A 249,265-nucleotide genomic window follows, 5' to 3' on the forward strand; every position below is an offset into this window, starting at 1 on the left:
AACTAGAAACTAGAAACTAGAAACTAGAAACTAGAAACTAGAAACTAGAAACTAGAAACTAGAAACTAGAAACTAGAAATTTAGAAACTAGAAACTTGAAATTAGAAACTAGAAACTAGAAACTAGAAACTAGAAACTAGAAAATAGAAACTAGAAACTAGAAACTAGAAACTAGAAACTAGAAACTAGGAACTAAGAACTGGGAACTAGAAACTAGGAACTAGAAACTAGAAACTAGAAAGAAAAAGACTAGTAAACAAGAGGTTTTTGCATTTTTACTTATTTCTTTTTAACTCTTTACAGCATTAATAAATGTATTTGCGTCATAATGAAAGAAATCCACCAAATTATCTAAAACGTACTTTCACATTGTTGAGGGTTAAATTCTTCATTTAAATGGCAAGATGAGAGCCTTATTTCTAAGGATAAATTTATAGAGCCGAATGAATTATTTTTTTTGAAATATGTAATGTGTCTCAGAAAAGGGTCCTAAATAATCGAATATTGAGAAAAGGTCCTAAAAGGACCCATTATCTCTTCTGATTCTTAATTGCTCTGTCTTAAGGATGGATTTTCTTAAAACTGCTGGGTTCATTTGATATAATTGAGAAAGTCTGCAAAACATAGTTATTTTTGGGTCCTTTTTGGATCTTTTCTTAATATTCGAGTTTTTAGAACCCTTTTTCTGAGACACCCTGAAAATTAAGATTTTTTAGAAAACGGATTTTAACACCCCTAACCATTACACAACTTATAGTAAAGGTTGTTTTTAAGTGGCTAAAAGTCGACCTTATGAGTTAATTCGTAGCACAGCGCTTAAAATTCAGAGACGATCATCAGTTTACAGGAATTGATTCATAGAACACACATTTGGAAAAACAATCTGAGCTGGAAACTGTTAAATAGTGGATATCGGGATTAATGCTTGATCCATCCTTTTTCTTAACCTCGAGATTAAAAAGGCTTGTTCTCCTCTTGTTATAAATCTCTAGATTAAGGATATCCCATTATAAAGTTTTCAGATCTGATCTTTGAGTTAATTATTTACTGAAGAATGTTTTCCAGGCTATAATTAAAAAAAAATCAAAAACATAAACAGGCAACGATGTATTATATATTTGCCTGAGAAACATCTATCTATATCCATAAAGATATATATGAAAAGTTATATATGTATGTATATGATCGAAGATTCATGTAGATATTTATATAAAGAATTCTTGGGTCTGTCCTAGAGAACGGTATTTGGAAAACCCCCCTCCCCTCCTCGCCGCCCCCCCCTATCAATTTTGTACATGATTTCAGCAAAATTATTATTACTTATTTTTTACTATTTTAGGGTTAGGTTAGGTAAAGACAATTTCTGTGCCGAGCGCTGCGGCTAGGGCAGGGTAGGGGGGCCGAGCTCTCCGGCTAGGGGGCCGAGCGCCGCGGCTAGCACAGACTAGGGGGCCGAGCACCGTGGGTAGCACAGGCTAATGATAACCATGTGCAAAATTGACAGGAGGGGAAAGGGGCTCCAAAAATAGTTCTGTAGGAAATTACCGAAATCTTTTCCTTCAGTTGGAAATCAATGATTTTTCCATCCCTCTATCTGCAGGGTTTGCGGATTCTCTAACTTAGCAACAGAGGTGGCCTCTGGAAGGTTTGCGAGAGGCTGGGAGGCCAAGAGGATTAGAGATATAGATAGACAGTCAGATAGATAGATAGATAGATAAATAGATTGATAGATAGGGAGATGAATAGATATCACTTACATAACTGTAACTAGGCAAACGTAGAATATATTTAATAAGAAGGTTTGATGTTTCTAAAGATCAATATTAGAACAGAATTGTACTGACAAATGGTTCCATCATTATCTAAGGAAACTAGAATGAAAAATTAAATATCTGACATAAGGCGTCTTAATGCAAACTTCTAAAATGCATAAATGCATTTGTGAAAGTTTCAAGAGCACTGAGTGAACCTAACCGGCTGTAATAGATATACTTTTTATTATAATAATAACTCATATTTTTTTAAGTTTTCACGAGAAATATTATTTTTGATTAACGTTTTTTTTTTGGTTTGGAAATATTATAGTAGAGAATATCAATGTATTCATCAGAAGTTTGAAATATTTTTCAGGCGCATTGTCTTGCAGAAATTTTGTTAATCGCAATAATAACTTTTGAACAAAGAATTGTTTTGTCAACATTCAGAAAGTACAAAGTTGATTCTGAACCTTACTAAACTTGTATATTCAATGCATAGAATTAAGTAGACTGGGTTGGAAGTACTGAAAAATAGAAGGATTGATTGAAGGGGATGAGGATGAGAAGGATTGGTTGAAGGGGATGAGGATAAAAAGGATGGATTGAAGGGGATGAGGATGAGAAGGATTGATTGGGGGGATGAGGATGAGAAGGGGATGAGGATGAAAAGGATGGATTGGGGGGATGAGGATGAGAAGGGGATGAGGATGAGAAGGATGGATTGGAGGGGATGAGGATGAGAAGGATAAATTGAAGGGGATGAGGATGAGAAGAATGGATTGAAGGGGATGAGGATAAAAAGGATGGATTAAAGGGGATGAGGATGAGAAGGGTTGATTGGAAAGAGATAAAGATGAGAAGAATGAATTGGAAAGAGATAAAGATGAGAATGATGGATTGAAGAGCTTGGTCTATAGCTACGCTGGGGTCCCTGTGTGACATTTAGAGCCAATAAGATTGTGCCCATTGGTTTGGCATTGATCGCCTAAGAGTTTGTGTCCCGGTTAACATTATAGCTGCGGGTTGTACCTGGATTGATATAGTTCTGGACAAAGTTTTAAGAGTACGGCATTTAATAAAATGTTATTGGTCATTTGGTGTCATATTTTCTGTGTCAATCTCTCTGTGATATCTGCATGCTCTTTACCCTAAAGAGCGTGGAATTTTATATATTTGCTATTTGCTCAATACGTCTTTTTTATAGTGTCTTAGTGCCATGAAAATAGAAATATTTCAGGTTCAGGCAAAAGAAAAATGAGATTTAAATGTTCAGTTTAAGCCTTTACAACCAGCTCACGATATTAATAAAGAGGTCTTTTGTTGCTTCAGCAATAAACAATAATAAAACTTATTTCTGAAACAATGAGGACTAGAATAGCAAAGGTTGTGGGTAAATAAACTTGTTTTATTCTCCTTTAAAACTCATTTTCTTCTCAATGTTTGTTCAATGTTTCACATTCTTATAAAGGGTTACGATTATTAGAAGTTTAACGTGAAGGTAGCTTTAGTTATGAAGTAATGTAATGGAGGTAGTAAAGATACAAAGAGAAATGTACATAAATGCATGTGATGTAAAAATGCAACCATTTTAACAAGATGACTTGCGAAATTCTATACTTGCTTATCTTTACTCACCGATCAACTGTCCAGGTACACTTTTCATTATCCATATATCCTTCCATACTAGTTTCATTATCCATATACTCTTCCATACTAGTTTCATTATCCATATACTCTTCCATACTAGTTTCATTATCCATATACTCTTCCATACTAGTTTCATTATCAATATATCCTTCCGTACTAGTTTCATTATCCATATATCCTTCCATACTAGTTTCATTATCCATAGAATTGTCCGTACAAGTTTCATTATCCATATAGAATTGTCCGTACAAGTTTCATTATCCATATATCCTTCCATACTAGTTTCATTATCCATAGAATTGTCCGTACAAGTTTCATTATCCATATACTCTTCCATACTAGTTTCATTATCCATATGTTCTTCAATACTAGTTACATTATCCATATGTTCTTCCATACTAGTTTCATTATCCATATGTTCTTCCATACTAGTTTCATTATCCATATGTTCTTCCATACTAGTTTCATTATCCATATGTTCTTCCATACTAGTTTCATTATCCATATGTTCTTCAATACTAGTTTCATTATCATGGATAATTTGGGATAGATTCAATCGACTTTTGGTGTAAAGCTCAAACATATTTTTATTTTCAGAGATGTCATTTAATCTTTATCATTGTATTAACGCAATCACTGACAAAATGTTTAAAAGAGAAAATGCAAGAAGCAAAAATGTTATGTATTGTAGGCCAAAGTGTGAGCGAAAGCTAGCTTTAAAAGGACCCAACTAATAAATCAGTTTGATGTTTTTCAGGGATTTTCTATATGAAAGAAAAGTCGAGACTGCCGTAGAAATCAAGAATTTTAAAGAAAGTGATTGGAGGTCATTAATCGTCATAATGGATTAGAGGTCATACATTGTCATAATGGATTGGAGGTCATAAATTGTCATGATGGATTGGAGGTCATAAATTGTCATAATGGATTAGAGGTCATAAATTGTCATAAGGGATTGGAGGTCATAAATTGTCATGATGGATTGGAGGTCATAAATTGTCATAATGGATTGGAGGTCATAGCTTGTCATAAGGGATTGGAGGTCATAAATTGTCATATTGGATTGGAGGTCATAAATTGTCATAATGGATTGTAGGTCATAAATTGTCATAATGGATTGGAGGTCATAAATTGTTAAAATGGATTAAAGAATAAAAAATTGAGGAAGGACAATGGTTGAGAATTGATTATAGACTGAATATTAACATTTAAACAATATTAAAGCATAGAAAGTTTCTCGTTTCTATGTCTGTTTTTTATTTTAATATCCCTAAAATTTATATTTAAATAAAAATTATGAATATATTCATTCACATTTTCTAAATAAATTAAATATATAAGAATATTTGAAATACAATTTCTAAAAATGCACCGCATTGATGAAGCTTTAATTTGCTGTCTATATATCTTGATTAATTTGATATTTGCTAATTTCCCCTCGGTATAGAACCCTCTTATGCTAAATCAATTTTTGCAAAATATCTAATTTTAGGTCCGTTACAACCCCTGCACTAGCATTCAGGCACATGCGAATCACAAAAACAAGAATAAATTTTTGCTCTTTTTTATGTTTAAAAAAACTTGAAAAGAATAGAATAAACAATCCAAAAAATATGTATTACGTCATCTGAACTTCAGCCAATGGCAGTGCAGAATCCTGGTTCCGTGATTTTCGTCTGTATTAAGTGACCAGTATACTGCACTGCCATTGGCTGAAGTGCTAGTGACGTGAAGTGCTAGTAAAAGTTCAAATTTTGTAATAATAACAAACAATTTGTTTTGATCAAATATAGATTTTATAGAACTAAGTAAAACAGAGAGACTTTTATAAATTCTTTGATGCTTTGCGAGTAAAACAATAAAATGTCCTTATACGCATTTTAACCCTAAAAATACAGTTTATTGTTCATGAAACTATTGTTTAAATAATCAAGAATATCACCTTTAAGACTTGACACCAAAGGGAAGGATATATACAAAACATACAAAAAGAAATTGAGTCTTTGGTACAAACTCAAATTTGTTGATCCGTATATCTATTCATCCTGATAGTGTACGACTTTGATTTTAAACTTATTATTAGATGAAACATAATTCATAGTTTGAAATATCTAAAGTCTACTCTATACGACACTAAGTTGCAAAGATCTTGTTTTTTATACCGATACAGTTAGGACATACTTAGATCTAATTAGTTTATTCCTATACAGGCAGGACACACTTATATCTAGTTAGTTTATTCCTATACAGGCAGGACATACTTAGATCTAGTTAGTTTATTCCTATACAGCCAAGACATACTCAGATCTAGTTATTTTATTCCTATACAGTCAGGACACACTTAGATCTAGTTAGTTTATTCCTAAACAGGCAAGACACACTTAGATCTAGTTAGTTTATTCCTATTCAACCAGGACATACATATTTAGATCTAGTTAGTGTATTCCTATAAAGCCAGGACATACTTAGATCTAGTTAGTTTATTCCTATACAGGCAGGACATACATAGATCTAGTTAGTTTATTCCTATACAGTCAGGACATACTTAGATCTAGTTAGTTTATTCCTATACAGCCAGGACATACTTAGATCTAGTCAGCTTATACCTATACAGGCAGGACATACTTAGATCTAGTTAGTTTATTCCTAAACAGGCAAGACACACTTAGATCTAGTTAGTTTATTCCTATTTAGCCAGGACATACATACTTAGATCTAGTTAGTTTATTCCTATACAGACAGGACACACTTAGATCTAGTTAGTTTATTCCTATACAGGCAGGACACACTTAGATCTAGTTAGTTTATTCCTATTCAGTCAGGACACACTTATAGATCGGAGTCCGAATTTAATGAATTTAAGCCGCGTTTAAATTAAGCGCCGGATTAAATCTTGAAAAATTTAATACAATTTTAAGTGGAACCAATTCCATGTTTGAGCCGCGTCTTAAATTGAAACGGCGGCTCAAATTCTTTAAATTCGGCCTCTGGTTAGTTTATCCCTAAACAGCCAGGACATACTTATATATCTAGTAAGTTTCTAGCGGCCAAACGAATCCTTTCGTTTTACCCTTTTCTAATTATAACCTCTTTTTCCTTTTATGGGTTTTCATCCCAGTTCGACCCCTTTACGGTTTCTTTTCATAAATTTATTTTCGTAACGACAATTCAAAAAACCAACAAAAAATATTAATGCTGCAAAGTTTTATAATTACAATTCCCAGAGAAAAAATGCAATAATATTTTGCATGAAATTTGTGTGCGCAAAACTATTAAAATGCAATTTTTATTCCTGAAGGTAACAGTTATTAGTCTCCCCAAATTGGCGAACAGTTATGCTTAACTATTGAAAGTCATATTTTGCAATCAATGCAACAAATGCACAACGCGAAAGCGTACTTTGCATTTTGCGTAAACAATGGCTTTCATACATGCGTCAACATTTAGAGAAAGAGAGAGAGAGTGTTGCAAGCGTCAACTATTAGATAATAAAGCGCATTGTACAAAAGACTAAGTTTGCAGTTCCGAGTGCTTCATTATAAAGATGTCCAACATTGCAAACTGCACTACTTTGCAAGCACTTCTTTGCAATGGATGCAATTTTTTGCCAAGGAGTATTTTGTCTATTTTTCATACGTAGCACATAATCAAATTTCCACTAATTTAATGCCGTCTTTATTTTTCTTAGAAAAACAACCAAGAATTTCATTATTTACTAGCTTGGGAATCCAGCTTTGACTGGAAACAAACGTTCTCCGTGAAATTAAACCTACTTAACTGGCTAAACTGTTGAACCATGCTAAAACCAGTCTTGTCACCCCATGGTTCTACGGATTTCCCCAATAACAATTTGATGCAAATCGGTCGAATGCCGTGCAGTGGAACCAAATTAAAGAACAGCAAGAAGTAGTTGAACTACGTAGACTAAGTTGAACCACTTCTCCTAAACTTAAATCGATGATTCAACTTAGTCTTCGTGGTTCAAACTCGATCTTCATTGCATGTTGTCCCCGGACATTAGACGTTGTAGCGTCCCTTTGAATTTGCACAAATCGATAATTGATAAATATTAAAAAGAAAGGATTTTTTGTTAATACATATAGCTTTTATAGTCATTACGTGATATGACGACGGGTAGGTCTAAATATTTTAGGTTACACTTTTTTCCTATCCTCCCCCATCCCTAGGCACTGTACCCTTATCCCCCGCTACGCCCCCATCCCTTCTTCCCTAGGCACTGAAACTGTACCCCTCTCAATTTATCTAATAACCATCGTTCCACACCTTTCAATCATGCCTGATACCCCTTCTACACCCCTCAATGTTCATCATCTAAACCTACCTCTCCCTCCCCAGGAAATACCCCCCCCCTCATTTCCTTAGCCAGACCCATCCCACCCTTTTGTTGATCCTCCCTCCCCCATTTCTAAGTGATGGTTTGAGTTTTAACGAACTTTCTGATTTATTGGCGAATAATAAACCTTGCAAATTACACATTACCAATTTTTTGCACAGTCTGAGCTCTGAAAAGTGACAGAATAATTAAAGTTCGGAGGTTTTTGCAAATTGAACGCGCCTGGACCTTTTCAACGAGAAAAACAAGTTCCCGCATTTTTTCAATTTAATAGATATTCTTTTATTCTCTAATTTGAGTTCAAGTTTATTTTAAGAGAATTAATGAAAAATTCCTCACTTTAATGATGCCATAAAATCTGATAAAAGATTTAGTTTAAAGTTTACAAGATCTTATTATCTTATTTAAGATGAAATAAATGTTTAATTTCAAATCAGGGAAAACGTGGAGAATATATCTTTAAGGTAATAATATCTGTAATAAATGTAATTTAACCTTACTACATCTTTGTACCCTGTCATCTATAAAGTTAAATGATCTAACTGCTGGTCAGTCTAATTTCTAATTTTTAAATATAGGTAGTTACAGAGATACTCTGAATACGAATGGTTGTGTTAATCATTAATCAGAAGATTTAGCATAGTTTAGAAACTGCTTATAGAATACTTTTGGAATTTGGCATCGTTACATATCAACCTCTTAGCCATACTTTTTATCTTCCTTACTTGAGATCTACCTGACTTTAAGTTTTATACATTTTTGTTCTCCCTTAACTGTATTTTCAATGGGGTTTATTCATTTTTTTGATTATCCTAAATGTGTTAACCATGGCTATGATTATCTTAACTGTGTTTACCCTTGCTATGATTATCCTAACTGTGTTTACCCTGGCTATGATTATCCTAACTGTGTTGACCCTGGCTATGATTATCCTACCTGTGTTTAACCTGGCTATGATTATCCTAACTGTGTTTACCCTTGATGATTATTCTTACTTTGTTTACCCTGGCTATGATTATCCTAACTGTGTTTACCCTGGCTATAATTATCCTAATTAACTGTGTTTCCCTGACTATGATTATCCTAACTATGTTTACCCTAGCTATGATTATCCTAACTGTGTTTTGTTTTCCCTATCTATGATTATCCTAACTTTTTTTTTGTTTACCCTAGCTATGATTATCCTAACTATGTTTACCCTAGCTATGATTATCCTAACTGTGTTTACCCTAGCTATGATTATCCTAACTGTGTTTACCCTAACTATAATTTCTTAACTCTTTTCTCCGAACTAAAATTTCTTAACCTGTTCCCTAAACTATAATTTCTTAACTCTTTTCCCTAAACTGTAATTTCTTAACTCTTTTCTCCAAACTATAATTTCTTAACTCTTTTCCCTAAACTATAATTTCTTAACCAAATTATAATTTCTTAACTCTTTTCCCAAAACTATAATTTCTTAACTCTTTTCCCTAAACTATAATTTCTTAACTCTTTTCCCTAAACTATAATTTCTTAACTCTTTTCCCTAAACTTTAATTTCTTAACTCTTTTCCCTAAACTATAATTTCTTAACTCTTTTCCCTAAACTATAATTTTATAACTCTTTTCCCTAAATTATAATTGCTTAACTCTTTTCTCCAAACTAAAATTTCTTAACTCTTTTCCCTAAACTATAATTTCTTAACTCTTTGCTGCATACTAAAACTTCTTAACTCTTTCTGTGTAACGCCACCCCACACCTTCCCTGCAATATAAAATTGGATATATATGTATGCGTTTTTCTTTGTGTGTTTCAGACCAAGCACAGAAAAGTGATGGAATATCAGCATAAAAAAATGAAGGATTAAAACGCTCAATTTCCTCTAGTTGATATTGCATATTGGAAACAACATTTAACATGCGTTTTCTGAAATATATCAAAACATGCAGAAACAGCCAGGGTTCAAGACACTTGAGTTTGAGTTTCACAAAAAAGGAATTGAGTCTTTGCCACAAACTCTTCTAATCCGTTATTTATTTCAACCAGATGGTGTAAATTTAGATTATTTGGTTTCTCAGAATTCTATACCTTGAAATATTTTAGGTTACGGCATTGAGTTGCGAAGATAAAGATATTAGAAACTAGAGTTTGAGTCGAAAACTAGAGTTTGAGTCGAAAACAAGAGATTGAGTCGAAAACTAGAGATTGAGTTGAAAACTAGAGATTGAGTCGAAAACTAGAGATTGAGTTGAAAACTAGAGATTGAGTCGAAAACTAGAGATTGAGTCGAAAACTAGAGATTGAGTAGAAAACTAGAGTTTGAGTCGAAAACTCATGTTTTTTTAATAAATCAAACTTCTTATCTTACTGATTAATCGCCTTGAAATCGAATCCCTATCTTCTTGCAACCTGATGTCTGAGACCGCTAATATTTTAAGCTTTGAATTCTGCCAAAGCAAATAAGTCAAAATTTGCTTGAACCCATCACATGTTGTTGATATTATAAAGTTAAATTTTGATGCGAAAATTATCTTCTGTTTCTTTAGAGACTTCAGTCCTCCCCCCCCCTCCATCCTCCTTCTGGGCGTATAGGGTTAATCTGTGCAGAAAAGTAGTCTAGAAAGTGACCAAGTAAGGGTCCTAGAGAGAGTTGAATTGCAAAGCTGATTAAAGGACAGTAAAATTGAAATATTCGCAAACGAACAAGTTTTGCAATTTTTGCAAAACTTCAATGGTTTCAAATTTTCACAGCCAGGGGTCTCGGGTTGAATAGGGGACCGACACATGAACAGACACACAGACATCTCTACAGACACCCTCACTAATTGAGCTGTTCGGGGGGTTCATGGTCTGGTTTAAGTAACCATGCTTTGTATTCAGAAAACAGGAGACATTTTAGGTTTTTAGTAAAGGATATAAAATATAGTTTAAAGGAAGTTTTGGATATAGCTAAGCTCGTTAGGAAATAAAAAAAAATCTACTTAATTGTTTATCATTAACAGTTTTTTAACCTAACGCTCATTGGTCAATGGTCAGGGAATAATATAAAAAAATATAAATAATAATGAAGAGTTTAAAGTTACAATAATCCTAATAAATTATCTTATTAATTCTCAAATTGTGTTTGATACCTTAGATGTTATAAACTTCAGCCATTTGATCCAAAAGAATAAACATTTTGTTTTGAAATATGAAAAATTTGGTAGCAGAGAGGTGAAAGGATTAGAAAATTAGAGTTTGTGTCGCATATTCAGAATTCTAAATAGAAACAATTAAGAAGGCACATCCTTATTTTAACCTCGCCCCCCCCCCTGGTTTAGTCCATCTGACGATATTATTTAGGTCTATTTTGTTATTGAAACTTTTCTTTAGATGATCGGTATCTCTATTAGCTAGCAAAGTAGAAATTGAGATAGTGTATTGTTTAAGGAGGACATATGCTGCCGAAATGATATATTGCAAAAGATAATACGTATATAACCTAGATACAAGGCAATATATTGATAGACACATAAATCTTTTCTAAAATGCTTTTATCCTTGAATATATGTATTATTGAAACTGTTCATTGTATGTTATTAATTATTAATTATCCCGAAATGCAGAAAGATCAAAACCGTTTTGGCCAAATAAAAGATAAAAAATAAATACTCAGAATTTAAAAAAGTAAATTTTCTCGAAAAGAAAATTCTGAGACATTTTCTGATTTTATAAAGAAGATATTAAAAATAGATATAATGTAATATGTAAACACAAGGTTTTAAGTTAAATATAGTCATACTATAGATACTCATGTACATTGATATATTCATTCGCAGAATAGATAGATAGATAGATAGATAGATAGAACGATAGATAGATAGATAAAATTGCAAAATGTTTAATAGGCGGACATGGGGTATAAGGCCTATTGAAATGGCCTTGAATAGGCCTCTCTCTACAATATATATTACATACTTCAAGTTATTCGACTCAAGTATCTACAAAGATTTAGAACAGGCCTTTTCTATAAGGCGCTTACTCCCAATATTTACTGTTAAGTGTTAACTTAAATAAACAGATTTTGGTGTGATTTTGCCTATTCCTTCAAATTTTAACCTAAATCCTTTGTCGCCATATAATCTTCTATATTCAGGGCTGTAAAAAACTATATTTGAGTTACCAAAGTAAATGCAAACGCTAAGGCCTGGTTACACTTTATAGTCGGCCTGGTCTCAATACCGGATAACTGTTATGGCCATGTAAAGACTGTAGATATTTCAAACTCTTTGTTTTGTTTTGTAATCGCCAACTTTTTTAATTCAAACGCCTAAATTTGTAAAAAATAATTCTTTAAACATTTTAATTCCATTTTATCAAGTTTCCTGTGGTTAGTCAAGCGAAACTAAATATTTATTAGGTAAACGTGCCTATCGGTTATTGTCTAGATTAATTTCGATAACAACTTTAAATCAAGATTTTATTACAACTACTATACTGTTCTATATGAATGAATTGTCATATTACTATGCATTTCAATCTATTTATGTTCTCACAAACCCAATCATAACATGATTCACGAGACAAATAATTTATTTATAAAAGAATTGATATCAAAAGATTTTTATGTAGATTGCAGGAATGAGTAACAAGAATCTCTATCAGAAAGTCACTTTTATCCTCCTCCACCTCGTACTGAAGATCATCATAGACCGCCTCTTTGTCCAGTGCCGGTTGATCTGCTCAGCTGGTTCGGGAACCCCGGGTTCTTCTGGGACCCCTAGCTTGGCATCATGTTAAAAATAGATTCATGCTTGGCGTCGGGTTTAAAAATAGATTCAACTCGCTAAATATATATACAACAGAAAATTGGGATAAATATTCTCTGTTCACAAAATTATCGTTTTGTTCAACTGTTACACTACTACTAATACCTCTACTTTTTTCACAACCATATATTTGTATACTGACATATTTTACTAAACTTTGGTTATCTTGCATTTCCTAAACTTTGTTTAAAATGCATTTTTTAAAGACTTTTTTTTATAAAATTTGGTTAATCTATATTTTCTATAAATTTTGTTTAAAGTGTATTTTTCATGAACTATTGGTTAAACTTTATTTTTTATGAAATTTTGGTTAATCTTTATTTTCTATAAACTTTGTTTAAAATGTATTTTTCATGAACTATTGGTTAAACTTTATTTTTTATGAAATTTTGGTTAATCTATATTTTCTATAAACTTTGTTAAAATGCATTTTTCATGAACTATTGGTTACACTTTATTTTTTATAAAATTTGTTTAATCTATATTTTCTATAAACTTTGTTTAAAATGTATTTTTCAGAGACTATTGGTTGCACTTCATTTTTTATGAAATTTTGGTTAATCTATATTTTTTATAAACTTTTGTTTAAAATGTAATTTTCATAAACTTTATTTTAGCAAATTTTTGGTGAACATTGTTTTTTTAAAACTTCTGGTTAAACTTCATTTTCAAATTTTGGTTATTTTGTAATTTTCCTAAACTATTGAGTAAACTGCATTTTTCATAAACCTTGGGTTGGGTCAAACTGTTTTTTCATCAAATTTTGATAACTCTTTTTTTCATGAACTTTGGTTAAAACTGATTTAATATAAACTTAATAGTATGGTTAAAAATATTCTTAAAAATGTATTTCCTTTTTACACTTCTTTTTAAACTGTATTTTTCATAACTTTTGATTTAGCTTTGTATAATTTTTCATAAACTGTTAATAAAACTATTGTAAAACAATAACAGATAAAGTTCGCGGATTTTATAAAAAAAATTTCGTTGATTTTCAAAATCTAATTCAATTCGAATTTTGTTGGAGGCTAAATTTTGTAATTTTGATAATCCATAAACCTTCCTTGGGGTCATGTGAGGTCCCACATAAAGTTTGGGCCCGATAAGTTCAACCGTTTTGACTTTTATTGGATACAAACAGACAAACAGACAGACAGACAGATAAGCAAAATATTTAGATAGAAGAAAAAAGAAGATGCAACCATATGAGATTTATTCGAAAGAACTAATTACCAACTTTCATTTATTTCATTTTGTACAGTATTGACACATAAAGCATTTCAACCCTCCCTTCCCCCTTACTATCTACCCCACCCCCTCTTCCCCACACNCCCCCCCCATTCCCCTTCTCATCCTCTTTCATGCTTGTCATGGTCTTCTTGTCCCCATTGCCAGTCATTCTAGCCTCCTTCTCCTTGGTTATACCCTTTTCCCTTCTTTTTTCCTTTTCCCCTAAAGATGTTACGATCCGGCCCATCCTTTTTATTGTTAGAATGAAATTAAAATTGTCCGTTTTACAATTTCATATAATACAGACCATGGCTGATGTTTAAATTTTGCAATGATCGTGAATCATGCATTTGTGGTTAAGATTGTCTGACATTGTGATAAACTGTACAAAATTTAATTCTTTAGAGTTGTTTAAATGCTCAGAGTGTTTGAGAGCATACAGAGTTTCTAGAGTAAACAGATTTTTTTTAGATTGTACAGATTTTAGAGTGAACAGACTTTTTAAGAATTTACAGAGTATTTTTGAATATACAGAGTGTTTTAGAGCGTACAAAGTGTTTTAGGGTGAACAGAGTTTTTAGATTGTACAGACTTTTTAAGAATTTACAGAGTATTTTAGAATATACAGAGTGTTTTAGAGAGTACAGAGTTTTTTAAAGTGAACAGAGTTTTTTAGAGTCTACAGAATTTTTTAGAATGTACAGAGTTTTTATTATGTACAGAGTGCCAGAGTGTTTTAGAGTGAACAGAGTTTTTTTTAGAGTGTACAGAGTTTATAGATTACTCAAAGATGATTTTGTTTTTAGAGATATAAGAGTGTATAGAGTAAATTTAGTGTACAGAATTAACTGATTCAGAGTTTATAGAGAGTTAAGCGTTTATGGTTGTTCAGGGGAAAACTTTCTTATTATTAAAAATAAAGACCAATATTTTTTTGTTCTCATAGCTTAGTTAGAGGTCTATTAATGTTAATGAAAATACTTTCTAGACTTGCCATGCAATCAATGGATTTACAGAGATTTGGAGAAATTACGGAAAGATGCAAATTCGTGTGATGATGACGTCAGCATTATACGCCATGTATATCATGAAAATCATGAACGATATTTTCGCAAAAGCATTGCATCATTTTGCAACAATGACGCACTTTGCACAGTTCAGCACACTACTTTGCAACATTGACGCAGCTACGCATAATTTTGCAAATGCATGCAGGGTTCCTTTGCATTCTTTTATGTAGGTGAAATCTCGGGCTCGCAAATAAATTTAAAATTACAATTCCCAGATTTGCATGCAACAACTTTAGCACAAAACTTTATCAATAAGGGGCCCAAATTTGTCGAAATATACGATTTTGAACATTTTTAGTTTTCTATAAGATTTACTTGAATTAAAATTTTGCATGGAAACAGTGATAAAACAGCTGAATACAAATAATCAGCTGTTCAAACTTTGCAAAATTTCTACAACATTTTCACGCATTTTCTAAATGAAACAATTTTAAACTGTGACTAAGTTCACAATATTTTTTTTAAAATTTTGTACAGTTTTAAGATATGTTATACGATATGTTTACTTAGGTGTTGTTGTGTATTGTAAACACAGTTTCCTGGATATCAAGGTTTCTCTCTCTCTCTTTTTCTCCGGTAGCCTTTCTCTCCCGTGCTAAATATATTGCGGGTTTGCAGAGGTCGAGTTGGACATCCAACTTTTATCCTTTTATCCCTGCATCCAACTTTTATCCTTTTATCCCTGCAACCAACTTTTATCCTTTTATCCCTGCATCCAACTTTTAGCCTTTTATCCCTGCATCCAACTTTTATCCTTTTATCCCTGCATCCAACTTTTATCCTTTTATCCCTGCATCCAACTTTTATTCTTTTATCCCTGCATCCAACTTTTATTCTTTTATCCCTGCATCCAACTTTTATCCTTTTATCCTTGCATCCAACTTTTATCCTTTTGTCCCCGCATCCAATTTTTATCCTTTTATCCCTGAATCCAACTTTTATCCTTTCATTCTAATATCTCTTAATTAAAACTTTTTCATTTTTTTATCTATATAATTCATATATCTTTATATAGACGTATGATATTTCATGTATAATAAAAGTTTGTTTTTAATCGCCTTTTTGCTAAAACATCTTCCCCCAATTTAGGTATTTTTTACTTTCCTTCATATACAATTTCCCGGACAATGGTCAACTATTTTTCTTCTACCAAGGAGATACAGAAAGTCTAAAATCAATCAATCGAACAAATTAGTATTTTTAATCAGCAATCAGTTAATCTGTCCACAAGGGGAGAACAAGTTTAGCTCTTTCAGTTTATTCAAAAGTTTCCCGATAAAAAAATTAGGTAACCGTTCAGGCATAACATTAACATCATTCATCATTAAATCACCAAAATATTAATATCAACCTGACATTTTTTAAAATTGTCATAACTAAAATATTTTTATACTTCCATAGAAATTAATTTGGTGAATTTTTCATGTAATCTTAAAGATGAATATGCAGCTCTGCTCTATTAATCATCGTTCGTACTTTAAAGTAACGATTACTTTTTTAGTAGGATTCAAATACTTTTACCTCAACTTTTTCTCTCTACATTTCAAACGTTTCTGTTGTAAATGTTTAATTGGGAAAGGAATTGAGTCTTTATCACAATCCCCTATATTTTTGCAGCCTGATGATGTAAACCTTCGACATTTCAAACTTAGTCTTTTTGATTTATCAGAATTTAAAGTGTGAAATATCAAAGGTCTACGACGTCGGGTTGAAAAGATATAGGAATTAAACCATTTGAGTTTGTGGCAAAAGCTCATCTTCTTTGCATTGGGGGTTTACTTGTTTATTTTCTTTATTTTTATAAATACCGTGAAGAGATGTTGATTTACGAAAATATTACTAGCTGCGAAGCTAAGGTGATAAAAGAAACATATTTTATATTATTGTCCAAATAACGGAAATCATTTTTAACCAGATGTGCCAGCAGAACTTTATCGACATTTAAATAGAAATTAGAATTTTATCAAAATTACAGCAAAAAAAGAACAAAAATGTTTTAAATATCAAAATATACTAAAATAAAATAATGTAAAAATGTAAAATTTACTTTCTATTATTTGTTAAAAACACATTATTTTCGGTTTGCGGGCAGTTCTGCTCAAAAAAATTCTTCTACAGGAGACTGAATAATACGAAAGTATTCCCTAAAAATACTCTTCACAGTTTGACCCCTCTCACAAGATTGCGCCTATGGATCCCTGAAAAAAAATAACAAATGTTCATAAATAATCTAAATATTAATTCTAAAAATACTAATCCAACCTCTTGCAAATATTTTTCTAAACTTGAAGCTGAGTAGAGTTGATTAATTGGTTCACTGTCTGATATAAACCCTTTTTTTCCTGGAATCAAACAGGTTTTATTGGCAAGAAAGTTCCACGAGGCTTAGGCGTGCATATGGCGGGGTTTCATAAGAATTTTAAAAAATCCGCCAAAAGATCTTTCGTTGATAAATTATCCATTAGGAGACAGGGACAAGCCTTTATTTAACAGGTTTACTTTAGCCTCTACCCCACATGTTTACTTGTCTTTATTGCACAGGTTTCTTAGCATGTTTTCCCTGAAATTTATTTCATTGGTTACCTTGCTATTTTTCCAAAGATTTTCTAGTCCTTTTTACCATAGGTTTCCTAGTTTTCTTTCACAAGGGATTCTAATCGTTATTACCCAGATTTTCTAATCTTTAATTTTAAGGTTTCCTAACAGTTAATCCATAGGTTCCCTAACAATTAATCCTCAGGTTAATTTCTTAGTCTTTATTTCAAGGGGATTCTATACTCTTTATTCCACAGATTTCATAGCAATCCCCATGTTTTCTGAACATCCTGCATACTAATATATCTTGTATCCTGGATACCCTAAATACTAGGATAACCTCTATACTATAGAATACTCTATAACCAGGATATACTAGTATACAGGGTTTCAAGGATAGAGGATATCATGGACAACCTATATCCTAGTATCCTGGATACCCTGTATCCTATTATCTGGATAACCTGTATCCTTATCGTATCCTTGATAACTTGTATCCTTCTAATCTAGATTTCCTGTATCCTAGTATCCTGGATACCCTGTATCCTAGTATCCTGGATACCCTATATTCTAGTATCCTGGATACCCTATATCCTAGTATCCTGGATGCCCCGTATTCTAGGAATCTGGATACCCCGTATCCAAGTATCCTGGATACCCTGTATCCTAATATCCTGGATACCCTGTATCCTAATATCCTGGATACCCTGTATCCTTGTATTCTGGATACCCCGTATCCTAGAATCCTGGATACCCTGTATCCTAGTATCCTGGATACCATGTATCCTAGTATCCTGGATACCCTGTATCCCACTATCCTAGATACCCTGTATCCTAGTATCCTGGATACCCTGTATCCTACTATCCTAGATACCCTGTATCCTAGTATCCTGGATACCCTGTATCCTAGTATCCTGGATAGCCTGGATACCCTAGATACCAGGTCGATATCTGCATCTCTCCTCCAACAAGAAATGCATTTCTCCAGGGTTACGTTCTCCTTTATCTATAAGTAGGAATACTGGAAGTGGGGAGAAGAAATAGAGTTGGAGGGAGATTAATTCAGATTTTGTTACTTTATAAAGCAACGAAAATAAATTTGAGCCAAAAAATTAAAAGTGGAGAAAAGCTTCCAAATCTGTAATTATGAAAAAACAAAAAAGACTGACACGGTGAGGAGGAAAAAATAAAATTAGAAAGAAATTTGGAAAACATGTAGAAACCCCAGAAGATACTCTAAACTATGATAGAAACCCTAGAGCACAATTCGAAACCCCCGGAAGATACCTATGAACACTTTGAAACCCCTAAAGAACCCTTAGAAAATGGACCCCTGCAGAAATGCATCGGATGCAGGTCACTCGGCCCACTCCTCTTCTCTCTACACTAAAAACATTTGGGTCAAAAAATGTTTGAGAATGCCAGTTTTCCCGTTTCTCTGTCACATGTTCCTTCCCCCAACCTTGGTTTAGGTTTTCACTTTACAGTAGAAATTACCCCCTTCAGCTCAACCTGGACCCAACCTTGCTTTTCACCGAAAGTAATTTCAGGATGGTTTATTAACAGGCTTTTTATATTTATAAAATTAATTTTATAATTTACTTTTAATTTTTGAAAATGCAGTTTTATTTAATCAAGCCGAATAAATATGCCACATAAAGTACGCAGAAAACTTCTGTTTAACTGAATATTGAACACAAGTTTCAATAATATTTTTCTCCTTTTCTCAGAATCTTGAAATAGGATTTAGGACAGCCGTTCCCTCCCATCCAGTAACTGTATTATTCAAACAAATCAAACTCTTTAACTGGGAATTTGAAAACTTTTCCTTTTTTTTATAAACTTTGATTTTAGTTTGAAAAGTGACTAATTTTGTTTTATTGTTTATTTGAAGGGAATAGCATTGGCCTGCTAGAAAAAAGACATAATAAAAATTCAAAACTTTCACTTTTCGATTTTATCAAATAAGTTTTGTCTTTGCAACCAACTGAAATTTTGAAATCCACATATCTTTGAAACCTTTGACTATTTGATCCAACTTAATTCATAGTTTGAAAAATCAAATGTTTATGACATAAATAAAATCTACGACATAAATTGACACTAGGATGTAATGCAAGGAAAGTTATTTCAGAAGTGTACACATTTTTTGTACTGCAGTGTAAACACAAAACGGATGTCGAAGCCTGACATGGGATCCATCTTTCACATAAAAAAATTAATGAAATATTCTGGTCATAGGAAACTATTATGTGAATTATCAAAATTATCAAAATGTAATGCTTTAAACCTCCTCGGATACTAAACGAACACTGATACATCTATTCTTGTTTACAAATTCCGCCCAGAGAGGACTGGTTTCAATATGTACGCAGAGTATACGCAACTGCAATTAACTTTCCTTGCCTTACATTTTTGGTTTGACATAAACTCTTTTGCAGACCAAAACACTATTAATTCATCAAAACGTATTCCATAACAGATTATGCCCTGATTGGTCCAGGATGAGATCTCGACATTTTACAATCCTTGGCTGTACATGTAAGGTTTTCACATAGATTCAGTCTGCTGATAAAAAGTTGCAATGCTTTTCTGTAGTCCTTTACATGTACATTTTAACACTAAAACCCACTTGTTGCATAGCTTTGGGTTTTACGAAGTAATTGACAAAATTCTCATCGATTTGCTTGTAACCTTCAATTTACAGAGTATTTTTCCCAGTTCCCTTTAAAAACAATTTGGAATAAAAATATTATATTAATAAGATATTTAAACGAAGTTATTGATTGATTAATAGTAATATTGCTGTAACTTTTAATTATAAATGACTCTGAGGTTTTGATATTTGTGACTTTTATATTTCCAAGAATATGCTCTTTTCAGATATATTTTATTAATTACAAATTAGAAATTATTTTACCGAATTTAATAAAAACGAGGACGACACTCATTCCGCTCTATTGGTTATCACTGTTGATGTATCGATGAATCGTGTACTGTCCTCAACGTATTTTTCAATAAAATGAAGACGACTTCCAATTTAAATTTTGATGTCTGCCAAGCTTTCAAATCAGCGTGGATACACATTGCACATGAACATGGAAACAAAGAGAAGTTTTCATTTAGCAGATTCTCTTTTGTTTACTTTTAAACTTTTGAATTAAAAAGTTTTAAATCCAGGCAAAAGAGCGTCTAAAGTAGATCATAATTTTTTGATTTGAATTTTATCTGTTAAAATTCATCACATTAAATGTTACATAGTCTGTAATTACTCCGATAGCCCAATACTTTATTGTTTAAGAAACAAATATCTACATTGAGATCAAATAAGTTCGAAAATGAAGATTTAAACTTAAAGAAATAATCAAATTCTTGAATAGTTAATCTAATTTCAAAACATCATGAGAAATATCCAAGGAAATTTGGGTTCACTTAAATTGAATTAATGAAAGAATCTCAGTTTTTGCCACAATCTCAAATTTTCAACTTCCTGTATCTTATTGTGGAAACATTTTATATTTTAAACATAGACTATTTGATCTAACAAAATTCATAGTTTAAAATATCAAGATCTACGACATCGGACTGCAAAGATATAAGAACTATAGTATAGTAAGAAGTATAGTGCGGAAAAAGTTTTAAAATAATTTTTATATTATTTTCCGTTTCCTTCCATCAACCCTATATTACAACAAAATGTTAAGACTAAATGACTAGATTTAAATAATCTAATGTTCAACAAAAGGTTTTACCAGCAGCTTAAGCATTTACCTACCAAATAAAATGTGTCGTGTACGTTGCAGTAAAAAAGACTATTTTAACCCATAACTTGAATATGACAGATGTCTTCCTATTCCACAGGTTTTTGTTCCCACTGTATTCCTATTATTTTCATTATTATTATTATCATTATTATTTCACTATTATGAGCTATCGAGAAAAACAAAAATGTTTTTAACTTTAAATATGTAAGTAATATGTTATTTGCTTTTATCATTCATGTGCGTAAAATCTGAACTGGAGGAACTATAGAGACTCCGAGGTAGGGTTTCCTTTCTGAAAAGTTTGACCAAATTTTGTTAAAAACATCCTTTGATAATGATAAGAAATACATTTCCATAAAAAAACTAGCCTTTGAGAAAATGCACAGCTCTATTGCTATATGCAAAATTTTGTTTTATTCTTCTTTTATCCAAAAACAATAGGAATAACAAATTGTTCGTTTTAGCCGTTTTAGCCGCTTATTGGACACAAACAGACAAGCCAAATTTATATGATTAGGATTTTGAGGCTCTTCGTGCCCATCTTCGAGTTTAACTTTTAATCGCAAAATTCTCTCTTCTTAAATAATCAAACAATAACAACAAAAAATGCAGACATATCGATTTTTTTTGTGGATTTTGAAAAATATAATTTTTAAAATTTGTTTAATCCTCATTATCCATAAACCCTTCCTATGGTTTTATCAGGTCCCACAAAACATTTGGCCCGGATCGGTTAAGTTGTTTTGACGCTTACTGAACACTGATAGACAGAGAAAAAGTGTAAATTAAGATGATTATTGTAAAGAAATTTTTTTTAATTTTTTCTAATAAATTGAATACTTTATTTTGAAACCTTTTGAGATATTTATTTTATGATTTATACAGCGGGGAGATCTAGCTGAATAAATATAAATTGTTTTTATTTAAATTTTAGAATTTAACACATTTAGTATTCCTTTGTTGTTGAGATAATGTAAGTTGTATAATTAAAAACAAGTCTTTAATCTACATTCGGATCTTTGTATAGCAGTTGTGGACATATAACACAGCCTAAGGAAAAGTACACTGTTATGCAAAGAAAAACAAAAATAATCATTTAAATATCATCGCATTTTTTTCTTGCTTTAAAAAAAATTCTTGTTTTCAAATTTGAGCTTTTCTTCTCTCATATCATCTCCTTTCCTTACTCCCTGTATTCTCTAAATTAAACATAGATTTAAGTTAAAGTCAAAGAATTAGAATTAAAATTTAATTCCTCAAATAAAAGTGCAATATAAGTTTATTTTTGTTTATTGATAATAATATGTCTTCAAAATTTCAAAATCTGTATAAAAACATACTACATTTGGAAATTAAAAATATACAAACTATAGACTAATTTACATACTATGAATTTAGATTTTAGATCTATCATCCTACAGTATAAAACCCCTGTCTTGTATCTATCATCCCACAGTATAAACCCCTGTACTGTATCTAGCATCCTACAGTATAAACCCCTGTCCAGTATCTTTCATCCTACAGTATAAACCCCTGTCCAGTATCTTTCATCCTACAGTATAAACCCCTACCCAGTATCTTTCATCCTACAGTATAAACCCTTACCCAGTATCTTTCATCCTACAGTATAAACCCCTACCCAGTATCTTTCATCCTACAGTATAAAACTCTACCCTGTATTCTTCATCCTGCAGTATCGACCCCTACCCTGTATCCTGCCTTATCATCCTCTTCCATGTATACTACAGTTTCAACCTTAACACTGTATCCTACAGTATCAACCCTTAACACTGAAACCTACAGTATCAACCCCAACACTGTATCCTACAGTATCAACCCCAATACTGTATCCTTCAGTATCCACCCCAACACTGTAACCTACACTATCAACCCCAACACTGTATCCTACAGTATCAACCCCAATACTGTATCCTTCAGTATTAACCCCAACACTGTATCATACACTATCAATCCTACAGTATCAACCCTTAACACTGAAACCTACAGTATCAACCCCAACACTGTATCCTACAGTATCAACCCCAATACTGTATCCTTCAGTATCAACCCCAACACTGTAACCTACATTATCAACCCCAACACTGTATCCTTCAGTATCAACCCCAACACTGTATCCTACAGTATCAACCCCAACACTGTATCCTTAAGTATCAACCCCAACACTGTATCCTACAGTATCAACCCCAACACTGTATCCTTCAGTATCAACCCCAACACTGTATCCTACACTATCAACCCCAACACTGTATCCTTCAGTATCCACCCCAACACTGTAACCTACAGTATTAACCCCAACACTGTATCCTACAGTATCAACCGGTACCCTGTATCCTTTATCCCCTTGTGCATGTCCTTCTCTCTCTCTATCTTCTCTGATTTTGGTGAATATCCCCCCCTGTGATCCCCTTCCCTCTCTTCGCTGTTTCTGTTCATGTCAGACCCCTCTCCCCCTCCCCCTGGATTTGAGCAGACTAATAAATTGCGCGGATCTGCAGGGAACAGACAGTTTATGCAAGGGTTGCAACACAAAGACTAGACCTACCCCTTCCCTCCACCCCTATGCTTCTCCCCCACCCCTTTATATTCCTCCCCCCCCCTCCTCTCCTGCCCAGCCCATTCCAGACTCAAAACCTGCACCAAGCACCTTGTTCTTTCTTTCCCGCTCTTTCTGCAATATCGAATAGCTCTGTACAATGTTCATTGTTCAATGCTTGTCAATTTATCCAAAGAAAAATCACAAGAAAACTGGAATAAAACCCTATTTTCCTGATTCTATATATTTTAGTTATATCGAACAACATTTTTAACAACCCTTTCTTTTCTGATACATACCCTGATATATTTGCAAACCTGTTCAATCAAGCTGATACATACCCTGATATATTTGCAAACCTGTTCAATCAAGCTGATACATACCCTGATATATTTGCAAACCTGTTCAATCAAGCTGATACATACCCTGATATATTTGCAAACCTGTTCAACCAAGCTGAAAATTTCTTGTTTTATTATTTTTTATAATTGTTTTAAAGGCAATTATTTTTAATTTGGCAAAAAATTGTCTAATAAAGATTAATAAAGTAATAAAGATTTTAAAATTTCTTTTCGGAAGGATTCATTGCTAATATTCTTTTTTTGGGGGCAAAACATTTAACAAATAATTCCTATATCTTTGCAACCCAAAGTTGTAGATCTAAGTACCTATCAATCTAAGTTTGAAATATCAAAGGTTTACACTATCAAGTTGCAAAGATTAGGGATTAGAAAATTGTGGCAAAGAATCAAATCCTTTTTCCATTTTTAAACAAAGAATCAAATCCTTTTTCCATTTTTAAACAATGAATCAAATCCTTTTTCCATTTTTAAACAAAGAATCAAATCCTTTTTCCATTTTTAAACAAAGAATCAAATCCTTTTTCCATTTTTAAACAATAAAGTTCGAAACTTAGAATTAAAAAAAAGGAAAACTTGATTTTTTTTATTTGTCCTAAAATTGCAGAATTTTTCTCAATCATCTTTTCCAAACACTGAATTATGTCCAGCTAGAATTTTGTGAGATATCCCTGGCATTCTTTTCTCAAATTCGAAGAATATTCAAAGTTTTGAAACTGACACAAAACAAAAACCGCTCAAAAAACTCTCGCTTATTAGGCGTTAAACCAGATTGAAATGGCCTAACTCGTAAAAACGATTTAATGTAAACTAAAAATTATTTCTACATATTTCATTTAACATTAACTTCAATGCCTGACTGCCTTAATGCCCGGTTGTGGCTTTAACAGATAGTTTTAAACAATTTTATCATTACGGATGCACAAGCTGCTAAAGGCCCATATGTCAAAGCAGGGCGGTTTCAAGATTTAAAAACAAGAAACAACTTTATTACTCATTTGCAGGTGTGAACTGTAAAATGAATTTTAGGCAAACCATAAAAATGTTCAACAACTTTTATCTTGAATATTGTTTTTATGTTATTGTATTCTATATTAGCAAAGTACAGTATACTTTTCAGATAAGACTACCAGATAAACAGATAGATAGATAGATAAAGGATAGCTAAATAGATAGATAGAGAGATAAGCAGATATATAGAAACAAGAAAATGGCTTTATCATCGTTTATAAAAGCAAGAGTTGACTTTGATTTTGCAAGGTGGCAGTTTGTGCTTTAAATGCCGTAAAATATAGGTTTATGCATTTTGCAATTTGCGTCAGCGTATATAGCACCTTTTCGCGTTATGTTGCGTAAATTTGCAAGAAATGCACAATCTCTGGCTTTCTTGGTTTCCTAGAATGACTAAAAATTTAAGACATCGTTTTGTTTTATTTTTGTGGATTAAACAGTGCAATAGGCACTGTTCTTCAGTCAGCACATGGATAATAGATATTCATTAAGCAATTTTGCATTCTGCTTTTTTTTGGACCCCGATTATATAATAAGATCGATTATATAATAAGATCGATTATATAATAAGATCGATTACATAATAAGATCGATTATATAATAAGATCGATTATATAATAAGATCGATTATATAATAAGATCGATTACATAATAAGATCGATTATGTATTTTTCTTGCAAAAACATTGTTAATAATAGTTGGATATCTAATCAATTAATAACAATAGTCAAAGAAAAACACAAAATTTTATGTTTTTTTCCCTTAAACAAGTAAAGAAATTGAATTTGTCATAAGCTCTCGTTTTCTTATCCCTACTTTAACATAAAAATAAAACTAGCTATGAATTGTGTAAGTTCAAATCATCCAAGTTTAAAATATCAAAGCACAAAGATGGGGCTGGAAATGTGTGTTTGTTGCTTAAAGCCGATCTGCAGCTTAGAATTAATGATCTGCCTTAAAAAAACTTAGAGGGTTAAGAATTAAACACAGAAATAAAAAACAAGTTAGTTACAGGAAGACTGAATTTAATAAAAAAGACTTAATATATATATAGTATAATCGTCTCTAAAATCTCATTCTTTGTGGGTAACCCCGTATATAAACTAATATATATAAACTAATATATATAAACTAATCCTGAAAACTGTATAAAGAGATCAGACCTAGGTGGAAAGCTAATGAAAATATTGCTAAAGTGAACATATGTATCTTAATTAAATACCGTAAAAATTATCTTTAGTGAAGCCAGCTTTTTAGAGTTTATTGCAAAGGAACTGAGTTTTTGCCACAAACTCAAAATTTATAATCCCTATATCTTTGCAACCCGATGTTGTTCAAACTTAGACTATTCAACTAACAGAATTCATAGTTTGAAATATCAAAAGTCTACAACATCGGGTTGCAAAGATATAGGAATCAAAACGTTTGAGTTTGTGGAAAATACTCATTTCCTCTTGCTTATTTTCAATGCTGATGTACTAAATACGTAGATTTAACAGTTAAGTCCATTTCCCTGCAAGCTTTGACTTCCGATCTTAATTTAACCTATTAAACATAAGTTTTTTTTTATCTTTTTTTTGCCGAATGTGTTTTTAATGAAAAAGTAAGGAAACACCTCCATAAGTTAAAGATTGTTTAATTAGAGACCAAAACGGGATTAAATTGAAATTGAAGAAACTAAACGCGGATTATTTCATTAATCAATTGTATTTATCGGGTGAAATGAAATAATCATACGCGAAAATTAATCAATATTTTTCAATACACTTCTGTGAACCTTTAAATCTATTTATCAAAGGCTATAAAAAGAAAGTTAGTATGGTCCTTCAAAATAGAAAAGTTGAAACCCTTCTTCAAAGTCTGGCCGATCTCAAAGGTCGTGATATTCTAATTTTCATATCCTCATACCGTTGCAACCTAATGTCGTAAACCTTTGATATTTCAAGCTATAAATCTCGATAGACAAATTTTTGACGAGTATCATTTACATAGGAATTGAGTCTTTGCCACCAACTCTGATTTTCAAATCCCATTATCTTTGCTAACAAATGTTTTAGACCTTACATATTTCAAATTATAAATTCTGTTGGATCAAAAAATATCAGTTTAAAATATAGAAGGTTTACACCATAAAATTTCATAGTTATAGGGATTTGAAAATTTAAGTATGAGCAAAAACTCAATTCCTTTCTTAATTGGTAGATTTCTGTGTTCTGATAACTTTCCATTTTCAATCCCTCACTTTTCAATTTTGTCCATGTTAAGTTTTAAAGTTTTGAAAGATGTATGATTTTACTGCAACTTTAAGTTGAAGTTGGGTTCTAAGAATATTTTTAGTATCATTCCTGCTGCTTTACTCACTTCTACAAAATGGCCTCTATCCAAACCATGGAGACTGAAACGATGCAAGAATTGTACTTTCTCGGAAGCCTTCGGTTAATAAGGCCATGATCGATTCACACGCGTACCCTTTAAACCTTTATTTAATCAATAGTTGGGAATAAATTGTAATTTGTATGGCTTGACATATCTGGCAATGGCCTCCCCGTTTTTCTGTAACTTTATTCAGCAACAGAAACCAGAATTAAAAATAATCCATTCTTAGAGAGAAAAAAGTTAAAGATTTTAGGGTACTGGGTTAATGGGCGTGTTGCTCTATAAATGGAAATCGAAATAATCATTTGTTTCGGATGAGACCGTTTTTTAAATTTAAAAGGTTAAACCACCCCGGACTAACCAGAGTGAAAAGCATTCGGTTTCTTTTATTTGAAATACAACGTGTTTTTGTCAATAATTCAACAATCTTTTAACTTTGTTTATTTTATACTTTTTCATTCATAACGTATATGCCGACAAATACGCATAAGAGAATAAAGATTAAAAAATTATGTCTCCAGTTTTTGTTTTGTTGATGTTTCCTTAATTTATTTCAGTGCATCTTTTTTTCCTTTAAATAATTTTAAATAAAGAATCTAATTACAATTCTACAACTATGGATTTTTAAACCATAAAACTTTGCAACCTCGTGGTTTAAACAGTAGATATTTCAAACTTAAACTATTTGATCTAACAGCATTATCAAAATTCTACGCCATAAGGTTAAAATTGAAATTTTAGGAGAGAAATGATTTATTCTTACATTAAACGCCTCAAGTTTTTAGGGTTAAAAAGTTGAAGTTTATACATATCAAATAAAACCCAAACAAACAATTTGTACTGGAGTAAGGTTTTATGTAACACCAGTTTGAATGTGATACATGAACTGATACCAGGATATGGATATGATAACAACTCCCAAAACCCCCTACCACATACCCTCTTATTCATCTTTACTAACTAGAATTTTAAACATATTTCGTAATTTTATACGGCTCTGCGCTTTTAATTTTTCTTTATGTAAATTAATCCATGGACTCCCTGGGATCGTGGACTCAATAGAATCCATGGAATCCCTGGACTCCCTAGACTCCCTGGACTCCCTGGACACCCTGGACTTCCTGAAATCCCTGAACTCCCTGGACTCCCTGGACTCCCTGGACTATCTGGACTCCTTGTACTCCCTTGACTCCCTGGACTCCCTAGATTTCCTTGACTCCTTTGACTCCCTGGAATCCCTGTACTTCCTGGACTCCCTGGACTCCCTGAACTCCCTGGACTCCCTGTACTCCCTGGACTCCCTGAAATCCCCGGACTCCCTGAACTCCCTGGACTCTCTGAACTCCCTAGACTCCCTGAACTCCCTGGACTCCCTGAACTCCCTGGACTCCCTGAACTCCCTAGACTCCCTTAACTCCCTAGACTCCCCGGACTCCCTGAACTCCCTGGACCCCCTGAACTCACTGGACTCCCTGAACTCCCTAGACTCCCTGGATTCCCTGAACTCCCTAGACTCCCTGGACTCCCTGAACTCCCTGGACTCCCTGAACTCTCTAGACTCCCTGGACTCCCTGAACTCCCTGGACTCCCAGGATTCCCTGAACAATCCCGTTTCTTTATCTTTATGTCCCTGCCCTTACCAACTGACTTTTACGACAAATTTTTTCTAACAAGTTTTAGACCATGCACCCGTCCTAGGTACTCAAGGACAACTTGCATACAACTTATCCCAGAACATCCAAGAATATAAGTTGTTAAAAACATGGACAATATGATTTTATAAAATTCATCGCCGCCGGCAATGATCGATAAAGGAATCCTTAAGGCAAATATTAAAAAAAAATGTTTTCAAAAACGGCAAATATTGAGGAGAAAAAAGAGTAAGAATAGCTATTTATTTTGAGTTTTGGAACTTTAACGATGTTTGAAATGATTGCATGAATTATAGAAATTGTATAGGGAGTATGTATACAAATATACATGGAGAAAAAACTGGGGTTTATCGTATTTTAGTGTTTTTTTACGCTTAAAGTTAACCCAATATGGTGAGGGACGCACTGTACGATATAAAATAAAACTAGTCCTGTGTGAATTTTCCATATTTTGGTATTTCATTGTTTGTTTTTTTCAGCAAAATGTGTTATTTTTGTTCCCAGGATATATACGTGTAAAATGGAAAGATCATGTATTTGACCAAATCTAAAGAATCGTTCTACAACACGCTTATATAGAGCTAAACCAAGTTTTGAGATGATTTTCCTATTGCGCTGGGAACTTTTAAAATATAGGCTGAGTTGAGCTAATTCCATGATTCCTTCCTTTAACCAATTAAAGTTTGGACCAATCATTAAATCATTAAATCGACAGATAAGATGAATAAAAGTAAAACATAAATAATCTAATCCCTTTAAAGGAATTGAGTTTTTGCCACACACTCTGACTTTCTAATTCCTATAACTTTGTAACCCATTTTCCTAGACCTTTGATATTTCAAACTATTAATTCTGTTAGATCAAATAGTCTAAGTTTGAAATAATAAAGGATAGCACCATCAGGATGCAAAGATATTGGGGTTAGACACTGCGAGTTTGAGGCAAAAACTCAATTCCTTTGCAATCTGATGTTGTAATCCTTTGATAATTATAACTTATATTATTATTTCTAACAGAATTCATATTTTGAAATATTTAACAGTTAATTGCAATAATAGTATAGAAAATTAGAGTTTACGTGAAAGACTCAATTCTTTCAAAAGTTTCAATGTACGGTTAAGAAGTTAATTTTAATAACTGCATTGCATGACATTAAAAAGTTCCATTCCAACCAGAGACCAATCTCTCTTTTTCTTACTGATTGATTAATAATCAATTTCCGGAAAATGTGATGAATATTTTAGATATCAGAGCTACGTTCTTAAATTTTTTTGAATCATACTACAATCTATTAAGTGGTGTTACCTTCGGAGGATTTTTGAAGATTTTCCCAGTTCATTGTTAAATTCTTATTCAGTACATAAATTGTATACTGTTATAAGAAAGATAAGATTTTATATTAGAAATTAAGGAAATTGCTAATTCGTTTATCCAAAAATATAGTTGTCCTGTCTGTGTATATTCGAACAAAATATAGTTGTCCTGTCTGTGTATATGTGAACAAAATATAGTTGTCCTGTCTGTGTATATTCGAACAAAATATAGTTGTCCTGTCTGTATATTCGAACAAAATATAGTTGTCCTGTCTGTATATTCGAACAAAATATTTGCAATTGCACACTTAACACAAATTACCAACTTTTAACTTTAAAGAGACGAATAAGAAAGAAAAGAGGTATCATAAGTAAAAACAGAGAAAGACAAAGTACATGCAGAAGGTATTGAATACACGTTTTCTTCTTATCATTCTTTATTGAATAAATTAAAAAATGTTTGAAAAAAAAAATTTGAAGAAAATATTTTTTTGAAACAAAATCAGATTTTCTTTAGCCGAAGACACTTCCAGCCGTTTGGTCGGCTTTAAGGAACATATGAATGTTGTTTTATTTTATTGGATATTGAAATAACAAGGAGATATTGTAATAATACGAACTATTTCTAAGAAATAAAAAAAATACGCTAAGAATTACAAAAAGTTAATAGAGAATTATATTAAAAACAGTATTATTTAGTATAGGGCAAATGCATAAGGCAAAGGCGGCCTAATATTTTAATATCATTAACAATAGTTTAGAGATCATTAGAAAGGGTTTATATCAAGTATGACATGGCTCTGAATGTCGAGAATTGTGAACAAGCTAAACACAAGTGTTGAGTGCCAGAGACAGGGTTACCCACAAAGGATGAGACTGTAAAGACGACCTGAAACTCTTAAAATTTCTAGGCTGAATAAAGCTTCTGCCTGAATTTCATGATTTGGCAAAGGGCGAAACCTGTTTACAGTTGCAGGGAGTTATGAATATGAGGAAATATTGAGTGCAAATTTCATACAATCGTCTCTGAAGTCTCATCCTCTCTGGGTAACCCTCCCAGTATTTCTGTCTTGGGGTTGGTCCATGGAACCGCTGAAGTAATTGGAAGTGAACTTTAAATAAAATAGTTGCATGTTCGATTCACACCGATACTCTTCATTCTTTAAAATTGAAATGTGAGTAAAATGAACAATGTAACTGTTTCTATAGCATATAATTTCACAAGTGAATACTTTTATAGGGAAACTATAATTGTCAACACTAAATTTTTAGTTAGGACAACACACACTTGTATGCCGATTCTATTAGCGCTTAATCCAATCAGGGTTCAGTCATGTGTTTCTTGTCTACTCTGAACCAATAGAAATTGCATGGCGGTAATATCTATCTTTCTATCTATCTTATTATCCAATTAGAGATATGAATCCTTCAATCGGCCCTATATCAGTAAATGGAAATATTTATTCATTTATTTATTTATTTCGTAAACGTACACAATTTAAATTATTGGTACAATTAAACAGAAGAAAAAAGAACTATAAGAGTATATATCTAAAATGAATACAGTGTGCAGCCTTCAATAGATTAAGTTTAAACGTTAACGTTATGAATCTTTAGTTTTTATATAGTTTAAACATGTAACCTTCCTTCATTTTCGAAAATAAAACACAGATAAAATGTAAAATAAATTGAAAAAAAGGATCTGAGGAAATAATGGAAGATGAAAAGAGAGAATATAAAAAAGGGGGATAGGAAGATCTAAAAGAGGGATGGTGCGAAATAAAAAGGAAAACTTTGAAAACATTAATAAAAGTGAAAGACTGAATTACTGAAAAGGGAAGAGAAAGCAAGATTGCAAATGAGATTCTGAGAGATATGAGAAGGTAACAAATGCTAATTTTGAAATATTGATTAGGCAATTGTATGACTTAGGGAGAGAATTTAAATGACATGCGGATGAAAAATAAAATAGAAAATTATGAATATTTATATTGTAAAAATTATGAATCAAGAGTAAAATGTCGTGGAAATTAGATAAAAAGACAGAGAAAATGTTAAGGAGAGAAAATTGAGAAAATAAGAAAGATCGGAAACAAAAAACAGAATTTTTAATTTATCTTATCGCATTTTTCTGAGACAAAAAAATATTCTGCTATCAATAGCATATATCTTCACTCTACAATCTACACTCTATACGTCTACGTATTTTAAACAAACAAACCCTGCAGACACATAAATTATGAATCTGCTAGAGCACTAACCCGCTCCTAGCTTCATGTGCAGAAAAGGACAAGACTTCAAAACTGGAAATTCGCAAACCCGGTTCCTTAACCCAGCTATACGACAACTATAATACTTGCCAAAAATATTCATCACAAAAAATGGCCCGGATGAAAAAATGTCCAATGTACAACTGTCTTTTAAGCTTTTTCTTTGTACTGTTAATAAGACCGTTTATTTTTCCGGATCCTGCTTTTTGCAAAAAAGTGGCTTAAGTTTTCTGGACTCAGTATTCGGCAAGGCTAAGCTGCAGGCTGCCTTACACAAACTATATACAAGGTTTTATAATAATATTATCCGTACATATATTATCTATCTATCTATCAATCTATATATCTATCTATCTATCCATAATCTTCTAATTTCTTCATAAAATAAGTCTGAAAAATAATGTGGCTAGGTTTCTGTTTAAATTGGTCGAACCAAAGTTGAATTTAAAATAGTTTCGAGCAATAAAACTCTAATTAGTAAACAGGTATACCCCAAACTAAACAATGGCAAATAAAACAAGTTTTTTGACTACATTTAAGATACTTTTAAAGCTTAATTTGAAGATTAAAATGTCGTAATTTGCAATATTTTTAGTGTGCGTGTGTTGACTTTAGAGTGTAGAGAGGGTTGCGAATAGTTCGCAATATCTGTATTATGGAGCTCTGTGTGTGGAGGAGGGGGGGAGGGAGGAGGAAGGGGGGGCGGTCCGGTCCCAGTTAGGTACTGTCTCTGCAAACTAACACATCAGTGCAAAAATAAAAATTGCAAAGTGCACCCCAGTGTGCACTACAATAGTGCTGAGTTAAGACAAAAAACGTCATTTTCTGCGTAAAAATTTCTAAATCAAATCCGTGGAGGTAAATTTTTGTTTAAATTATTTGCGTATTGGTTTACTATAGCTACCGTAGAACAATTGGATATTAATTAAATTTTTATAAAAGAACGAAAGTACGGACAAATGCAAAATTTAGTGCATTTTAGATATACTTTCTTTGAATAGTTTTTTATTATATAAACAATAATTTATCCTATTTACAATTAGTTTTTCAAATACTTTTCATTAGCAAAATAACTATAATGGATGGAAAACAGTACAATTGTTTTAAAAAGTTTTCCCGAATTCCAAAAAATGGAATTTTAGAACATTTTCCATTTTTAAGTTCTTTTTATTAAGATAAATTTAAAAAAAAAAGCTTTTATAATAAGTTTTTACAAATGTTTTTAATAGTTAATAGTATGCATATTGATTTAAAGAAGTGCAATTGTTAATCACATTTTTCTACCAAAGAAGATATTCAGTTTTAATTTGGGTTTTTGTTAACATTATTTAAAAACCATATGGTTCTGCCAAGGCGCCATATTAATTCAGCTTAGGTATTTATTGAGAACATATTAGTTTGGCTCAGAAAACAAAATTTGTATTGGCATCGGTCAAAAGTTAAACTTTTTATACAATTTTCTTGATGACAATTACAGCATATTTTTAGCCATATTTAGCCATATAATACTAGTAAGCTGCAACTATTATTTAGCTAAATATTACCAGTATTCTGCCACTGTTATTTAGCTACATGTTACCAGAATTCTGCCACTGTAATTTAGCAACATGTTACCAGGAATGTGCTACTGTTATTTAGATACGTGTTACCAGTAATCTGCTACTGTTATTTAAATTTTAGCTACATTCATGATACCAGTAATCTGCTACTGTTATTTACCTTTTCGTTACCAGCTACGTTATTCCAAACATTTAGCTACATGTTACCAGTAACTAGTAACTAGAGGCCTTTAAGAAGGTCCTCCTTCAAATTTGTTTACCTCATAAATATATATGAATTACTCATTTTGTGTTAGTAACGTACGTCCTAAAAATCCTAGCTACGTGTAACCAGTTCCTTGAAGTGTAAAACAGTCACGACTTTTTTGTTGTCGATCCAACTATTTATAATAAATACTGTTTTAACAATTTTACTCCCTCCCCCCACCCTTTCCAAAAAAATACCCTGAAACTTTAAAACGAGATAAAAGTTTTGTATTTAAATACGTGTTTATTTAAACATATTCTATAACTTCAATTAAAACCTGTAAATCTCGTCAGCTCTGAATGTCAATATGGACACAAGCTAGAAATCTATCAATGCCAAATCGTTGCGCACAATCTCGTCAGCTCTGAATGTCAATACAGACACAAGCTAGTAATCTATCAATGCCAAATCGTTGCGCACAATCTCGTCAGCTTTGAATGTCAATATAGACACAAGCTAGTAATCTATCAAAGCCAAACCAATGGGCACGATCTGGTCAGCTCTGAATGTCAATATGGACACAAGCTAGTAATCTATCAATGCCAAACCAATGGGCACACTCTCAACTTGTATGTTTCAATGAGAACCAAATCACTCTCAACACTTTAATCAAAGCAGAGTCTCTATATCAACTGATGTATTTACAAATATATATGTTACATGTTAAGTTCTTATACGCATTTAAAATATTACGTTGTTATATATCACCATAGTTAAGCTAATCACATATATATGTAGCTGGTACAAGTTTTGCATATTTCAGGGTTAGCATAGTTAGATTTATATACAATGTACAACGCAATATAATTTCCATTTCGTATATACATTTCTTTCAGATATATTTCGTAAACCTTAATTTATTTTTCATGCTTCGAATACTGTCGACGATCATCTCTGCATTGGGATTAGTATTACTATTAATTAGCTGAATTGCCTTGCGTTGCCCGTGGAATTGAAAAAAGTCATATTTATTTTATTCTATGTTATCCCCATGGTATCCATGGGTTCCCTAAAAAAATTGGTATTGCTGCAGCTTTAGCTAACATATCAATATATAAATATATGAGAGCCTTATCATATATGGGGTTATACAAAAAGGATGAAACTGTAAAGACGACCTGGAACTCTTTAAATTCGACGGTTAAAAATTCGAATTAAGTCTTCTGCGTTGAACATAGGCCTTTCATGGCCTTTTCATAGATTGGGCATAAAAAGAAACAAATTTATAATTGCAGGGAATTATGAAAATAAGGAAACGTAGAGATATATTCTTATTATGAGAACACATCAATGCTGTTCAATGATTTTATTTGTGAAACGACTTAAAAAAATATTTCAAAAGATAAAGTTATCATTGGAGGATAAAGGGAAAATGCTTAATTCAAAGTATAATTAGTGAGGTTATCATCAGGATTTATTTCAAATTTAAAACTCGACTTTATCTTCTATAATTATGTACAAATAAGTGCATGTTCAATAAACACAAATGGATACAGGGGAAGCAGCCCACCCAATTATTCTTGGGAATATAAATTTTATGAGATTTTGGCGCGTTTTTCTAATTATTTAACGCAATTCTAGCCGTAAGTTTTAGCAATACAGTGGGACTCATAAAGTTGTGAAAAAGGAAAAACTCTTGAGCTATGGTCAATGGTCATAAAGTCATTTGTGCAGTATACAATTTATACCAATAGTCAATATCACATTTAGTAAGTTGATTTTTAAGATACTGGTAAAACTGATTGATTTATAAGAACATTGAAAACACCAGTTTGCTTATAAGTGTCGTCTTTTTATATCACAGTTTTATGAGTCCCCCTGCCTATCTAATGTTGTTTTATGAGTCCTCCTGTCTATCTAATGTTGTTTTATGAGTCCCCCTGCCTATCTAATTTTAAAAGATTTTCTGATCGTAGGGTACTTGCAAAATTTCAGCCCCTCCATGTCTCCCAAATGCTCAATTGCTCCTCCCCCCTTTCCTCCATGCTAAATTGACTCTTCTCCTCCATGCTGAATTGCCCCTACCACCTTTCCACCATGCTAAATTTCCCCTTCCCCCTCTCCTCCATGCTTAATTGCCCCTCCCCCTTTCCTCTATGCTGAATTGCCTATCCCCCCTCTCCTCAATGCTGAACTGCCCCTCCTCATCTCCTCCATGCTAAATTGATCCTCCCCCTTCTCCTTCATGCTGAATTGCCCCTTCCCCCTTTCCTCCGTGCTAAATTGCCCCTCCTCCGCTCCTCCATGCTGAACTGCCTCTTCCTCCACTCCTCCATGCTGAATTGCCCCTACCCCCTCTCCTCCATGCTGAATTGCCTTCCCTCTCCTCCATGATGAATTACCCCTCCCCCCTCTCCTCAATGCTGAATTGCCCCTCTTCATCTCCTCTATGCTGAATTGCCCCTACCCCATCTACTCCTACTCCTTATCTATAAGTAATATCCAAGGACGAAATGACTATCAGAATATAAGTACAACTATATACTAAACATAAAGCTAAAACTTAAACATGTATGGACTAATAAACCAACGGAAGCAAATGGGCTGGTTATAAAGTTTAAATTCTTTTTGATTAAAATCAATTGTTCAATTTAACTTGCATTTTTCATTTTTCAATCCTTTGCCTACTTTCTTTATTGATCCTTACTTTTAATATTTTAATATTTTTTAATTTCGGATTCCATTTTTCACTTTTTTGATGCTTGCCTGTCCATCTTATTTTTTTCGCTTTCTACTAACGTTTTCTCTCTTTTTCTTACTTTTTCCTTATTTTCTTTTTATCCTTTGTTATATTTTGTTCTCAATTTTTTCCTGTATCCTTTAATTCTACTTCTATATGTATAAAGTTATAGTCTCTGTTTGTTTGTTTGTCCGATCATAACTCAGGAATCCCTGGACATATTTGCCTCAAATATTTATTGGGGAAGTCAGGAGAGTGACGAGAATGTTCTTTGCTTGGGTTTGAGATTCTAAGATGAGTAGGTCGACTGCTATAGCAAAAAATTAGTTTCAGACGGTAAAAATCGACCAAGTGTGGGAAACGGTGGGAGTAACTATGATCGAGCATCCTGGGCAACGCTAGGTTCTCAAGCTACTTTCCTATAAAATTCTGTTCTATCCAAGGTTATAATGCGAGGAAAGTTAATTGCAGTTGCGTATACTCTGCGTCCATATTGAAACCAGTTCTCTCTGGGCGGAATTTGTAAACAAGAATAGATTTGTTCTTTTAGTATCCGAGGAGGATAAAAGCATTGAATTTTGAAAATTTTGATAATTCACATAAGAGTTCCCTATGACCAGAATATTTCAATGATTTTTTTATGTAAAAGATGGATCCCATGCCAGGCTGTGACATCCGTCTTGTGTTTACATTACCGCCCAGAGACAGTAAACTGTAGTACAAAAGATGCGTACACCTCTGAAATAACTTTCCTTGCATTATAACCTTGGTTCTATCCATTAATCATTATCTGTAGATTTGTCGTATTTACTAATTTTTTACTTTTTTTGGACTATGCCTTTAAAATATCAAAGTATTATACAAATCGTCTTTCTCTTTTCTTAATGGATTTTGATATTAAATCTTGTTTCCTGCAGTTTCGATGTTTTTTTGCCTTTATGAAATGTAAACATGTATTCCGAAAATTCATAATTATCCATATTCACGTTTTATAACCCTAATATTGCAATAAACATATTCAGCATAGTTTTTCAAAATATTCCTTTCGTATTGTGTGTAAAATAAAATAAAATAATAATTCGAACCAAAACAAATATATCTACAAAATTAACCCATTTACGAAACACGGATTCCGATAAAGAATTTCATGACGATACTCTTTTTTACTTTCTTTGTTTCTTTCTTAATTTTTTTTCTCTTTTGTTGGCGTTTTTTTGCACACATGAACCTTCAGATTAGCAAATTTAAATAATAAAGTAAGCATGGTAAGCAACCTTATACTTGATATATATGGCTTCCTGCCTTGTTTTATTCTACAAACCACGTATGTTTGTTTTACAATTAAAAACAAATATATTGCTTTGGAAAAGTAATTTCTAATTAAGTTTTTGAGCATCAATACACTTCTAGCATTAGCAATCGTGTGGAAATACATTTATGAAATAAAATTGAGAAATCAAAGTTGTTTTTTAGTTTCTCATGTAATATATTCTACCCCTTGAGTTTTCAGCTTAGACCAAGGTCTTAAAATGTTAGAAATGCTTTTTAGATTATAAATCATTTATTGTATCTAAAGCTGTGGCCAGTGACAGTTTTTGCCGAGAAAAGTTTTTCATGGCCGAAAATTAATCTGAAGGGGAGAGAGTTTGTAAAGTTTTAGTTTCAAAGTTTAATATCTTTAATCATTTACTTGCCAAAAAAAAATTGGCGAAAAACTGTTACAGTTTACAGTTTACAGTTTACAGTTTACAGTTTACAGTTTATAGTTTACAGTTTACAGTTTACAGTTTACAGTTTACTGTTTATAGTTTACAGTTTACTGTTTTCAGCTTACAGTTTACAGTTTACAGTTTACAGTTTACAATGTACATTTTACAGTTTACAGTTAAGGGTGTTCATGTACATTGTACAAGAGTTGATTGACCTAGTAGAAATGTGGGTTTCAATTAGGACCGGCGGGTCTCAAGTCTAAGAAACTTCTCGCAAAACATTGCAAATCTTGGGGGGAAGGCTGGGAAAGAAGAGGGTATCATATATGGGGTTATACAAAAAGGATGAAANAGTAGAGCTGGCGTATGATAGAAGTTGAGTTGAGGTAGGATATGGGCTGGGTTGGGATAGGACAAGAGTTGCGCTGGGATAGGTTAGAAGTTGAGTTACAATAGGACAGGAGTTTAGCTCTTATAGGACAGGAGTTGAGCTGTTATAGGACAAGAGTTGAGCTGTAATAGGAACGAAGTTGAGTTGGGATAGGAAAGGAGTTCAGTTGGCGTGTGCCAGGAGTAGAGCTGGGATAGGAAAGGAAGTCGAGTTGGGATAGACTTGTAGTTGGGATAGGAAATGAGTAGAGCTGGCGTATGATAGAAGTTGAGTTGAGGTAGGATATGGGTTGGGTTGGGATAGGACAAGAGTTACGCTGGGATAGGTTAGGAGTTGAATTGGGAGAGGATAGGAGTTGAGTTGGAAAAGAATAGAAGTTGAGTTGGGAATTGGGATAGGATTGGAGTTGAGTTGAAATAGGACAGAAGTTGAGTTGGTACAGGAAAGGATTTGAGTTGGTTTAGGAAAGCAGTTGAGATGGTTCAGGAAAGGAGTTAAGTTGGTTCAGGAAAGGATTTAAGTTGGTTTAGGAAAGCAGTTGAGTTGGTTCAGGAAAAAGTTGAGTTGGTTCAGGAAAAGAGTTGGGTTGGTTCAGGAAAGGACTTAAGTTGGTTCAGCAAAAGAGTTGAGTTGGTTCAGGAAAGGAGTTGAGTTGGTTCAGAAAAGGAGTTGAGTTGGTTTAGGAAATAAGTAAAGTTGGTTCAGGAAAGGAGTTGAGTTGGTTCAGGAATGGAGTTGAGTTGGTTCAGGAAAAGAATTGAGTTTGGATAGAACATGGAGTTAAGTTGGGATAAACCCGAAGTTGAATTGATATAGAGAGTGTACGGGAGTGTATGTAAGGATAAGGATAAGGATGGATTGAGGAATAAAACGGGAAGCTCGTACAGGAGGATTGGATTAAGGATGGATTGGTTTGGGAGTTTTTTGGTGTATTTGTATTTGTATATGAAAGGATAAGGTAAAGGACGGGAATATGTTTAAGGATTAGGATGGATATAGGTATAAGATGGGAGTATGTGTAAGAATAAGGATGGATATAGGTATAAGATGGGAGTATATGTAAGGATAAGAATGGATTGAGGTATAAGTCGGGAGTATATGTAAGGATAAGGATGATATAGCTATAAGACGGATGCATATGTAAGGATAAGAATGGACTGAGGTATAAGATGGGAGTATATGTAAGAATAAGAATGTATTGAGGTACAAGACGGGAGTTTATGTAAGGATAAGAATGGGTTGAGGTATAAGACGGTAATATACTCTAGGATTGATGGATCCTATGCATGATGAAAGACATGAGCCTAACCTAATGGGAAAATGCTGTACCAAAGAATGATAAGGCATATTGAAGGGTAATAATGCCCTTTTGCAATGACGCGATTCCTAAACTTGCACAATTAAATTTATTTATACTATTTTTGAGAAATTAAAGGGTAGAGGAAAGCAATCAATACAAACCCAGAACTCCAATAAAAAAATGTTGTACAGCAGAAATGTATACAAAGCCAGTGCTGTTTATATTCCACCCAAAGACTGCCGTGTACTTTCCAAGGTCGCCTTAACTTAAATTTATAATTTAAAAACGAAGAATAGCTTTATTACTTATCTGAGAAACGATAGTGAGTGTTCAACTGGTATTTTTTATCTCTAAAGGAAGTGTTCCTGAAAAAAAGAGGTATAATCCATTCTTCTATTTATTAGTGAACACACCCTTTTATGGTCATTTCTATTCATTTCCAACCAATCTTCTAGTTTGCTTAGATAATCTCAACGTCATTTTGAAGATACAATGTTTGAAGACGACATTATAGCTATAATTAATTGCATTTGAAGATGTTATAAAAAAAGTATTATCATAACTTTGGAAATTTAGTTAAATGGGTCCTGTTTACACTGCAAATTGCTGTGTCTCATTCTCATTGAACGTTTTAAAGTTATAACTTGGTTCTAAAAGTCGTCTTCCTATTTCATAGTTTTCTGGTTATCACTGTAGTATCAAGATTATTTCAAGAATTGTCGTTATAAAACAAAACTTATTCAAGCATCCAAGAAGAATTCTTAAAACTGGTTTTCTATGCAAGATATAATGCATATATGCATGCTTGTATACTAGGCAACACAAATATTAGCTTTGCAAAATAAAGGAGAAGGGAGAGGAGTAAGATAAGAAAAATAATGGCAAACATTATTTTGCAACGTATACTGAGCCTTACTTAGTTTTACATAATGCATTTTAAGGATACTTTATTTTATGCAAACTAGGGTTTATCCAAGATGGCACGAAGCGCAATTAAAAAAAATATCATAAAATTTTTTTTCTTATTTTCAAGTCGGATGATAAAATGAACCTTTGTTAGAAAAATGTACGCGTTCTTTTGTTATCTAATTGTTTTTATTTCAAAAGTATCTTTCTATCACTTTCTATCAACAAAAGACTTGTATATAGCCTAATTATTAAAATTGTATTTGGTTGCATGTGCCTAGTGCATGAAACTTCTGTAATATATATGTAATCTGCATTCACTTCGAATATTACGTCAGCATTTTTTAGAAAATTCGTCAACAGATGTTTTCAATTCTAAAATCTGTTGATTTAAGAACATTAAAACTGGACTGTTACAGAAAAAAAAACAATTTTATGTATTTATATCAGCTAAAAATCAATTCTAATTCCTCAAATTAAGAACGCATTATATCAAGTGGCCCACTATTTAAAGAGCCTATCTACGAAATATCAAGTGGCCCACTATTTAAAGAGCCTATCTACGAAATATCAAGTGGCCCACTACATAAAGAGACTGTTGACGAAAATATCAAGTGGCCCACTATTGAAAGAGACTTTTGACGAAATATCAAGTGGCCCACTATATAAAGAGACTGTCTATGAAATATCAAGTGGCCCACTTTATAAAGAGACTGTCTATGAAATATCAAGTGGCCCACTATATAAAGAGACTGTCTATAAAATATCAAGTGGCCCACTATTTAAAGAGACTGTTGACGAAATATTAAGTGGCCCACTATTTAAAAGGGGTATGTCAAATTCCCAATAGTACTTTTTAAACATTTATCTAAATAAAAAGCCTTTTTTATTTAGATAATTGTTTAAAGAGTACTATTTAAACATTTATCTAACTATTCATAATTTCAAATTGTGTTTTCTATAGTTATTTGCAAATTTTTCCAGCAGAAAATTCAACACTTTTCCGTAGAGAAAAACGACGATATCCCTTACATTGTTGCTCAGATAATGGTTTAAAGGGAACCGTTGTGAATCATATGGAACATTTTACGCTTTATTGTCGGTCAATATATTTTGAATGTATAGATTGTAGAAATATATATATACTTAATTTTATGGCTTCTTTTATACAACAGAGTCTTATTCGAAACAGCCAGGACATATTCAGATCTAGTTAGTTTAGCGTGCCCTCACTGTACATTGGGGAGGACATATTCAGATCTAGTTAGTTTAGTGTGCCCTCACTGTACATTGGGCAGGACATATTCAGATCTAGTTAGTTTAGCGTGCCCTCACTGTACATTGGGGAGGACATATTCAGATCTAGTTAGTTTAGCGTGCCCTCACTGTACATTGGCTATCTGAAATATAACTCTCATCTTTGATGTGACAAGATCACTAATATACTTCTAAGTCACAACTTTTATGATGTGAATCTTGGGATCAAGCATTGATCTCTACCTTATGAAGACCCACGGATTTTGTGACGGATCAAACATTAAGATCCTTAGATTTAAAAGTGCCCCCATAAGATATTGAGATCAGGCGGTCAAGATTAAGTCTTAATTTAAAAATTCCGATTTCTGGTCATATTTTCATAATTCCAAAATATCTTGAATTTTTCAGATAATTGGTTTTCATCCCTGTTCTTTCTATACAAAAGTTATTTGATAACTAACAAATCATTAGTTTAACAGATATCTCAAGATTTTAATTTAAAAAAATTACAAGTTCATTTGCAATCTTAAAAAGACAGCTTTCCCAGCATGAAATTTAGAGAATTAATAGAAATATTTGAAAATGTTTTACTTTCACCTAAATATCAAAAAATATATTATTTGTACCATGAAAAAAATACCAAAATAAAGAATACATTTGAAGTGTTTAATGTTCAGATTACAATTAAAATACTGAAACATAACTGTTTCTTTTAAACTTTAAAATAGATATGCAGTACATTGTACATTAATTATGCATAAAGGAAACAAGAAAAAATCTAATTTTTTAAATCTGTTTAAACTCATTTATTATTAATAAAGCTGAATTTCTCTAATTGTTTCTGTCTAGCCGTTTGCGGTCGATAATTTTACTGGTTTTTAAAACTTTTTATAACATTATGTATTTAACATTAAAGGGGGTTTAAATAGGGCTGGGCGCGTTAACGGCGGAACGATCGTTCTTTGCCGAGAACGAACGGAACGATCAAGAACGATCCCATCGTTCCGAAAAAAAACGAACGCTTAGAGCGCGTTCTTAAAAATATTGGAACGATTTGTAAAAGAACGGAACGGGAATTGATTGAAAAGAACGGTTAAAATCGTTAACGAGTTCTTATTATCAAGAACTTGTTCTAAGTTGGGAACGCATTTTAAATCAGGAATGTGTTCTAAATCATCTAGAAATAGTTAAAGATTTTTTTATTTAATCACCATTCTACTCAGAACGGAACGGAACGGGACGGAACGGAACGAGAACGGAACGATTTAGCTGAAGGCCCTCGTTCTAGAACGGAACGGAACGATTTCAAAAAAGTCGGAACGTGCCCAGCCCTAGGTTTAAAGCGATGTTTAGCATGCTATTTATACAGAGCATATGTTAGCCTTTAAAGCTACGGCTATAAACAAACGAAGATTTCTCTTTTATCAATACTGAAATAATGTTAAAAAATGTATTATTGGAAATATTTATTGGCACTCTTTTTTATTTTGTTAAAATTGCTGACAACTTAAATATATTGTTAAAGATAAGAAGCATCATGCATTTCTAGTATTTGATTTAATAACAAATTTGTGGTTTAGGGTTCTTTCAAGTTTGCCTTTAGGCACTCTATAGTTCCCAGCTGCAGAGCAAAGTAGAGTTTTTTTGCAAAAATTTCGAATGTGAATAATTTGAGAATCACCTTTCAGATTTTGGAAATATGAGCCGATTTTATCAGTATTTTGAAAAACAAGCTTAAATTTTCTTATATGGAGTATTTTTACAAATTGCTTCTTGAAATTTTTTTTTAATAAAGTTTTTAATCCCACCAAAGAAATATTTTAAGAATTTTGAATTTTCTGCATGCTAACAACCTTGATTTCAAGTAATAATTTACGCAATTTTAAAGCTATGCGTAATTCGATATGATGCATGTGACTTCCTTATGTTAGTCTAAACTACTGCACCCAAAACTATGCTGAGAATGAAATATGTATTTCTAAGTAAGCTTCATACAGTTATGAATATTAAATAAATATGGCAATTAATGCATAACCGGTGAAAGATGCACACTGCACCAAATCAAGGCCAAACAGTTTCTTTTCACGGCTGTGCACAGTGAGTTTTGTGCACACTATGTCGTAATACACGGAAGCTGCAATAATTGAGAATTCATGACCTTTCTTGAATAAGATGCAACACTTCATACAGCTGTGCATTAATGATACAATTTCTCAGCTGTAAAATCCAATGGTTTCCCGGGTTTTTTTCGATCTGATTTTAATACTTTTGCTGATATTTGTATTCTGTATTCTTTTAATCAAATGAAGACCAAGGACGTAACGCTTCAAATTTTCCTTTTTGTTTTCATCGTTTTCATCATTTTCATCGTTTCTATGATTGAAAGCAGTTTTAGTAGTCTTTCACTATTTCCAATAATTTCACATTCCCTGTTTATTCTCTGATTTGCTTTGGTTTCGGTTAATTATTATAATTTCAAAGCAATTCACTCGTATTTCATGAAACACTAGCATTTCCCTAATATTCCGTGAATGTGATTTCCTATTGTATTTCACTTGTATTTCATGATTTCCATCATATTCAATGATTTCCTACAACACATTTCACTGTTTCTATGATTTCCTATAAAATTCCACATGTTACAATGATATCCTATCATTTTAATTTTCATATATTTCATGATTTTCTTTGATTTCCCTGAACTTCCTGGAAATGCGTTTCTGCATCAAATGCAATCAATTTCCACTGGAATTTCAATTTCCTATTTTAGTTAAAAAATCGGAAATATTTCGCTCTTTCACAAACTTATTTTACTCATTAATCTGATTCATTTAGTATTAAATATTAATCTGGTGCTTTTAGTATTAAATATTAATCTGGTGCTTTTAGTACTAAATATTAATATGGTTCATTTAGTACTAAATATTAATCTGGTTCATTTAGTACTAAATATTAATCTGGTTCATTCAGTACTAAATTATAATACTTATTATTTGTACAAGTGTCATTTTGATGACTTCAGTTTGATATTTTCAATAGGGACACAATCGTGAGAACACCTCTAAGGATGAAAACTGATTTAAACTGAATGAAAACCTGAATTATTTATTTGACTTTTCGCGCACAATTTAGGATACGAACTTTTATTCCTTATTTCACATAATATTTCTAGTAAATAAATAATTCATCTGTGTGTTAAATTTTACAATTTTGAGCAGCATTCTTTCACACGTAATTCAATACTCAAACCTTGCTTAAATATCCCCCCTCGTGACACCCCACTCACCCCCTACCCCCTCTCCTATTTTGGATTGACTCCCCCAAGACTCCCGCCCCCCGCCTTGAGAGGAAAAATAGTTTCAAACTGGTGCTTAGTTGAATGCAGCCATTATGTGTGTGATTATTATTATGAGTATTTTAGGTGCGACGCGCCAATGATTCGGAAAGGTTTATAGCTGGACGCCTTCTCCATTAAATATGATAAATAAACAGTTTCCTCATATTGGGGAAAAAATTGCGGTTTCGTCAAAAGTAGCAAAATATCTAAAATATAGATAAATCTAATTCATGTTCTTTATATTCATTTAATTTATTTAAAACAATAATTTTATTCTAGTTAACTTAATTTATACAACTAATATGCTAAAATTTGTTTTAGTCAGTATCATTTTTGAACTTTCCTAGATCTTTCCCTTGTAAATATAGATAGAACATTTTTCTCAATATGCGTAACTTTTCTAAACTTGAATTTAATATTTTTCCGCTGATTAACTAAAATAAATAGAAACCTCCCCTTTTTAAATAGTTTCAAGAGATTTGTGAAAATTCAACTGTGGCAGAAAACAAACCCTTCCAACTTAAATTTGCACATTTGTACTTTTCTTGAGCTCAAGTTACCCGGAATAGTTTACACTGTCCTAACTGTTTTAATCTCATTCATTTCTCAAATATGAAATTTTTATCAAATTCTGATAATCAGAAATGTATCAGTTATCAGTTTTATCAAATTCTGATAATCAGAAATGTATCAGTTATCAGCTGATAATCAGAAATGTATCAGTTTTATCAAATTCTGATAATCAGAAATGAATCAATTATCAGCGAATAATCAGAAATGTATCAGTTATTAGCTGATAATCAGAAATGAATCAGTTATCAGCTGATAATCAGAAATGTATCAGTTAGCAGCTGATAATCAGAAATGTATCAGTTATCAGCTGATAATCAGAAATGTATCAGTTATCAGCCAAAGATTCTCTTTTTACCTCTTACAGGGTACCTTAACACTTTTTAACTAAAAAATAAAGATTTTTTTTTTTACTTTCATCTTATAATCTTTAAATGAAACTTTAAACTGTCCACTAGGGAAAAGTTTTTTTAAATAAATTAATCCTGATGTTATTGCGACCTGATGGTGAAACCTTTGATATTTAAATCTTTACCTTTATATTTTTAAGGTTACGAAGATGTAGGGATTTTTAAATTTAAGATTTAGGCGATTTACCATGGTTTTCAATTTCATTCAATTAAGTAAACTAAGAATCCTAAAATAGCTGTTGTTTCTTTTTCAAGTTCACGGGACTTTTTAAAATAGAAAGCATATATTTTTAGATTATTTTTAAGTGACAACACTCACTATTAGAAAGTAGAACTTAACAAGTACGACTCAATATTTAGCAGTATCTATACAATATTTTAAATACAGCATATGTTTTCAAGTTTTTACTCAGAGCTGCCATTTAATTACAGATTTATAAGTAATTGAACACTCGCAGCAAAATCTAATTTTCAAATCTATTTATTTTTAAGACTGATAAATGATTTTAAAAACATATGAAATTTCAAATTTAGGTCTTTGCGATTAGATATTTTAAGATATTGAGATTAGAAAACTAGAGTTTTCAGTTTCTTTACACAATATTTTATCAGATTTTCTAAGGATTAATAATCTGAATTTTTGCCGTTACAAAAGCCTCCAATGATTATATTTTCTTCCTGGAATCTTTAAAACAGACTTGATTAGATTTTAAAAGGATTCTGTAAATGTTAAAAAAATAAATTAGTAAATCTTATTTGTTTTCAGAGGAAAGCTGGTATCAGATGTCTAGTTGTACACATCACCAACTGTCCTGGAGTACAAACTAACAGCTATGCCAGGCTCCGCTGTCTGTCCAGCTGACAGATATTAAATCTACGAAATAGGAAAAGTTACAAATGTTTTATAAAATATTTCATTATACCAATATGCCTAATCTTAAAAATGTCAAAAACTGCAAACAGAAAATTTTGAAAGTGCAGATATATTTCACATTTTGTTAAATGCTCAACATTTTCATTCAATTCAATTTAATTTTAGTTTCAGAGAGATATGTTTATTCAAACGGGGGGAGTGATCGTGCTGATTTATTTTGTAGTTTTCTTAATTTTCTTTTTTAATCTGTCCTTACTTTTATTTTAAACGTACTTCTTTGATTCTCTAACGTACTCACTACCTTTCACTTTCTCTACTTCCGTCTACTTTTTTACATTTTCCTTCTTTGCAAAGATACTTCTAAACTTCTATTTTGTTAACTCTCTTTTTCTACTTCTCTACTTCTTTATTTCTCTATTCTCTACTTCTCTACTTCTCTACTTCTCTACTTCTCTACTTCTCTACTTCTCTCACCTCTATACGTCTCTACTTCCCAATTTTTCTACTTCTTTTATTTCTCTACTTCTCTCTACATCTCTACATCTATGCGTCTCCTCTACTTTTCCACTTTTCTAATTTTTTTTAATTCTCTTCTTTTCTTTTTCTCTAATTTTCTACTACTTTACTTCTCTTCTTCTCTACATTTCAACTTATCAACTTATCAATTTCTCTGCATTTTTACTTCTCTGCTTCTTTACTTGTATATTTACCTATTTTTTACTTCTTTATTTCTTAAATATTTCGTTAATTTTCTCTCAATATTCATGCTGATCTGCTGATTAAAAAGGATTTACAACAGTATCGCCAGAACTGATGTGTTCATTCCTTCAAATTATTATTCTAATGAACCGTCTCTTTAAACTATGTTTTATAACTGTCCTAGCATCCTTTTAAACTACGTTTCTTACTCGTCCTCTACATTGCTCTTCCTTCGGAGCTTATCTATCTATCTCTCTTTTCCAAGTTCGTACTTTTTGTACACAAAATAGAACAGAAATAGTCTTTTTAGAGAGACAATCGATTTTCGGGGATCTTTATGCTCTGCTACATAATTTAACAGCGGGATTCACATTTAAAGGGTTAAAATAATACCAAACGTATTTCAACTCTGAATGTTAAACTTTAAAAGTACAGTTTTAAAAATTGAATTTAAAGAAAAGAAACTTTGGTTTGGCAAGTACGTTATTGGAAAATCTGAGATTTAACTTTTTTTTACATTTGTAATCATCAGGAGGCTTTGCCACTAAGTACGTGAAGAGCAGGTTTCAGAGGGATAGAGGAATAGCGAGGGTAAAAAAGGGAGATATTCAGCGAGATAGCGAGGGAAGGAGGCCTGAAGGCCTGGAGAGTCAAGGTCAATTCCTTGGTTGGAGTAGTAACATCCTGCCCTACTTGTGCCATCCCTCCCCTCCCAGCCTCTCTTCTCAATCCTCCTTTTACTCTTGTCCCTCCCCTCCTCCTCCTCCTGCCCTCCCGACCTTGTATTCCAGCTGGCCTTGAGTTCAGCCTCTATTGCTCCGGTCGTGTAGACTCTATTCCTGCAGTTGCAGGAGGTTTGGAGCCCAGTGCAGCCGCCGGACTCAAACCGGGGCGCTCTACACCGCTATCACCGGCTTCCATATTGCAAAAATTCGTGCGGATTTGCGAATTACCTGTGCTGGTCTGGGGTGAGCCTGCACACCGCTCAGACTACAGTGCAGGCACACCAGTCTATACACAGTCCTGCAATACAGTGCAACATTTATGTTTTTCCAGTTTGTGCGAATTAGTGGCAAAATAATATTCTGCACAGTGAGCAAAGTTTAAAAGTGAACGACCTTGTTAGAAATGAACGGTTTTGTATCCTGCATTAGTGCACAATTGAAAGCTCCAGATCTTACTCAATTGAAAATGCATCTGATGCACGAAGTTTGCAAAAATTTCACATTTGCAAATTCTATAACCAGGAAGTAAAGACTGTGCTGTTACGCTTGGAGAAATTTATGGAGAGCTTTTAAACATTGTGAAGTTGGAATTTCTTGGTCTTAAACTCTTACTTAGCTCAAAGGTTTTGGGTTAAACTAACTGAGCAGGGAATCTAGCTGGAGCAACTGAATCCTACATGCTGCATGCTAGTTTCCCGCCACCCCATCCCTGGCCAGGCATGAGCCACCCGGGCCACGACCTGGTCCTTCAGGCTCAGGTTAGACATGGAGAGCAGACGGGTCAACATCTTGGACATCACATAGCTCAACATCAACATCAAACTCTCTATGTTGACAACATGTGCCAACAACCTATGTCACAACCCCAAAGCTATAATAATTACAATTATGGAGGAAATATTAATCATCAGCTACGGCCCGTGAGTCGTCAAAGCCAAGATGGAAACCTACGGCATGCCAGCGGTGGGAGTCAAACCAGTAGTCATAGAGCTACTCCCCCATCTCCTGATGATCTTAGAGCACAACTCTACAAACAGAACCATGCTCAGAACCTGGAGCGAGGTTCAAGAAACAGTTTTGAACAGAGTCAGTGCAATACAAGGGATGTGCAGGGGAGTCCAGGAAACCTGCACCCTGGAAGCAGTCCTAGAACAGGACATAGGATGCCTCCTTCACCAGCTAGTAGTATTCCTCAGAAGTCTCCTTTTGACCTGACAACTCAGATGACCATGGTTGGATCTAACACAATGTTATTTCATCATCCTATGAGGAAGGATGGTGTATCCGCTCCTCTGATGCCCCCTCAGACATATCCCATGGTAAATGTTAAACAGGAACCAGGTTCACCAGCTCACTATGCGTCTCTAAACCACTCTAGCAGGATTGTCAAACAAGAACCCACCCCACATTCTCCACAGAATGTTAATGCAACTCCTCCACCCACGCTTAACTCTAACCTAGGTACTGTAGGATACACCCAGATGGAGAGAAAAGTTATCCAACCCAACCCAACCCGACCAACCTTTAGCTATCCCAGTCCACAATCATCCAACCCTATATCTCCGGCTAGTGTAGGAGATATCTCCCGTCCAGACAAGTTTAGATATCAAAATACAAGCAAGCCAGTACAAAACCCTTCCCCAGGGGAGAGTACATGTAACTCAGCAATATCATCACGCGAAGGAACCCCTGGCCCAAGACTATGGACCGGAGAGGAAATGACAGGATTGGCTCCAAATATTGATATCTCTAAAGTCCAGGTTAAAGAGGAAACTGTTCCCAGGATATATGATTCCAATGACTATAATCGTAGACCAAGTATAAACCTGAGTTACCCTGCTACTCCAGTAAGATCTAGCCCGGGGGAATCCTATCCAACCTACTCCGCCCCCTATCACTCCATGCCCCAACAAGTCCCAATGCCCCAGAGAAGTGTTACTGCCATGGCTGGGCAGGAGAGAGGGTACAGACCCAGTGTAGGTCGACCTCCGATAGTTATGCCCGGCAACAGTGATGGATCTGTGCCACATAGCAACGTTAAGATTGGTCGGAGGCCGGCTCATCTACCCAAAGTTCTCAAGTTTGAGGATCCAACACTTCCGCATGGATGGCAGAGGAAACTAAAACAGAGAAAGCACGGTAAACAGGCCGGGAGATGGGATGTTTACATTTACAGTCCGTGCGGGGTAAAGTTTGCATCAAGAAAGAAATTGAAACACTTTTTTGAGAAAAACAATCTTCAGTACGACGCGGAACAATTTGATTTCACCCCTTATGGAAAGCATATAGATAATGCTCCCCAGAGACATCTATCATCAACATCGTCAGAAGGAAACAGATTGAGTGGGAGCCCTGGCTCTATGCACAGTCCCTCATCTGGTTACCATGGACCAGGGATACAGGAGTTCATGCCCCCAGGGAATCATCCTCCTATGGCCCACCATCATGCGTACATGCCCCCTGTACCAAGTTACGAGTTTAACCCTATGATGGAGAGCCCACCCAATGCCAATGCTAGAGAAATCCCTCAAAATCAAATCCTGAACCTGTCTCAACCCCCTGCGGGAGCTCTGACCAATGTGTCCCGGAGCACTGCTCCGGTCACAAACTTCCCGTCAGAGATCGACGATATTCTCAATGAAAACTCTGATGTCCAGTTCAGGAACAGGTTGAGGGACTACAACCAGGACCTTAACTCCCGGCAGGGAAACTCCGAAGACGAGAACGGTGAGGATATTAGAAGAGATGATTCAGAACGTGGGTTCATGGCCACCTCCATTAACATCCTGTCAGACGGGAATATGGATATGGATATGAATATAGATATGTACAACAACATGTACACCTCACCCTAAGGTGCTGAGGTGCGCGAGCTTAGTCATAAAACTACATCGACACCAGGGTAGATAAAATAGATTAGTGATACATAGAAACCGTCTTTAAGACTTTAAAAGTTTAAGTATTACATTTGAATGTCTAGACAAATCATGGAGAAAAGTCTAATCAAAATCTCAACCTGAAAAATATAAAGTTTTTGAAACCTTTTTTACCTTTTTATCAAGAACTTTGCACCTCGGAAACCATGGAGAGAAAAAGTACGCCAATAGTGTTTTCTGGTTGATCTAAGCTAAGCCAGGCTAACCCATGTACTTGCTTGTTCACTGTATTATTTTTAAACAAACCTATTTAATCAACATAATAGACACAACCCCCTGTGAACAACAGTTTCATAGATCTCAAACTAACAGTGTACAGCATTACTGAGAAACGTTTTAACATTGCTGAACTTCTTTTTTATTTTTTTTTGTTATATTAAAATTGGGAGAACTGTCAGCTTTTATGTTTCCAGTCGTGTTTTCTCGTAAAATATACTGCCCAATTTCAACCTAGCCATTTCAAGTAAAAATATGATTATTTAGACATCCATCAACAAGTGTTAAAAAAAAAGTTTCAATCAAAAACAAAATCAAAATCCAAGAGATTTCTTTCTTTCAATAAAACAGTTTTTGTTGGATGTTGTTTAATGTTAACAATAGTGACAATTTTATATTAAAAAGATATTTGAGCTTTTAACGGGCAACAACAAATAGTCTGGATCATCAATATTTAATGGCAACAATTATAATGTAAATAAGTTAAACTTTGTAAAATGGTGAACCCCTTAATACTTCATTTTTTCATAGATATTACACTTGTACTCTTGCTCGGATCTACAAACATAACAATTGAAAGATAACATTTTTGGATCCTTAACATTTCCAATTTTTCTTCTTCCTTTTTTTCAAACTTTTTCTCCGTTCCTTGGTTTCCCAAAATTTGAAGAAACACAATATTTCTTTTTCAATTTTTCCGACTAATAACAATCTTTATTTAATCAAAATTCTGTACATTTTCATTTTTTTGCCCAATATTTTGGACTTTTTTCTCATATTTCATAAAAACTTTTAAATGTGATTTAATTGGATGATTCGCTAGAAGTGTCCAAAACAATTGTCAGTTTTTTTAGAACAAAAATATGTCAGCGTTAAAATTAAAAATACTCCCTGCTGTAGGTAGACATGTAATGTCTCTAATCACTGGAGGGGCACAAAGAACACAGGTGTCAAAATTCAAATTACAATTTTTTTTAGATTGATAAAAAATAAAAATTGGTGTAATTTAAAAAAAAATAAAAAAAATAAAGTTTTTAAGCGCAAGATGAAAATTTTGCGTGGAGGATTTTTTTCATAAACTGTTTGTTTGTGCCCCGCAGTTTAACGAAAATTCGGCTGTGTCGCCCCAACCTAAAAGAAAATGTCAGAAATAGGGTCCTTTGGACCGTTTATTTTGAAATTTTCTTTTTTGTTCATAGAAATTATTTGTGATAGATATTTGAACAAAATTAGCTTGTTTTTGAAATTTAAATTTAATTCGGAACTTTTATATTGACCGCCCATAAATTCTTGGTGATATCATGGTAATGTTTTGGAGAAAAAAAACCTGGAGAAAAAAATCTTGCCGCTTTTTTTACACGTCAAATGTTTATTAGACATGGGCATTCGTCACAGTTTGTTGATATAATGCTACTGCCTGGTTCATCCTGTTCATATTGTTCACATGTTAATATAGTCCTTGTAAACCTTGTAAACTTGTAAACCTTGTAAACCTGTAAACTTGTAAACCTGTAAACCTGATAGATATGAATGTATGATGAATCCACCAGACACACAATGTTCATTTTCAAACCGTTTGTCAAAAAAAAATTTGATTTTACACATGATAAGATATTTTCTTACTTTTTTACTCACAATTTCCTTCTCTATTATCCTGATTCTTATTTTTTGTAACTTCCTTCCTTTTAGGAGGAATTTTCTTCGGTTGTCACTACTTCCTTTTTTTAAAGCTATTTTCTTCTGTCAAATCACTCTTTTATAGTTCTCTGGATCCAAATGTATCTTTTCAAGAATTTTTATTCTTTCCGGACATATTTTTTCCCTATTAAGTGTCTTTCTAATATTTTACTTACATATTTCTTTCTTTCAGCTTTTTTCCTTTCCTTTCTTTTGACACTTTCTTTTCTAACTTTCTTTTTTATTCCTTTTCCCCGTTTTAAATTGATATTTTGAGAAATATTTTTGAAAATAATATTCAGTGTTGACGCTTTGGTGTATCCCACCTTCCCCCATGTCCGTCATTATTCTGTTTGCTTTTGGCAATCCTGAGAAAAAAGAACCCTATATAGAGAGAATACATTTATTCCATTCATTTTTTTAGTTTTGGTAAAACTGGGAGGGGGAAGGGGTACACATGTCCTTCTTGTGTAATAGAGCTATGATATTATTATATATACTCAATACTGCGTTCGTATTCAATTCATACATGTTATTTTATTTGAAATAAAATACTAAGAAATTTTATTTTTAGTTTTCTTTGTTTAAAAATGTCCTCTTTTCGAGGTGTTGTGAGTTAGTACAGGGTTAAACTATACAAGTATATATGTTTATGTTAACTATGTAAGGTCTTTGATAGTTAATAAAATAAGTCCAGTTAAAACTTTTGTTTTTATCCTAAATAAGCTGTTAAATCGTGAGAGGATTCTGTTATTTAAATGTTCCAATTTTGTTTCATTCCTTTTGATCTATTTTTTAAAAAAAATTTTGCTTTTCAAAGTTCAGTACAAGACATTAATAATTTGAAGGGTTTCAATCTTTCCGTTGTCGTCACAGTTTTCTTAAATACAAATTTCCGAGAATTACTTTCATTTCTTTCATTTCCAAATTTTTGGATCAACACAAAGATTAAGTTTCCATTTATCAAGACTAGACTGTTATAAGGAATTATTATTAAATATATAGCAATTAAAAGAACTAAACTCCATAGCAGTGTCTTTTCTTACAATTAAGGTAAGAAAGAGTGAGAGAAAGAGAAGAAAGAACGAAGGTGACAATCATTTCTAGAATATTACTGTTGTTGTATACACTTTTTTATACCTTTTCGAAAATATGCCCAACCCTACTATAATATCATTAAACTGACAGCTTTTTCAAAAATACACAGTTTTTGTATGTGCCGAGGTAGACATAAAAAGAATTGAATGATTATTTTCGACTTCTTTCTTTTGATAATAACATAACGGTTCTTGTAGCGCAAAGTTTGTTTTCTATACTTCCTTTCGTTAACGAAACTTATTCCAGCGTTAAAGTTACTAGAAATGGCCGCGTTCTTTTTTTCATTTCGTTCGTGTATCGTTCTTGAAGATAGTTTTTTTTAAGTTTGTTCGAAAAATCGTTCATTCAATAAAAAACAATTGTTTTTTCTCAATGAAAAACTATAGTTTTTTCAAATTCTTTTAGAGAACTTGTTCCTTCATTAAAATACCGATGTTATTTTCAAGTTCGTTAAGACGGATTCTTTTTTTCTAAAACGAAAAATTTCGTTCGTTCTCAAAAACGATGCCCAACTCTAACAGTCACCACTCCTTTCTGCAATAAAAAAATGGTTGCTTGAACCTTGGAATTCTTCATCCCAGCCTAGCCTACGGTTTTCGATTTTAAACAACTTTTTGGAAAAATAATTAAGATGTTTTTCTAAATTTTGCGGGGGTTGAGCAATGCAAATTTCTGCAAATATTTTAATTGATTAATAAACATTAGTCGTTGACATTTAATTGACTAAGGCAAACAACAACAACTGTACAGAAATTTTATGATAAAAAATAATGGAATTTAGTTTCGGACAATAGTTAGTAAAAAGTTGAATGCGAACCAGACCAAGCTTCATATCAAGTGTTTTAGTTTTGCTTTCACATCACAATCTGTTTATGTTGAATAAGACGAGAAACATAAAGGGAATGTTCGCGAAAAATGAAAGGAGGTATAGACTAACGTTGAATCGAACTCGAGGGTGATCGCTGTACTTCTATCTGTTGAAAATGGTTAACCAAGAATCATACCGAAGAACATAGCGTTCATACAAATTGACAAAGTTGCATTATTCAACTCAGATTGTAAACAATTCAATTAAAGGAATTGACTCTTTGCAACAAACTCATATTTTCTAATCCCCATATCTTTGGATTCCAACGTCGTAAACCTTTGAAATTTCAACCTTTTTAGATCAAAAAATATATGTTTGAAATATCAATGGTTTACGACATTGGGTTCCAAAGATATTGGGATTAGAAAATCTGAGTTTGTGGCAAAGAGTCAATTCCTTTGAAATTAATCATTCAGATATTACAATCTACAATCATCCAATTCAAAATGCTTTCGTAAATAGTTAATATTTAATAATATTTTTTATTTGTTTGCTATACAAGATTCTTTAATTAAACGACGATTATTTGTCCATTAGGTCTCTGTTTTCGATGCTCGATTCCTCGTCGGAGAAACACCTAACGGTCAAATATATCGTTTATAGTGCATTGTATATAAAAGAAATAAACATAGTATGAAATATCGACTTAATGAACTTAATATGAATGCATCGAATTATATTCGATAATAATTGGTTATACTATCTGAATAGTTTGTTTTAAAAAAAATTGAAATATTAACGATCTGAGTGAAATATTGTAACTTCGTTAATTTTTATCTCAGAATATAAATATTCTGAGATTTCAATGAGATTTATAGCGCTCTTTGGTATGAGTCATATTTAACCATTTTCTCCTTACAGACGCAACCAACTGATAGAAGTAGATTCGATCGCCATCGAATTCGATTCGACGTTAGCCTGCACTGGTCCTTTCATTTTTCGTGAACACTCTTTTTAAACAATTGGAGGTTATAAAAATACTTTAGGCCTAAAATTATGATAAAAATGTCATTTAGAGAAAAAAGTGTTGTGATGAACATCTATAGAATAATAATAATTGTCCCACTATTACATTTAAAGGGAGTTTTGACGTAATTTTAAATAACTCTCGAGTCTCGATATTTATAAAAAACCATATAAATAAGCTAGTACCCTTTAAACCTTAATCTTATTACCAACGTATTTCTACTTTGAAAAAAGATAAATTCTGTCAATTTTCTTCTTTAAACATTTTTAAGCTTTGATTTTTATAATACAACGTGGTGACCTTTTTCTTTCTACTTAAAATACTATCAAAAATGTGATTTCTGCATACAGGGATCCCCAAAAACGATCAGACTTTAATGATAATCTGGAACTGTCGAGAACAATAAACTTTTCCTTTGTGGCCTGTGGGTAACCTTTTAGAAGACAAATTTTAAAATTTCTAATTTGAATACAAGACGACATTATGAGCATTCTTAGTTCTGAATTGTATAAGGAAAATTATATTAAATCAAGTTTGCAGAGAGAGATGTCTTTTTTGTTCTTAACATTTATTTATTAAATGAACAAGGATCCATCAAACACAAATTTTTGTTGATTTGAGACCCACAAAAGATGAAAATTAAGCTTTTTAATTACTGCGACTGAATTGGTTTATCTTGGTCAGAATTGCATTAAATTAAAAGGTGTTATCCAAGGATGGGACTGTAAAGACGACCCAAAACTACAAAAATATTACGATTTAACGCTTGCTTTTTGGTTTCTGTACTCAATTGGGTACTTTGATAGTTAGCTAAATGATTAATCACTGAAATAAGTTCGTTTCGGCCTATAAGGAACCCTGAATGCAAGGAAATGGACTTAATAAAAATAAGTTCCGTACAATCGTCTCTGAAGTCTCATCCTTTGTGGGTAACCCTGTATATGAGTAGAAGCTAATAAAAACATTGAATTATAACTCTATTCCATATTTAAACTCCCTTAATTTTTACGATAAATCAAAAGATTAATAAAAATTAATTGAATTTGCCTGAAACGAGTGTACATACATAGAACATACATACGATACAAGGTATCATTAGAAACCCCTAATTAAAGTCAGTTCTTCCTTTTTGAACTGATTTTTAGTTTTTGGACATTACAAATATTTGCTGAAAAATTCTAATCTCCTGGTGCAGTGCAAACTTGTGATATAGTCGTCGTATATATCAATACAATGAAGATAACTTTCGATTTCAGTTTTTGATTTCATACTAACCTTTAAAACATAAATATAAAATGAAACAGAAGCTGTCTTTTAACAGGATCTCTTGGTTATCTTGTAAACTTGTAATTTGAAATAACTTGTTAGAAATCAAAAGTTAAATACAAAAGTCGTCTTCGTTGTATTGATATAAAGGCTGACCACTGTAGCAGTTTTCTAAATTATATTAAAATTTACTTTAGTCACAATTTTCTAAATTTAATTACAATTTTTTCAATTTGATTAACTAGTTTACTATGTATATTTAAATGCAGTTTATTAAACTTTATTAAAGGTTTCTAAACTTAATTACATCTTTCTAAATTTGATTGCAGTTTTCTAAACTAAAATAACATCTTTCTAATTTTGATTGCAGTTTTCTAAATTTAATGACATCTTTCTAAGTTTGATTGCAGTTTTCTAAACTTAATTACATCTTTCTAAATTTGATTGCAGTTTTCTAAACTTAATTACATCTTTCTAAATTTGATTGCAGTTTTCTAAACTTACTTTCATCTTTCTAAATTTCTTTGCAGTTTTCTAAACTAAAATAACATCTTTCTAATTTTGATAAATAGAGACATTTTTTTATTTGTCATTAAAGTTAAACACATCGCATTAAAGTTTTAAATTTACAATGTTTCTTCTCACTTTTTATTACTATTGCTTACCCTTTTATAAGCTTATATCTTTTTTACCAGATTCCTTATCGATCTAATAGAAGAAGGGAAAGAAGGCCTATGGTTGTAAACACCATGCAGGTTGACTTGAAAGGGGGGAAGGTGGTGAGGGGCGGGGGGGGGGAAGGTTTAAGATCCAATTTTTAAAATATATGTGATAAGATAAACCAAATCTAATTTTTTATATTAGCTGAACTGTTTTTTAGGTAAAAACTCTTTCTACAAAAAAACCCCCCCCTTCCAACACCACACAGTATCGGCCTAGGTTGAAAATTGAGATTTGCTTTTGCCTGAAACTCCCTCCTATAGATACCCTGCCACAGTGCACACTTCACAGCCTTTGCTGTCAAGCACAGAGCAGATATAGAGATAGTGATACACTGCAGTGAGCAGATCAAACCTTTCCTATCCCTTCCCTATCCCTTCCCTATACCTGACCCTTCCCTATCCCTTCCTTATGCCTTCCCTATCCCATCCCTGTCCCTTCCCTATCACTTCCTTATGCCTTCCCTATCCCTTTCCTATCCTTCCCTATCCCTTCCCTATCCTTTTCTATGGGGTGTTCCATATTAGATCGTAAATGGGTCTAAATTACAATTTCCGGGACTAATCAGAAAATTTAAGAAGAATAAATCATTATGAAAAATTGAATTAGGGTAATATGAAATATTTTCTTGCGGGAAATGCTTTTTTCCAATATTGTATGTTTATTTTGGCGTTAAAGCTTGGAGGTAGTCTAATATTATATGGGAGCGCGGTACGTACTTATAGAACAAGGAGAATGGAATATAATGGAGAAGGAGTCGACCCGTGGAAAATGTCATAACATTGCTTTTTAAGCCTAACATTTTATTGAAATGGATAAAACTTTAAGGGGAGTCCGTCCCATGCAATAGTCAGCTCCATGTACTGTAGGACAACGGACTCCATTTGAAAAACAGTTTTTCGAAGGTCAGCTTTTTAATTTTGAAATGTGGTTTTTTACTAGACCATACTAAATAAAACAGATTTTTTATATCATAAAATACGTTTGTATTAGCTTTATTTTTTGTTTCCCCATGAAAATGTTTTTGTTTGGCGTTTATCAGCCAACTTTTTCCCCTGTTTTAAGTATACAATAATTCATCCAGACAGAACAAACACTAGGCTGAGAGAATATCAGAAATATGAAGACGACATTTATTTTTTTGAAAATCCACGACATTTTTTGTTAAAATCCACCAACTTTTATTGCTTTGTTTTACAATGTACACAAAGAGAACATGTTCACAATTAAAATAGAAGATAGACTAGTATTTATATAATCACAAAGAATAACAAGAAACTAATTGCATGTTAAATGACATAGTACAAGACAACTATATTGATGGTAATAGTAAAGAAAACAGAATTTTGTAAACATTTACGTTAAAAAATGACACAAATTTGTATTGCAAGGGGTACTAATGTATCTTAATTGTACAAATATGTATTCTGTTGGCTTCAATGGACTTATAGAATGTCGTCTTCAAAATATATTCGAGCCTGGTGTTTGTCCAGTCTGGATTATGTGATAACCTAACCTATTACATTTTTACGGTATTTGTATCATCAGACAGTTAGGGAAAGTATATTTCTTTTTCTTATTCAAATATGGAGTAAGGTCTGCAAAACATGTATAATAATATGATATGGCGGGCCTGCAGGTCGACACCGTCTCCATTATATTCTATACTCCTTGACTTAGAACTACATTATTAGTATTTTAAGAATATTTGTATTCAACGACCCTGTACAGAGACGGAAACTGAAGATATAACAAGTTTACCAGATAAGCCGGGTTTTCCATTGCAGAGTCCTGTTTATAAGCTTTTTATAAATGAAATTAATATCAACCAATAAGTGATATGAGAAAACAGAATTATTTTCTAAATGTTTTTTAAATTGCACTTCTACATAAAACCCTACAGGTCTTCGCTACCGAGTTTTGCTATTAGCTGTATCTTAAGTTGCAAGCTCTTACATTAGAATCCTGATGTACACAGTGAACATAGTACACCGTAGAATACCTAAGTATATTTTATAGAAAGATGAGCCTTCAAACCTTGGGACTACTGTTATTTTAAGTGAAAGAGTGCTAAAATCTCCCAACTGGCTTGATGATTAGATGAAGATGTTTAAACATTTGGAAGTACTCGTGAAAGTCTAGAAAGTACTCGTTATAGTCTATAGAAAGTAATCTTTATAGTCTAGAAAGTACTCGTTCTAGTCTAGAACGTACCCGTTCTAGTCTAGAAAGTACCCGTTCTAGTCTAGAGAAAAACTGAGAAAAATAAATAGAGAAAATGTTTCCAAGGCCAGAAAAAGACACAAATTCAGTCGGTAAGGATTTTTATTTTAACAGAGTTAATTTATATTAAATGATTTTAAAAGCTTTTGAGACTTTGGGTCCTTATCAACATGAATTTTAATAATAAATGGATGGTCAAACTTCTTATGTACTGTGACCGAGAATACAACAGAGAAGTAGTTTAACTAGCCATACATAGTTCAATTACTTCTCCCTTTTCATATTATCCGGTCTTAGCTCTCTTGAACTTATTTTGGTTATTAAGATCCTATGAAGGTGTTTAAAATTTCAAATTCAATATAATCAACTTCACTCTTGAGGTTGAACTAGTGGTTGAAATAATAGTTTCCAATTTTGGACTCAATATATAAATATTTCAGATAGTGTTGCTTCACCTTCAAATAGTTCTGAAGATATTCCGGTGCATTTTCCTGAAAACTTTTCACTCCAGGGCGAATCCATCAACCTTTCACCGAGACGGGATCATCTCCCCAACCCTCCAAGTTCGATAGATTTCCCCAGTCCAAGTTCGATATTTTCCCTCTCTCAAACCATAAATACGTTAAATCTTTTCCCGGATAAAGTTGAATCCCCTAGCCCGTCCTCCAGCATAAGAGAAACTCCCCACCAAGCTCCAAAAAATGCCGAAGTTTCTCCTCAAGGAAGGATTGATGATAAGGTTTTTCCTCAAGCAAGTAATGATGCTACTATAGTTCCTAGTGAGGAAATATATCCCGGAGAAGATGAAACAGTACAACTGTCTACTAGTGAGGAGATGTATCCCGGAGGAGGTAGAACGGTTCCACTATCTCCTAGTGAGGAGATGTATCCCGGAGGAGATAGAACGGTTCCACTATCTCCTAGTGCGGAGATGTATCCCGAAGAAGATAGAACGGTTCCTCTGTCTCCAGCCCCTCATCAGGTTTTAACATATCGTTTTAAAAAGATCTCATATGCGTTTAAATCATCATCAAAATTATTCTCTGTAAAACTATTATAATTATTATTAACTACTGGCTTTTCATGTTAAATCTTGATGAAGGGTACAACGAAATATACATGCAATGGTTTAAATAAGATTTTAACTTTTTTAAGTAATTTCTTAAAGATTCAAGTGATGATTGTAGTCAAGTTAAACGCGTTGTATTTGTAATCATTAATATGACTTGATTAATATTTGAAAACTGAGTTAAAATTGTTCTTTATCCCATAGTGGTTGAGATAAATTCAAATATAACTTAAAGAAATACATGGCAGAACGAAACAAATCACGAATTATATCTTAAAATTGTTCTTTATGCCATGGTGGTTGAGATAAATTCAAATATAACTTAAAGAAATACATGGCAGAACGAAACAAATCACGAATTATATCTTAAATTGTTCTTTATGACATAGTGGTTGAGATAAATTTAAATATAACTTAAAGAAATACATGGCAGAACGAAACAAATCACCAATTATATCTTAAATTGTTCTATATCCCATAGTGGTTGAGATAAATTTAAATATAACTTAAAGAAATACATGGCAGAACGAAACAAAACACGAATTATATCTTAAATTGTACTATATCCCAAGTGGTTGAGATAAATTTAGATATAACTTTAACAATGCCCAGTTGAATCTTCATGGGGCTTTATTATAGATTCTTCTAGCTTCAGCGTTTATGGATGATGCTAGAAATGGTCATCATATGGAGTTCGAACCTACAGTCTCGGCAGTAAACCTGTAAGTACTTTTTCAATCAAAAACATAACTAAAAAACTAAAACTGAGTGGTTTGACATAATGAGACTTCACATTTTTTCCATTGTCACAATGTCACACTCTTAAAAAGAACTTTAATAAGTTATACTTTATAATTATAATCATGATTATTTAATGGGAGGCAATAAAACTGTTTTGGTCATTTAAACATGAAACTGCTGCTAAAATAATTTATTCATTTTCAGGTACAACTGGTATAAGAGTTGGTACATGCAGTGGATTATGTACTGTGCCCTGCTGTTGTACCTGGCTCTTGTACTTGTAGAGGAGCCTGCTGTTCCAGGGTTACATGTACAGTTTTATATATCGGTAGGTACAGGTTTATACGTACAGGTTTATATATCAGTGGTTATAGGGATACATGTACATTGTACAGTTTTTTATATCGGTAGTTCAAGGGATACATGAACACTATCATTTATCGGTAGTTAAGGTGCATGTACACTATAATATATTGGTAGTTTTAGGGATACATGTACATTGTACAGTTCTGTAAATCAGTAGTTTTCGGGATATATGTGCATTGTACAGTTTTGTATATCAGTAGTTACAGGGATACGTGTACATTGTCAGTTTTTTTATATCGGAAGTTAAAGGGATATAACTTACAGTACACTGTCATTTATCGGTAGTTATAGGGTACATGTACACTCTTATTATTAGTATATTTTGGGATACATCTACACTATATATCGATAGTTATAAGGGTACAAGTACACTATTATTTATCTGTAGTTATAATTGGGAACGTTCACACTCTGATAGATTAGCAGTTTTTGGGATACATCTTCACTATATATTGGTAGTTAAAGGGGTACATGTACATTGTACAGTTTCATATATCAGGAGCTAGAGTACAAGGAAACATGTACAGTTTTATATATTGGTAGGTACATGGATATATGTACAGTTTTATTTGTAGGTAAATACTGTGAAACATGTACAGGTTTAAATATCGCTAGGTGCAGTTATGTACAGTTTTAAATCGGTAGGTATGGGGATAAATGTATACACACAGTTTATATATCGGTAGGTTCCGGGGTACATTTACAGTTTTATATCGGTAGGTACGGGGGAAACATGTAGATGAGAGTTAAAATTACGAAATTTGTAGTTAAATTATTTTAAATATTGGCATTGGACGGGTTAATGGGGTATAGAGTAATTAAAGAAGATAGGGCAACAAAGTAGAAAATTATAAAAAGAGAATTGGGGGGGAAATGGCTGTCAGAAAAAACAGGTTGCTTAAGAAAGGCAAATAGAAAAGGGGTAAATAGAAAAAAAGAGTATAAACATGGGGGAAGGGAAAGAAGATTTAAAAAAGAAAAGGAGATGGATGGGACCAAAAAGGGAAAGAACAGAGAACAGTGAGAGCTAGCTATGTGTTTTTTATCTAAGTTGTATCGAATCAAAGAAATAAAACAGATGCTAATCATTAGGTTGTGTATAACTAATTACTGATTAATGTAGATGGTAGTAGAGGTTCTGTGTTTGGCATTTTTCTTATTCAGGCTGGGGCATGAATACTGGTTTTCTTCTAAGGTAACTATTAATTGATAAATTAAATAAGAAACTCCGTTAATTAAAAAATGAAACAAATTTCAAAAATGTAAAAGATGAAAAGTTTGAAAAGATGCGACAAAAACTAAAAAATCTTTGAAATTTTAAAAATGAGTCAAAAGAAGAGAAAAATTCTTTATGATGAAAAATAATTGACGTAAATAAGAATTTTAATAAAATCATTATTTTCTCTAATCTGTATTTAAGACACGGTTCTGGCGGGATGAAAAGCATATAGTACTGGTCGTGCTTATATTTGCTTCAGGAAAATAACCAATTATATGTTAAACTTTATTAACAATTTGTTTTATTTAAAACCACATATTTGTTCTCTTAATCTGATTTTCCCGTATAATTACAAAAACTTTAAGTTTATACAGTTGTATTTGCCACAATTAAATTATAGCTTTGGAATAAAAAAGCTTGAAAGTTATTGATTATTTTCAATAGTTCTTGACATCTGCATCTACTGTGCTTTAGCTGGGTTTAGTATCACGTCCATCAGGTAGTTTCTTTAAATTGGAAGAAAAAAAATATTATTAAATTGGTCCGTGTTAAAAATATTTTTAAAAGGGATCTTCTGAATTTTTGAGAGCTGAGAGATAAATGGGTTTCCTTTTAAAGCATAAACATTACCGAATTTTTAATTTGATAATTTATCTTAGTTAAGGGTTTGGGCAAAACCTCTAGCATACAAAACAAAAACTATATATCAGTACATCTTTTTCCAGTTTGTTATTAAAGTCTTCCTATTTATCGTTTTACTCAAGAATGATTAAATGATGTGTACTCCAACGTTTTATGTTGCGCCATTGCCTTATCATTAAAACTTGACTTCTAGTTGTACCCTTTAACCAATTTTTCCTTAATCCGAACTTTTGAGTTTAGAAAGACATTTTGTGTCAGACGCATTTGCGCTGATTTGCTAAAACCTTACACGAATTTTGAACTTTTAGTCCCAATTGAGTTGTGCCCTTCTATCTTTTTTTTTCCGTCAAACATTAAAAAAAAAACATTTTATTTTTTATTTTACGTCTGTTTTTTTCTTTTGCTTCTATCCTTTCCTTTCATGTTATGCAAACTCTGAATATTCTGGTTCCGTAAAAAAGTCTCTTTCATATTCTCCTATTTATCTATTTCTTACTTACTTGGCTATCCTTACTGCACATTAACTGGGTCAGCCTGTAATACCCATCAGTACCCATCTCGTTTATTACTTGACAAAGGTGCAACACTCCGGCTAGAACACACTTGTAAATAATGACTAAGAACTGCATAAAAAGAAAGACAAGACATCAGCTTCACTTATACTTTATACACATATAACAAAATAATTTGCAACTAGTATGATTTTTAGATCTGGTTTACCATTATAAAACAGCACACAATTAGTGACATTTAACTGTTTTCACAATGGAAAATATGTCAGTATCAATCATTAACATGGAATAAAAACCAAACCAAACTGATTAATTCATGATCAATTAGCGGCAAGGATTCTAGTATTTGAAGATTATTGTTTCAGAGTTTCTCGTCCTTTCCGTCCTTTCTTCCTAGTTAATATACCAGAAGGTAAAGATAGAAATAATTGATTGATTGATTGATTGTTGTTAAATATTAATCACCGCAGAATTTTTGGAATTACAAAAAATTAGAAAAAATTTTGGAATTAGAAAAAGTGTCAAAAATGTTTCCAATTTTTTATGAACTTGAAAAATATTTTTCTGGATTTGATAAATATTTTTCTGAATTTGATAAATATTTTTCTGCACTTGATAAATATTTTTCTGGATTTGATAAATATTTTTCTGGATTTGATAGATATTTTTCGAAACTTTATAAATATTTTTCTGAACTTGATAAATATTTTTCTGGATTTGATAAATATTTTTCTGAACTTGATGAATATTTTTCTGGATTTGATAAATATTTTTCTGAACTTGATAAATATTTTTCTGGATTTGATAAATATTTTTCTAGACTTGATAAATATTTTTCTGAACTTGATAAATATTTTTCTGAACTTGATAAATATCTTTCTGAACTTGATAAGTATTTTTCTGAATTTGATAAATATTTTTCAAATTATTCTAAAGCAGGACAAATTATTTTGAATATATTTTTTAATATAAAAAGAGATGAAAAATTTTAAAAAATACGAAAGATTTAAATCCAATTTCGGGTACAGTCCCTTTTTAACCCTGCATATAGCGACCCATACATTAAAGTACAAATGTTTCAAGGTCGTCAGATGAGACGCGCATTCAGAAATATCAGACGCACGCTTCCAGAGATATTTTCCGTGCTTGTCCTTTTTCTTCTTATTATCGCAGTTTTTTCGCTCATGGCTTGCAAGATTTTTGGACACAGGGGCTGGGCAAAGGTTAGTTAAAGTCGAAGGAAAGAGAAGAAAATATTATTTTTAACTAACAAAAAACATATATTTATAAATAAACATTTTTCTTAAATGGATTGTTAACAATTTTTTAATATCAATCAATTTATCAACAAGATTATTTAAATGTATTTAACATTTTAAGCTTGGTTGATATCTAAAGGACTAGATGTCAAGTTCGAATTGCCCCCAACCCCCTCCCCCCATTTCACGATTCCCAATGTTACCCATTACACCCTTTTAATCGTACAAGCAGAACGATATCGTTATTTTGATTTTGAATTATTTATAGTTGCTTCATTTTTGGAGAACTTAATCACTTAATCATACATTTTACACTTTTTATTTTTGTATTGCACAGTTGAACCTTGTGATACACTATGCTAAATTTTAACCCAAATAGAAGATGTGTGCAAAAAAATCTTTAACGAACTAAGAACAATCATTTTTAAATGCTCGTTTTTTTTCTCTTATCTCAAAAGTTCTAAAGAAACTAACGAAGTTGTTGCCCATCATAAGCTAACAACCGTATCTCTTGATAACAATTGATAATGATGTTGTTGTTGTTGTTGTTGAATAAAAAGCTATTATTTCTGATGAAAAGTAAGAAAGTAGCGTGTCTGTTCATTTAGCATTGCAATTTGGAAAGGTTCTAATTGGTTGAGCCAAGTTTAAGTTTAATTATTAAAGCTTTTAAACTTTTAATGAAAACATACAATTTGAACGGTAAAATGCAATAAATAGATCATTTAAGTTTTCAAACTTTTACAAAATATAATTAGACTTTTAATTGCTAGCTCTAAGTTTAAATGTTGTTTGGTTTAGTAGTTGCTAACTACACAAAGAATATTTCTGGAAGGGACTGTAGAAGTAATTTCAAGAGACCCTCCATTTATAGATCGGCATTTTCGCATATAACAGCGCCTTTTGATCCAGTATTTCGTAGATTTTCTTATTTTCGTGACGGGATTAAGTACCAGTGCCTGAAAACTACTAAACAATACAACGGTCGACCAGATGGCGTCTTTGTAAATTCAAGTGACTTTCCATTTACAGACAACGTTTTTAAATTTACCGTTGTAAATCTGATATGCCACTCTACAAAGGGAGAATTACTTAGAATTAATTCATCATGTCTTTTTATCTTTAAACTCTTAAGAACTCTGAAAGAGCCTACTTAAACAACTTTTTAGATAATATGCTTATAGGGCCCTATATTGAAAATGTGTGTAGATATTTATTATTTATATATTAAAAAAGGGACTCTCTTCACTTTTTCTGGTTTAAAAAGAATAAATTGATGCATTACACACTAATTCGCAGCACTAATGTTAAAGCATTGAGCACAGCAAATGTAACATACCATACATGATATCTAACTGTTTAAACTACTGTAGGATCCTACTTTGATTTACATGATATCTAACTGTTTAAACTACTGTAGGATCCTACTTTGATTTCATGATATCTAACTGTTTAAACTACTGTAGGATCCTACTTTGATTTACATGATATCTAACTGTTTAAACTACTGTAGGATTCTACTTTGATTTACATGTTATCTAACTGTTTAAACTACTGTAGGATCCTACTTTGATTTACATGTTATCTAACTGTTTAAACTTCTGTGGGAGCCTACTTTGATTTACATGATATCTAACTGTTTAAACTTCATTAGGACCCTACTCTGATTTACATAATATCTAACTGTTTAAACTACTGGGGGACCCTACTTTGATTTACATGTTATCTAACTGTTTAAACTACTGGGGGACCCTACTTTGATTTACATGTTATCTAACTGTTTAAACTACTGGGGGACCCTACTTTGATTTACATTAATATCTAACTGTTTAAACTACTGGGGGACCCTACTTTGATTTACATGTTATCTAACTGTTTAAACTACTGGGGGACCCTACTTTGATTTACATTAAATCTAACTGTAGGACCCTACTTTGATTTACATGATATCTAACTGTTTAAACTACTGTAGGATCCTACTTTGATTTACATTAAATCTAGCTGTTAAGACTACTGTAGGACCCTACTTTGATTTACATTAAATCTAACTGTAGGACCCTACTTTGATTTACATTAAATCTAGCTGTTAAGACTACTGTAGGGCCCTACTTTGATTTACATTGAATCTAACTGTTTAGACTTCTGGAGGACCTTACTTTGATAACTACCTGGATTCCTACTGGGATCTCTACGTCCTAGTAACTACAGCAAATAATCCTGATATCATGATGCCAGCTTACGATCAGAATCCATGGTAATTATTCTGTTTTAGTCCTAATTGTATCATAGCTGGATCTGCTTGATCTTGATCTTTAGTTAATCTGCAGATTAATTTAACCTTTATTCTATACTCCATGAACGGACGAGATTAAGTATTGGTCCTCAAATTAAAAGTACTTGTATTTGATATCGAGATCGGGATTATTAATACCCGACACAAAATTCCCAGCTCAAGTCAAATTTCTGTGAAAATACTTTAGAATTTTTTTTCAACAAGTTTTTAGATTTACAAATAATAAAGAATGGGCTGGTTGCAGTATTTTTGTTAATATTCATTTTGATTGAAAATCACTCTCTTTTTTTAGGTTATCCCTGTTCTTTATTATCTTTATCATCATCTGCGTTTACATCTTTATGTCCATATTCCTGGCCGTGGTGTATAACAATTACAGGAATGTATATATAAAAATTTTTTGAAAATTTTGTAAATTTTGTCTCTCTTAAAAATTCTCATGGTTTTCCTTGTTCAAGAATTAGGAGTAAAAAAGTTCAAAAATATATTCCAAACTGTAATTTTTCAAAGATTTCCATTTTATGACATGAAAGATAATTTCTTATCAAATGTCCATAATACAGCAATGTTACCGGGGCATTTCGTGCTACTTTTTAAAGTAAAAGTTTCTCTTTGAAATCTTACATTACTGCAAATGACCAATTTTTTTCCACAAAAACATTAACACTAACTCTATACAAGTTTTACAGATTTTCCTGATTTTTAAAATTAATTTTAAAAATAAAAATAAAAATAACTTTTAATTCTGAACATTTACCCCGCCTAGGGTAACAAAATTTGCGCCCTTTCGATTTTACCGTTTAAACGTTTATTGGACACAAAAAAATTAACACCCAATGCAATATATATATATATATACAATGTTAGATCCAATTTGAAGAATGAGATACAAGAAGCCTTACGTAGAAAACGAAAATTATTAAAAACAGTAAGATTTAAAGTTTTTGTTGTTGCTTTGTTTCATATTCTACTTCAACAGTTGAAATTGTATTATGTTTAAGTATACAGGGTTTCCCAAAAACAAAAAGGAAATACTTCTATATCGTCTTTGATCCGTGCGGTGTTATCTTGCAAACACAATTTTAGCAGTACCCCAGTTGAAACAGTTATTAATAATACAACTAGTCGACAGTGTGGGAATTCGAAAATGTGGTTTGCAATTTGTGCACCTTCAAAATTAAAGGAGACTGTCTCTTATTTCCCATGTTTATTGGGACACCCTGTATTACATATAAATTTAGGTTGAGATATTGTTTTGGCAGTAATATGCGTCAAGAACAGATTTGCTAAACAAATGCTAACGCATTATATCCTTAGAATCTTACCATTTAAAAGTGCCAAGTGGTGTGAAATAAAGGAAATCTAAAGCCTGAAACTGATGTTAGTAAATCTACAGAGTATAAGAAAAAATGTATTTACAAGTAAAAAAATAACAAATAAAATGATACTATAATGAATCATGGAAAGCCGGATAAGCTCTCTGGGAGACTCTCCGTCTTTCATTCGCCTTGTAGGACGAGTTAATCTTCCGTCTTCCGATCCTTTGTGAATACTAACTCGGTTTAAGTCCGATCCTATTTTCCCTTTCCTCGTGTCAAGCCGTGTTTCATATCTACTGGCTTGAATTTTTTTTTGGTTTTGGTTTTCCACACGCTCGCGTTCAAATAATGCGTTAAAAGCGTCTTTCTAGGCTGGCATCTTTTAACGGATAAATCTATTTACACGATATTCATGAGGCGACTTATCATCTGTCCCACTGCTATCGTTGACTTAATTAAGCCTATCTCCATGCTTACAATAGGTATAGGGTTGAAATGCATATTCATTGCACAACTTTGCAAGCCCAGCTGAAACTTTAGTGTATGTGCTAAGAGGGTTTAAAAAAAGTGCCAAAAAAGGCCGGTAAAAAATGAAAAATTTTTGTTTTAGTTAAAAATCAATATGTGACATATGTTTCTACATCCATTTTTTAGGCCTTTTTAAAATTATTGTTTTTAGTTCTGTAGATTTAGTCACAAGAAGGTTATGGGTTATTCTAGATTTATTTTTACGCAGACTGGACTTTTTACTGCCCTTGGGCCTGTAACGTACCTTATGCATTGAAAACAACTTTTTACAAAAAACCTTTAATTTTCTAAAATGAGTGTCTGAAATGAGAGTGCTAGGGCAAAACAAATAGATTGATTATTCTGATTAAACGAAGCGCTTAGCTCCCATGGTTTCTTAAATTTGAATTCAATCGCGTTTATGCCTTTAATTCAACAATCTTTAAACTTGCGGAGTTTTCTTGTCACACTTTTTTTTTCAATCTTCTGGGAAAAGGGCTGAACTGATGAACAATATTTAAAACTCCGATATTTTAGGTTTTTGATCTGATGAAAAGTAAAGAAAACGGAAAGGAAGTTATTAGAGAACAAGACTTTGCTAAACTTATTCAGGAATCTTTTTAGAAATGAAGCTATTTTTTTTTAAAGAAATATAAATATTTTTCTGTTTGAGCAAAATAATTCTGGAGTTCATTGAAGGTTTGGCGTTCATGAGGAGTGAAAATTTAACAACCAATTTCCCCCATTTAAAATTAAATTTATTAAAGTTAATAATACTACTACTACTAATAATAATAATAATCATTTCGACAGTTAAATCTATAAAGCAAAGGAATAAATTTTTACAATTGTTCGAGGACTGAAAGGTCTGAGACCAAATTATAAATTTAGTTTAAATATATATAATATAATCACATTTTTTCTCATTTCCCCAAATTGAAAGTTTATTGCTATAATACAAATTGTCGTTAAATTATTTTGAAAGTTTGTAAAAACTGAATTATTAGGTCAATATTTGAGTGTAAAAGTTTACTGTAAAAAGATTATCTTATCAGTTAACTCTGCCCAGGAAGAGCCAACAATACACTAAGGTAGATTTAAATTAAAAGGACTGTACTGTGCTGTACTGTACTGTACTGTACTGTACTGTAGGCATTATTTCAAGTGACCCTCCATGCAAAGATGAGTATCCCCGATTCACAAAGGTACCCTTTAAAGTTTTGCCTGATCAAGTATGCATTATATACCAATGTAAATAATTTAAAAAAATGATTATTTTGAATTGTGGTTTCTCTCCAAAAGTGACTTGTTCATTTCAATTGCAGGAAAATATATATAAACTATCAGAATAAAACAATAATAAACCTAGAAAAACGATACAGCTTCCATATTATTAATAAGATAAAGGGTTCCGTTGTAAATTGGGAATTGTCATCTAGGAATGGAGAGTCTCTGTAAAACCTTGTGGAGAAATGTCAAAAGAAATTCCATGTTTTATTCTTTGATCTAAATTATTTAAAATATATATGTGTTTTTGATGGATACATGTAAATACACTTAAAACTGTTAATTGAACAAATAGTTTTGAATAATCCATTAGTTTTAGAGTAAAATAACATTATAACAGGTTATATTCATCTAAACAATCTGTGCTTAGACTCCTTTATTTAATAAAGAAATGAGTTGTGTTGGTTTATGTTGTTTAAAAAATAATGGAACTGTACGTAATTTCAATTGAACCTGCACTTGTGGAGTAATCTTGAAACATTTTTCTGATCAAGAAGATATGCGAAATTTAAAGGGAGAGTCACTTAAAACTACGCCAACAGTCCCTTTAATAAAAATGTTAAAGTGTTAAGATGATTTAAACCCTCTTTAGGATTAGTATAAAATATCTTGGGATTGTTGACGCTATTAAAGTTACCTTTACACATTAGAATCACAGACCCGCTTCACAATGGTGCACAGTATACATCAGTGTTTTAGAAATCATGATTTATTTAATCTTGTTTTTATCCTCTGAAAATTGATTATTTTTAATTTGGGGTTTCTTTTGTTTTTTTGCAAGAGAGACTATGAATGAAATTAACAAAATCTACCTCTTTGATGTTAAAGGGGCATTCAAAGTTTAAATTTAGGGTCACTCGAAATTAGGTCGACAATCCCTTTAATGCTCGAGTGATAAATTGATACTTGTGTTTAGATGGTTTAGTGTCTCCTGGACACTGATAATAACGGATATTTGTGTTTAGATGGTTTTGTGTGTCCTGGACGCTGGTAATAACGGATATTTGTGTTTAGATGGTTTGGTGTGTCCTGGACACTGATAATAACGGATATTTGTGTTTAGATGGTTTGGTGTCTCCTGGACGCTGATAATAACGGATATTTGTGTTTAAATGGTTTGGTGTGTCCTGGACGCTGATAATAACGGATATTTGTGTTTAGATGGTTTGGTGTGTCCTGGACGCTGATAATAACGGATATTTGTGTTTTTAGATGGTTTGGTGTGTACTGGACGCTGATAATAACGGATATTTGTGTTTAGATGGTTTGGTGTGTCCTGGACGCTGATAATAACGTATATTTGTGTTAAGATGGTTTTGTGTGTCCTGTACGCTGATAATAACGGATATTTGTGTTTAGATGGTTTAGTGTCTCCTCGACGCTGATAATAACGGATATTTGTGTTTAGATGGTTTGGTGTGTCCTGTACGCTGATAATAACGGATATTTGTGTTTGGATGGTTTGGTGTGTCCTGGACGCTGATAATAACGGATATTTGTGTTTGGATGGTTTGGTGTGTCCTGTACGCTGACAATAACGAATATTTGTGTTTTTAGATGGTTTGGTGTGTCCTGGGCGCTGATAATAACGAATATTTGTGTTTAGATGGTTTGGTGTGTTCTGGACGCTGATAATAACGGATATTTGTGTTTAGATGGTTTGGTGTGTCCTGGACGCTGATAATAACGGATATTTGTGTTTAGATTGTTTGGTGTGTCCTGGGCGCTGATAATAACGGATATTTGTGTTTTTAGATGGTTTGGTGTGTACTGTACGCTGATAATAACGGATATTTGTGTTTAGATGGTTTGGTGTGTCCTGTACGCTGATAATAACGGATATTTGTGTTTAGATGGTTTGGTGTGTCCTGGACGCTGATAATAACGGATATTTAGACCAAAAGGAAAACCCAATTAAATGAAAAATAAAAAAAATATGCATTTTATGAATCTAAAATATTGAAACATTTTGAAATCTTGGAAGAAATCTTCACCAATTTGAGTACTAGCGGAAAACTCATTCTATTGGGGACAATTTGCTTTTTCGTCAGAGACCCCTTGATTTTAAGTAGAGACCAACATGTTTTTATTAGATACTCCCTTACTCAATAGGAGACCCCAAGTTTTTTTTATCGGAGACCCTAAAATTTTCTGTAATGAAAACTCTATAAAGTTGTGAGTGTTCGATAAAATATTATATGGATTTCATAGTACTTCAATGATGTTAAATTCTTTTCTTCTTTTCAAACTGTACACCTTTCTCGAAGTTAAATTGGTTACTGTTTTCTGCAGGAGTTTTTAAATGTAGCTGATCTTTTGAATATCCCTGTCACAGAAGTCCTACCAAATTTATTTGAAAGACATGTTCCCAACATTTATCAATCTTCCTCATCAACTATACTCAAATCAGTGGTCAAACATAAGTGGTTCAGATACATATTTGATAGTATCATCATTATCAACGCCTTCTTCATCCTCTTCGATATGCCCGATGGATACGAGTTCGGTTTCCTAACCGTATTTATTATTGAGATCCTCTTGAAGATTTACACTTTTGGATTCTATATGTTTAGTCGTAAACTTTGGAACGTGTTTGATGTAATCGTGATCGGATTAGCATTCATAATTTCAATCATTGAAGTTATTCGGGGAGATGAATTTGACAGCAGGCTGATATTGGATATTATGCTAGTGCTCAGGGTTCTTAGGATTGTTAAAATATTCCATAGCCTAGGGCGGTTCAGAACTATTCTGAACACTATCATGCTCATTCTACCCTCCATGCTCACATATGCCGGGGTGCTCTTTGTATTTTTCTACTTCTTCGCTGTGATAGGACTAGAGGCGTTCAAGGGTAGTATTGAGTTCTATGGGCCTGATGACAATAGCCTTGAGATAGATCAATTGAACTGTGGAAATATCAACTTGGAGAACTCTGAGTTTGCCCGACAAAAATACTGTGGAAACAATTTCAACAATATATTACGAGCATTTGTTGTTTTGTTTGAACTGCTGGTGGTTAATCAATGGCACGTGATTGCCAATGGATATGAACTGGCGGTAGGATCCAGGTTTACAAGAATATACTTCATCTGCTTTCACCTCCTCTCCGTCATCATTGTTCTCAATATCTTCACCGCCTTTGTTCTCGAGGTGTTCATACATGAATACTCCTTTACCAAGGGTAGGCTGGAATCATCCCTTGAAGTAAAGATCAATGAGATGGGACTAGGTTTGGGAAGTCGTCCTATTCAAAATACTCGACATAAACCAGACGATCAGTCAAGACAGTCTATAATCGAAGATGATCAACTAGCGAATGACGAGATCGATGCTGATCATGATAATCTACAGTTTGTGTGTAATCAGCTGGCAGGTTTGTCCACTAGATATACAGATTACTCTGCTGACACTGCGGTTAGGTTTCATCTCAACAAAGGAGCCCGTAACGTTCACACTATGCTGGAGAAACTCTTTATAAAGGAACTGGATGAAAATGATCTGAACGATGAGAGAGGGAATGTTTTTCTATCCTCCTAACTAACCAATACAAACTTTTCTAGATATAATTCGAGCTGAAAGGGTTTGTGCACGTAATTTGATGTGACCGTCTATTTATAGATTGGCATATTGTCTCAGCAAAAATTATGTTTTTCTATTTTTCTATAAAAATTACTTCCGGCATAATGCCGCAGAAATAAGTAGGGAATTAATTAATTAATTAATTATAATAATTCAATCAATAATAATAATTCTGTTACAGTGATAAAAATAGATAATGATAATGAGATAATTACGAAAAAACATTTTATTTCCCTTTCCCATCTTTCAGACTCCGTGTTTTACAGAATATTTTTTAAAAACCCTGTACAAAATTTGTCTCTTTAATACCAAATATGTGATAATCAAAGTATAACCTTGAGATAACCTTGAAAATTTCTCAAAATTATTCATTTAATTCATGTTGCATAAAAAATTATTCTTGATTTAAAACTTGAAAATATATTTACCACAATACGTAGAGAAGTCAGTACTTTTGTTGTTGTTAAACCCCTNTCTGGATTATGTATTTTATTCAAACATAATTTAGTTCCGATAACCCGTGGTATTATATTGCAGATGTAAATTACAGGGTCAATCATTGATCGTTAGGTCTAAAATAGCCCACTTTAGATATCAAGATCAAGTGTTTAAGTTTAAACACAAAAGTTTTCGACCTCTGCTAAAATTACGGGTGAAATTTTATCAATTATTAATCCTGATGCATTCTTGAAGGTTTTACTATGTTGTACAATTCAGCCGGAAAACCCCAAACAATCAAATGCAATTAAAATGTTTTAAATCAAATTAAAGTTTTTGGAAACATATTTATAAATAGGTTTATAAACATCTTGAAAATCTACAATTAGTCTTGGCCAAAATAAGCAGTTTTAGCAAAATTATACTTTTACAGGATTAATTGAGATAAGAAACAAAACCATTTCAATTATCATTGTAATCGTAATTTAAATTTTTCCCCATATATTGTAAACCCATAAAATTTTATAAAAGTACGTTTAACTCTGCAAAAAGAAAAAATTAAAAGCTGACAGTTTCAAGATAGAATTAATTCACATTTGATAATATATTCAGTTTATTCAACATATGATCTTTCAGGTTTCTGAAGCCGCCTTTAAAACATCTCTGATAGATTTTTAAAGGCTAAATTGTCTACGGGAATGTTTCTTTAGTTAAATTTCCTTAATCAATTGTAAATAATTTAAACTATTATTTTAAATCCTTGTAATTTGTAATTGTACAATGTGATATTGTAGTACTAAATGTGATATACCCATTACTCAATAATGTGACATTCCATGTTTCTGATAAATTATTTATAGATAATAATAAAATGGAAGGACATATGTATGCTTTCATCTATATATAAATTCGGCTTGTCTGTCTGTTTGTCTGTCTGTCTGTCTGTTTGTATCCAATAAACGTCAAAACGGCTGAACCGATCGGGCCCAAATTTTTTGTGGGACATCTATGGACCCCGGAGAAGGTTTATGAATGATTGAAATTTTAAATAATTGTCTCCATCAAAATTCGATCTTCATTAAATTTTTTTAAATTTTGAAAATTCACGAAATTTTTTGTGAAAATCCAAAAACTATTTTTGTTTTGTTTTACGATGTACACAAAGAGAACATGTTCACAATTAATTTAGAAGATGAGGCTACTTAAATTAAATTGTGTTAACGAAAAAATTACCGAACAATTCTCATCTTCCAATGTCTAAAATGTACACGGAAAGGGCTACAGAAAAGCACAAGAGAGTTAAATCAAAGTCCAAGGCGTTGCGACACTTCAAAGTCGACCCTGTCTTAAAACTTGAGACTATTTATGAGCAGGCTAAATCACTGTGAGTGGGACACCCTGTAGTATGAAGTATATCTAGTTTTTATTTTGTTTCAAAACAACTAAATCTATTTCTAGTTTCTGGATTAGATTCATTAAATGGTTGAAGATTCAAGATGTCACGTCTGAATGGTAACTACAGTACTTTACCATACAGAGTAAAGTAATAACACTACAGAGACGACTGTACGGAGTAAACTCAGTCTTTTTTTAGTTCATTTAGGGTTTTCACAACTTCACGCCTGCTTCTTTCTTAATCAAATTTTATACGATGACCAAAATTAACATTTAATTAGTCTCATTTGCAGAATTTGTACTGCATTAATAAAGTCTTATCATTTGTGGTAACCCTGTACCAAGTCAAGATTTTTTTATTTGTGGCAAAGAGAGGTTTAAGCCTATTTTAGAGTTTGACATTTGTTACTAATTAAAAATATGAAAATCAGAAAACACCCGATTTCAAATCAGAAAACACGCAATTTCTAATCAGAAAATCTGCCAATTGTGAAAATGTTTGATCTGGCACTAGCTAACATCATGATCGTTTCCACTTTTCTCTTAGCTCCGGCAACGATGGTTCTTGAAAGAATTCAAATCTTCAAATCCATAACATGTCTTTTTAAATTTGGAAACAGGGATTCTGTCTTTTCTTGTATAACTGAGGGGTTAAGTTGGGAAAGAATATTATTTTGATGAGTTTCAAAACACATTAAACCTTAAAAAGGAGTTAACAAGAGTGTAAATTGTAAGCGAAATCTAATCATGATGTAATTGTAAATGATCGGAATAACCGTTATTTCTGTCCAATGTTACTGTCCAGAGGAATTTATATATATGTGTTTAAGAAAAGTAGAAAATAAAACTGTAGAAATCCTAGTATCTCTCTGTTTAAGCTTCTTGACAGTACTTCCTAGTGGTGAGTGGGTTGTTGCCTATTTATAGCAAACTTACTCTTCTAAGAAAAGCATTGGTTAAAGGTTGTGAATAATAAAGTTTTAAAGGAATTGAGTCTTTGCAACAAACTCTGATTTTCTAGTCCCAACCAAATGTCGTAGACTTTAGATATTGCAAACTATAAATTACGTTAGCTTAACTTATCTAATGTGTACAACATTAGGTCGCTAAGATATTTATTCAATGTTTTAAGATTTAAGCCGGCGCTCTATCGAAACCTGTTTTTGGCGGATTTAAGACGCGGCTCAAATTCATTAAATTCGGACTCAGTTTAAGTTTTGGATTATAGGATTAAACGAAATTATTTGAATTAAACGNTATTATAACATTATCATCCTGATAATTTCTAAGCCTAAAAAAGTAAATTATGATAATGTTCTTAAAAGTATTATCTTCATAATTGAATGACAGTAATAGATGATTTTAAAGATAGGTTTATTATGTTTTCTATATTTTACTCAAAACTTACCAAAAAATTATCAAATCCTTCCAAACTGTTGTCTTCGTCAACCCTCCCCTTTCAATTTACACAGGTTGGACTAAAGACTGGACAAACTAGGCTTTACAGGGCCGGGTGTTAACATCTTACAATCCAAGGGTTAAAGGTGGGCAGTGTTCATATTATTTTTTTATGTTGTGATAATATTATTGTTATATAAGATAGAACTTTTGAATGTTCAATTCCTTATAATGATCAACTTTAGTTACAGCTTAAAAAAACAGGCTTTAAGCAATCTGCCTGAATGTGACGTTAGCACTGAGAAATCGAGGATTTATCCCTCCTCTTCGGATCAAAGATTTGCCTCAGCTAGCAAAGTATTTTTAAGTGCTCTAACCTAATTATTATATAGAAATATTTGTAATACAAACACATTCATTAATATTATTATAATTTAATAGCGGATAGATTAGAGAGAGATTAGAAGTTCATTCAACCAATTTGTCACCTGTTATAGAACATACTGCCGAAAAAGATCCTAAACTAACGGCCATAAAAGTAAATCTATTATTAGGCCACCTTGCAGTCTTTATGCTGTACAGTGTACATTATATTTAATGAATGAAATAATAGGTTTGCAACAGTTAGCCGGGTCCAGCTGGGTTTTCATATATAAAAATATATTTGAAACGTATTAGTATTATATATATAATAAAAATACAGGCCTCTCAACAGTTTTAGATAAATATTCTTTTTTTATTTTTAAAAAAATTACTGTTTAAAAAGTGATTGTTGCAGAAAATTGTTCTCCAAATATATTTTTCAACATTTTTTTGCAAAGAATTTTAGCACTGCGACCTTGGGCCTCGGAGGTTGGCCTTGAACAAGGCCCAGCAACCAACTCCTCGCAAAAGTTTGCACATCGGATAATAAATTGTGGAATTTGTTTGCAAAAATATGCAAACTCATATAGGTTATGCAGTTTGGAGAAAAGCGTCATTTTTGCACTAGTTCCAACTCAGCATTAATTTTTGCAAACAGCTGTGCACCACTGTATCTATTGTTGCATTATTTGTTAATAATTCTGCTCTAATTCTAACTTTTAAACAATAGGAAGCCGAAAACGCATTTCTTGGAAAGAAAGGTTAACATTTTAACATTTTGAACTGAAAAAACCTTTAGCAGAATTTCATTTGTATAAAAGGACGGCGCGGCGTTGTATTTTAAATTCACTGTACGCTATTCACTTAAGAATTGAGGTTTTTTTAGGGATAAATGAAACCTAACTCCTTAATATCAATATTTTTTGAAAAAAGACCCAGCTGCTTTTTTTCTGCTTCTGCGTAATTTTGCATTTTTATGATCAAGATCAAGGTAAGGTAAGGTCATAAGAGAATTATTTGTACTTAAACCAAATTCTTTAATTTATAATGAACTCATTTTCGGTGGCTGTACAATTGTATATTGGTTATGAATGTTATCTAAAATTTGTTTTTATCGAGACATATAACCTTAATATTTTTTGACCTTGGATTTTCCTAACAAAAAATCTATTTTCTCTTCAAAATTTCCTTAAATATCATTAACAAAGGGTCGTTGAAAACGACCGTTTAAAAAAACGATATTTTTAAAAAAATATATTGTTTTTAAAAACGATTGTTATGTTTTTCGTTTCCAAAAATGTTGAATCGATCCAGCTCTAGGCCCATCAAGGTTTATTAATTGTTAGCTAGTAAATTACTCACATGAAATTATTTATCTATTTATTTAATTATCTATATAATAGCCGGTTAAACGGCTGGACCGAATTGGCTGAAATTTTTAATGGACACTCATGGGTGGCCGTGTTAGAGGCTAAAATTAAATTCTAAAATTTTTCAATTTTTTTCAAAATTTTTATTTTAATTTTTTCACGGGCAACGGCGGGTCAAACAACTAGTCTATTTATTAAAAAAAGTATTGCAAGTAAAATATCATTTTTTGAATTTATTGAACGCACAAGTGAAAACTTCTTACCGATAACATTTAAATATGTTGAATAAATGTAAATTTTTTTTTTCACATTTACATTCATTGATTTAATTTTCAATTTGTTCCAATATGGGAACATATCGGAAATAACAACAAATGTTGACACTGTTATAAAAGCTAATCTTTAACGAGTAATAACTAGGGTTTCCAGCGGAAAAGCTAAATCGTTTCGCGAAAATTTCACATTTCGTTCGTTCCCGAAAAATGCGAAAACTTACTTTTTAGCGAATTATGACTTTAATCTAATTCGCGAAAAAAAATGCAAAAATTTTGGGGGGGGGGGCGAAAATGCGTAAATTTTGCGAAAACAATACTGAAGAGAAATAATTGGTTTTGATATCATACATAGTTTCTTTAAGCGCAATAATTTGCTGCAGCTATGATTTTGCGGAATTTGTTTTTCGCGAAATTTCGTATCATTTTCGCAAAAAAATGGAAATTTTGCGAAAAAGTTTGCAAAAGATGACTAGAAATTTTCGCGAAAGTTTTAACGGAATTTACTGATCCTCCTTTCTTAAGAAATATTTCTGTTTAGCACAGGAAAAACAGAGTCGAGGGAAAACTTTTTTTTAGACTGGATAGCACTACAGCCAATGAACTCGATATTCAGAGCACAAACTTTCGTCAACAAAAAATTAATAAAAGAAAAAGCAAAATATCACAGCTTACTGGGATAAGGAACTTTAACTATAATCCGCATGACATAGGAACAATCTTTGGCTCAATAAATTTAAAAGTAATCTTCAATGTCGATCTTAGGTAAAATTCTTCGGAATATGTAAGTTCTTGATTTCATATAATCTTTTGGTTATTTTGGATATTTTATTACACAAGATTGTTTAAAACATTAGACCGTAGATTAATTGAAATAACAAACAGGACTCTAAAGGAGTTTCGGGATAAAGTTTCAAGACAGAAAGAGCCTTTTCTATGCCGATTGCTCGAAACTCTTCTGGGCTTCTGCCTCTGGGTTGTTGTGTGCACGAGTTTCATCCAAATCTTGAAAAGACGACTTCTAGTGTCCTATCTGTTATTTGATTAATCTATGCATTAGACTTTATCGGTTAAATGTTTGGTTGAATGGATCCATGAAAAACTTTTTGAAGATAGTGTTGACTACATATTAAAGAGTTTCATGCCCAGAGCTCGCGATTTAAAAACTTCGGCTCGAGCCGTAATTACTTAAACCCGACTTTAAGACACAATCTTTGACCTAACTATGGCGACAGCTTGTGTCACGTGATTGACAGCTGCAAAATCTTAGGCTCGACTTAAGGAGTTAGGCCAAATGAAAATAAAACCTTGGTTGGTTTTAGTGGAGATTAAGGCTCAATGTTGAGTCTTGTTCTCATAAAAACTGGGAATGCGCCAATTCCTACCATGAAAACTCGCCAAATAGAATATTAAACCGGTTTTTAAAACACAACTCTGTGGAAAATAAGATGCATCTTGAATCCAAAAGCTCAAGCCGTACATAAGGCCCAACGACAGCTTAGACCCGAGCCATATTTTCCGAATTTTTTTTAATCGCGGGCTCGGATCAATGTAACGTACATGTGCAACTCTGAGGAAGATATCAAAGGATTTTCTATATTAAGAAGTTTTAAATTCAAGTAAACTTTTTTAGTTGTCTCCAGGCCCGTAGCTAGCACAGGGGGGGGGACCGGGGGCACACTTTCTGATACAAAAAAGAAGAAAAAAAAAAAAAAAAGAAGAGGAAAAAAATAAGGCAAAAAAAAAAAAAAAAAAACGAAAAAAGAAAGAAGAAAGGAAAAAAAGTGGATAAAATTTGCATAAAATCTAAGGTTTGTTACCTATATTATGTGTATAGGATTATTTTTTCTTCAAATTAAAGAAAAATTGAGTGCTTTCTGAAATTGATTATTTTTGGAATTTTTATTTCTATGCGGTACCTGTCTTGTGAAGTGATAGGGAGGGTTTACATTCATTTTTTTGTGTATTTTGAGAAGCTTATCCTTTCCCATTCTTTTCTTAGATTAATGATTCTAATAAACCATCGTACAGCAAAAAGTAACATGGAGAAAAATTTTAATCATGTATAAAACATGGCCAGGTTTAGGAGAAGCTGTTTGTACTCATCCTCAAGCTTTCTTAAGGGAGTTTTTTTTTAAATTTTAGTTTCAAGAAAACTGAAGATTTTCATGCTTAAGCTTTTTTATCTTTACAGGAATTTACTATTAGTGATTCAAAAATGTTCAGTAGTACATTTATTTATAGTTTAAGTCAAATCCCTTCATATTATACCTCCATTTTTTTTATTCAAATAGCTTCTCAATTATTCAATAGCAATTAAAAGAACGAAAACAGACAAAATCTCTATCTTAATAAACTGTTATAAGTTAAAAATATAGTTTTTTAGTCTACATTCATTAATTTTACGACTATTGAGTTTTTCAGGTAAAACATATTTTTCGCCTGCGCCGCGCCCCCTAATTTTCCAGCTATATCATTTTTTACTTTTGTGCCCCCCCCCTTAGAAATTTCTAGCTACGGGGCAGAGGCGCAACTAACCCCCCCTCTCAGGTGCTAGGGGAGGGCGCGCGCCCTGCCGCCCCCCCCCAGTTGCGCCTATGGCTACGGGCCTGGTTGTGTCTGCTGCATAAATCCGCAACTCAATCGTTAAAATAATTCTGTTCTCTTTCTGAACCTGAAAAATTCGTAAAGCATGAAATAAATATCGTCTTCATAAAATCGGCCTTTTAGGACAAACTTTAACAGAGGGCAAACGCTTTGAATAAGAGATTGATCAAAAGATGGAGGGGGAAATATTAAGTTTAATTTTCAGGTTATACCCCGAAAAGAGTTGCTTGGCCGATTTACATTGGAACCCTTTACAACCCTGTATGAACACAAATTTAGCTTATATCAACTGTTTATTTTACTGGACATTTTTCACTCTTGAATTCGGGGAAATATATATCATTCTTTGTCTGTGATGCAGATGATAGGCGATTTTATCAATACAATGAAGGTGACTTTTGATTTACATTTTTATTTATATCAAGCTGTTGAACAGCATTGATAAATAAACATAGAAGTCAAGAGAAGCTGATAATTAAAAATGTTTCTCTTTATGACTTGTAAACTTGTAATTCGATAAAAGTTTGTTAACAATCAAAACTAAATAAAAAGTCGTCTTCATATATTAATATAATCGCCTACCACTGTACATAATACCGCAAAACACTCATATACGGTGGTAGGCGATTATATCAATGTAGTAAAGACGACTTTTGATTTAAATTTTGAGTTATATTAAGCTTATACACAGCTCATATATGTAGATACAGAAAAACATGGAAACAAAGGGAAGCTGTCAATTAAAAAGCTTCTCTTTAACTACTTGTAAACTTGTAATTCGAAGAAAGCTTGTCAACAAATTAAAACTTAGATGAAAAAGTCGTCTTCATTATTTTGACATAATCGCCTATTACCGTGGAGAAATCATGGAAAATTATAAAGTACAGACTTTGCAACAAACTCAAATATTTTTATTTTTAAATCTTTGCAACCTGAGTAGAATGATTAATCCAACATAAGTTATAGTTTGATATATCTAAGGTCTACGACATTGGATTAGGTGTAGAGATTAGAAAATCAGAGTTTATGGCAAAGACATTTGCGGTAAGGCAAAGGTTTCAAAAGGGTATCTTTGTGAATTGGATAGGCAAGTACACTCTATAGAATGAGAAGTACATGGTGTGATTGTTTATAAATGATATCTTGCAAGATTATTCACAAAGCCTGATACTTTCTATCAAATTACTCCTATAACACAGTGACACGCACAACGTCCTTATTTTCAGGGTTTTCTTATTTTTTTTGGAATTTCAAAGGAAAAGCTTCATACTGTTATACAGGGCGGAAGACAAATTTTAGCTTGCAGATTAATTTTAACTATAGCTGCTTTCTACATGACATTTCTACATGACATTTCTACATGACATTTCTACATGACATTTCTTCAGGACATTTCGCTTTTTCAACTCTTTCAAATAAAAGAATTAACAAATAAATCAACCATAGAGAACAAATTAACCCTATCATAAAATTTCTGTTCAGTTGTTGTTGTTTGCCTTAGTCAATTAACCATTCCTGCTGGGGGGGGAAACTATGTTTAAGGGTTGTGGATAAGACTCTAGGATGGGGAAAGTTAAAATCAAGCATTCACAGGCCCACCCTATAGGTTGCACACACAACCCTCAATACCATTTTCTCACATATCATCTACTCTCCCCCCTTCAACTCTAAAATCAAACCTCCGAATTTGTCCTCCAACCTCTAACTCTAACCTCCAATTCTATGCCCTCCAACCTATATATTATCAATTTTGACAAATAAAATTACTTTGCGAAACCTAGCATAACCAAACCATTGGAAATCTCTTAAATACAATTCAACTGTTGGAAAGCATCAACAATTTTCCTTTTTGAAAACGTAAACTGTCAATAATACAGGTGCAAGACAAAATATGTAAAATTCCCCTTTTTCCCTGATAAAATGATGTCTAAGTCACCAAATTATGTCCAAGAAGACTATCTGAGTCACAATTCTAAGTCACAACTATGTCTAAAAGACTAAAACTCATGCTAAGTCGCAATTCTAAGAAATATTCTTATTTTGGAGACATACTTATGTCTAAGACACATTCTAAATCCCAACTAACACAAAACCGAATTATGTCTGAGAAGCTTTCTAAGACTTATTCCAATGCACAACTTTGATTAAGATTCTAAGTCACCATTTAAAGACAAACTCATAAGACATAATTATGTCTAAAACTCTTTTCTAAGTCAAAACTTTAAGACACATTCTAACTCCCAATTCAAAGTCATGGTAAGACATATTCCAAATCAAAGTTCTAAGTCACACTTTTGAGACCAAATTGTGTCTAAGACACTATCTAAGTCACAATTCTAAGTCACTTAACTGTGTCAACTCAAGACTCATTCTAAATCACAATTCTAAGAAACAAATATGTCATAGATACATTGTAAGGAATCATCTAACCAAAAACTATATATAAGTCAGTTCTTTAGGCTTCATTGTGTTTAAAACCCATTCTAAGTCTTAATAAGGTTTGAAACACCGTTTCAGTCAAACTTATGTCTAATTCACAGTTATCTGCAACTTAATTATATTCAAGACATTTTCTAAATCACAGTTCTAAGTCACAATAATTTTAAAATTTTACTTTTCAGACAAATTTGTGTCTAAGACATTTTCTAAATCAAAATTCATTGTCCAAGACACTTTCTGAGTCTTGAAAACACCTTCTCAGTCCAAATTGTGTCTAAGTCACATTTTTCAATTTTGTTTAAGAGTATGACTTTGATACGTTTTTTGACTTTAAATATTTAAAGACAACATTGTAACTTAAGACACAAACATATCTCAGTTCTTCTTTTAGGTTTAATAATCTTCAAGACGGATTCTAATTCACAATGTGTGTTGGTAAGTCCAAAAAGAATTACAAAGTAAGTATTCCATGTCAATGTTTTTTTGACCAGAAAAATGAAGGATTTCTTTCAGCTTGTTTTACAACTGATTTGAAAATATTTGTGGTGTTAAATCCATCTGAAAAATAATGTAATATATAGAAAATTGATTGAATAATGCATTAATAAAAATTAAGATGAAAATAAATAGTCAGAAAAATGCATCTATACATAAGTATTTAGATATACATGTATATATATATAGATAGATACAAAGATATTTGAATAGATATATAGTCATTTACTATTTAGTTATTTAGATTTATAGATTGGTTAGATTCTTCTAGATGAATAGATGAATAGATAAATCAACAGTTTATAGATTATTTGATTCATAGATAGACAAATAGATAAGTAGATAGTTAGATAGAACATGAATAGATGAATAGATAAATCAACAGTTCATAGATTATTTGATTCATAGATAGACAAATAGATAAGTAGATAGTTAGATAGAACATGAATAGATGAATAGATAAATCAACAGTTCGTAGATTATTTGATTCATAGATAGACAAATAGATTAAGATATTTAGATAGAACATGAATAGATAAATAGATACTAAGACAATTAGATAATTTGTTTGATAAAATCGAAAGTTTTATAGATAAATTGGTACATAGATGGACAAATAGACAATAGATAGATAAACAATTAGGTACATAGATACATATTTACATAAATATACGTATACTAATAAATAAATTGATGTATAGATAGTTAGATAGATACATCGAGATATAGAAAGTTAGCTAGGTAGATAAAACTGCATAGATAGATCCATGGATAAATAAATTGATTCACATATAGTTAGAAAGATGAATATATAGTTAGCTAGATAAATAGATAGTTAGATAGATGCACGCAAACATAGATCTGAAGTCAGGACAGCATACACAAGCTTAAAGGATACGAGATCAGTGTTCAATATTAACAATTTCCTTAAAAATAAAAAATTAATGTCAAAAATGTTTAAATCGAAAATAAACTTAGATGGTTTATTTTTTTAAATTTTGTTTTAAACTTGAATATCCATCCCTGTATTTCCCCATAGGTACCGGGGACTAGAGTCTACGGTGTATACTAGGGCCCCGCTATACAAGCCCAAACCCGGCTTTAGTTCTTATTCTTCAAGACACAGGAGTACAGGTGAAACTCTAGATCCTACTAAAGAGGAGCAATGATCATCATGAAAATATGAAAATATAAACCTTTACTAAACATCAGTTTTAAATAAAATACCCACTTTTATCGGGAAAAGTGAAGAAAAGTAGAAATGAATGAGGTGAAAGCATGATTGTGATTTCCCGGGTTTCTTTTCCGCAGAAAACGTAATTAACTAGAGTGACTTCAACGGTGAATGTGAGACAGCGGAACTGAAGAAAGTGTTTACAACTCATTACTTTATTTTACATCAGGTTTGGTTTTTACAGTTGGATCAATCTGATTTCAGCAGTTTAAAGGAAATTTTTTAGAATTCGATTTTCTGACCTCATTTTACTCTGATTTTTCCAGATTTAATGTTTTGTAAATTCAGTTTAAATTCTTGTTTTTTAGATCTGTTTGTTTAATGAAGCGATGGTTATATAATTACAGAAACATTACGTAAATAATTTTTAACTTCTATGGATAAAGTATATATTTAATACCAAAGACTGAATAAAGTATTCAGATTATGGGGTTAGACGAGTTCTAGGCCGTCATTAAAATTTCATTCGTTTGTGTGTCACCCTATAGGTGAGGTGTATATACATATATAAAACGTGACAAACACACACTGATTTCTACGGTCGACCCCTGTGAGTTTATATTGCTGAGTATTCCTGGGGTAGAAAGTTGAGGGTTTTGCAAGGAAACTTCAGCTCTGAGATCCTCCTCACATTCCAGTCCAACTCCATACATACTCACAATCATACTCATACTCATACTCATACTCATACTCATGCTTATACTCATACTCATACTCATACTCATACTCATACTCATGCTCATGCTCAAACTCATACTCATGCTCATGCTCATACTCATACTCATGCTCATACTCATACTCATACTCATACTCATACTCATACTCATACTCATACTCATACTTATACTCATACTCATACTCAACCCAGACCATAGAATACATAGAATACATAGAATACATAGAATGCATTGAATATTCAGAATACACAGAATACATAGAATACATAGAATACATAGAATACATAGAATACATGGAATACATAGAATACACAGAATACATAAAATATATCGAATACACAGAATACATAGAATACATAGCATATATAGAATAAATAGAATACATAGAATACACAGAATACATAGAATTCATAGAATACATAGAATACATAGAATACATAGAATACATTGAATACACAGAATACACAGAATACATAGAATTCATAGAATACATAGAATACATAGAATACATGGAATACATAGAATACACAGAATGAATAAAATACATCGAATACACAGAATACATAGAATACATAGAATACATAGAATAAATAGAATACATAGAATACATAGAATACTTGGAGTACACAGAATTCATAGAATACATAGAATACATAAAATACACAGAATAAATATAATTACACAGAATACATAGAATACATAGAATAAATAGAATACACAGAATATATAGAATACATCACATTTAATGATTGAAGAATTAAAACAGATTTTGTTCACTACAAAGAAGTAGAAATATGTATAAAGGAAAAATAACCAAATATTTCTGAGACATTAATCAAAATGGGATTAATTTTGACTTCATACCATTTTTGTTATTAAATAAAAAGTTAAAACAGGAATAAATCAATCTCTACCAAACTTAAAAAAAATACAGACTGTCAGTTCGGGATATATATTTTTATAAAAATATTATCATTATAAGGATGTGTGGGGTTGGAGATGTATTGATTTGTTTTCAAATAAACAAAAAGGATGCAATTTACATTTAATGTAAAGTAAGGATTGCCGTGCATTTATTATCAAGATGCTATTGATAATTTTCTGAGTCATTTCAGTTCAAAAGAAGGATAAAGAAAGTAAATCCATCCCTATTGTTTCAAACAAGTTTTGTAATTTAGAAATGTTCTCATGGAAACAAACGAATAGTATTTACTAACGTTTTATTCCACCGCACCTCTATCACACCCGCACCATCTACCTATCTTTACCTCCCTCCCCCTATCCCTCTGTTGTGGTTTCCGTCCTTGAAATCATCTCCGCGACATCACCCTTTTCCTTCCATTTTAACCCTCCCCCCCCCCTTCCCACCATTCACATCCTCTAACAAACCCTTCTTTTACATTCTCTCATCCAATAAAACAAGTTTTACAGACTACAAACAGAGGTTGAAATATACGAATAACAAAATTCTAGAAAGTAAAAAACTTTAAAACTCAGGACGTAGAAATAATAAGGAACAAAACGTAGAAACAGAGAAGAAAAGACAGAAAGAAATAGGAACAAGACGTAGAAATAAAGAAGAAAAGACAGGAAGAAATATGAATAAAACGTAGAAATATAGAGAAGAGAAGACAGGAAGAAATAGGAACGTAGGAATAGAGAAGAAGAGAAAAGAAGAAATAGGAAAAAGACGTAGAAATAGAGAAGAAAAGACAGGAAGAAATAGGAGCGTAGGAATAGAGAAGAAGAGAAAAGAAAAAATAGGAATAAGACGTAGACATAGAGATGAGAAGACAGGAAGAAATAAGAACAAGACGTAGAAATAGAGAAGAAAAGACAGGAAGAAATAGGAACAAGACGTAGAAATAGAGAAGAAGAGAAAAGAAGAAATAGGAAAAAGACGTGCTAGAGAATAGACGACAATGAGAAACAGGAAGAAGAGGCAGAATAAAGAAGAAGAGACAGGAAAAACAGGAACAAGAGTGCCAGAGAAGAGAAGACAGGAAGAAGTAGGAAGAGTGTAGCTTTGTGACGGAACAAAGGAATTAAAGCATAAAATATATAGGTTTCCTTGCCTCGGGGCTTTTAAAGGGAAACACACAAAATATTGAAACTAAGTTTTAATTCTTATCAAAGGAGACAGAATTAGTAACCTGAGATGGAATTTAAAGAATTTAAGCCGCGGTTCAAATCCGCCAAAACCCAGTTTGAATTAAGCGCCGGCTTAAATCTTGAAACATTTGATACAATTTCAAGTGGAACCATCCATATTTAAACCGCGACTTAAATTTAAACCGCCGCTCAAATTCTTTAAATTTGGCCACTGAACATTTTTTGGGATAAAATCTAGGATATTTGACAAATTATTCTAATTCCGGCCAAATACTTTCAATGATAATAACTTGGCTATGAAGAATCTAAATTAAATTTAAACCGCCTCTCAAATTCTTTAAATAATAAATTCGGCCACTGAACATTTTTTGGGATAAAATCTAGGATATTTGACAAATTATCCTAATTCCGGCCAAATACTTTCAATGATAATAACTTGGCTATGAAGAATCTAAAAACTATTCTCAAAATAAAATTTGTTAATCCTGATTGCAAAGATAGATCTTATATTATAAGAATAGTAGTTTTTATTTTGCTTTTCTTAAAAGTTCTGGTTCGCGGGTTTGAACCTTATTTTTGATAACAAGGGTGGTTTACCAATTTTTTAATATACATGGTTAGATGAGGGGGGTGGGTGGTGTGGGGGATATTGGAAGACAGTTCAAATTATCATGACAAATGCAGCTCCTGATGACAAAAAAGAAATTGTTAAGGAAAAAAAATAACGTCAACCCCCTTCCCCCCCCCTCTTAGGTTTCTTCTTAGTTCGATTGTGGAGTTGTGATGCAAAATCAAGGTTTGCATTTTAATCTCAGACACAACTTATAAATCTCTCTGAACCCCTCTGACATTATCAACTAGGATAAGACTAAAATATTTCGGTTCTCCCTATAAACAAAAAATTAAAAATCATGAAAATATAAATGTTAAAGCAATTAAAAAAAGTTTCCATGTTGCTTTGTTCAAAGGTTATTTCTACTGAAAAAAAAACTGTTTTAAGATTCTTGGAGGGAGAGAGACCAATTGTGTTTAGAGATAAGGTCATTTATAGCCTTGACTTTAAAATTCCATTTCACATTAAAGTTTAATGTCTTTTTTATTGCATCAGACATGCACAGTGAAAATGGTCTGAAACTTTCCTATTTTCAATTCGGTTTCCAGTGGGAGCATTTCTTTCGTAAAATTTAATTCTTAAACACTCAAAAAAAAACACGTTTTGCTCTTTAAATATGTTTTTATATCTAGATTCGCTGTTTGATGATTTAGAAGTCACCTAATAACATATTCAAATACGTTGGAGGGTAATAAGACCTTTATTAATGGAATCCATACTGTGTAGTTTCCCCACTTTCTGTCAAATCTCAAGTTGAGCACATGTTGTGCAATATTAAATATGTACACTAAATAAACACTCACTATCAAAATTTACATAACCTTGTGGCCCAATATAGCTTTTAAACCATACTCTGAGGACCAAATCCTTCAAATTTTCAATCTTTTATTATTTAAATTTACGTCATGCTGGTTAAACCAAGTTTGGCTGATAATGTATTACAGATTTCGTTCAGTGCAAAAAGTCATCTTTAATTTTGCAATCTAAAACTTTGGTCAAAGGCTGAAACTATTTGAACTGAAATGTGCAGGTTCTATAAGATGTCTGAGTCCTACCCAGACTCTTAAAGGGAATGTATAAGATAAACGTTGCTTACAGTTATCTTTTGTTCAAAAATTGACATGTTTGATTCCCAACGCTACTTTGAAGACCTTTATTTGACCAGCAATGCAAGGTAGATACAAGCGTTTTTCAATCTTTAAAAATGTTGAGTTCTAAAAATTTCCTTCCTTTTTTCTGCTTCATAAATCCATAAGTCAATTGTAGAGATAGAAAACTAGGAATATCTCATTCATTAGACGCAGGTTCACAGGGCACTGATGTGAATGGAGGATCACTTTAAATTACATTTTTAGTCGCTTTAATAAATAAGTTTTTTTATTTCAGGATGATGGAATGAATGGTATAATGATGCTTGGATTGGTTCTCCCTGTTCTCCTTGTCTCTGGTCTAGTCCAGGGACAGCAGGAGTACTATGATGATGGGGCGGAGTATGATAATGGTAGTATTTACTACACTGATTACACTGATTACAGTCCTGGACCTGAGACTCCTAGTGCTGATCTTTTTAATAGTTTTGTAAACTTAGATCCCAACCTAGTTGATGCTAATGCTAACTTTATCCAGCCAGAAACTGCTAAAGATAACATAAGTCAAGATATTGCTACAGAAGCAACTGGTGATCTTACAAATGAAAGTGATTCTGAAAATCAAGCTGCTTCTGAAAGTCAAGCTGCCTTTGAAAGTCAAGCTGATTCTGAAAGTCAAGCTGATTCTGAAAGTGTAAATCTGTTTGGTCAAGAAAGTGAGATTGAGGAGTACACAAATGAAGAACAAACCTCTGTAGATTATGACAATCAAATAGATTCAGATAATGTTAATGAACAACCTTTTGATCAAAATGGACAGGAAACTATTTCAGATCAAAACATTAAAGTTAACTCATTAAATGAAGCGGAAAATTCTATAAATGAAGATTTTCCAAAAGAAGATTCAGCAACGACTAACCTAGATAACACAAAGATTTTTGACAACGATGAGAATTCTGAACCTCCAAATAATGGTTTTGTGATCACTGAAGTTCTTCAAAACACTCAGGATAATTTGGACACTTTCAATCAAAATGCAAATGAAGAATTTCCAGACACAAATACCAATGAAATATTTATGAGTAAAATTGATGAAAATATCCCTGTGTTTAGCCCCTCCAGCTTTTCCGTGTCTGAAGCATCATCATCAACAACATCAACCTCTACAGCAACCTCTACAACTCGAGAAACTACAACACAGAATTTTGAAGGTGAAACAAGCACTGAAAACATGTGCCATGAATACAGGGGTAGATCAAATATTGTCCTGGACATATTCGAATCTATCGGGAGAGATTTTAGCCAAGCAACAAATCCGAGAGAACTGCCACTGTACGGTCAAATTGGTTCAAATATCCAGCTAGAACTGGTTTCTACGCCAGGAAACCGGTTTTTTCAACTGAGCGGTAAATCCTTGAATTTAGTCCAAGTTCTTGATCGGGACACAACAGATCTTTCGTCAATAGTTCTGCAGGTACAATCTTTTTAAAACTTTCTCATTCATTTCTTTGTGTAAATATATACCTTGCAAACCCAAATAACCACGATAAGAAATTCAAAATGGCTTCTCGAATAATCAAAATTTTCATTAATATTTTTAGTACAGGGTTCGAAATATATAGCGCTGGATGTTTTCTTTTTGATATACCAATAAGAGAGAAAAATATTAGAAAATCCTAATCATATTTTTTTTTTTATTTCAAACCTCTGTTACTTTACTTGTTGTAAACAGTTGTCTAGAATTAATTTCATCTGTATCAACATTATTGAAAAGATGATAAAAAACTACCGATGTGTTCTGAAATGTTTAAAACGGGAGAGGAACTTAAAACATATCATTCAGAAATTAAGTTTTAATTTTTTAATGCTTGATAAGATCAACCTTCCCCCCCCCCTTACCAAAGTTGGACCTTCGCCTGAATTCTAAATAGATTTTTGTTTTGAATATAAAGTAGCCGAGTTGAAGTAGTATTGAAGTAGTGTAAAGGAGGGGCGGGGAGACCACACCCTTTCTTATGTCTCAATCCTCTTTTACTAATATAGGGCGTGGCGTTCAGAACAAATAGGTTCTTACCTGTTCTAGATAAATAGTGTTAACGTATTTCATTTACATATATAAATAATACAACATAGAGTAACAATAAACATGTCATTGTCCGTAGCTATATTATGCCTGTCTATCTATATATCTATCTGTTTGTCTGTCTGTCCATTTATCTATCTATCTATCTTGCTTTTAGGCCTGATTACAATGAAATGCAAGTATTTAAATGTAAGTAACCCCCCTGGTCAGGGTGCAGTAAAGGGCTTGGTGCTATGAACAACAAGTCCTGGTTTACATACACTGCATTGGTTTGGTACTAGCCAATTGTTTAGATAGATAGATAGGCAGATGTATTTTTCACTTACAAGTTTGAATAGATATAATTGGACTTATTTATCGTTAAAAACTAAATTTCCATTTCAAACATAAAATTCAAAAACATAAAAAGACATATATACCTCATTTTAAGTCATTCTTGAACTAATTATCTGCTTGTGTTCCCATTTTTTCATAAAAAGTTGGCGCTTGCGCATTCCCCCTCCCCATGTAAATTTTAGAGAGATTAGAAGAAATGATAAATGTTTTTTGATTAATTTAATGTATATAATTCAGGTGACCTGCACGGTTTTAAGTACAGGAAAGCGGCGCACTATCCCTGTAATTGTACGGGTCAACGATTTAAACGATAATTCACCTGAGTTTAAGGGTACTCCATATACTATAGATATACCAGAGAACACGCCGGTCAACTCAATTGTCTACAGGTAGATACAAAAATAAATTATAAAATTTTTCGTTTTTAAAAATGGTTAAATCCTTTTTGCACTAGCAAAAATTTATACAGTGGCAAATTTGAAGCAACATTTTTAAAAAGAATTTAAAAAAATCAAAACTCATTTAGCAATTAACGATTTAAAAAATGGATTAAAAATAAGGGAAGAACGATTTTCTTTTGAACATACTGTTTTAGGGTTTAAAAGATGCGTTTTGAACCACTGAATACCGTTCATGTTGTTCATTTTTCGATATTTCAAAAATTGTTTTAAAAAACTCTGACAAAGATTTTTCAAAAAAAGAGAACTTAGTGTTTTAAGACGTAAATACTGATACCCATCTTAATTTATTAAACAAAAATGCAAAAATCTAAATGAGTTTGAAAATCTGTAGATATTCATTGATGGGGCAAAAAAAGGTAAAAAATATCCCAGCCAAAAATTCATCAAAACTTTTTCTGAATAAACACTTGATGAGATAAGATAAAATGTTCAACGGTTTACAGAATTTGCATTTCTATACTTAAAATGAAGATGTTATTTTAAAGCCAATTACAGTCAGCAATCTTTAAACTGTTAAACCGAGTGGGATTTAAAAAGAATTATTGCAAGTTTAAACAATCAACGTAATCTCTTTCCCTATCATTCCTGCGTTAATCCGCCAGAAACTGTTTTAAAGAACCGCTATTGAAGATTATGTTTTTTCATATGGAAAATCTAGGATAACTCACTCCATTATTTTTTCTTAGACAATTAGTTAATCTAGTTGTTTAATTGAAAACAATTTTTTATAATAATATCAGATCAGAAAATTTAATTTTTGGTAAGGACTCATTTCCTTTGTTGAGGTGTCCTTAAGGATTTTCTGATTAAAAATAGAAAAAAAAGTTACAATTTTTTGCTTTGAAATTGTTTAATTTTGTACTTTTGTAATGTTGCAAACAAATATCAAGCTTCTTAAAAACGTCTGTATCAAAGTCTAAATTTATATAATTTATAATTTTTATCCAGGGGTATTCAAGCTGTAGACCCGGATTCTGGCCCTAATGGTTTAGTGCAGTACACTCTTATACCAGGTACACAACATGTAAACAACATAAACTACTGTACTTCAAACTAATGTTTTAGTGCAGTACACTCTTATACCAGGTACACAACATGTAAACAACATAAACTACTGTACTGTAAACTGATGATTTAGTGAAGTACACATTTATACCAGGTACACAACATGTAAACAACATAAACTACTGTACTGCAAACTAATGGTTTAGTGCATGCACTATTATACCAGGTACACAACATGTAAGCTAAGCAACATAAACTACTGTACTGTAAACTCATAAGAAAAGGGATTTTAAAGTAATTTTAAGTGGACCATTAAGATCCATTATTGAATCACAATTCAGTAAAACCCTGAGAGTTTTACATGATTTAAAAATAATTGATGCAGAAAATTTCGAGAAAAGGAAAAAAGGAAAAAATAAATTTGTGAAGGATAAAATATTTTTAAAATTTCCCAGGGGATGGTTCAGAATCAGACGGTTTTGGAGTTTTCTCAATTAATCTTCCACATCAGGTAAAATTAAGATTTTCACAAAAAAAAATTTAAAAAAATAAAAGAAATAAACAAAATAACAATTTTTTTAGGGAATCGTTACTTTGAACAAACCTTTGGACTTTGAGACAGTTTCCAGGAACTTAGAGTCAATATTCAAAAACTGAATTTTCTTTTAAATAATTCGAACCAAGATTAGTCGTTAAATCAAACAAATAAAAAGAAAGAAGTGGTAGAACTAGGTACTTATGGTTGAACTACGTCTTTCCTGTGTCTGAAAGGAGGAGTTTGCCTAGCCATACCTAGTTCAGCTATGTTTCTCGATAATCCTTCATTCCAATCGTAATTAAGACTTTTTGAGATTGAAGACCAACGTTCTGAGCACAAGTTAAGTTTCTATTTTTGAAAATATGAATATTGACCTGGACGGTAGGTACTATTTGACCCTGGAGGCCAGAGATCAGGCCGGTCAAGGCGGGGATAGAGCTACAACAACCAGTATTAGGGTCAACGTCATGGATAGCGATGATTTAGGTGAATAGTCTAAAAACAACTTATTCAAAAGTTTTTGTAAAATGCAAAAATGACGTGAATAAAAAATTACGCATGAAAAAAAACCAAGTATTGGCGATTAAAAACCTAATTATGATTTTAGGTCCGAAGTTTTCTCACCTTGTATATACTGCTAGTGTACCCAGAGGGTCTGCAGCAGGAGCTTTAGGTTAGTTTATTTTATACTCCAGGGACCATGTTTTATGAATACCTAGAAGTAGTTAAACTACTTTGTCTCAGTTGAACTACATTTCTCTTTAACTTGAATGATATAGCTGTTTACTCATCTATTAGTAAATTGACGTTAGATAAAAGAACGACTCATGTTGAAAATATAAATTCATAAAATTCGTAGGATTAACCACAAAGAATGAGACTTCAGAGACGATTGTACGAAATATATACTGCCTGATTCCATGTTTTTGGGTTTCTGCAACTGTAAACTGTTTTTTTTTCTTCTGCCAAATCATTAAATAAGCTATTCAAAGTGTATATTCATGGCAAAAAAACTTAATTTAACCTTGGAATCGTCATATTTAATAATTTTCAAGTCGTCTTTAACGTCTTATATTTTGTGGGTAACCCTGTAGGTAAAGAGAGGCAGTTTTTTTGCCAAAGTTTGTTTAACAACTGAGCACGGTTTGAAAATTACAAATGATTTAATATTCTGTAAATATTGATAGTAAAACATATTTAATTGTTAGATATTCGTCCAGAGAAGATACAGGCCGAGGACGGAGACTCTCTCCGCTCTGAAATCCTGTACTCCGTCCTGGAGGGGACTCCGGAGTCATATTCAGAATATTTTAACATTGACCGACAAACAGGTAGAGTTCGTAGACTTGTTGTTTGTCTTACTTTTTTATTGATTTGATACAAATTTAAAGGGACTGTAGCCGTAATTTCAGATGACCCACTATTTGAAAAAGTACCTGCCCGATTCACAAAGGAACCCTTTAAACGCCATCTGAGTAATTAGGAAAATCTTTAAAGTTCCTGAATAATCAATTTTCCGAAAATAAAATTATTTATCCTTGAACACACAAATGTTTGAGTGTAAGTTTCTGAAGAGTAAATTGAAATTACGTCTGCAAAATCATTTTTTGTTTTTGGTAACAATTTTACAGATTTACATCTAAGAAACTTAAATTGCTAGGTATATTAAATGATATTCTCAATTAGTGATTTATCATGATAATGTTTTTAATTCATTTCCTTTTCCCATGCACGAAACCGGGTTTTCGGCAACGGGTTTCATGGATCTTTACTGTCATAAGTTTCCGGCGAAAAAAGACAAGTTCTTTAGTTTGTTTTACTTGTGTTTTCATGTATCTTATAGTGTTAGAGCTATAGACAGGCACATATATTTTCTGTTTAAGGAGTTGTTCGTCAAATCAAGGTGATAGAACCTCAAGTAGAAATCGAAAGGTACATTTTTTATCAAAAATATTGATTTTTTATAATAATTTTTTTTCTTTATAATCTCTTCGTTTTTATTTGAGTGGAAAAGCGAAAATTGGAAGATTGTAATAAAGATTTTTGAAAAAAAGAATAATCTACAATCTAATTTAGAAATAACGTTTTTTCCATATATTTTGTGAGCTTTTGTTTTTAAATTAATGCTTTAATACAAGTCCAAAGTTTGGGAGAAAAAAGAAACATTTTAAGTAAAACCAATCAATGATTGTTTGAAAAAAATAATAAATTTATCCTTTTTATAATTAGTGTAATATTTTTTAGTTTTGAGTTAAAAATCCAAGCTGAAGAAAATACACTGAATAGACGAAGAGAAGAGAGTCAACTAATTATTACAGTGAGAGCTGTAGATGCTTATCCACCTCAGCTTACTGTTTCTAGTAATCAAGGTAGAATATTTATTATGTTTATATTTATCAAAACTTGAAAAAACAGATCATTGTACGTACACAGCAATAGAAAATATTTGTTTACATCTTTTGAACAATTGTTGCTCTGTTGAATAATTGATAGTTGAATTGCAACCCTGAAAGCAGGAATGCAATGTAACATTGCAAACCTAAAGATGCAATGTAAAATTGCAACCCTGGTATCGGGTTGAAACGTAATATTGCACCCCTAGTTTCTGGGTTGCAATTTAGCATTGCAACCCTGATCTTAGGGTTGCAATGTAACATTGCATCCAAGGTCTTGAGGTTGCAATGTAACACTGTATCTCTAATTCAAGGGTTGCAATGTAAAACTGTATCTCTAATTTAAGGGTTGCAATGTAACACTGTATCTCTAATTTAAGCATTGTATCTCTAATTTTAGGGTTGCATTGTAACATTGTATCTCTAATTTAGGGTTGCAATGTAACATTGTATCTCTAATTTAAGGGTTGCAATGTAACATTGTATCTCTAATTTAAGGGTTGCAATGTAACATTGTATCTCTAATTTAAGGGTTGCAATGTAACATTGTATCCATTGAATCCCTAATCAATTAGGTTTGCAATGCTTTCGATAATACGATCAAAATATAAAGGATTTTTCTTGCTTTGCACTTTGAAATATGGTGTTTAATTATTTGGTCCTAATTGTGAGAAATTAAGGTTATGTAACGGAGAACTCGGGTTCAGGAACCTTGATCCTTGACTCCACAGGAAACAGTATAATCTTTACTGTATCAGATAGAGACTTGGTAGGTTATCACCCCCGACTATGATATTAATATTTTCCCTCTTTTTATAAACTTATTTGTTTTAAAAAAACTGATAACAGAATCAAATTTTATTTATATTTAAAAAAGAACGAATACAAAATAACAATTTACCAAAATGCAAAATACGACAAAAGCTAAAATTGTCGGTCTAATTACATATGGCCAACAACACAAATATGAAGTATAAATGAACGAAATTAATCTTTTCGGAAAAAATCTGTACAACCTTTAAACCCTTATAAAAAGGTAGAATTTTGAGTTTTTATTTAATACTGTTTTTATATCCACCTAGTTCAATTGTCATTAAAATCATTTTTTTTATCGTGTTTAGTCCAATGCTAGTGATGCCCCGGAATATATTCTCGAGTTCACTTCCGATTTGTTTAATCGAAACGAGAAGAACGAATTAATCGTTAGCAGTCCTAATCTTGATAGAGACCCACCAAATCAACCACTACTTATAGTTCAGGTACGAACAGTCCTTCACATGTACACTGTACAGTGTGCTGTACATCTGTTTTTTTACATTTTATTTTACATATTATCTTGTTCTCTCCGGCCTTCTCTGCAATTTAGAACTTGTTTGACACCTCTGAGTTACCAGATTTATCAGTACTGTACGTCTTTAAAATAGCGAAGGTTTAAACCATCAGTTTGCAAAGATATAAGGATTAGAAATTTCGAGTTTGTTAGGAATACTAGGGGAAAACATATTTTGAATAATTTAACAGCCTTGGTTTGATTTTGTTCAGTGATTTAAAAAATCAATTTTTATGTCATCAAATCATGTTATGAAATCTTTAAATAAAAATAAATAAAAAATTTTCTGTGATTTTATAAGAACTCATCAGTTTTTAAAAGTTTATATGAGTAAAGAAGTTTAAAAATAAGTTTTTTACTTAAATTGCAATTATTTTGCAAATCAACAAACTTATAAATTATACATAACACCAACAGCATTTAATTGTATATTGCATTGTAACTGTATTGTATATGTATGATGTATATCTATATTGCATTGTAAATGTATTGTATATGTATAATGTATATCTATATTGTACTGTAACTGTATTGTATATGTATAATGTATATTTATATTGTATTGTAACTGAATTGTATATGTATAATGTATATTTCTATTGTATTGTGACTGTATTGTACATGTATAATGTATATCTATATTGTATTGTAACTGTATTGTATATGTATAATGTTTATCTATATTGTATTGTATATGTATAATGTATATCTATATTGTATATGTATAATGTATATGTATAATGTATATCTCTATAAGATGAGAACTGTGTACAACTTGAAACTGAATAGAAATCAATAGCTTTAGGATATAAAGTAGACAGGACTCTTCATGTAATTATACATTACACACTCCATACATGCATGATCCTTTATATGGGGGGGGGGGTCCACACTCAATTTAGATCCTTGGGTCATAATCAATTGTGGGTTAAGTTTCATCTTGTTAATCGATATAATAAAAGTTAACAAAATTACACCCCCCCCCCACCGTGAAAATGTTGATAGCTTAGAAATAGTTATTATGATTTGTCAGCTTTTTAAATACCCTGAATTCTGATGTAAGATCAATATACCAGGAACCCCCATATCTGTATTTTAAACAAGTGCTGTGTACTTCTTTGATGAATATAAACACACTTTAATCTACTTAACTTAAGTTTGTAATATTTCTCCCAGAAACATCAGTACAGTACATACAAAATATATCAAGAAGGTTCAGCTCCTTCATTCAAGGTTTTTGCAATTTTGTCTCCCGACGTTAAAATCTTGATTATATTCGAGCAGATTCTTGGCTTATCAAGGAGAAAGTAGGGTTGAGGAATACACATAGGGTAGATAGACGGATAGATAGATAGATGGATAAATAGATAGATTGATAGATGGATATATATATAAATAGATAGATTGATAGATGGATAGATAGATAAATAGATAGATACCCAGGAAGACGTATAATCTATGGAGGTAGAGACGGTGAAAATGTAATAACAGAAGCGGATGTTGAACAATTTAGTTTTCTAGTAATTATAATCATTATTTATACTTTGTTCACTCTTAAATACATTTCTTTTATTTCTATACGTTGCGTCGATCAAATAATTAAAAGTAAAAGGCCATAATAATATAGGCAACTCTATAGACAATATAGACAACTCTATAGACAATATTGACAACTCTATAGACAATATAGACAACTCTATAGACAATATTGACAACTCTATAGACAATATAGACAACTCTATAGACAATATAGACAACTCTATAGACAATATAGACAACTCTATAGACAATATAGAAAAATCTATAGACAATATAGGCAACTCTATAGACAATATAGACAACTCTATAAGTTAGTAATCAAACTTTTGACAACCTCGACTTTAAAATGTCGCAAAGTTTAACAAAAGAACGATCTCCATCCTACAAAAAAAAAAATTTAAAAAAATTAAAAAAAATTTAATAATGTAGGTTGTTGCCAGGGAGAATATAGAAAATGGTAAATCCTCTATGCCGGTCAGCATCAAAATAAACCTCAGGTATATTTATATATATATATGTATATAGTTTGTTTTCATCTTAAATGGATTTATAAGGAAATTCTGGTGCAAATAATTTAACAATTTTAAATCTAATTCTTTACCTTTTTCTCATTCTTTTTACAAAAATTTATTTTGATATTTATCAGAAATATACTTTTCTGTATTTTGAAATGGTCTTTGAAATTTTTTGCAAGAAAAAATAGAAAAAAAAAAAAAATTTTTAGGGATGAGAATGATAACCCTCCCCTCCTCCCCTCCTTCCCTCCCTTCACAATAGAACCAGGGAACACAAGACGAATCATCACTCATCTCAATGCTACTGATTTAGGTATACAAAATCAATAAAGGGATTGCTCTCTAATCTAAAGAAACAAAATCAATAAAGGGATTGCTCTCTAATCTAGGTAAACAAAATCAATAAAGGGATTTGATCTAGGTAACCAAAATCAATAAAGGGATCGCTCTCTGATCTAGGTAAACAAAATCAATAAAGGGATTGCTCTCTGATCTAGGTAACCAAAATCAATAAATCAATCTCTGATCCAGGTAAACAAAATAAATAAAGGGATTGCTCTATGATCTAGGTAAACAAAATCAATAAAGGGATTGCTCTCTGATCCAGGTAAACAAAATAAATAAAGGGATTGCACTCTAATCTAAGTATACAAAATCAATAAAGGGATTTGATCTAGGTAAACAAAATAAATAAAGGGATTGCTCTCTGATCCAGGTAAACAAAATAAATAAAGGGATTGCTCTCTAATCTAAGTAAACAAAATCAATAAAGGGATTTGATCTAGGTAAACAAAATCAATAAAGGGATTTGATCTAGGTAAATAAAATCAATAAAGGGATTGTTCTCTGATCTAGGTAAACAACATCTATACAGGGATTGCTCTCTGATCTAGGTAACCAAAATCAATAAAGGGATTGATCTCTGATCCAGGTAAACAAAATAAATAAAGGGATTGCTCTATGATCTAGGTAAACAAAATCAATAAAGGGATTTGATCTAGGTAAATAAAATCAATAAAGGGACTGCTCTCTGATCTAGGTAAACAAAATCAATAAAGAGATTGCTCTCTGATCTAGGTAAACAACATCTATAAAGGGATTGCTCTCTGATCTAGGTAACCAAAATCAATAAAGGGATTGCTCTCTTAAAAAAAAAGTTTTCTTGTAAAGGAATTGAATCTTTGCTACAAACTCAAAATTCTTAATCCCTATTTCTTTGCAACCCGATGAAGTAAACCTTTGATATTTCAACCTTGTTTATTTGCTCTAACAGAATTCTTATTTTGACATATCTAAGGTCTACCACATTGGGTTTGCAATGCAGGGATTAGAAAATCAGAGTTTTTGGTAAATACTCAATTCCTTTCATGGATTTAAAAAATAATTTTCGAACATTGCACTGATATCCAATATTATAAATTAAGTAATTGTTATTTTGTTATGTTCCATATTCCGAAAAATGAGGGTACCTAGTTTGTATTTTCAAAATGGCAAGCAATTAGGGTTTAGGGATAATCTTATACGTAATTTTAAAAATTGGAGTTCTTATCAGAACTCACTGTAATTATTTCAACTAGATCCAAATTGCTATAATTACTGAAGAAAGTCTTTAACAAGTTTTAATATTTTTTGTTCTGCATCATGTTAGATGCAATTCAACTATTTAATTATTGTATATTTTCTTAATTCTTTTCAACATTATCTTTTGTATCTTATTTATCTTAAAAAGACACATGTAAACCTAATTTCAAGTGACCCTCCAGGCAAAGATGGCAACGCCCGAATCAAAACAGTACCCTTGAAATCTTTATCTGATCAATAATGTGAAAGATATTGTCATATTTTTAGGTTTAAAAAGAAATATTGACGTATTTCTCTAATCGTCCTTAAGCAATATTATTTTTGCGTTTTTTAGACGAGGATGACAGTTTAAAATATAGGATAGCTGAAGTTTCTAATAACGGGAAGAGAATATTCTATGTGAACCCGGTTACAGGTATAGCCTGCATATATAGATAAAAAATTAAGTGCCATTTATTTAATAATAAAATATAACTTCTCTCTCTTGATTAATTTTGATCCTAGGAGACCTCGAGGTTATCGGAGATGTTAAACCCGGAGATAAATATTCAATCCTGATAACAGTAAAGTAAGAATTTTTGTAACTTTATTCCGATTTTTTCTTGCTAGCTTTTTTTTAAAGGACCGTTAGTCGTAGTTTCTCGTGACCTTCAGTTTGTATTTAGAGTGCCAATTCCAAAAAAAACATTGATCAATAAAAAGATTAAAGGGTGTTGTTGTGAATCAGATACTCTACACATGAAGTACCTCTACAAATAACATATTGCAGTCTGCTTGATATCTTATCTATTATACCGTTCAAAGCATAGTAAAAATCAAGATTCTTAGATTTCATCAGATTTATCTGAAAAATTGTTTTCTTAGTAAGTTAGTACTACCCCCCCCCCCCCAAAAAAAAGTATATCTTTATATTTTTTCTTATATAGTTGTTGTTTAACTAGATCGTAAGATAATTGTGCACAAAAAAATATATTCATTAAATATATAGAGATGAAGCTGATGCAGTAAGTGAAACTGTGATTGACGTTCTTGTGTCTCAAGGTCCTAACTTGAACCCTCCAGTATTCACTAAACTAATATATAATGCTCAGGTAACATTGCAACCACAACAAAAAAATATGTATATGTAAAAGAGCTGATAACTGGCCTAAAACTTCAATTTTCTAATCTTTTTTATACATATTCAACTTGAATTTGATGGTATAGTTAAAGGGAGTGTTCGCGATAAATGGAAGGGGGTATAGGCTTAATGCGATAAAAAGCGCTTTTGATCGCTACTAATCTTATTTCTATCTGTTGCGTCTATAAGGAGAAAATGTGTTTAAAACGACTAACACCGAAGAATGAAGTGTCCATACAAATTCAGAAAGATGCAACATTCAACTCGGATTGTAAACAAATCCATTTAATTCCAAACAAATCATTCAAATATTTCAAACAATAGTCATCGGTTATTTTTTGACTCATTCGAAAATAATTGATATTTCATAATATTTTGTATTTTTCATGATCTAAGAGTTACTTTTGAAAACATTTATTCCTGTTTCGAGGATTTTTGATAATAAAGACGACATTTTCATATTTTCCAGGAATGTTCGAAAATCCATCGCCAGCGAAAATTATTTTTAAAAAAATCAAAAATATCTAAGGTCTACAACATTGGGTTGCAAAGATAGAGGGATTAAAAGATCAGAGTTTGTGGCAAAAACTCAACTTATTTAGTTTTTTAAAAGTAGCTAAATAATGAGTAGCAATAGCCAGTACTTCTGAAAGATTGTTTGGTCTTGAATAATATATATTTAAATATTTTTAGTTCTATAAATAATAAGAATAATATTGTATTGTCTACTGTCTAGGTGAGCGAAGGTGCCAGCAAATATACAACAGTTAGCAGGGTTCAAGCTAGAGACCCAGAGAAGGGTTTGGTCAGTTACTCCGTCTTATCAGGTATTTACCCAGATACATGGTTTGGTCAGTCCTATCAGGTATTGTTCCGATCCGAAGAAGGGTTTGGTTAGTTACTCCTTCCTACTAGATGTTGTTTCTACCCGAAGAAGGGTTTGGTCAGATACTCTGTCCTGGGTATTGTTTCAACCCGGAGAGAGGGGGACAGTCAACTACTCCGTCCTATCACGTATAGTTTTTACCCGGAGAATGTTTTGGTCAATTACTCCGTCCTATCAGGTTTACTTCTATCCTGAGAAGGGTTTAGTCAGCTACTCCGTCCTATCAGGTTTATTTCTATCCGGAGAAGGGTTTGGTCAGCTACTCCGTCCTATCAGGTTTATTTCTATCCGGAGAAGGGTTTGGTCAGCTACTCAGTCCTATCAGGTTTATTTCTATCCGGAGAAGGGTTTGGTCAGCTACTCAGTCCTATCAGGTTCATTTCTATCCGGAGAAGGGTTTGGTCAGCTACTCAGTCCTACCAGATATTGTTTCCAGCTGTTCAGTCTTAGCTACCCTGAGAAGGGTTTGCTCAGTTATTCTGCCCTAGCAGATTAACTGAGCTGAACAGATTATTTCAACCCGGAGAAGGGGTTGGTAAGCTACTCAAGCACTATTGGTTTTATAAAGGAACTGATTACTCGCTACTCGCCTCAAACTGTAATTTTCTAATTCTCAAACTATCTCAAACTATAAAATATGCTGGAGAAAAAATCCGGGTTAGAAATATTTAATATATATATAAATATATATATTAAAAAAATAAAAACCCATACTTTGTTTATCTCTGTAAAACATCAATACTATTATGAGAGATATCTTAGGGATCTGTTTTCTTGGATTATATAATTCCACTGATTTCTTACAATATATGTTTTTGTGTCATATCGAAAATGGGATGGATGGAAGATATTTACTAGTTATCCCTTAGTTAAAACTGTAATGACATTTCTTTTTTATTCTTGCAGGAGATCCAGAGAGTTTTTTCAGTATAGAAGAGTCATCCGGGGTTATCAGAGTTAACAAGTCCCTGGATAGGGAGATCAATCCAACCTTTACTCTGGTAGGTTTATAGCTTTATCAGAGTTAATAAGTCCCTGGATAGGGAGATCAATCCAACCTTTACTCTGGTAGGTTTATAGCTTTATCAGAGTGAATAAATCCCTGGAAAGAAAGATCAATCCAACCTTTACACTGGTAGGTTTATAGCTTTAAAAGAGTTAACAAGTCCCTGGATAGGGAGATCAATCCAACCTTTACTCTGGTAGGTTTATAGCTTTATCAGAGTGAATAAATCCCTGGAAAGAAAGATCAATCCAACCTTTACACTGGTAGGTTTATAGCTTTAAAAGAGTTAATAAGTCCCTGGATAGGGAGATCAATCCAACCTTTACACTGGTTGGTTTACAGCTTTATCAGAGTGAATAAGTCCCTGGATAGAGAGATCAATCCAACCTTTACACATGTAGGTTTACAGCTTTATCAGAGCTAACAAGTCCCTGGATAGGAAGATCAATCCAACCTTTACTCTGCACTGGTAGGTTTATAGCTTTATCAGAGTTAACAAGTCCCTGGATAGGGAGACAACCTTTACTCTGGTAGGTTTACAGCTTTATTAGTGTTAATAAGTCCCTGGATAGGGAGATCAATCCAACCTTTACACTGGTAGGTTTATAGCTTTATCAGAGTTAATAAATCCCTGGAAAGAAAGATCAATCCAACCTTTACATTGGTAGGTTTATAGCTTTATTGGAGAGTGTTACTTTTGTTAAAGTATGCTGAAGTTTTAATTATTTTATTTGATCTCAGTCTTTTTAATAATTATTTCTTTTTCATAGAAGAAAACAGTAAAAGACTTGAGTCTTTGCCACAAAGTCATTTGTTCGAACACCAATATTTTTGCAACCTAATGGCGTAAACCTTCAATTTTTCAAACTAGATTATTTTATCTAACAGAATTCATAATTTAAAATATCTAAGGTCTACGACATTGGGTTGCAAAGATATATATATTAGAAAATCAGAATTAATTCCTTTAAGTAAACAAATGTAACGGTTGATATTAGTATAATTATCCTTAAACTTTGTGTACCTTTCTCATCACCCATTCTCTCCCGTCACTTTCTATTATCCTTCTTCTATTTTCCATTTCTGGCCTTTTCTTATTTACCATTCATAACTATCTTTCTATTACACCTTTCAATCTTTTTCTTATTCTGTCTTTCCTCTTTCATGTATAGCTAGCCTTTTTCTTTTTCCTTATCCATTACTCCCATGACTGTGTTTCCTTTCAATTTCTTTCTTATTAGACTTTTTCCTTTTTTCATAATTCTTTCCTTTTTTTTTCTTATAATTGTCCAAAACTTCATATTGTCTTTCTCCCTACACTATTCACTGTCCCTGTTCCCATTTTTCCTCTTTACCTTCAATTACTATCATAATTATCTTTCCGATATCATTCTAATCTTCCTTTATTCTCCTGCTCCTGCATTATCCATTATCCATGCGGTGATAAATAGTTTCCCGTAAAAACCAAGCAGGAAAAATTTGTGATTAAATTCAAATTAAATTTAGATTTGGAAACCCTGGTTCTCCTTTTTATACGTATATAAGAAAACTCAAACAACTATATAATCAACACTTTTTGAAATAGTTTATCCCCCACTCTGTGATTTAAAGGTCTTAATCTTTCAATGTTTCCAATTACTTCCTAAAAACCAAAGCTAACAACAACTGCTTTTTAGTGCTAAAATGTACATGCAAAGGGGTACAGAAAAGCCTAAATGAGTTATAGAGCGGTAAAATCAAAGCCCATGTCAGTGCGACACTTCAAAGTCGACCCTGGCTTAAAAATTGATGAGACTATTATAAGCAGACTGAACCTATCTGCCCCCCCCCCCTGATTAATTGAACAATCTTGTGATGTTATATTTTCAATTGGAATTTTGTTTTCTGAAGGTTGTACAAGCTGCAGATGAGGGCGGAAAGGTTAGCTCTGCAACAGTAAATATTAAGATTATAGATATCAATGATGAAACTCCAGAGTTTAAGAACACGCCTTATTCCTTCAGGTTAGTTAGAAATTTATCTTTTTATAAGTTTAAAGGAATAAATATTGAAGTTATATTTTAGATAAGCTTATCGAGTTTCATAATATAATGAATGTATATTCAATTGAGATTTCAATATGTATACTTTGTTTCAACAAAAACGACCAAACAAAAGTATCAAACATTATATTTTGAATTGGCTCATAATAAAGTTTCTTTTGTGTTTTATTTTAAGCTGAACCATCATACATTATTATTTGTATTTTGTGTTTGAAAATAAATACTATAACTATAACTATTAATTTATCAGAAATTTATAAAAAATTATCGATTTTTCTAAAACTTCCAATATCTCCGCTTTTTTCTCAAAAAGTACCAAAATTTTTAAAAAACAATTTCTTCATATATTTTTATATTTTTATGATCAAAAACAATTTTGATTTCACCAGTTAACTCCATTGCATTTTATAATGTAAAAATAATTGTCGTGATATTTCGTCATTTTTTTTTTATGACGATCTTCTTAGAGTGAAGGAGGGTGAGATTGGTGCTGGGGTTGGAGAAGTTCTAGCTGAGGATAAAGATGCTGATGTAAGTGTTTTCTTATATTCAACAATATATAATCAACAATGAAGGGGTCGACGGTTCATGATAAATAGTCAAAATCTGGTGAACTATCTTTCCATACCACACCCCTTTAATCCTTATCCTTATATATTGTCCTAATCCTGGTCCAATCCTTGTCCTTTTCCTTGTCTAGTCCTTGTCCTAAATCTTGTCCTAATCTTTGTCTTAAATCTTGTCTTAATCCTTGTTCTAATCCTTGTCCTAATTCTTGTCCTGATCCTTGTCCTAATCTGTGTACTAATCTTTTTCCTATTACTTGTCCTAATCCTTGTCATAATACTTGTCCTAATCCTTGTTCTAATACTTGTCCTAATCCTTGTTTTGATCCTTGTCCTAATCCGTGTACTAATCCTTGTTCTAATCTTTGTTTTGACCCTAGTCCTAACTCTTCTTTTTACCCTTGTTCTAATCCTTGTCTTAATCCTTGTCCTAATCCTTGTCTTAATCCTTGTCCTAATCCTTGTCTTAATCCTTGTCCTGCTCCGTTTCCTATTCCTATAACAATGTTGATCTAGGAGAACGGTAACGTGACCTACTCCCTTGACAGCTCGATGGAGGAGTTTGATATTGATCCAAAGAAGTAAGATTGACAAAGAAAAAGCAAATTTCTAATCTGAATCTTTGAATACATTTGTTTAATATACTAACGGAGTATCTATGTTTATTGTGATCTTTAGTTTTTCTTTTAATGTCTTCTTAAAAAAAAATAATTGTTATTCATATTAATCCAATTAAATTAAGTAGCAAAGATAACATTCATAAATTAAAGCAGAATTACTTGATGATAAGAAAGGTTTAAAAAAAATCGTTTATATTTTTTCCACTGATTTCTTTGTATTTCAGTGGTAAAATTACTACGAAGATGGCTTTGGACTTTGAGAAAAGTCAGGTAATAAACATTTGTATTTAACCTAGGTAAAATCGTAAATTATTAATGGAGGCACAACATATCTATAAACAATTGTAAGATTTAGATTCTTGACGATCTTTATTTTTAATAGCCTATTGGGCGACAGATTAAGATTTAGAGAGAAAAAAAATAATCCCATCTCTTAGACCTCAGCATCAATTGATATTCCATCAAGATCTCATCCTGACTGTAAATCAAATTCCCTAGGTTCATTATGTTGTTGTAACAGCCAAGGACGGAGGAAAACAGCCTAGACTTGCAACTGCAACAGCTACAGTTCTAGTTCAGGTTTATTATTTAACCATGTTAATGCATGGAATACGACTTTAATTCAAGACAATATAGATTTGTCTCAGTTTAAGTCAATTTATATTTCACCTTCCAAACAACAAAAACAAAACTTAATCCAAGAGAAATTAATTCAATTTGTGTAATTGCTTGATACAGCATGGGAATAACATCCATTAGTTTCGACTCCTGCGTATAATCATTTCATACATAGTGTATCAACATAAATTTATATTTTTATAATACTATTTAAATTCAGGATACTTCTGATGAGATTCCATTCTTCCCTCAACCCTTGTACTCAGCTGTAGTTCCAGAGAATATCAAGGTTCAGTCAAAGCATAGTACATAAGATCTAAACAGTGCAAATACACTTAAAAGACAGCACACAAAAGACCGTACACTAGAGACTGTAATAAGACAGAACACAACAAAGTACATTAGACCGTTCACACTAGACAGTTTACCAGTCACTATACCAAACATTACACCAGACAGTATACCAGATAATGTACTAGACTGTACACCAGCCAGTTTACCAGACACTATACCAAACACTACACCAGACAGTATACCAGATAATGTACTAGACTGTACACCAGACAGTTTAAAGACAGACTAAAGTCAGCGGACCAGACATTATATTAGACTGTACAAAGACATCCAATAATTTTATCAATCTCTAAAAAATATTTATATATATTTTTCAAACCAAACAAAAATTTTATTTTTTTAGGATTTCTTGGTTGTAACTGTTAAAGCTGAAGATAAAGACTCAATAGCCCAGATCAACTACAGGAAAAATATTGTTTCAATTATACATCTTTCAAATATTTTTATTTGTTGTCGTGTCCACATCATTTAAAAAAATAGAATAATGAACAAAAAATAGATTTTACATTTTTTAATAGAAGTGATTTTAATCATTATGAAAACTGGATTCAAAGAAATTAAAGAAAACATTTTAAGTCAATGATGTAGTTGAAAACAAATTCCCTTAGGCTTGTTTCTGGAGATCTAGATAAATTTCGAATAGATGCTGATACAGGGGAAATATTCACTACTCAGGGACACAAACATTTCAAACTAATTATCTACTAATCAGATTAAACACATTTTACAACATCAAGGTGTTTTATTTAGACCAAAAAGGAATGAGGTATAAAATGAGCTTCCGCAAGTAGCTTTAGTTTTATAATCCTTAAATCTCTTCAACCCAATCGCATAAAACGTTGACATTTCAAACTTTGTCAATTTGATCAAAGTAGAATTATAAAAACCGTCTTCTATAGACCAATAGAAAGCAGCCGAAACCAGGGTTCTCCAATCTCCGTGTTTGATTTTTCTGAAATATTTACCACCTGCTTGAAATTCAAGCAGTTAATCTTGGAATTTGATACCGCAGAAGGTCGAATTAAATCATATTATTTTTCAGATGAATTTTATAATTGCACACAATTGAAAACAATGCAGCAAATCAGTAATTTTTTGTATTTTTTTTTATTATTTCACAATTAAAATTGTTTGTTGATAAATTATTTAACATTAAAATGAAATGTTGTATTTTTAAAGGGACTTGACTTTGAACTAGAGAAGGAGCATACGTTGATAATTGGAACAGAACAATCAGCTGCATTAGGTTGGTTTTGTGTGTCATTTTAAACTGTACAAGAACACCACATAGGTCCAGACTTTGAAAGAAGTAATTGGCAAAAATTGATGGGTAGCGTTACCTGTAACAGTACATAAATGTAAATATTTACTGTACATATGATCCATGTATTGTCCCGTTTTCTAGTGTAAGTTTGGTAACTGTAAAATTGATGGGTAGCGTTATCTGTAACAGTACATAAATGTAAATATTTACTGTACATATGATCCATGTATTGTCCCGTTTTCTAGTGTAAGTTTGGTAACTGTAAAATTGATGGGTAGCGTTATCTGTAACATTACATAAATGTAAATATTTACTCTACATATGATCCGTGTATTGTCCCGTTTTCTAGTGTAAGTTTGGTAACTGTAAAATTGATCGGTAGCGTTATCTGTAACAGTACATAAATGTAAATATTTACTCTACATATGATCCATGTATTGTCCCGTTTTCTAGTGTAAGTTTGGTAACTGTAAAATTGATGGGTAGCATTATCTGTAACAGTACATAAATGTAAATGTTTACTGTAAATATGATCCATGTATTGTCCCGTTTTCCAGTGTAAGTTTGGCAATTTTTACATTGCTCTGAGATGGAATTTAAAGAATTTGAGCCGCGGCTTAAATCCGCCAAAACCCGGTTTAAATTTAGCGCCGGCTTAAATTTTGAGACATTTGATACAATTTTAAGTGGAACCAATATTTAAGCCGCGGCTTAGATTTAAACCGCCGCTCAAATTCTTTAAATTCTGCCACTGGTTGCTCGATTATTCAGAGCTCAGCCGTATTTCAAATGAACTAGAATTTTCAGTGACATGTCAACTGGCAATGTTGGTGGTCTGGGATTCTACTGTATTTTTAAATGTCTATAAAGACAAGATTGGCTTAAATTATCTTTACATAAAATCTAGCTGTATCAGTACATAGATCTTTTAGAAGGTATGATTAGTACACGTACTGTACAAGTTTCTATGCATAAATATCACATATAGATGTGGACGGAGGTATGAGTACATGTACTTTACAGGTATTACATAAATATCATATAAAGGAAGAGAAGGAGGTATGACTATAGCTAGTACATGTACTGTAAAAGTATCTACATACATACCATATAAAGGTGAGGAAAAAGGTATGGGTACTGTATAGTATCTGTACATAAATATCATATAAAGGTAGAGAAGGAAGTATGACTACATACATAAATATCATGTATAGGCGAGGAAGGAGGTATGAGTACATGTACTGTACAAGTATAGGTACATAAATATCATATATAGGTGAGAAAGGAGGTATGAGTACATGTACTGTACAAGTATATGTACATCAATATCATATATAGGTGAGGAAGGAGGTATGAGTACATGTACTGTACAAGTATCTGTACAAGATGTCAACGACCTCCCACCAGAGTTTATAAGGCTGCCTGCAGGTAAAATTTGAAAAAAATCATATTTTTAATAAATTAGAATAAGTATTTTTTAATATTTAATAAATTTTCAGGGAACACGATTTATGTGAGGAACGATGCAAATATCAACCAAGTAATAGGAACTCTTGAAGCTAGAGATCTGGACGGAACAGAACCTGGGAACATTGTTAGATTTGAACTAGGGAACTTTTTATGGATATCTTAGCTTCTGGAATTCTTATTTTTATGTCTACTTTGTGCAGCAAAACAACCTCGGAAACAAGTTAATGTCAAAATTATCACAATGTTTTTTTCTCCAATTCATAAAGCACTTTCCAATCCGTTTAATGTAGGACTTTTGAGGCACTTGCACTTTTGAGGCACTTTTATAAAATACTTCTCAATCCGTCTTATGTAGCATTTTTGAGGCACTTTTATAAAATACTTCTCAATCCTTTTTTCATGCTTTCAATATTGTGCTCTCTGAAAAAAAAATACTTTTTATGAAGAATTTAAGAAATCTTCTTGTCAGTAAAGTACTTGTAAAACTTAAATTAAAGCTGTTGTCGATGTCAATCAACCTGCAAGGATTTTTTTGTTTGCTCTTTTGAAAAACATGAGTTGGTTCAGGAGAGGATAGTAGTGAAGAAAGCAGACGCTACTTTAGTATAGACCAGCCTACCGGTCAAATCACTCTGCTTGGTGATCTCAGGAATACTTATACTCAGCTTTCTGGGTCGCATTTTTCAGCTAAAGCTTGAAAAGAACCTAACTATTAAAAAAAGGACTTTTTAAAGGACTTTTCATTAATAAATGTCAATACCTAAGATGTAATCATAAGTTTAAAAAATAAGTTTCTATTTTTTCTTGTTTAAAACTTTTATTTTATTTCTGATATATTTTTAGTTTCAGATATTTGGGTTGGATGTAACAAAATTAAATTTGTTCTCGCGTTTTTCTAATTTTTTCGATTTAGTTTTATTTTTTATTTTTTTAGTTTTATTTAGTTTTTATCAACAACCTTCTATTCTTGGTTTTATTTTTAGTTCCAAATTAGCAACTTTATTGATACACATTTACAACAAATTTTTCTTAAATTGAATATTTTCTGAATCGTTTATTAAAGCTTGTTTTTTTTGCATTATAACTAGAAACATATTTTCATTTAATTCAATTAGTGATATAAAAGCTGATTTCTTCTTTAATTATTAATTAAGAAGGAAAAGATTTATTTCTTTAAAAATAGAATGAAAAAGTTAAAGCTTGAGATATAACTAAACGTTATTTAGCAATGAAGTTTACGACGAGTATCGACTAATTGTTAAAGCAATCGACCAGGAAACCAACATTTAACCAAATATAAAATTGTTTAAAATTGTTTAAGTAAATACACTCCTATAATCAAGACTCATTCTAAAATAAGAAATTGCAATCTTTTCATCTAATTGAAAATGATATTGCCACCAAATTGCCAAATTAAATGAATTTTTTGTCCAGAATATTTTTTTTTGTGAAATCTGGAAAAGTCAAATTTATGAAAATGTTGATTTGTCTAGGGAACTCCATCATTGTTTTCCAGTGTTGAGATTATAATTCGAGTTGAACAAGTTGTTACTCTGCCCCCCAATACAGGGATAGGGTTTACTCTACTCAACCATCATATAGAGGTATAGTTGGTTACCCCCCTCCCCTCATTACAGAAGCAAATAGCTTTACCAATATAATAAACTTATTAAGTGAATAAGGTCGGTCTGTACATTTCAGAATTCCTGTGATTTATGCTCATTGAAAAATATCATAATTATAGTCTTTTAGTCGTCTTCATGTTCCACATTTTATCGGTGTTACTTTATTAATTTATTTCAAAGGAAGGATTAAAGGTTTTACAAGAAAAGTTTGTGATAATGCATTAAACACCATTGTAATGTTCATATTTAAATCTGAACAAATCCTCAAAACTTTCAAAAGTTTTATTAAGATTCTTTAAAGTGTATTTTTGTCTCATAGCACATATGGACAAAGTATTTTAGCAGTTATTCTTATTAATCTAATAGAAAGATAATTTTATTTATATTTTAATAAATCGAATTTCTTGTAATTTTGTATTGGTCTGTAAAAGCAAGTCATAGGAAAACCCTTGGATAAGTGAAATATCATTGTTTTCAGTAGTTTACTGTCACGGTCATTTATATTTCATTTAGACTTAGTTTATGAGAATACTGTTCCTATAAAGGAATATATCAGAAACTTCCACTGGGCTAAGTGCTAAGCTACAGTACACTTGTTATTCCAGTTTATAATGCTTCTTAGATTTCTTGTTTCCCAAACAATGAAAATTTTAAAATCTTTAAAAAATGAAAAGTCTTAAAACATAAAATGTTTAACATATTAAAATAATAAAATCTTGTAATATTAAATATACTCTTTTTCAGGTGTAATATTAAACATACTCTTGTTCAGGTGTAATATTAAATATACTCTTGTTCAGGTGTAATATTAAATAAACTCTTGTTCAGGTGTAATATTAAATATACTCTTATTCAGATGTAATATTAAATATACTCTTGTTCAGATGTAATATTAAATATACTCTTGTTCAGGTGTAATATTGGATCAGCTTTAGATAAGAATATACTCTTGTTCAGGTGTAATATTGGATCAGCTGTGGATAAGAATAGACGAGATGCCAAGGAATTATTTATGGCGGAAATGAATGAAAAGAAAGAATGCAATCTGATCCTAGCAAGGTGAAACCTTCATATTAAAGGGAAGCATTACGAAAATTAAAAAATGTTTAAGATCAACCATTATTAGATAATATGAAATTTTCTTTTTATCGGATAAAAATTTATGTTTTAACTTTAAAAGATTTAAATAAGTTACCAAATAAATTTTCTGTTTCTGCTCCTCTATTATTAAAGAAATGATACCGTTGTTTATTGGAATGAACATATCCCTCTATAAATGATGGATGACTTGAAATTACGCATACATTCCCTTTAAGTGAAATCTTATCCACAACCTTTATATTAACAATTAGAAGATTATTAAACTCTATAAATCTCAAGGTCTGGTCTGGATTATGAGACAATGACTGAGTACACTGTTGAGATGGAAATAATTACTCTCAGTGCCTTCATAAACCCACAGGGAGAATTCATTCAAAAATATCTTAAAATTAGATTTTAGAAAAAATTTTATTATAGTTTTGAGCTGAACTGATTTAAAGAAACCATTTCAAAAACACTGAAGTTAATTAAATTGAATGGAGCCAAAGAAAAAGGTTTAAAAACTGAAAAATGAATGAATAAACTACACAGAGACGAATTGCTACCGTACACTTAGCTGTTCTGGATAAAAATGATAACAGTCCTGTGTTTGTTTACAACCAAACATACAATGACGTCATCAAAGAGAACTATTTGACAATAGTAGATCAAAATACAAAGGTAAGGAATTCCCTGTTCTTAAAGATTATTATGGGGTTTTTTAGATTTTTGATTAAATGTGCCTTAGATATTACTTACTTACTTACTTACTTTCACATTCCCTAAATTGGTAATCTTTGTAAACTCAGGGCAAAACTTGTGTATGCTATAAAACTGTCACTTTTTACGCTCAACCCCTCTATGGCTTAACTTTGGGCGTTTAATAAATCATTGGTGTAAACAATGGAATAGTATTCTGCTAGATCTAGTATTCTACTAGATCTAGTATTCTACTAGATCTAGTATTCTACTAGATCTAGTATTCTACTAGATCTAGTATTCTGCTAGATCTAGTATTCTACCAGATCTAGTATTCTGCTAGATCTAGTATTCTACTAGATCTTGTATTCTGCTAGATCTAGTATTCTACTAGATCTTGTATTCTACTAGATCTAGTATTCTGCTAGATCTAGTATTCTGCTAGATCTAGTATTCTGCTAGATCTAGTATTCTGCTAGATCTAATATTCTACTAGATCTAGTATTCTACTAGATCTAGTATTCTGCTAGATCTAGTATTCTACTAGAACTAGAATTCTGCTAGAGCTAGTATTCTACTAGATCTAGTATTCTACTAGATCTAGTATTCTGCTAGATCTAGTATTCTACTAGATCTAGTATTCTGCTGGATCTAGTATTCTGCTAGATCAAGTATTCTACTAGATCTAGTCTAGATCTAGTATTCTACTAGATCTAGTATTCTGCTGGATCTAGTATTCTGCTATATCAGGTATTAAAAGTCTGCAAAAGAATATAGGTTTGTGGCGAGTAATCAATTCCTTTTGTCATTTTTACTCTTATTGATATTCAGGTTGGTAGCAGGATATTTCAAGTTTACGCTGAGGATAGAGATAGTGGAAAATTTGGGAATATACAATATGATCTCTCCACTGAAACATCTTCAGACGGCAGGTACTGGTTAAACAACGCCTTCTTCCCCCCCCCCCCTTACCCCGGACCAACCAGAGTGAGAGGCGTTCTGTTTCTTCTATTTGAAATCATACGTATTTTGGTCTATTATTCAACAATCTTATGGATTTTTTGTTTTATACTTTTCATTCATGCCGGCATAAAAGTAAACAGGAAAAAAGACCAAAAAATTATTTTTAATGGGTCAAATTGTGATGAAAGTGAGAGCTTCCTGGAATATTGACAGAACCGTTAAATCACGTGCCCAATTCCATGTGGTGAAAACAATTAAGAAATACTAGACTCAACAAGAACAATGCATGGCATTATCTGTAAAAATATCTTTATCCATAGTTATTTTTATTTTTCATTGGTTTTTTATTAATATCATAAATTTTTAATATTTTTTGTTATTTATAATGTAGCAATATTTGTCTTTTTGTTTGTATGTCTGATCATGAACCCCTTGACCGATTTGCCTCAAATTCTTACAGGGGTGCTTTGGTAAAACCACGGCAATGTTTTAAGCTTGGTTTAAAAAATTTCTCAGTTAAGTGGACTGACTTTTATAGAGAAAGTTGCCAGGCAAAGCTGGGTTCTCAAGCTAGTTATTAATATTTTTGTATCTGTTAGGAGGTACTTCAAGGTAGATGAGAAGACAGGGGAGGTGTTCAGCTTGGTGGAGTTCCAAGAGAACCTGGTGGAGGAGAACCAGGATACATCATTCAACCTCATCATTAATGCCAGGTCTGAAGTCGAGAGGAACTGTAATCGAGATTTCAAGTGATGAATGAATACCTTTTATAGAGTGGCAGGATTTATATAAAGGGAGTGGCAGGATTTATATATTGAGTGGCAGGATTTATATTTAGAGTGGCAGGGTTTATATATATAGAGTGGCAGGATTTATATATATAGAGTGGCAGGATTTATAACGACATCCTTAAAACCTTTTCATAATGAAAAAATTGTTTACTTTCAATGGTGGTTTTTTGAGTAGAATACCTAGCGAATTTCTTTGTTTTAAATCTGGTATGTGCCTTTAATTTTCAAATTCGTTCCACTGATTGAGGTAAACCTTTGATATTTCAAGCAATGTAGCAGCATGAAGAATTCATAGTTTTAAATATTTCATAGTTCTACACGATTCTTTAACGCAGATCAAATATATCTGATCTTGTTAGAGTTTTTAGTGAATACTAAGTTCCTTAATCTTCGAAACCAGTTCACAAACGTGGACCCAGGCATATTCTATATGTACGTTTAGGATTTAAAAAAAAACCGCCTAAAACCAAATACCTTTTCATGTCTTTCCTTTGGGTTCTAACTGTTGAATTTTAATACTTCATAAATCCATGTTTAAATAAAATAAATTTATCAATAATTATTTTGTAGGGATAATCCAGGATACCCCGAGGATAGTAAGATGAGCAGGACGGAGCTAGTTGTAAACCTTCTTACTAGAGAGAACCTATTCGTTCTAGTTCTCAGGGATACAACCCCAGCACAGATTATTCCAAGGTACAATTTACTAGGAGAACTCTTCCTATCCTAATTTTCTAGAATACAACCTTAGTAGAGATCATTCCAAGGTTTACTAGGAGAACTCTTCCTATCCTAATTTTCTAGAATACAACCTTAGTAGAGATCAATCCATGGTTTACTAGGAGAACCTGTCTCATCCTAGTTCTCTAGGATACAACCTTAGTAGAGATCAATCCATGGTTCACTAGGAGAACATGTCTCATCCTTGTTCTCTAGAATACAACCTTAGTAGAGATCATTCCATGGTTTACTAGGAGAACCTGTCTCATCCTAGTTCTCTAAAATACAACCTTAGTACAGATCATTCCATGGTTTACTAGGAGAACCCGTTCCATCCTAGTAGTTCTCTTAAGGATCCGTCTATATGCTTAAGTTTGTTTTTTGTTTTTGTTTTTTCTTATTATAATGATGTGTGTATTCATTTTGTTTTCCTTGTGAGGGGGGGGGGGAAGGGAAAATTTTAGACAGTCCCTTTAAAGGTATGTTAAGAATGAGGGGAGAGGTAAATCCCCCTTGATGTTTAAAGGTATGTTAAGAATGAGGTGAGAGGTAAATCCCCCTTGATGTTTAAAGGTATGTTAAGAATGAGGGGAGTGGTAAAGCCCCCTTGATGTTTAAAGGTATGTTAAGAATGAGGGGAGTGGTAAAGCCCCCTTGATGTTTAAAGGTATGTTAAGAATGAGGGGAGAGGTAAATTCCCCTTCATGTTTAAAGGTATGTTAAGAATGAGGTGAGAGGTATATCCCCCTTGATGTTTGAAGATTAAATAGTCTAACTTTGTGTTGTATTTAGACATAAAGAGTTGGCTGACCTCCTTAGCTCTCAAACAAACCTTATCGTTAATATAGGTAATTCTTTAGAATATAATAAAATAATGCTTTTACAGAACTTTTTATTACAATAGGAACTGAATACTCTTTCATTACCTTGTATCTGAGCTACCTGATAGTGTAAACCGTTGATGTTTAACCTTAAACTCTTTATTTATCAGAAGTAATAGTTTGAAATATCAAAGGTTAACGACATCAGATTGCAAAGATTGAGTTTGTGGCTAATGTTCAGATCGTTTACAATGAAAAGATGCTAGCCTTATAGTCAGTAGACAATGGATAAACATTAAAGTTAAAACAAATTAATTTTCCTAAAAAGTCTCTTAACCACACCATGCTTTAAAAGTTGGCACAACATGTTGTGTATATGCATCAATTCGTACCGTCCAGTCTGGACTACCAAGTGTACCTTGAACGTTTTATGCAACAAATGTAGCCTGGGAAGATTACAGTGAAATACATATTTCTATAAGTTATACAAAATATTTTAAAGAAAATGTCCCCATTTTGATAAATCCAAGTATGACAAATCTGTGTTCAGACCGCACCATGCCTATGCTAAGTAAAGACGAGAATGAAACATGCTGCGTCACAAGTTTAACAGGTATTCAACTAGTTTTATCATTTTAATATTTTTGAATCTTGATTTTCATTCTCCCAAGATTCTAACAATTAGATTTTGATAGTTATATTCAGAAAGTATGTAGATAATGATCTTTATGTATATTCTGATAATAAATTTCTGGTGTTAAGTTTTTAACAATTGGAATTTGACAACCTAATTCTGATATTTATATTTTAATATCTGATTCTGCCGTTTACATTCAGACATTTATATATAGTTAGATTTTGATTCTGTTATTTATGTAGAATTACAGAAATTTATATATTCTAATATTCAGATTCTAATATTTACATTCTGAAATGTCTAATTTAATATTTAGATTCTGATGTCTGGTTTTATGGTGTGGATCCTGAAACCCAGGAACTGTTGAAGATAAATCAAACTTTATCTGAGGAGAAAATACTTAGTAAACAAGCACAGACTAGTATCAATTACATAGTTACTGGACAGCTTCATGTACAGGTATATATTTACATAGTTACTGGACAGCTTCATGTACAGGTATATATTTAAATAGTTACTGGACAGCTTCATGTACAGGTATATATTTACATAGTTAATGAACACCTTCATGTACAGGTATACATTTACATAGTTAATGGACAGCTTCATGTACAGGTATACATTTACATAGTTAATGGACAGCTTCATGTACAGGTATACATGTACATACTGGACAGCTTCATGTACAGATAGATGAAGACATTATAGTCACGGGAAAACTTCATGTACAGGTAGATATGTACATGTTACTGGACTGCTTCATGTACAAGTAGATATGTACATAGTTACCGGACAGCTTTATGAACAGGATATGGACATAATCACTGGACAACTTCATTAACATAGTTACCAGACACTTCATGTACAGTTATACATGTACATAGTTACTGGACAGGTTCATGTACAGGTAGATATGGCCATAATCACTGGACAACTTTATGTACAGGTAGATATGTACATAGTTACTTGACAACTTCATGTACAGGAAGATATGTAAATAGTTACTGGACAGGTTCATGTACAGGTGTATATGTACATAGTTACTGGACAGCTTCATTTACAGGTACGCAGTTGTACTCCGATAAATGACCCGTCATCCATTTTTATTATATTTTTATATTATTATATTATTATATTATTATATTATTATATTATTATATTATTATATTATCAAAAAATATGTCCTTTTTGCCATTATATGGTGAACGTTCAGTTTACACTACAATTAGATTATTCTTTGGTTTAAAAGATAAAAATATTGAATGAAATCAATAATTATTTATCTATATATTTATTTATCAGGCCAGCGATATACATACAGTATTTGCTGAAACACCAGTTACTGCTGCTCAGCCATCAACAACATCCATCCGTACACTGTACAGTAATCAGTACAGGTAAATTTGTAAATAGAGGTACGGTTTCTTACATCCGTACACTGTACAGTAATCCGCACAGGTAAATTTGTAGATAGAGGTACGGTTAAATACATTGGGCTGAAATTTTTGTAGACACTCATGGGTGGCCACTGGCCGGTGGGTGTTATAGGCTAAAAAAAAAACAAAAAAAATTTTCTTGCAAATTTTTTTTTCACGGGCAACGCCGGGCCCTTCAGCTAGTTTTATATATAATTATAATTTGATTATATTTTTCAGTGCATGGCTATCCGGCTGTTATAATTAATTACAATTTTCAGTGGGTACCCAGCTGTCCTGATTGCGATTGGTTGTCTGGTGTTTGCTAGTTCTGTTATAGCTATACTTTATCTTCTCTTCCTATATATTAGGTAAATTATGGTTCAGCAAAAAAACATACTTTATTTTGGCGATATTTGGAATAAATAAAAGAAAAAATATCAATTTGAATCAAGAAGTAGAATATTAAAGCAATTTATAGGAAAAGTAAAGAAACCACAATATTGAAAATATTGACCTCCCATCTTGGTGGATTGATTCCCATTACTAAGATACACATAATATTCCAAGACTTTTTGTATTTGAGCGTTTAAAAAACTAGTTGCCAGAATAGTGTTGTCTTGTTCAGAATATTAATAAATATTTATTTATTTTAATTCTAGATTAAGAGACGCTAAAAGTAGAGCTGAGAGAATGGTGATAATACCTAAATATGAACCAGTCTTTGTAGAGCCAAATCTCAAGGAATATGAAACACAGGTAAACAAGCCAGATACTAATAAATGTCGTCTTCACGCAAGTAAGATATGAGTGCGGATAAAAGCAATATCTACTTTGCTTCCTGATTTTAATTAAACTTGAGAGAAGCATTTGGATTTATGATTTTTTTGACGTTTGATAATTTTATAATTTGACAATTTGACAATTTGACAATTTGACAATTTGACAATTTGACAATTTGACAATTTGACAATTTGACAATTTGCCAGTTTGACAGTTTGACAGTTTGACAGTTTGACAGTTTGACAGTTTGACAGTTTGACAATTTGATAAAAGGGACTGGGAACGTATATTCCAGTAATTTCGATTCACAACGGTAACATTAAAAGATTTGTCTTATCAAGCATGAATTAGATATCCATGTTTTTGTTATTGAAAACTGGTTTTTTTTTCATTTGAGGGTTCCTGCAAAAGCGCATTTTTTAATTTTTTCTGTACTATGACCAAATTATCAGAATTAAACAATGTTTAAGTATAGAGAAACAACGATATCTTCCACATTTTTTGATCAGATTAAAGTTTGAATTGCAGCCGATAGGAATCGGGTATGAGTATAACCATCTCGAAAAAAAATGTATAAAAAGATTAAACATTTATTTTTTCATTACAGGTTTTTTATAATTTTAAGATGATCTGCATGTTAAGCCATGATGATGTAAAACATCCTGGCTATTATATAAGTGTTTACATGGCAGAGTTTTTTCATGTGTTTGTGTTCAGGTTCTACAGATGAGTGTTGCTATTGATGATGTTGACAATGATCTGAGAATGGATTTCACGAACAGGTATATTAGGCTGAATCAGCTGATATAATGGTTTTGAAGGTCGTCTTCGAGATTTGAAAGTTTTATTTTTATAATTTCAGAAAGCAACGAGGATTTGATCCTGGATTTCATCTGGACAATGTCAGTTATATTACTCACGATACAAGCTCATGTAAGTAAATGATCTAGTTAGTTTAGAGACAGTGTGACCAGCAAAGAAAAAGATGATGATAATGACGATCGCAGAATATTAAACTATGAAGATCTAAAGGTCTTATTTGTCTTTTTTTACCTAATCTTTATCTAATCTACTTGTGATTTGTCAAACCAAAAAAACAAGAGTCAACTTCCAGGGAACTTGAAATATAAGAAAGACGTAAATTCCCTACAGTCGTCCCTACAGTCTCATTCTTAGTGGGCAACTCGTGCACACACAGACGGATTCGAAAGTTTCTCAAGTAAAGCAAGTACTTTTAGGGATTTCTTTCGAATAACAATTATAAAGGATCTGAAAGTTTTCCCCCAATTCTAATTCTAATAATCTTTACAACCTGACGTCAAAGACAATATTGATATTTAAAAGTTTAATCAAATAGTCCAAAATTGAAATTTCAAAAGGTGTGCACTTTCATACAGTGAAACCCTTAATAACGAATACATCGAAAGAATTCATCAAATGTCGTATTCTTCACTTTCTAATAATGGAATATTGCAGATATTTAGGTTTTTAATTAAATGACTATATAGAACTCTTAAAGACTGTTCCCGAATAGTCATGGATATTTATTTATTTTCTCAAATACTGAAATTTACGAACTATAGTATAAAACTTGTTGAAAAATTGTCAAGACGACATTTGATAAATTCTTCCGATGTATTAGTTATTAAGGGTTTAACTGTATAAAAATCATAGATATTAAAAAATATGAGTTTGTGGCGAGTTTTCAGTTCAATTCCAGGGAAAACAAACAAAGTTATCATCCAAGTTGAAACTAAATCTTTTTCAGCTGGAAGTTCGCCAGTCCAAGAGCCCGGGTTGACCCACTCAACCTTCAGAGCAGCGACTGTATCAGGACGGGCTGGTCGACCTGTATACCGTAATTTATCCAGCTCTAGGAAGTAAGTAAAGTTCATGGTCTTAAATTATTTTCAAGATTGAAATTTTTGATTTCCACAGTTGCATTGTTTTTTTGTTAGTCCTTTTAAAAGTATATCGTCTTACATATTAACTTGTAAGCAGAAAATACAGTTTTGATTAAAATTCAGTTGTGCTCCTTTTTCAATTAATGATGGCGACCACCATATATAAACGTAGTCTGCTGCAATTTAAAAGAATGCTAATACATTGGTTTTCTTTAGTTTTGAAATATTTTACATTTTTTTGCAATTTGTTGATGCAGATCAGCGGTTTCTCACCTGTAGAGATATAATGTACACATATTTATATACGGATAATATCAATATAATGAGGACGTCTTTTTATTTAAAATTTAATTGTTAAAACCTATCTTTTAATTACAAATTCACAAGTAATTAAAGAAGCTTTTTTGATTGACAGCTTCTCTTTGTTTCCATTTTTTTGTGCATCTATGCTGTTTAAAAGCTTCATAAAAATCAAAATTAAAATCAAAAGTTGTCTTCATTATATCAATATAATCGCCTGTCACTGTACAATATACCATGATGAAATGACCAGTAGGCTTGACTTGAACCAGTTGGCGTCAAACCTTATAGAAATCCAACGTATGGACCCGCTATGTATAGCAACATGGCGTATTTTCCGGGAGAACATTTTTTTATATTTTTGAAAATTAAACGTTTTTGTAAAATATTGTAGCTTATCATTATCATTATCATAATTTCTATTTTCTTAACATAACCTAGACATTAAAGGAGCAAAATAGTTTAATACGTACATTTTAGGTTTGGAAAAATTCTTAAAAGTCTAATAAAAGTTCTCCAGTAATGCTAATATGATTTCATAAAATTTCGTTTTACCATTTAAATAAAAGGATTTTATGAAAATTATATTTACTTTACACTACGTTGGATTTCTATAAGGTTTGACGCTGTATTTAAAAACGTTTTATTATGTATTATTCTGAATATTCTCTTAAATACAAAATGGTATAGAAAGTTTATAGGGTTGGGACAGTGAATACAATCTCTATATTTGCATTGAAGAATAAGGAATAGTTAAGCCTAAACAACCGCAATAAAATTCTATAGAGAATTTTACGATATAATGCAATTTATAAATAGATCTTCCTCGAGTGGTTAATTATATTTTTTTCTTTAATTCTATTGTTCCAGACATTAAAAATTCAAACTTAAAAATGAAATAAAAATTTTATCGATTTTAATTTCTGATATTGTGCTTCTCTTTGTAAAAATAAACGTTAGCTATTGTTGATATCTTGATTTTATTTTAATTTATAAACATTACTTTAATAACATTGTATTTGTATTTTGAATGCTACTTTATTAAGGGTTGAAAGAGCCCCTGTAAATGTAATTAATGGCAGTTATTAATGCTACTTTGTATAGGGTCGAAGTAGCTCCTGTAGATGTAGGAAGAGTAAACCCAGTTTATCAAGATCAAGAGAACCTCATTTTTCATGGAGTTCAGGTAACAGTCAAAAAAATAAAATTTATCAATATCGAAAAATTTAACCTTTTGTGGCCGTTCATTTAGATAACAACGTTGTTAAAATATGAATATAAAACATTTAATACAGTGATAACCAAAAATCTATGGAATAGGAAGACGACTTTACGAATCAAGTTTTAGCTTTAAAAAGTCAAATGAGCACGAACCACAGCAATTGGGGAGACCAGTTTCACTAAATTTAAATAGGACTGTTCCTATTAAAATGGTGTAATCACTTGTGACAAACATCAAAATCTAAAGAAAAAGAAAATATTTAAAAGAACATACAAAAAACTTATTGATGAATATAACAAATTTTCAAACTATGATTTATAGTTTGAAATAATTTATAAAAAGATTGACTTTTGCACAAACGATTAAATATCTCTTCTAAAAAGATGAATTTAATGTTCTTCCATGAATATATTCTTTGAATTTTATACTAAATGATAAAAGTAAAGAATGGGATAAATTGACAGTTGAAATGCAGAGCACAATATATTTAAGAAAACAAGATTAATTTTGTATGTACATCGTACACTGTACACATGTCTGTAGTTGATCCTGTATGTCTGCGGTTGACCCTGTATGTCAAAGATTGACCCCATACGTCCGTGGTTGATTCTGTATGTCTGTGGTTAACCCTGTATGTCTGTGGTTAACCCTGTATGTCTGTGGTTAACCCTGTATGTCTGTGGTTAACCCTGCATGTCTGTGGTTAACCCTGCATGTCTGTGGTTGATTCTGTATGTCTATGGTTGATTCTGTATGTCTATGGTTGACCCTGTTTGTCTATGGTTGGTTCTGTATGTCTGTGGTTGACCCTGTATGTCTATGGTAGACCCTGTATGACTATGGTTGACCCTGTATATCTATGGTTGATTCTGTATGTCTATGGTTGACCCTGTATGTCTATGGTTGACCCTGTTTGTCTATGGTTGGTTCTGTATGTCTGTGGTTGACCCTGTATGTCTATGGTAGACCCTGTATGACTATGGTTGACCCTGTATATCTATGGTTTATCCTGTATGTCTATGGTTTATTCTGTATGTCTATGGATGACCCTGTATGCCTATGGTGTATCCTGTATGTCTATGTTTGACCCTGTATGCCTATGGTTTATCCTGTATGTCTATGGTTGTCCCTGTATGTCTATGGTTTATCCTTATGTCTGTGGTTGTCCTTGTATGTCTGTGGTTGACCCTCTATGTCTATGGTTGACCCTGTATGTCTGTGGTTGACCTTTATGTCTATGGTTGACCCTGTATGTCTGTGGTTGATACTGCATATATCTAAGCTTAATGTTTTAATGTTCATATTTATTTTAGGATTTCAACACAAGCACTCCTAAGAAATCTCACAGCTTTAGAGCACACCCTGTAGATGCTACAACACAGCTCTAGATACTTCAATCAATAATTTGATCATTTACGATCATTCAATTAATCGATTTACTTATGATCATTCAATTTATCGAATTGATCAATTAAGCAGGATACAAATTCTTCTTTGTTATGTCAATACATCAATTTTTTACTACAGTCGTCGTCGTATATATCAATAAAATAAAGACGACTTTAATTTTCAATTGTTGATTTCTACCAAGCTTTCACAACATATACAACATATAAACATTGGATCAAAGCTGTCAATTAACAGATTCTCTTTGTTTACTAGTAAACTTGTAATTTTATAAAAGCTTGTTAAAAATCTAAACTTAAATAAAAAAGATGTTTTCATTGTATTGATAGAAACGCCGACCACGGTAGATTAGGTAGTCATGTTATTCGATTGATCATTTACCGATCGATTAGTCACTAATTGGTAAGATTCGATTTATCTGTTATTAGTTCAACTAAATGATTTTTGCTGCTTTCAAGTACTAATTAGTTAATAATTTATGAAATTGGATACGCGGAATTTTGGTAACTAATAATTTGGTAACTAACAATTTGGTAACTAATAATTTGGTAACTAATAATTTGGTAACTAATAATTTGGTAACTAACATTTGGTAACTAATAATTTGGTAACTAATAATTTGGTAACTAATATTTTGGTAACTAACAATTTGGTAACCCGACAATTTGGTAACCAACAACTTGGTAACCAACAATGTGGTAACCTGACAATTAGGTAACCTAAATATTTGGTAACCTGACGATTTGGTAACCTGAAAATTTGATAACCTGAAGATTTGGTATCCGACAATTTGGTATCCGACAATTTGGTAACTAACAATTTGTATAATTGAAACTTATGCTTCACAATCATTGTTTGTATATTTAATATTTATTTGTTGTATAGATAGAGAGAAAAAACAATATGCAGAATTTCTTAAAAACTGTTTGTAAATTCAGTCCCCTAACCTCTCCTCGCAACGCGACGTTCGGCCCAGAAATTGTCTTAACCTAACCTAACGACCAATATCGGATATAATTGTATTAGTTGATAAATATAGTCGCAGCGCTCGGCCCCCTAGCCTGTCCTAGCCGCAGCGCCGGCCCAGAAATCGTCTTAACCTAACAAACCAAATTGTGAGATTACCAAATGGTCAAGTTACCAAAATGTTTGTTACCAAATTATTAGTTACCAAAAATCCGCCCATCATGGAATTGATCATTGCTCAATTTGAAACGTACAATTAATGAAAATATTTTTCCAATATTTTTCTTATTTTTAAATTTTTTCTTCTTCGTTTAATCTTCATTTCAAAAATGAAAAAGCTTTTTCTTAAAGACCTCATATTAAAAACTACAACGCATCGAATATTTTTATTTTTACTTTAAACGTTTTATTTATCCCTTGCAGTATTTTTATGCTTTATTTGCGTCAAGTTTGAAATTTTTCGCTCTTTGTAAGATCTCAAGAAAGATTTAAATAATGATTTTATTTGATACCTGAAGCTGTTCCTTTCTATCTGTATGTCGTATTATTTTAAATTTTAAAGGTGCTTTAATGTATTTGATCATCATTTATAAGAATTTGTTTTGAATTTTTTTCTTCTTCTTTAAAATCAGTATTTTTTCAGGAAGGAACTGAAAATAAACATTTTGTATTCTTATATATTTGGAAATTCGGAACCTGTTACATGATGTCATAGACATTTGATATATCAAAATAACGGTTATAAATTAGAGTTTTTGTTAAGCGTTAAGTTCCTTTGAGTTTGAATATTTGTAAATATAGAATTATGATTAGTTCAACTTAAATATTAAATTATTTTGTTTTGTTTTTATATTACATTTTAACGTGCCAATGCTTGTTATTTATAATATGTATTGAATAAAATTTGTCATGAATAAAGACAACAAATTATGCTTTAAGATTAGAGTGTAGAACATTTAGAGTATTATCTATTAAGTTAGAGATAGAAAATGAATTACAATGTTTTGGTCCAAACATACTTCAAATTCTTGTCATGTCGAACCCTGAGGAGTTAGAATATGTACATTAATTGGTTTCTGCATTTTTATTCATGTTTAAAATGACGTCTACGAAAATTCCCCTCATCTTTAAATTTACATGTTAACCTTTATGTTCAATGATAAGGGGTCTGTACAATTCCCCTGTACAAAGTGTCTATCAGCATTCTATACTCTACCCCAAGGTACTAATACAAGGAAAGTTATTTCAGAGGTGTACGCATTTTTTGTACTGCAGTGTACTATCTTTGGGCGGAAAGGTAAACACAAGACAGATGTCACAGCCTGACATGGAATCTATTTTCACAAAAATAATCTATGAAATATTCTGGTCATTGGAAACTTTTATGTGGATTATTAAAATTATCAAAATTAAATGCTTTTAACCTTCTCGGATACTAAACGAACACTAATGCATCTATTCTTGTTTACAAATTCCACTCAGAGAGAACTGGTTTCAATATGTACGCAGAGTATACGCAACCACAATTAACTTTCCTTGCAGTAGTACATTGTTCTACCCTTTCTCCGAGCCGAATCTAAAAAACAAAAAGTAACAACCTAAAATGTTAAGTTTTAGCTTAAATGCCGCTCTGGTTTATATTAAACCATAACTTTAAGCTAGTGAATAAATTATTAAGTCACCAAATCGAGGAGTTAAATATTTAACCTTGGGATATCCCTGAAGTCTCCTAATTGTATATCAATTGGTTTCCTGGAAAATGATGTAGCGCTGCGCATTCATTTAACCTATTTTTATAATTAGATTTAGATTAATTATAATTTAGTTATTTTGTAGAACTCTGTTTGATTTACATTTTATACTTTTTACTTTTGTTGTTTTTGACGCGAAAATTTAAGACTTTAAAGAAACAACTATATAGTGTCACGTCATTTTTTTTTCAGTGTACAATCATGAATCAATGTCGTCTTCAAAAAGGCGCCGCAACACAGCATAATTACAATTACAATTTAACCTTTAAAGCAAGCAAAAAAGGTTAAAAGAATGAAAGAGGTAAAATAAAATAAAAATTAAAAATACTCTACTAAAACTAACAGATTAAAATTGGATGTAAACAGGGTTTATTGCAGTGTTAATATCATCTTCATTCTATTATGCCTGGTTTCAATGTGGCTGTAGCGGAGAAAACAATTAAATAGGGTAAAACGAAATATTATGTCAATTCAACTATAATAGAATAAAATTTATTTTAAAAAAGGAAAGATAAAAAAATGATAGCTGATAAGCGACGTAATGGATATTTACATAGTACAAGAGTATAGTGAGTAATACAGAGCCTGGGGAAAATAAAACATGGGGGAAAGCCAGGAGTAATATTTCCCCCATATACAAACATACTCAGTCTGCCCTACAGCTCTAAACATTTACATGTATATGTGAACAGAAAAGCTAGAATTGAGAAGAAAGCATTTTTTAATAATTTTTCGGAAATGAAAATTATTATTGTATATATTTTTGTTCTTTAACTCGAGAATGACAACTCCGTTTTATTTTCAAAATTACAGAATTTGAATTGACAATATCTAAAAAAGCGCTAAATTCCTTCAAAAAGGCTTATTAGCATTTTGCACTTAGACATTTGTCAATTTTAGAGGATACTTTCGAGGTCAATGGTCAGTGCATGCAATTGACGTACAAATCGCCAGACGTCAAATACTTTAAAGTGTGAAAGGTACCCTGTGCTATGAATTAGAATTACAGTTAAACATTCAAAGCAGGACCAAATTCATTTAAATGGAGACTTGTGAATAAATGCTAAAGTTTTTATGCTCTTGTAAAGGAATTGAGTCTTTGCCACCAACTAAAAATTGTAATCCCCATATCTTTAGAATGTATTGTAGTAGACCTTTGATTTTTCAAACTTGGATTATTTAATCTAATATAATTCATAGTTTGAAATATCTAAGGTGTTCTACATTGGGTTACAAAGATATTGTGATTTGAAAATTAGTGTTTGTGGCAAAGACTCAATTCCTTTGTTATCAAATAAACTTTTTGTTCATTGATAACTTCTATGGCAGTTAATTGTATATTAGAAGAGAATCTTCTAAAAATATGATTTCTAACTCTGCAAGTATTAATGTTTAATGTAAAAAATATAACAATAAACTTCTGTAGTTTTTTCAGTAAATATTATTTTTATTTACTTTTTAAGATGAAAGATTCTTGTTTTGTTTACTCGGTCTAGTTACATGTAGTTAATTGTATTTTTGAAGGGGTGTATTCTCAAGATAAGATGACGGGAAGATAGCACTTAGGTTCTCTACATCTTGTTAGCTGAAAGTATTAAATTTCAAGACCTTAAAGCACTGTTTACATTGTATGTAGTATTCAAAGATTTTCTCTGTTTAGACTATTATACAAATCGGTAATTTCCTAGAGAACGATTTTGAGACCCCCCGCCCCCCCCCGCTCCTATCAATTTTGTACATGGATCTTAAATGTAAGAGGATCTTAAATGCAAGACATGTGGCCGCAGCGCTCGGCCCCCTAGCCTGTCCTAGCCGCAGTGCTCGGCCCAGAAATTGTCTTAACCTAACCTAACCCTAAATAAATAATAATAAATTTGCTGAAAAATAAGTGGTCATGTACAAAATTGATAGGAGGGGGGGGGGGCGGGGGGGGGGGTCAAAAAATCGTACTCTATGACGGACCCTGCAAATCAAAGGAACCAAAGAACTAATCCTTATATTTTGCAACGGTTTAAAAAGGGACTGCAGATGTAATTTTAAGTCTCTATTCAAAAAAAGAGTGGCATACTCGATTCACAACTTTACCCTTAAAACCTCAATCTGATCATTAATATGGAAGATAGATTGTTCTTCTTGATTGGAAAGTGTTTAATTTTGATAATTTCTTTTTGTTTCTGAAGAAAGATATGTGCAAGTCGCTTCGGTTTAGAAACCACGAATGAAAATAAACAGATTTTCAAAATAAAAACATAAATTTCGATAGACAAAGAGCTATTTAAGCAGTATAAGCAAGGTTACATAGAAACTACCTAGTACCTTATAAATTACCTGAATTTGCTAGATTACCAAAAATGGCGGAAATATTGGGTGCTGCAACCACTGCGACAAAATTATTTTTAGAGGTAAATAAATGTGACTTAAACAAAGATAAATATGATCTTCTATTTTATCTAGGTAAATCAAGTAAGTATAGACAACTGGACGTTTAAACTATTCTACAAGGAAACATACTTTATTTTATAAAAAATTTAGAATTTTATTTTCGTTAATAACTGTATTTCCTAGTAAGATATGTCCACAAAGGAAATGAGTTTTTGCCACAAACTCAAATGTGTAATCCCTATATATTTGCAGGCAGATGGTGTAACTCTTTGATATTTCAAACTTAGATTATTTCATCTAACAGAATTCATAGTTTGAAATGTTAAAGGTCTACAACATTGGGTTGCTCAGATATAGGGAATAGAAAATCTTTTTGGTAATAACTCAATTCCTTTGAGATAGTTAAAAAATTAAAAAGACGTTGGCAAGTTCAAGGGGCAGCAAAATCAAATAACGCAATTATTTGTAACAAATAGGAAAAAGTTGAAGATGCTAAATAAATTGAATATGATAAATAAATTGAATATGATTAATAAATTGAATATGCTAAATAAATTAAATATCATAAATAAATTGAATATGATAAATAAATTGAATATGTTAAATAAATTGAATATGATAAAAAAATTGAATATGATAAATAAATTGAATATGATAAATAAATTGAATATGATAAATAAATTGAATATGATAAATAAATTGAATATGATAAATAAATTGAATATGCTAAATAAATTGAATATGATAAATAAATAAACTTTTGATTGAGAAGCCAAACAATGCATCTCTTAATTGCATAAAAAAAGATTATTTTTGAAAGAAAATTAGCATGCATTGCTTATATTTAAACTTTTTCTATAGAAAGAGGTGAGGAGAGGGGGGGGGGCCGAAAATATACTTCTCTTATCCCACCCCGTCCTCCAAATACTTTTATGATTAAAATATGCATTCTACAATTCAAGGTTTTTGTAAATAAAGATAAAACCATAAACAAAACCTGACTCTTAACTATAAATAAAATAAAGTATTACAAAAGGCAACTACTACTCTACTACTTGCTCTCTCAGTAGTTTCAACATCAAAACAGTTCTTTGGAGATCCTATATCATGTGATGTGGTGAGCTATTCGATAATTACATGGTTACCCGCAGAGGATGAGACTGAAAAATCAACGTTATGAAATTTACTCAGTTGTCCCTGCAACCGTTAAAGGGACTGTACGTGTAAAGTGACTCCATGCAAAGATCTCAATGCCCGATTCATAACGGTACCTTTGAAACCAAGTGCTTAATCATAAAAAGCTCAATATGTTTTCCTGCAGTAGAAATTAGCAAATAACTTTTTTAAATAAATCAAACTTGAATATAATCAGTATTCATGCTGGACCAAACAAGGCTGTTAATGGCAACGTATCGAGTATTACTATTGCAATCTTTGAAAGCAAAATCCCTTCCATTAAGCTTACAGTCCCTTTAACTTAAGACAAAGTTCAGATTTCAGGTTTTTATATTTTTTAAGTTATTAAAATCCCATTCTGTGTGGATAATCCTGTACATAAAAAATACAGGGGTTTTTCCAAAACAATTAATACGACATCTTTTATTTAATGCAATAACTGAACTATATAGTATATTTGAATATATTATTGTTAATAGATAACATTTCTACTGATACACATACTGCAAACAATACGTAACTGTTGCAGTCTTAATTTTCTCCAAATAATGTATTGAAAAAGAAAATGTCTCCTCTGGGAGTATTACATCCTCGTTAACCAGAGCTGGGAACTTAACATAGAGTCTTGAGAGCGAAACCAAGTTTATGTATTTGTTTGGGGTAAAAATTAATCAGTCACTTAACGAATAGACATTGTACAATTAGTATCTACAAGTTTTTCTGACCCTGGCTCTGAACTGCCTTTTTAAACCAGGGTTTCAAAATATTCCCTCCCTTCTTTTACAGGATGTAACAAACAAACAAGTCAAGAAATAGATATATTGTAAACCTATATATATAAAAACAAATAAAAGATATGTAATAGTGGGGTGAATCTGAACATATTTGTATAGCGTAGTGGTGGAGTAAATCTGAACATATTTGTATAGCGTAGTGGTGGGGTGTATCTAAACATATTTGTATAGTGTAGTGGTGGGGTAAATCTGAACATATTTGTTTAGCGCAGTGGTGTGGTGAATCTGAACATATTTGTTTAGCGCAGTGGTGGGGTGAATCTGAACCTATTTGTTTAGCGCAGTGGTGGGGTGATTCTCAATATATTTGTTTAGTGTAGTGGTGTGGTAAATCTGAACATATTTGTTTAGCGCAGTGGTGTGGTAAAGCAGTGGTGTGGTGAATCTGAACATATTTGTATAGCGCAGTGGTGTGGTAAATCTGAACCTATTTGTTTAGCGCAGTGGTGTGGTGAATCTGAACATATTTGTTTAGCGCAGTGGTGAGGTGAATCTGAACATATTTGTTTAGCGCAAGGGTGGGGTGAATCTGAACATATTTGTTTGGCGCAGTGGTGGGGTGATTCTCAACATATTTGTTTAGCGCAAATGTGGGGTGAATCTGAACATATTTGTTTAGCGCAGTGGTGTGGTAAATCTGAACATATTTGTTTAGCGCAAGGGTGGGGTGAATCTAAATATATTTGTTTAGCGCAGTGGTGAGGTGAATCTGAACAGATTTGTTTGGCGCAGTGGTGGGGTGATTCTCAACATATTTGTTTAGCGCAAATGTGGGGTGAATCTGAACATATTTGTTTAGCGCAGTGGTGGGGTAAATAAGAACATATTTGTTTAGTGTAGTGGTGAGGTGAATCTGAACATATTTGTTTAACTCAAAGGTGGGGTGAATCTGAACATATTCGTTTAGTGTAGTGGTGCGGTGAATCTAAACATATTTGTTTAGCGCAAAGGCGGGGTGAATCTAAACATATTTGTTTAGCGCAAAGGTGGGGTGAATCAGGATGTTTTGAACAGTTATTGTTGGATGTATTCTAACTTCAATATTCCACCAGATTTTAAGGTAAAGGAACTTTTTAACAGATTTTCTGTAAATTTTAAGAGCATGTCGGCGTAATTTCAAGTGACGTTTGATTAAAAGAAATGCATAACTGTTACATGGTGCCGTTTAAATCTTTTCTGTTTCCGAATTTATTGAATTTAAGCCGTGTTTTAAATCAGCCAAAAACCGGTTTTAATTGAGCGCCAGTTTCAAACTTGAAACATTGAATACGATTTAAATGGAACCAACCATATTTTAGTCACGGCTTAAATTCTTTAAATTCGGCCTCAGAACAATTTAATGTCAAAGACAACACCGATATACTAAACCTTACTTTATTCTTAAAATTTCCTCCGTCACTTTGATACTTCTGTTAACAGTACACTCGTCGTCGTCGTAACTTTTAAAGAGAACCCTAATTGAAAATAGACAATTCTCAAAAAGAAAACATAGATAAGCGTTTACGGAATCAGAGAGTCACTTTAAATTACGCCTCATTTTCCTTTAATTCTTGTTAAAAAGTAAGTATAAGTGGAATACTTTAATTCACATAATATGTACAATGTAAATACATGTCCATTGATGTACAGGGTTCGTGTGCTAAACGAGAATATGACGGTGCTACATTGTACAACACCTACTATCAGTGGGTCTCTCTGTATCTCGTATTTGAGGTGAAAAAATGGAAAAGTTAGATAAAACATTGGTTTGAAAACTGATAAATTATTTTTACAATATCAAAACGTGGATGGATTGGGGCAAGAGAAAGACGGACAATCATTCAAAAAACCTTTGGATTACAATGCCTCTAAAAATCTTTTCATACTAAAACTTTTTAACGAGACACCCTGTATTTTTATTCATTTGTAAATAATTACAGGCAATTCTGTTTTATCTTCCTCGTTCTATCTGGTTGATGTTAGAGGGAGGTCTCATGAAGTTTCTCGCTAAAGGAGCCAGGAAGGGTTTAGAGAGAAGAGAAAGTATACATTGAATAATAAAAAAATCAAGAACGATCACGGTTTCTTATACAATTTGGTTTTATTCAATTTAAGAAAAGGAAATTTGTATCGGAAAGATGCATAAAATATGCTAATTTAATATTTGCACACCTCTCTTTTCAAAATACGATACATGTTTATATATTCATTATTCATGTTTGATTTCTGCTGCATTTTTTCACCTCAGCTCAACCAAACAACGGATTGATATATTTCATTACATTGTTTATACCTAGTCTCAATTCGATCTTATTCATTAAAAACTGAGTTTTTTTTTCATAAAATCATATTAAATTATTTTAGACATAAATAAACTGAGAACCTTATAGTTTGCTTCAAATACTTAAAAAAATTAATGCCATTTTTTCAAATGCCAGCAATAGTTTGAGGCGAGAAAATATGATTTTTGCTTCTCACGTTTCAGTACACATGTCAGAACTTTCTCGATAAAAAGAATATTTGTCTGCTTAAAGAAACTGTAGATGTAATTTAAAGTTACTCCATTTTTGAAGTGGCAGATCCGATTCTCAAGAGTACCTTTTAAACCATAATGTGTAGACTATAGAGCTACACAAAGGACCGCCGTTTTTTCATTTCTAGCGTTTGTTACATTTATACAGAACCTTAATTCAAAATTATTAATTTTGAGACAAAACATAAAGTTTCCATTATTTTATATCCCTTTAAAGGGTACCATTAATGTGAAGGTAACTTGTAATTGCGTCTGCAGTTTCTTTAAAGGGGTAGCAAAGCACACGGAAGCCACCTAAACAATAATGATTCATAAATCAATAGAATCAGAAGCAAAGAGTAACTTGAAATTATGTCTATCTTCTAATATAAACCAACAATAGAGGAAAGATAATAGAAGATGCGTGTGAAAAAAGAGAAAACCTTCTGAGAACTTTCCAGGTAATTCTTATTAAACTATGCTTACAATTGGAACATTTCCTCTTTATAAACATTGTGAAACAAAAACAAACAAAATAAGTTTGTGGATTTTATGATAAAATTTATGATAAAATTTAGGGGTGTCAGCAATGATTTTTTTTGCATAGTTTTAAAAACTTCTATAAAACTTTTTAAGTTTAATTTTTGAAAAAACTTTTTGTTCTGGATGATTGCAAATATATATCTAAAACTTTCTTAAATTCAATTATCATACAGGGAAATTTTCATCTTTCTAAACATCCCAACGAATGATTTGACAGGTTCTTTAAGGAAAAATTTATTTTAAAATTTGGATCATTCATAAACCTTCCCTGGGGTCATGTGAGGTCCCACACAAAAGGATTTGAGTCTTTGCTACACACTCGTATTTTCAAATCTTTGCAACCTGATCATGTAAACCTTTGCTATTTCAAACTTAGATTATTTGGTCTAACGGAATGCTTAGTTTGAAATATCTAAGATATATTATTACATTAAGAAAATCAGAGCTTGTGGCAAAGACTCAGTGCCTTTGGGCCGTTTTGACGTTTTAAGAACTGATTACTTGCCACAAATTTTTATCCTTCGATAAATATTGTTTTTTCAATTGATGGTGAAAACTCATGTTATCTCAAGCGCTAAAAATTTTTTTTGGCAGAATTCATAGCTAGAATTTTGAAGTCTTCGACGTCAGACTACAGCGATATATAGATTTGAAAGTTAGAAATTGTGGCAAGTTCAAGTTCCTTCATCAGACAAATATATTTGGATTTGGTATTTTCAGGAACATTTGCACAATAAGTATAATTCATACGCTGCTGGCTTTATTTGTTGCGAGGTAAACTTTATCATTATATTTGTTGCGAGGTAAACTTTATCATTATATTTGCTGCGAGGTAAACTTTATCATTATATTTGTTGCGAGGTAAACTTTATCATTATATTTGTTGCGAGGTAAACTTTATCATTATATTTGTTGCGAGGTAAACTTTATCATTATATTTGTTGCGAGGTAAACTGTATCATTATATTTGTTGCGAGGTAAGCTTTATCATTATATTTGTTGCGAGGTAAACTTTATCATTATATTTGTTGCGAGGTAAACTTTATCATTGTATTTGTTGCGAGGTAAAATTTATCATTATATTTGTTGCGAGGTAAACTTTATCATTATATTTGTTGCGAGGTAAACTTTATCATTATATTTGTTGTTAAAGGGAGTGACCGGCAATGTCTGGCGGTTGAACTGAATGTAGTATTGTGTAGTAGTCAACGAGGTTATAGTGTATATATTGATGATGTACGCTAATCCTTCACTAATTGTATAGGACATAAACTATACTGAGAGCGTACTGCATATTTGTGTATTATTGGTTGATTCTGGCCTAACCTATAGTATATCAATATTAGTAAACAGTAGTACGTCTACAGTACAGCTAATTGAGCACACAGGTAGAGAACTATCATCCCCCTGGTAGTAGTAAAACTTGTCTACATATATTTATTGAGTTTGATCGCAAAGTCAACTTTCAACATCATCTTTTTGGGTGGATACATTTTGAGAATCGTTTTTTTCTAATTATTAAATTACGAGTGGCTTGCGCGTACTTGAAAATAATGCCACACAACATTCAACTTTTTCAAAAACCCGCGAAAAATACACGGAGAAATTTTAAAAACTCTAAATGACCAAAATAAATTTAAAATCAATATATTTATTTTGATGATAAGAGCTGATTTTGTTTTTCTCAACTTGTTCCTAAATTTTTTAATTAACCCTATTTAAAAAATGTCATGCCCGATTAACAACAGTGTCCTTTAAACCTTTATCTGATAAATCGTGAGGAAGATATCTTCGTTTTTCTGATTTCTGTAAATTTCAATCATTTTCTATGAAGCGTAATTTTGTACTTTACAGTTGTGAATCGAACATATCACTCTGTAAATTACGTCTACAGTTCCTCAAAGTATAATCATATTGTTTGTTAGAAACAGGGAAAACTTGTCCTTTATGTATAACTAGCTGAAGTACCCGGCGTGCGGCATTACCCGTCAACGTTGAAGAAAAAAATTTGATTTAAAAAAAATTTGCCTATTTCACTACTAGGGTACCCTTGGGTCTCTTAAAAAAATTCAGCCAATTTGGTCCAGGCGTTTGGCCAGCTATAACAAATATTTATATATGAGCGAATTATAATTTTATAGATGAATTGATCATATATAATGTAATGTATTTAACAGTTTAACCCAGAACTTTGGAAATATCAAAAGAATTTGTAAAAGGTCGTCTTCTAAACCTGCTAATGGAATGCTGCAGATATTTAGTTCTTAATTAAATAATTATATGAAGCTTTTCAAAACAGTTTCTGCATATTTCAGAGCTATTTATTTATTTTTATTATTACTGAGATTTAATACAGTAAAACCCTTAATAACGAATACATCGGAAGAATTTATCAAATGTCGTCTTGACAATTTGACAATTTTTTAATGAGTTTTATACTATATTACGTAAATTTTAGTATTTGCGAAAAGAAATAAATAGATATGAATATGCAGGAACAGTTTTAAAGAGTTCCATATAATCATTTAATTAAAAAACTAAATATCGGCAACATTCCATTATCAAAAAGTGAAGAATACGACATTTGATGAATTCTTTCGATGTATTCGTTATTAAGGGTTTCACTGTATATAATAGTAAACAATCAAAACGACATTTTATAAGATCTTTCGATGAACCCAAAGTGTTGGGGTTGACTGTACTATATAATTCTTATATTGGATTAAAGCAAAAAGCAGTGAAAGGTATAATTTACAGACTTGAGTAAATTGAAAATTAATTCAGTAGCAAACAATTTATAAAAGGGTAACCTCACCTCACGGTCCCCCGAGGGAAGAAAGCCAACCACATAATTTCTGCATCCGAACCCCATTATCCTCATTCATGATTATTTTAGTGTATATGGTAAAATCTTGAAAATTGTGGCGGGGGCGATAGTATCCAAATAGAATTTTCATTTATTGTCCAAATATAACATTTTTTTGTTGTTCAGGTGTTCAATGTTGTGATAGTTTTGTCGCAGATTTTTGTCACAAACAGATTTCTAAATCATAAGTTTCTAGACTATGGACCCCAGGTTTACAGGTAGGTTTACTATAGTTATTATGATTGATCTAAGACATTTGTTTCAAGGAATATTGTGCATATTTAAGGAAATTTTATGCACCAGCCTAACATTTTTTAAAGACTCAAACCAAAATTTATATTAAAAAAACCTCAAATTTTTCTCCCAATTCTGAGCTAGTAAATCATATGTAAAAGTAATAAGTAGTTGTTAACAAATTTCCAAACAAATATGTAAGTAAAAAAAAACTCGTGAAACAAATTTAAATGTTGCAAAGTTAGTAAAATTTGAGTCTCAGGTCACAAAAGAAACATTTGTTAGGCCCTTTATAACTCTTCTAAAGGATAGATGAAATTTATTAGGAGATATGGGAAACATATTCATACATTTTTTATGTAAAATAAACAGAAACCTTGAAAAAAACATCCTTTTGGTAAAAATCCCCCAAAGTGATAAAGTAAAAATGAAAAGCTACATTTGTGCCAAATAATCAAACCTTTACTTTTTTATATATAATTTCAACCAGAAATCGTTTCAAGGAGCAGTAATACAGTTTATATATATTTAGTTATTATTCTGTCCCACCAGAAGAACGGCTGATCCGGAAGATGAATCCAATGTGTGAAACTTTCCCAAGAATTGCTGCTTGTGATTATATTCGGTAAGGCTATCTGCACTGTAAATGTAAAATTTATTTAGCATTATTGTAAAAACTGTGATCTTGCTAGGCTGCATAAAACTTGACACTGGGTAGTTCACACTGGACAGTACGACATAATGTATATACAGTACATGAAGTACCGGTATGCAATTGAAGCATTGTGTACAACTTATTAAAATTAAAAAATTTTCTTCTTTTCAATTTCTTTTCAAAGAAGGGGAGATTAAAAACATTTAAATTTTAATCTTACGTTCTTGACGTGAATCCTTCTTTTCAGAAAACTTATGTTTATGTCATTTTGTCGGTTTAAACATTGATCTTTGTCTTTTTTTATCAATTTTAAAGTTTAAAAACAGAGTTTTGTATAAATTCAATCTTTCTTCGTTTAACTTTTAATTACGGTTCATAAGTTAAATATATGTAAATATGTTCTTTTTTAAAAAAGTGAGTACTCGAATTTTATATCCATGTGGTTATGTTGTAAGTGAATCATATCTTTACTAATAAAAGTTTGAAAGTGAATAATTAAGAAACTAAATGTAATAAGTTCAAATGAATGTTTTTTGTTGTTGAAAAAGTAAAATGTATAAGGTTTGGTTCTGGAGGGGGACAAGAGAATATAAATGCAATCTGTATTCTTGGTTTAAACATGATAAATGACAAGGTAATATCTATTTATTTTTATCATGCCCTTTAATCGAGGATTTTTTAAATTTTTGTTATTCATATTTTTTTTTCATTTGAAGGGACTGTAAATATATTCTAAAGTGACACAACCCCTTACCCAGTTAAAGAGTCTGATTTACAACGGAACCCTTTAAACCTTTATCTGTAATAATAAGTAAGGGTGAAACTTTTTCACCAAAAATGTATAATCCTTTTGGCAACAGCCAACAGCAACAAATTATACAGTAGCAAAGAAATTGAGTTTTCACCACAAACTTAAATTTTCTAATTCCTATATCTTTGCAACCTGATAGCGTATAACTTTGATATTTCAAACTTAGATAATTTGATCTAACAGAATTCATAGTCTAAAATATATAAAGGTCTGCGATATTGGATTTAAAAGATATAGGAATTAGAAAATCAGCGTTTTTGGCAAAGACTCAATTCCTTAGAAGCAACATTTATAAAAAAAAACATTGAAAAAATCCAAATTCAATTAGTTATTAACGATTTAAAAAACAGAGATCATAGGGTAAGGTTTATTTTAAATTTTTTTCAAAACATTTTTATATACGTATTAAAAGATGAGTCTTGAATCGTTATTTTTTCTGTTTTTGAAAATTTCAAAAATTGTATCATTTAAATCTAAAAAGCTTGTTTTTTGATACTTTGTTACAAGACGAATATTTTAATACTCATCTTTATTTATTTTGACGACTTTTTTTCTGGCTTGCAGCAGTGATTTGATATAGAAAAGCAAAAATCTGGTTGAATGTGAAAAATATAAAAATAAATTGTGAAATCTTTGTTAAAATGTATCAAATCTTTAAAAGTTGTGCTAGTTGAATTTGAGAATTTTCATCAATAATTGGCTAATTATATAATAAGAAATAAATTAAGATTTTCTATCTTTAAACAGGCGGAATTTTGTCAATTTAGTAATTATTTTTTCTGAAAAATCTTCAAGTCAGTTGAACAGAGAAACCATCATTGAACTTTTTCGGGAGAAAGACATGAATTTCTTTCTCATTTTTGCTCAGACGAAGGTTTAAAAGTTTCTGTTGTGAATCTGACATAAACATTTGTAATAAGAGGGTTACTTGAACTTACATCAACAAGAGAAAGATGTAAAATCTTTTTGTACATAATGTTTTTAAACTAAGTTTATAATCTTAACCAAAATCCGTTCCAAAAATCTCTAAACTCGGGGCAAAGTTTAAGGTTTTGGACTCCGAAATTGTTTTAATATTATTTATTGTTTTTTAGAATCATTAATAATCTTTATAAAATGTATTTTAGATATTCCTTGTTCTTTGGTACTGGTACTTTTTCCTTCTATTTCTTGGATCAACAAGAATAGTATACAGGGTGGTGCAACTTTTATCTTCAAGAATTAGGTAAGAATATTATACAGGGTGGTGCAACTATTATCTTCAAGAATTAGGTAATAATAGTATACAGGGTGGTGCAACTTTTATCTTCAAGAATTAGGTAAGAATAGTATACAGGGTGGTGCAACTTTTATCTTCAAGGATTAGGTAATAATAGTATACAGGGTGGTGCAACTTTTATCTTCAAAAATTAGCTAAGAATACTGTACAGGGTGGTTCAACTTTTATCTTCAAGAATTAGGTGATAATAGTATACAGGGTGGTGCAAATTTTATCTTCAAGAATCAGGTAATAATAGTGTACAGGGTGGTGCAACTTTTATCTTCAAGAATTAGTTAATAATAGTATACAGGGTGGTGCAACTTTTATCTTCAAAATTAGCTAAGAATAGTGTTCAGGGTGGTGCAACTTTTATCTTCAAGAATTTGGTAATTATAGTGTACAGGGTGGTGCAACTTTTATCTTCAAGGATCAGGTAATAATAGTGTACAGAGTGGTGCAAATTTTATCTTCAAGAATTAGGTAATGATAGTGTACAGGGTGGTGCAACTTATATCTTCAAGAATTAGGTAATGATAGTGTACAGGGTGGTGAAACTTTTATCTTCAAGAATTAGGTAATAATAGTGTACAGGGTGGTGCAACTTTTATCTTCAAGAATTAGGTAATAATAGTGTACAGGGTGGTGCAACTTTTATCTTCAAGAATTAGGTAATGATAGTGTACAGGGTGGTGCAACTTTTATCTTCAAGAATTAGGTAATAATAGTGTACAGGGTGGTGCAACTTTTATCTTCAAGAATAAGGTAATAGTAGTGTCCAGGGGCAAGATGATGCAACTTTTAATATTTAGAATTAGATAATTATTAGTGTCTAGAATGGAGAAACTATTATTTTAATTAATCATTGATTAGCCTACTGAGAACCAGACAACTGTGGAATAGGAAGACAACATTTGACAACATTTAAGTGAAATTGATGTTGTTTAAAAGCAAATAGAATATTGTTTATAAAGTTATGGTCTCAGCAGACAACACTTTTGTCTTGGACTATTTGAAATCATAACGTGAGTCTAAAAGTCGTCTTCCTGATTCACAATGTTTTGTGAATCTCACTGCTGGAATTTTACTTATTATTATTCACCAAAATCTGTTTGAAGTCTGATGAATAATTCATAAAGTGCTAACTGAAGGATGAAATCATGTTTTGTCTCCATTTTTTCAATCCTTTGATGTGATCAGAGGCCTGTTGAAATTTTAGTCTGCTCTGTTTATTTAGCGGCGGTTTCTCTTAGAATTTTACTAGAAACAATATTTTTCTTGTTACAGATTTTTTACAAATATATACACGTACGTAGGTGTAATTGTTAATTGATAACATACTATCAACTAAGAACGTCACAATTGTTTTTTTTTCGCCAAAGTTTTTTTTTTAACGCAGGCAAGCAACGTCATTTCAAGTAACAACCCCATTAAAAGAGTGGTTTCCAATGTTAACAACAAAAATTGATAGTTAATCCTCTATAAAAGTTACCTACGGTTATAAGTTACAGAAGAAAAAAAATCTGCCCGAATTTTCAGGCTTTTAACTAATTATCAAATAATTCTAAACAGTTTATTTTGACTGTAATAAGTGTGTGTTTATCTATGTATAAAATATTATATATATCCAGGTACCAAATGATGAAGATGAAGATGCACAGATATTTTAAAAACAATGAAAATATTCAACATATCAAGCACTATGTATATCATTGCAGGTAGAAAAAAAATAATCAAATCTTTCTCCTGTACAAAAATATTTAATTCTTAATCTTCAATTTTTTCTATTCAACTTTATTGTTTTCTTTCTTCAATTATGTTTTAAAACTTAACTTTTGATAAATTTTCAGCAGTTTTATGAGAATTGATATTTTTTCTATTTATTTCTTTATGAAACTACATGCTCAAACTTTTTGAACCTTCGATATTTCAAACCTTGAAGTCTGTGGGATCAAAAATTTAAGTTTGACCCATCATCATATTCATAAGCTTCAAAAGATATAATGATAACATCTTAAATGAACAAAAATTTATTAATCTCTTAATCTCTTTTATTCTTCAGAAACTTTTGTTTTATCGATTCTAACCTCTGTTTAACTATTAACTATTATTAGCGAAACGATAAATGACTGAGGTTTTTAGTTTTATTTTCTTATTTTATAAATGTAATGGATTTTCAAATTTTATTCTTTTAGTATTGGAGATTGGTTTGTGTTGTATCAGATGTCCAGAAATATGAACAGGTAAACGTTTGCGTTAAAAGGCTGGTGGTTAGCAGAAAAGTATAGACTTGGAGCTCTGGACCGTGATCACTGCACCCCTAGAAAAAGCCTTGCAGTTGCAGTAAATGTAGGTTCAAATGTTATGAACCAATTTGTCCCGAGACCAAATTTAATAAATACGTCGCTGAACTACATACCACCGGTTTAAATTTGAAAAACCGATTCGAAATGAAAGATTCAGGAAGGATTTAAATCGGTGATTCAAATTTGAATCAGCGGTAGGCAGTTCAACGACCCTTCTAATTTATCGGTTTTTATTAGTCTCTTCTGAGCCGGGAGGTTTCAAATAAATTCCATAAAGTAAAGTGTAAAAAATGTCAGTTTTGACAAATGTTACTACAATGTGGCATAAAGATGTTTTTATGTCTATTTTTTAAGAGCTTTAAATTACTATATTTTCTGCAAGATCATGTGGTCAAGTATAAATATTATGATTAAAGATCAAGGGATTAGAAAATTAGAATTTCAGGCGAGCAATCATATCCCTAGCAATTATTTGGAAGTTTTATATGTTCCTAATTGTAGCTTTTTATTCATTAAAGTTATTTTTCATCATTTTTCTCATTCTGGATAATTCTGGATAGTGTTTATAGTGCTGGATATATTGGATAAACGTCAAGTTTGAGCTGAAGAGGGATATATATATATATATATATATATAGTGGCAGAATAAATATGGAAACATAATACATTGATAAATACTCTGGGATTATACAGCCATCACAGATCATTTAGAAAAAATAAAACATAAAGAAAAAATATAAAAATGTGTAATTCTATATTTACATGGAACAACCGTTGTTTCTAAAAGAAATATTTGTTTTTCTTGTTTCAGTTGATTTCAATTTTTTATAAATCATAGATTGATTGAAGACCATTTTAACCATTTTAACTTCTTTTACAAATTTAACTAAAACAATTATTCTTTGTTAAAAACTTATTTTTTTTGTGTGCAGGCGATTTTTCGCCGACTTTCTGGTTGTGCTGAGTAAGCGGGTCAATCCTCATCCTAACGCGCATTGTGACGAGCACCCTTTCTTTACAGAAACCGAAATTAATCAGGTAGACATGGAGAAATTGGGAAACTCGGCATAACCACTCTGAGCTTGATTTAGAAATGTTGAGTTGAGATGGTTGACTTTTATAGAGTTAGTTTAGGTTCCAGACAAAGCTGGGTTTGCCAGCTTATTAGTTAATAAATGTATTAATAGAAAAGATAATTATAATAATATTAATACTAATTATGAAATAATTAAAATACTCAAAGTAACAATAATGATAATAATAATGAATGATAATGATGATAACAATAATAACAAAAATTGCATTAATAATAAAAGTTATTATGATAACAATATTAATCATTATAATCATCATATCATCATTAACAAAGCTTAAAAATTCAAAATCAAAAGTAGTTTTTAAATAAATATTTAAATATATTTTCTAAAAATATTCTTGGACAGAAGACGACGGATGTTGGGGAGACATGTGATAACTCTGTGCACGCTCATCTGGACATCACGTATATGGGAGAAGAGGACAAGGAGGACAAGGTTAGAAAAAACTTAAAGGGACTGTTTACGTAATTTCAACATTTTTAAAAGTTTATTTCTCAGCAGTTCCCTTTAAACCTTTCTCAAAGCAGCAATAAGGAAGATATCTTTGCTTTTCTAACTGTAAACTTTATTTCTATGTTTCGTTTGCATTCAGAAATCCACAAGACGGGTTTATTAGGAAATTACAATTATGAATATTATCAATTGATCAGAAGAACAAGGATATCTTTCATAGTTTTAGTTCAGACTAAGGGTTATATGGCTTCCGTTGAAAATCGAACGTACATTGTATATGACACAACCAATGCTTAAAATGTTATAATTCAGGAAAGTGAGAAGACAAATCCTGGACCCAAGGATGTTTTGGGATTTTGAACATCCCTATAGCAAAAACTTAGAGTCTCGAGATTTAGATAGTAAAGAGGACCTGGAGATTCTTGAAGTTTGGATAAATAAGAGAACCTGGAGATTCTTAAAGTTTGGATATTTAAGAAAACCTGTAGATTCTTAAAGTTTTGATATTCAAGAGAACCTGGAGTTATTTCAGGTTTGAATATTCAAGAGAACCTGGAGATATTTGAGGTTTGGATATTCAAGAGAACAGGGAGATTCTTGAGGTTTGGATATTATAGTGAACCTTGAGATATTTGTGGTTTTTATATTTAAGCAAACCTGGAGATTCTTAAAGTTTGGATATTTAAGAAAACCTGGAGATTCTTGAAGTTTGGATATTTAAGAGAACCTGGAGATTCTTAAAGTTTGGATATTTAAGAAAACCTGGAGATTTTTAAAGTTTTGATATTCAAGAGAACCTGGAGTTATTTCAGGTTTGAATATTCAAGAGAACCTGGAGATATTTAAAGTCTGGAAATTAAAAAGAACAGGAAGATTCTTGAGGTTTGGATATTACAGAGAACCTGGAGATATTTTAAGTTTTTTTATTTATGCGAACCTGGAGATTCTTGAGGTCTGAATATTCAAGAGAACCTAGAGATTCTTGAGGTTTGGATATTCAAGAGAACCTGGAGATATTTTAGGTTTGAATATTACAGATAACCTGGAGATCCTTGAGGTTTGGCTATTCAAGAGAACCTGGAGGTATTTGAGGTTTGGATATTAAAGAGAACCCGGAGATTCTCGAAGTTTTGATTGTCAAGAGAACCTGGATATATTTGAGGTTTGGATATTAAAGAGAACCTTGAAGTTTGAATAATCAAGAGAACCTGGAGATTATTGAAGTTTGGATATTCAAGAGAACCTGGAAATTTTTGAAGTTTTGATATTCAAGAGAACCTGGAGATTCTTGTAGTTTGGATATTCAAGAGAAACTGGAGATTCTTGAAGTTTGGATATTCAAGAAAACCTGGACATATTTGAGGTTTGGAGATTCAAGAGAACCAGGAGATTCTTGAAGTTTTGATATTCAAGAGAACCAGGAGAGTCTTGAAGTTTGGTTATTTAAGAGAACCTGGAGATCCTTGAAGTTTGGATGTTCAAGATAACCTGGAGATTCTTGAAGTTTAGATATTCAAAAGAACCTGGAGATTCTTGAAATTTGAATATTCAAGAGAACCTAGAGATTCTTGAAGTTTGGATATTCAAGAGAACCAGGAGATTCTTGAAGTGTGGATATTCAAGAGAACCTGGAGATCCTTGAAGTTTGGACATTCCAAAGTACCTGGAGATTCTTGAAGTTTGGATATTTAAGAGAACCTGGAGATTCTTGAAGTTTGGAAATTCAAGAGAACCAGGAAATTCATGAAATTTGGATATTGAAGAGAACTTGGAGACTTTTGAAGTGTGGATATTCAAGAGAACCTGGAGATCCTTGACGTTTGGATATTTAAGAGAATCTGGAGATTCTTAAGGTTTGGAAATTCAAGAGAACCAGGAGATTCTTGAAGTTTGGATATTCAAGAGAACCTGGAGATTCTTGAAATTTGAATAATCAAGAGAACCTAGAGATTCTTGAAGTTTGGATATTCAAGAAAAACTGGAGATTCTTGAAATGGGGATATTAAAGAGAACCTGGAGATTCTTGAAGAAAAAATTGTCAGGTTTTTCAGACAACATTTTTTTCTTTAGGATTTTAAATTGGTGATTTAGTGAGTTTTTTGGTGAGTTAGAAATAACAAAGGTTTTTACCATCAGGTTGCGAAAGTTTAAAGATTAGAAATTTACAGTTTGTATGCAAATTCAGTTTAGTTATTTTAGGTGTTAATTCCTGATTACTATCTATGTACTAGTTTTTATTACTCTCACAATATTATTTGGTTCTAAAATAAATGATGTTGTTTTCCTAGGATGTTATGAATAGATCATGTCTTTTGTGTTTTTTGTTAATCCTATTTTTCTGGAAATAAATGTTTTTAAATTAATAATTTATAAATGTTTTATAATGTTTTATATGTTAATGTATGTGAAAGATATGTACATTTAAAGGAATTGTAAATATAAGTTCAATTGAAATTCTTTATAAAATATGTCTAAGAAATGGTCTAATGTATGTTACACTGTAGCTGTCTTGCTCTGAACGATAATTAATATGTAAACATTTTAAGTTAGTTGTATTGTCTTTAAGCTTTAACAGCAAATACACCCACAATACCTAAGGAAACCATGTAATTTCTGCATGCAAAGGAAATGAGTTTTTGTAACAAACTAAAAATTATAATCCCAATATCTGTTCAACCCGATGTTGTAGATCTTTGAAATTGAAACTATGAATTCTGTTAGACCAAATAGCCTAAGTTGGAAATATCAAAGATTTTACACCATCAGGTTTCAAAGAAATAGGAATAACCAATTTGGCTAAAACTCAATTCCTTTGTATTATAGTTTTTGATTTGCAAGTCATACATTTTCTTCCTTTTTATTTTGCAAATACAATCCAAGCTATACGGAGATCCTTTCTAACTTTTCTTTTTGGCTTCAACTGATCTCTCTAAGCTTGGACATCTCAACTCAACACACTTGAATCAGCACGAGGTGGGATAAACTCTATCGTTTGTCTTAAAGGGTTGCCAAGAAATACTATGGATTTATTATAATCACAAGTATAAAATAATGTTTTATAATAGTATTTTATGATTACATGGAAAAAAAGTTTGGGATTGGACTTTCCTTCCAGAATAAATATGGTAACAAGGAAAGGAAACAGTGCAGGTTCCATATGTACAGATATTTTAACAGTTAATCAGTTTTGCTTTTTATTCTCTACAATGAAAAGTTTTTTTTATATTTAGACATGAATATTTTAATTAAAAATGGAAAACTCATTTAAACTGGAGATAAAATTTCAATCCTAAAGTTGCATTGGTTCCTTCTCTTTAACATATTGCTATTACAATAAGATAAATATTATTTTATTCATAAATGTAGAAAAGGTTTGGGTTTTCTCCTCTTTACACTAGATCATGAAAAATATAGATATGGTGAGAAATACATTATAAAACACGTTATAAAATATAATTATATAAAAGTATTTTTTTTATCCTTTCTGCCCCCTAAAATAGGGTTAGAAAAAAATCAAACACTGAAAATATGTGTTCTATTGTTTATATAATATAAACTGCAACTTTGGTTTATATAATACATAGTGCAACTTTGGTTTATATAATATATACTGCAAGTTTGGTTTATATGGCACTTTTTTAATTGCTAAGCCAAAATTTACAAATGAGTCGGTATATCGAGTGTCCCAACTTATTAGGCAATAGCAATGTTTCTATAAAATGGGGCGGAATAATACATTTCTGGAGATAGACATAACTGGTAGATAGAGACATGTAAAATTAAAAGTATATACCTCTGTAATCTGAAAGATTCTAGGCCTAAATAATCGCACTATTCAAAATAATATCCTGTGACTGAATGTGATATATGGGACCAGGGACACCCGAGTATGTAACACAGTAGCTTTCTTGGTCTAAACAATGATGATTATATCACATGATCCACCTCGTGACGTAATCTCCGGAAACCATGCTGAACCAGAGAACCCGAACATACCGTTCCGGAACCGACCAGTTTCCCGCCAAAACCTAATCTATCTCTCCGTCCCACCGCTCCTCTCTCCGTCCTCAATCTCTCTCCGTCCTGCCCCTCTCTCCGTCCCGTCCCGCTCTCCGTCTCCGATCTCTGTTAGCGCCCCTACAGTTCTACTCCTAAACCATCTACGGAATATTGGGCAGTGATCAACCATCCTCTGATCTCTGTGGTTCAAAGGATACCAGAAATATCAGGTTCTGATTGAAAAGAACTAACCAAACACCTAAGCTATATTTTTATTATCTCATATCATTATAGTAACTTGATGCCTTAGACATTGGGATATGCTACCAGAATTAGAAATCTAGAAGTTCTGATGTTCATTTACTTTAAATTTAGTTTTTATTAAAAATCAAAAAATGTTATTTTTCAACAACTCAAAATCAATTTTTATAATGTACTTATTAATTTTTAATTGAAACGTTCATTAATCTTTTTATTTTAATTTTGTTATCCAATAACTAATTTCTTTTCTCTATCTGACAGGATGAAGATTGTTGTATTTTTACTGGCTTGTTCCATTCTGGTCTGTTCTGTCTACTCCGTTGGTAAGATTTCATTTATCTATTTTTGAATACATAAAATACACAATTTTAGAAATTTCATAAATGTTTTCAATGTATTGGACTATTCAAAATGATAACATATTGTATTTACTAAATGAAAGTTTAACAGCAAGTAAATATTAAATCAACACAAAAATTTTACATAAAAATACGTTTTATTTTCTGGCAAAAAAGCTGTGATTATTTTAACAGAAGCTATCCTTTTAACTGGTTGCAGTATATTTTGTGTATGGAGTGTGAAGGTGGATTACAGAGGGGATAGAAAAAAGTTAATATATATTATATTATATACTATAATATATATTATATTATATACTATAATATATATATACATTATAGTATATACTTAAGAAATAAAACGTGGTTTAATAAAAACTGCACCAGATCTTCATTACAAATACACACTTTGTAAAAGCATTACAGATTTGAGATTTTTTTGCTACATATTTCTGTTAGCGTTGAATTATCAAAACTGGAATTAAAAATTTTGCTTTTTATTTTCATTTGATGTTTCTGTTAAAAAAAGTTGACACAAACCATTCTTAGTTAAGATAGTATAGATACTCGAATATAAATAAAAGATGAACTGGTTTTGAAGATACCAATCAAAACAAAGTTCTGCCTAAAGTAAACAAATTCTAGCTTAGTTTGTTTATCTAACAAACAAATATATTACACTGCAAATGATACCTCCACTACCTACTACAACTAAGTTGCAACTAAAATTATACTACAGAAATCTACAGAAAAATATGGCATCAGCTGACCCTAATAATATTTTGAATTGATCGGCATCATACATGACTATGATAAACAATTATAAATGCAGATTTTTAAACTCTTTTAATTAAAAAGTTCGGATTTTGTAACTTCTCATTGTTATTTAAAAACAAAGATGACAATGATTTACAATGACATGTACAAAGAATTTGATGTGCATGGTGCATGCATATTGGACCCGTTGAACCGGGCCCAGGCTCTAATGCTTAGTGAAAGGGCGAGACAATGTTATTTAAATAGATTTGTCTGATCGCGTCTGATCGCGTCAACCTTGTTACACCGGCTGGTCCTATTGAGTGTCTGCTTTATTTTCCCAATGTCCGGGCGATACAGTACAAACTGGGACCGGAAAGGTTGACCCGGCTCGGAATTTCAAATCTATTAGGGCTGCCCGTGCCCGTTGAATCCAGCTCTCTAATGGTTAGGGGGAGGGCGGGGCGGTATCATTGAAATATAATTTTTTATGAAAAAAAAACAGTATTACCACTTTGAACTCTCAGGGATTTAAACTCTAATCCTACCAACCGAAAATATACAAATAAGATAAAAGATACGTGTATGCTTCAATGGTTTCTGATTTCTTTTCTTTTATACTGAATATTTAATATCCATGGTATAAAGAAGGTAGATAAATGTATCCTTCAGCTATTCTTATTAGAAACCATATTATACAACTATACAAGGGAATATTGTAGATTAATTAATTCATCTTGTAAATAACATATCTGAAGTTAGGTTACAGAGATTAAAAACAGCGGCGTATTCCGGAAGTTGTCCAGGCTGGCGCAACTTTTTTTTATCATTCCAGGGGGGGGGGAAATTCAGCCCCCATTTCCCCAACACCCATACGTACGATCGTGATTATAAATACTACTCAGGATTTTTTAATGAACTCCAAACTCAAACTCACTAATCCCTATATCTCTACAACCTGATGGTGTAAAGATATAGGAATATGAAAATTTGAGTTTGTGGCAAAACTCAGTTTCTTTGTAAATTTAATGTTTTTGAAAACGTGCCCAAAACATTCAGTTAAACATTTACTAAAAAGTAAGTTTAAATGAATCAACATAACGTTGACATAAAATGACTATAAAAGAAAATTGGAATTCGAATTTTTCTAAATATATTTGAATGAACCAGCAGCTGTTTTCATGTTTTTCTAAAACTAGGTGAAAAGATAAACAACTGCACCCTCACCCCCCATGGTCAATTTCTATTACTATTTATATGTTCATTAAAACATTTTTAAATATGCATTAAAAACTGTAAAATTGATTGATGTAAAAAGGAAATTTTTCAAATATTATTAAAAGATCTGTATAATCCAATATTAGTATGTTCAAGGTCTAATGGAAAATGAAAAACACCCTTTATATATTTATGTTATGCTAATTTAGTCCAATTAAGACATTTCAAACTTTGGAAGCAAAAATTAAAACTATTCTGAAAGAAAGAGACAGGGTGAATATTTTAAAGCTTTAAACTACATTATTTCTTAGAAAATTCAAGTTAACTGTTAACGTACTTTCATGTAACCTTCTATTTACATAGTTTTATGTTCGTTCACATTCCATAAATGCATCATAAACCCACAATCCGTTGTCGACTATTCAATAAAAAAACCTTTCAATATTTGAAAATCCAAATATGTTGTTCAAAAAATAATATTATTTAAGACATGAGCGATGAAGAGTACTTGGATCCTGATTACGATTATTCTGGACCAGTGGACAAGAGAACTAGGAAATCTGTTGTAGGTAAATAATTAACAGTTGAAACCTTGTTTAGTAAAATATTCGAATATCAGTAGAAACAAAAGATAATTTGTTTTTAATTTATTTGAAAATCTATTCGAAATGCAATTAAACCCCAATTTAATTAACTTCAAAGCGTCTGTTTTAACCTGAAATTAATTAATTGGTTTTAATTAGCAGGGGGAAAAGGTAATAAACAATAAAAAATAATAATATCATAATAATCATAATAAAAATAATAATAATAATAATAATTATAACAACAATAATAATGATAATAATGATAATTACAGAGCAACTGTCCTCTCTACTAAAGAATATGAAAACTGGAGAGTTTAAGGTTGACAAAAGGAATAAGCAGGGTAAGTAATAGAAACTTTAAAAAAGTTAAATTCTGGACGCTTCTTGGCATATTTCTGTTGTTTTATTAATCACGAAAAGTTTCTTTAATGAAGATTTTGTCTTTAAATTCGATAAAATATATTGTAAAGATTACAGCAACGTTTGAGGTCTCGTGAACGTTGTAAATAATACCTAAACATAACATCCTTTCATAAACTTCTATAAACTTCTGTAAACTTCTGTAAACTTCTATAAACTTCTATAAACTTCAATAAACTTCTTTAAACTTCAATAAACTTCTATAAACTTCTGTAAACTTCAATAAACTTCTATAAACTTCTATAAACTTCTATAAACTTCACTTCTTTAAACTTCAATAAACTTCCATAAACTTCTGTAAACTTCAATAAACTTCCATAAACTTCTACAAACTTCTATAAACTTCTATAAACTTCTATAACCTTCTATAAACTATTATACAGTTCTATTCTATAAACTTCTATACACTTCTATAAGCTTCTATAAACTTCTATAAACTTCAACAAACTTCTATAAACTTCTACAAACTTCTTTAAACTTCTACACACTTCTGTAAACTTCTGTAAACTTTTATTAACTTCTATAAACTTCAATAAACTTCTTTAAACTTCAATAAACTTCCATAAACTTCTGTAAACTTCTATAAACTTCTATAAACTTCAGTAAACTTCTACAAACTTCTATAAACTTCTACAAACTTCTATAAATTTCTGTAAACTTCTATAACCTTCTATAAACTATTATACAGTTCTATAATATTCTATAAACTTCTATACACTTCTATAAACTTCTATAAACTTCTATAAACTTCTACAAACTTCTATAAACTTCTACAAACTTCTGTAAACTTCTACAAACTTCTATAAACTTCTTTAAACTTCTATAAATTTCTATAAACTTCTATAAATTATTATAAAGTTCTATAAAATTCTATAAACTTCTATACACCTTTATAAACTTCTATAAACTTCTGTTAACTTCTATAAACCTCTATAAATTTCTACAAACTTCTATAAACTTCTTTAAACTTCTATAAACTTCTGTAAACTTCTATGAACCTCTATTAACTTCTTTAAACTTCAATAAACTTCTATAAACTTCTTTAAACTTCTATAAACTCCTGTAAACTTCAATAAACTTCTATAAACTTCTGTAAACTTCTATAAACCTCTATAAACTTCTTTAAACTTCAATAAACTTTTTTAAACTTCTGTAAACTTCTATACACTTCTACAAACTTCTATAAACTTCTTTAAACTTCTACAATCTTCTATAAACGTCTACAAACTCTTTTAAACTTCTATATTTAATTTTAGGCATCCTTAGTTATTTATATGATATGGCAAGGAAAGAAAAGGTAAAATATTCTAAACGCATATCTTGGTGAAGGGGTAGTTAAGAATACTACGGAACAAAAATAAATCCAGTTTTTGATGAATATGCACAACCAAACATTGTACTTGTACAACAATCATCAAGAGATGATTTAAAACTTTATTGTAAAAACTTTGCTCATGGAATTGATTCAAACTCCCATTTTCTAATTCCTTTATCTATGGAACTCAATGTCGTGGACCTAAACGATAAATTCTATGAGATCAAATAATCTAAGTTTGAAATACCAAAGACTCGATTCCTTAACATGGGTCTGTTGCGCTTTTTTTTGAATGCTTTGAAAATTTCCAAAGGAATTGAGTCTTTACAACAAATCCCAATTTATCTACAACCAAATTATGTAAACCTTAAATATTTCAAACTTTGATTATTTGATATAACAGAAGTCATAGTGTGAAATATCTGAGGTCTACAACATTGGGGTATTAAGATATAGGTATTTGAAAACCAGAGTTTGTGGCAAAGACTCAATTCCTTATCGCAAAAACTTGTTAACATATGCATCAAAATTGTTGAGGGATGGCGTGACTTTATTCCAAAGGAATTGAGTCTTTACAACAAATCCCAATTTATCTAAACCAAATTATGTAAACCTTAGATATTTCAAACTTTGATTATTTGATATAACAGAAGTCATAGTTAGAAATATATCTGAGGTCTACGACATTGGATTGCAAAGATAAAGAGATTAGAAAATCAGGGTTTGTAGAAAGACTCAATTCCTTTAGAAAAGGAATTTAGCACTCTCCAAAAACTTATAAAAGATTAAGTATCGAAGGCCGTGTAATTTAGTTCCTTTATGTTCAATATTTGATCCAACACAAGAAATGTATAGTTCCTTGGTCCAACAAAAGCTTATTTTATCTGGAAACCAATTGGCAGTTGATACTGCATCAAGAAAGTTAAGATCATCCTCTGCAGATATATACAGGGTTACCCACAAAGAATGAGACTTCAAGTATGACTCTAGAAAATCTTTTTCTTGAATTCACATAGATTCAGCCTGCAGTCTCATCAAGTTTTAAGAGAGGATCGACTTTGAAGTGTCGCAACGCCTTGGGTTTAGATTTTACCGCTTGAACTTACTTATGTTTTTCTGTAACTAAGTGAGTTCTTCTGGAACTAAGTGAGTTCGAGCGGTACTAAGCGAGAATAACGATATGAGGCTAAGAATATCAAAATAAAACCAAGTTTTGATCATGCATTCAAAATTGGCCAAAAAGAGAGTAAAGTACTGATATACTTTCATAACTAAAACGTTCCCAACAAAAAATTATTAAACAAAGTATATTTAATGGTGAAAATAGGTTCTAAAGAGTTTACCATAGACTTCTAATTTACCGTGATACGTTACTAATCTCTGTTTTTTTTAAGCCTTGCAAGTCTGGAAATGCATTTCTGAAGTATCGAAATACAGCTCGCAAGTCTGGAAATAAATCTCAATTGTCTCGAAACAAATCTCTATTGCCTAAAACTAAATCTCAATTGTCTAAAAATAAATCTGTAAGATCTCAAAATGTAAAACAGAATGTCTAAACTATATATCTCTAGTGCAGAAATGTTTAGGACTATGCTATCAGACCTAGATACATCGCAAAAACACGTGTCCGAACCTGGGGATAATTTAAGACGTGTCCGAATCTGGGGATAATTAAACACGTGTCTAAATGGGGGCATGATTCACTTTTTGTTTACATGTTTTATTAGTAATTGAAAATGTCTATTTGAATATATTTGTATAGAAAAAAAATAAAGATCAAATCCAAAATTAAATAATCATAAACAATTTGAACGATCTTTATCTTTTATGAAAAGTTAATCCATACCTTTATAAACTTTGTGGTATTTACATATCAATCAAAATAAAAGTGTACACCTCATACGTATTCTTTACTTTAATAGTAGTTAAACATAATGCAGTCAATTACTTTTCTTCTTTAATTGCTTAAACGTAATTGTATAATTAAACCAATTATCGGAGGTTAGAATTAATGATTATAAAGAAGTGGCTCAGCTTCTTGTCCTGGGCATTCTCGACCACACCATAGATAAATATAATGTAGCTTTCTATCAATTCCAAGTGAAAGGTTCCAAAGGAATTGAGCCTTTAATGCAAGTGATAGAAACATGTGAAATATCAGTTCAATTTTTCCATTTCATATTTTTTTTACTGTACATACTTGTGTTGCTGTGTTCATAGTAAAAAGAAATAGGATTTGAAATTAAATATGACGAATATAAGAAAATATATATTACTAGGCTTTTATGGCGCTTCGTGCCCATCTTCCATTTCCATTGTGAACATTTCTCTTTGTATACATTTTAAAACAAACCCCTAAGTTTGCGGATTTAGTAAAAAAAAATGTCGTGGATTTTCAAATTTAATGAAAATCGCATTTTGTTGGTGGCAAATTTTGAAATTTTGATCATTTGAAACCTTCCCTTGGATCATGTGAGGTCCCAAACAAAATTTGGGCCAAGATCGGTTCTGGTGTTTTGACGTCTATTGGATACAAACACCAAGACGAGAAAAGTATATATTGATGTTCTAGTTTAATATATATAGAGGGTGGCAGGAGGAATCCCCAGGCTCAGTACTTACCAGTATCTCAGGTTAGTTTACTTTACAGGCAAGTTAAGGGAATTTTACTTTGCGCTCTGGATATTTTGAAAGCAAAATTGGTCTTAGGAACAAGCGTTTAAAGGGAGTGACCGGCTACGTAAGGAAGTTAAACTGAGTATGCAGTGTTGTGGAAAACTTCGTTCGGATTCATTTGCGACATATTAAACTTTTTAAAGATCTGTAAATCCTGAGTTTGAGCGCAAATTCGACGTTCAAACCTCCTACTTTGGGGGTGGATACGCTTTCAGTTTTTTTAAAATTATTAAATAACGACGACATAAAATGTAAAAAAGTTCTACAATAAACTACAGACGTCATGTAAAGGAACATGTTATGAAAATAAAAATTAATGTTATCATCGAAAATAAGTAATCTTGTTCAATTATAAGTTTCTATTTTCTCTGGTTTCTCATTATTCACAAAGATATTCTGCAGATTTTCGAGAATTACTATTGAAAAGACGACATTTGAAGATTTGAAGAAATCTGCGAATAAATTCAAAGAAGATAAGAAATTCAATATAATAATGAAAACGAAATAATCGATTTTAGCATTGATTTATTGACAAAGGAATTGAGTCTTTGGAACAAAATTAAATATTTAAACCTCAATATCTTTAGAACTCGATGTTGTAAACATTTGATATTTCAAACTCAGATTATTTGATCTAACAGAATTCATAGTTTGAAATATCTAAGGTATGCAACATTTAATTCCAAAGATATAGTGATTAGAAAATCAGAGTTTGTGGCAAAGACTCAATTCCTTTCTTTTGAGAAATATGTTCCTAACCATCTAATTAGATTTTCTTTATTTTTCGTAGTCGTTATTTAATTATAAAAAAAACGAATTCTGAAAACGTTTCCACCCCCAAAGTAGGAGTTTTGAACGTCAAATTTGCGCTCAAACTCAGGATTTACAGATCTTTAAAAGGTTTAATATGTCTCAAATGAATCCTAAAGAATTTGTTCACAACACTGCATACTCAGTTCAACTACCTTACATAGCCGGTCACTCCCTTTAAACTTTATTTAAAATAAACTATGTTCAGGGCGTTGGAGGAAGCTGCTGGTAGGGAGAACAGGATTAACGGTAAATCAAAAATATTTTACTCATTTAAAATCAAAACGAAAATATGAAAAATTAAATTTTTTGTTCCATCTGATGCAAGTTTTGAAAAGGAACAATTTTCTGAATATAATTAATTAGACTATTAACTAATTAATTAATTCCCTAGACTTCTTGTCCACATAGCCGCAAAATCGTCTTTGTCAGTTGATTTATGTGTCTTTATTAAACAGTTGAACCGATTGGGCCCAAAAAAACATTTGTTTTTGATTGGTTCATTTTCGAAATTGTGTAAAAGCAAGAGTTGAGCTTTCATCCTTTTATTATATATTATTTTTAAGTAAACGACAGAAATATCTTTCTATCAAGCTCGTTTTAGCTCTTCATTAAATTCTCATCTTATAGGGAGAGCACAGTATTAATATAAAGATTGATTGATATGTAGAATAAAAACCCCAGTCCTGTATATTTTGATGGATACTACCTGAGGAAAAAATGACTAAAAGAACATCATTTATCATTCTTATATATTTATTCTTGCCTTTACACAAATCAAAGAAAATAATATATATTTATACATTTTAAGATTTGTCCTCTGGTTATGAGAAAAGAGACAGGTAGGATTTTTTTACTTCCTTCAGCAAATTTCATAAAAAGTAAAATGTTTATAAAATAAAGTTCTCAGAACATTTTTGGAGTAAAAATAATTTTACAAATTAAAATGATATTTAAAAAAAGATGCCTGAAGAAAAAAATCTATAAACATTAACGTTTTCTAAGATGTTCACTTGGGTTTCCCTAAAAATATTAACAACAAAAAATCATCTTGAATGTAGAGAAAAACCAAAGTAAAGAGAATAAATGGCCAAAGCTTAACCAGCAAAATATAAACATAATATAAAATATAAACTGCAGCTAACTAAACTTTCTAGCTTTTTTATATACGACATTTATTTAGTCATAAAACTAAATAGTATTAATATATAAGTAGTTTTGATTGCTATTGTAATAAGCAAACTTCCTTTCTTACTCGTTCTAGCTCATTGAACTAACATTTGGCACGTTTTTGATAAAAATGTTCAAATTCTCTCAGCACGCGTCTTGTTTATAAGATTTAAAAGTAAAACAAAAATGATTTTTTTATCACTTTCAAATTTATTCAGCTCGTGCAGCACGTTTTTGTAATTATTAATTCACTAAAAAAGTGCAAGCGAAAACATATTTTCAAAATATGTCTATATGGGTACCATCCGTCTTGAAACACTGAATTCAAAAATTTTGAAATCATAAAAATTTATTTAAAGGGAGGGTTCGCAAAAAATGAAAGGAGGTATAGGCTTAATGCGATAAAAAAGCGCTGTTGATCGCTACTAATCTTACTTCTATCTGTTGCGTCTATAAGGAGAAAATTGTTAAAAACGACTAATACCGAAGAACGTAGTGTCCTTACAACATGAAAAATCAACTATATACAAATGTGGCGAAAGATAATCGATGACCATAGGTTGTAATATCTGAATGATTTGTTTGAAATTAAATAAATTTCTTTACGGTCTAAGTCGTATGTTGCAACTTTCTGAATTTGTATGGGTGCTACGTTCTTTGGAATTAGTCGTTTTTAACAATTTTCTCCTTATAGACGCAACAGATAGAAGTAAGATTAGTAGCGATCAAAAGCGCTTTTTATCGCATTAAGCCTATACCCCCTTTCATTTTTCGCGAAAACTTCCTTTAAAATTAAGCAAGTTATAAGCGAAAAACGGACTTCATAATGTAAATTTGTCAGTGTTCTCCAAAAGACTAGGTTTAGGCACTAGATAACACAATATTCAAATTATTAAATTTAAAAATAGGGAAATTTGAGTGGTTCGAGGCGTAACTTCAAATACCCATATCGAAAAATTTAAAAATCTACCTCGCTTAGTGATTTAAGATTTGTAAAATAATTTTAAGAAAAGCTAAATGTGTTTTGCAAGTTTAAAAGAACAGTTTTTGGTGTAATTTTTGAAAAAAAACTACTTTGCATTTAAGTTATTAACAAAATTGAAATATATATATTGAGATGAATTTACTACAAAAAAGTGCCGTTTGTTGTACTGCGCGTACACATAATCAATAATCATGCTGTACTGTACAGTGTACATTGTGTACAACTTATATGATTAGTTTATATTTGAACTACACTTTGTGATATTTGGTTTAAACAAAGCAAACTTACTGATTGGTTCTAAAGTAAAATTTAAGCGGTTTAAACATTTTATCCATATATTTTTAACGTAACGTCGTATATCTTTGATTTACTCACCAGGTTGTAAAGATATTAAACCAATAGTTAAACCTGAGACCTAATTTAATTAATTTTGGAGGAGGCTGAACTGTCTACCGCCGGTTCAAATTTGAATCACCGATTCAAATCCTTTCTGACTCTTAAACTTTGAATCGGTAGTTCAAATTTGAACCGGCAATAGGTAGATCAGCAACGTTAAATTCAATCTTATTTACAAGTTTCCAACCCTATTTCTAGAATGCGGGGAGGAGCCTGGAATTCTGGGAAATAAATGCAGACAAATCGTTGGAGGAGGTGTACACTGTACAATCAACCTTTATGCATCTACAATTCTACAATTCTCATATCATTTATCCTATTCTCTATAAACCAACATGATCTTAGCTTGTACCAGTCTAAGTTCAAGCTTCTTGCTTTGAAATTGAAATCTTACATTTGCATTGAGTTCAGTTTAAATAAAGGCTTTCAAACTTAGATTATTATTATGTTATCAAAACTAGAGTTTGGAGTTATAGATATATCGTTAAAGAATATTAAAGATATGAATTGTTGAAAACTATCAAAAAGGTTTGTTTGTGTACAATAAATTGCGCACATACTCTATTAAAAAACATGGTAATTTTCTTGAGAAAGGTATTTCTCTGAATTATAAGAATAATGAAAAATATACATCTTACATAACTCAAAGATGTCCGCATGATTCCAAATGATCCGACACTTCGCCTAAAATAAATGTTGCCATGCAAATTTTTTATTTAAAACAAAATTTGTATAAATATTTCTGGATCTTGGAGCATCTTATAAAAATATAAAAAAAAATGCATTTTCTTTACTCTGCTATAAACTTAAGTTTATTAATAATGAACCCTTAAAGACCCTGTTTAGAATTTATATTGCCTTTATACCAAATATACTGGAGTACAGTGGTGGTATGGACTATGTAGTTCATCTTTAACCATTGAATGCGCAGGAAAAGGTTCTAGAAAAGGTTCAGAAAGTTTTTGTACTACTATAGTATAGGTTGATGATTAATCTACTTTAACCACTGAGCTGGAAACTTTTGAATGATGGATATCGGGATTAATGCTTGATCCATTCTTTTTCTTAATCTCGAGATTAAGTAATGCTTGTTCTCCTCTTGTTATTAAGCTCCAGAGCTCAAAGCTTTTGAATGGGATATCCTTAATCCTGATCGGTTAATTATTCTGGAGATTAATAACAAGAGAAGAACTAGCATTATTTAATCTCTAATTAAGAAAAAAGAGGAGATCAAGTATTAATCTCGATATCCACCATTCTAAAGTTTTCGGCTCTGATTAATTAACCGATCGGGATTAATAATATCCTGTTCTAAAGTTTTCAGTTCAGAGATAGGAACTTTTGTGCGGATATTGTTAACCTTGAAGGCTTAATCACGATATCTAGTTTGGATACTTTTAAATAGCAGGATCAATGCTTGATCCCTTTATTAAAGTTGTGCCTGCAGGATATGACCAGTGTGGAATATCAGAGAGGAATAAAATCAATCTGAGATCTGTACTAGATGGAGATCAATACTTGATCTCGAGATTCTCAACACAAATGTTCTGACTTCTTATTGTGAACGAAAAACCATTAAATCTTGAAAAGACTACATTTAGTGTTCTATCTGTATTTATATTTATCTATGCTCTATTCTAATTCCTGTCGCTCCAATAGACTACGAGCATCGTCCATCAGCAACGGAACGTGGAGTTATTCATAATATATTTGGATGAACTAATCCTGGATAATATGTAGTAAATGCCGTACTCTGAAAAGTTTGTCTCAAACTGAATCAGCGCAGACACAACCCTTCCGCTACCCAAGTCAACCAGGACACAACACACCTGGCTCTAGATGCCACACAGGGACACAAGCTTAGCTTATCAATCTAGCTATTACTCAGGCTCCTAATGCCATACAGAGACACAAGCGTAGCTATAAAACAAGCTAATACTTCGGCTCTAAATGCCAAGCAGGGACAATGTACAAACCATCTTATATAGGTATATTATAACAGCATTTATTACAAATACACCTGGATAAACTAACTCCATGGATAGTAAATAGTATACCCAAAACCTGAAACTAGTAAATGAGAAATTATTCAGGGCCAGGACCCTTTAATTAACCTTTTTTTAAATACAAGGCCTCTAGTATAGGACTAGGTGGTTTAGGGTAACAGCCTGGGCTGCAGAATGAGAATTCCAGCATGCGGCCTGAACCAGGTCATATTTACCACCATACAATTCTAGCAGGCCCCTTATACCCTGAGGCTTATATCATATATCAAATGGGGGTGCTGGTGGGTCGGGTTACTCGTTTTTACAAGGCTACTGAGATGATAAATGAGGCCCCAAATTATAAATGCATACATTCACGTACCTCATGCTAAAACGAAAAGAAAATCTGCTTTACGAGACATGATAATTGTTCTGTAATAGATTTTATCATACTTTAAATATTGATAGGGAAGTGATTTATAATATGTTGTTTCATAATTATGATTTCTCTTTGATAGATCATATTTATTTTTAATTTAATTTTAATTTAATTTTTAAATTACGCGGCTCAGGTAAACGGCGGGAGTAACTATGACTATGAATAATAATAGTCAGATAGTAAATACTAAATCTAAAATCTTACACGTTGTCTTATCAAATCAAGGACAGGTCAATGTACAGAAAATACGTAAACAAAAGTTTTCCAGAAAACCGGGGTTTTATAAAAAATGAAATCATAAACATTCAGGTCTTCAAGGAAGGGGGTACTACGTTCCTATTTTCAAATAGGAGAACAACCCCCCCTTTAAAAAAGGGTGTTTCAAATTTAAATTGTTGAATCCTGAAAATGAAATAAAACGAATTTCTAAGTTTTAGAGCAATTGTTAAACTTAGAGTTTTATATTTCTATTCAATTAGGCAGAAACTTTAGATATATTTCCTCATTTGGTTCAATTTAGGACTTGAATTGGTACATTTATTCAGTTCTTATGCTAGACTAGAATTGAGATATTTTTCTTGTTATATCTTTTAACCCTTGAACGCCCAAACTTCTCCACTTTTTCAGCTTAATTACTGAACAAATTTGCAAAAATAAATATTTTTTAAGTATAGGGTAGGATGGAGGACTGTCAAGCGGCTGCAGTTGGTGTTAAAAAATCACTCACAGAACTTAACTTTTTTATGTAATAACGTGAGTCAACTGTTAATAATTGTCAATAGTATTTTTCAATTTTTAAAGCTTTTTTAGCACCCTAACCATTAAAGTTAGAGTTATATTTTTTAATACGAGTTCGCAGTGACCAGTTGGATTAGAAACATGTATAACACTCCCCTATCTTAACTCTAATGACAAAATCAACGAATGGGAGTATATGGGGGGGGGTATAACAACCACCACCCCCAAAATCTATATTAGACAAATGTAGCCCATCGGGATACCGGGTTTAAATCTGAGACAGCTTCGAATATAAATTAGGTATCCAGATACTCAAAGAACAGATTACTCCCCTTTAACTCTTAGTTTTAATCCTTCTATTTTTGCAACCTGATGTTGTAGACCTAGGTTGCAAACTGGGAATACAATGATATAACTGATAAAACCATGATAAAACCATATTAACAAAAAAAGCATATTTAAGAACTGAAAATTAATGACGAGGGGGGAAATGAAAGAATAGTATGGGGTGAAGGGTGAAGGCTGAAGGATGAAGGGTGAAGGCTGACGGGTGAAGGGTGACAGCTGAAATAGAAAAATTCCTTTCAACCTTATCTATATTTGAAACCTTAGATTAGAAGTCAAATGTATGTAAAGGAAATATAGGTTCAACATCACGATCTAATATAGGTTCAACATCACGATCTAATATAGGTTCAACTTCACGATCTAATATAGGTTCAACATCACGATCTAATATAGGTTCAACATCACGATCTAATTTTGAATACAAATTCTTAAATATCAACTTAAAAATAAATCGGTATCTTTCTCGTAAAGTGGTGAATCAGTCTTAACAATCAGCAATCTTTAACGATCAGCCATCGTTAACGATTAATCAATCTCTAAACATTAACTAATACTGGACATGGATATATTCTAGAAATGGTTGACAAGGATATAATCTAGAAATGGTTAACAAGGATATAAAGTCTAGAAATGGTTGACAGGGGTGTATTCTAGAAATGGTTGACATTGATATATTCTTGAAATGGTTGACAAGAATATATTCTAGAAATGGTTAACAAGGATATATTCTAGAAATGGTTGACAGGGATATATTCTTGAAATGGTTGACAAGGATAAATTCTTGAAATGGTTAACAAGGATATAAAGTCTAGAAATGGTTGACGAGGATATATTCAAGAAATGGTTGACAGGGATATATTCTAGAAATGGTTGACAAGGATATATTCTAGAAATGGTTGACAAGGATATATTCTAGAAATTGTTGACAAGAATATATTATAGAAAATTCTTTGCAATAAAGTTAATATTCTTTTGTCAGTGCCATCTGTTTTAAACTTATAAAACGTAGGAATGTTTAACGGGAAAATATTTATTTTAAAAAGTAAAATGTTAAATTTTGAGGATATAAGATTATGCAATATAAATTCCCCAGAAAAGGGCATTTACAGTACAAGAAACGAGTACAGTGCAATTTATACATGAATCGGCGTTTAAAGTCACCCCAGTAGAATTGTAATATATTATAAAACCTGCTATATCATACAGAGTAGGCCAGTTTACGGAGTATAGTAAATATACTATACAGAGTAGGCCAGTTTACGGAGTATAGAAGATATATTATACAGAGTAGGCCAGTTTACGGAGTATAATAGATATACTATACAGAGTAGGCCAGTTTACGAAGTATAGAAGATATATTATACTGAGTAGGCCAGTTTACGGAGTATAGAAGATATATTATACAGAGTAGGCCAGTTTACGGAGTATAGTAGATATACTATACAAAGTAGGCCAGTTTACGGAGTAAGTATGATATATTATACAGAGTAGGCCAGTTTACGGAGTAAGTATAATATATTATATATTGATTCAAGTTTAATAGTTTCCGTCAAGCTATGGGGTTAGGCAGTGTGGAGAAGGCAGTATGAATTACTACATGTGTTTAATGGGTCTCAGGCAACCCTATCCTTCTAATCTACTATAGTAGCACATCCTGGCATATTATTATCATATGTTTTATTTATTAACATACAAGAACAACATTTAAGTTTTTAGATTGGTTTTTAATAAATTTCATTAAATCTTTAGTTTGAAAAATATCGCTTGTCTCTTGATTTATTAAAACCTAACCTAACTTGAGTCAAAATCGATTCACGCGTGATAGAATGCAGTGTAGTATCTAGTCAATCTAAAATTTTATTGACAGCAATATTTCTCGCAAAAATTTACAAATATGGTAAAAATAAAAAATAAAACTTGAGGAGCGAAAAGCCATGAGATTTGAAAGCAATAATTACTCGAATGGGGACAACTTTAGTTTTTTTCTCCAGCGTGAACTTTTTAAAAGAAAAAAATCATAAAAGATAGAGAAACAGGTTTCTATGATTAACTCACGGTTTTTCAGTTTCTATGGAAACCCCATCAGTAAATTATAATTTGAAAATAAACAAAGATTTTATGCAAATTTTTCATAAAAAATTTTTTATCTTGATATTCCACTTCAAAGGAATTAAGTCTTTGCTACAAACTCAGATTTTTTAATCCGTATATCTTTGAAACTCAATGCCGTAGACCTTAGACATTTCAAATTGTGAATTCTGTTAGATCAATTAATATATTTAAAAAAAAAAATAAACGTTTACACCATCAGGTTGCAAAGATATAGGAATTAGAAAATTTGATCTTGTGGCTAAAACTCAATTCCTTTATTTAAAACTATCAATTGGCCATTCAACTTTTTAAAATGAAAATTTCTTTAAGTTTGTTAAAATGATTTAAAAAATGAATGACAAATTTCAAATGAAGGAGCTTTCTGAATGCTATTTTTTTCATTTTTGTTTTTGATTATCTATGCTTTTTTACAAACCAAAGTATTTAGCTTGTAAAGTACTATAAGCTTTAACTTAATGGCTTAAAATTGCAATAAATGCAATTATTTGCAAAACTTTATTTACTCCTCGATGAAATCTGCAAGGAAAGCTTTTGAGAAAATGTGGGAAAATCAACTATTAAGAGAGTACACGTTTATACTTAATTTGTACTTTTAGATATTCTTTAAATCTTTTGTTGTCCGGTTAAGAATTATTCTTGATAATCTCTGGTAATATCTGGTTTCTTTAACATATGCATGAGACAACATACTTTTCCAGTTTATACATACATACTCTAGGCTGTTCGGAAAATATTTGCATACAAACTCTTATTTTCTAATCCCTATATCTTTGCAACCTAATCCTAAATTTTTAAAATATAAATTCTGCATAATGAAATCATCTAAGTTTAAAATATGAAATTGTTTACACCATACGGTTGAAAAGGATTATAAAATTAGAGTTTGTGGCAAAGACTCGATTCCTTTATTTTTGTTTGAATAAACTTTTTCAGTCTTAGTTTTACATTTTTTTTTATTTTATGATCTTTACTATATAGTCGTGTGTTATGAATGACTGAGTATCTACACTAATTTAATAACGATTTGTTAATATGGTTTTTAAATTACTGTTTACGCATGCAATATTTAGTTTATGACATAAGCAACGTAATTTTGACCCTCTAAGTCTAGATGTGCCATCAATGATCAACAACGGTAATATTTATGCAATAATCTATAATATCAAAATACTTTGGTTACGTTTATCTAAAAATTGATACGAAAAGAAGTAATTAGGAAAATTAACCAAGATATTTAAATCCTATCCTATCCTATCCTAACCTATCCTAACCTATCCTATCCTATCCTATCCTATCCTATCCTATCCTATCCTATCCTATCCTATCCTATCCTATCCTATCCTATCCTATCCTATCCTATCCTATCCTATCCTATCCTATCCTATCCTATCCTATCCTATCCTATCTCAACAAAAGCACAGTTATTTATTGATACCCTTTCACGTTTCATAACGAGTACATTTACAAAAAGTTATTGTAAATTATGCAACCTAGGCCGAAGAATTTATCTACTAAATTAGATTTTTTTATGATTTTCTTTTTTGATTTCCCTGTTATAATAATATTGAATTTGATATTAAAATTTATAGATTTATTTAAGTATATATGTTTATAGAGCCGGAAACCGGATTTAAGAATCGGTTGATCAGTTTATATTGAGAACTCAAGCTACGTGAACTAGAATAAACAGTATTTAAACAATACAAGGTCTTATACTTAATCAGCTATTTAATGCAAGAATTATATTTGTAAATATACTTTTTTAAATTATTATATCATATTTTGCCATTGAGAATTTTCTTCAGTTGATTACCTGAAATTATGAGGAAGAAGTGCAAATACTGAATTTTTTTAAAATTCCGAATTCAGAACTTTTTACTCGTAAAACTATGATTCAATTGCATTGATCTCCAGCTTGTTTATAACTAAGGAATTATTCAATTCCTCATCCATTTCCTGTGGTGGTCAAACCCTGCAGTGATATTTAATTCAGGGATCACACATTGATCCAAATCTCGAATATCAAATTGTAAATATAAAAGTTCCCAATTAACTGGATATAGAGATTAAACGCGCGTTCAAGATTAAAGATACTTCAGACAAAAGTTCCGACCAGAACCGAATCTCAAATCGGACTTTATAATCTCAAGTTGGCCTTTAAAATCTCATTTTGGCCTTTTTAATCTCAAGTTGGCCTTTATAATCTCCAGTTTTGGCCTGTATAAATTCTATTTGGCCTAAAAGTTGGCCTGTATAATCTCAAGTTGGCCTTTATAATCTCATGTTAGCCTTTATAATCTCAAGTTGGCCTGTATAATCTCATATGTTAGCCTTCATAATCTCAAATTGGCCTTTATAATCTCAAGTTGGCCTTTATAATCTCATGTTAGCCTTCATAATTTCAAATTGGCCTTTATAATCTCAAGTTAGCCTTTATAATCTCAAGTTGGCCTGTATAATCTCAAGTTGGCCTTCATATTCTCAAGTTGGCCTTTATAATCTCAAGTTGGCCTTTATAATCTCAAGTTGACCTGTATAATCTCAAGTTGACCTGTATAATCTCAAGTTCGACTTTATAATCTCAAGTTGGCCTTTATAATATCAAGATATCCTTTATAATCTCAAGTTGGCCTTTATAATCTCAAGATATCCTTTATAATCTCAAGATATCCTTTATAATCTCAAGATATCCTTTATAATCTCAAGTTGTCCTTTTTAATCTAAAATGGTCTTTATAATCTCATGTTCGCCTTTATAATTTCTAGTTGGCCTTTTTAATCTCAAGTTGGCCTTTATTATCTAAAATCGGCCTTTATAATGTTAAATTGGCCTTTTATAATCTACAAATTTAAATTAATTAATGTTGATTATTTAACCTGTGTGGTTACAAAACTAGTGGCAATTTCTGTGAACCGGTCCTTGTTCAATGAAATTGTGAATTTTTGCACGCAAAAAAAAGCGATCAAGTTAATGTCTCGGGTTTGTCCCATTCCTTAAAGAGAATATTGTTAATAACATTGGCATATTGTAAATTGTATAATTATATGGCATATTAGTAATTACGTGATGTTAAAGTGACCTTTAAATTGATTGTTTTTTAATTTAGTTTTTATCAAATAATCCAAAATATAGATAAGCGAAAGAAGTAGGTAATCTTGAATATAAGTTTAGGAACATATTTTTAAAATCATTTACAAAAACATCATGATATCCATGATGAACGCCGGCCTAATTATGAATGATTTTTAAAACTCAAATTTTATCTTCTACAATATTTTTCTTGAATGGCCACTTGTAATTTATTTAAAACTTTAACATTAAAGTTTTTTTCCTGATTTTAAAAATGTGTGTTTATTTTTCCTAGAGGTTTGAGAGAAAGAGTTTAACACATTCATTAAATGTTTTAAACTAGTAAAGTACTAAAAGTAGATTATTATTTTCAGAAAAAAAAATGTCTAGTTTATTCCGGCATCGTAAACCTGAAGCTCTGACGGTGTACAATGATGTTACTGACGGTTTAAAAACTATTTATAAAAACAGTATACTACCTATTGAAAAAGGAATGGTTTGCACAGAAAAAAAAACAGTTTATTTTTTATAATACAAACTTTATGATGTTGTTAAAATGTGTATTTACTTAGAACCGTCTGCACTTTATGTTGATAGGACATGAAACTGTCGACAAGTGAATTGATAACGGCATGTGATATTCTTCTTGGCTTTCACACAGATAATAAATACAAAATAATACAGCAGATAAGATGGGGGGGGGGATAATAAATACAAAATAATACAGCAGATGAGATTAAGGGGGGGGGGGCCTTTTTTCCTGTGTATGATTTTAATTACTCTCCTCAAACTCTCAACACCTGATGGTGTAAACATTTGATAATTTGAGATATCAAAGGTTTACCAACTCCGGTTGCACAGATAAAACGGTTAGGATATTTTAATATAAGGCAGTATTTGCATTATTTTCTTAACATATGAAAAGTGTAAACCTAATATTTTACAGACTTCTTCTTCAATGAAATCCACTCCCCTGCACTAGAGGTAAATCCCCCGCCCATCTCATCCAATAAAGAAAAGTACACTAAGCTATATGTTGTCAAATCATCAAATCAAACAGATTAAAATTCTCCAAAGGCTCATTCTACGTGAGTAACCCTGTATATGAAAAAAACACATCGCGTGTATTTTTTCTACCATATTTTGAGCAAACGTAAACTCTGGCAATAATGTGTTGGTAATTGTTTAATGATTTATTAATTTTTTTTTTTAAATTATAGAATTACTAACAGTCTAATGTTTAAACCATGAATACTTCAGTTGTAATATTTTAGACTTAAGAAAAGTTTTTTTTTAAATGAATGACATGTTGACATGAAACAATGCAAAATATTATGAGTTAAAAAGTAAAATTAGCAAAAATTAAGTTTTTAAACTGTTATCTAGTTTTTTTATTTAAAGCCTGTAAAATATGTTTATTTGAAGAAAAGTGTAATACAAGCATCTAAACACATTTAAAAATAAATGGTCGTGCATGTAAAAATTAAATACATGCCTATGGAAACTAACACTTTAAAGGAATTGAGTCTGAGGCACAAACTCATATTTTGTAATTATGAAATGTGACTTTACCTGATATCTTTTAATATACGTGATATGTTTATTATTTTGGCTCAGTATGGATGAACATAAACATATGGAACCAAAGAGAATCTGCCAATTAACATATTCTCTTGTTTAATTTTGAACTTGTAATTTGAAAAAAGCTTGTTCTAAGCCATAACTTAATTATAAAAGTCGTCTTTATTGTATTGATATTAACGCCGACCGTTGTATTTTATCCTGTATTTAAAGTTTAATTTCTAATTTATCTGATTGCATGAAGGATCCTGATTTTGAAGCTAAACCCCTGGTAATGCTGGTTGGGCAGTATTCTACTGGAAAAACAAGCTTTATCAGGCAAGTATCAAGCTATGCTTAAGTATTAATAAATAAGTATTAAGCCTGAAAGGGACTGTCAGTGTAATTTAAAGGTACGCTTAAAGGGAAAGTTTAATCAAACTTCGACTTTTAAAATATTAGGTTCCATGATTTCCCACCCCATTACCTTACTTTTATTTTGATCTTCATTCTAAACGCGTAAGCAACACATTTCCGGAATGAGCAATGCAAATATGCCATTTTGACTTTTTCTGTCATATTTGGTGTATTTCGTTAAAAATACTAAAATGTGTCTCATGTTCACTGTGATTTAAAGGTTGCAAGCTCTAATTGGACTATTTAAGATCATAACTTGTGTCTAACAGTCGTCTTCCTATGCAACAGTTGTATAGCTCCTACTTTATTTAGCAAAATAAAATTTTTAATCTATTTTAATTTTCAGATATTTGATAGATCAGGATTTCCCAGGTGACAAATTTTTCAGTTTATTTTTTTATTTTTTTGATCACAACTTTCAGTTTTATTTCGTTTGATAGACGTGACTCCTGTAGTGCGTGTCAATGTTTTGCTAATAGCTGTTACTAGGTGAAAAAAGGGATTGTTATGTTATTAATCTGCACACGCCTGCCTTTATAGAAACAATATGATAACAAGAATATTGGTAGTTTACAAGAAGCAGTTTTAAAATTTGGGAACTGCCAAGAGTATTTTTAATCTTGGTTTAAAGGACGCCTCTTTATTTTCTATTTGTTGCTCATCTTTCGTCCATTTTAGAATATCTTTGATATTCCATCTAATATGGCTTGATTCAATAGAATAAAAAATCAGAGTTTGTGGCAAAGACTCAATTTCTTAGTTTAGTTCACGTCACGTGAGTTACCTCAAACAAGTTATCAAAAATTTTTAAATAAGTCTAAGAGCAACGTCTAGGGTGGACACAATTATAACACTAAATTGCATTTTAAGTTTTTTTTGTATATTTTATCATATTATAAGAAAATTCATTAAAAAACGTAAAGTTTCCCAAGATAGAATTAATTGGTTTTTGAGGTTGTGGCATTTTGCATTCAAAATTGCTGACAGAATAATCATAAAAAAAATAAAAAAGAATAAGTTTAACCCTAAACAGGCTAGCCTTTGTTTGCCCTAGCACTCTCATTTTTGACACTATCACCCACCGTGACATTTTCTGACTTTAATGAAATGGATTTTTGTATTTTTTTATGTCTAAGGCGGATAAAAAGTCCAGTTCGTGTAAAAAAATCTAAAATAGCCCATAACTGAAGCTACAGATCAAAAAACTTTATTTTGAAAAATGAAAAAGTATAAAAAACAAATCTGTATAGGTTTGAAAATTGTTGAATTGTAGTGTAGACCATATTAAAGAAACTAAACGCATCTAGCCTTGGTTAGTCCTGGCTTGTATATGAGTGAATAATTTCACCTCAATAAACCGATCAGGGTTTTTAAATCTTCTCAAATTTTTTTTTCACGGGAAATGCCGGGCCCTTCAGCTAGTCCTAAATAAAGTAATAAAGGAATTGAGTTTTTGCCACAAATCCCATTTTTTTAATACCTAAATCTCAACAACCAGATGATGCATACCTTTCATATTTTAAACTTACATTGGTTGATCCACCAAAATTCATAGTTTGAAATATCTACGGTTTACGACATTTGGGTTTAAAGAAATTGGGATTTAAAAATTCGATTTTGTGGCAAAGACTCAATTCCTTTGTTCAGGTATGCTGATAGGTCCTGAACCTACAACAGATAGGTTCGAAATTGTATCTTATGGCAAAGAAGATGGAAAGGTAGAAATTTAAGAATATGTTAAAAGATATAATATTTGTAAATAATTTAAGATCTTGAACAATTCATATTTTAGTACTAAAGGAACTTTGTCCTCGGTCCTAAATTTTATTCTAAAATTCTAAATTTTATCAACCTATCATGTTTCAAAATATGAACCCGGTTCGAAGTTTAAAATCTCAAAGGTTTACACCATCAGCTTGCACAGAGTTTGTGTCATGTGTTTTCATTGGAAAAAGAGTTTTTTTAATAAATTAATATTTATAAATTGACATGCTGATACGTAATCCATTTTCGTTTAAAAATGCAAAATATTTCTACTTTTTACTTTTTTGCTTGTTTGAGGTTAAAATAATTGAGTCTTTGCCACACACTCTGATTTTCTTGCAACTATGAATTCTGTTAGATCAAATAATCTAAATTTGAAATATTAAAGGTTTACACCATCCGATTGAATAAAAGATTTGAGCATGTGGTAAAGAAACAATTTTCTAATTGAATTTAAAGAGAAACCAGACAAAAATAGATAATTGATACAGTTTACAGATGGTTGGCCAAATAAATAGATTGGTTTTCCTGTAGTTTAAACTTATTTATCTTTTAAGAATCCAGAGGTGGAATTTAAAGAATTTAAGTCGCAGTTTAAATCCGCCAAAACCCGGTTTAAATTTAGCGCCGGTTTAAATCTTGAAACATTTGATACAATTTTAAGTCGAACCAATCATATTTAAACCGCGGCTTAAATTTAAACCGCCGCTTAAATTCTTTAAATTCGGCCACCGATTGCAAAATTATATCTTTAATGCAATAACATAGCGAGTAAAAATCTAGGATGACAATTCTCTTTGAATTTGTTTTTATCTTATATTTTTAGATTCCAGGAAATGTTCTCGCTGTTGACAGCAAGAAACCTTACAGAAGACTTCAGGTACGGACTTGACTTGAATCTTGACTTTGGAAAGAACTTGATTAAAGTCATGACTTTATATGGAACTTGACTGGAGTCATTACTTCAATAACCAATTGTGTCAAAAGTAATAAATTCATAAGTCAGGACTTTAGAAAGACCTTTAAAAAATACTAGAATTCAGTTAAAAACTTGAGTGAGAATTTAAAGAAAAAGGCCTTTGACTTTATAGTAGTAGTATAGACTACCATAAAAGTAAAGGCCAAGTTACTTCAAGGCAAAATTCAAAACTTAAAGAATTAATGGACGATTAAATTTGCAAGTTGGATCAAAATGTATTCCTCTCTAAAAACTGTTTGAGCCATTTCTATGTAATGAAGAAAAAGAATATTATTTAATATATGTAAATATAAGTTATATAAATATATATATTGAGTATAAGAAAACAAGATAAGTGATCAGTAGATTATATCTTTAATACAATGAAAACATTCTTCTATTTTCTTTTATCTTCAGAGTAGATTGGGTATCATATTCACAACATTCTTTTATTAACTTATACGAATTAATATTTTTATCATATTTCTTCAGTGTTTTTAAATTTATCTTCCACGGTTTGTTATTTCGTTGAACAGGAGATTAAACGATAAATTACTACTAAACCGGGGGTCTCGCTAGGCTCGTGGGGTTTAGAACCCCGTAAAGGGCGAGGAGGCCCGAGTCTAAGTGATTTTCCCTCAATTTCATTATCTTCCATTAGTCTCCCGGTTAAATTGTAATTAATAGTTAAAAAGCATTCATTCATTTTTTTTCTGTAAGTTTAACTTTTTTTGCTGATGGCTTTTTCTATAGAAAATGTTAAAAATAGGTTTTATAATGTCAATGTGTTGGCTAAAACTAATTAATCTTGATTAATAAATAATGTGATTAATATTTACATTTATACGTTATTATGTTTACTCTATCTATTTTCATCAAGTTTGGTCATATTTGTATTAAAGGTGCGCAGCAAAAAATAGATTTTAGAGCCTTTATTTACAGAGCCTCTGTGAAACAGAAAAATGGCTCCAGAGCCGGCGATTTAAAAAATTCAAGAAAATACGACTCGGGTCTAAGCTGTTGTTGAGCCTTATTTACGGCTCGGGCTTTCGAATTTAAGTTGCATCTATTTTTCAACAGAATTTAGTTCATAAAACCGGTTTAATGTTGTATTTGGCGGATTTTCATAGTTGGAATTGGTGCATTCCGAGTTTTGATGAGAATAAGACCCAATATTGAGCTTTATTCTTCACTAAAACCAACCAAGGTCGGTTTTATTTTCATTGGCCCTAACTCCTTAAGTCGAGCCTAAGATCTCGCAGCTGTCAATCACGTGACACAAGCTGTCGTCAGAGTTGGGTCTAAGATTGGGTCTTAAAGCTGCGTTTAAGGAATTAAGACTCGAGCCGAAGCTTTTAAATCGCGGGCTCAGATAAGAAAATATTAAGAAAAAAGTCAAGAATTAAAATGTTTCAGTTGACTCCCAAAGGAATTGAGGTTTTGCCACAAACTCAAATTTTCTTATTCCTTTGATATTTCAAATTTAGATTACTGCATGTAATTAGATTATTGGATATATTGTTTGAAAAAAAAATCTGCAACATTGGGTCGCAGTGATAAAGGCATTAGAAACTCAATTTAAATGAATGAAATGTAAATAGCGAGATATTTTTTGTTGTGAGGGGGGGGGTAAATCGAGATTAATTCATAAATTGATATTTATCACATGACTCTAATCGTTACATAATCCGTACCGGTGATTTAGTGCACCTGTACCAGGGGGCGGAAACGGCATGTATGTGTGTCTGTACCAAAAGAGTGTTTGTATAAGTTATAACGAACAAAAGCGTGTACTGTAGGTAAATGCAGTACATAAGAATCTCGGTATTTGTACAGTCTACGAGAGTACATTTGTTATTTGTTAATTGTTTACTTAAAAATAAGTTTGATATATTATGTAATATATTGTTAATATTTTTAAGTCAACACTATGAGCCAAATTTTCGTGCAAAGAATATAATTTGATCACAGTTTATAATAAACTACTCGTTGTTCAAGCTTAATTATAATTGACGACATTGTTCTGTAATTACCTTGACTGAATTCATGACGGTGTGAGTCTGTACGTGTGTAATAACGAACTAGTCTTCAAAGCAGTGCAACTGGCTTTTTCATGCCAGACCAGAGCCATTTCCCTTCCCTTTATTCTTATTCCCTGAGGTATGTGCGTTTACTTAATTGTACCGACCAGTCTGAGACCTACAGTGTAAAGTTGACCCAGCACGTTTTATGCAACAAATTTAGTTCGCCAAGATCTGCGCGCTATGTCTTTCTCAATACCTAAAATCTTAATTTTTGATTTTTTTACTGTCAAAATCTTATCAGATAGATAGGAATGATTCCCTGTAGCTTTTAGTTTAACCCTATTCCTGCTGGGGGGGGGGGGGGTCAATTTGCCCCCCCCTGAAGTTTTTTATACATAACTCAAAAAGTATTGGTCTGAGGCTGTTGAAATTTTCTGACTTTTCTTACATACCCAAAAGCCTAAAACCGGGCTTTAATACTGACTGCCTGAGTCCTCAGGCACACTGCCTGAATGACTGCTTTTGCCTGTAACAAACTAAATCTTTGTTTTGACCCACTTTCACTTGTCAGATTTTGATAAAATTTAGCTTTTTGAAAAGCCTATGACATAAGGAAACGGATTGCACAAGTTTTGCGAAAAAAAATTGCAATTTTTTTGCAAACCAACCTGTCAAAGGAAATTTGCACATTTTTAGTTTTTCTTGATTAAAAATCAGGTTATTTAAAATTTTGCAAAAATGTTTGCATATTTGAAATGGCATGGTCAAGGGCTTTTCAAAAATGTATATTTTTTCATTTTTTGGACAAATTTTTTTTTGCAAACATTTTTACTATAAAACTGGATTTTGCGATAAAAAATTCAATTTTCGCAAATTTGCAAATTTTTTGGCAGATTCTAAAAGTAGAGCACAAGAGCTTTCTAATGATGTATCATTTGTCATATTTGGACATAAAACATGGGATTTAGAGGGGGGGGTATCCTGGTTTTCAAGTACCCCAGCAGGGATAGGGTTAATAATAAAAGCTTGTCAGCAAATTTTCGTTTGTTAATTTTTTTTGTTTTATATTGTTTTACCTAAACTTCAACTTTTTTCGGAGATAGCCTTTATCTAAGAGATTTTTCTTCAGATACTTTAAAACTTTGATTTTTAGGAGTTTGGTGGTGTTTTTCTCTCCAGGTTTGAGGGCTCAGAAACAGATTCAGAAGTTTTAAAAAGCATAAGTTTGGTTGATACCCCAGGAATATTAGGTAAAATATTAATATTGAAGGGAGTGCTTATTGATTTAAAGTAGGGGGTATGAGATTAGATTGTAGTTAAAAATTGATTCTATCGGATGTTATCTTTAAAAATTATTTGTAAAAAGTAGTCTGAGGCGTTCAAGTGAACAGTTTGTGCATTGTGGGCGAAGCATTTTAAAGAGTTAAATTCATAGAATTCTATACTCTCTTTAAACATAATTCGTTGTTAAACAGAATTGATTTTTGTTTTTTAAGATTACAGAACTCTGAAGTATAAGATTGAAAATTTGTTATTTTCTATGTTTGAATCATAAACACATAATTTGGTTTATTTTAGCTGGAGAAAAGCAGTCAATAAGTCGTGGATATGACTTCACTGGAGTACTTAGGTCAGTACTTAGAAAATTAGTTTTATTTATATGTATAAACATGTATAAACATTAATAATTCTAGAACCTGAGCGGAGGTCTCACCTTTTTCATCATGCATTAAAGCTTATCTATAAAAGCTTGAATTCTATATACACAACGGAAGCTTGTTCTCTATCTATCTATTTACCTATTAATCTATTTATCTATTTATCTATCTATCTATCTATCTAGATAGTTTGCTGAGCGTGCTGACCGCATAATCCTGCTGTTTGATGCTCATAAACTTGATATATCTATCTATCTATCTATTTATCTATTTATCTATCTATCTAGATGGTTTGCTGAGCGTGCTGACCGTATAATCCTGCTGTTTGATGCTCATAAACTTGATATATCTATCTATCAGTTAACATCCCCTTTAACTGTTGTAGATTCTGGCCACCCCTGAGGTGTCAAGGGTGTATGTTGGAAGCTTCTGGAGTCGTCCACTGCAGTTCGAAGGAAACAGGTGCAAATATATATATGTGTAAACTTCTAACCCCTATCCCTTCAAGCTATGAATTTTGAATTGTAAAATAGTTAAATTTTTAAATTTCAATTTTCTTTTTGATCGCATGTTTGTTGTATTTGCTCGCCGCTAAAAAAATGACATTTGAACTGTATCAGTCCAAATCCTTATTTCATATTCACAACAGATACAAATTATGAAGTTTTATGAATATTGAGCAAATACGACACTAATTCTGCTGTTTATCGGACATTTCGGCATTAAATCATTTGTAGTGATGTGCCTTCAGGTTCGTTTCTGGATCGTTTTTTGTTAATATTGTCATTTAGGATCAAAATTTAGCATAGTGTATAAAAAGCACAGGTACTTTTGATTATTTGTGTAAAAAATAACCCAAAAACGATCCAAAAACGATGCAGAACGATCATTTGTTTTCGGATGGTTTTTGCATATATATATTTTAGGTATTTTGAAGTTAAATAAAAGCAAGCTTTAATATAATACAGTTTTTAAATCTTAAGATTTATCAAACTTTTACAAAACAAACCTAAACGATGGATACCACTGTATGTTTACATATAATAATAATAGTTTTGTATACTTAGAGATCTGTTTGAGGCTGAACAGGAAGATCTGGTTAATGATCTACAGAATTTACCCAGATTTGCAACTATTAGGTAATTATATATATGTTAAAAAAGCATATTTAATGTTCCATGTTCCATTGTCTGGAAAATGAACGATCTCATTAAGAAAACAAGGAACGTGATAGCTAATGTTCCATTTTGCATTGTTTGAAAAATGAACGATCTGATACAGAGAAAAAGAAACGTTTAAAGGGAGTGTTCGCGAAAAATGAAAGGGGGTACAGGCTTAATGCGATAAAAAAGCGGTTTTAATCGCTACAAATCTTACTTCTATCTGATGCGTCTATCAGGCGAAAATTGTTAAAGATGTCTCATACCGAATAACTTTACAAATTCAGAGAATTGCAACATACGACTTAGACCGTAAAAAATTAATTTAATTTTAAACAAATCATTCAGGTATTACAACCTATAGTCATCGATTATCTTTCGCCACATTTGTATATAGTTTATATTTTATAATATATTTTAATTAATTTATATATATATATATATATATATATATATACCCCCCTTATATTTTTCGCAAACACTCCCTTTAAGTGCACGCATATTAAATGTTCCATGTTCCATGTTAATAAACACGGAACGTAAAAGTTAATGTTCCGTTTTCCAATATATATAAAAAATACTACAAAATAAAAAAAAACTACGAAAATGCAGTAAACGCAATTGATGTTCGATATTCTTTAGGAAAATAAAAGATTAAAGTAAAATAACTTTTTAGCGTTCCAGGTTCGAAACAAGTTAGAAATATTAACTATCTGATAAAGATAACTAGGAACGTGATAATTAATGTTCCATGTTCTATTGTTAGAAAATAAAAGATTAAATTAAAGTAACTTTTTAGCGTTCCAGGTTCGAAACAATTCAGAAACATTAACGATAATGATAACTAGGAACGTGATAATTAATGCGTTCCATATTCCATTGTTTAGGAAAATGAATGATCTTATAAAGAGAACAAGGAACGTAAAAGTGAATGCGATTATATTGAGCTACTTGAGACGGCAGATGCCAGCTATTGGTAGAAATGGAAAGAAAAAAGAACTTATTAAACACCTAGACAAACACTTCGAAATCATCCAGGTTAATCTTTATATACAAAGAATATGGATAGTAAATTGATTAAAAAGGTTTTGTTAAAATTAAAAATAATCATAATAATAATGCGTAATAAATAAACCTTCAAATCATTGAAAATTTAGAGGATTTCTGTTTAACAATTCTTTCTGTCCTCCCCCCCCCATACGTTTGAGTCTAAAACTAAGATGTACACATTTTAAGAAGATGATGCATGATAGCTTTAAATCTAAAATATTAAAGTATGTGGAGAGACAAATTAATGATTATGAAAATATACAAGATGATGTTTATGCAATTTTTGACAGTTGGTGAACTTTACAACCTCACATATAAACAGGCATGCTCAAAAAGAGGGTTCAAAAAATGTTTTCATTTTTTTATTTTTACAAATATATAATTGTATAAGCCAACTTTCCAATCTAAAAAAAAGATGGTATACGATTACACTTGTTAATATTGTGAATTGAGAATTGAAATACCCGAGTTTCGTCTGCAAGTTTTAGATCTTAATGTGTTATGCCTTCAGAATTAAATACATTTAAATGTCTAGCTTTTCATTTATTATAAACTGACAATAAATAAAAACTATGTTCTTAATTGATAAAAAAGAAGTTTTAATGCAGTTGAGCTAGCAGTATCCAAGATAGGAGCAAGCGTAAAAAAACTTTTTTTCATCATTCAAAAAGTCCATGAATACTCTAATCTTAGAATATTAATATCAATATGAAATATACATTAGAAATCTCTGCTAGTCTAAGTCTAATTTGATTGATCCAGAATCCAGATAATGAAAGTTATGCAAAGTAAAACTGTCTCAGCTTTCAAATCTGAATACCTTGAGTTTAATAACCTATACTAGCTATGAATGTTCAAGCAACTAGATATTTTTGCTGTTTTATGAATTACTGTTCTAAGTTTCTATGATTCCTAAATGAGAATGACTTTATAGTGTGTCTGTCAACCACTTCAGTCTACCATCCTACACAACAACAAAAGTTTACATATGTATATTTATTATAAATACTTATATTTTGTTTATAAAATAATTGATTAATTTGATTTGATCAGGCAGAATACGGTATCCCTGCAGCGGATATGCCTGATCTTCAAGTTATGAAAGCAAAACTAGAAAAGTATGATTTTATAAAGGTAATGTTTTTAAAGTATGCTTATATGTTAATTTTAAATGGATTTTCAAAATTTTCAAAAATTTAATGAAGATCGAATTTTGATGGAGACAAATATTTGAAATTTTGATCATTCATAAACCTTCCCTGTGGTCACGTGAGGTCCAACAAAAAATTTGGGCCCGATCGGTTCAGCCGTTTTGACGTTTATTGGATACAAACAAACAGACAGACAAGCCAAATTTATAAATAGATGTCAATTTTAAATCATGATTATATAATTTTTGGATTTATTGAAGGAGGATAAAAATTTAATTTATAATTCTTCAGTCTTCTGTCTTTATGAAATCTAACTTAAATAAAAATCTTAATTTTATAAAAAATATTTTAGATAATGTGTTATCAGATGATATAACGAGAGTTATGCAAATGTTACCACACGATAACTTGGTAGGTTTAACATTTGATATTTGATTAAAAAAGACTGTACGCGAAAGAACACTGCACATGAATCATAACCTTCACCTAGTTAACAAATTAAACTATTATGTTCCATGTTGCTGTGTTAATCATGTAATAATAAAACAAGACATTCATATACACCTTTGTTCCATCTAGCCGGCAAAGCGGCTGGACCGAATGGGCTTAAATTTTTTGTGGAAACTCATGGGTAGCATGGGGGTGACACAGGCTAAATTTTTTATTCAATATGATTTCGTAAAAAAAAAATTCCACGGGCAACGCCGGGCTCTTCAGCTGGTGTAATCTAAAACAGTTGTCCTGCAATTTACACATTTTAATAATCCTTAACATTTAAAACAGTTCTTGCTAGATAAATTTTAACAAAAAATTATCAAAATCTAAAAAATTAATTTTTTTATTTTAGAAGGTTGGAGAGGACATGAAGAGGGTGGGAGGGGGAGCCTTTAAACGAGATTTTATGCCAGTAGGGGAGGGCATTCAAGCAGGACTAGGAGACAAGATCTGGATAGTTTCAAGGTATATAAAGGGAGGGTATACAGGACTAGGAGACAAGATCTGGATAGTTTCAAGGTATATAAAGAGAGGGTATACAGGACTAGGAGACAAGATCTGAATAGTTTCAAGGTATGTAAAGGGAGAGTATACAGGACTAGGAGACAAGATCTGGATAGTTTCAAGGTATGTAAAGGGAGGGTATACAGAACTAGGAGACAAGATCTGGATAGTTTCAAGGTATGTAAAGGGAGAGTATACAGGACTAGGAGACAAGATCTTGATAGTTTCAAGGTATATAAAGGGAGGGTATACAGGACTTGGAGACAAGATCTGGATAGTTTCAAGGTATATAAAGGTAGGGTATACAGGACTAGGAGACAAGATATGAATAGTTTCAAGGTATATAAAGGGAGGGCATACAGAACTAGGAGACAAGATATGGATAGTTTCAAAGTATAGAAATGCAGGGTATACAACAGAACTGATCAAATTACACTTTTTCTAGCAATTTTATTGAAAATATTTTTTCAGGGTTTTTTTAATTCTTGTTTTTATTTTAGAGATAGAGAGACCTCAGATAAAATTTTTGAAACCCTGGAGAAAGTTGACGGAAAAATAACAGGTTTAGTCACATATTAATCTTTTTAAAAAGCAGGGTTAATTTACCCCCCCCCTCCCCCGAATGTTAGCATATTTGCACGGTGCAGAAGTTTTTTAATGTCGTACCCCTCCTCCCCCGGAGTGGGTGGGTGGGGGATTCAATTCTTAAAAATGTATACCGCTGAATGAAAAGATAAGAGAAATGTGCTAACAGGGTACTCAGAAAATCATGTTTATATACTCGCCTGAATCACGGGATCTTATTATGTGGATCTACGAATTTTATACGTTACAGTGTCATTCTCTGTGGGGATACCCTATTTTTAAAGCTTAGAGTCCTCACACCTTGGTATCTCATTCTCTAAATTCAGTCTTATTGTTTCCAAAGTTCTTGTTTGAGTCCATGTCATCATCATTCATTTTAGAATTTAACGGATAATTCACAAATTTTCGCAAAAATGCTGTGCGAAAATGCTGTGCAAAAAATTACTGTGAATGTTCCATTGAACCCCTCTCCACAAAGGATGACAGTACAGATTCAAATACCTGATATTTGTTTAATCTAAACGACTGAACCGAAACTGACATTTTTTGTGGGACCTGCCAGTGCTTGGTGCTCACATACAACAATGTGTTAGATGATGTAATCATAAACTTTCAGGGACGGATTTCTAAACGCAGATGAGTTTGCTCTGGCAAAATACCTTGTGAGGTAATTTTTATTTATCTAAAGTTTTTCAATAACATAATAATTTCTGGATGTTTTTTTATAATTATTATTGTTATTATCATCATTATTATTATTATTTTTTTATCATTATTATCATTATTCTTATTATTCTTATTATTATTATTATTATTATTGTCATTATTATCATTATCCAAAAAGAATATATAATACATAGAGTGGAATGTACTTGAAAAAAGTGTAAAACGACCATTTTCTTATACTGTTTCCATACTGCAGGTGTACTTCACACATTTGTGCTATGTAACCTTTTGGGCCCACCTAGAACATCAAGTTATAGAAAAGTTTTCTTGAGAATTATTCGGTTTTCTCTCAATCAATTCTCTTAAAGCCTGTCGATCCATGCATTCCCGAGTTCAATTCAGCATATGCTTCACTTTTAACATTTCAATGTTAAATACAATAATGATTTTAATACACCAAGAGCGAATACACACGATTAAAGTTATTTAACAACTTCATAAAACAAAGAAATTGGAATGGATATGTCAAGGGATCATACTGTATTAATGTGATTTACATGAATTTGAACTCCCTTTCAGGCTGAAAGGGACTGACAAAATTCAAACCGAGGGATTGTTTAAATTCCACTCTTTTATATTCTATTCTTTTTGTTATTATCATCATTATTATTATTATTATTATTATTATCATTATTATTATTATTATCAGGTTAAAGCTGTCTGGTCATGAGCTGCCTGCTGAACTACCTAAGCACCTGGAACCTCCTAAGCATCAACCTAAAGAGAACGGTGAAGGGCAAACTAATGGATCTAATTAGAGCAGTACTGTACACGCTGTACGTTTCCTGTACATACCGTACTGTACAACACATTGGACACTTTACTGTTTTACAATATTTTAATTACTAGAAGCACGAAAAGTTACTTTATATGTAGCCAGGGCCCTTAAAACATAACAAAAACTCTAAGTTTTCACTAAAATAATTACCATCCCCCTTCCCTCCCCTACCCTCATCATTGTTTTTGGATTGTACGTAATCCAACCGATACTGTAAATTTTACAAAGAAATGGTGATGTTATAAAGTCATAGTAGAGCAACTTTAAAATAAATATATGTGATAAACAAATCGAATTTTTATATTTAGATGCAAAAATAGAAAATTATTGTTAAGCTTATTTAGACATTTCATTTAGAGCAATATGAAATTCTTTTTATTTATTCAGTTTTTATTCTTATGATTTGCTTAATGATAAAAAAATATTTATTCTTAATTATAGTTTTTATTATTTTTCGATATTTTTTGTAAATTCTGAAAAGGACTATCTCCGTAATTTTGAGAGAATCTCCAGATCAAGACTTTGAGACTTTAATCTGATCAAAAATGTTGAAGACCACGTCGGTTTTCAGACTTGAAAAGTTTCAAACTCTGATAATTTCTTCATTGTTTCTTAATCAAGAAATGCACAAGACATTTTTAAAATGAAACCTCAAATAATATAATCAGTTAAAAAACAAGGCTATTTATTATCTTATTTCTTCTTGATCATAAAAAAGCGTTTAAGGATACTGTTAATTGGACATGCCACTCTATCAATGGAGGGTCCCTTAAAATTAAGTTTACAGCCCCTAAAGGACCGGTTTACAGCCCCTAAAGGACTGGTTTACAGCCCCTAAAGGATCGGTTTACAGCCCCTAAAGGACCGGTTCGATTTGTCCTTGGAATTTTACGAAGTAAATGTACTTAACTACAAATATAATTTTGCAATAAAATTTGAATCAACTTTAGATTTTTTCATTTCCTTTTTTAACAAAGAAACTGAGTTCTTTCCACAAACTTAAATTTTATAATCCCTATATCTTTACTACTTCATGAAGTAATCCTTTGATATTTCAAACTTAGGCTTTTTGATCCAACAGAATTCATAGTTTGAAATATCATAGGTCTATAACATCGGGGTGCAAAGAAATAGAGATTTAAAAAAGAATTTATTGCAAGAACTCAGTTCCTTTTGGATTCAACACTGAAACCGGTTTTTAAAATTCATTCATATTTCTAATATAATCAAGAATCAAGATGTTTACAATCATTTTTAAAAAGTTTCTGTTTCTCATAGTGATCTTCGCTGAGATCTATTTATTCAGAGATGGGTACTATTTAGGGGTGTACACAGGAATTTGTTCAGAGGGAGTGGGGGGGGGGGATTTTTTTAATAATCCCGTGAAGGTGGTGGGCTGAGCCCACCTAGCCACCTCCCTCTGGGAACTCCTCTGGTTCCACTGAAATGGTTACCTACCAATAAAATACATTTATCAGATTTAATCGTAGCATAGCACAAGCAACCTGATTTTATTTAACAATGTCTGCAGTCTGATTTAAACAATTATAAAGCGGAACTACGAATGCCATATATTAAAAATTATCTGGAACACAATAGGCCGAAGTTTCATCGAAATCTGCATTTAATTTAAATTTAAGAAAATATGAACTTTCAAAGAAATATTTATTATACATATATAAATAAATAAATAAATAAATATTAGTGCATCAAACACATAAAACCATTATATAAAATATGCTAAATAATTAAATTACTAAAAAAATTATATTCAAACGGTATAAATTCAAAAAACGGCTAAAGCAAAGAATGACAGTAAATGTGAAATGCAAAAAATGGCCACTGGTTTTGGTTTAAAAAAAACATACTAATTCTACATAATTTTTCACAGCCATTAAATGATAAGCGAAACACTAAAATGTAAAAAACGAGAAAACATTAATCGATATAAAATTTGGTTTTTGTAGATTATGGATACACAAAGAGTGAGGTATTTAATGATTGTAAAATCCAAATATTCTAAAAGACTTTCTTTAAGGTTTAATTTGATCAAATTGATCATTTTTAAGAGGTTTGGTGAAAATTTCCATTTCTTTAAACATGAATTATAATTAGTAGTTGACTAATTTCAGCCTTTCTGATTGCTTTAAGGTATAATGTACGCTGTGCAAATTTGTTTTTAATTTTCTACCCATCTTGTTTTCAATCCAGTCTACTCCATCTTGTTTTCAATCCAGTTTACTCCATCTTGTTTTCAATCCAGTTTACTCCATCTTGTTTTCAATCCAGTCTACTCCATCTTGTTTTCAATCCAGTCTAGAAAGGATTGAACTCGTGTGAACACACCGGGTTTATTTGCCTGGAATAATAAATAATTAATGAAACAATTCTTTTTAAATTTAGAATTAGACCTTAAAGGGACTGATAACTTGCTACAACAACTTTAATTTTTAAGTCTTCACAACTTGGTGTCGTAAACCTTTAATTTTAAAACTATGATTTTTATGAGATCAAATAGTCTAAGTTTACAATATCAAAGGTTTACGCCATCAGGTTGCAAATATATAAAGATATATAAAGCAAATTTACGTTTTTGCAAAAACTCAGTTCATTATAGCTTAGTTTGAACAGTGGTGTTTAAAAAACGTTTAGTAAACAAAAGAATTTCAAAAACATGTCTTGGCCGTGACATGTTCAAATTTAAAATCGTATATGTGGCCTTGACTTTTTAACTTTTTTGTGAACAATTTAAAAACAAAACCCATATATTGAAAAAGAATTGAAGCTTAAGTAATAATTATTTGAACAATGTTGTGCATAAATTTTATGCGAATTTAGAACCTTTTTATTAACGATTAAGATATTGTTTATGTGCGAGATTTTTTATCGAGAAACCCATAAATCCACTAACCGAAATTTCGGATTTTTTGCTGGTTTATTGCAAGCAAATGAAAAACATTCTATAAAAAATCTTTTTCCTTATTGGGAAATCTATTGATCCAAAAACCATAATTTGATTCTAGTCAATTTAGTCTCTTAAAATCTATTGTGCAAAAAGATAAAAAAATTTAAATGATGATAATTATGAAAAATGACAAAAAATGATGAACCTGTCCACATCCATGCCCCCAACTAACAATACCAACCAGTTTATAGGAACCTTAACAAAACATATAGTATAGCCAAGGTATATGATACGGAGGGGCCCAAAATAACTTGGACTGCAAACGACACCCCTTTTCCATATGCAATTTATCGTACGACTCATATCTTATGGATTATCAATGAATTTTTCTGTGGTTTTAATTTTGAACTAATTCTAATTTTTCTAAGAGTAATATATAATATCTATAAGTTAATTTTGTTCTCAAAAAATGATTTTGCCAGGATAATAAGTTATTCATTTTGTGAGGACTTTAGAGATCGGTTTCACACAAATCCCAATCCTACTCTCTAGTAAGAATTTTATCCTTTTTATTCTCAATATTAGTCAGTAATCAAAACTGATTGATTGATTGACGATATCTACCATCTATTAAACATGAGAGAGGGCCCCCACTGTCCCCTTTACAGGCATCCACTCCTCCTTCAGTATACCCAGCACACACCATATCTAAATAGTATTAATGTTTAAAGGGACTGTAAGTGTAATTTCAAGATGACCCCCTCCTTGCAAAGATGGCAATGCCCGATTTACAACGGTACCCTTGGATCCTTAATCTGATCGAAAATGTGGAAGATACCGTTGTTTTTCTGACTCGAAAAGTTAAAAGAGTTTCTGTAGAAGCGTACACGGTACTGTACTAATAGAGGGTACCTTGAAATCACAGTCCCTTTAAACTAAGCAGTCCCATTAAACTAAGCATTCTTAGCTTGAAATGTAAGGTATCCGGTTGCAAAAATATAAGGTTTAGGCAATTTTAATTAGCTGATTTTCTCGTAAGTTTTTATCACGTAGACATGCAAGAAGACATGTTCTTAACTGAACAATTTTTAGATAAATATTAATTTCAAGAAATCATTGACTAACATACTTTAAAAAAAGAAAAACACCTAAATTTTTCAGGAAAATCTGTACTTTGACGAAAATTTACTGAATTTACAGAAATATTTAAGGGTTGCAACTTATTTTTAGAACACCCTTACTTAAATCATTTTACGTAAACCATATTCTGTATACTGAAGAACTAAAAGGCTGAATTGTGTAAGAAAAATAGAAAAAAACCTACTTTTAAAAACTACTGACTCAATTAACCTTAGTTTAGAAAACCTTTAGCTATTTTTTAACTCATCCTACTTTAAATAAATCTCCGACTTAAAACTCTAAAACATAATAATCTAAAAGTTAGAACTTATTGGTTTAAAAGTTGACTGACTTTAACATTACTATAGACAAGTTTTAATATCCTTGACTGAATGTATATTTTTCAATTTCAAAACTCCTGATGAAAATATTTTTGATTGACTGAGGAAATTCCTGACTTAACCCTATTTATCCTGACGTCTGGTTTCATGTCTGGATCCTGGGGGGGGCCCCTGTCTATTTTTTTATCGGGATACAAATATATCACATTTGCTAAGCTTTTGGAAAGCCCTTAGGCTTTACTTTAATAATCTAAAAAAAGGCAAGTTTTCAAAAATCTAAATATTTATTGCGAAATCTAGTTATTAAGCAAAAAATGAACACAAAAAAGTTGCGCAAATTGCAACAAATTCTACATTTTTGAAAAGCCCTTAACCCAGCGAATGAAAATAAAACAAAAACAATTGCAAAATATTTAAAACCTAAATGTGTATTAAAAAGAATGAAATTGTAAAAATTCCATTAAATTGTGTCTGTGCAAAACCCTGTGCAAAGTTTCTTTGCAAAAGTTGTGCAATCTGCTTTTGTTATAGACTTTCCAAAGAGCTTTAAAATGTTGAAATCCAACGACTGGAAGTAGGTCTAAATATAGATTTAGTCTGGTATAGTTAAAATAAGACAGTATGCCTGGGGAGTGGGGACTCAGGCATGGCAAGTATAAAAGACCAGTTTTTTTCCTTAGGTAAAGGGCATGAATTAGAAAATTCAGAAAATTTGAGCTTCCTAGCTCAAATCTTTTATCGCAAAAAACGAAAGAGTGGTCAACTTGACCCCCCCCCCCCCCAGGGTAAATAGGGTAAAAGTTAATTTTTGCAAGAAAACTATTTTAAAAAATTTAAAAACTAAATTATTTAGAAAAAAACTTACTTTTAAGAACTCCTTGGCTAAAATATGTATACATTTTTTCGCATTTGTCCTGGTTTATGATTGGTATTGTTGCAGCTCGTAAACAGTCAGGACGAACAGGACCGGATGCTAAACAAAGTAATCATAACTTATTCATAAGAAAATAATGAAATAAAAATAATAAACGAACGAACAGTATGTTAAAAAGAAAAGAAATTGTCAATAATAATATTAAACAAAATCAGGAAAATTGTTTTTATTCCGTAAATTCGTCCGCAAAGGAACTTAACAGTGAAACCTTGCCTCAACTCTAATTTTTAGACAGAAAAAAAATTCTTGACATTGTTGTTTATTGCAGAGTTCTATGAAAAAAGCCGACTCAAAAGTTAAAATCGAATCGAACAAAGGGCTAAAAGAATTAAAACAACAAATTATTTGACGCCCCCGTTAAATTTCATTTCAGCCATCTGCATTTTTTCAAATATTTTTTGTTATTTTTAAATTTTTCAACAAATGTAGCTTCAGCTCTGTTGTTTTGTGTAATATTTTCGTAAAGAACACACACTCAATTATATTTTATTGACTGACCTTTGGAAAGATTTAAAGGAAATACTTACGATCAGTTTTTCCCCAGCCACTGATTACACACTGGAGGTCGTCTTTAATCTTATCCTCTGGATTCGGTAAACATATTTGCTGGACTTCCGGGGAAAATCTTTAAAAAAATTCAGTTTGGAAAAAATGGAAACTTTTGTACGTCAAAACTTTAGCAAAGCAAAAAAATAACCGGATGAAGAAAATCCCAACAAATTTTAATGTAAGTTATCTACATGTTTATCTTGACATACAGAAATTGAGTTTTTGCCAAAAAATAAAATTTGTTAATCCTTATTTACTTGCAAACTAAAGATTTACACCTTCGAAATTTTAAATTTACATTATTTTTCGACATTGGGTTGCATTGCTATAGGAATTAGATAATCAGAGTTTGTGGCATAGACTCAATTCTGTTTAGGGACCCCATAATTGTATAATTTTTTTTGCAAATCATCAAAAAATCGTGGATGTTTTTCAGTATAAAGTGCTCTGTATAAATTGAAATAATGATCACACTGCACTGGTTGTTTATTATTTTGATTGTAAACATTTGTTATATAGAACCCAAAGAAACATTCATTCGGAGATACATGTCGTTAAAGTTTTTGTATTTTCTAAGTATAAACCACCATAATTTTTGACAACATATAAACAATCAAACACGTAACTTAAAATTTAGATATTGATAGATAAACGACCCGACCCTAAAAATGAATTTATTCTTAAATTAAAATTAACATTTTATATTAATTTACCCAAAGTAGCATTTTTGTAATACTATATGAAATTAAATCAGTGCATTAAATTCAGAAGTACACGTCGCTTTAATATATTTCCAAAGTAATCCATCATGTTTTAATAATTTATTCCAGATTAATTCAAGTCAACTTGAAATAAAACAATCAATTTATTTTTGAATTAAAATAAACTTTTAACACTTTGTACCTTATCCCTCTACCATCTCCTTTACTTTTTAGTTTAATCAATGCAATGTCATGGCTGTATGGTCCTTCACTCCTGAAAGTAAAATTAGCTAAACATTAAAGATATTTGATATTCAATGAAGAAAATTAAGATTCAAAATCTAAATTGAAACATTCCTTTAACAGTACAATTAGTTACAACTGTAAAGTTTAGAATTGGGAAAACATTCCAGGTAAACATCAAAAGTGCCCACCTGTGGATATCAAATGATCGGGATTTTGGGTATCTAACCATAAATTTCCCAAGTCTTATAAATTAAGAAAATTATTGTTTAACTCACTGATAATTCTTGTGTCTGAAGACCTTCTCTATCTGGAACCCCATCTCCTTGTTCTCCTGAACCCCCATCCCGTCCTGCCCAACCACCACCTTCATTATTCCATAGTCTGATGAGCTCCTATTTATATGTTAATTATTATCCTTAAAGGGAGTGACCGGCATGGTCGTTGAACTGAATATGTAGTATTGTGGACAATTGTTTTTAGGATTCATTTGAGACATGTAAAAGTTTCTACGACGTATATTTATTGAGTTTGACGCAAATTTGACGTTCAAAATCATGAACTTGGGTTGGTACGTTTTCAGAATCGTATTTTTCAACTATGAAATAAAGACGACGAAAAATATAGTAAACATTCTACAGTAAACTAATTAGATGTTTAGGAACATATTTCTCAAAAGAAAGGATCTGAGTTTTTGCAACAAACTCAAATTGTTAACTTTCCGTATCTTTACAACCTGATGGTTAAAACCTTTGATATTTCAAACTTAGATTATTTTATCTAACATAAGTTTGAAATATCAAATATATACAATATTGGGTTGTAAACATATAGGGATTAGAAAATCAGAGTTTGTGGCTAAAATTCAATTCATTTGTCAATAAATCTGCAAATTTCGTCTTTTTAATAAAAATTCCAGAAAATCTGCAGAAAATCTTTGTGAATAATGAGAGGTTACAGAAACTAATAATTGAATAAGATTACTTATTTTCAATGACAATAGTTAATTTTTTTTTATGTTCTAAACCTGTTCCTAAACAACTAATTAGTTTACTGTAGAATTTTGTTTACATATTTTGTCGGCGTTATTTAAAAAAGTTTAAAAACCGATTCTGAAAACGTACTCACCCAACTTTATAATTTTGAACGTCGACTTTGCGCTCAAACTCAGTAAATATACGTCGTAGAAACGTTTTATATGTCTCAAATAAATCCTAAAAAGTTTTTCCACAATACAAAATATTCAGTTCAACCACCATAACATTGGCGGTCACTTCCTTTAAAGGGACTCTAGACGTAACTTCATATAATGAGGTCAAGATTTAAAACTTTATGTGACACTTAAAGGGACTGAATGCGTAATTTCAAGTGACTCTACATGCAACCGTTGCCCTCTTTTGTATTGAGGGTCACTTGAAATTACGCTTACAGTCCCTTTAATTTTTCAAATTTCAACTTTGACATCTACCGCTCTATCATTAGTCATTTATGAAAAATAAATTAAGCTTACGAAATAAAGTAGAAATAATTCGCCTTTTTTACTCTTAACTTAAGACATTAGTTTTTTTCATTGTAATTTTTTATACTCCTGTTTTTATTTCTTTTATTTCTTTTATTTGAATTATTTTTTAATTAGTTACTAATTATTGCAATAACCATTCTTACCCAAAGCAATGACTAGCTGTTAGAATATAGTTTTCAGAAATGATAGTTCCTCCGCAATGATGCATATAGTCACCGTCGTTTATAATCTAAACAATATATAGTCACCGTTATGAATAATCTAAACAATTTATAGTCACCTTCATGTATAATCTAAACAATATATAGTCACCGTTATGTATAATCTAAACAATATATAGTCACCGTTATGTACGTTATGTATAATCTAAACAATATTATAGTCACCGTCATGTATAATCTAAACAATATATAGTCACCGTCATGTATAATCTAAAAATTTTACTTTAGAATGTAGTTTTGGTGATAACTGAACTTTTAAGCATGCAGCATGCCGTCTCATTTAAATGTAAAGTCTGCTATGCTGCTTGAAATGCAAAATGCATGCCGGCTTTAAATGCAGTCATGAATGTAACATAAATATTAACTGAGTCGAATTTTAAATTGCATATTGAGATGACAGTTAAATGACCGTTGTATTTTACTCGATATTAGGAAGTTCCAAAATATGCGCAGTTGATTGCCTGCAGCTTTAGATTGCGAAAAATAGTTAAACAGCAAAAAAAATTGGATGGGTGAACCTAATTTGCAACTTAAGAGTAACACAGCAACAAAACCAAGATTCGGAAACACGAAATTAATGGAAATAACTGGGAAAAGCCTGTATAATCGTTAAAGGGAATGTAGACATGATTTCAAGTGAACCTCCTGCATTTATAGAGTGGCATGTCAGATTCATAACCTTTATCTGAGTAACAATAAAGAAGGTTTTCTACCTTACTAAGTACTGAATTCTAGTAGTTTTCCTAATTTTCTCTCAAATTTTAAAGTCATTTTAACGGAGACATTACAATTATAAATAGTCAATTTTAGTTAGAAAACTTAACATCCACGATAAGACAAAGGGTTAAAAGTTAGGGTACTCTATATATACATGTTCAGTCCCTTGAGGATGCCACAATATAACAGTAAAATCCATATATAGGGGTTTAATAGAAACTAAATGTTCAGTCCCTTAAGGATGTCACAATATAACAGTAAAATCTATATATTAAGATTTAATAGAAACTACATGTTCAGTCCCTTGAGGATACCACAATATAACAGTAAAATCTATATATAGGGGTTTAATAGAAACTACATGTTCAGTCCCTTGAGGATATCACAATATAACAGTAAAATCTATATATAGGGGTTTAATAGAAACTACATGTTCAGTCCCTTGAGGATACCACAATATAACAGTAAAATCTATATAACCTGTATTTGCGCTGTCCACGGTAAAGATCCATAGGGGGCACAAGTACCATTTCGAATACGCGGCATTCTAGACAATACGTTCATGAGCACTGTACACAATACTGCACTATACAGTGTACGTTATATACTGTACAAAGGATTCATTCAGTACATGTACGCAATATTCTTGACAATACATTCACGTTCACTGTACATAGGGCTCATATAGTACATGTACGCAGCATTCTAGACAATACATTTATATACACGCGGCATTCTTGAAGAAGAAAAAATTCATGTACAGTACAGAAAAACATTTTTCATCTATACATCCTACATTTGTGAACCCAAAACATTACAAATGTATATATTAAATTTATGTAAAGGCACATTCAGTATTTACATGTATAGCTAAAGCTTACTTTTGTTTACAATGCAAACATACACAATACAATTGTACACCGTACCGTTATGAGTGCAAATGTAACATATTTTTGTAAATGGTACATATATATAACATGTGAATTCACATCCATGCTTTAGCACAAATTAATTTCAAAGTTATTTTACAGCTAGAATATTACATATTATATATTTTTGGATAAAAGAATTCTTTCAAGTTTAAAACCCCAAATAAATAAAAATGGGTCTACAGTACGTCCATATGTGTAATGATATAATAAGCAACTATAGTTTTGTATTGTTTACGGATATTTTTCTGAATCAATGCATAGACAGGGACGCCCCCCCCCCCTTATGAAAAAAACCTTTGAGTAATAAAGGTCCGGAGTTGCAAAACATGTTCATTAAAACACTTCGATAGTTCAGATGCTAAAGCTTACTTTTGTATACATATGCATACACAAGTTTAAAAAGATGGTAAAAAAGGTTAAAAATATTTTTGTGTAATAAAATGTGACACATGTTTTCAAAAATCTAAATTTTTATCAATAGCTTGAATAACGAAAAGTTGTTGGCTATTTTAAATTTTTTTTGTACACCGACTAGCCTTTTCACCGTTCTGTACAGTTTGCATTAAGAAATAATATTGTACTATGGAACTTAACATTCGCCACACACTCCAGAAATATTTGCAACCTGATGGCATAAACCTTTCAAACATATCAATGATTTACAACATAAGGTTAAAAAGATAGAAATTAGAAAATTAGAATTCGTGACGAGTGTTCAGTTCCGTTCTGCCTTGTCTTTGGGTAAGTAATTTTATGTGCAAATTAAGAGAGATCACATATGTTGAAGTGTATGGCACTGATTACATGTCTCATTTTAATCTTTTTATAATCCATTTATCTTTGCAAGTTAACAATGCATTATGGTAGATCAAATAATTATAATTTGCAGAAATGTACAAGCCTTTACTCCTGGATAAACCAGTACATTAAAAATCAATGCACATAAAAATACGCCACTTACCTACTATGTTCAGGGGGAGTAAATTGTACATGCTGTACACCGCACTCCTCACTATGTAAAAATTAAAATAATTAGGCTACAGGAATTGAGTATTTTTCCACTAACTCAAATTGTATAATCCCTATATATTTGCAACTTGATGGTATCATTCTTTAAAACTTCAAACTTAGATTACTTGATTATTTGAAGTTTTGAACAGTTTGTAACAAAGACTCTATTCCTCTTTAGAGCATCCATGCTTATAAATGGATGTTTTTATATATATCCCTTGTTAATAATGACAAGGTGTCCTCGATATCACTTCTCAGGTTATATATGGGACAATGTTCACTTTTTTGTGTGTGAACTCCTCAGGTTTTATTGTGATTCGCATAAAAAAAAGACAATTTCCTGGTAACGGATTCAGGGATTCCCTATTATAATATAATGCCGAGCAGGGTTCAGTATTTATCAAGGATACTGGTTGAGCTGGAGAGAGAGAGAGAGAGAGAAGGGCTGAACAATCTAATATATTTAGAATCTGATTTTGTAGTGTGAACCCAACCAGGGTTTATCCCTATGTACATAATCTCATATAAGTTCATTGTCGGAGAAATGATGCACATAACAAATGCAATCTAAGAATAAAGCCAAACAATCCAGATTCAGTCCAAAAAGGTATTGAACTCTGGGTATGTTTTCAGCCTTAAATACATAACAGTGTAGGGAGACAAGGGTATCGAACCCCTTCTCTTATCTAGAGTTACCACCCGCCAGCCGCAGGGTGCAAGCTTCGATGCTGTAGAAAGAAGAAAGAGTTTAGAGGGACATGGTACTGAACCCTCCTTCTTATTTGGAGATAGCAAGACGAAAGGCATTTATTTGCCGGCAGAGAAAGCAGATTGACGACGATCTTAGCCCTGGAGTTCCATAGGGGATTCAGTTAGCACAAAGCATCTGATCAGAAGAGTCGAATAGCAACATATGTCCCTGCCGAATGTCATGTATATTTAGATCAACTTTAGTTGGTCCAACAATAATCGTTTGCATCGTTATAATGTAAATATATTGTGTGTGTGCAACCATGCTTTGTTATTCCACTCATTCTTGGCTTTTTAATTCTGAATTCTTTTCAAGTCTATAGTAGACCTTAGAAAGTTTACACTTTAATTTTTTAAAATATCAAAGGTCTACACCATCAGGTTGCAAAGATTTAGCTATTAGAAAATTTGAGTTTGTGGGAATTTAGGGTGAAAATGAGCACTGATCAGTTTGGGGAGAACATGATCACGGATCTATGATCGTAAACAAGTTATTACAAAAACACGTAATTTAAGTATAAACCCCATCATGAATCTATCTATCCCAAAAATGTTCGGTTTTGTTAATAAGCAGGCGTGCAAATGTTAGAAAGGATCTGAGGACTTGATATTTCAAATTTTACTGTTCAGTCTATTCAAATCTATGTAAATATTGAATATATACGATATCAGATTGCCGAAATATACATATTTCAAAAATAGAGTTTGTGGCAAATGATCAGTTTCTTACGCGAACTTATATTTCATTTGTTGGAATTCGTGAATTAGTCTTTAAAAAATATTCTTTACAAAAATATAGGATAAAATAATGAAAAAAATGAAATAATAATTTTATCAAAATATACTTAGGCTTGATTTTAGTTTCTCTCCTTTTCTGTTTTCCCTTTTTCACACTTTCATGCCTCTCTAAATCAACTAGACCACCCCCGGGGCTTCTAAATATTACATTTACAAAGTAAAAATTTTATTTTTAAGACGATAAAATCAAAATAAAACTTCAAGCACATTTCTTAGATAAAAGCTTTACTTTCAGTCAACAATTTTGCTTTAAAATAGGTAATTTTCTTGCTTGTCTTTTACAAAAATTCCGGCCTTTGGTAACATTTGAAATTACGTTGACACAGTCCCTTTAACCCTGAACAGGCTATCTATTTTTTTGTCCTAGCACTCTCAGTTTTTACACTATCACCGTGAATTTTAATGACTTTTAATGAATTGATCTTTAAAGAATTTTTGGTATAACAATTTTTTTAATGCATAGGTAGGGTACAGGGAGGTAAAAAGTCAGGCCAGAATTTTTTTGTGACTGAAGCCACAGATCTAAAAACAATATTTTTGAAAATCCCTTAAAAAATGGATGTAGAAACATGAATCACACTTTGATATTTGTTCAAACCAAAAAAGTTCTTTTCAACCCTTAACCTATTATCTAAGGCCTTTTCTAGAGGGGATAATCCCCCCCCCCTCACGCTATATATAGATTCAGNAAAACATGGAAGTTTATATACAGAGACTGTAGTCGTATTTTCATGTGACTCTCCATTTAAAACCTGGTTTACCCGATTCCCAGTTGTGGCCTTAAATACTTTTTTTTCTAGTCAAGAATTACAATAACAATTTCTTCTCATTGTTGATTAGATAAAGGTATGCAGGGTACCTTTGTGAATTGGATATGCTCCCAGCTTTCTTAGTGGAATGTTTTACTTGAAATTACAAAGACAGTCCTTTTAAAGGTAATTAAACAATTAAATGAAAAAAAATTTGTTCTTGAAAATATTAAAATTACCTCTTGATTAGATGTTTACTGGATAACATTTCTCCGTCCTCAATTAACCCAAATTTACAAGAAATAAATATTTTTACTATTTCAAAAATCAAATTTTTGACTAATAAATGTTAAAAATGAATAGATAAGATTGTAAGGGGTTCCTGGACTAAATGTTTCCAGTGCCGGGCACTGGACACCCAGAACAAGCCTTCAAAAAAATACAAATAATTAGTTTTTAGGGTGACCATGGTAAAGCAAATGAACTAATTACACGATTTAAAATTCCTATATCTATGCAACCTGATGGTGTTTGGTATTACATATTTTGGCTATTTTATCTAAAAATTGAAATCTGAAAGGTGTATGACAAGGTTGCAAAGATATACGGAATGTAAAACAAAGTTTAAGGCCAGCACTCAGTTCCTTTAATATTTAATATTTGAATGATGTTTGGTTTTGATATTATGAACTGGTAATTAGTAAAAAAAAGTGATTGTTGCCGACATAAAGTTCATCATACTCAGTTTTATTTAAACTTTTATTTTCAAATAACTCCATTTAAATTTTACTAGCCTGGGAACCCTGCGTTTACCCGCACTCGGTCGTAAATTAGGACTTTAGCTATTTTTCCCTAACCAAAAAGGTTAGTTAATATTGCTAACCAAAAAGGTTAGTTAATATTGCTAACCTAAAAGGTTTGTTATTATTGCTAACCTAAAAGGTTAGTTAATATTGCCAACCTGAAAGGTTAGTTAATATTGCCAACCTGAAAGGTTAGTTGATATTGCCAACCTAAGGAATTATTTAAAATTGCTAATTTAAAAGTTTAGTTAATATTGCTAACCTAAAAGGAGAAGTGAAGTAATCACTGGAGCGGTCATATTGTAACTGAAGTTATGTGTAAGCCCTTTCAATGATATAATATTGAACCGGGTAGAATATAAAAACAAAACGTAAATAAATGTTTCCGTAGCGGTATGGGCCCTAGAAAAGCCTGAGTATTGAATACTTCAAGGACCCTGGAACAGCTCAGATTATACTAGGACCCTGAAACCGTATGAATGTGAATAAAATTTAAAGACCAGTTTTCTGGAATGGATATGTTTGAAGATATCTGAAACTAAAACTTTGAACCGGATTTAATGAAATTGAGCCACAACACTGCAGAGTTACAGACAAGTATTTGAATCGGCGGTAAATTCATTAAATTTGCTCTCAGAATAAATATACTTAAGTTTTAGAGGTTTTTTATGAGATAAACTGTGGAAAAACTGTGATATTTAAACTTTAATTTTTTTGATCAAACAAATGTATAGTTTGAGATATCTAAGGTCTACGACATTGGTTTGCAAAGATAAAGTGATAAGACATCAAAGTTTGTGGCAAAACTCAATTTCTTTAGACCATAAAAAAGCTATTGGGCTTCGTGGGCAAAAGACATCTTTATATTTTCCTCTTACAAGTGATTTTTTTCTCAAGACTTTAACTTTTTAAATAATTTCACATTTGTTTTAAATAAGATTGGTCTACGGTCTATGGTCATTTGTTCTATCTCATACTGTATTTTGAGTTTCAGGGCCAGAATACTAAATAGAGGTTCCTGGGCCCAAGTACTAAAACTGGAGGTTCCTGGGCCCAAATATTACAACTCTTTCTTGAGGCAATACTATTTTATGGTATATATATATATATATATATTTTAGTATAATATTATATATAAATATTTTAGTAAAACATCATATATATATATTTTAGTATAATATTAACCACTCAACAACAGACTTTTAATCTTATTGAATAGGTGCATATCAAATTAATGAATTTATTTATTTTAGTATTGGTATTTAAAGATATAACCGTCAATAGTTTTGTTTTTCGTAATCATTTTTAAAGTTTCTTTCTGGTAAAATACATTTATTAGGCTTGTCTGGTTGTCAGTTTACTTATTTCAAATAAACGTTGAAATCAACGGTTCTTAGTTTTTTTTTGGAGACTATTATTGGCTCTCCAAATCTCATAGAATAATTTTGATTTTTTTTAATTTAGAGCCTAATTTTGAAAACAGAAAAATTATCTAATAATAGAAATTATTCTCAAGAGAAAATACAAGATTACTCGAAAGATGGCAGCAAGAGTTCGGCATTTTTGTGTGCAATCTTTAATCATGAACGCTTAATCTCGATATCCAATGTGGGTACTATATTGAGGATAAATGCTTGTTTCCTCAACTATAGTTATACCTGCAAAAGGCCACCACGGGATATCAAAGTGGAATTAAATTAGTCAGTAGATGGAATTCATGGAATTCAGTTCTTAATTTTCGAGATTTCACAACAAAAAAGTTCTGAATTCTTGAAGCCTGTATAATATAAATATTTATCAATACCTTTCTACAATATGTGCAGACAAAACACTCGGGATGATACTTGTTTGCTTTAGCTGTAATCACCCGGCCCTGTACAATATTGTTTCTATTATTTTATTAAAAATTTTATAATATTTTAGTACATGAGACAGGACAAGGTACTAATGCAAGGATACTTAATTGCAGTTGTGTATACTCTGCGTACATATTAAAACCAGTTCTCTCTGGGCGGAATTTGTAAACAAGAATAGATGCATTAGTGTAGTTTAGTATCCGAGGAGGATTAAAGCATTTAATTTTGATAATTTTAATAATTCACATAATAGTTTCCTATGACCAGATATTTCATAGACTTTTTTGTGAAAATGGATTCCATGTCAGGCTGTGGAATCCGTCTTTTGTTTACTTTTCGCCCAAAGACAGTACACTGCAGTACAAAAAATGCGTACACCTCTGAAATAACTTTCCTTGCATTAGTACCTTCAGATAGGAGGTCAAACCCTAATCTAGAGACTTCAACGCGTTTTATCTCGATATCAAATGACACATTTGAATTTGAAGGATTAGTGCTTGATTACTAGGGTTTAGTCAAAATTAGATGTTATTTTTTAATTTCACGGGCACTTCAGCCAGTAATATAAATCGTGACAAAAATTCTAGAAATTACAATTTTTTGAGGACATATAATCGCCCTTAAACTAACCGCCTGCAGTTCAGCACTTTTCGCGTTATTAAAAATTTAATTTTTTTATCCATACATTCTTTTTACCTGAATAAGTTTACTGCAAACAGCGCAATTATACTTCTTTCTGTTGTCGTCATCTAGAAATTAAACAAATTTTATCAAAGGAAGGAATTGCAAGTCTTTGCCACAAACTTTGGTTTTCTAATCCTTATGTCTTTGCAACCCAATGTCGTTGATATTTCAAAATATGAATTATGTTAAATCAAATAATCTAAGTTTGAAATATTAAAGATTTTCATCAATAGTGAGCAAAGATAAAATAATTAGAAAATTTGTGTTTGTGGCAAAAACTCAATTCCTTTAGATAAAAACATTTTAAAACTTTTTTTTTCTTTGTTTACTTTTAATATCATTCACAATAAATATAATCTGTAATTTAGAAGCGACATTAATATAGATGAAAGTTTTAATACTTTTAATAATCGGTTAACTTTGAAAAAAATAAGACATTAACTGTTTTTTATTAATTTTGTTAATTTAGCGCTTTAAAGAGTTGGAATATTTGCCATAAATTGCAAATTTGAAATATATGAACAATCTAAAAATTACATAAATATTAAATGAAATATATTGATATCCATTTGTTTTCGTGCTTTTTGCGCAAAGATATGTAGATAAGCCCGTTACTATGCAATTAATCATTATATAATAAATATACAGGTTCAAACAATTAAAAACTTAAACAGAAAATTATATAACTGAAACTATTTATTAAATCTCCAATTTTACGGTAATTAAAAAAACACGTGGAAAAATAACCGTTTAGAAAAAGATATGAATAATGAATATATATGAATTTAAATATATGTAAACTAGTTGTAAATATATCCATGTCTAAACTGCTTATGAATGATGACGTATCTTATAGAATAGTAATGAATTGATGTTAAATGAAACTGCCGAGTCTATGTATTTGTGTAGATTTTGATGTACGAAATCTGAAAACAAAAAGAGAAAGTACAGAAACCACATGAAAAATATTCTTTCGCCAAAATATTGCTATCGATAAAACGTACTATAAACCCATTTTTGAGTTTCGGGTTTCTGGTACTTCGTTTCGTTAGGACACTCTGTCTTCAGTTTCTGGCTCAGGATGGACCGTAATTAATTTCTAAGGAATGTACTCAGCCTGAGCAGCGCTGAGATTGTTTACATTTATCCCAAAAACTGCAGTACAGTTTTAATATAAACAAGGAAATAAGAATACCGGGTATATTCCCCTTGTTATATGAGAAGGATATCCCTACCTACAAGATTCATTTTCTCAAACATTGCTCGTCTGAACATATCTGACATATCCTCCTTCTCAAACATCTCGAAGGGTTCTCCTATACCTTCTCCTAGATCACCCACACCCTCTCCTACTTCAACACTCCTATACACACACATTGGAGGATTTGAGTCTTTGCCACAAACTACGATTTTATAATCTCTATATAATAAAGTTATAGACCTTAGACATTTAAAACTATGAATTCTGACTGATGAAATAATTAAAACATGAAATATAAAAGGCCTTTACCATCAGGTTTCAGAATATATCTTCATGTTTAGATCATCAAGTATAAACTATATAAAGCTAACCTGTTAGGTAGGTTGGAGAATAGATCTTTCATATTTAGATCATCAAGCTCCTTACTGGACAGCGTTGAGGTCACTGCAACTGTACAATTATACCAAACTGGTTCGGCCTGAACAACAAACATTAGATAATTTTTTATAGAAGAGGGAAAAGTACATATACAATATCTTGCTGCAGTGATCTTTTTCAAGGATCACTCCCCCCCCCCCTCAACTATCGAGAAATGAATGCGCACATAAACTTTGCACAAAAAAATGTCTATTAAATCAAACAATTTTTAAGCCAGAACTGCAAACTTTCGAATAGGCTGAACTGATTTAAAAAGATTAATTCTCTTCTCTCGGAGTTAGATCGGAGATTTTAGTGAGAAATGCACAATGTTAATCTTCTTGTGAGTGGAAATGAATCGATTTAAATTGGTAACGTTTATTTAAAATTTTCCACCCTGGAGTGCTATTATACCTTAGGTGGTGGAGGAGGGGGACTGGGCTTCTTGGGTTTAGGTTTGGGAGTTGGATCTAGAAATTAACAATTGCATTAAGTATTCCTAACAATTATGACAAACAAACTTGAGATTGAAAACATTTAAAATCAAACGGAAAAGTAAAGAAATCCATGTTTAACCTTTAAAGTAAATTAAAAATGTCGATTCGTCAATTTTTAAATAATCGAACAATAAATATCTCACCTGTATTCTCCCAGAGACCAAATCCAAGATAATGATATTTAGATTTAACCTAAAACAAATTTAAGGTGCCAGTAATAAGGCATAAAGAAATAAACGATAATCAATCAATCAATTAACCTAAAACATAAATTTTCTCATAGTTTTGGTACACATTTAGAATTTCTTTTAATTTTACCTCTCCATGATCTGTTGGAATTATTTTACTCCGTTCCCCTCTTGGACCTGCACCTGTCTCCCTAGCAGTATCAATCAATCAATCAATCACTCAATCAATCAATCAATCAATGCAATTGATTAATCAATTAATTAAATCAACAAAACACATTTCTGCTTGAAAATCATCCAATTAAAACTTAGTTTGGAAAATAATTAAATCGTCTTACTTTTCTAATTCTTCATCACTGACCATCGGAAGAGGAGATTTAGATAGATTTGTGTAATCGTAATCTTCTCTGTATAGACAAACCAATTTTACTTACTTGAAAATATGAATAAAAAATTAGGACTGTTTTATCAGATTGTACAATAGGTTCTTAACTAAAATAATTAGGAAATTAATGTTAATTTTCATCTAGGAGAACAATATATTAAAAACGGAACAAAATTAAGAGAGTAAAAATAAACTGTTGAATGCACAATACCCTGACAATACCTTTTAAATACAGTGATAACCAGAAAACAATGAAAAAGACGATATTATAGCAATACCTAAGTGTATTTAATGTTGTTACAATGCAAATAGTTTTACTAGATATTTATCAAATCATTAATTAAGTGAAATTTGTCTGTGTCCACTGATCAATTGCTGTGTATTATGTTCATTTGTCTTTTTTTACATCAGAACTCCTCTTACTATTTTAGAGTTTTCTGGTTATCTATTATGTTTTTTTATATTTGTAGAGAATATTCAAAGTAACAGGGAGTATTTATAAACGATCTATTTTTTTTCGGAACATTTTTCTGTTTTATTTAAAAGCTTCATTAACATATTTCTTTTGAGGAAAAATCCAAAAATCAAATACTGATACGGATTTTCTGTTCTTTTTTTTGTCTAATATCCCTTTGTGTGTTAGTTTTGAGTGTGCTGTAGTTACTGATACTTCCGTAGTCTTGGTTCTCCCAAATACCTGAATACACGTGTAAATTTTCGGCCATTTTGAATTAAAACCAGTTCGAAAAACGTGGAAATTATTGGCCATTTTGAATTAAAACCAGTTCGAAAAAATGCCGAAAATTTGTGCTTACCTTTGCCCAGATATTCCCATTTAGAGGTGTAATCTCCGTAATCTCCTTCATCAGGAACCTAAATATAATTAAAAAGTGTAATTTTCAAGTTACAATGGTATTCTTTAGTCTAAATCTGAGTTACAATGGTATTCTTTAGTCTAAATCTGAGTTACAATGGTATTCTTTGGTCTAAATCTGAGTTACAATAGTATTCTTTATTCTAAATATGAGTTTCAATGGTATTCTTTAGTCTAAATCTGAGTTACAATAGTATTCTTTAGTCTAAATCTGAGCTACAATGGTATTCTTTAGTCTAAATCTGAGTTACAATAGTATTCCTTAATCTAAGTCTGAGTTACAATAGTATTCTTTAGTCTAAATCTGAGTTACAATAGTATTCTTTAGTCTAAATCTGAGTAACAATGGTAAGAACTTTTTTTAATTCAAAAGGAATTATGGAAATTAGCATATTATGAAATATCTTTAGCGAGATGCTATGTTGTTGTAATGTTTAAAAATGAATTTGGTAAAAAACTTCAAAAAAGATAATAAACGTAATCTACAAAATTACTTCAGGCTGGACAATGAAAGAAAAAAATATTCCAAAATCTGTTAAATAAAAAGGTAGTGCTTTATGTAAAAAGATAAAGAAAGTTATTATCTATAAGACTATAATTCACAATTAAAATTGTTTTTAAGAAAATCACTTTGCTTTCGTAGAAATATAAGAAGCTCTTGCAAATCATTTGTATTTTGACTGAATGACTTATTAGTGTAATACAAAAAGCCATGAAAGGATTTGAGTCTTTACCACAAACTCTGCTTTTCTAAATCCTATATCTTTAGATTCCAATGTCGTAGACCTTAGATATTTCAAAGTATGAATTCTGTTAGATCAAATAATATGAGTTTGAAATATCAAAGATTTACGACATTGGGTTCCAAAGATTATAAAAACAGAGTTTGTGGCAAAAACTCAATTCCTTTAAATCCAAAGTTTAATATCTTCTTCAAATTCACGCTTTTCATATTTATGATTTACAATGGGACCTTAAAAAATATGTGGAATAGGAAGACGACAGTTACAGCAAATAGTTTTCACCATTAGCTTATCAAGTGAAATTGTAAAATGTCCCTCTGCACTGCAAAATTGGACTTATTAGAATTATAACTTGGCTCTAAAAGTCGTCTTCATTATCTTCTGTATTTTATTTTTAATATTTCAATTCAACTTTACCTCAATATCCATTGAATATTCATCTCTATTCTCCTTCTCTAAATCATGAACTCGGGATTTGTCTCCATCCTGGAATATAATTTTCTTTCAATAAATTAAAGAGATTATCAGCGTAATTTCTAATGACAGACATGCCCGCTTAACTTTCTGAAAATTGATGATTTTCAGTTGTTCTTTCTCTATAGACGTGACATGCAGAGTCATGCTACAGAAACAGAAAAGGGAAGTGTCAGAGTTGAACAATTTTTAAGATAGAAAACGACAATATATTACTTTTTACAAAAATATAATTTTTTTTAGGGTTTCGTTGTGAATCTGGTATCCAAGTCTAAAATTTGGGGTCGTTTGGAAAAGTTTGTTGATTATATTCTTTTTTGCGAAGCTGCTGTCAAGATTTAAATTTGAAAATATTAATCAATAGACTAGAGCACAATAATCATAATAGCAGGGAGAGTGGTGGGGAGGGTAGGGGGGAAGATATTGGGTGCGGGGGATGTAAGAGAATATTTTTAGATTCTATTATTCTCATTCACTTGCTTGTTCAAACTTTGATTGATTTGACTAACTGTTCTTGTTCATGATTAAATATAATTTACAGATTAAAACTGCCGGTGAGAGAAATACTGTTATTATATGAGTTGCTGATACACTTCCATATTATTCATTCATGATTGGTAAAGATGAAGGATTACAAATTAATTTAATTTGATTTAAATGTAATTACAAGCGTACATATTAATTAATCATACTGAAATGGCGACTACAATGAAAATATTTGTGCAGATTTTTTATTTGATCCAACAGAATTCGTAGTTGGAACTTTAAAGATGGATACTTGTAGACTCTTAACCTTGTATTTTCTTTAAAAGTTCATTAAATCCATTCCGATTTCTTTCTCGTATGTTATATTTTATAGTTCTATTTCTAAAGTAATTTTTATCATTTTTAAGAACACGAATATTTTACCTTGAGAACGTGCATCAGTTTAGGAGGTCGTCTTGGTTTCCTTGTAACGATGGAGGGTAGCGGGGATTGTGAAGGAGGTATAGGAGACCTGGAGGGAGGTTGCAAAAATTGTGAGGAAGAAGTTGCAACATTTGGTTTGGGAGTTGATAAATAGCTTTTAGGAGGAGGGGGCCTGAATATAAACATTTAATTATTAATCAACAGTTTTTTGTTGACGGATAGTGTTTGCACTTTCTTGATGGAATAATAAATATGATTTATCTTTCCCTGCAATCTTAGTGTAAACAAGTTTAACATAAGCGGAGATAGCACACACACAGCAAGTTCTAACTTTCGATCAACATTTCAGCCATTAAACATAATATACGTTTTAAATGAAAAATATTAAAAGATAACCCTTTAGAAAAATGCTGAAATATAGACAATTACGTTATTGAATTAAAATTGATGAAACCGAAAGCATCTCGTCTTAATTACATCAGACTGCTCAGCATGTTCAGAAATAGGCATGTTCGGAGTTCAGCATGTTTTTAGCTAGTAATGAATGGAGCTAGAATTGTTTGTACCTAGTCATGCTTATATACAATCATGCTTGGATCTAGAGATATTTGTATCTAGTCATGATTGGATCTAGAGATGCTTGTATCTAGTCATGCTTGGATCTAGAGATATTTGTATCTAGTCATGATTGGATCTAGAGATGCTTGTATCTAGTCATGCTTGGATCTAGGGATATTTGTATCTAGTCATGTTTGGATCTAGAGATGTTTGTATCTAGTCATGCTTGGATCTAGAGATATTTGTATCTAGTCATGCTTGGATCCAGAGATGTTTGATTACTAATCATATTTGGATCTAGGCATGTTTGTATCTAGTCATGCATTTGGATCTAGAGATTTTTGTAGATAGTCATGCTTGGATCTAGAGATGTTTGTATCTAGTCATGCTTGGATCTAGAGATATTTGTATCTAGTCATGCTTGGATCTAGAGATGTTTGTATCTAGTCATGTTTGGATCTAGAGATGTTTGTATCTAGTCATGCTTTGATCTAGAGATGTTTGTATCTAGTCATGCTTGGATCTAGAGATGTTTGTATCTAGTCATGTTTGGATCTAGAGATGTTTGTATCTAGTCATGCTTGGAGAGATGTTTGTATCTAGTCATGTTTGGATCTAGAGATGTTTGTATCTAGTCATGCTTTGATCTAGAGATGTTTGTATCTAGTCATGCTTGGATTTATAGATGTTTGTATCTAGTCATGTTTGGATCTAGAGATGTTTGTATCTAGTCATGCTTGGATCTAAAGATGTTTGTATCTAATCTTGCTTGGATCCAGAGATGTTTGTATCTAGTCATGTTTGGATCTAGAGATGATTGTATCTAGTAATGCTTGGATATAGAGATGTTTGTATCTAATCATGCTTGGATATAGAGATGTTTGTATCTAGTCATGCTTGGATCTAGAGATGTTTGTATCTAATCATGCTTGGATCTAGAGATGTTTGTATCTAGTCATGCCTGGAAATTCATCGGGACCGGGATTTCGGAGCGATTGTTGGGACAGTGACAAAAACATGTGTAAATAAAAAGGGGAACCACCTTTCAGGAGCTTTTTCATCTGCACATGATTCAAGGTCACTATAGTAATCTCCATAGGCATAGGAGTTACTCACAGAACCAAACCTATAGAAACAGTTTCAATCCGGGAACTGAAAATTTATTTTAAAACCTTTTGCAACAAGAAAGGAATTGAGTCTTTGCCACAAACTCAAACTTTCTAATCCCTATATCTTTGCAACCAGATGATGTAAACCTTTGATATTTCAAACTAAGATTATTAAATCCAACAAAATTCATTGTTTGAAATATCTTAGGTTTAAAACATTTCGTTTCAATATATTGGGATTAGAATATCTGAGTTTGTGGCAAAAAATCATTTTCTTTTGATATGCATTTTATTAAGGAATAAAACCAAATTCTTTATTCTATATTTTGTGTTTTTTGATTTTTTACACACTGTATATTTTGTTCCTGTTGTCTAGTTCCCCAGTGAATGTTTTTTTACCTGTTATCTTGCTCCACCCTGTATTTAGCACTGTTTAAATCTGCCAACAGGGTGTCCAACTCATTGAGATTAGTCTGTAGGCTGACCGGCATATCTACCTGTACACAATGTATTATTTATAGTCTTCTAACGTTATAGAATCATTGAATTTAGTCTGATGTAGAGTGCATCTGAGAAGTCTATTTAGAGTGTAGAATTTATTTCAAAGAGCAGAGTATAATAAGCTTACAGTGTAAATTAAGGATGTAAAGTGTAGTGTAGATTGCAAAGTATAAGATAGACTGTAGACTGAAGAGTAATTGTAAAAGTGAAGAAAAATGTAGAAATGAGAAAAAATGTGGAAATGAGTATTCTATAGGAAGCAGTGTTCTACATAATGAAAGTAAACTGTTGTGTAGAGTGTACTGTAGAGGGTACTGTAGAGTGTAGAGTGTACTGAAGAATGTAGAGTGTAGGATTTACTATAGTGTGTAGAGTGTAGAGAGTAAGTTGTATAATGTAAAATGTACAGTGCAAATGTATTTATTAGAGTGTGTAAGGAAATGTAATAATGAATTGTAGATTTTAGAGTGCGACATGTAAGATATTGCTAAAAATTTAAAGAAAAGAGGGACAAACCTAAACTATAGTTAAAAATGTAGAGTAAAGAGTGATAAATCTAAACTATATTTAAAAATGTAGAGTAAAGAGGGATACATTTAAATATAGTTAAAAATGTAGAGTAAAGAGGGACAAATCTAAAATATAGTTAAAAATGTAGAGTAAATTATAAGTCTAAAATAAAAATAAATCTAAAATATAGTTTAAAATGTATAGTAAAGAGGGACAAATCTAAACTATAGTTAAAAATGTAGAGAAAAGAGGGAGAAATCTCAAATATAGTGAAGAATGTAAAGTATAGAGGGAAAAATCTAAACTATAGCTAAAAATGTAGAGTAAAGAGTGACAAATCTAAAATATAGTTACAAATGTAAAGTAAAGAGGGAGAAATCTAAAATATAGTTAAAAATGTAGAGTAAAGAGAGACAAATCTAAAATATAGTTAAAAATGTAGAGTAAAGAGGGACAAATCTAAGTTATAGTTAAAAATGTAGAGTAAAGAGAGACAAATCTAAAATATAGTTAAAAATGTAGAGTACAGAGGGAGAAATCTAAAATATAGTTCAAAATGTAGAGTAAAGAGGGAGAAATCTAAAATATAGTTAAAAATGTAAAGTAAAGAGGGAGAAATCTAAAATATAGTTAAAAATGTAGAGTAAAGAGGGAGAAATCTAAAATATAGCTAAAAATGTAGAGTAAAGAGTGACAAATCTAAAATATAGTTAAAAATGTAAAGTAAAGAGGGAGAAATCTAAAATATAGTTAAAAATGTAGAGTAAAGAGGGACAAATCTAAAATATAGTTACAAATGTAGAGTAAAGAGGGAGAAATCTAAAATGAAAAATTAGCAGAAAAATAAAGAAAAAAAATTAGTTGAATATTCTATTCTATTCTATTCCCCAATTTGTCCGTGCATTATTCCCCCTCATTCATTATCTTATTCTTCCCCCTTAACCTATCCAATACTTGTTTCCCCCCCCCCCCATCCTCCCTCCCTCCCAAATATCTGTTTTGCAAATAATTGAAATATAACACAAATTCTAACCTTGAAACAAGATAAGCGTACTTTTATAATTGTTAACTGTTCACTTTCCAATTATCAAATACATATATCGTTATATACTATAAATACATATTTTACTATCCCCCTCCACCCTTATTCCTAAAAAAACATGAAAACAAGAAAATAACTTATAAATAACATTAGAAATGTTTTTTAAAAATCCACATTAAATTTTAAAGGGGCTTTAAAACGTGTTTTCCCTTTTTGGATATTCTTTTAATATTTTATGAGTCCGATGAAAAATTTAAATTACATAATTCGATAAAAATCGAAATGATAAATGAAAGGTTCAACCTTTAAGCTCATAAAAGCTGGCAAAACAGCATTTCTATCTTGAAAATATTAACAAAGAAACACTGCAGTGTAGGGCTGGGCAAAGTTCTGTTACCGAAACGGAGGTTTAAAAAAAAACGGATAAGTACGTTAACGAACGAGAAACACTGATCATTTTTAAATTGTGAACTAATGGAAATAGCCGTTTAAAAAATGACGGTTGAAAAAAAAATGTTTAAAAAAATACGGTTGAAAAAATATATGTTTAAAAAAGACAACTTTCGTTATTTTCGTTATTATATTTGCATAAAAACTGCAAAAGAAAATTAAGATAACTTTTTATAAATTTTGATGCTTTAAAACCTCCGACTTCAAATTTTTGTATCGCGTATTTGTTGAATTGTATGTATTTTGATGTTTGTTTACGTCTAGGATGTTTCGAATGTTGATTTCAAATTTGTCCGGCAATATTTACTGCTTAAAATATCTACCGTTAAAACCGTTAATAATTGTTAACTAACGGTAGCTTTAAAACGGTAAATAACGTTGACGTAACGAACCTCCCGTGTTTATCTAAAACCCTAACGGCAACCTGAAAAAAAGGTATTAACGAACCGTTCACGAACGTGCCCAGCCCTAGTGCAGTCTAACATTTCTCAACCGAAGTATAGATGCTTTCTCTAAGTTTCGTTTAGTCAAAACATAAACAATTCAAAATACAGTAAAATGAATAATTATACCCTCATTAATTTTATCCTCCCATTTTAAAATAACTAAAAGAACTGAACACTTGACTCAAAACTCTAATTTCTAGTTCTTAGATTTTTCCAATTTTACGTTGACATAATTTCAAACTGTGAATTCTAATCTAGATCTAATAATATTCATAGTTTGAAATAAAAACTATTAAAAGAATTTATGTACATCTAAACATATTTCATTTTCAATTTTACCTTTAGCATTGTCAAGACTTGCTTTATCTCATTATTATCATTTTATAATTAGAAACTGAAACTGAAACAATTATGTCACTGAAACAGTAATGCAATGCGAATTTGTAAAATACCTATTTACAACAATACCCTTTTTAAGTTTTGTCCGAAAAAAAAGATTAAGGAGATATCGCTCCACACAGTCTTTAATTTCTGTTTCTTGTTAAAAGGGTATTTACGAATTTACGCAAGAACACAATTAGAGAAATTTCCGGAATTTATCTTTTCTCCAAAAAGAAACGTTTTCTTCCTTATTGTTACGTATATATAGGTTTGGTGTGTACAGTTATAGATCAAGTATTATACAACTTTATTTAATTAGAGGCTCACTGTATATCCTTTATAATGATCGAATATTGAAGTGTGAGGAATGTATGAATTACTGGGAGTTTTTTTAAAGTATTTAATTAATAAAATTTTGGTCTAGAGATGGAGCCAAACAACTAGGGAATGTGAAGACGACATTCAATTTTAAATATCAAAATTTGAAAGGTTAAATCGTATAAGTATATATAAGTATATAAGTATAAGAATAACGATTGAAAAAATTAAGTTCAGCGCCAGCCCTGATGTCTCATCCCGTAAGGGTTACATTATGAATTTATTGATTAGGGAGAATGTGTTAAATTATGATTTTCTGGTTAAACTTCAGTAATCTCTAGATCAACCTGAACAAGTAGCTCAACTACTTTTTGCTATTAATTTAATTTAAAATATTTATAAATATCTAGTAAAAGCTTTTCACTTTTTTGTTCGTATGATTAATAATTTCTTTTATTATTATTGTATAAGGATGAAGTGTTGAATGAATGAATGCTGGAATGACACTGGAGAACTGGGTCCTCTGACCGGCAGCTACGATGACGTCACAATACAAATCACGTGACCTTCCCTCTCCACCCTAGCTCTTCAGCTTATAAACTACAATGCTCGCTCAATAATGTTCTAATGAGATGTGTATTTTCTGATGTTTGAACTTGCAATTTTTCTCAGCGATTAAAATATATTTGATTCGCTTTCTATGTCTATGTTTTCAAGGTCAGCAGGCAGGTTAGGTATTTAGGCAGAGTTCTCATATTTCAAAATATCCGCAATCTCAAGCTCAGAATTCTAGGAAACAGGATTTTTTTTTCAAATATCAAAGTAATCATTTTTGATTATTTAAACCTTGTTGTTAATATATCTTTTACAAGTTAGAGGTTTTACTTTTTTGAGATAATATTTTAAAAATTCATTCAACATTGATACATGTGTTTTTGTTGGTGTAAACTATAAAAGATAAGTTCAAAGTTAGTTCAATTCAATGCACTTTGTAAAACAAGCGTATCATGCGTTTTTGAGTTATGATCTAAAAATTCAAAGACGAACGTTTATAAATTATTTGTTTTGATTTTTCAATGTTCTAGATTATAGATACATTTGACATGAAAATGAGGACAAGTTTTTCGTAGCTATTTGAACAGTTATTTCATTGACTGTGTAAATACTTGTTTTAATTTTATTTCTACCATTGAGCGTTAAAACTCTGATAACAGTTTACATCTATTTATATAAACGTTTAAAAATCAATGTTCTCCACTACATCCAAATATATTTATTTATTTAACTGTTCATTGATTGGTTGATAAATTGACTGATTGACTAAATGATTAATTGATTGGCCTTAAAATCAATAAAGTAACCTTTAGTTTATTAAGTTGATTAGCTGGAGGGTCAGGTTCAGGCTCTGCTAAGGATACAGGTCTAGAAAATGTTTATTAAGTTGACTAGCTGGAGGGTCAGGTTCAGGCTCTGCTAAGGATACAGGTCTAGGAAAAGTTTATTAAGTAGACTAGCTGGAGGGTCAGGTTCAGATTCTGCTAAGGATACAGGTCTAAAAAAAAGTTTATTAAGTTGACTAGCTGGAGGGTCAGGTTCAGGCTCTGCTAAGGATACAGGTCTAGGAAAAGTTTATTAAGTAGACTAGCTGGAGGGTCTGGTTCAGGCTCTGCTAAGGATACAGGTCTAGAAAATGTTTATTAAGTTGACTAGCTGGAGGGTAATATTCAGGCTCTGCTAAGGATACAGGTCTAGAAAATGTTTATTAAGTTGACTAGCTGGAGGGTCAGGTTGCTCTGCTAAGGATACAGGTCTAAAAAAAGTATATTAAGTTGAATAGCTGGAAGGTCAGGTTCAGGTTCTGCTAAGGATACAGGTCTAGGAAAAAAATAATTAAGTTGACTAGCTGGAGGGCCAGGTTCAGGTTCTGCTGAGGATACAGGTCTAGGAAAAATTTATTAAGTTGACAAGCTGGAGGGTCTATAACATGACTAAGCTCTATCCTTTTAATCTATAATGAGACCAAACTCTAACCTTTTAATCTAGAACGTGACCAAACTAACATTTTAATCTGTAATGTAGGCAAACTCTAATCTTTTCATCTTTTTCTTGGCCAAACTCTAACCTTTTAATGTATAAGGTTACCAAACTCTAACCTTTTAATCTGTGGCCAAACTCCAGCCTTTCAATCTATAACTTGACCAAACTCTAACCTTTTAATCTATAACTTGACCAAACTCTAACCTTTTAATCTATAAAGTGACCAAACTCTAACCTTTTTATATATAAGGTGGCCAAATTTTGACCTTTTAATATATAACGTGGCCAAACTCTAACCATTTAATCTCTTACAATTGGCCAAACTCTAACCTTTTAATGTATAAGGTTAAAAAACTCTAACCTTTTAATCTATAACGTGGCCAAACTCAAACCTTTTAATCTATAAAGTGACCTCTAACCTTTTAACAAATAACATAACCAAACTCTAACCTTTTAATCTATAACGTGGCCAAACTCTAGCCTTTTAATCTGTAATGTAGCCAAACTCCAGATTTGTAATATTTATTGTAACCAAACTCTAACCTTTTAATCTATAGCGGGGCCAAATTCTAACCTTTTACTATATAATGTAACCAAACTAACCTTATGATCTTAGACGTAACCAAACTCTAACTTTTTAATCTATAACTTGACAAAACTCTAACCTTTTAATCTATAACGTGACCAAACTAACCTTATAATCTATAAGGTTGCCTAACTAACCTAAAAATCTGTAACGTAACCAAACTAACCTTTTAATCTATACGTGACCAAACTCTAACCTTTTATACTACATAATGTAACCAAACTAACCGTTTAATCTATAAGGTTGCCTATGTAACGTGACCAAACTAACCTTTTAATCTATACGTGACCAAACTCTAACCTTTTATACTACATAATGTAACCAAACTAACCTTATAATCTATAAGGTTGCCTAACTAACCTAATAATCTGTAACGTGACCAAACTAACCTTTTAATCTATAAAGTGACCAAACTCTAACCATTTTATATATAAGTGGGCCAAACTTTGACCTTTTAATATATAACGTGGCCAAACTCTAACCTTTTAATCTATAACGTGGCCAAACTCTAACCTTTTAATCTATAAAGTGACCAAACTCTAACCTTTTAATATATAACGTAACCAAACTCTAACCTTTTAATCTATAACGTGACCAAACTAACCTTTAATCTATAACGTGTCCAAACTAACCTTATAATCTATAAGGTTGCCTAACTAACCTAATAATCTGTAACGTAACCAAACTAACCTTATAATCTATTACGTGACCAAAATAACCTTTTTATTTATAACGTGACCAAACTAACCTTTAAATCTACGACACATGACCAAACTCTAACCTTTTAACATCCTTTGTGATCCCTGGATCTGTTGGCAAACCTTCTTTCTTTACTTTTCCCCTTTCAGGCTTCTTCGGAGGCTTCGAGGTTCCAGTTTTACAAATTGTACTCTCCGAACTCTAAAATAAAGGAGTCTTTGCCACAAACTCAAATATTGCTAATCCCTATATCTATGCAACCCAATGTCTTAGATGTTAGATATTTTAAACAATTAATTCTGTTCGATCAAATAGTCTAGGTTTGAATTATCAAAGATTTACTCCATCAGGATGCAAGAACATAGATATTAGCAATTTTGAGTTTGTGGCAAAGACTCAATCCTTTGGATAAATTAGAAATTGTAAATGCAATTTTCAAAGGCACATCTTATTTGAGTTGTGCCACACAATATTCACAGCGTTAAGCTCTAAACGTATAACTGACAAATTTCAAAAAGGCAATTTTTGGTGTTTGCTGTACAAATCTTTTATAGGCAAACTACAGAAAAAAAACTTGAACACAGATTGAGAATTTTCAAAGAGGAAAACTTCTTTATATCCAGCAAAATCGTCATCATTTCTCAGGTATAACTGTAAAGCCTTAACGTGTAATAAAGACAATTTCATAGAGCAAACATTTTATATATTTACTTGATCAACATGATAAATATAGTGCATAGGAGAAGGATTTAAGCATGTGACCAATTTACAAAAAAAATAGATCGAATTGTTGCAAAACCATGAATTTAGTTTCAATATGAAAAGAATTCTGCCCACGGTTCTAACTGTTAGATTAATAGATATCCTATTAAAAGAACGTTCGAATCTATAATCGAATCTATAAAATATTCGATCTGTGAATAGTCGTATCTTTTATATGGTTTTTAATGCTTTAAAAAAAAAATAATATTTACCAAGGTATAATTGTGAACCATATCCCATAAACTACCCTGTTGTAAAAGTCGTCTTTGACAAACTACATCTCCGTCAGACCTCCGTCCACTTTCTTCTCCAAACCAAATACTGTTCAAGGTTTCTGCATAAACGTAAACAAAATCCTCGTGCAACAATAAGATTTAAATTCGTAAAAAAATAGAAACAATTTACGCTTAAAATTCAGTGAATCATTTTGCAAACTAATAGTGAATTAATTTTTACCAAATGAATATTTTTTTTCAGAAATTGAATAGTTTAGACTCCGATTCCAACCACTATTCCCGTACTATACGACAATAGATCGTAAGTTCATGTTTGATTCACAATAGTACCCATTTAAAATATTTCATTTATTAATTCCCATCAGTACCTTAAAATATTTCTTGGTCGATTCACAACAGAACCTTTCCTTTAAAATTCCTATTTATCAGTTTCAATAAACATTTAATTAGTTGTAATCAAATAGTTACATTTTATTCACATTTGTTCGTCAATCAAATAGTTACATTTTATTAACAATTATTATTCACATTTGTTCGTCAATCAAATAGTTACATTTTATTAACAATTATTATTCACATTTGTTCGTCAATAACAATCTGTATTTTGTAGGAAACCTCGTTACTGAAATATATTTTCACCAGAAGTTATCGTCTACGTATATGTGTGGGACTCCGCCTAGAGTTTGTAATTCTTGAGAAGCGCCTCCACCTTGGAGAATATATATCCCGTTCTTACTTTTATTCTCCTACCTCCTGCTTCGAGTTGCATTGCTTTAGCTCCTATTTATCTCCATTTCGAGCCTATATCCTTTTGTTTGGTTCACAATAATGTTCTTCAGTTTTAGTCTCATACTTGGACACGTAAATAGAGTTCTCCCTAGAAATTATAGATGGTTATTAATTATCAAGAAATATTTTTTTTAATTACTGACTGCAGACTAAAGGGATTGTCATCTAAATTTTGATTGGCGCTCCGCTTACAGAGTGTCAAGTCTGATTCAGAAATGCCTGATCAAAAAAAATGAGATATCAAAAATTAAATGTTTTTAACTGTGGTTTCTTTACAAATCGACTTCATATCTGCTACAGAAACAACGATGGAAATACTACTATATATACACCAATATTATTGATCAGATAAAGGTTTCAAGAATGTAAATCAGGCATGCTATGCTCCAATTTAAATTTAGGGTCACTTGTAATTACAACGACAGCACCTTAGATTTTTTTGTCTTTTACTACATAGAAAATAATAATTATCATTTTGTTCCTCATGTAGCTAATCTGATGCTAACTTGTAAACACATTTGTATACATCAAATCCTAAAGAGAGGTTTGGGGGAAAAACATCCTATCCTGAAGAATTTGTAAACAGTTGAGAAATAGCTAAAAGTCAAGGGCAAAAAACTGTAAAGATTAATGCGTCTAGTCAGGGAGGAATATTTAAACTTGAAAAGATATTTTATTCTCCTTAAATACATTTCACCTTTACCTTCAAGGAAGTAATTAAAGCTAGGAAGTAGATAGAAATATAAAAAATGCAAGAAAAAAAACTATGTATGGACGGATGGACTTGGAAATAGGAAAAAAAGTGTGGTTGTCTTTTTCAAAGTTTCTTCAAGTTAGTTTTTGTACTTTATATTTCTGCATCCAATAAACGGCTGAAACGATCGGGCCCAAAGGAATTAAATCTTTGCCACTAACTCAAATTTATCAATCCCTATGTCTTTGCTACATAATCTTAAAAATCTTATTTTGAAATATCCAAGGTCTACGACATTGGGTTGCAAAAGTATAGAGATTAGAAAATCAAAGTTTGTTGCAAATACTTAATTACTTTGTTCTGGCAAAAATGTCGACAAAATATTTACCAATTTCAAACAAAAATATAATATTTAATAGTTGATATTTAAACACGATGCAAAAGTGGAAGCTTTGATGGCTACAGTTTAAAGTAAAAATTATTTTTAAATTTATTTATAAAATTATTTTGAATGTTTTACCTTATTGTTGAATGAAGAGATTCTACCAAATTGTCTGTTAATTGATAAATACCATATTAAGCTAAATTATGAGTTATCATTAAGAAACGTTCTTTTATATTATAAAAAAGCCTTCATAAATTTTCGTTTAACCCAATATCTGCTGGGGCACTTGAAAACCAGGATATACGGGGGGGGGTCAATTTAACCCCTCCCCCTCTCTAAATCCCATGTTTGATGTCAAAATATGACAAATGATACATCATTAGAAAGCTCTTGTGCTCTACTTTTAGAATCTGCAAAAAAATTTGCAAATTTGCAAAAATTGAATTTTTTATCGCAAAATCCAGTTATATAGTAAAAATTTTTGCAAAACAAATTTGTCCGAAAAATGAAAAATTATACATTTTTGAAAAGCCCTTGACCATGCTATTTCAAATATGCAAAAAAATTGGCAAAATTTTAAATAATCTGATTTTTAATAAAGAAAAACTAAAAATGTGCAAATATCCTTTGACAGATTTGCATTTTTTTTCGCAAAACTTGTGCAATTCGTTTCCTTATGTCAAAGGCTTTCCAAAAAGCTAAATTTTATCAAAATCTGACTTTTTGAGTTATGTAAAAAAAACTACAGGGGGGGGGGCAAATTGACCCCCCCCCCCCCCCAGCAGGAACAGGGTTAATATTATTTCTTGTATTCTATCTGCATAGATTTCAAAAAAATTCTTTAATTGACAAAAAGAAAATAAATCTTTTACTCTCAATTACTGTGTTTTTTGGGTCATTTAAGCTAATTGATGTGTAGGGAATATTTAAAGGAAACATCTCCAAAATCAGTTGATGTCTAAACAGATGTTCATCTTGTATAAATGTATATAGAAAAAAATGGTTTATGAGAAAAAAATACACTTTTGAAATAAAACCAAATGAACTTTATTTTCATGTCAAAGGATTATTTACAACTCGTAGTTTGGCATACAATCCCTTTAATTGAAATCAAAATAGTTTGAGACATGTTAATAGTAATTGTAAAAGCTTTCCAAGAGTCAGACTGGCCTGAACCCCCTGACCTACCCCCCCCCCTCATCTATAAATCTCCCCACTTTACTTTTACCATCCTAGGAAGTCAATTCCTAACCCTATTATCCCCTTCTCCCCTTCCCCTTTTTCCCCCCTAATTATATTTCGTCCCTAACCCTCATCCCAACCTTTTCTCTTTTCTTTGCATTCTTCTCTTCATCCCCCCTCATTCCTCATTTATTCTCCCTTCTTATGCCTTCTTCCAATTTATCCCTCTGTACCTATTCTTTTCGGTCTTATTCCTTCTATCTTTGCCCTTTTGTTTCCTTCTTCTTTCTCCTTTCTCATCCCTTATCCCTACTTATCCTTTATCCTCCTTACCGCCACTTTCCATCATTCTCCATTCTCCCTGCTTCTCTCATCTCCCTTTTCCCTCCTTCTCCATTCTTCTTCCTTTTCCCTTTCTATCCCTTCTCCCTCCTTATCTCTTCTCCATCCCTTTACCTTCTCCATCCTTCTTCCTTATCCATCCTTCCCCCTTATCCATCCTTCTACTTTCTCCATCATTCCACCTTCTCTATCCTCCCACCTTCTCAATCATTCTACCTTATTCCTACTCCCTCCTTCTTCCTTTTTCCTTCTTATTCTTTCTTTTTCCTTCTCCCTTCTTCCTTTTTCCTTCTCCCTTCTTCTTTTTTCCTTCTCCCTGGTTCCTTTTTCCTTCTCCCTTCTTCCTTTTTCCTTTTTCCTTCTCCCTTCTTCCTTTTTCCTTCTCCCTTCTTCCTTTTTCCTTCTCCCTTCTTCCTTTTTCCTTCTCCCTTCTTCCTTTTTCCTTCTCCCTTCTTCTTTTTTCCTTCTCCCTGGTTCCTTTTTCCTTCTCTTTTCCTTCTCCCTTCTTCCTTTTTCCTTCTCCCTTCTTCCTTTTTCCTTCTCCCTTCTTCCTTTTTCCTTCTCCCTTCTTCCTTTTTCCTTCTCTCTTCTTCTCACTCCTTCTCCCCCTAATTCATTCAATCTTATTATCCGTTCTCCCCGGCCCTCTCTTTCCTGATCCGGAATCAATAAAAATTCTTTTCCACACAATTTGAGCATTCCTTCGTAGAAAGTTAATGTGCGTCCATGCTATAGTATTAATAAATTATGAAAGATAAAATAATATGAGAGAGCGGACATTATGTTTTTCATCTTTCCAAATAATAAGCACTGATAAAATATTTCAAAAAAGGATGATTTTGTTTAATGTTTTAATTGTTGCTTCTGAATTAAGCCTTTCCGCAACCATGCAGTTCTTTAAATAACATTTTTGTTTAAGATGGGGGGGGGGGGGTCCATTATTGATAAACACACAACTTAAACTGATGGATTTGATTTTTTTAAATTGAAGAAAAGAAAGCTGAAACATTTATGGAATGTACTAGAGATAGTTAAACTTATCTTTTAAACAATTTTGATGAATTTTCTCCAAATTTTTTTAAGATTATTGTTTGCTTTGCTAAATAGTTAATATCCTTCTAAATCGACTAGCTATAGCTATACCATGTCCGGGATTATATTAATTATCTTTAATCTGAAAATAGGATCAAATATACAAGTTATTGAATTTGAATACAATTTAGTCAAAGGGATTGTAGACATAATTTCAAGTGATATTTAACCTTTGCATTATCTGATCAATGATGAATGAGATATCCTTAATTTTCTAACTAAAAATAGTTATTTTAATTCCAGTTTCTTTGTAAAAGTGAGTTGAAAATCTATGCAGCAGAAAAAAAACAAGGAATTTGTGAACGAGTTCTAGAAATTTCTTTTAAAAATATCATATTTCCTAGATCGTCGACTATCATGTTTTTGAAAACATTATCTGAAACTTAAGAATAAAAAATAGTCAATATTGCAGTGTTTCTTCATTTATGTTAACAAAAAAGGGGAAAAAATTGAGTCGCAAATTGAATTTTTTTTAAATAACGCCAAGCACGGTTTTTTTTCACTGTCAATCACTGTCATTATAGAATCGGCCCATGATGTAGAACAGGATGTTTGAGGTTAGTTAAAATAATTGCTTTCCACTCTCACACTTGAAATAAAAAGAGATTATCTTGTAGGACTGAGCTGACAAGATTAACTATTAAGCTCTCTAGTGTTCACATTAATGTTCGGTTAAATCCGTTCATGAAGATGCAGGGAGTCTCAAAAAAACAGAGGAGGTAGAAAAGGCTGAACTGATGAACGCAAAATAAGCCTTTATAATCGTCACTCGATTTCCCTGTAAGCAGGACTCCCTATCTACCCTGCAGAAAGTATCTCACTAAATGATGTAAGACTGATCTCCTGCAATATCTGATTTATCCGTGTGAGAGTTTAAACTTCTCTGCAACCGTATACACTGTTAAACACTATATACACACACATATCTTTCCATTTCAAACTTGAAATCTACAGAAGTAGGATAGCGTAGGGGGGGGGGGGGGGCAGTAAAAATAATAAAATTTTAGAGAATATGAGTTGAAAGGTTTTTTCTTTCCATTTTTTTTAAAGGTGTGTTATCTTCAAATTAAAACTTTCCCTTTGATCCTCGAAGTCCAAAAAATGGCCTCGGAGTCCTAAAAATGGCCTCGGAAATCAGTTTGAGGGTCAAACATGTTCTTGGGTGTAGACTGTAGAGACAAGTTAAATAGATAAATAGATAGATAAATAGATAAATAGAAAGCTTGTTTTGCACAAAAGAGAAAGGACAAATAAAATAATGGATACATCATTTAACAATTAACACAGAATTAAATTTTTAATTCAAAAGCTAGATTATTTTTGTTTAGATACAGTGATAACAAAAAAATAAAAAATTGCGGAATGATTAGCTGTATTTTTCTGAAAAAAATGTTCAGAACACAAATTACAATTACAAATTACAAATTACAAAACCCTTTTTTTGCCGTGACAATACATAATTAGAAAACATTTCATAGATTGGATATTTGATCGACACAATTTTAAAAGTGATGAAAAAAAATTATTTTACGAATAGACCAGTTCATGAGAAAGAGCTGGAAGTTTATACAAGGTTGTCCACAAAGGAAGAGACTTTAACGACACTTTAAAGGTTTGGTTTGGTATTTAGCATTATAAATAGTCTTGCGAAGAACTGTTCTATGACTTTGTAAAGAAATAAAGAGATTCAAAACTGAAAGGGGGGCCTGGAAAGAGAGAAAAAGACTAAACCAATATCCTTACCGTCGTCTCTGAAGTCTCATCCTTTGTGGGTAACCCTGTAGGCACGTTTGGATTTCCATGTCTGCAGATAGTCGGAGATATTTTACAAAAGAGGATTCTTTTAATATTTTTTATTTAGTTTAGTGTTAACGCTATGATGTTGGACGCTCTGTTTCTTGACTTATTTGATTTCTTTCCCGGAGAATTTCGTATCAGAGGACGACATTTTAACCCTACGCTCTTCAAATTTCAATAAAACCCGGATTATAAAAAATCCCAGTTAATCAACCAGTCTTTGTCACAAACTCAGATTTTCTCATTCCTGCATATTTGCAACCTGATAATCTGATCCTTAGATATCTAAAACTTAGATTATTTGGTCTAACAGTAAGTTCATAGCTTGAAATATCTAAGATCAGGACCATTCGATTGCAAAGCTATGGGATTAGAAAATCAGAGTTCGTGGCAAAGACTCATGTCCTTTTCCTAAAACTCAACATTTATATCTTATAAGACAATAGTTATTTATTTCATTCAGGTTGGTTAGGACAGCGTTTTTGGGTCCGTTTTTAAACATAAGTTGTAATTTGGTATATAACGCGCCATAACCCTGAAAACATTTATTCTCCAATGTCGAATATCAAAAGTCTAAAATTATTTACCCGATATATCTTCGCCATTGGAACTAAAAGTCGGTTTCAATGTAACCTGGGAAATCAAAATTTGAATTAAAAAACATTGCTTCATTACAGTACCATGGCTTGGGAGCAGGCTTAAAAAACAGTACAGTCATCGTTGTGTGTATCAATACAATGAAGACGACATTCGATTTTCAATTTAGTTTTCTATAGGGTTTCCATGAAATGGCTAAATCTTTTGCGCAAAATTTGCGCTATTTTCGCGCATGCGCAAAACTTGAGTTTCGCAAAAGCGGAAAAGGGCAATTTTGCGCGAAATGACTTTTGCGAATGATTGCGCAAATTGTTGTTTTTTCGCGCAAAACTGATGCGCAAAGAAAGAAAAATTTTGCGTTTCGTTCCGCAAAAATTGCGCAAAAGTTTTGCGAATGGAAACCCTAGTTTTCTAACAAGCTTTCAAGCAGTATGGAAACGTATAAACATGGCAACAAAAAGAAGCTGCCAATTAACAGATTCTCTTTGTTTACTTTTAAACTTGAAATTTAAATATAAACTTAAATAAACGCTGACCACTATATTTTGATTTTCTAAATTCTGTTCATTAAATAGATATTTAAGAAATTGGAAAGAGTTTATTTTTTATATTATGTTTGTTGCAAGCATAAAAATGACCTTGTATTTAAAGTTAAACATAAACAAAACTGTAGAATCTATCAAGATATTACGGGATAATAGTTCTATGATAGAAACAAGTCGTTTATGTTTGAAAAAACTGAATTAACTGAATTTTCATAAAAAAGTTCTCTTTTTGAGAAAATCGGACCATTATCAGACCTATTCATCCCCAACCCGGAGATTATCAGGTTTCAACTGCTCAAACCAACTTGAAGAATATCAGATTTATCTACTAAACCCAACCAAGAGAATATTAGGCTTTAAAACAAAACGGAAGGATATCATTATATTTAAGCCCATAGAATATCTTTAGGTTCGGCAATTTATCTCGGTTCGGTTATTGAACCCAACCCCGGAGAATGTCACGTTTAGTCATTTAACAAAATACACAAAGTAAAAAACTCTTCTGATATATCCTACCTGAATAAATTCATATCCCTCGAAATAAAAATATGAAGAGAAATAGTCTGGATTCTAGGGGAGGAGGGGTAAATTTAGTAGTATGCCCTGATAATTTGCGACATATCTCTCGAAATAAAAATATGAAGAGTAAGAGTCGCAGTTCTAGGGGAGGAGGACCAGGGGGGGGGGTAAATTTAGTAGTATGCCCTGATAATTTGCGACATATCCCTCGAAATAAAAATATGAAGAGAAATAGACTGGATTCTAGGGGAGGAGGGGTAAATTTAGTAGTATGCCCTGATAATTTGCGACATATCTCTCGAAATAAAAATGTGAAGAGAAATAGTCTGGATTTTGAGTTGCTATATTAAACAATAAAAATCATAAATATTAAGAGCTTATTTATTTCAGCAAAAAATGTTGTTTGCATTAAGATATTTAAAATATGTTTTCATCGAGAATGTAAAATGCAATTCTTTTTTTACGAAATGAGTGTCCATTGCTCCATAAAATGTAGAGATGAACATTTGATACATTTTGCAGAAAAATATTATTGCAATTGTAATTTTTAGCACAATAATATTAAACAGTTATTAAATAGAACAAGTTAGAAAAATACAGACATATGTAAAATGTAAATAAATATAAATACATTAAGCATAAAGAATGAAAATAAAAATCATAAATATCTGAGAATTATGTCTTAAATCAAGATTGGACGTTGAATGAGATTTTGCAACAGCAATATGTCTTTTTAATGCCATCATTTGGACAAGATCAAGAGGATCATGTTTCTCAAGTGAATCAACCCCTAACTGCTCCTCATTAACATCTCTTCTATTCATTTCCAGGGAGTCATCTTTAATAATATCGGTTCTACCAAAGGGGTTTTCAAGCTTCTTGATCCTTGACGATTTGATCTGATTCAATATCTTCATATTAGTCGGTATATCATTCAGATCTTTGTTATCATTGTCATGTGTTTTAATATGATCTTTGTTATCATAGTCCAGTGTTTTACTATGTTCTTTGTAATCATAGTCATGATGATCAATTGAATAGTCTTGATGATCATTTGAATCATTATAATCAAATTCTTCTTCGTTTGATCTGCTAAATATCTCCAACAAATATATTCGTCCACGTCTGGGGGAAACGGAAAAATCTTAAATATTTTTTTTTTGGTAAAATCAACAATTGATTATGTTTAACAAGATTTTAGAACGAAAGATATGCATTTAAGCTATTTTTTTTTGCTGTCAGAGGAAATATTTATCCTCCACGTAAACTCCTTTATCTTAAATGTGTCAAAAACAATGCCAAACATTTCCATTGAGCATAAATTCCGCATATACTATTTCACACTAAACATTGCGCAAATGCTTAAAATGTCACAAAAAAATGATATTTGAATTCTAAGTTTGAAATAGAAAACTCATTAAATACAGTTGCACAATCGTATTAATGTTGAAATGAAAACAAATTTAATATTTTTTAGATCAATTTTTACAAGAATTACTTGACAACATGTTACAGTTGACTTAATCGAAAAAAGTTAAAAGAAACACACTTGACTTCTCTTGTCAAATTTGTAAGAAAAATCTAAATTTTTATTTTTTCCGTTCCTTAAATATTCACATTCAAGGCTCCTTCCTGCATGTCCTCTTCCAACTTCATCTTTTTCCTCATCATACACATAATCTTCAGGATCTTCAGCTACAGGATCAATCTCAAGATCTTCATTATGGTGTTTATCATGTTCATTATGTTCTGTATGAGTGTTATGGAAATGTTTTTTGTTTTGATCTTCATTGTTTTGTCTCATCATGACTTCCTTCTGTTCACGTACTTCCGAATTATTGTCAATAGGCAATCTCAAAAGATCTGAAATTTCAGTGTCCACTTTATGTTTCTTGTGTTTCTTTTCGTTGATTTCTTTGGTTTTCTTTGACCTTTCTCCATCTCTCAACCCCATTCGTAATCTTGTTCTAGAAGTTTCGTTTGTATTTTCATTAATTTCTTGTCTTTCTTCAAGGTCTTTATATCTGCTCTCAATGCTCTCGGGTAATTGTGTCACAAGATATTTTTGCTTGTTTCTATGTTTGTTATTTAATTGTTCACGGTCAAAGTGCAATAATCGAGTTTTATCATTTAAATAAACATTTTTGTTTCTGTCATTTCTGTCATCATAAATAGAACTGATGTTTTTGTTACTGAAGTTCAAATGATGACTGGTATTCTGACTGATGTGTTTCAAATTCATTTTCATAAGATTTGATCCATTAGCGGTATCAAGCGCTACCCCTTCGTTTTCAGTATTGTCACTAACTACTTTGCGACTCAAGTCATGAAGCTCATTTTCTCTCTCTGAATTATTTTTAGTATTTTGATTGATATGAATTGATGAGGATCCAGTTGTATGGACAGCTTTCTTTTTAGTATAATATGTTTCTTCAATAGAGCTTGTTTTCTCAGCTGCAGATCTGTTAATATTCGCAAATCTCGCCCAGATCATTTCCCCCTTATCATCATTAACTTCTTCATTATTATCAAAATATTCAAAATGTTGAACATTTTCTGTTTTTAGTTTTCGTTTTTGATTTAAATTGATGTCTGGCTGTGAGAGTAAGGCTTGCCTGTTATCAGTTTTCTGAGACTTTTGATTAAACTCTGTCTCAACTTGCGGAGAAAATATCGGTTGCACTTCAAGTATTTTTATGTCTGAATTCATTGTAATGTGATTTAGGTTAGCCTGCACCCTTGTCTGGTGAAACGTGTTCAGATCTGAATTCACGTATTCATCTTCAGTATCATCTTCAGTATCATCTTCAGTATCATTTTCAGTACCATCTTCAGTATCATCTTCAGTATCATCTTCAGTATCATCTTCAGTATTATATTCAGTGTCATCGTCAGTATCAGTTTCAGTATCATTTTCAGTATCATCTTCTAAATCATCTTCAAGATAATCTAGGTCATCTTGAAGTGCTTCTGCCAAATTCTCAGAATACACATAGTCGGAATATAAAAGATCATCATAGACATGTTTGAGTTCCAGTTCTAGTTCTGATCTAGGATAATTCAATCCTTCAAGTGGAATTTGTTTTGAAGGATCTTTCTCTTGATAATTATCATTATGTTCAGCAGACTCAGTTTTAGTATTTTCTTTGTAAACATCAACACCTGCTTCAGCTAATGCTGGAATAGTCTTCAGCTCGTTATAAAGTACACCATCATCAGTTTCAGAAAGTTCAGAGGGTTTAGATACAAGATTTGGGGTTAAACTTTCAGATTCAATATTTCTTTCTGTAGATGTGTCTCTGATCTCTTGAAAGATTTCTATTTCTGACTTATTCTTCCCAATGGAATAATTAACATTGGGGAGTTTTGATCTGCTGTAGTTTTTAGACAGAAATGTTTTCCTACTTTTAATAACTTTGTTAGTCTCTTCGGGACTCAATATTTTGCTTCCTGAGAGCTCAGAATTTTCTGATGGCTGTGTACTTTTTAACCTTTGAACGGATCTATATATATCTAATTTCGGCTTATTTATCATTTTATCAGAGATAACTGAGTCAAAAAGATCTGAATTATTTAAATTCATCATGTTTATATTTTCTACATCTACATCTTTCTCAATTTCTTCAGAGATATAGGAGATATCATAATCATTCTCACTTGAGATCTCATCAGATATTTCTGAGATTTCTACATCCGTCTCATTTGTAATTTCTTCTGAGATAATTGAAACATTACCATCTATTTCATTTGAAACTTTGTCAGGAAAAGCAGAGATATCATGATCCGTCTCATTTGAGATTTCATCCGAGGTATTGGAGATATCTACATTCGTCTCACTTGTAATTTCATCCGAGGTATTGGAGATATCTACATTCGTCTCACTTGTAATTTTATCAGAGATTATAGAGATATCTACATTTGTATCACTTGAAATTTCATCAGAGATAATAAACGTATCCTTCGTTTCAATTGAAATTTTATCATTGAAAACTGGGATTTTATGCTCACTTGAAACTGTATTAGAGATTTCTGAGTTAACTAGCGTCGGCTCACTTTTGTTATTGCCAGAGATAACTGAGATATTATAATCCGTCTCTCTTGTGCTATCTGAATTAGCCAGTGTCGTTTTAGTTTTGTCAGACATAACTGAGTTATCAAACACAGTCTTGTAATTAATTTTTTCAGGGAACGCAGATTGCATAGAATGCATGATATGTAAAGATTGTGAGGATTTATCAGGATATGCCGACTGTACCAAGTGTACAGCCTGTACAAGATGTTGAGGATGTACAGGGAGATGTTCTTGGCTTGATTCATAAATCCGCGAGTTTGGGAATTCATTCCTGGAAAACATCTTGTCCGGTCGTTCTTCTGAGAATTCTGAAAATATAAATTTATCATGGCATCGCAGAATGTGAGTTTGAACTTGTTCAGAGGAAAACATCAATTGTCTTAAAGGGACTGTGAACGTAATTTCAAGTGATTCTTCAGTTCTACAGTGACATGTCCGATTCACAACGGCATTTTTAAAACCTTTGTCTGAGAAAAAATGGTTCATGTTTTCTATTTATTTTCAAATGCAGTTTTCTATTAAAGTAACTTGCGAATTGATGCTGCAGTATGAAAAAAGGGGTAGAAAATCTAGAGAAATTATATCTTTTCAAGCAGAAAAGCGTCAATACTTCTCCTCATTGTTAATACGATGAAGGGTGCTGTGAATTAGACATGCAACGCTTAAAATTGAGGGTTACTTGAAATTCTGTTAACAGTCCCTTTTAATATGTACGTTTTAACGAAAATATTTCTCTGTGAGCGTGAAATAGCCCATTTTTGATGCAAGTCAAATACATTATTGCACCGCTGCGCTGGTGCGCGTTTGATACATTGAGGGGCTGTTGCAGATAAATAAGGATATGTGGTGCGCGTGCAAGATTGATTAAAATTTTGAGAATTTTTGTGCGCGTCAGAAATTTTTTATTTTTTAGATTATGTAATACCAAGATGGCGGTTCGGATCAAAAGGATTTGAATTTGAAAACACCTATTTTGTTGATGAATAAAATATTAACCTGTTTTTACATTGTCTTGGCTTGTAGGGGGCCGGACAGTTTTAACTCCAACATGCCTAAAGTAATTCAATTATATATACTGTAAATATTCCTTTGTGGTAGAGAGATTTCAATTCTGCTTCAAAAAAACTGGTTCTCAGAGATTATATATTATAATCTATTATTATATATACAGTGAGACCTATAAAACTAGGAACATGATGAAGACTTTAGACTCAACTTATGATTTTATAAGTCCGATGAACATAAAATAAATTGTGCAGTGTACACAGACTTATTTCTCTAAATAAGTTAATGTTCAAGCTGCTTCAAGCTATTTGCTCTATAATATCAGAGGATTGATTAAACCTCGTCTTCCTAATCCTCAGTTTTACGGGCCCTCTTGTTAGTACCATAATACAGAAGTCCTAACAAATGTCAGTCTGTCTAATAACATTTCATTTTTTCTTAATATTACAGTTGCAGTGTCCGTATTTCAAATTTTAGACAGAAGCTAAAAACTAAAAACAAAAGGAAATATCTATTTCTACAATTGAAAATTATTTAGCATTATCACTGTTCTAAACTATTTTAATAAAAATAAAAACTTGAAGGATGAATGACACACTGAACACTCCCATGTTTATCGAAACTCCCTTTCAAAAAAAAACTATAGAAACTGAAATACAATCCCTATTTCTACGGTACCCTTTAAACCATTCTTATTCCTTGTTGTTTGGGTCTGACGAAAGGATTATGTTTAAATACAAAATTGACTTGCAGATTAATGCAAGAGGAAAGAAAAAAGGAAACAGCTAGAATTCAACACTTTTTTAGATAGAAAACATCTTTCTCACTTGTGCTCAGATTAAAACGGTACCATTGTGAATAGGGATTGCAACTTTTATTAAGGGGTCACATTAAATAAGGTTGACAGTCCCTTTAACAAAAAAAAACTTCAATCGAAAACTTCAAATTTCAGACTCAAGGATAATGCCCCCGGCCACCTCCCCCCCCCCCCCTCGAAAAAACAATCCGTTCTACAACAGCTTCGAATTACTATTAACTATTATTGTTATTATTAATGTATTCAATTCTTCTTTTTGTTGTAGATTTGAAGATTGTTATCCATTTACACAATTTTTAGATTTGATTGCAAGATATTTATTTATAGATTCAATAGATTACACTTTGTAGATTTTTTAGTTTAAATTCTCACCTTAGTGTTGTGCATTGGATTTTTTCAATTGACCGAATTTTCTGAAGAATAGGAACTTGTATTGAACCAAACCTGTTTAAATAAATGGTTTATTCAAGCAGACAATACTGATTTATATCTAGGCAGGCTTGGAGATACAGCCTACAGGGTGTTGTAACAGAAATATTGATATTTATATGGACTTTGAGATACAGGGTGTTGTAAGTTGTAACAGAAATTTTTTATCTATATAGACTTGGATATACAGGGTGTTGTAACAGAAATATTTATATCTATATAGACTTAGATATACAGGGTGGTGTAACAAAAATATTGATATTTATATAGACTTAGATATACAGGGTGTTGTAACAGAAATATTTATATTTATAGACTTGGAGATACAGTGTGTTGTAACAGAAATACTGGTATTTATATAGACTTGAATATACAGGGTAGTGTAACAAAAATATTGATATTTATATAGACTTGGAGATACAGTGTGTTGTAACAGAAATACTGGTATTTATATAGATTTGGAGATACAGGGTGTTGTAACAGAAATATTTAGATTTATACAGACTTGGAGATACAAGGTGTTGTAACAGAAATATTTATACTTATATAGACTTGGAGATACGGGGTGTTGTAACAGAAATATCGATATTTATATAGACTTGGAGATACAGGGTGTTGTAACTGAAATATTGGTATTTACTATTTATATTGACTTGAAGATACAGGGTGTTGTAACAGAAGTATTGATATTTTGAAAAATGTACATAATAACAATGTGTCACATAATAATATTTCAATTCTTAGTTTGATATTTCCCTACTCCATACACTGCTTTCAGATTCGTATCTGTTCAGGTATAACTCGCAAACTATCAATGTCAAACCAATGGGCACAATCTCATAGACTTCATTGTCAACCGAACATAAGCACACAAGCTATCAATACCAAACCAATGGGCACAATCGCATAGGCTTCAATGTCAAGCGGACATAAACACACAACTATCAATGTCAAATCAATAGATACAATCTTGTATCTTGTTCATTTAGACCAGGAACGAATTACTCTCTCACTGTAATCAAAGCAGAGTATTTTCTAACTAATTTATTTAAGGTTTCTATGTTACAAGTTAAAGTTGATAGACGTAATTACAATTTATACGTCAGTATCTATATCCCATAGTTATTTACAGCACAAATAAAAATAGACGTAATTACAAGATGTAAGTCACTATATATCCCATAATTAAGCTAATCATGTTACGTCGTTATTTACAACACAGTTAAAAATAGACGCAATTACAAGATATAAGTCATTTTATATTTAATGATTAAGCTAATCATGTTACGTAGTTATCTACAGTACAGTTAAAAATAGACGCAATTACATGATGTAAGTCATTATATATTCCATGATTAAGCTAATCATGTTACGTAGTTATTTACAGCACAGTTAAAAATAGACGCAATTACAAGATGTAAGTCATTATATATTTAATGATTAAGCTAATCATGTTACGTAGTTATCTACTGCACAGTTAAAAATAGACGTAATTACAAGATGTAAGTAATTATATATTCCATGATTAAGCTAATCATGTTACGTAGTTATATACAGCACAGTTAAAAATAGACGCAATTACAAGATGTAAGTCATTATATATCCCATAATTAAGCTAATCATGTTACGTATTTATTTACAGCGCAGTTAAAATGGATCATTGAATGGGGTTTACGGAGATGTTTTTAAACGGAGATAAATAATAAGGTACGCCATAGTTCAGGTATATAGAGATATCAAGTTAGACGATATTTATTACATTTATAATTATATTTCTGGTAATATTTGTTTACATTCAGGTCTTTTCCCGGCCCACCCCCCGCCCCCTCCATCCCCTTCTCTTAACATCATCCTTGCAAAACATTTAATTAAGCTAAATTATACTAACTTTAAAAGAACAAATAAAAACGTATATTGCACTAACAGATTTATAAGGGCCACTCGTCCTTCAAAGCTGGAGTAAAAGCAAAAAGATTTGTATACAATTTGTTTACACTACATCACATATATAGTATACAAAAATGTATACTTTAATTTCCCAGACTACCGGCTCTAAAGTTTTAGTTTATACGTTTTTATAAACAGAAAAATAAATGAAGGGATATCGAGGTAAGAGATAAAGAATCCATCATAATTTATGATTAGGAAATCTTTGGCGAATCTCGAAAATAAAGGTACATACGACATACATTGGTTTATCATTTTCATGAATTGGAGGGGCATGGTTATTACTTAAAGAGAGTGACTGGCAATGTATGGTATTTGAACTGAGAATGTATTATTGAGGAAACAAATTTTAGGATTTATTTGAGGCATATTAAAACGTATCTATCCAGGTAAAATCCGTCCGCTATCAGGGTCAAACAGGACACAACCCACCTAGCTCTAAATGCCACACAGGGAAACAAGCGTAGCTATCCAACAAAATATTAGTACAACCAGGACACAGCCCACCTGGCTCTAAATGCCACACAGTGACACAAGCCTAGCTATCCAACAGGCTCTATATAAATACCAAATGATGGGGACGATCTGCTCTAAATGCCGCACAAGATCACAAGCCTAGCTATCAACAAGCTATATAAAGATCCCAAATGGTGGGGACGGTTATCAAAACTTGGTTTCAGCCTAGCTATCAACAAGCTAGATATTGATCCCAAATTAACAGGGACGATCCACCTGAATACAAGTTTCATGTTTTGAGTTTAGGGTGTCCACGAAACATAACCGTTTAAAGATGACTATGATCTTTGAAATAATTTGATGCATTCAGTTATCGAGCACTACTTTTACATTTTTAATCCTTGAGACAATAAATCCTTTAGTCCTGGCATTTCCAAAAATGTATATTCACAATGCAATGACTGATACAGTAAAGGCCGCTCAAAAAAAAGATTGCCCTCATATAAAAAAGGATGAAAACTATATGTCTGCTGGACTTTATGATGAAAGTTTTTATTACAGTTTTCATGTTCTAGTTTTAAATGGGTGTTGACTTTAAAAATGTTTTCATATTGATAATGTGAAAAAGCTTTTTCCCAGCAAAAATATTCCAAAACCTGAAGTAGAGGGGGGGGGAGGTTCTTAGATCTCAGTCAATCAAAAGATAGTTTCCAAAATATGTCAAAAATTGTATTAAATTTCGCTTTGGTAAAAGAAGAATTCTACTTCAGAAGATAAAATCCTAGATCTAACTATATCCAGGAGAATTCATCCTAGTTCTAACTATATCCAGGAGAACTCAGCCTAGTTCTAGTTATATCCAGGAGAACTCATCCAAGTTCTAACTATATCCAAGAGAACACATCCTAGTTCTAACTACATCCAGGATAACTCATCCTAGTTCTAACTATATCCAGGAGAACCCATCCTATTTCTTACAATATCCAGGAGAACTCATCCTTGTTCTAACTATGTCCAAGAGAACTCATCCTAGTTCTAACTACATCCAGGAGAACACATCCTAGAGCTAACTATATCCAGGAGAAATCTTCCCAGTTCTAACTATATCCAGGAGAACACATCCTAGTTCTAACTATATACAGGAGAACACATCCTAGATCTAACTATATCCAGGAGAACTCATCCTAGTTCTAACTATATCCATGAGAACTCATCCTAGTTTTAACTATATCCAGGAGAACTCATCCTAGTTCTAACTATATCCAAGAGATCACATCCTAGTTCTAACTAAATCCAGGATAACTCATCCTAGTTCTAACTATACCCCGGAGAACTCATCCTAGTTTAAAGTATATCCAGGAGAACCCATCCTGTTACTTACTATATCCAGGAGAACTCATCCTAGTTCTAACTATATGCAGGAGAACACATCCTGGTTCTATCTATATCCAGGAGAACTCATCCAATAGTTCTAATTATATCCAGGAGAACCCATCCTAGTTCTAATTATATCTAGGAGAACTCATCCTAGTTCTAACTACATTCAGGAGAACTCATCCTAATTTTTCAGTAGAAGAAAAAACTAAAATTTCACCCTCTCTCCTCCCAAAATTCATAAAAAGACCATTTCCAAAACCCCCCTCCCCCCAACCTCTCGTCCTAAATAATGTATGTATCGCCTTCCCCATTTTCCCCCCTATTCTTTTGAGGAGGGCTGACTGTAGGGAGGTGGTGGGGTAGGACGGGACGGGTCGAAGTTGGCCTGCCTAGAGTATGAACGGAGGGGGGCTTCCATATTTCAGCACATGCTATCTTCAGGATTAAAATATCAATTTTCTAACGTTCAAACCTCATGAAAAATATTCATTCATATTTTTGATTTATATTTCAATCTTTTTAATTCAAATAATACAATTTTAGCTCATTGGATAGATAATCAAATTGAATGAAGAAATCTCTACTCTAATTATATATTGGATGCATTTTGGTCTAAATCAGATAAATAGTTCGTTTTCTAAATCAAAAATGGATAAATTGGATGAAATTTAATTACTGAGATGAACTTGGACGAATTGGTAAACTTAATTGACTAAAAGGATAAAATTAGAGGTCGCTCAATCTGATTGGATATATGATTGGTTATGACAAAGTGACCAATTTAAATTTTGTGATGGTGCATGGACCAAACCTCTGTAGGGTGAAAAAAGTAGATGGCAAATATAATATTATTTTTATAGGAAATAAAATGCATTTACAGCTAATTATCTCTATTTTGTCAACTGTACTTTGGTTTATTGAAGTTGTATAGAATCGTTAAATTCTTCTACTCATTTTCTATATAAATATATAAAGAAATCTAGTAGATTTAAAATTTGGTGATGGTGATTGACCAAACCTCTGTAAAGTGAAAAAAGTAGATGTTAGTTCCACATTTTATTAAAAATATATTTCGGTCTGGGTTGACCCTCGTCAGTTCTTGAGATTACTTCTGTCATGCAGATTCAAAAAGATGAAACAAATAAATGAACAAAATGATAAAAAATTCCTTTTTATATCAATTTATCATATCAATGACGTGTGATGATTTGATGATTGATATACGCCGTGAGATATGATCGAAATAAATATTTCAACTAATGTTATATCAATCTTTAGCTTATTTGTTTAGTTGTAAAAATTTAACAAATATTATCAATTGCAAAGATTAAATTAGATTGAACTGATTAGTGATTAAGGTGATAAATAAAATTTAGATGGATAGGATGTATAAATTATATGAGATAAACGAATGTATTAAACGGATTGAAGAGGTGTACAGATCGAACTATAAACAAAATATATAAACCAGAAATATAAACTAGAAAAAAGAGCTTTGTACTTACTCAACGGTTTTATATCGTCCATTAAAGTATGTTAGCCTGTAGAGTTTCCAACAACATGTTCCAACTTTTCCTACACTTTTCACATCATCATCTAGTCTGAACAGTATACAGTATATTCTACACTTTTCACATCATCAGCTAGTCTGAATAGTATTTTAAAGCAATATCAAGTGACCCTTCATTTCTTGAGTTGCATGTCCGATTCACAGCGTTACCCAGCGTTGTCTGATCAGGATGATCCTTGAACATTTTATATTTTAACTTGAATTTTTCTCTATAAAAATGACTTGCGGATTTTTACTTCAGAGAGATTAAAACAACTTTCAGAATAAAACACTTTTAAGATAGAAAATTACGTTATTTTCCTCAAGGTTACTGAGATAGAGGTTAAAACTTAAAAGGGTGCCGCGTTCAAATCTGTAAATGAAGGCTCACTTGAAATTATATCCACATAATCAATTAATCAATCAAACCAATCAAATTTAAAATCTAATAGTGTAATCGAACTGTATATTTTTGAATAAATATCTAAACATGAAACAGTTTTGCAAATACAATTTATTTGAATACAGAAAATTCTATTTTTCTAGAATTAAAAAAATTATTGCATTAGATCACGGGTAGTATATCACACAGTTCGACATTTATTTATTTTTTGTTGCAATTTTTCGCTTTTCAAAAAAATGAAGAAAAAAAACTTAATTGATAATAAAAATTTCTGCAGTTTAATCCAATGTAAAAGTTCAATAAAACGCAGTCAAATAAATGTAAACAGATTAAGTTTGCATTGAAACCCATGAAACAATAAAAAAGCAAAACGTATATTTTTTTTATAAAGCAAATTGTTTTACAGTAACTTGAAAATCAATTCTTGATGTGAAATTGGTCTGAGTGTACGCCACATTTTCTGTGTTCCATATTCTTTGGACTAATTTCATAACAGTCGTCTACCTAATCTATAACAGTATTCCTGGGTCCCACAGAGATTTCTAGTACCTGGATCTGGATCCTGAGTAAATGATCCTGCTCCCAGTATCCAGGAGAACCTGGAGAGATCCTTCGCAACCAAGTTCTCCATTCCAATCAGTTGATAACTGAACAAATATTTTTTTTTAAGACGGAAAACTAGCAGTCACAATTTTAAAAACAATTACTAGCGACACGTTCATGTTAGAATAAATTCAAAGATATAATAGTATTCCTATAATAGTATTTATGATAAATAATGATGAAAAAAATTGTTTTCAAAAAAATCATATTTGTTGATAATATCTTCCTCATTGTTGATCAGAAAGAGCTACAGGGTAACGTTTTGAATCAAATATGTTACTTGATCAACTAAAATTACGATGATAATCCCTTGAACGATAATAATAAAGGTGCAGGGTTAGCCAAAAATGAATGAGATTTTAAGACGACTTTAAGAAAATCAAGTTTTTTACAAACATTTATGGTTTCTTGCTGTGTACATTTGTTTAATTCTTCACAAAATCAGCAAAATGTATACCATTGAATACTGGCATGGGAGCAAATTCAAACTTAAGATCGTCATATTTAAAGACTTTAAAGTCTTCATATAAAGTCTGATTCTGTGTGGATCCCCCTGTATATACTTACTATACTAGCTGCAGCTTCTATCAGGATTGGAAAGAACACGAGAATCAAGAAACTAAAAAAATCTGTTTGTCATAAGCTGTATTTTGCAATGCATGTAATCTAACTTGATTAGAATCATGAACTGTCTTGTTTAGATTGTCATGCTTGCAAAAATAACTGCATTTAAACACTAAAACATTAAATAAGACGAAATATTTACTGCTTCATTTAGATGTATCTTTTGCCACGAAATCTACGGAGGAACCAGAAAATTTTGGAATAAACGTCGTTTTCGAGCATTCTTTCACTTAATTAATGTTGCTAAGGATTTGTAATTTGTATTAGTAATTGTTTTAAATAATATAGTTTTAAAATTGTTCCACGGGCAGCCGTAGTACATTTGAATTTACGAGCCGGGTCAGCCTTTCCGGTCCCAGTTTGTACTGTATCGCCCGGAGACATTGGCTAAGTAAAGCAAAACACTCAATAGGACTAGCCGGTGCAACAAGGTTGACTGGGTGAGACTTAAAGTTGAATATACTTTTACTAGAGGGTCAGAGGTGCGTGGTTCAGAAGTCAGATCTTTATTGTTGTAAATCTCAGGATCAATCATTGATCTCCATCTTATACAATTCTACAGATTAACTTAATTCCTCTTCAATATCCACATTGGATATCGAGGTCAAGATTAACAACATCCAAACAACAGAGCACAGTTTTACAAATCCTTTTCATAATTAAAAGAAAAACGTAAGACCACAAAAATTCCACTGTTGTCTAGTTTCATCTTTTTAATTTGTTCTTTATAAAGAGAACTTTAGATTTTTTTTTAATTTTCAACAATTTAATATAAAGGCAAAAAATACTAAAAAAAACTGAATTCACAGTTTACTAAATCTTACCGGATAAGTATTGTCATTTGTGAATCATTCTTCTGAAAAAAAGGTTTAGTCAGATCTGAATATTGTGCTAAAATTAAATACATTTGTTAAAAAAAAATAATTAAAATAAAATCATTGGTAAGATAAATTTAGGAGTTCAAACTAATAAAGTGAATGTAAGATGGGGATCTTTTCTTATTTTCTAAATAATATTATATCTCTTTCAAAAATCATATCAATTTATAATTTACGTAAATATTTTGATTTCTTTGGTTCAAACCAAATATATATGTATTTTTCTGTTTTTCTAACTTGTAAAATGTAAAATATTCTTATTTATTGAACTTTTAGAAAATATATTTAAGTTTTGAACTTTTAATTGGACGAATTCCATTAATATATATATATATAAACGTATTTAGCCCTTCCTTAACCCTATAAAGGCTGGGGGGGTCTGAATCTATGTATAGACGACCCCACCCCTAAAAAAGGCCTTAGAGATCGAATTGGTCTAGGGTTGAAATGCATGTTTATAGCCCGATTATTCAAGACAAGCTCATTGCAAAAAAAATAGATAACTTTTATAGTTTGGGTGCTAGGGAGGGTTGAACAAAATGTCAAAAAAAAGGTAAAAAAAGGGTGACACATGTTTCTACATCCATTTTTCAAGGGCGTTTCAAAACTGTAGTTTTTAGATCTTAAGCTTTAGTCACACAAAAGTTATGGGCTATTTTAGATTTTGTATACACAAACTGGACTTTTTATTGCCGTGTATCCTACCCTATGCATAAAAAAAAAAAATATTATCAAAATAAGAGTGCTAGAGCAAATAAACTAGAGGGGGGGCGCCAAACTCCCCCCCCAGCCTGCTTATGGTTAATTAAGCGCGTGTTAAATTTCTAATTTGATCCACTTGTTCGTTAGTTTTGACGTTCCAACTTCAAATGCAGAGATTTAATCTTTGTATTTTAGGCCTGTTGTTTTTCATGTTAAATATCTAGAATTTGTCTAGCTAGAGAGATAGAGAGATAGCGAGATAGTAGTGAGAACAATATTATAATGTTTCAACGAGTCAAGGAGAGTTATTTCTAGCTTTAACACGCTTGTCGTATATTTCCCCAACTTTTTATTTACTCTTACCACTAACATTTGCTTTGATGTTATGCGATGCTTCAGGAAAAAAAGAGAGAATATGAAAGCATAAAATTTACAAAATTTGCCAAAAAACTGTGTCATTTGAATTGTTATAGTACATCTTGTCATTTCCTTTGAAGGGAAAATGTCAAATCCCAGAGATTTTAATCTTAACCAAAACAGTGGTAAAAGTATGGTATTCTAACGATGAAAGGTCAATCCATATATTTTTAACCTCGGCCACTCAAAACAATTTTTGAACAGTCTTTATCTTTTCAAGGAAAATGATGACTCGTCTCAAATTAAAATTCAAAAATCCTTCCATCTTTGCAACCTGGTGTGAGAGACCTTTGATAATAATAATAACTATGAACTCTTGTAACTAAATTTAAAAAAGTTTAAAATATTAGAGGTTTACATAATCTATTAGCAAAGACATCAGACGCCGAATTTAAAGACTTTGGGCCGCGTTTAAATTTAAGCCGCGGCTCAAACATTTAGAATGTCAGATTTCAAAAGATAAACATTTAGAATGTCAGAATTCAAAAGATAAACATTTAGAATGTCAGATTTCAAAAGATAAACATTTAGAATGTCAGAATTCAAAAGATAAACATTTAGAATGTCAGATTTCAAAAGATAAACATTTAGAATGTCAGATTTCAAAAGATAAACATTTAGAATGTCAGAATTCAAAAGATAAACATCTAGAATGTCAGATTTCAAAAGATAAACATTTACTATTTAGAATGTCAGAATTCAAAAGATAAACATTTAGAATGTCAGATTTCAAAAGATAAACATTTAGAATGTCAGATTTCAAAGGATAAACGTTTAGAATGTCAGATTTCAAAAGATAAACATTTAGAATGTCAGATTTCAAAAGATAAACATTTAGAATGTCAGATTTCAAAAGATAAACATTTAGAATGTCAGATTTCAAAAGATAAACATTTAGAAGGTCAGATTTCAAAAGATAAACATTTAGAATGTCAGATTTCAAAAGATAAACATTTAGAATGTCAGATTTCAAAAGATAAACATTTAGAATGTCAGATTTCAAAAGATAAACATTTAAAATGTCAGAATTCAAAAGATAAACATTTAGAATGTCAGATTTCAAAAGTTTCAGGTCGTCATCAAAGTCTCATCATCTGTGAGTAACCCTGTAAATTAAGAGTCTGAGGTAATTAATCAGTTACATAGTTCAATTTAAGTTTAGTTAAGTCATAGATTAAATATAATGAAAGATAGGACACTAGATGTCTTTTCAAGATTTGGATGAAACTCATAACCCTACGGTGGAAGCCCAGATGAGTTTCGCGCAGTCGGCGTAGAATTACAAGGCAGAGTGAGCCTGTTCTACGCCGATAAGAAAAGGCGACATCTAGTGTCCTATCTGTTATTTTAATTAGTCTATGAGTTAAGTGTTTGTATAGAGTTAAGCTATGCAATTAAAAATCCAGCTCGGGGCTAAAAAGCAGGATTAAAAATATTGATTATTATTATAAAAAAAAACATCTTATCTTGGATTTAATCACATAAATACATTATGCCCATTACTCACCGAGATAACCAGAAAGATTATTGGGTCTAAATCTAAAGATAAAAATGTCTGAGCCGTAGGATTTTTTTTTATTTAGAATTAAAATGATTAGATTTGTAATTGTGAAGATTTACTGACCGAAACGAATTTGAATCAGTTCATGTAATTCGTTCAAAAGTTTCCAACTGCTTCTAGCTGTGGATAGTTTATTTTTTATCTTTTAAACAAACTATAAAGAGGAAGAATTAATCGATATAAATGTTCTACAAATTAGTTTATTATGCACTAGATCGCAAATAAATATCTTAACATTGCAATATCTTCATTTGACATAGATTTTCACATTTGAAAGTTGCTACAATCAAAAAAAAAATATTATAATTCATGAATTATTGTGCAAACATCAGTTTGTTTTATATATTTTGCCTTAATAAATGTATAGTCTATTGAAATGTATTTTTAACTTTAATAATTGAACAACAGTCATAAGTTCAGCTTTTGTCAATCCTTGAAAACAGAATGATTGGGTAATAAAATAAATCTTACTTTAGCCCTTCTAGCCTTCTGCCTTCTAGCCCAGGCAGTAAATGTTCATTTGAGATTTAAAGGGACTGTTAGCGTAAATTCAAGTTACCCCTTACATGATTTTTAGGAACTGTTAGCGTAATTTCAAGTTACCCCTTTCATGATTTAAAGGAACTGTTAGCGTAATTTCAAGTTACCTCTTTCATGATTTAAAGGAACTGTTAGCGTAATTTCAAGTTACCCCTTTCATGATTTAAAGGAACTGTTAGCGTAATTTCAGGTTACCCCTTTTATGATTTAAAGGAAATGTTAGCGTAATTTAAAGTTACCCATTAGAGTCCACAAAAAATGTCAGCCCATTCGGTCCAGCCGTTTGGCCGGTTATAGGGGAACATATATATGAATGTTTTATTTTATGGATATTGTCGTTTTTTAGTGTTTAATTCAAATAATTCCATTATGTTTTCTTGCAATAAAAATATGCTAGTAAATTTTGTAGAGAAAATATATGAAAATGATTATTGATTTTGAATTCATACCTAATCAGACAAAGCTTTTAAGAGTACTGTTGTGAATCAGGCATTGCCATCTTTGCTGGGAGGGCCACTTAAAATTGCGTTTACAGTCCCTTTAAGATGCATATTCTGATCTCTACAGAACTCTTATCATACAAATGGGAATGATATTTCAAATGTCATTTTTGTTTTCTTAGAGGGACAGAGGAGGGGTAATTTAGAAAGCCTACAAATTCTTTAGATTATCCACATTGTGTATTATAGATGATGCCTTGTGTTTTTTAATGCAAGTTTAGTGAAATTTTACACAATAAAATTTTGTTGTATATCTCTATTGATTAAACTCGTTGCTTTATGTTATGTTATGCTTTATGTTATGCAATGAATACATGTACAAAACACATAAAAAAACATAACGTGTTTGGTGTAAAACAGACGTAAATATATTTTATGAATATGTTATCAAATTAAAAAAACGCATTATCTTATGAAAATATTTTCATAATAGAGTAAATTCACTGCAAAACTAAAAAATCAATTTTATGAGAAAAATCACAAAAATTCATCTTTTCATTTCAGACATGTCGAAAAATATCTAATAATTGGACGATTTCATACAATTAAGTAAGTAATATTTCACGTGTTTCCTTTTTTAGATCATTTTAACAAAAGTGCTAAATAAAGTTTAAGCAGAAACAAATTATCTGTAAAATTACAACTTAGTCACAGAATACTAAGAACTCACAACAAAATGGACAAGCAACAAATTTGAATGTTTTGTTCGTAAAATCAAATTTATTGGGCTCCTTATTACGTCTTTTAACCGTCCTTTTAAGTGAAAAAGGTAATGCTTAAAAAAGGAAATATATTTCGTTTCTATGAAGAGAACTACTTTTTTTAGAATACATTTGATTGTCTTGAATGCTATTTTAACGAGAGGGGTAAATGTTGAGATAACAAACTTAACTGAGATGAAGTGTCCACGATAGGGGTTGAGAAAGCATGGAACCGATTTTATGATCCGTTTAACCAAGGTTATAATGCAAGGAAAGTTATTTCAGAGTTGCACACTTTTGTACTGCAGTGTACTGTCTCTGGGCGGTAATGTAAACACAAGACGGATGTCACAGCCTGACATATGATCCATCTTTCACATATAAAATCAATGAAATATTCTGGTCATAGGAAATTATTATGTGAATTATCAAAATTAAATGCGTTTATCCTCCATGGATACTAAACAAACACTGATGCACCCATTCTTGTTTACAAATTCCGCCCAGAGAGAACTGATTTCAATATGTACGCAGAGTAAACGCAACTGCATTAACTTTCCTTGCATTATAACCTTGCGATTAGATGTTTTAGATCGAATCGTCTTAAACTGACACACACATAAACTGATTATGTTATTAAATGTAACTTTAGTCCCACTTAGAAAATATGAATGGCATTATCCCCTTCCCCACCTCCCTCCCCACCTCCCTGTTGTACCATACAGCCCCCCTACATTGCCAACTTGTCGAGTTGATCTGAAGCTAAGCCGCATTGTAAAATGCATTCCGGCTGTCCGATTCTTAAAACGTTTTACAGGTTTTGCACGGACACTATACAGGCCTATTTAATGCCGAATAAAGAAGATACAGGAAGGTGTGATGTGGAGGGGAGGGGGGGGGGGGGGTATGTGTGAATTAAAATAAAATTAGAGCTCGGAGTTAATTAATACAAAGAAGTTAAATAAGTAAGAAGTTTGGAAAATTCGGTAGAACCACGAGATTGTTCATAGGTCAGTTAAAAGTTGAATAGATTGACTTTTATCGAGAAAGGTTAGTTTCCGGACAACGCTGGGTTTTCAAGCTAATTATAGTCCTTGAAAATTAGTACAAATATGTCATACCTATGATAACCGACCACGGAACTTAATTTTTGTATACCGTGGGACATATTAAATCGTGGGCTAGTGGCACAGATCGATTTCAGTCCAAAAGTTGATTCTGAAGCTTATTGGAAAATTATTTGCTTTACTACAACAACAAAAAATAAAATACAAATTCTGAATTAAGTATCTAAAATAAACTCTCTTTCTGATCAGGCTAAGTTAAAAGGTTTTATTTTAGATAAAAAAGACGGGATTTTTATCCTTTCAAAATGGAAAAGGGGGAAGGAAGGGGATAAAGGGCTTGGTGAATGAATCCCAGCAAATTATTATGAACTGCAGTTATGTCACAAAAAAAGAAATTAAACTATGGGTGGGACCGTAGTTTGACAATTTTTTAAAGTATGTTTTTTTATATTTCCTTATTTTTCTTCTCTTAAAAGAGTTTATCCCGGATTTAAACAACTTTTCAGATTTGTGCACTGAACGTGAAGATTCTCATGTTCTGAGGAAAAATCTAAGTTTTACACTTTTTTTGGTTTATTCTTAAGAGATAAAAAAAATATTTGGGAGAAAAGGTTGCAGGTAAATTGATATTTCTGATTAAATTACTAGAAAGGGAGGATTAAAGGGTGGGTGCACAAATGTTAGAAATCCCTGATATTGGTGATATAGGGTCGCAACATAGACAAAAAATGTTTGACTTGGTAACTCAAAAAAAAAGTTAAAATTAATGACTAAAGACTAAAAAACCATATTTTAGCTTATCACACGTTTTATATTTAATTAAGAACAGTTATTTTAATAATTTTTTTCCCTTAAATACTATTGAGAAGCTATTTGCATAAAAACAAAAAAACTGGAGGTGTAGATATTTGAGTTAAACTATGAATTATTACTGAAAATTTTTTAATCACGAATAACGATCGTTAAACGATCCTTAAACGATCGTTTTTTGTTTCGTTTTCAAAAACGATCGTTTCGTTTCGTTTTCGGAAAAAACACGATCGTTTTTAAAAACGACCCACTCGTTTTGAACTTTTAGAAAGCGAATAACGATCGTTTTTGAAAACGATCGTTTTATTAAAACGATTTGCGACCGTTTTTTATACGATTGTTTTTAAAAAACGATCGTTTTTGAAAAATACATATTCTTTATACAAGGAAAGTAAAGGATGTAAATGCCTGTAAAGATCCAGAAAAGATCAAGCCTGAAAATCTTTACTTTTCCCAAAACTTAAATTCGAAAAAAACTCCCTTGCAAGCTTAAGGATGAGTACAACCAGCTTCTCCTAAACCATATTTAATATATAATTTCAATTAGTCTCCATTTAAAATGTTCTGTACGATGTGAATCATTAATCTAATAAAAGAAGGGAAAAAGTTAAGCTTCTAAAAATCCAAAAAAATTGAGACAGGATAGAAATAAAAGTTTCCAAGTGATTTAATTCAAAAAGCAATCAATTTTTCTTTAATGTGAAGAAAAATATTCCTTTACACATAACAGTAATATTGATAACAAAAATGAGATTTTATGCCAATTTTCTCCTCTTTTTTCCTTCTTTCTTTCATTTTTCGTTTCCTTCTTTTCATTTTATCATTTTCTTTATTTTTGTCTCAGATAGTGTGCCCACCCCATGTGCAACCACTTCGGGGATTAATGGGGGGTGGGGGGAAAGTGCCCCTGTGCAGCTACTAGCTAGGGGCCTGATAGATACTAGCGTAAAATCACACAAAAAAATTATAATTTGTTTATTCACGATATATATATATATATGTTTTTTTTTGACTGGGTATGAAGTTTTATCTTGAAACTTTTTTCCTGAGGCCGAATTTAGAGAATTTGAGACGCGGCTTAAATATGGTTGGTTCCACTACAAATTGTATTCAATGTTTTAAGAAATAAGCCGGCGTTTAATTGAAACCGGTTTATGACGGAATTAAGACGCGGCTCAAATTCATTAAATTCGGACAAACAAGTTTTGAAAGGGAAACACTGTGAAAGCAAAACATGTAACTCTATGCCTGCAATGCAATGAGCAATGATAAAGGTTTTTGCTTTGAAAAATTCCTTTTAGACATTTTTAGTATTTGAACGCGGCGGGATGCTTTCACAACACAACGCTCCATAGTGTTCCTAGCACAAGGGCGGAATCACAACTAAAGTTTTACAGACTACAGAGAGAAGTTTTAGAGAAGCGTTAAAAGCACGGACGGATCGTGGGGAGGGGGATATAAGGGGGGGGGCACTACCCTCCGGGCCCTTCACAATAACATAAAATTTCATGGAGTTTTGAGAGTTAAGGGTAGCATACTAAATGTAATATCAGTCTTGCCTGCTAAACGCTACAAATAGTGAAATATACAGGTTTAGCCACAAATGATAAGACACGCATATTTTTGATATATATATAGTACTTTCATATTTTATCAAATTATCTGGCAAAGATATCTACAAAGAACAAAAAATAAAAGTCTCTTGAAAGTCTTATTTTTTCAGACCACCCTGTAGAAAACAAATCGGCACTGTCCCCCTTTCA

The 249,265-nt window shown here is 31.6% G+C and overlaps 9 protein-coding genes and 3 long non-coding RNA genes across 17 annotated transcripts; 9 read left to right on the top strand and 3 right to left on the bottom strand.

The window, feature by feature from the left end:
- The first annotated feature begins 49,154 nt into the window (after positions 1 to 49,154).
- Positions 49,155 to 53,178, top strand: LOC111698797 (uncharacterized). Its single transcript, XM_023469236.1, has one exon. It carries the CDS (start codon positions 50,025 to 50,027, stop codon positions 52,200 to 52,202), a length of 2,178 nt encoding a protein of 725 aa, XP_023325004.1. The 5' UTR covers positions 49,155 to 50,024; the 3' UTR covers positions 52,203 to 53,178.
- A 7,829-nt stretch (positions 53,179 to 61,007) lies between these two features.
- LOC111698802 (two pore calcium channel protein 1) lies at positions 61,008 to 77,436 on the top strand. 3 transcript variants are annotated; one of them, XR_002764619.1, is made up of 17 exons: positions 61,008 to 61,410; positions 61,759 to 62,300; positions 63,027 to 63,109; positions 63,333 to 63,456; positions 64,618 to 64,689; positions 64,915 to 64,972; positions 65,158 to 65,212; positions 66,233 to 66,279; positions 66,951 to 67,090; positions 69,265 to 69,380; positions 69,712 to 69,798; positions 70,287 to 70,347; positions 71,783 to 71,857; positions 72,301 to 72,336; positions 74,386 to 74,436; positions 74,825 to 76,233; positions 77,189 to 77,436. XR_002764619.1 is itself a non-coding variant. In XM_023469247.1 (16 exons), exons 1-16 carry the CDS (start codon positions 61,374 to 61,376, stop codon positions 76,070 to 76,072), a joined length of 2,832 nt encoding a protein of 943 aa, XP_023325015.1. In that variant the 5' UTR covers positions 61,008 to 61,373; the 3' UTR covers positions 76,073 to 76,580. The 3 variants fall into 3 exon arrangements, 2 of the variants coding, with proteins under 2 accessions (XP_023325015.1, XP_023325016.1); XM_023469247.1 differs by lacking the exon at positions 77,189 to 77,436 and having other exon boundaries at positions 74,825 to 76,580; XM_023469248.1 differs by lacking the exons at positions 61,008 to 61,410; positions 77,189 to 77,436 and having other exon boundaries at positions 62,213 to 62,300; positions 63,037 to 63,109; positions 74,825 to 76,580.
- A 14,674-nt stretch (positions 77,437 to 92,110) lies between these two features.
- Positions 92,111 to 129,247, top strand: LOC111698794 (cadherin-99C). The gene is made up of 52 exons (XM_023469234.1): positions 92,111 to 92,215; positions 92,914 to 94,089; positions 95,272 to 95,423; positions 96,444 to 96,508; positions 96,956 to 97,011; positions 97,083 to 97,129; positions 97,424 to 97,524; positions 97,646 to 97,711; positions 98,247 to 98,369; positions 98,922 to 98,970; positions 99,283 to 99,407; positions 100,112 to 100,200; positions 100,553 to 100,690; positions 102,730 to 102,797; positions 103,025 to 103,128; positions 104,731 to 104,811; positions 104,901 to 104,964; positions 105,385 to 105,487; positions 106,253 to 106,343; positions 107,309 to 107,403; positions 109,299 to 109,411; positions 109,918 to 109,981; positions 110,533 to 110,597; positions 110,861 to 110,906; positions 111,135 to 111,215; positions 111,475 to 111,543; positions 111,952 to 112,013; positions 112,217 to 112,283; positions 112,788 to 112,854; positions 114,211 to 114,300; positions 114,372 to 114,482; positions 114,910 to 114,991; positions 115,569 to 115,617; positions 115,836 to 115,946; positions 116,513 to 116,541; positions 116,880 to 117,026; positions 117,348 to 117,429; positions 117,600 to 117,728; positions 118,578 to 118,678; positions 119,309 to 119,422; positions 120,071 to 120,196; positions 121,013 to 121,068; positions 121,592 to 121,654; positions 121,995 to 122,137; positions 122,981 to 123,075; positions 123,375 to 123,464; positions 123,756 to 123,852; positions 124,594 to 124,658; positions 124,739 to 124,809; positions 125,645 to 125,756; positions 127,185 to 127,266; positions 128,616 to 129,247. Exons 2-52 carry the CDS (start codon positions 92,923 to 92,925, stop codon positions 128,688 to 128,690), a joined length of 5,538 nt encoding a protein of 1,845 aa, XP_023325002.1. The 5' UTR covers positions 92,111 to 92,215; positions 92,914 to 92,922; the 3' UTR covers positions 128,691 to 129,247.
- A 4,493-nt stretch (positions 129,248 to 133,740) lies between these two features.
- LOC111698808 (innexin inx2) lies at positions 133,741 to 150,815 on the top strand. Of its 2 annotated transcripts, none has more exons than XM_023469253.1 (17): positions 133,741 to 133,828; positions 133,881 to 133,928; positions 134,845 to 134,925; positions 136,758 to 136,838; positions 137,408 to 137,491; positions 137,698 to 137,777; positions 138,673 to 138,730; positions 139,533 to 139,586; positions 141,805 to 141,896; positions 142,445 to 142,537; positions 143,129 to 143,201; positions 144,506 to 144,603; positions 146,268 to 146,354; positions 146,832 to 146,879; positions 147,875 to 147,980; positions 148,388 to 148,474; positions 148,805 to 150,815. In XM_023469253.1, the coding sequence occupies exons 1-17, from the start codon at positions 133,778 to 133,780 to the stop codon at positions 148,850 to 148,852; spliced, it is 1,269 nt and encodes a 422-aa protein (XP_023325021.1). In that variant the 5' UTR covers positions 133,741 to 133,777; the 3' UTR covers positions 148,853 to 150,815. The 2 variants fall into 2 exon arrangements, with proteins under 2 accessions (XP_023325021.1, XP_023325020.1); XM_023469252.1 differs by having other exon boundaries at positions 133,742 to 133,828; positions 148,385 to 148,474; positions 148,805 to 150,814.
- A 1,795-nt stretch (positions 150,816 to 152,610) lies between these two features.
- On the top strand, positions 152,611 to 163,858 carry LOC111698793 (uncharacterized). Its single transcript, XM_023469233.1, has 9 exons — positions 152,611 to 152,721; positions 153,014 to 153,075; positions 155,553 to 155,633; positions 155,924 to 155,992; positions 157,328 to 157,368; positions 159,973 to 160,019; positions 161,081 to 161,121; positions 161,684 to 161,714; positions 163,622 to 163,858. The coding sequence occupies exons 2-9, from the start codon at positions 153,015 to 153,017 to the stop codon at positions 163,653 to 163,655; spliced, it is 405 nt and encodes a 134-aa protein (XP_023325001.1). The 5' UTR covers positions 152,611 to 152,721; position 153,014; the 3' UTR covers positions 163,656 to 163,858.
- Positions 163,859 to 172,468: 8,610 nt separating this feature from the next.
- On the top strand, positions 172,469 to 184,170 carry LOC111698796 (EH domain-containing protein 4-like). Its single transcript, XM_023469235.1, is given in 14 exon segments — positions 172,469 to 172,605; positions 173,061 to 173,098; positions 173,940 to 174,013; positions 174,438 to 174,463; positions 175,739 to 175,809; positions 176,682 to 176,735; positions 179,991 to 180,087; positions 180,416 to 180,467; positions 180,783 to 180,881; positions 180,883 to 180,957; positions 181,563 to 181,634; positions 182,543 to 182,693; positions 183,759 to 183,861; positions 184,148 to 184,170. Coding segments are annotated over 14 exon segments (1,044 nt in total). The 5' UTR covers positions 172,469 to 172,496.
- A 12-nt stretch (positions 184,171 to 184,182) lies between these two features.
- Positions 184,183 to 185,418, top strand: LOC111698805 (uncharacterized). The gene is made up of 3 exons (XR_002764621.1): positions 184,183 to 184,267; positions 184,704 to 184,816; positions 185,356 to 185,418. It is a non-coding gene; the product is annotated as an uncharacterized LOC111698805 (long non-coding RNA).
- A 611-nt stretch (positions 185,419 to 186,029) lies between these two features.
- On the top strand, positions 186,030 to 187,889 carry LOC111698804 (uncharacterized). Its single transcript, XR_002764620.1, has 2 exons — positions 186,030 to 186,107; positions 186,816 to 187,889. It is a non-coding gene; the product is annotated as an uncharacterized LOC111698804 (long non-coding RNA).
- Positions 187,890 to 189,155: 1,266 nt separating this feature from the next.
- LOC111698807 (cationic trypsin) lies at positions 189,156 to 201,571 on the bottom strand. Its single transcript, XM_023469251.1, has 14 exons — positions 201,502 to 201,571; positions 200,819 to 200,865; positions 200,676 to 200,713; positions 199,735 to 199,824; positions 198,090 to 198,140; positions 196,677 to 196,743; positions 195,402 to 195,487; positions 194,015 to 194,131; positions 193,696 to 193,767; positions 192,771 to 192,868; positions 192,175 to 192,282; positions 190,474 to 190,557; positions 190,055 to 190,104; positions 189,156 to 189,303 (listed from the first exon to the last, which is right to left on the bottom strand). Exons 1-14 carry the CDS (start codon positions 201,536 to 201,538, stop codon positions 189,235 to 189,237), a joined length of 1,014 nt encoding a protein of 337 aa, XP_023325019.1. The 5' UTR covers positions 201,539 to 201,571; the 3' UTR covers positions 189,156 to 189,234.
- Positions 201,572 to 202,905: 1,334 nt separating this feature from the next.
- Positions 202,906 to 223,968, bottom strand: LOC111698800 (uncharacterized). Of its 3 annotated transcripts, XM_023469243.1 has the most exons (20): positions 223,927 to 223,965; positions 221,106 to 221,139; positions 219,933 to 219,979; positions 219,079 to 219,089; positions 218,187 to 218,305; positions 216,144 to 216,204; positions 211,534 to 211,631; positions 211,068 to 211,151; positions 209,468 to 209,639; positions 208,502 to 208,570; positions 207,283 to 207,340; positions 207,098 to 207,164; positions 206,421 to 206,489; positions 206,213 to 206,273; positions 206,038 to 206,086; positions 205,812 to 205,867; positions 205,352 to 205,458; positions 205,015 to 205,142; positions 203,792 to 203,844; positions 202,906 to 203,112 (listed from the first exon to the last, which is right to left on the bottom strand). In XM_023469243.1, exons 1-20 carry the CDS (start codon positions 223,943 to 223,945, stop codon positions 202,921 to 202,923), a joined length of 1,554 nt encoding a protein of 517 aa, XP_023325011.1. In that variant the 5' UTR covers positions 223,946 to 223,965; the 3' UTR covers positions 202,906 to 202,920. The 3 variants fall into 3 exon arrangements, with proteins under 3 accessions (XP_023325011.1, XP_023325013.1, XP_023325014.1); XM_023469245.1 differs by lacking the exon at positions 211,068 to 211,151 and having other exon boundaries at positions 223,927 to 223,968; XM_023469246.1 differs by lacking the exons at positions 216,144 to 216,204; positions 218,187 to 218,305; positions 219,079 to 219,089; ... (1 more) ...; positions 221,106 to 221,139; positions 223,927 to 223,965 and adding an exon at positions 214,423 to 214,511.
- LOC111698801 (uncharacterized) lies at positions 219,199 to 219,763 on the top strand. Its single transcript, XR_002764618.1, has 2 exons — positions 219,199 to 219,403; positions 219,713 to 219,763. It is a non-coding gene; the product is annotated as an uncharacterized LOC111698801 (long non-coding RNA).
- Positions 223,969 to 227,432: 3,464 nt separating the features above from the next.
- Positions 227,433 to 241,178, bottom strand: LOC111698798 (protein PFC0760c). Its single transcript, XM_023469237.1, has 8 exons — positions 241,151 to 241,178; positions 240,270 to 240,321; positions 239,649 to 239,746; positions 238,653 to 238,748; positions 233,311 to 233,382; positions 232,113 to 232,168; positions 228,649 to 231,424; positions 227,433 to 228,169 (listed from the first exon to the last, which is right to left on the bottom strand). Exons 1-8 carry the CDS (start codon positions 241,165 to 241,167, stop codon positions 227,677 to 227,679), a joined length of 3,660 nt encoding a protein of 1,219 aa, XP_023325005.1. The 5' UTR covers positions 241,168 to 241,178; the 3' UTR covers positions 227,433 to 227,676.
- Between the last annotated feature and the right edge of the window lie 8,087 nt (positions 241,179 to 249,265).

Source organism: Eurytemora carolleeae, unplaced genomic scaffold (genome assembly GCF_000591075.1).
Source record: "Eurytemora carolleeae unplaced genomic scaffold, Eaff_2.0 scaffold341, whole genome shotgun sequence".
In the NCBI taxonomy this organism is placed as follows: domain Eukaryota; kingdom Metazoa; phylum Arthropoda; class Copepoda; order Calanoida; family Temoridae; genus Eurytemora; species Eurytemora carolleeae.

Excerpts from the sequence above, each read along its gene's own strand:
- LOC111698797 (XM_023469236.1), top strand. The coding sequence starts at position 50,025 with ATGCTGCATGCTAGTTTCCCGCCACCCCATCCCTGGCCAGGCATGAGC.
- LOC111698807 (XM_023469251.1), bottom strand. The coding sequence starts at position 201,538 with ATGACCGCTCCAGTGATTACTTCACTTCTCCTTTTAG. Across the intron at positions 200,866-201,501 it reads TACTTCACTTCTCCTTTTAG|GCTTGTTCTGGGTGTCCAGT; the intron begins GTTAGCAATATT and ends ATTTTTTTGAAG. Across the intron at positions 192,283-192,770 it reads TGGCTGGGGAAAAACTGATC|CATCCGGTCCTGTTCGTCCT; the intron begins GTAAGTATTTCC and ends TACTTTGTTTAG.
- LOC111698802 (XM_023469247.1), top strand. The coding sequence starts at position 61,374 with ATGTTTCCAAGGCCAGAAAAAGACACAAATTCAGTCG. Across the intron at positions 66,280-66,950 it reads CCTAGTTAATATACCAGAAG|GTCGTCAGATGAGACGCGCA; the intron begins GTAAAGATAGAA and ends AAATGTTTCAAG. Across the intron at positions 71,858-72,300 it reads ACTTTGCTAAACTTATTCAG|TTAACTCTGCCCAGGAAGAG; the intron begins GAATCTTTTTAG and ends TTATCTTATCAG.
- LOC111698793 (XM_023469233.1), top strand. The coding sequence starts at position 153,015 with ATGAAGATTGTTGTATTTTTACTGGCTTGTTCCATTCTGGTCTGTTCT. Across the intron at positions 157,369-159,972 it reads ATATGGCAAGGAAAGAAAAG|AGGGTGGCAGGAGGAATCCC; the intron begins GTAAAATATTCT and ends TAATATATATAG. Across the intron at positions 161,122-161,683 it reads TAGGGAGAACAGGATTAACG|ATTTGTCCTCTGGTTATGAG; the intron begins GTAAATCAAAAA and ends ATACATTTTAAG.
- LOC111698808 (XM_023469252.1), top strand. The coding sequence starts at position 133,778 with ATGGCGGAAATATTGGGTGCTGCAACCACTGCGACAAAATTATTTTTA. Across the intron at positions 133,929-134,844 it reads CGTTTAAACTATTCTACAAG|GCAACTACTACTCTACTACT; the intron begins GAAACATACTTT and ends GTATTACAAAAG. Across the intron at positions 144,604-146,267 it reads CTTTTATCTTCAAGAATTAG|GTACCAAATGATGAAGATGA; the intron begins GTAAGAATATTA and ends ATATATATCCAG.
- LOC111698800 (XM_023469243.1), bottom strand. Across the intron at positions 208,571-209,467 it reads AACTGATGCACGTTCTCAAG|GATGGAGACAAATCCCGAGT; the intron begins GTAAAATATTCG and ends ATTATATTCCAG. Across the intron at positions 207,165-207,282 it reads ATGGGAATATCTGGGCAAAG|GTATTTGGGAGAACCAAGAC; the intron begins GTAAGCACAAAT and ends ACGTGTATTCAG.
- LOC111698798 (XM_023469237.1), bottom strand. Across the intron at positions 238,749-239,648 it reads TACTCAGGATCCAGATCCAG|ACTAGATGATGATGTGAAAA; the intron begins GTACTAGAAATC and ends TATACTGTTCAG. Across the intron at positions 231,425-232,112 it reads CCAAGACAATGTAAAAACAG|AATTCTCAGAAGAACGACCG; the intron begins GTTAATATTTTA and ends TTATATTTTCAG.
- LOC111698794 (XM_023469234.1), top strand. The coding sequence starts at position 92,923 with ATGAATGGTATAATGATGCTTGGATTGGTTCTCCCTGTTCTCCTTGTC. Across the intron at positions 99,408-100,111 it reads TACTGTTTCTAGTAATCAAG|GTTATGTAACGGAGAACTCG; the intron begins GTAGAATATTTA and ends TGAGAAATTAAG. Across the intron at positions 104,812-104,900 it reads CTATGTGAACCCGGTTACAG|GAGACCTCGAGGTTATCGGA; the intron begins GTATAGCCTGCA and ends TTTTGATCCTAG.